The sequence below is a fragment of the Hyperoodon ampullatus genome (assembly GCF_949752795.1).
Source record: "Hyperoodon ampullatus genome assembly, chromosome: 10".
Classification (NCBI taxonomy): Eukaryota; Metazoa; Chordata; class Mammalia; order Artiodactyla; family Ziphiidae; genus Hyperoodon; species Hyperoodon ampullatus.
Genome location: NC_136923.1, coordinates 82318020 through 82590538, shown reverse-complemented (window position 1 = coordinate 82590538; position 272519 = coordinate 82318020). Strand labels below are relative to the sequence as shown.

The window sequence follows — 272519 nt, the reverse complement described above, 5'->3', positions numbered from 1 at the left end:
CGTATGGCGGCGGCAACAGCGACGAAGGAAGGAACCTGCCTTCACTTCCGGTTCCCTGCTTCCCTCTACCCCGGCCTCCCGCCTTACGACTGCGCAGACGTAAGGGACCGGAAGAAGGACCTTCCACGGGTCTATAGTTCCGCGCACTCCAGGGTTGCCTTTAGAAAATGCCTGTGTGGAAAGAAAAAAAGTTTTAAGCCACTTCTAACTCCTCCGCTACTACCAGTAACAAAAGGCATAAAGGAAACTAGCATCCTCCCCATTGTTATCTTTTTTCTCTTGTCCTGCTCTTTTCCACGCCTCCCTCTTCATTTACGTTCTTGCCACGCAGGCCTTCTCTCTGGGCACCCCTCCGTGGGCGCAGGAGGACCCAAGGTGGCGGGATTTCGAGTTCCCACGGGGTCCTTGGCCCGGTAGTCAAGGTGACCTGGGGACGTTGGCCCCTGGAGCTAGGGAACGACTAACCCCAGGTGTGGGAAGTGAGTCGTGCTCACGAGTCCTACCCCTACCCTTTCCCCAGCCCTGGAGCCGGTGGACGGCATTTGCCTAATGTTGGCCGATGTAGCTGATGCCTTAAGGGTCCTGAGGTTCGTGGGCGTGGGCTGGAATCAGGAAGGGGTTCTGAATCCACTGAGTGGGGGACAGGGTCTAGATTCTGCCCCAAATGTTAACGATAAACGCTAGGGCTTGAGAGTTAAAAATTTTTTTTATAAATGTTGTTAATTCTACCGTAATGTGCTTAGCCCTGCCCCCAATAGCCCCTTGGTTCAGCCCGGATTTTTTTCCTGAATGAAACATTTGATATCTCCCGCCCCGCTTTTGTATGCTACAGAAGTCAGATGTGACTTAACAAAACTGACAACAGACGTTTGGCCCTTTACCTGTTATCACACTTAACCATTTAACACCAAGGTGTACCATTATTCCCATGCTATATCAAGCAAACAGATTCAGAGAAATAAAGCAACATGTCCAAAGTAATACAGCTAGTAAGGTGACAGAGCCAGGATGTAAATACCACTTTATTCTCTACTGTATCCTGACTCCCTGCTTAAAGAGTCTGGTTAATAAATACCCACTACAGATTACCTCACTGGTTCAAGTGCTTGGTGAAGTAGGCTCGTTTTCTGTGGCCAAAAGAAATAACAGTGATCCAAGGATGATGTTACAGAAGCGCAGTTTTTCAAACCCACAATATCAATCTTTTTCAACAGTATTTATCAACTGCCTGTCCTGTGCCAAGTGCTATCCTAAGATCTGGGGACACAGCAGTGAACAGCCCTGTCCTCACAGAGTTCACATAACAGGGGAGACAACACATAAACATGTCAAGTATCGATAGGTGCTATGAAGGAAAATAAAGCAAGGTAAGGGGCAGAGTGCTTGTTCCTACACCCCAGCTGTTCTCTACAGTTACCACCTATAGTCCTCAGGTTCACAAAGGAGCCACGTGTTTCTCACTTTGGAGAAAAAATAATGTACCATTTGCTTTTGTTTCTCAAAGCTCCAACACCTTTTGGGTGTTTGGGGAATACATAAACAAGGAACAAACGTGACTGAAAATGAGAAATGATGAAGCAAAAGGAGGCTGATTCCACCCAACAATTGATTTGCCCATAATTATTTTATTGACACTTTTTTATTGTTACAAAGGGAAAGTAAGGTGTTGAGGATGTAGAAAGGAAGGCCATGCACATGAGGGGACACAGCATCACTTTAGATCTCAGGAAGCAGTAGTAAGCATCTGATGGGTCTTTGGGGAAACAGGAAAAGTGGGAAATCCAATAAAGAGAAAGACCAGCTTAAGAGAGACAAAAAGAGAGGCTAAGAAATGCAAACATCTTCCTGGAACCACAGAAGAGAGGCTAAATGAGGCCATCATTTCGTCTTTTCAGGGATAATAAGGTCTCTGGGGAAAGAGAGGTGGGAAGAACCAATTTTTTAGAGAATTTCTAGGGTCACAGAATGAATGAGTAGAATTACAAAGCCACAGACAGAAGTGAGAAAACAGCCGTGTTTAGGTTTTGGCAGGTGGGCAGAGAGTAGTAATAATATCACAGGTTTGCCATTTATTGAATCACAGCTACTACGTGCTGGAAACCATGCTAGGCTCTTTATAGAATGATTCCTAATCAATGCAACACCCCTGCAAGGTAGGCATTATTATTATTATTCCAACCTTGCAAAGGACACTGGGGTTACAGTTTAAGTAGCTTGTTCTTGTTGCCCAGCCAGCAAGCGGCAGGGTCAGAAGAGGGACCCGAGCCTGCCAGGCTCTGAAGTCAGACTGTTTTCCACATCCCTACTTCTCCATGCTACAAATTTCACAGAGGGGCTGGGTGAGGGTGACTTGGCAGTTTCCAAGCTCCCAGTGAAAGAACAATAAGGAGATTCAGGTCTGAGCAGGATATTTATAAATTTCACAGGAGAATTATTGGATCCTGCTTCCTAGAATTTCTAGGGAATGGAAAGGAGAGAAAGGATTATGGTGGGAGTTGATTTTGACTTGGGGATTTCTTTGCAGGAGGGAACTGGCAGGAGGAGTCAGGCCCTAGGGTGGGTCCTAGGCAGCAATCCGGTAGTTGGGGTGGACATGGGGCCTGACGTCACAGACCATGCCAAGAAGCTGGGCCAGGACACGTTCGCGGCTTCTCTGCTGGGAGCTCTGCATGCCCTGCACCTGGCGCCTTGTAGCCTGCTCCACCTCAGCTGACAGATTCCCTTGGGAGCCCATGGCCTGGGGGGTGGGAGAAAGGATGGAAAAGAGAAAGGAGAAAGCAGAAACAGAGAAAGAAGCATCCACGCGTGTGGAGGGAAGGATCCTGGAGCAAGACCAGGAAGAAAGGCCCTCTCCAAAACCACTCCCATCGTGGAAATATCTAGACACTGAAGAGACCAACATAATGCCCTCTCCCCTAAGACCTGACATGCAGCATCACCCTACAACAGACCGTACCATCCCCACCACCTCACCACCCATGCCCATAAAACTGCCCTCCACCCCAAATATCATCATACTCTACAGAGACTGTGGCAATCCCCCCCACCTCCACAAGCTGTACAAGTCCTTCAAAACTCCTAGACGCTCTTACATAGCACAAAGCTTGACCAATATCATGGTCTTCATCAGGTCCCCTTCAGCCCTTTAGTACCTTATTTTCTTGTGGAATCACCCTGTACACACCTCACCAGATATAACCACCAACTTGCACCCTGGGGTCCCATCCCAGCCTCCCCCACGACTCACTGCCTGCTGCTTGCTCTGGAATTCCTGCTCTCTCTCTCTGCGGTATTGCTCCACTTCCATCTGTGCCTCCTCCTTTGCCTGCTTCAGACGCCGGGCCTTCCCTGGAGGCAGGAAAAAGGACTGAAAGTGGGGGTAGACCCCACACACACAAAACGTGAAAGCAGGGGTCAGTCCCTCCCAAAAAGTTAGTGCCTTCTCTCAGGCAGCTAAGGACTAGATTCTGACACCCACCCATTTCTTCCCTCCTAATAAGCGCCCCCAGCCTCCCTCCCCCCGCCCCACCAGCCTTGGGTTATACTAAGGACTCAAATGTTTGCTGTCCTTCCACCCCCAATTTTCTCTCCAGCTTCCTAAGGGAGAAATGAGGAGACTCACTCTTTCTGGCATCTGCCACCTTCTCAGCCGCCCGCTTCTCGGCTTGCAGGAGCTGCTGGATACCCTGGGATTGACTGGCCATTTCTGTCGTTATGACCGATGCCGCTTCAGAAGCTACCAAGGTACCAGATGGCTCCCCCTTTTCCGCTCCCCCCACACCGCCTCCTCCTCCTCCTCCAGCTGTTTGCTGCAGCCTTCCACTACCCCTGGGTCTTAGTGCTCCCCTTTTCGCTCAGCCTCCTGCACCGGGTGTCTCCCCCAAACTGATCCTCCCATTGATGGCTGGTCCTCCTCTCCCACCTCTCACTCTGGCAGTACCCAGAAGGACCGCCTGGGGGCAGCAAAGACCAGGTCCAAAGCTGCCTGCTAACTTCACAGCAGGTGCAGGGCTTTCCCAGTCGGAAGGTCTAGGAATGGGGGCAGGGGCCGAGAGGAGAGGAGTATTTGAGAGAGAAGGAGGCATAGAGGGATTGAGAATGGGGTGAGGAGGTAAGGAAATTATCATGCGTGGTGTGTTGGGAATAGAGTATGCTGGGCTTCTCTGAATTCTTCCAACTTCTCTTCCTTTTTCTCCCTCCCATTTCCATCTCCTTTTTCTACACCTTTCCCAATTCCAAATTTCTCCATTCACCTCACTTGCTTTGTCCTGCGGTTGTTTTCCCTGTCTTTTGCTTCCTGTGTTTTTCTCTTTTATGATCTGTCCCTTTCTTGGACCTCACTGTGGTTTTGATTTTTCATTTTTTTTCACTGTGATTTTTATCCTGTCTTTATCTCCCCTGTTTTCTCTCTCTTCTCATCTTTTCGCCTATCACTGAACCATCTCCTCTCTCCTCCCAGTAAGGGGAAGAGGGGTTAAACCTCCAAAGAGCCCTTGCTCTTCCTTTTCCTCGCCTGTCGTCCAGTGTTCCGGTTTCAGTCGGACCCTTTATCTTAAGTTCCCTAGTTTCCCCCCGGAGGCTAAGGCCAAGGAAACACCTCCCGCCCCCTCGGGGAGGAACGACATCCGGTAATGCGCCTCACAGTTCATTTCCGCCCTTTACCTGCGTCTCGGCTTGCGCCATTTCCGTCAGTCTAGAGTGTCTCCGCCCTTCCCGCCTCCCTTCCTCGGAGCGTCTTAAACACAGGCTTCGGGCCTACTGCTCCGGGGGTACTTAGGGGGCGGGGGGCAGGTCTGATGAGTAACCCCTCCCCCCAAGTCCCAGAGGGAGAAGCCTCTACATCTGTCTGCCGGGTACATTATATTCAATTTCTAGATCATTATTTGAAATTGTGACTTTTTAAAATTCAGATTTCTATTGATAAAAATTTCCCCCATCAGTTTCTATTTGTTTTTATTATATAACAAAGTCCTTTATTAAAAATTTACCTGGACTAATGAGCCTCTAAGTAATCATTTATCCTTTTCTCAAATTTCACATTAAAAAAAAAATGTGACCCCAGCTCCCCTCAAAATTGTTTTCAAACCTATCACCTGGAAAAGGGATGAGGGTTAGGACTGGCCTCATCTCTTGCTGAAAATGTAAGAAGAGATGGGGAACCGAAGGGAGAAACAGAGGGAATGTCAGAGATGGAGGGGGAGGGACCATCCAAGGCTGGGGTCCTGACTGCTGCCTGTTTATCCTTCTTCCTCAGCCCAAGAGTTCCATGGCCTCCACTTCCCGACGCCAACGCCGAGAGCGTCGCTTCCGTCGTTATTTGTCTGCAGGACGGCTGGTCCGGGCCCAGGCCCTCCTCCAGCGACACCCAGGCCTTGATGTAGATGCTGGGCAGCCTCCACCACTGCACCGGGCCTGCGCCCGCCACGATGCCCCTGCCCTGTGCCTACTTCTTCGGCTTGGGGCTGACCCTGCCCACCAGGACCGCCACGGGGACACAGCGCTGCATGCTGCTGCCCGCCAGGGCCCTGATGGTGAGTCTGCTTCGTGGGGAACAAGGTCATGAGCAACTGGTGGGGTCTGAGATGAAGGCCAATGGTTGAAAAATAAGCTAGTTATTTGGTCATGGGACTTAGGGAAATAGTTGACCAAGTTGGCTTGTGGCTGTCATTTGTGCCTTTACATTTTTGAGCTACCATTGTCTGAAGAGCCCAACATTCCCCAGACAGCAACTAGTATTTAAATTACACATCTCTCTAGATTAGTAGCTATTTTGTCTCTTGACTTGTTGTTTGCCTGTAGTGTGAAAAGCAGAATAGAGGGTACTCTCTGCAGTTACATTGCCTGGGTTCAAATCCCAGCTCCACACTTAATAGCTGTGTATTCTTGGCAAGTTTCTAAACTTGCCTGATGCTTCATTTGCCCATCTGCAAAATTAAATAATAGCAACCATTGCTGTGTGCCAGACACTTTTCACAAAGCAACTCATTTAATCCTCACAACTACCCTATGAAGGTATAAGTACTAACATCATCCCCCATTTCTCAGATGAGGAAACAGCACAGAAAAGTTTAAGTACTTTGCCAAAGTCACACAGCTATGAAGAGCAAGGGTTGTATCCCAGGCAGCCTAACTAGACTGCCTATGCTCTAACCTGTGTGATACTTTATAGAATTATACAGTAATAACGCCTGTGTTCAGAGCACCCATGCTGTGATGTATGTTTTGAGAATCAGCTGACACAGTACATAATTAGAGCACTTGGCATATGATAAACACTCTAGATACTGGCCATTGTTCCTGTGGTTATCAACAGACCCATACTCTTTCACCCACAGTTCTGAAACTCAGAAACACTCTGAGAACCAAACATTTTTCATCAGTCTAACACCAAACTCATTTGGTAACAAAACCTAACATAAACTAAAGCTAGGCTATTTATGATGTTTTTATCCTACTGATGTCATATGTTTCACTGCAGAAACATTCACGTGTTTGGTTACTGGGGCTACCCAGTCTCTCCCGGGCTACATAATATACAGTGTACAGTTGTCCCTTGGTATCTGAGAGGGATTGGTTCAAGGATCCCCCTCCCAAGATACCAAAATCCACAGATGCTCAAGTCTCTTTTATAAAATGACATGGTATTTGCGTATAGCCTACAAACCATCTTCCTGTATACTTTAAGTCATCTCTAGATTACTTAAAATACCCAATACAATGTAAATGCTATGTAAATAGTTGCAGGCAAGCAGCAAATTTAAGTTTTGCTTTTTGGAACTTTTTTTTCCTGAATATTTTAGGTCTAAGTTTGGTTGATTCTGTGGATGCAGAACCTGAGGATATGGAGGGCCAACTCTATGTATACTTTCAGATCAACTCTATCAAATCCCAAAAATATCTGCCTTCTGGAAAGTCTTTGATATTGAGGGTTGCAGATGGGGACTTGTTGATACATTAGTGGCAGCGGAGGCAGCTCTGCAGAGGTACAGCCCTCCTAGGAAAATAACAGGTGAAACCCCTTTCCCCATTTAGAGATTTTCCTTCTATAGTAAGAACATTAGATGAAAACCTTTAGGTTGGGATGAACAACCTGAACTCAGTTTCATTGCTATTATCATCCCCCAGCTCCCCGAATATACAGGAACCTCACCCACATCCCCGAAACCTCCCCCATATAGTCAAAAATCCCCTTTTCTTTAATTCCCCTAACATAAGTGAGATAGGCTGCCCTGTTCAGATTTTTTTTTTTTTTTAACAGAACAAAGAGAGGAGGTTTACAAAGCGCAGGCACCTAACTCGGCAGTTGACATTGTACATGGCAACAGAGCAGAGTGCCCTGAGGCCGACCTTAGACCCCATCCAAGCTCCAGCTCTGCCACTTACAGGCTGTGTGACTGGGACATGCAGCTTAGCCTCTATGAACCTAATTTGCTTCTCTAAAATAGAGGTTGTGGCGAGTAAGTGAGGCAAGCATTTGGCAGTTTTGGTCCTCACTAGATGATAAGTATTGTTATTTTTATTCTTGTATTATTCAATTAAGGCTTTTTAAGTAACAGAAATGTCTCTTACAGTATGGTAGGTGCTTCCTTCATTGTACTGAATTCTAAGGAGCATGTGAGAATGACATTATGGTTCCATTTACAGATGAGGAAAGCAGGGCCCAGAAGGTTGAGGACCTTGCTGAAATCTCACCTACACTCAGGTCATTCCCAAGCCCTCTCAGGCCTTCCTTCCTCCTGGTCCCCTGCCAGCCCTACCACCAGGTGGCCTTCTAACTCCTTGGTAGAAAGACCTGTCTCTAGAGACCACTCTGCCTTAAAATGCAGATATTTCCTTTGAACAAATGAAATGACCCAGAATCTCCTGGGGGAGGGTAGGTTCCTTTCAGTTCCCATGTTCAAGGGATGTGCCAGTTCACGCTGAATTGGCTGGGCTGGGTTCTCACACCTAGTGAGATGCCAGTGAATGGCCACTACCTTTGAGGCTTTTGGTAACACCTCATGGGGAGGTGGTCTTAGCTGTCAGAGACCCCTGTATAAACACACCTTAGTCCAACAATAGCCATTCTCTACATACAGCAAGAATGAGTGAACATTGAGAAACGGGGTCGTTTTCTCACAGTCTTTGCAAAAAGAATAAGCCCAAAGCCAGCTTGTGTGTTTGTTTTCTTTTTTTTTTTAATGTAACATTCACTGCACCTGTGCCAGCACAGTATTAGACATTTCCCATCCATTACCCACTTTGATCTGCTCAGTAGAAGTAGGCTGTGGCCCTGCTTTGCAGATGACTGAGCTGTCCGGTTTATGTTCTCTTTGCTTTCCAACCTTACCTCCCACGGCGAGCCCACAAACCCGAGACTCCTGCTTCATGACTCTGTCTTCAGTGACCCCAAGCATGTTTTCAACAAACATGCTTGTTTTTTTATCTGCCTCTTGCCTGTCGCCTTCCTGTCCGCCCTACTAAGTTTTCCACCTTGCTAGATTATTCTCCCTTCACAGCCCAGTGTAAGTCCCCACCTCCTCCTGTAAGCCCTGTCCAACCACCCCGCCCACTGTAACCTTTTCTTCCTGTGTCTCAGTCGTCACTCAATATAAACTTCTGCTCCGGCATTTTAAAAAAGTGTTTTGTACCAATTAGTATGAACATCTCATTAATGTAGAAATCACGTCTCATTATGGGGAGGAGAAGAACAGTGCTTCCATCACTAAGAAGAAGTACATTTTTACTCCACAAAGCTTTTTTTTTCATTTATTTTTCCCAATATAAAAGTACAACATGTTAATTAAAGAACATAAGGGAAAAGTTGATCTATACTGCTAGATTGGTGGTAAAGTTGGTGTTTCAAATCACTGGAGGGGGTGGTGGTGAACTATTTAATAAACGATGGTGGACCATTTGTCTTCTCTGGAGAAAAATAGTCTTACCTTACACCTGACTTAGAAGTAAATTACAGGAGATTAAACACCTATATGTGACAGGAAATGCATGGGAGGGTTTTCCCTGGGGGAAATAAAACTTGGAAGACAGTATCAAAGAAAACTTTAGCTTTACCTATGATGGTTGTTCTTTTTTAATGATGTTGCAAAATGAAAATATATTAACATACCTTGTGGTAGGAATAGGGTTGCTTATCATACTATACTTTGTACTTTTTTCCTTTTTTTAATATTTCTAGAAATATAGTAGGAAAACACACAAGGGCATAATCTTGGAGTGAAGAAAAACCTTCCTAAGAATGAAATAAAGTCAAAAGCTGTAAAATGAAAATATTGATACAGATTTAACTACAGTACAATTTTGGAAAGACAGATGGGAGAAAATATTTACAATATATGTGACACAGACACAAAGGGTTGGTATCTATACTATATAAAGAGCTGTCATATCTACACGTATAATTTCCAGGGGAAAGTAGACAAAGAATATGAATATGAAATTTTTCATTAATAAAGTCATTTTTTTAATCTATCAGATGGGCAAAATTTAAAGGGTTGGGGATATTCAGCTTTGGTAAAGGACAACACAGGCACTCATATATTCCTTTTTTTTTTTTTAACTTTGATAATTATCTAGTTCATTTCAAGAGTAATTGAATAATCTGGGCTCCCCTGGTGGCGCAGTGGTTGGGAGTCCGCCTGCCAATGCAGGGGACATGGGTTCGTGCCCCGGTCCGGGAAGATCCCACATGCTGCAGAGCGGCTGGGCCCGTGAGCCATGGCCGCTGAGCCTGCGTGTCCGGAGCCTGTGCTCTGCAACGGGAGAGGCCACAACAGTGAGAGGCCCGCGTACCGCAAAAAAAAAACACACAAAAAACCAGAGTAATTGAATAATCTTTATCGCATGTATAAAAAGATTCCTGAAAGTGATAAAGCTATAACCTCATCAGGTGCTCATATATTCTTGATGGCACAAACTTTTTGAAAGCAGTTTGGCAAAATTGCACATGTTGTTTGACTCAGAAATTCCACTTCTGAGAATCTACCCCGCAGAAGTGCTGTAAGGAGTCCACAAAGACACATACATAAGACTGATCATTTTTGGAAACAAAGTCTTTCTATTGGGGGTGGGAAGATTTGTTTCATGCACACAGTGGAACACTACACAGTCATAAAAAAGAATGAGGTAGACTGTGTATACTCCTGTGGAAAATATAAATGAGGTGTTAAAATGAAAAAAGCAAGTTGCCAAACAATATATAGTAGTATGGTCACGTAACTGAAAAGAAATTGTGTGTTATGTGTTTATATAAACCAAGACAAGACTAGAAGGGACCACAGCAAACTGTTAACAGTGATTAAATTTATTCTTTAGTCTTTAAAAAGAAAAGAAAATTTCATATTAATTATGTCCCTTTCACATTAAAATATCAGCTAAGGTTGGAGGAAAGCCACCCATAGTCTACCACCCAGAGACTAGAATGTTTACATATTTCCATCCAGTCTATCTTTTTCAAGCATGGGATTTGTTCTCTTTTTCACAGAGTTGTGATTGGATCCTATGTACAGTTTTGCAGCCAGCTTTTTCCACACACAAACATAATTTTTAGTGGCTATTTAATATTCTGTACCAGATTTTACTCATGATGTTTTATAGTTGGAGGCCTTACCCCTTAAAACCTATGAATTTAAAAACCTTCCACCCACCCTCACACCTGCTATAAGCCCTGGTGGGATATAAGCCGTTGAAAGACAAGACCAGGTACTTGCTGGGAGGGACAAGTTGGGAGGGCTTGTGACAGGTCACGTCAGTACTAAAGAGAAGTGCCCCTACCCCTTGGTTTGATGTGGTTTGGGTTGGGTGACACTCAGGTGTGCCAGGAGATGGGTGGGGGCAGTGGACCTTGGCCAGCCAAGGCTGGACCCTTCCATCTTCTGCCTTCCTGGCAGTGACAGGACAGCCCTTCCTCTCTCTCATCCTTTTGCCAGGTAGCCAGTATGTTCTAGCACCACTGAATAAAGATCTAAAGACTGCCGGCCCACTTCTTCCTGCCGCCGTAGGGAGAGAAACTAGGTCCACAGGAAGGGAGGGTGCCTCACTCATCTTCCTCTGTCCTGAGAGTGCAGAGGTGGTTGGCGACCATGGCAGGTGGCAGGCTGGCCAGGCGTAGGGTGCCGGGTGGGCAGTGAGGAGAGCAGCACGGCACTCAGCTGATGCGTTGAGGTCAGGGCTCAGGAAGAGGGGAGCTCAGGGATGTCAGTCCCTCTCCTATTTTCCCCCAGCCTCCTGTCAGCCAGGCCCTGAGTGGAACCCTCTGTCTCAGCCCCGTTCCCCTGCCCTAGGTCAGCAGTCATTTGGAAAGAGTTTGCTCTGCTGCTGGGAACGTTTCTATGGCTCAGATTCATTACTGGGCTGGACTCTCTACCTCTCTGTCCCCCTCCCAGCATCCCCTGGCTAAGGCTGGCTGAGAGAAATTCCCCTGAAAATATTTATCTTACACAGCTTATTGAAAAATGATGTAAAGAAAAGTATTAAGTATTTGTAAATTTAGAATGGTACAAATCAGGGTGTTCAGGTATTTTCCCAGTCTGGAGAACATAGTTTTGGGTGAGAAACACAATGAGAGGTATAAAGTGACAATATTTTCAAGCCAAAAATGGAATACATAGTCAAAGGGTTTTGACATCACCCTAGGTGGCTGGAGGCAGACCAGAAAATGGCATTGACATTGTAGAGCTCCCAGGACACTAAATTAGTTTGTGAAGACACAGGTCGGTATATTTTAAACTACCCCATTTATCACGCATGTGGTAAAGTATCAGTAAATATTTGTCAGTGATGGTGATTTCCTAGCACCCAGGAGGCATCCATATGGGCAACCCTTTCATTGCTCTAAGACCAAGAGAGTAAGTAACCTGTAGGATTCAAGATGCTGGCCCTACCAAGGAGTGAGAGTTCCAGCTAACTTTTGCTCACTGCTCTCCCACAAACAGCCTACACGGATTTCTTCCTGCCACTGCTGAGTCGCTGTCCCTCTGCCATGGGAATAAAGAATAAGGATGGGGAGACCCCAGGGCAAATTCTGGGCTGGGGACCCCCCTGGGATTCTGCCGAAGAGGAGGAAGAAGATGAGGCCTCTAAGGAACGGAAATGGAGACAGAAGCTGCAGGGAGAGCTGGAGGACGAGTGGCAGGAGGTCATTGGGAGATTTGAAGGTAAGGAATCCATTTCCATCCACAGCCGCCCTTCTTCCCCACTGGCTGCTTTTCCTACACCCACTCCACGAATGCTCCCACCGGCTTCCTATGGTCCCTTCCTCTGTGCTGCCCCACCTCTCTTGCCTGTCACCTTCTCATGGCCTCTCTGCGACCACCACCTCCCACCCTCCCAAACAGATGATGCTTCCCATGAGACCCAGGAGTCCTTCTCAGCCTGGTCAGATCGCATGGCCCGGGAACATGCCCAGAAGCACCAGCAACAGCGCGAGGCAGAAAGAGCCTGCCGACCCCCACGGGCTGAGGGCTCCGGTCAGAGCTGGCGGCAGCAGGAAGAGGAGCAGCGGCTCTTCCGAGAGCGAGCCCGGGCCAAGGAGGAGGAACTGCGTGAGAGCCGAGCCAGGAGGGCACCGGAGGCTCCCGGGGATCGAGTGCCGGAGCCAGCCAGGGCCGGGCCCAGGGCAGAGCACCCCAGAGGAGCGGGGAGGGGCAGACTCTGGCGCTTCGGTGATGTGCCCTGGCCCTGCCCTGGCGGAGGAGACCCAGAGGCCATGGCTGCAGCCCTGGTGGCCAGGGGCCCTCCCTTGGAGGAGCAGGGGGCTCTGAGGAGGTACTTGAGGGTCCAGCAGGTCCGCTGGCACCCCGACCGCTTCCTGCAACGATTCCGCAGCCAGATTGAGACCTGGGAGCTGGGCCGAGTGATGGGAGCTGTGACAGCCCTTTCTCAGGCCCTGAATCGCCATGCGGAGGCCCTCAAGTGACCCCAGGGAAAGAGCAAGAAACTGCAGGAAGTGCAGGGCAGTAAGAAGGGTAAGGTCAGGAGACCAGTGCTGAACAGTAGAGGATGTGGGGCACGAGCAGAACTTGTAACGAGCAGGGGTGGGGGATGCGGGCCGCCACCACTGCTCCTTGACTCTGCCATTTCCTAATAAGACCTGGTTCCACATCTCACTCCCGGTGTCTCCTCTGCCTTTTTCCATCACTGTGGTTTTCATCACCCATAACATCTCCTTTCCCACTCCACCTGCCCAAACCCACAGCTCCTGCACACCTGCACCATGCACACACACCCTAACTCGTGCCCTCAGCTGGAGACTAGGAGCCCCCTGCTTGCCTGCCCACCCGCCCACAAGGGCGGCCCTAAGAAGGCCCAGCTTGCCCTCCAGTCTCTCCACTCCCTACACTGGGCTCCTCTCCACTCTTCAGTCAGCGGTTGGAGAAATAGATGTGAACAGAGGCAAAAAGGGGAACAAAACCAGTTTCCCTCCCCTCCCCAGCCAGAACCACATCCTCCTCCCCACTTAACACCCCCTTCCCCCAACACAGGGCTTTCCCTCTGCTGAGTCACTGAATGATGTGAATTGGGGGCAGCTGGAGCTGGGGGACCATGAGGAGGTTGTGGGAGGATGGGGGATAGAAGCAGAAAGTATGGAGGAAGGGCCCTGTGGGGGAGTGGAATTTCGGTTGCTAAAATTAGAAGCAGGGGAAGGAGGCGGAAAGAGCAAAATTATGTAACCTGGGTTGTCTGCTCTTGGGCAACCAGGGATCCACACCCGCGGCCATCCCTCGCCTCTAGCTTCTCAGTCCCGTCTCTCCTCCTCTAGGGCCCCGATTCTCGCTCCCTCCATCGAGCTTCTGCCCCCGTCCCAAACCTGGGCTTCGTCTCTGGGCAGCCCAGTCTTGGCCTTCCAGATAAACCTCCCCTTTTCCTGAGGTTGAGGAAAGGGCCTGGAGGGTAGAGGGAGAGGGTCCAGGATTCCAAGGCGGGGGGTGGGGGAGGGCACCCTCCCTTCCACTGTTCATACTCAGTCCCCACTTCAGCTCCCGGGAACTGGGGTAGGGAGTTTGCAGACAGCACCAGACCCCACCGTCACCAGCAGGACACAGCAGGAACTCAGCAAAGAGAAAGGGCAGGACTAAGGAGAGTACAGGCATGCGCTGCCACGTGCACAGTCTGCACGTTGGCTGCATCAGAGAATCATGAATGAGAGCTGCTTTTTCAGGTTTGGAATGGAATGCCGGTCTACACAGGAGAATCCTAGGAGTGGAAGTGGAGGGCAAGAGGTGACAGGGAGGGGAAGCCTCTGGAAGCCTGGAAACATGGGGCGGGTGTGAGACCCTTGGAGAAGACAGAGAGCCAAGAGGCCCCAGGTCTCCGAGGGACCAGGCAGATGTTCAGGGGGCCGGAGGAGGAAGGGCTGGTGAGAAAGATCCTGTGAGAGGAAGCTGCTGTGATTCAGAGAAGAGACTGCGAGCTGTGAGCAACCCAGGCGTCCGGTTCCTCTCACAGGCCGGAGATTTCGGAAGTGGCATGCAAAGAGCTCAGGTTGGGAGTGGAGGCGGGGTTGGGGTTAGGACCCCTAAGCTGGGGGTTGAGTGGTAAGCAACAGAAAACTTTGGTGTCCAAATTTGTTCCTTCGTCCAGCAGACTTTTGTCCGGTTTTTGAGCACGTCATTTGCCCTTCTGCAAGAGTCACATAAAACCAAAGCAAAACAAGCCCTGATACCTGGCCCCCCAGACCTCCCTCTTTTCAACGTCTCTCCCTGGTGTCTGGCCCCCAGCCCTGTTGGGGGTTCCCCTGAGATGAGGGCTGTTCACTTTCTCTGACCACACGGTTTCCGCTTCTGTGTCTCTAATTTCCTAGGCTGATAAAAATACTGAACCCTAGAGGCCCTGGCTTCCTCTGACCCCCTGGGGCCAGGCGGCAGGCATCCTGTCCTCCATGGTGGGGGTGGGGAGGAGGAATCAGGGATCCCCAAGGGGTGACTCAGTGCCTACCATGAAACACTGGGGAGGTAAGAGTGTGCATATCTTGCTCTCTAGACCTGGAAAGAGGAATCACTTCTCAGAGGAGGATGCGTTGGGGTTCAGTTAGAGAAACAGGATTGGGAATGAGACCGGTGAGATTGAAGAGGGTCAGTTGGGGGATTGGGTTGGGGCAGGTTTGGATTAAGTTAGGAGAAGGGTCTGGGAGGGACTCTATTCAGTGCAGTTCAGCTGAGCATCAAACAGACCAAAGATAAATGCAAACTCTGTTTCAAGTTTGCCATCCAATAGGGGAGGCAGGCCCATACCTAATCAACTGATTCAAGGCATGCTGAGTAAAAACGAGTAAGGTACAGTGGATGTGCAAAAAGGAGAAGGGGAGGTGGATTCCAGCTGAAAGCACCCAGGGGTCTCTGAGGGAGGAGAGGGCATTTGATGAACGGGTGGGATTTCTGTGGGAGGGGGAATGGAAGGGCCCCAGAGAGGAGTGAAACAGCTTGAGCAGAGGCCAGGAGTCAGAAAACGGGAAAGACAAGTGTCCTGAGGTAGATGAAGCACAGGTGTGAGGGAGCATGTGCTGAAGAAAGGACACAGAATGTCAGGGTAAGGGATTTGGACCTTATCTGTGGGCAGTGGCACTGTGACAGCTGTGAAGAAGAGGGAGTACAGGGGAGTGCTGCAGGTGTACAGACAAGGAATAAACATAATTGCCATTTTGGGGGCTGCATACTATGTGTTAACCATGTCAAGCCCTTTTCCTAATGTCAGAATCCTGCCAGCAACTGTCCAAAGGGGAGGTGGTGGATCGCCATTATACAGATGAGGAAACTGAGGCTCATAAACGTACCATAGCTTGCTTAAGGTCACACAGCTCAAAAGTAGTGGAATTAGCATCAAACTCATTTTACTCCAAAACTTGTGTACTTTCTACTTAGGTCCCAATAACTTCAAGTGGTGTTAAAGGAAGGAACAGATTTTATAAACTTTGACAGGGATAAGTCGTTAGGTCATGCCAACTGATTGGATGGTGGGAGTGAGGGAAGAGGAGTCTTAGATGACTCCCAGTTTTGAGCCAAGGGCATAGGAAAGACGATGATACCCTAAACCAAGGAGGTGTGTGGCTAAGGGGAAAATGAGTTAATTTCAGACATACAATCAAATTTTTATTAAGCACCTGAGAGGAGCAGGGTGCTCTACTAGGCAATGGGTATAAATGACATAAAGTCACTGCCCTCATAGGGCTTGCAGTCTAACGAAACAACATACAGACAAGGACCAACTACCCGTGATGACAGGAGGTGCACCTCCTTAGAGTAATAAAATACTCAAGAAAGTCCTGCGGAGTTTGAGGTGTTAGCATGACACTCAGGTGGAGATTTCCAGTGAGCAGGTCTGGAGCCCGACAGAAAAGTTGGGGCTGCTGGAGGCATAGGTTTGGGCATCATTCCTTTTCCAGTAGAGGTGGAGCCTCTGAGTGGACAGGATCCCCAAAAGAGAGGGTGACCAGAAGAGCCTTGAGGATGATCAAAGGAAGAGGAACCAATAAAGGAGAGAGGTCGGGGGAGCAGTCAGAGAAGTAGGGCAAGGGAGAGGTATGCCAAGCAGAGACTGGGCGGCCACATCTGATGCTTCAAAGAAGTCTAGTAGGTGAGAGTTCAAAAGATCCTTTGGGGCTTCCCTGGTGGCGCAGTGGTTGAGAGTCTGCCTGCCGATGCAGGGGACGTGGGTTCGTGCCCCGGTCCGGGAGGATCCCACATGCCGTGGAGCGGCTGGGCCCGTGAGCCATGGCCGCTGGGCCTGCGCGTCCGGAGCCTGTGCTCCGCAACGGGGGAGGTCACGACAGTGAGAGGCCCGCGTACTGCAAGAAAAAAAAAACACAAAAACAAAAGATCCTTTGGGTTCAGGTGCTAGACGATTACAGATTTTGAGAAAACAGTTTCCACTTACCAGAGGCACAGAAATCGCTTTACGTAGCTTAAGGAATGAGTGGGAGGTGAGGAAAAGGAGGTGGTGGGTACAAAGGCATAGAATGGTGAATACTGAAGGTAACAGTATCATCTGTAGCTCAACCCACAAATTTTACAGTGAGGAAAATTTTACCAGTTCCCGAAAAAGTGGTTAGTTAAGGGGCTAGTCTCTTGAGACATCACACAGAAAAGGAGAGAGGTGGATGGACATTTAAGGGAGAAAGTCCAGGGAAGGCTTTTTAGTTTCAAGAAATAAAGTTGAGTATGTAAAATGAAGGCGCATGAAAAGAGAAAAATACTGAAGACAAAAGAAAGGCGGGAAAAAAGTATGGTAAACATGGGGAAGTGGGAAGGAGTACAAAGAATCAGCCTTGGACAGGAGAAAGAGTCCTTCTCTGAATCAAGGAGAAAGGAAAAAGGAAAGTGAAGGGAAAAGAAAGAAGTAAAGAGAGCCACCTTGGATGGCCTTAAGTTCAATAAAAAGATGATAGGGCTTCCCTGGTGGCGCAGTGGTTGAGAGTCCGCCTGACGATGCAGGGGACACGGGTTCGTGCCCGGTCCTGGAAGGTCCCACATGCCGCGGAGCGGCTGGGCCCGTGAGCCATGGCCTCTGAGCCTGCGCATCTGGAGCCTGTGCTCCGCAATGGGAGAGGCCACAACAGTGAGAGGCCCACGTACCGGGAAAAAAAAAAAAAAAAACATTCTCTTTGGGCCTCCCTGGTGGCGCAGTGGTTGAGAGTCCGCCTGCCGATGCAGGGGATACGGGTTCGTGCCCCGGTCTGGGAGGATCCCATATGCCGCGGAGCGGCTGGGCCCGTGAGCCATGGCTGCTGAGCCTGCGCATCCGGAGCCTGTGCTCCGCAACGGGAGAGGCCACAACAGTGAGAGGCCCGCATACCACAAAAAAAAAAAAAAAAAAAAAAAAAAGATGATAGCCTCACCAACTGAGAGTAAAGAGGTCAGGGGGCGTGGAGATTTAGAACATCACCTGCAGGAGAAGAGCCAGGGAATCAACAAAGATTAGGGAACACTGAGGGCTTTCTGAGGCTAGATGGGCAGGGTTAGTAGCAGGCCTCTTATGAGGACATGACTCTCCTGCAATGCTTGGCAGCCTAGGAGAAAGAGCCAAGAATGAGACCACTGAGTTTACCCAAATCAAGTTTTTCAAGATTTTCTTGGTAGAATGTCAGGAAGGGAATGAGAGATGAAGAAAAACTTATCTAGATATACAAATTGTTAAGCACATGGTAGAGATGTTGGTGGAGAAGATTGTGCTGTGAAGAGCAGAAGAACATGGAAAATGCAAAAGGCATGGACTTCAAGAGAGGAGGAGGTTATCAATGAAGCAGCGGGGGGAGGGGAGAGGAGAACAGTGGCCTCTCCTCTGCCCCCCTGCTCCTAGTGATGGGTGTGGAAGAAAGAGCAGCCTTCACCAAAGACAGAAGGAACATCATTAGGGAAAAGCCAGGTTTCAAAGTACCAGAGGAAGTTGCTTTCAAAAGTGAAATAGAGGATTTGAGGAGTTCCATAAAATACTGTGAAATGGATTGGTAGAAACATCCTTTGTTGGGTAGGGAATTGGATCCAGGGAGGTTAAATCCCAGTGAGAGTTCAGAAGGAAACTAAGTCTGGAGGATTTTGCTTCCGGAAGCAAGAGGCTGCTGCTTCTGGAATTTAGGATTGGAGATACACTGCATTTATCCTGAGGGAAAACAAACACTTTGAAGGAATCTTAAGGGGATGCGTAAGGTAAGGTATCTCTTCCAATTCCATGGCTTTCTTCGTGCCAACAGTTCCCATTGTTGACTCTCTAGTTCTCACATTGCCTCTGAAATCTAGACTCATATATATGACTGCCAAGTGACATTTCTTGGCAAGGCTTGAATGTTATCCAAGACTTGGATGTCTGTCCAATAGGTTTAAACTTAAATCCAAAATTGAACTTCTGGTTCTCCCATCCCATCAGAATCCTGCTTCTCTCCCAGTCTCCCCGTCTTCCACCCCACTACCATCCATCCAATCCATCATCTGGTCCTGTCAATTCTACCCATGAAATATATCCCAATATATCCCAAATTTGTCTACTTCTCTCCATCTTCGTGGTGGCCACCATCTTCTTCCCAGGATTACTGCAGTTGCCTCCTAACTGGTGTCCCTGCTTGCAATGTTACCCACTACAGTCCAGTCTAAACACAGGAGCCACAATGATCTTTTAAAAATGTAAATCCAATCACCTCTACCTCAGACCTCCCTCCCTCCTCCCCCCACCCCCACGCAACATGTGCACACCCTGACACCCTCCAGAGCTTCCCATGGTTGAGTAAAATTCAGGTGCTTTACCCATCCTTGCAGGTCCCTGCATGATCGGGCCCCTGCCCCTGCTCTCTGACCTCATCTCCCACCTCTCTCCCACTCTCTCTGCTCCAGCCACGCTGGCCTTCTTTCTGTTCCTCAACACCCACAGCTCATTTCCACCTTCCGGCCTTCACAGTAGCTGTTCCCTTTACATGGAATGCTTCTCCCTAAGACCTTCACTTGGCCACTCTTGTCATTTGGGTCTCAGCTTAAAATGCCATTTACTCAGAAAGGACTTTCCTGACCACTGTGTCTAAAGTAGTTCCCTGCCACTCTTATCACATGGCCCTATCTTATTTCCTCATAGCCCTACTTATGCCTTCTTCTTCAGTGTATTTCTTTTCTGCCTTGCCTCACTAGAGTGGAAGCTCCACAAGTGCAGGTACCTCGTCTGACTTGTTTGCCACTATATCCCTACTGCCTGGAACAGTGCCCAGCACATAGTAAGCTCCCAATAAAGACTTGTTAAGTGGAGGCATGGATGAATAATGGGGAAAAGCAGGATAAAGCTCAACGTTAGGTTTGTGGTTCAAATTGAACTTACATTTAGAGTCAGGTTTAACTATAGGGTTAGGAATGGGGATGAGTTAATTCCAAGAGTAGCTCTAGAAACAGGGCTTGGTTAGTTTAGAGGATAAGTTTATTTGGGGGTTCATTTATTGAGATGTTTAGATTTGAGGTTAGGGTTGAGTTTGAGTTGTGATTTGGGTTGAGGTTAAATATGGGTTAGGATCAAAGTTGCTATGTAATCCCACTTTAGGTTTTGAGGCTAGGTTCAAGTTTGAGGCTATTGTCATTTCAGCCTTATTTGGAGGGCTCAGAGATTTCACTAGTTTCTCCACAGAGACCACTGTAGAAACTGTATATCCCTCGGTTTGGAGCACAAGACTCCAGTCATCACCCCTCCCACTCAGGGAAAGCCCCAAACCAACTGCTGGCCTCCTCAAGAAAGAAACAATTTCACACAACCTCCAAAACTGAGATTGAAACCAAGATTGGCCCATCTCAAGTAGCATCCTTCAGCACATCGCACATGCCTGTGACACGGAGCTTCGGCCCAGTTCTCACCCTTCCTTCCTCTCTGTCTCTCATGTCTCCCCATCACTTGTCCTCACCTTCCCCTTTTTTTCCTTCAATGCCCCAGTCTTTCTCTCTGACCGAAGTTTCTCCATTTCTCTCTATTTCTCACCGTTAATTGCAACACCATTTTACATTTTAATATAGCCGAGTTCTCCTAGTCCGTGGGCTCCTACCATTGGAGAGGCAGAAAGAGAGAGCAGGAAGAAAAAGGGACTCCAGAGAAAGAGGGACACAGAGGAAAGGAAAGGAGCAGGGACCAAAGGGGAGGCCAACAGTGGCACAAGACACAGTGAGGTTAAAAGAAACAAGATGAAGCCAAGATAGAGGCCAAGGTATTTAAAAGAGGCATCTGTGGCTACCCTTCTTCCACCATCACATCTGGTCAGCCACCAAGACCTGTAGATTTTGCCTAGAAACTCTCTCCTCCTGTTCATTCTCCTGCTACTGCCTCGATTTAAATGCAGGCTCTTGTCACCTCCTTGCTGAGTTGTTGCAAAACCCCCCTAACTGGTCTCCACACTTCTGGTTTCCCCTCCAGACCCCAACTCCCATTCCTCAATTCATTCTTCATGTAGCATCCAGACTCATGTTTTTTTTTTTTTTTTTTTGGTTTTTTGTGCGGTACGCGGGCCTCTCACTGTTGTGGCCTCTCCCGTTGCGGAGCGCAGGCTCAGCGGCCATGGCTCACGGGCCCAGCCGCTCCGCGGCATGTGGGATCTTCCCGGACCGGGGCAAGAAGCCGTGTCTCCTGCATTGGCAGGTGGACTCTCAACCACTGCGCCACCAGGGAAGCCCAGACTCATGTTTTAAATATACCAATCTTGGTGGGTCCCTCTCTCACTCAAAAATTTTGGTAGCTCTCCATCACAATTACAATGAAATCCAAACCTCTTTTCTTGGTTTTAAACCCCTCAGGATGTGGTCTCAGCTTACCTCCCAAGCCTCATCTCTGTTCCTTTTATGTGTACTCACTTGCACAGGTTAGTGCACTTCATACTCTCTTTTACCTCCAGTCTTTGCACCTTCTATTCCCTCTATCAGGAATGCCCTTCACCATCTTTGCCTTGATACTAATGCCTGACTCACCTCTCCCCCAGGCCAAGTTTGATGGCTTTACTGTGGGCTGCCATAAGCCCACTGTCACGGAACCCACACTAGTCTTTGAGCTCCCAGAGGTCAGGGGACTGTTTTTCACATCTGTTTACTCAATGCCTTGTGCAGACGCTCAATAAATGTTTGTGAAATAGAAAGCTAAAGAGATGGAATGAAGGTATTCCCTGGTGGTCCAGTGGTTAGGACACCGCACTTTCACTGCCGTGGCCCAGGTTCAATCCCTGGTCAGGGAACTAAGATCCTGCAAGCCACAAGGCACAGCCAAAAAAACCCAAAGAGATGGAATGAAAAGAAGTAATAGGTTAGACTAGGAAGGCATGAAAGGCAAAGTTGCAGGGCCTCAAGTAGCAGGGAGGAAAACAGGAGAACTAGCTGATGCACACCCTGAATATCACTTATGTGCCACAGGACACCAAGACACCTCAGGAACTTTCTGCCCAGTGCAACAGAGGGAGGGCTTTAGTTTCCATCACCACCATCCTCAGCCCCAGCCCCTCCAAAAACCTCCAAATGAAAGCATAACAAGCTAGTAAGAGTAATAATAATATTTGAGGGGCCAATTGCTATTTTCTCAATCTCATGAAATGTGACTAAAATCATCTTTAGAAACCTTGCTTTTTTTTTTAACCTGCAACCTGCAAGCTAAGCGAAAACTCGCTCATGTTCAAGAACGTTCATGTCAACGTTTTTCATGCTAGCCAAAAACTAGAAATGAACCAAATGCCCATTAACAGAGAAATAGATAAGTAAATTAGAGTATATTCACACAACGTCACATCACAATGAAATAAAAATCACTGATACACACAACAATATACGTGAATCTTACAAACATAACGTCGAGAGAAAGAAGCCAAACACAGATGAGTAGAGTCTGTGTGATTTCATGTATATGAGGCTCAAAAGCTGGAAGAACTAATCTATAGTTGTAGAGGTCAGAAAGTGGTTGGTTATATTTGGAAGGTATGAACTGGGAGGGGGCACGGGAGAACCTTCTGGGGACCTAAAACTATGTTGAACTGGATGGTGGCTACATGGCTATAAACAGATGGAGAAGTTCATCAGGCTGTCCACTTAGGAGAAGTGCACCTCACTGTACCTGAGTTCTACATCAATAGAAGAGGGAAATCCTTAACGATTTTACAACAGTCTATTGGCTTTACAAGTGCAGCTGCAAGAGAAGTCCCTTTGCTGTCCCCACCCTGCCCTAGGTCACCACCCTTAAGCTCCACCTGTGTGGAATTCTGAAGCATCCTCTGTAGAGAACTTTAGCAATTGCCACATTCCTTGATCCTGGAAAGTGTTTGTTTGGGGTTATATAACTCTGATCTGTGGAGCCCACCTGAGGTTGGGATGAGGTGGAGGGCATCCTTCAGCAGTGAGGCAAGATCTCATCCTACGTGAGTTCATGGCTCAACGTGAGCTGGATCTTCCAAACCAGAACACTTTTGAGAGTAAAAGGGGGCCCATGAATATTTCTACCAGGACAACAGGCATGAACCAGGATGTACCAGGCAGGAGGGTATATAATGGAACTTCTTGATATGAAACTTGCCAGACAAACTGGAAAATACACACACTGGGACAAGTGTGACTTGAGTCTTTGGGACAAGGACAGGGGTACAAGAGGAAGAAATGTGCACAGAGAGAAGCCTGTAATCAGCCAAGGGTGCAGAGGTGTTATACATAATTGCTCTTCAGGGAACCGGGCCTCCAGCCCACGCCCCAGCTGCTCCCCTTCTCCTCCTCCTCTGAACTTACTGTCTCTTCTCTGGAACTCCTAAGCCTGAGCCCCGCTCCCTGGCCCTCCCAGCCCACAGTTCCCCTGACCCCACTCCCTTTCCCAGAACTCAGTCGTCTGAGCCCCCAGCCTGCGGTTCTCTCCTAAGCCTCAGCCTTTCCTGCCTTCGACTGAAACAGCAGCATCTTCTAAGCCCTGGGGGCTTCCCCGGGCCCCAGCCCCGGCCTAGAACCCGCCCGCCGCCTGCCACGCTGCCACTGCCGCTTCCTCTATAAAGGGACCCAGGCGTCCCGGCCAAGGGGCCCCGCACAGCAGGTGAGACTCTCCCACCCCATCTCCTTGGGCTTCCCTGGCGGTGGACTCCTTTCCCCGGGACGTTCAGTCCCTCCGCCTGGGCCTCAGCCCCTCTTGCACCTCCTGCTTGGGCCTGGGCCTGGGCCTTGGTGGGTTTGGTTTTGGTTTGTTCCCCTCTCTCTGACTCTTTATCTGTCAATCTCTTTCTCTCTGTCTGTGTCACACATTCTCATCCCTCTCTGTTCCCTTCTCATCTCTGTTCCTCTCTCTCTCTCTCCCCCTGCTCACCTGGGGTTTCCCTGACTGCATCTTGTCCCCTTCTCTGTCTGTTGCCCGTCTCTCAGGGTGGCTGTCTCCACGGGCAGGAGGCCCGTCTTCCGCATCGCGCCCCGCCCCACTCACTGTCTCTCTCCCTGCAGGTTCTCCCCATGACACCACCTGGACGTCTCTACCTCCTGAGGGTGTGCAGCACCCCCCTACTCCTCCTCCTTCTGGGACTGCTGCTGGCCCTGCCGCCTGAGGCCCAGGTGAGGCAGCAGGGCAATGGGGACTGTGTGGGCAGCCTAGCCTGACCTTGGGCCTGAGGACCTCTCTGACTCTGTTCTCCCCTAGGGGCTCTCTGGTGTTGGCCTCCCACCCTCAACTGCACAGCCTGCCCATCAGCACCCCCCGAATCACTTCACCCGAGGCACCTTCAAGCCTGCTGCTCACCTTGTTGGTAAACATTCACCTGCCCTCCTAGACATGTAGCCCCCAGCCCTCCTCCCATCCCCCTTCAGGGACCCAAGCATCCCCTCCAGCTCACCCCCACTCCTACTCCCTTCTGTCCTCCCAACCATCCCCCAGGAACTCAGTCCAGCACCTGCTTCCTCAGGGATTGAGACCTCTGACCCCCAGGCCCTTGACCGCCATCCCCTCTGGCTCTTCCTAGGAGACCCCAGCACCCAGGACTCCCTGCGCTGGAGAGCAAACACGGATCGTGCCTTCCTCCGCCACGGCTTCTCTCTGAGCAACAATTCCCTCCTGGTCCCCACCAGTGGCCTCTACTTTGTCTACTCCCAGGTGGTCTTCTCTGGGGAAGGCTGCTTCCCCAAGGCCACCCCCACCCCTCTCTACCTGGCCCACGAGGTCCAGCTCTTCTCCTCCCAGTACCCATTCCACGTGCCTCTCCTCAGCGCTCAGAAGTCCGTGTGCCCAGGGCCACAGGGACCTTGGGTGCGCTCGGTGTACCAGGGGGCTGTGTTCCTGCTCACCCGGGGAGACCAGCTTTCCACTCACACAGATGGCATCTCCCACCTGCTCCTCAGCCCCAGTAGTGTCTTCTTCGGAGCCTTCGCTCTATAGAAAAATCCAGAAAGAAAAAATTTGGTTTCAAGGCCTTCTCCCCATTTTGCCTCCATTCTGACCACTTCAGGGGTCACCACACCTCTCCTTCGACCATTCCATCAGTCTCAAGTCTTCCCCCGTTCTCAGCACCTGGAGCTTCCAAAGAAGGAACTCTAGGCACCCCAGGGGACCACACCTTCCTGAACCACCCCGGATGCTCGGCTGAGGACTTCAAGCCTGCCTGGAAATGCCCACCCGGAGCCCTTCCTCTGCCCTGCCCGTCTAGGGGGCCTTGCCCTGGACATGGAAGGGGAGCTGACACATGAGGGAGCTTGGGTGGATGACTGGGGGCAGGGAGGGGGGTTATTTATGAAGGGAAAACAATTTAAATTATTTATTTATGGAGGATGGAGAGAAGGGGGACGGCAGAAGAAAGAGATAATACACCCAAGAGACGAAGAGTGGGAGGGCGTGGGCACAAGGGTGACCGAGCAAGAGAGAAAAAGAGTGGGTCTGAGGGACCAAGGGGCTCTGGAAGGAAGTGAAAGGCTCTTAAGAGCCAGCCAGTGCTTGACTGGACACCCCACGAGGAGACGTCTGACCCTTGAGGAAGCCCAATAAACCTCTTTTCTCTGAAATGCTGTCTGCCTGTATCTGTCTGTCTGGGAGGGGAGAATTCCCCAGATGTCTCTAAGGAATGGAGGGAGGACAGGAATCAGAGGGACAGGAGCTGTGGGCATATACAGAGAGGCCTAAGGGGCTCTGGTGAAATTTGGTGGCCTCACAGGGGTGGGAGGAGACCAGAGGATAAGCTGAGAAGCCAAAGGAAAGATGCAGGTCCAAAGTCTGGAGGAGTGGAGGTCAGGGAACCCCTGAGGAATGGGGGTTACAGGAGGCTTCTGAGGAGCAGTGACCACACTGGAGGGTGTTTGTTTGGGACTGTGGAGCATGAGGCCTCCTGGAAGACGTGGCCATGCCAGGGCCCCGAGGAGTGGGAGAGCCTCCAAGGCTGGGGGACTGGAAAACACGGGACATTTCAGGAGACGTGGTCACGCTCAGGGGCTCTGAGGGCCAGGGCTGTCTCCAGGAAACTGGAGGGAGCAGGGAGTTCTTTGCAGATACATGGCCACACACAGGGACTCTGAAGGGTGGGGTCTTTGTGCAAAAATTGGGGCATCACATGCCCTTGGAAGCCAAGACTGAAACCAGCACCAGAGTTTTGGTGATTCCCCGGTCAGAGTGAAAGGAGAAGGCCTGCCGTGGTGAGGTTCATGAATTCCCAGTGTCTCTTTCACTCCTCTGGGGCTGTCCCAGGCTTGTCCCTGCCATCCTCCCCCAGCCCTTGCAGAGCCTCAAGCTTCCCTTCCTCCAGCTCCTCTTGCCCCCAGGGACCCCAAAACACGTCTCAGGACCCAGCACAGCTTCCCCCAAGTTTTCTCTCCATTAAGGACTCAGCTTTCTGAAGCCCCTCCCATTTCTAGTTCTACCACTACCTGAGTCGGCTCTGGAAATCAGAAGGAAATAGGCCACAGAATTCATCCCCCAAAGAAATGGAAACAATGGGAACTGGGGGGCAGAGGGGAAATGGGGTCCAGCCTCCAGGGTCCTACATCTACAGCAGTAACTGGCCCAGGGAGCCCCCCTCAGAATCCGGGTGGGTAGGGTAGGAAGTATCCTTGATGCCTGGGTGTCCCCAACTTTCCAAACCCCCGCCCCCGTGATGGAGAAGAAACCGAGACAGAAGGTGTAGGACCCGCTACCGCTTCCTCCAGATGAGCTCATGGGTTTCTCCACCAAGGAAGTTTTCCGCTGGTTGAATGAGAGCCTTTCCCCGCCCTCCTCTCACCCCAGAGCGTATAAATGCAGCTGTTTGCACACCCAGCCAGCAGAAGCTCCCAGAGCGAGGACACCAGGGGACCAGCCAGGAGAGAGACAAGCAACTCCAGACCCCCCTGGAAATAACCTCCCAGACCACACAGCCCCACCCCGACAGGCAGCCAGACGACTTGCTCCCTCTAACACACCCTGCCACAGGGCTCTACCGCCTCCCAGCTGGACGTGAGCCCTTCAGAAAAAGACACCATGAGCACTGAAAGCATGATCCGGGATGTGGAGCTGGCAGAGGAGGCTCTCTCCAAGACGGCAGGAGGCCCCCAGGGTTCCAGAAAGTGCCTGTGTCTCAGCCTCTTCTCCTTCTTCCTGGTCGCAGGAGCCACCACGCTCTTCTGCCTGCTGCAGTTCGGGGTAATCGGCCCCCAGAGGGAAGAGGTGAGTCCCTGGCCAGCCTTGGCTCATTCTCTCACCCAGAGAGAAATGGGAGAGAAAAAGGATGAGATATGGGGTGGGGAAAAGAGGTGTGCTGATTGGGAGGCTTGGGGAGGAAAACAGTGGAGAAAGATGGGGAGGCAGAAGGAGACGTGGAGAGAGATGGGGGAAGAGAAGGAAGGATGGAGAAATAGGGTGCCTGGCACATGGGCGATGCTCTCTAAATATTTGTCGAATGAATGAATGAGTAAGCAGGGATTCAGATATAAAGAGAGATGTGTAGACAGATAAGGGGTATGGGTAGAAAGATGGGGAAGAAAACAAATCATCTGGATAAAGATGGTGAGACAGAAGGAGATACAGCAGGTATGAAAGAGAGATAGGAAAGATGAAGCTAAGGGTGTCTGGCACACGGAAGGCACTCAATGAATGAGCTGTTAAATGAATGGATGAATGAAAAACATGGATGAATGGGGAGAGAAAACGAGACACATCAGTGCAGCGAGTACAAGCTAGAGAAGCAGCCGGCTGTTTCTCCTTCAGGGGTGACTTGCTTTGATACTAATCCTCCTTCTTCTCCCAACAGTTCTCACCTGGCTACTCCTTCATCAGCCCTCTGGCTCAGACACTCAGTAAGTGTCTCCAAAACCTCTCTCCTAATTCTGGGCTTGGGTGTGCGTAGGGGTTAGTCCTGGGATGGAAGCAGTAGGGGAAATTTAGAGTTTGGGTTTGGGGGGAGGAGGAAAGGAGGTCAAAGTAGTGGGATATTTTCTGGGAAGCTTAAGTGTCTCTCACCTTCTTCTTTCCTCTTTCCTCTTCAGGATCATCTTCTAAAACCTCAAGTAACAAGCCCGTAGCCCATGTTGTAGGTAAGAGTTCTGAGGATGTGTCTGGGGGATGAAGAAGCAGATGGGAGGGGGAGGGGTAGGATTTGGCAGCTGAGGCCAGGCTGAGGTTAGACAGACCTTGGAGACAGGGTGAGAAGGACTCACTGAGCTCAAGGGGAGGGTGGAGGATACTTAGAACTTGAAGGGGATACTCAGAACCTCATGGCCAGATGGGATGTGGGAAGACAGACAGAGGGGACAGGAACCGGATGTGGGGGGTGGGTGGGCAGAACTTGAGGGCCAGGATGTGGAGAGTGGAACTGACAGGGTCACAATGACTCACCCCTCCCTCTTTTTCTCCCTCCCTCCAGCCAACCTCAGTGCTCAGGGGCAGCTCCAGTGGCTGAACACATATGCCAACACCCTCCTGGCCAACAGCGTGAAGCTGAAAGACAACCAGCTGGTGGTGCCGACAGACGGGCTGTACCTCATCTACTCCCAGGTCCTGTTCAGGGGCCAAGGCTGCCCTTCCACCCACTTGTTCCTCACCCACACCATCAGCCGCATCGCTGTCTCCTACCAGACCAAGGTCAACCTCCTCTCTGCCATCAAGAGCCCTTGCCAGAGGGAGACGCCAGAGGGGGCTGAGGCCAAGCCCTGGTATGAGCCCATCTACCAGGGAGGGGTCTTCCAGCTGGAGAAGGGTGATCGACTCAGTGCTGAGATCAACCTGCCCGACTATCTGGACTTTGCTGAGTCTGGGCAGGTCTACTTTGGGATCATTGCTCTGTGAGGGGACAGAACATCCATCCTCTCCCACCTCAATTACTTTATTATTTACTCCTTCAGACCCCCTCATCCCCTTCTGGTTTAGAAAGAGAATTAGAGACTCAAGGCTGGGCTCCAAGCTTAAAACGTTAAACAACAACAACACTTAGAAATCAGGGATGCAGGGAAGTGTGGCCTGGACAATGGGGCACTGACCACCACCAAGAATTGGAACTGGGTCTTCTGGAACTCACTGGGGTCCTCGCGTTTGGATTCTTGCATGCAACCTGGGACACCCAGAATGTGTGGGCCAGGGGACCTTGGGTTCTGACTGGAACACTTCAGAACATTCCTTGAGAAGATCTCACCCAGAACTTGACATGAGTGGACTTCAGGCCTCCCTTTCTTCCAATGTTTCCAGACTTCCCTGAGATGGGGAGCCCAGCCGCACCCCAACGGGGCCAGCTCCCTCTATTTATGTTTGCACTTTTGATTATTTATTATTTATTTATTATTTATTTATTTACTAATGAATGTATTTATTCAGGAGGTCAAGGTGTCCTGGGAGACCCAATGTAGAGGCTGCCTTGTCTCAGATGTGTTTTCTGTGAAAACGGAGCTGAACTGTAGGTCGTTCCCACCCTGCCTCCTGGCCTCTGTGCCTCCTTTTGCTTAGGTTTTAAAAAATATTTATCTGATCAGGTTGCCTAAATAATGCTGATTTGGTGACTGACTTGTCGCTACATCACTGAACCTCTGCTCCCCAGGGGAGTCGTGTCTGTAACCGCCCTACTGGTCAGTGGCGAGAAATAAAGTGTGCTTAGAAAAGAAATATGGCCCCTTTCCGGGAATTAATTCTTCACTGGCCTCTCCTTGGGGGTGAGACGTGGCTCCCTGAAGTTCTTTCTCCACAGGGCTTAAGATCCCTGCACCTCACTCCTTGGACTGCTGGGGCTCAGGAGACCCTACATAAAACAAGGCCCAGCTGAATATGCCCCTCCCCCAAGAAAGGAACCTGAACTTAATTAGCTCTCCCTCAGGGCACTGGAATTTCCAACTCTGGGAATTCCTATCCAAGTGGGGGAAGTCCCACAGCTCAGATGAGATTTCCGGCTGTTGTGGCCTGAGAGAAAGAAAGACCCGGGAGCGGCCAAATTCTCAGGTACCTGAATCACAGCCAAGGGACTTCCAGGCAGTCAGGCACCTGGGCTCCATACCACCTGATCCCGCCCCATGCCCCTCCCCCTGCCAGCCCAGTCCTAACTGTGCAACCTGAACCAGTCACTGAACCTCGTCTATCAAAGAGAAGTAGGAGGGGCCTCCCTGGTGGCGCAGTGGTTGAGAGTCCGCCTGCCGATGCAGGGGATACGGGTTCGTGCCCCGGTCTGGGAGGATCCCATATGCCGCGGAGCGGCTGGGCCCGTGAGCCATGGCTGCTGAGCCTGCGCGTCCGGAGCCTGTGCTCCGCAACGGGAGAGGCCACAACAGTGAGAGGCCCGCGTACCACAAAAAAAAAAAAAAAAAAAAAAAAAAAAAAAAAAAGAGAAGTAGGAATGCCCACCGCACACGGGGCCACGTGAGAACAGAAGACCTAAACTCTTCACAACAGAGCACCTAGCGGAGCGCTCGGTGAATTCTGGCTTTCTCCCTTTTCCCAGCCCCCAGTCTTCTAACCGCTTCCATCTCTCAGTGGATGGAATTGAAGAGGAAGAAGAAAATAAAAAACAAGGAATAGGATGTAGTGAAGGACCCACCCCCCATGCCAGCTTGGTCTCCCTGATTTTCTTGGCGAATGATGAGGAGAGGGATGGGAGGTGGGTGAAGTGGAAAGGGAAATGCATTCCTCCCCTCTGGGAAGGCTCTTCTGGACACAGAGTCAAAGACAAATATGGAGTCAGAAATGAAGACTCAGAGAGTGGCAGCCCTCACTGGGCTCTGAAGTTGGGCTTTCCTTCCTGCTAGGGTTGCCAGGCAGGGGGAAAACTGTGCGGTGTGCCGCAGAGGTGGGGTGACCCGCTAGCGTAACCTAGATAGAGCCTTGGATCCTCCTCGGCCTCCTCCAGCTCGGGGCTGAAAGTTGGTCATGGAGTGAGGGGGCTGCTGTTACCCACTCTGGGGCCCCAACACTTGCTCACTTATGGAAAGGGGATCTGAAGTGTGACTGAGGGGTGAGGACCTTCCATCCCACCCTGGACCGGGCCAGGTGACATCAGTTTTTCCTCCTCCCCCTCCTCCCCAGGTTCTCCCTGGTGTCCTTGGGCACTATCCCCACCCCATCTCTCCTTCAGCCTCCTGCCTTCACGCCCCGGTCCCCACCCCCACTCCCCCGCTCCCCGAGCTGCGGGTCTTCCCCTGGAGAAGAGTCGACTGTGGCTAACAGGGCCTTCAGGCAGCTAGCAGGGCAGAAACGCTGTCCCCTCAGTGCTTCATTATCAGCCCTATTGGGGTTTACTCTGCTGGCTGGGCCTTTCTGAGTGGTGCTTGCCTTCCCCGGTAATGACCCCTATCACTACCAGGAGGGACCCAAGAGACGAGAGTGCAGTGTTGAGTCTGCGGGGACCATGTGGCCTTGAGAATCAGGATGCTTCGAGATGCTTTGGGGTTTGTGCAGAGCCCTTTCCTTCTACCCTCCAAATGGGCTAATGCTGGGGCAAGGCCATTCAGAGGCAGGGGTGGGTGGGACCCACAGATCCCCAGCCCAGGGAACAGAGGCCATGCCAGGTGTTGTGAATTGTCTCAAGCAACCAGAAAAATACAGAGACTATTTAACCAACATTTGTGTACCCACCCTGAACGAAGACACGTTAGCATCTCAGCATCTGTACCGGAAGCACTAAAGCTTTACATTCTTTATTTTCACCAGGCTCAAAATCAGTTTCCAAACAGTCTTCTACATTTTCACCACGGCCATGGGGTCCCTGGTGTCTGGGTCCCCAATATCTAGGCTGATTCGTTCACATACTCCCACATTGCAGTGGTCGTTTTAGGGACGTGGGTAGCCCTCACCCCACCATCACCGCCCCAAAGAAGGTCTTTCCTCTCCTGTAGTCCACCATATCGGGGTGACTGATATTGACGTACACCCTCTCGCCCCTCCGGAGCTGCACCAGGCCACCGAACCCCACGCTCGTGTACCAGAGGGGCCCGTACTCGTGCCTCCGGGCGGGGTCCAAGACCGGGCTCACGGTCTCCGCGCCCTCGAGCAGCAGCTCGGGACTCCCGGATCCATAGGCGCCCCCCGCCCGGTACAGCCGACTGAGCAGCGTGACCGAGCGGTCCAGGGGGTCCCCGCCGGGAGGGGGCGCCCGGCCCCGGTAGCCGACGTGACAGTAGAGGTAATAGAGGCCGTCCTGCGGGAGGGCCAGCCCCTCGGCGCCCGAGAACTGCGTCCCGCTCCTCAGAAACGCCTCTTCTTTCTTCGCCTCCCAGCCTAGCCCCTGCCCCGTGGTCCAAGCGCCTGCGGAGAAACGGGCCAGTTGGTTCTCGGAAATCCGATCCTGAAAGGAGTGATCCAGGCCCGGGACTTCTGGGAGGGTGGGCATGAGGGACAGTTGGGGCTTTTAACCCACTGCAGGAGTCCAGCCGGGCTGGGGGAGCGGGGTGATGGTGCTCCCTCTGCAATGAGTACGAGTTGGGACTGAGGGCACCTGGGTGTGCGGTAGGAGCGCTGTGGTGGGGAGATCCAGGCCGGGTTTTGCCTCCTCCGGCGGAGGGGAAAGCGAGAAGCTAGAATGCTGGACGAGCAGAAGAGTGCGTACTATAGCAGCGGTGAAGCAGGTGGGCAACCCAGCGCGGTAGTAACAGAGCAAAGGGACTCTAACTGTGGGCGAGCAGAACTGGCACCCTTGGACTCTTCAGGTCTATGAGATCCTTACCAATGAGGTGGGCAGCCGGGAGCCTGGGGCTGAGATCTGTTTCTGCCTCCTCCTCCACCGGCAGCTCCCCGGACTCTGGAAGGGGCGAAGAGTCCACGGTTGGGGGCAGGGCGGCCACCCACGTGTAGTCACCTTGAGAGGCCAAGGTGCCAGGGCCCAGGGATGGGGCACCTGGATTCCTGGAGAAAGAGAGTATCTGGGGGTGCAGATGGATGGCAGCTGGGAGTCCCTGAGGGGCAGAAGCAGGGGAGGGGGAGATGGTCGGCTCTTACCAAATCGCTGATGGGCCTGTGCTTGGGCGCCTGGGTCAGCAGTCCCTGTTACCTGAGTGGGTGGGGTCACAGGGCCCAGAGTTCAGTCTTAGCTGATGCCAACCCCACCCCTCCCACTCCCAACATAGATGCAAGCTCCAGACTTGGGGTTTCTCCCACCACCCCTCAAAACACATCTCCCTGGAATGGAGAGCAAGCAAGGCATCTGTACTTGGGCAGAGAGACAGAGGCCCAAGTATGTCTTGGGAAGAGGAGAAGAGACATACAGACAACCAGAAAGGGGCTTGGTGACACCAGGGCACAGCAGCATCACAGGAACGTGGAAAGAGGACCAGCAAAGAGACAGAGAAGACATCCCCACTGGGGGACAGCCAAGCCAGCTGAGCAGGATGAGGCAAGAGGCATAGCCAGAGGTGAGGGAGCATCAGCAATATACGGCCCTTGGAGGATATGTGGCAGCCACTCACCAGTCCTCCCTGCTCCTGGGGCACCAAGGCCAGCACAGCCAGAACAGTGATAGGCACAGCCAGCAGAAGGGTCACCAGGGAAGTGGCTCCTGCGACAGCCAGCAGGAGGCATCCCTTCCCCTGGGGCCGCCTACCCCGGCACTCCAGCCCCAGTGCCCCCATTGAGACTGAGCCAGAGCCAGGGCAGGGGGGCTTTCATACCTCAGGGGTGGGGCCGCCCCCTCCCTGTAGACCCACACACCTGGCTGGGACTTTCCGAACACCCCTGCTCCCCTCACCCTGCTTCCTGTTTACCCAGAGCTATAGGGTGGGGCAGCTGGATGCCTGGGTTCTCTGAACTGGGGAGGGAGTCGGGGTGAAGAGACAGGCTTTCAGGGTAGAGCTGGAGGGGGCCTTAGAGATCTTCTGACTCAGTGGGAAGGGAAACTGAGGCCCAGAGAGGGAAGCTAGCTTGCAGAAAGTCAGGCAGCTACAATGAGAACCCAGAACTCCAGATTGCTAGTGTGGTCTGCATTCTTCTTTTTTTTTAAATTAAGTAATTTATTTATTTATTTATTTTGGCTGCACTGGGTCATCGTTGCTGCGCGCGGGCTTTCTCTAGGTGCAGCGAGCAGGGGCTACTCTTTGTTGCGGTGCGTGGGCTTCTCATTGCAGTGGCTTCTCTTGTTGCGGAGCACGGGATCTAGGCACGCGGGCTTCAGTAGCTGTGGCACGCGGGCTCACAGGCTCTAGAACGCAGGCTCAGTAGTTGTGGCACACAGGTTTAGTTGCTCCGCGGCATGTGGGATCTTCCCGGACCAGGAATCGAACCCGTGTCCCCTGCATTGGGAGTTGGATTCTTAACCACTGTGCCACCAGGGAAGTCCCTGGTCTGCATTCTTCTGCACCCCAGAGGTGGGTGCTAGAGGGAGGGCTGCATCCATATCCCTGAGGTCAAGGGCTGGAATAGGAGGACGAGAACTAGAATCTTCAGGGATGGATGTCTAGGTTCCAAAGAAGAACCTGTCCCCACACTGGACTGACCTCCTCCTCCCATTCCCTTGTGCCCTCCAATCCCCCAGAGCTAGGTGAGAAAGGCAGCGTTAAGCCAGTCCACGGTGATGGCAGCTGAAGGGGGCCTCAGCCTCACCACTGACTATTAACTCACTGAGGAGGGATGGAAATAGAGCATTACCTCCCTTGCTACACAGGCTGTAGACAGGAGAGTGATGAGGCATCCACCCCCAAAGAGCTTCACAGTCTAGAATGAGCTCCATCCATTTAGTAGATGCTGACTAAGTGTAAAGTGAAGAAAGGACAAAAGGCTGAATGAGTAAGCAAAACAAAGCAGTAAGGACCAAATGAATGGTATAGTCGGCAGAGCAGTAGGAGTTGACGGGAGGAAAAACCAGGTCAAGAAAGTTGGAGGTGGTCCCAGATCATTTCCCCTTCTTGATATCTCTGTGTGTTCAGGTAATAATAATAACAATAACAACATAGCTAATATCCAGATAGCATTTGGTATGTGCCTGCCACTCATCTACACACTTTATATATAATAATGCTCTTTCTTTCCTCCTTCCTTTTTCTTTCTTTCCTTCCTTCTTTCTTTCTTTCTTTCTTTCTTTCTTTCTTTCTTTCTTTCTTTTCTTCCTTCCTTCCTTCCTTCCTTCCCTTCTTTTTGGCCACACGGCGTGGCATGCGGTATCTTAGTTCCCCAACCAGGGATCAAACCCATGCCCCCTGCAGTGGAAGTGTGGATTCTTAACCACTGGACCTCCAGGGAAGTCCTGTAATAATGCTTTTAATCCTGATAAAAAACTCTTAAGAGGGGGACTTCCCTGATGGCGCAGTGGTTAAGAATCACGGGCTCCGCAACAAGAGAAGCCACCGCATTGAGAAGCCGGCGCACCGCAACGAAGAGTAGCCCCCACTCGCCGCAACCAGAGAAAGCCCACACACAGCAATGGAGACCCAACGCAGCCAAAAATAAATAAATTAAATAAATAAATTTATTTAAAAAACCCCAAAAAAACCTCTAAGAGGAAATTGAGGCACAGAGAAGTTAAAGAACTTGTGGAAGGTCACACAGTAGTAGCAGAGACAGGATTTGAACCCAGGCAGTCTGGCTCCATACGCTTAACCAAAAGACAGTTTAAAAACTGAGTACTGGGCTTCCCTGGTGGCACAGTGGTTGAGAGTCCGCCTGCCGATGCAGGGGACACAGGTTCGTGCCCCGGTCCGGGAGGATCCCACATGCCGCGGAGCGGCTGGGCCCGTGAGCCATGGCCGCTGAGCCTGCACGTCTGGAGCCTGTGCTCCGCAACGGGAGAGGCCACAACAGTGAGAGGCCCGCGTACCGCAAAAAAAAAAAAAAAAAACAAAAAAAACCTGAGTACTGACTTCAGATTTGTCCATTTCAGGGTATGTAAATCTTACCTTCCTCACTCCCCCCAAAAAAGAATAGGGAAACAAATACTGAACTTGAGTCAATGATAAGCATGGTAAAGGGTTTAGAGGTAAAATGTACTGATGTTTGCAACTTTGAAAGGTATCAAAAAATGAGATGGATTGATAGATATGTGATAAAACAAATATATAGAAGAATATTAATTGTAGAATCTAGGTGGTAGGGATAGGTTCACTGTACAATTCTTTCAATTTTTTTCTATGTTTGAATGTTTTAATAATAAAACTTTTTTTTTTTGCGGTACGTGGGCCTCTCACTGTTGTGGCCTCTCCCGTTGTGGAGCACAGGCTCCGGACGCGCAGGCTCAGCGGCCATGGCTCACAGGCCCAGCCGCTCCGCCACGTGTGGGATCTTCTTGGACTGGGGCATGAACCCGCGTCCCTTGCATCGGCAGGCGGACTCTCAACCACAGCGCCACCAGGGAAGCCCTAATAAAACATTTTGAAACAATATTTTCCTACTGTCCTGCATGGGAACACTGTGGATGGGGGAAGGGAAGGAAGTAGCAGAAAATTTCTGAATCTGGAGAAGGAAATGCAAATGCTTATGGGTCCAGGCATCAGATCTCCTCTTCAGTCCTTGCTTCCATGAGCTCCCAAGTCTTCACCCTCCTCAAGGACTAGGTGTGCCATCCTCCAGCATTCATCTCCCTCTCGATCACAGTGCCACTATGAGGCCTCCATTTAGGTCCTTGGACTACCACCCTTACTTTTGTGCTCAATATCAGAATGCTGCTTGCTGCAGGAAGGCCACCTGGATTGCCCACACCTCTTTTCCCAAGGAAGGCCACCTGGATTGCCCACACCTCTTTTCCCAACACCAACTTGTCATCAACTTTCTGTCCTAGATCTATCAGCAGTGCTCATGTCGATCTAGTCTGGCTGTCTCTGACTCTCCTGTTTGTTAATCAGTCAGCCAAGTGCCCTGTTAGATACAGCCCCAGAATACCAGGAGAGTTACCCAAATCCACCAGAACTCCCAGTCTGCCTTGGGAGCTGGAGTGTGTGTCCACACATACCAGGATCATGAGCTCTCAGCGACACAGTGTAATTGGGAAAAGTGAATCTGGGAAGGCACCTAGAAGGGAGATGATCACTGACAACTTGCAGGATCAATAGGATGGCTGGAGCTGACAGGGATCACAGGCTGAATTATAGTCCTAGGAGCCTGAAAGGAAAAGATGTTGTAACCCTAACCCTCAAAGCCTGACTTCCTCTCCTAACAATGCTAGGGAGGCACCCAGGCTGGGGGAGAAGTTAAACCAGAGGAGGGCCAGGAATGTCTGAGGTGGCAACACTTTACCCAGGCGGCTCCGCTCAGTCAGGAGTCTGTCCACCCGCAGGCCACAGACTCTAGGTAAGCTGGGTGAGAGAGGGAGCCCTCATGAAGGAAACCCAGGGAGGGGACAGCCACCCCCAGAGTGAGGTGAGTCTAAGATGAAGGAAGGGAGAATATGGCTTTGAGGTTCCCTGGGCCCTGGGGGAATCCTCTCTCTGGCCTCTGTCTCCGCTCCCCAAAGAAATTTAAACAATCCACTTCTGCCGCCACTATCCGTCATGGCCACGCAGGCCCTCCTCTCCACCTGTGCTTCTGCTCCCCACCTGCCACCCGCCACGTCCCAGCCTTCCTCTTGAACCCAGGATGGTCTCAGTTTCCACACCCTGGTCACTGCATCTGGCTCTGGATGAAGTCAGCGGCCCCCTCTTTGCCCTCAAACAGGAACCAGTGGTTGTAGGGCAGGAAGTGCCTGAGGGGAAGTTATGGGCCCCAGACGCTCCTCCATGCCCCGCTTCAGCCCCAGCCGCATCTGCCCAAGGGAAGCGGCTCTCCACACCAGCCAAGCGGAGTCCCCCTTTCCTAAGTTGCTCTGGGGCTGAGGGAGCGGCCGTAGGTGCCAGGTGGCGCTGGACACCACCTTCCCTATTTTCCCACCAGTCCCCACGCACCCTCCGGACCCCAGCTCCTGCCTCAGCCCCCTCACCAGAAACTAGAACTATCCAGTGCTGGAGAGGCCCCTATGAACCAGTTGGTCAGCCTAGGGTCGGAGAACCAGAGTGGGCTCTGGAGCTGGACAGAGCTGGCCTTGAACCCCAGCTCTGCCTCTTCTGGGCTGGACGTCCTTGTCGGAGTCCAGCCTCAAGTCTCAGGTCCTTCACCAAGGAAATGGGCACCATAATACCCTACATTGTTATGGGGATTAGCAGTGACAAACAGAAAGAGCCCAGTTCAGGGTTGGCACATAGCTAAGGCTCCTCAGCCCGGGAAACGATTGTAACAGAGGCCCCAGACTTTACAGATGAGGAACTTGGGGCACGTGATTCACCCCAGGCCATTTAGCCTGGAAGAGCAGCGTTAGGTTTCCCAACCTGCAGGCTAGTCTTCAGTCCCCAACCTAATGAAAGCTTGTGAGATAAAAGGTAAGGTAACCCTCCGCCCAGGGAGGGTCGTGGTGCACAGGGAACAGTCGATAAAAAGCGGTGTATGCGCGGGTCGTGGGTAGGTGGCCAGGGTCTCTCGGGGCCAGCCAGTGCAGCGGACAAGGGGCTTCATGGGGAGGCCCAGAGAGGGCAGCAATGGTGGTGGGAGGTTTCTGAGGGGCGAGTGGTGTCTGGGACGAGCGAGGTAACTGATGAGGCATGGCGACCTCTGGGAGGAGGTGAGGGAACACAGTCTGGGGCGAAGAACCTCTGAGAGAATGGTTTTCTGCCTCTAAAACTGCTGGAGAAAGGAGCTGAGATCCCCGACCAATGAGGAGGACGGGGTAAGCTGCAGAGAGAAATGGGCCCACTGACACTCACCCCTTTTCCCTGCAGAGATATGCCCTTACCTATTTGGGGGCCTAGGGCTGGGGGTGCTCCTGTTCCTCTCTGTGGTCGTTCTGTCCGTCTGCCTGTGTCGGCTCCGTGGGAGAGGTGAGCCCCACCCTCACCTCCCGCGTACCCGCTCGCCCCCCACCCCCGGGCAACACCCTGTGCCGTCCCCCACACACCCTTTCCTCCTGTGCTCCCAGACACCCCCATCAACCCTGACTCGCCCCTCCTGCCTGAGGAAGGGGGCAGAAGTCGGCGGGGAGAGGGGAGGGGAGAGCGTCCAAAGAGAGAGACCTTTTGCCTTTTGGCTGCGGGAACCACAGGGAGGTTGGCAAGTGAGGAAACACCTGCTGGGGGTGGGGAGCGTGGGCAAGGAGGGCTGGAGGTGGCACAAGGGAGGCAAGGGCCGAGCCGAGCTTCTTCTTTTCTTCCAGTGAGGAGGCTGGAGAGGAGCTGGGTGAGTCTGGGGCAGGGAAGTGCGTGATGGGGCAACAAGAGGGGGCTGAGGTCGGGGGGCAGGAGAAGAGGGAGAAACGAGCAGGAGAGACAGAGAGACAGAGGAAGTAAGAGAAAAGCAGAAAGAGGGAAATAAGGGATGAGAAGAAGAGAGGAAAGATGGAGAGAAAAATAAGACAGAAGGAGAGAGAGGAAGAAATGAGGGAGATAGAGACAAAAGTGAGAGGCAAAAATCAGAGAGAGAATGAGAGAGACACAGGGAGAATGAGAGAAATCCAGAGAAAAAGTAAGAGAAGGAGATTAAGAGTGAGAGAGTAAGAGAGACACAAAGAGAAAAGGACAAGAGAGAGAGACGGGGAGAGAGAGAGAGGGAGAGAGAGCGTGCAAATAGAGGCAATGAGGTAAGAAAGTGGGGCGGTGGAGCAGCGAGAACTCAGAGGGCAGCATCAGGGGAGGGAGGCTCCTGGGGACCTCCTGTCAGCACCCTCCGTCCCGGCCCCAGGCCCAGCTCTCGCAACAGGAGCTCCACTATGCGTCCCTGCTGAGGCTGCCTGAACGGGAGGGACCTGACCTCAGCGACCAAGAAAGGGAAGGCAGCAAGGAGGACCCCAGCACGGACTACGCCTGCATTGCCAAGAACAAACCCACCTGAGCACCCCCAGACGCCTCGTCCAACCCAGGCGGGTGGTCAGGGCCATCCTGTGGTTCACCCAGTAAAGACCATGGTCTCGCCACTCTCTGTGTCTCAGGCTTCTCCATCCACCTCAAGCCCCAGCTCAACAGGGCCACCATCAAGACCTAAGCAACTTACCCTCCTACCCATTCTTACCCACCAGGGATCCACTGGGTGAAGAAGAGTGTTTAGGGACCCAAGCTCCCCTGAAGGCCGGAAAAGAGCATTTGTCTGTGGGCCACTGAGAAGTAGAACTAATCATGTCTGATATTCCACTTTTCTCAGGACAAAGGGCCTTAGCCTCCTGGGCGGGAGAAGGAGGTGTGTTGAGTCTCAGGATGATGGTGGGAGGGGACTCTAGGCACAGTCCTGGGAAGCTCCCTCCTTGGACCTTTCCAGACCAGACTTGGTAGAAGGGTGAGTAAGAGGTGGGAGAACCCAGAACAGGGCACATTGGGCCATCTAGAGATGGAGCAGGAAATACACAAAAGGAGCTAATGGTGGGGCAGAGAGGGATTTATTGGGGGGTCTCTTGAAGAACTTGGGATCACTGAGGTCTGAAATCACTCATCAGAGGCCATCCAAGGAGCGGCAGTGTGTTCCCATGTGACAGTGGCCTGGTGGAGAGGCCACAGGAGTAGCTCAGTGCTGCAGCCCTCCTTCTCTTCTTGGTCTCTGTCTCCACCTGCTCCAGCCCTCTCAGTGCCCCTCCCACCTCTGGGCCCATTGTCCCGGCTCCACTACTCACATTTGCCCTGGTAATAGATGGTGCTGCCCATGGCCACTGAGAGAAAGCTGAAGGCATAGAACCCAGCCCGAAGGAGGAAGACTGTGCCGGCAGCTAGCTGAGGAGGTCCTGCATGTGGGCGGGAATGGGGAGGGGGAGAAGGGCTTAGGAAAGGAAGCCCTGGGAAGCAGCGTGCACAGGCTTAGGGACGACAGCAGGCCTCAGGGAAGGACTCTCGACTCGACTACCAGGGAGAGTGGGGCCTCCGGCCAAGGAGGCACAGCTTCCCAGCACCTCACCTTTCTCCACCACCAGCAGAGTCCCATTCCCTGTTCCGACACCCAGGCCCAGCACCTCCACCCTGCACACGTAGACTCCGGCGTCACGGGCTCGGGTGTCCCAGATGTGCAGCTCAGCCTGGTGGTCACAGAGGAAACGGGAAGAGGGAAGAGGCGCCAGGCGGCCCCTGAACTCTGCGGTCTCATTCCTCACCTCCTTCCCTGGGGCCACTTTGTCCTGGTACCACGTGACAGAACCAATGGCCAATTTCCCTTGGCTGGCATTGAAGGAACAGGGCAGGAAGGCAGGGGTGCCTTCCTGGGTACGGATCTCAGGGGGCTGGGACACCCAGAGAGCACAGGATCCTGGGGACAGAGAGAAGACCCAGATAAACACCTCCCCAATTACTCCAAAGAGAAAAGACAAGAGAGCTTGCAGTAGACTATCCCTGCTGTACCCCACCCACAGAGGGCCCAGAGGGACGAGCACTGTAGATGTCTCATTAAGCCTTTCCTCTTTATCAATCTAATTTCTTAACATTGCTTATTAAATTGTTTTTCAAATTCTTTCCCTACCAGCTCTCACACTCACCCTCTCCCATCATTCTCCAGTTCCATTCACTAGTAACATTTTGCTGAAATTTAACTTGTCACAGTGAAAGTGAAGCTCATTCATGAATGTGGCTGCCTAGTTAACTAATATCATTAATTATATTATTCCAGGTATTATCTTAGTACTAATAGCATTTTGTAGCATACCATCCTTGCCACTTTTTTTTTTTTGTTAAAGAGCATTAACTAATTAAATCTCCAGGTGAAGACATGGCTATAATTGCTTGGGATCCCTATTTAACTTACCTAAAGTGATGAATTAAACCAATTATTAAAATTCTTGATTAAATTCTCTAGTTAATGAAATTTACCAATCATTATTCTATTTCAGTGATTCTCAAACTTGAGAGCACGCTGGAATCACCTGGAGTGCTTGTTAAAACAGATTCCCAGGCCCCACTCCCAGAATTTTTTATTCAGTGGGTCTGGAGTGGGTCCTGAGAATTCGCCCTACGTCCCCGCTGATGCTGATGCTGGTCTGGAATCCACACTGCATTTAGTTAATGAATATGTCTGACAATTAAAATCAGTTTCATTAAGAAACTTAACAGATTTAATTAGATCTCCTAAACTCCTAATTATATCTATACCCTAGATAATGAGCCTTGTTTAATAAGTTTATTAAACTCATCGAATTAAAACTGACCCCTTAAAAAGATTTGACCCCTTCCTTCAAGCCCTTCCTTCCTTCAAGCCCTTTTTTACTGGTTCTTTAAACTTTATCTTGTTAGGAACGTGGCTGGGAAGGAAGAGTTCTGGGATGGAAGCTGGGGAATGACCTTCCCAGCGGGTGACATGGAGGGAACTGAGAACTGGGGAAGCCCACTGGGTACCAGCTTTATGGAGGGACCCCCTGCTTTCAGCCCCCACCCAGTCTGCTCCCCCGGGACATCTATGTCCAGCCTCCCCCATCCTCCATCCTCCCAGCCCCACACCCCTCAGGGTCCTGGGAGAAACCCCTGTCACCTGGATGGACCGTGATGAAGATGAGCAACAGCATCCGGGCCATGTCGAAGGGTGTTCCTGTTGACGAGGGGGACATGAGCAATGAGGTCTGGGTGGAGGAAAACGTCCCACTAGTTTTGACCAGGACTTTGGTCACTGGTTGGGGGTGGGGAGCTTCCTGTGACACACAGGACTCACACATCACTTACAAAGGACCTCAACTCCGTAGGGCCTCGGGCATCAGATGCATGCCTCCCTGAGGAAAGAGGATGCTGCTGACGGTGATATCTGGGTCGCTAGGAGGTGGGGGCAGCATGTGGGCATGTTGCCTAAGTGTTTGAGGGGGAGGGTGGGGCTTAGATGGCCAGTAATGCTAGGGTGGGTGGATGGACGGGTGAGACCAGGATGTGGTTCCCCTGTCTTTTGAGGTTCAAGAAGACCAACCCTTTACCAAGAATTAGCCTCCAAGAGCCTTTCTGGGCTCAGAGCTAACCTACTTCCCCTCCCCTTGGCTCAGTAGCACCCAGGTCCACCCCATCCATTCCCTTCCTTCGAGTCCGGCCCTCCCTCAGGGCTGCTCTAGGAATTCTATAAATGAGAGGATTAGCAGAAGTCAGCTGATTGGTGGTGGCGACAGGGAGTTGCCAGGGACTTTGTCTGGAAGCTGCATTTTCATAGCGATCACCCCGTTTCACTTTGGATGTGTTGTCTTGGGTGGATTGGCAGAGTGAGTGCCGCTGATGGGGAAGTTTGGATGCATTCACATTCAGATCCCCATTAAAGGAATACACCTCTTGCAGAGGTCTCCTTTACCAGGTGTGTTCTGCACAGATTTATCACCCACTGGTCAATTCACTCATTTTTTATTTTATTCATTATTTAGCTAACATTTATTGAGAAATCACAAAGTGCCCCCATTACATGAAATGCATTTTGACAGACCCAAATGAAATACACATTATGTTACACATAACTCCAAGGTTATGCAGGGATTAGTACAAGAGTATGCAATACACTCTTGTATATGTATTACACACCTACATGAGATAACACAGCACAGAGAAAAGAGGATAATGTGTAATATGCTGGGTGAAGCCTGCCCAGCCCTCGCCACACATTTTCCCTCTGGCTCCTTTTATATCAGTACATATTCTTTCTTCCTGTCCGAGTTTCTCGCTGTTTCACGATACATCCATAGATCGTGCAGTCCTAATCTCCACTGCAGTGATTTGGAGCATTTTTGGAGAAGTAGTAATTGTATGGTTAAGAATGCTGGCTTGAAGTCAGGCTGTGATCAGCTCCCCTACAAGCTAGTTACATAATCTTGAACAAATTATCGAACCTCTCTGAACCACCTAGACAAGCACGGTACCTCACAATCTGGGAAGGACTGACTCAGCCATTCTCTTTTAGTGGAGTGGCTGCCTCCTCAGGGCCATCTAACCAGAGGGTGTGGAAATGAGGTGCCATGGCAAGGCAAGGGCTGCCCCCTGGTGGTCACAGAGAAGGGGGAGGCCTGAGGCACCAATATGTAGCTTTTCTCAACTGGGCCTTAATTCCAGCTTCTGCCCTGTCCCTTACCTTGTCTTGTCCTATCAATGCCCCATCCCCATCCCCAAAGGGTCAATGTGGAGCAAATTGTCTAATCTACAATAATCCACAATATTAATCTACAATATCTATTAATCTATTAATATCTATTAATCTATTAATCTACAAAATTAGAGGAGGACTTTAACTCACATCTCTCAGAAACTGATAAATCAAACAAGCACATAATTACTAAAGATATAAAAGAGTAAAAGCAGACAATTAAGAAGCTTGATGTAATGGGATTACGTAGAATATTAGAATAATTAGAAAATATCCATTGTTTTCAGGTACACAGAGACGTTTAGAAAAAAGAACCAAAATCATTTAGAACACAATTGCTGACCAAAATCCATGACAGTGTAAAAGAATAACAAAGAATATTTATCATATGTTTGGAAAATTTTAAAATGCATTTCTAATGTATTTGTAAACTTTTAAATTATTTATTTATTTATTTATATTTATTTTGGCTGCGCCAGGTCTTAGTTGCGGTGCGAGATCTTCATTGTAGCATCCGGATCTTTAGCAGCGGCATGCATGTGGGATCTAGTTCCCTGACCACGGATCGAACCCGGGCCCCCTACATGGGAAGCACGGAGTCCTGCCCACTGGACCACTAGGGAAGTCCCTGTATTTGTAAACTTTAAAAACTTACTTCTATATAATTCAAATGTTAAAAGAAAATATAATGGAATTTAAAATATTTTGAACTGGGAATTTCCTGGTGGTCCAGCAGTTAGGACTCGGCAGGGCTTGGGTCGGGGAACTAAGATCCCACAAGCCACTCAGCATGGCCAAAAAAAAAAAAAATTTTTTTTTTGAACTGAATGACAGTGAAAACACTGCCTACTTAAACTGTGGGATGTAGCTAAAACAATTCATGGAAGAAAGTAAATGTGAGGATTAGGAAAGAAAGTTTGAAAATCAATGAGTTGAACAGACATTTCAAGAAATTAGAAAAAGTGCACAGAGCATCCCCCCAAATTTAGGAAGAAAATAATAAAGATAGTTTTAGAAATTAATGACCTAGAAAACAAAGAAATAATAGAGTAGAAAACAAATACATATTTACAGAGACTACTTATATTAAAAATCTCTGACCAGGGCTTCCTTGGTGGCGCAGTGGTTGAGAGTCCGCCCGCCGATGCAGGGGACACGGGTTCGTGCCCTGGTCCGGGAAGATCCCACATGCCGCGGAGCGGCTAGGCCCGTGAGCCATGGCCGCTGAGCCTGCGCATCTGGAGCCTGTGCTCCGCAACGGGAGTGGCCACAGCAGTGAGAGGCCCGCGTATAACAAAAAAAAAAAAAAAATCTCTGACCAAATTGGTAAAGCAGAAAAAGAAAAGGCATACACATACACACACAAAAAGTAATTTATAGGGAATGTAATGTCTGATACATTAGATATTTAGATTGCAAACTTTGATGAGTAATTTTCTAGAAAAATATATGACCAAAACTGACTCAAGAAAAAATTAGAAGCCTGATACACCTATAACCATTAAAGAAACTGAATCAGATGTTCAAAATTTAAGCACCAAAAAATCATCAAGCCCAGAGAGTTATGAAATGTTTAAAACAGAGATCATTCCAGTTATATAAAAATTATTCTAGGGACTTCCCTGGTGGTGCAGTGGTTAAGAATCTGCCTGCCAATGCAGAGGACATGGGTTCAATCCCTGGTCCGGGAAGATCCCGCATGCCGCGGAGTAAATATGCCTGTGCACCACAACTACTGAGCCTGCGTTCTAGAGCCCGCGAGCCACAACTACTGAGCCTGCGTGCTGCAACTACTGAAGCCCTCAGACCTATAGCCTGTGCTCCGCAACAAGAGAAGCCACCGCAATGAGAAGCCCGCGCACCACAACAAAGAGTAGCCCCCACTCACCACAACTAGAGAAAAAGCTCCTGTGCAGTAATGAAGACCCAATGCAGCACCCCCCCCCCCCAAAAAAATTACTCTAGTGGTCAGAAAACAGGAAAAGTTTCTCAACTTATTTCACGAGATTAGTGTAACCTTGCTACAAAAGCCAGGCAAGGACAATTTTTTTTAATAATTTTTTTTTTTTTTTTTGGCGGTACGCGGGCCTCTCACTGTTGTGGCCTCTCCCGCTGCGGAGCACAGGCTCTGGACGCGCAGGCTCGAGCAGCCATGGCTCACGGGCCCAGCTGCTCTGCAGCATGTGGGATCTTCCCGGACCGGGGCACGAACCCGTGTCCCCTGCATCAGCAGGCGGACTCTCAACCACTGCGCCACCAGGGAAGCCCCAATAAATAATTTTTTAAAACCAGTTTTATTAAAGTATACTTTACATATAATCAAAGAACCAATTTTGAGTGTACATTTTGATAAGTTTTAACAAATGATAGTGTAAGCATTATCACAGTGAAGGTATAAAAGATATTACCCTAAGAAATTCCACTGTGTCCCTTCCCAGGCAACCACTGATCCTCTTTCTGTCACTCTAGATGATTTGTCTTTCTAAACTTCCACAAAAGTGGGATCATACAGTATGTATCCTTTTGCATCTTGCTTTTTTTGCTCAGCATGTTTTTTGAGATTCATCCATGTTGTTGCATGTGTCAGTAGTTAATTCCTTCTTATTGATGAGTAGTATTCCATTGTGTGGATGTACCATAATTTGTTTATCCATTTACCTGTTGATGGATATTTGTGCTATTTCCAATCTTTTAAAAGAAATTATGAATAGAGCTGCCATGAACATTTTGTATACGAATCGTTGTGTGGACATACGTTTTCCTTTCTTCGGGGTAAAAATCTAAGAGTAAAATGGCTGAGTCTTATGGTATTTCTATGTTTATGTTGATAATGAAGTACCAAACCATTTTCCAGAGTTGCTGTAACATTTGACATTCCCACCAGCAGTGTATGAGAGTTCCAGTTGCTCCACATCCTTGTCAGCACTTGGTATTGTCAGTCTTTTTAATTTTAGCTATTCTAACTGGTGCCTAGTAGCACTCTGTTTTCTTTTAGTTTTTTAAATTTATTTATTATTTATTTATTTTTGGCTGCACTGGGTCTTCGTTGCTGCGTGCGAGCTTTCTCTAGTTGCAGTGAGCAGGGGCTACTCTTCGTTGTGGTGCACGGGCTTCTCGTTGTGGTGGCTTCTCTTGTTGCGAAGCACGGGCTATAGGCACGTGGGCTTCAGTAGTTGTGGCATGTGGGCTCAGTAGTTGTGGTTCGCAGGCTCTAGGGCACAGGCTCAGTAGTTGTGGTGCACGGCTTAGTTGCCCCGCGGCATGTGGGATCTTCCCGGAGAAGGGCTCAAACCTGTGTCCCCTGCACTGGCAGGTGGATTCTTAACCACTGCGCCACCAGGGAAGTCCCTTCTTTTAGATTTTTATCATGAAATATTTTCAGCATTTGAAATATAAATAGAGAATAATATAATGAACACCCATGTACCCAGTGCCTAGCTTTGTCAGATGTTAACATTTTTCATAATTGCTTCAGATCTAATTTCTTTTTGTGCAGAGAATCTATTGAGAATTCCATGTACTGCACAATCATATGTCTACATTATGTTTGAGGAGAGGATTTAGAGGCAAGGACAATTTGAGAAAGGAAAATTATAAAACAATTTCCCTCGCGAACATAGATGCAAGAAAAAAAAACAACTTAAAAATATTAGCAGGGGCTTCCCTGGTGGCGCAGTCGTTGAGAGTCCGCTTGCCGATGCAGGGGACACGGGTTCGTGCCCCGGTCTGGGAATATCCCACATGCCGCGGAGCGGCTAGTCCCGTGAGCCATGGTCGCTAAGCCTGCGCGTCTGGAGCCTGTGCTCCGCAATGGGAGAGGCCACAACAGTGAGAGGCCCGCTTACCACAAAAATAAAAAAAAAATTAAAAAAAATATTAGCAAACCTAAACCAGAATTGACTAAATAATATAAAACTTAACCAGGAATTCCCTGGTGGTCCAGTAGTTAGGACTCCGTGCTTCCACTGCAAGGGGCATGGGTTTGATCCCTGGTCATGGAACTAAGATCCTGCATGCTGTGCACCATGGGCAGAAAAAACAAAAACAAAAACAAAAACAAAAAAACCTTAACCAAGCAACACCTAGTTTCCATTCATACAACTCAATGCATGAAGAGATGAAGGAGGAAAATTCATATGACCATCTCAATCAATACAATAGAAGCATTTTACAAAAGGTGTTTATGATAAACAACTACTCAAATTTTTAAAATAGAAAAAAAAATCATTTCACAACAGTCATTTATGATTTTAAAAATTAGGACTGTATATCAAATGCCTCTCTTCTCCCATGGAATTTAGTGTATGTTTTTGAAATGGCTTTGTCTTTTTTTTTTTCTATACATTTCCTCCTGTTCCTATTAGTACCCTCTGTTACCCATCATTTCTTGTGGGAGTATTTGGATTTCTGATATGTGGCCTTCCTTCACTGCTAAAAGGCTATGCTAAGTTTTGTTGTTTTTCAATTCATGATGGAATTTTGGGCCACAGTTTCCAACTGCTTTTGGCAATACATTTCTGGTGTGTTGTCATCTGTTGGAAAATTGTGTACTTCTTCTTTACCTTTTTTTTCACAGTTAATTGAACAGATGCTTTGGTCATTTCTTTTTTTTTTTTTTATAAATGTATTTATTTATTTTATTTTTGGCTGCGTTGGGTCTTCGTTGCTGCACGCGGGCTTTCTCTAGCTGTGGCAAGCGGGGGTTACTCTTCGTTGCAGTGAGCAGGCTTCTCTTGCTGTGGAGCACAGGCTCTAGGAGCGCAGGCTTCAGCAGTTGTGGCACATGGGCTCAGTAGTTGTGGCTCGCGGGCTCTAGAGCGCAGGCTCAGTAATTGTGGCACACGGGCTTAGTTGCTCCACAGCATGTGGGATCTTCCCGGACCAGGGCTCGAACCCATGTCCCCTGCATTGGCAGGTGGATTCTTAACCACTGCGCCACCAGGGAATTCCTGGTCATTTCTTTTTGTTACTCTTTTTTTCTTTAAAAGCTTATCAGTTTGGGTTTTTTTTTTTAGTATTTATTTATTTATTTGGTTGCACCGGGTCTTAGTTGAGGCACGTAAGCTCCTTAGTTACGGCAGGCGGGCTCAGTTGCGGCTCGTGGGCTCCTTAGTTGTGGCATGCAAACTCTTAGCTGTGGTATGCATGTGGGATCTAGTTCCCTGACCAGGGATCGAATCCGGGCCCCCTGCATTGGGAGCGCGGGAGTCCTATCCACTGCGCCGCTGGGGAAGTCCCACTCATATTTAAATGAGCTAGATTTTTCTAAACTATTAACAGGGGGACGTTTCGTGGGGGGTCAGACTTACAAGTTCAAGGACTCCTCCTCTTTTGCCATCACAATGGATTATTTCCTTAAATTTGGCACCTCTGTGTAGCCACTACCTCCTTGGCCTCTGAGAACATCTCCCAGTTAAGTAAGCATTTACCCCCAACCTTAGGCTTCTTTATTTCACAGGAGACCTCACAGGCTGCCACCTCCCAAGTGCACCTAAGGTGGTGCACTTAATATTAGGAGAATTTTGCTGCCACATCTGGGGTCCCTTTGGCTGCTTTAAAACACTCTCTCTCCACCTTTACAGGTATTTGAATCTGTTCAGTCAGCACTGCCCTCAGCTTTTCCCTCCAGGGGTGAGGCCTTTCCTCCCAGGAAGGAATATTTGCTTTTCTTTTCTTTTTTGTTTTTAGCAGTCACCAGGACCCTCGCTACGCCCCTGCTCTTCTCAGAGGCACTCCTGGGGAATGCCTGCTCAGCGGGAATTTGGTCACACGGACACATAAATCGGAGTTTGTAGGTACTCTGTATCTCCTAGCTTCACTGAAAATGTAGCACGCGCGTGCGTACGTGCGTGTATGTGTGTGTGTGTGTTTCCAATCTCTTTACAGGCATCAAGAGGGGAAATTTAGAAATAAACTGCTGCCACATTCCCCTCAAAGCCCTACAAGGAGGCTTTTTAGAAAAGAAAAGGCTTTGGCAAAAGCGATGTTGGTGACTCAGTTATGGTTCTCCAGAGCTGTCCCTCGTAGACTCAGAATCCTAACTTGTTTTCCCGCCTCCCGGAAAGCCTCTTGTTAACCAAGCCCCTGAGTCTGCTGCAAACACCAGGATGCCCTTTTGTTCATTTACAATAAGAAATAGAGCTGCAGTTTCTTCCCAGCCCCCCACAATCCCCCCCATACACACATGTACACTGTACCATTCAGGTTCTCAAATTTGGTTCATTTGAGGAAATAGTTTTGTTTTTTTAATTTGGCTGGGCTGGGTCTTAGTTGAAGCATGCAGGATCTTTAGTTGCAGCACGCGGGATCTTTTTTTAGCTGCGGCATGCGGCATCTTTGGTTGTGGCATGCGAACTCTTAGTTGCTGCATGTGGGATCTAGTTCCCTGACCAGGGATGGAACCCAGGCCCCCTGCATTGGCAGCGCAGAGTCTTAGCCACTGGACCACCAGGGAAGTGCCCAGAGATAGTTTACTTACAAAGTTGTGGGTCAGGTATAGGGGAATCACAAGGCATATTGCAACCCCAGCCCAAAGGGATGAGGGGAGGAGAGATTACAGCAGTGGTCTTTACTCATTTTGTGCCACAGATCTCTTCGGCATTCTGGTAAAGTGTAAAATAAAAGATATATAGCAAAGTAAAACAATTACATTGAGTTCCATTTATCAAAATATTAATAAAATATTGGGATAGAAAAAACCATGTACTTATTATCACATTAAAAGACAAGAGATTTAAAAGAGAGGCAAGTTGGGACTTCCCTGGTGGTCCAGTGGGTAAGACTTTATGCTCCCAGTGCAGGGGGACTGGGTTCCATCCTTGGTCAGGGAACTAGACCCCACATGCCGCAACAAAAGATCCCGCACGCCAAAACTAAGACCCGGCATAGCCAAATAAGTAAATAAATATTAAAAAAAGAAATACAGGCAAGTTGAAGTTAGACTTTGAAAAAGATATATTAGGGGCTTCCCTGGTGGCGCAGTGGTTGAGAGTCCGCCTGCCAATGCAGGGGACAGGGGTTCGTGCCCCGGTCCGGGAAGATCCCACATGCCGCGGAGCGGCTGGGCCCGTGAGCCATGGCCGCTGAGCCTGCGCGTCCAGAGCCTGTGCTCCGCAACGGGAGAGGCCACAGCAGTGAGAGGCCCGCGTACCAAAAAAAAAAAAAAAAGATATATCAGTGCAAAAGATGTTGTTGGCTTGAGTAAGAACTGTAAACTGTGAAGTGGTCTTTGACAAGGCAACATGTGTAATGTTGGACGTGAGAAGAGGATGTACATTTTTTTCTTTTCCAAATTCACAGACCACCTGAAAGTTATTCCCTGGGCTTCTGAAACCTGGAAAAGGACAGCATAATGTAGAGCAGGTTGCCTGGAGAGGAGCATTGCCCATAGATGGGGGTGTCAGCCAGCCTGAGGTGACCTTGTGGGAAGGGAGTCAGAGGAATGAATACCCTTAACTTAATGTCCTCCCTCCTGTTGTTCTCCTGCCAGGCTCCCCATCAGCCAAAACAGCTAGAAGCCAGAGGTGCCCTTGATATAGTCTGTACAGGTTAGTCTCCTGGGGCAGAGAACAGAGTGGGAGAGGGAAGATGGAGGGGCAAACAAAAGACATCCAGGTCCCACACACACACACAGACAAGCTTTCTGGCCAGTGTATTTTCTTCATGTAGGTACACAGGGGACCTAATTCTAACCAGGAGCTCCCCTGGAGAGTGTGGAACCATATGAAGGATGCTTAGCAACACGGTGCCAGTGCTATAAGGGGCTCTAACCTCACAGGTTTCTAGCGGCTCATTTCTTGAGCCAGCTCAGCATTCTCTCTTCCTGACTGCTTGTCTGGACACTAACAACTCTGGCCTCAGTGACTCCTCTTTTTTCTGCCTCCAAGACTCACCAGCCCCACCACCCACTGACGCACTTAAGCCATGTTGACGCCTTCAGTGAGGACAGCAAGCCCTGCAGGCTTGGGAGTCACTCTATTGCTTTAGGGCCCATGGCTCTCAAACTTGAGTGCGTATCAGAATCATCTGAGGCACTTGCTAAAAAGCTATTGCTGGACCCCACCCCCGGAGTTTCTGATTCAGTAGGTCTGGGATGGGGCCCAACAATGTGCGTTTCTAACATGTTTCCATGTGATGCTGGTGGAAGGACCACTCGCTGAGAATCACTGCTTTAAGGAGATTCTGCATGTCTCTCCTCAGAGCTAGATTTTGCAGCCTGTCACAGAGTTACCTACTTCCCTTATTTCTGGGTTCACAGCTGCTCCCTGGCAGCTCCTTGCCCAGAGGCCCCACCTCCCCTTCAGCCTTGACTGCGGACTGTGAGCTTGCGCTCCCTTTGGTCCAGCGGGCCGGCCCCTGGGTTTGGGTGGGAGGTATCTTCTCGCATCTCTGTTCTTCACAGGCTTTCCCACATCTGTGCTTATGCTGAGTTTCATTCGCCACTCACTTGCCCATCTAGTTACTCTTTACACTTCATTTTTGTCCCTTGGTCAGAGCAGCTGTCACTTTCTCTTTCCCAGGAAGTTTTTTTGAGCATCTAAGTTCTATCTCACCTTGGTAGTCTGCCAAGCCACCAGCGAGGGAAAGACTTCTCTGGGATGCGATCTCAGTCCAAATAAAAGCCGGATTCTTCCCAATGGCCTACAAGGCCCTATGCAATCTGACCTCACCTCCTGCCTCTGCTCCCCCTCACACACCCGGCTCCACTACACTGGCCTTCCTGCTGCTTTAGGAATACTCAGACATCCAGACACGTCCTCACCTTAGGACCTTTGCGTTTGCTGTTCCCTCTGCCTGAAATGCTCCCCTCCTATATATCCACGTGGCTTGTTCCCTCACCTCCTTGAAATCTTTGCTCAAATATCACTTTCTCAGAGAAGCCTCCCTAAGCACCCTATTTAAATCTGCAGTCCACGCAGCCCTTCCTATCTCCCTCCCTATTTTGATCTATATAGGCACCTACCACCTTTAATATACTTGTTTATTTTTATTGTCTGTCTCCCCCAATTAGATTGTCCATGAGGACAAGAGTTTACACTTATTTGGTTCATTGGCCCTAGAAAGGTGCCTGGCATATAGTAAGCACTCAATAAGTATTTGTTGAATGAATGTATGAATAAAAAAACAGATTCCCCCCACTAGGCACCAAGACCATCGGGAGGGCAGGGTTGCCAGCTTTCTCCTCAGGGGGAGAGGAAGCTGTGATAAAGGGAACTCAAGAGGCCAGAGTCCCCAGCTGCAGAAGGGGAAATAGGTTGGGGGGCGGGGGAGAGAAGGAAAGGTGTGCCCATCAGTGCTGGGGCAGAGTGGCTGGAGCTTGGGGCAGGGAGTTTAGACAAAAGTGTCTCAGTGAGGGGGACGCACTGTCCTGGCCTCCCCTAGAAGCCACTAGCCAAAAAGAGCAGCAAAGGGTATAAAGAGTGTGCCTAGGGAGGACATTTATCAGAGGCTACTCCCCACTCTGTTGAGCCCACAGTGACCGGCACCGTCCTACCCCTAATGTCGGCCTCACCCCCTGGCTCTTGTGTCCACCAATGCTATCTCTCTCAGCACCACTGGCCTCCAAAGAATCTACTTTTTTTTTTTTTTTTTTGGCCGTGTCATGCAGCTTGTGGGATTTTAGTTCCCCCACCAGGGATTGAACCTGGCCCCTCGGCAGTGACAGTGCCACAGTCCTAACCACTAGACCACCAGGGAATTCCCCCAAAGAATCTACTGAAATTCTCAAATTCCAGAGGTCTGTAGATTTTACTGAAAATTTCAAATGAGATAAGATGAGGGGATTACATTGCACATCCTAAAGCAAATACAGACTCCTTTGTCAGACACTTCCATATTTCCAAGTGCCTCTCTGGAGCTGACAGGTGGGAAGTGAAGTACCTCTCCCTTTCCAGACCCTGCACCCATCTTGCCACCCTCCCAGATCTGCCAGCAACTTCAGGTTCTTCTCCCATCCACAGTGCAGAAAAATTCAGTCAGCCTTTCCTCAGCTCCCTATCCAAACCTGCGTGTCCAGACTTGTGAAACCTGGGCCTCAGTCACCTGAACCTCCAGACCTGTTCAGAGATTCTTTGTTCCTGAGAATAAACGCCCCCTGGGGTCTTACTGACCTTCCCCCGCTCCTTTGGTGGCTTATCGAAATATTTCTTTCACACACACACTGAGCTCCCCTTAAGAGGAATTAAGGAGAATGTTGTTTTCTCATCTCCTTTCTACACCCAGCTCCCCCTTCTTCCTGGGTGCTAGTGTCAGCAGAAGCTGATGGGGAAGTGAGGCCTGGAACTCAGAGGAGGAGGGAATGAGGGGAAAGGGGAAGTTTGGGAGGGAGGCCTCCAGGAAGCTGGTGGGAGAGGACAGCTGGCCGACAGAGAGGCACCCAGCCTGGTCTGTCTCCTCCAGCACCAGCTGAGCTATGAGCCAAACCAGGGATTTGCAGGGTAGGGAAGGTGGAATGGGCAGGGTCCTAAAACAGGAGAAAGAAGGTGGACAGTCCTGGGCTGTGGGCTGGGAATCTGGCCCATGAAGGCAGAGTTGTGATGGCTTCAGGCTGGGCTTGGGGGTGAGGAGAGGAAGGGGGCAGTGAGGCTACATTAACCTTTGCGCCCCTTCAGGAGGAAAAGCCTTTGGGCTGCTGAAGGCCCAGCAAGAAGAGAGACTCAGTGAAATCAACCAGGTAAAAGGAAGAACCAAGGGGCCGGGTGGTGGTGGTGGTGGTGCGACCAGGAGGGTCTACCCAGGTTCTTGCTTTCCCCCACAGCAATTCCTGGATGATCCCAAATATAGCAGTGACGAGGACCTGCCCTCCAAACTGGAAGCCTTCAAGAGTGAGGAGAAAACTATAGGGGTGGAGAAGGGGGTGAGGAGGGTAGGATTTCCCCAGGAAGAAAGCAGACGGCAGAAACGAAGTTGACTTTTGGGGTGGGAAAAAGGAAGGCTGCCTCTATCGCCACCCTGGTTACAGTCCCCTTCCCCGGCCTGCCCCTCTCAGGAGCCCCTCTAGTTCCCTACACTGTACCAGGGCCCTCAGCCTCCCAACCTTCACACTCCCTCTACCTGCCCCACCTCTTCTTCATCTTCCCCCCCTACCTAGCGCTCGGTCAATCCCCGCCCTGCCCCTGCCTGGGACCCTCAAGCCAGTGCTTACCCTCTCTGCTTTCTCCCCTCACCCAGAGAAATACATGGAGTTTGACCTGAATGGAAATGGAGATATCGGTGAGCAGAGGGTGATCTTCGGGGAGTGTGCAGATCTAGGAAGAGGGAGGCCTTTCCCACAGTGCTCCATTCCCAGGGGTTCGGGAGAGGGCCCATCGACCAGGGTAGGAAGGGGAATGGGACTGAGGAGGTAGAGGCGACAGAGTGAGAGAGGCTCCCCCTCTTCTTACCCCCATCCTCTGCCTCCAGATATCATGTCCCTGAAGCGAATGCTGGAGAAACTTGAGGTCCCCAAGACCCACCTGGAGCTAAAAAAATTAATCAGGGAGGTATCCAGCGGCCCTGGGGAGACTTTCAGCTACTCTGACTTTCTCAAGATGATGCTGGGCAAGAGATCTGCCATCCTAAAAATGTGAGGGTCCAGTTCCAACCTCCCCTATACTTACTTACCTGTTTTCTCTCCCCCCACCTCCATCCCCAGGTTCACCTTCTACACATTACTCAGCACGCATTTCTCTTCCGTCTTTTGAGAGACCCTTCCAAGGTGCTATCCTCATCCACGGTCTGATCCCCACAGCCCCCAGTACTCCCACTCCTGCCCTTTCTCCTTCTCCTCCCACCCTCACAAACCTCATCCTTTTTCTGGACTTTCACAATAGACTAAAATTTACTCTCTTGAGAGGACTGTCCCCTGATCCCTGTGTCTCTTCCCATCTCAATCAGGATCCTGATGTATGAAGAGAAAGCAAGAGAACAGGAGAAGCCAACGGGTTCCCCAGCCAAGAAAGCTATCTCTGAGTTGCCCTGATTTGTGGCGAAGGAGATGTGGTGGGATTGAAGGGGCTTCTGTGACTCCAACATGGAAAAAGAACACAAAATTGTGAGCCAGAGCTAAACTAATTTAAATAAACTACCCTCCTTCAGATCAACAGATCAGCTTGGTCACTGTTTGGGGGATTTTTTTTCCCTGGGTTTGGGAAGGAGTGAAGCGTCTTTGAGGGAAGGGTAGCAAGGATTTGCCCATATGAGCAATCCATCAACAATTCTGTAGTATGTCTACTACAGCAGATGGTTTTGTACACCAAGGGGGATTCCAGATGTATAAGATAGCCTTGACCTCCCTCAAGGAATTTAAGTGGGATGAAAAGACATGTACAGACAAAAAATATATCATCCAAGCTCATGATGAAGAGCAAGGATTACCTTGAACCAACATTCTCTATGACTATAAGCTTTGTAACTTCAATGATTATTCATCCTCTCTGAGTCTTTCATTTGAAAACGAGAGTAATATGATCTACCCTGCAGTACCTGACATATCATAAGCCCTCAATAATGTTTAAAACTTGAATGAATGGATAGATGAAAGAACTGGTGTTATTGAATTAAGTAAAGGATTCACGACACTATAAAGCCTGATAATTTAAGTGAAAATGAGTCTTGAGGTCCTGTTGGGGACAAGCTACAACAACCGAATCTATCTAATAAAAGGAAAAGGGGCTTGTATTAGGAGAGTACTGAGGGCAGATTCTGAGCATACAGGATCCCTGGATGGCAGAAAGGGTTAAAAAGCCAATTCCAGGGAAGGCAGGAGCCTGAGAGTTCCCAGGCCTTTGGTAAGGCTATTCCTGGACTTTTCCTCCAAGGGGTCCAGATGGATTAACTCCAGCAACTCCCAGTCATTGGCCACTATTTCAGATTTCCTTACTCCCTGGAAAGCAAGAATCGAATTGGTCCAGCTTGTTTCATGTACCAAGGACAGATCAGGCCCCTAGGGCCACTCATTTTGGCCCTTTCCAATGGTAAAGCCAGGTTGGCATCCTAAAGAGTGCTACAGTAACTGTACAGGACTTCAGATGAGGACGAGATCAATGTGGGTTCAATAAAATATCTGAATATAACAAAATTAATAGCTAAGGGCTTCCCTGGTGGCGCAGTGGTTGGGGGTCCGCCTGCAGATGCAGGGGACACGGGTTCGTGCCCCGGTCCGGGAAGATCCCTAAAAAAAAAAAAAAAAAAATTAATAGCTAAGCTTTACTGAGCACCTACTATACACTGGGTAGATGCTTTCTGTGTATTAATTCATTTAATCTTCCCGACAACTCTGGCGACAACAAGGAGGATAGGAAGGATCTGGAGCTTAAACAATTTGTTCATTCAAGATAAATAAATTGGGTTATATTTACACAATGGACTACTATTATATAGCAATAAGAATGAACAGACTACAACTACAGGCAACAATGTGGATCAATTTCATTAATACAATGTTGAGCAAAAGAAGACAGACATAAAAGAACCCTTACTGTACAATTCCATTTATATAAAGTACAAAAACAAGTAAAACTAATATATATTGTTAGAAGTCAGGATAATAGTCAGCCTTGGGGGAGGGCAGTGACTACAAGAGGCCCTCAGGCAGCTTTTGTGCTAGTTAGGGTTCTGTTTTTGGTTACATGTTTTGCTTAGTTCATGAAAAGTTATCAAAATTTCATATATATATATATATATATATATATATATATAATACACATATATATTACACACTTTGATAAGAAGTTTTTTTTTCTTTTTTGGCTGGGTTGGGTCTTCATTGCTGCATGCAGGATTTCTCCAGTTGCAGCGAGCAGGGGCTACTCTAAAGAAGATTTAAAGAATCACTTATTGGACATTAACTATGTTCCATTCCCTATTCCAGGTGCTTGGGATAGAAGAGTGAACAAAACAAAGATCCCTGCCTTTGTGAAGCTTACATTCTGTTGTGGGAACTGGTGTGGGAGGAGGACAGACAATAAAAAGTAAACATAATTTAAAATTTATATGATCTATTAGAAAATGACAAGTATTATGAAAAAAAGAGAACGTAGAGCAGGTTAAAGGGAATGAGGGGTGTCAGGATGGTCAGGGAAGATTAAAATTTTGAAAGGGTAATCAGGAGAGGCCTCATTGAGGAGGTGACCAACACTGAGCAAAAACTTCAAGGAAATAAAGGAGTGAGCCATGCAGGTTTCTGGGGGAAGAGTCAGTTGGGCAGAGGGAAAAGGAGCAGAAGGGCCCTAGGGTAAGACAGGTCTGTGCAGATAGACAGAGTAATAAACTCAGCAACATAATAGAGGGCCAAGTCATCTAGGGTCTTGTGGGCCACAGTAAGGACTTTGGTTTTTTTGTGTTTTTTTGCGGTACGCGGGCCTCTCACTGTTGTGGCCTCTCCCGTTGCGGAGCACAGGCTCTGGATGCGTAGGCTCAGCAGCCATGGCCCACGGGCCCAGCCGCTCCGCGGCATGTGGGATCTTCCCAGACTGGGGCACGAACCTGAGTCCCCTGCATCGGCAGGTGGACTCTCAACTACTGCACCACCAGGGAAGCCCAGGACTTTGGTTTTTATTCTGAGAGAAATGGAGAGGCAATGCAGGACTTTGAGCAAAGGAATGCTTTGAAAACTCCTCTGAGAAAAGGCCCCACTCTGACTGCAGTATAGAGAATAGACTGTGGGAGCAGGGGTAGACTTAGGAAGACCAGTTAGGAGGCTGTTACCGTAACCCAGGTAAGAGATGAAGACGGCTCAGATCAGAGTGGAAACAGTGAAAGTGAAGAGGTTGGATTCTGGATAATTTCTCAATATAGGATTTCCTGTCTGATTGAAAGTGGAGTGAGATAAAGAAAGGAGTCAGTGAAGTTTCCAGGGTTTTTGACTTAACTGGAATTTTTTAAAAATTAATTTTTATTGGAGTATAGTTGCTTTATAATGTTGTGTTAGTTTAACTGTAATTTTTAAATTGACATCAGCTGAGATGGTAAAGGCTGTGGATAGAGCAGGTATTGGAGGACTGGAGATCAAAATGTTCAGTTCTGGACATACTGAATTTGAAATGATCTGTTAGATACCCAAGAGGTGATGTCAAGTACATAGCTGTGTATACAAGTCTGGAGTTTTGGAGTGAGGTCTCTGATGAATAGACACATTTGAGAGTCATCAGCATATAAACGTTATTTCAAGCCATGAGACTGATGCTCTTGGCAGTTTGGGTAGAAGGTGGGGATGAAGGCTTGACTGGAGTGGGTTTAAGAAAGAATGAGAGGAGAGACATTGGAGACAGTGTGTATGGATAGGTCTTCCAAGAAATTCTGCTGTGGTAACTGACTGGGGAAAGGGGACATGAATATCATTTTGAAAGTTTGAGAGGGACTTCCCTGGTGGTGCAGTGGTTAAGAATCCGCCTTCCAGGCCTTCCCTGATGGTACAGTGGTTAAGAATCCCCCTGCCAATGCAGGGGACACGGGTTCGAGCCCTGGTCTGGGAAGATCCCACATGCCGCAGAGCAACAAAGCCCGTGTGCCACAACTACTGAGCCTGTGCTCTAGAACCTGCAAGCCACAACTACTGAGCCTGCAAGCCAAAACTACTGAAGCCTGCGCGCCTACAGCCCATGCTCCGCAACAAGAGAAGCCACGACAATGAGAAGCCTGCACACTGCAACGAGTAGACCCCGCTCACCACAACTAGAGAAAGCCTGCAGGCAGCAACAAAGACCCAACATAGCCAAAAATAAATTAAAAAAAAAAAAAGAATCCACCTTCCAATGCAGGGGATACGGGTTCGAGCCCTGGTCCGGGAACTAAGATACCACATGCCATGGGACAACTAAGCCAGCGCACCACAACTATTGAGCCTGCACGCCACAACTAGAGAAGCCCGTGCACTGTAACTAGAGAAGCCCATGCACCTCAACAAAGAGCCCACGTGCCACAACAAAGACCCAGCACAGCCAAAATTAAAAATTAAAAAATATATAAATAAAAATAATTTAAAAATAAAAAGAAAGTTTGAGAACTGAAGTCATCTCAACCATCTTAATGAGCCTCAGGATAGAATTCTAAACAGAGTCTTGCTAAATTTTCTGCTCTCATTTTCCATTATGGACAGTCAGTCCCTTAATTTAGCCACACCAGCCTAGGCGTAGGTTCCAAACCCATGCCTCTGCTTATCAGTTCACTGGGCCCAAGATGTACACTCTCTCCTCAAACTTGTTAAACCTTTTTTTTTTAATTACTTATTTTATTTATTTGGCTGCATCGGGTCTTAGTTGCAGCACACAGGATCTTTGTTGCAACATGCGGGATCTTTCGTTGTGGTGTGCAGGCTCCTTGTTGCGACACACAGGCTTTTCTCTAGTTGTGGTGCATGGGCTCCAGAGCACACTGGCTCAGTAGCTGCAGCGTGCAGGCTCTCTAGTTGTGGCGTGCGGGCTTAGTAGTCGTGGCATGCAGGTTTAGTTACCCTGCGGCATGTGGGATCTTAGTTCCCTGACCAGGGATCGAACATGCATCCCCTGCATTGGAAGGTGGATTCTTAATCATTGGACTACCAGGGAAGTCTCCTGGCTAAATCTTAACTAGTTCTTCATATCACTTAATAAGTCACATTTTTCTAGAAACATTTCTGAACTTGCTCAGGCACAGTCTGATTTTTATTCCTCTACTTCTATAATATTCCTGTGCATATCTCTGGTGCCTTCAGAACATAGTTGTTGACAATGGGTCACTTATAAATCAAAGAGGAAACTTTAAAAAGCTGGAGACAAATGAAAACAAAAACACAATGATCCACAATCTATGGGATGCAGCAAAAACATTTCTAAGAGGGAAGTTTATAGCGATACAAACCTACCCCTGGAAACAGGAAAAACCTCAAATAAACAATCTAACTTTACACCTAAAGGAACTAGATACAGAAGAACAAACAAAACCCAAAATTAGTAGAAGGAAAGAAATAATAAAGATGAGAACAGAAATAAATGAAATAGAGACAAAAAAACAGAAAATATTAATGAAAGAGCTGTTCTTTGAAAAGATAAACAAAATTGATAAACCTTTAGCCAGACTCCTCAAGAAAAAGGGAGAGGACCCAAATCAATAGAATCAGAAATGAAAAAGGAGAAGTTACAACAGACACCACAGAAATACAAAGGATCATAAGAGATTGTTACAAATAACTATACGCCAATAAAATGGACAACCTAGAAGAAATGGACAAATTCCTAGAAATGTACAATCTCCCAAGGCTGAATCAGGAAGAAATAGAAAATATGGACAGGCCAGTTACCAGTAATGAAATTGAATCAGTAATTAAAAAAAAAAAAACAACCTCTCAACAGACAAAACTCCAGAACCACAATGCTTCTACCAAAGATGAATTCTACCAAACATTTAAAGAAGAGTTACCAGGGCTTCCCTGGTGGCACAGTAGCTGAGAGTCCGCCTGCCGATGCAGGGGACAGGGGTTCGTGCCCCAGTCTGGGAAGATCCCACATGCCGCGGAGCAGCTAGGCCCGTGAGCCATGGCCGATGAGCCTGCACGTCCGGAGCCTGTGCTCCGCAACGGGAGAGGCCACAACGGTGAGAGGCCTGCGTAACACAAAAAAAAAAAAAAAAAAGAAGAGTTACCATCCATCCTTCTCAAACTATTCCAAAAAACTGCAGAGGAAGGAACACTTCTGAACCCATTTTATAAGGCCAGTATCACCCTGATACCAAGTCCAGATAAAGATATCACAAAAAAATAAAAATTATAGGCCAATATCACAGATGAACAGAGATGCAAAAATCCTCAAAAACTATTAGCAAATGGAATTCAACAATACATTAAAAGGATTGTACACCATGATCAAGTGGGATTTATCCCAGCGATGCAAGGATGGATCGATGTCCATAAATCAGTCAATGTGATACACCACATTAATAAACTGAGGAATAAAAATCATATGGTCAAAAAAAAATCATATGGTCATCTCAACAGATGTAGGAAAAGCTTGTAATAAATTCAACATTCATTTATGATTAAAACTCGCCAGAAAGTGGGCACGGAGGGAGTATACCTCAACATAATAAAAGCCATAGGGCTTCCCTGGTGGCGCAGTGGTTGAGAGTCCGCCTGCCGATGCAGGGAACACGGGCTCGTGCCCCGGTCTGGGAAGATCCCACATGCTGCGGAGCGGCTGCGCCCGTGAGCCATGGCCGTTGAGCCTGCGCGTCCGGAGCCTGTGCTCCGCAACGGGAGAGGCCACAACAGTGAGAGGCCCACATACCGCAAAAAAAAAAAAAAAAAAAAAAATAAAAGCCATATATGGCAAGCCCACAGCTAACATCATACTCAATGGTGAAAACCTGAAACATTTCCTCTAAGATCAGGAAGAATACAAGGATGCCCACTTTCATTCAACATAGTGTTGGAAGTCCTAGCCACAATAATCAGACAAAAAAAAGAAATAAGAGGAATCCAAATTGGAAAGGAAGAAGTAAAACTGTCAGTTTGAAGATGACATGATACTATAGATAGAAAATTCTAAAGATGCCACAAAGAAACTACTAGAACTCACCAATGAATCTAGCAAAGTTGCAGTATACAACATTAACATATAGAAATCTGTTGCATTTCTACACACTATCAATGAATTATCAGGAAAAAAATTAAGAAAACAATCCCATTTACAATCACATCAAAAAGAATGAAATACCTAGGAATAAGTCTAACTAAGAAATGTAAGACCTGAAACCATAAAATTTCTATAAGAAAACATATGGAGTATGCTCTCTGACATCAATCTTAGCAATATTTTTTTGAATATGTCTCCTCAGACAAGGGAAACAAAAGCAAAAATCAACAAATGGGACTATATCAAACTAAAAAGCTTTTGCATAGCAAAGGAAACTATCAACAAAATGAAAAGGCTGCCAGAAAGTATCTTATCCCAAATGGAATAAGATACTTGCAAATAATATATCTGATAAGGGGTTAATATCCAAAATATACAAAGAACTCATACAATTAAAAAAAAAAGATTAAAAAATGGGCAGAGGAGAAAAAAAAAAATAGGGACTTCCCTGGTGACGCAGTGGTTAAGAATCTGTCTGCCAATGCAGGGGACACGGATTCGAGCCCTGGTCTGGGAAGATCCCACATGCCGCAGAGCAACTAAGCCCGTGCGCCACAACTACTGAGCCTGCACTCTAGAGCCCGTGAGCCACAACTACTGAGCCCACATGCCACAACTACTGAAGCCCCCACGTCTAGAGCCCATGCTCCGCAAGAAGAGAAGCCACCCAACGAGAAGCCTGAGCACCGCAGCGAAGAGTAGCCCTTGCTTGCTGCAACTAGAGAAAGCCTGCGCACAGCAACGAAGACCCAATGCAGGCAAAAAAATAATAATAATAAAAAAATACTATAAAAAAATGGGCAAAGGGCCTGAATAGACATTTTCCAAAGAAGACATAAAGATGGCCAATAGGCACATGAAAAGATGCTCAACATCACTAATCATCAGGGAAATACAACTCAAACCACAATGAAATATCCCCTCACACCTGTCAGAATGGCTATTATCAAAAAGACCACAAATAACAAGTGCTGGCAAGGATGTGGAGAAAAGGGAACCCTCTTTCAATATTGGCAGGAATGTAAATTGGTGCAGCCATTATGGAAAACAATATGGAGATTCCTCAAAAAATTAAAAATAGAACTACTATACGATCCACTAATTCCACTCCTAGGTATTTATCTGACGAAAATGAAAACATTAATTCAAAAAGATATATGCACCACTATGTTCATTGAAGCATTATTTATAACAGCCAAGATATGGAAGCAACCTAAGTGCCCATCAACAGGTGAATAGATAAAGAAGATATAGTATATATGTACCATGGAATATTACTGAGCCATGAAAAAGAATGAAATCTTGCCATTTGTGTCAACATGGTGGACCTAGAGGGTATCACGCTAAGTGAAATAAGTCAGACACAGAAAAATACTGTATGATTTCACTTATGTGGGATCTATAAAACATAAAAACAAACGTAACATGGCAGAAACAAAGAGTCATAGATACAGAGAACAAACAGGTAGTTGGTGGGGGAGGAGAGAAATAGGCAAAGGAGATTAAGTGATTAAGTGAAAGAAACTTCCAGTTACAAAACAATTGAGTCATGGATATGAAATGTACAGTGTGGGGAATATAGTCAATAATTATGTATGATGACAGGTGATAACTAGACTAATGATGGTGATCATTTTGAAATATCAAATCACTATGTTGTGTACCAAGAACTAACATAGTATTGTAGGCCAACTATACTTCAAAAACAAACAGGGACTTCCCTGGTGGCACAGTGGTTAAGAATCCGCCTGTCAATGCAGGGGACACGGGTTCGAGCCATGGTCCGGGAAGATCCCACATGCTGCGGAGCAACTAAGCTCATGCGCCACAACTACTGAGCCTGCACTTTAGAGCCCGTGAGCCACAACTACTGAGCCTGTGTGCCACAACTACTGAAGCCCCCACGCCTAGAGCCCGTGTTCTGCAACAAGAGAAGCCACCGCAATGAGAAGCCTGTGCACCTCAACGAAGAGTAGCTCCCCACTCGCTGAAACTACAGAAAGCCCGCGCGCAGCAGCAAAGACCCAGCACAGCCAAAAAATAAAGAAATTTATAAAAAAAAAAACAAACAAACAAAACTTATAGAGAAAGAGATCAGATTTGTGGTGGGGGGTAAGGGATGGATAAAGGCAGTCAAAAAGTACGAACTTCCATTTATAAGATAAATAAATACTAGGGTTGTCACGTATAGCATGATAAATATAATTAAAACTGATAACAGTTGTTAAAGAGTAAATTCTCAGAGTTCTCTTCACAAGGAAAAAATACATTTTTTCTATTCCTTTAAGTCTGTAACTATATGAGATGATGGATGTCCACTAAACATTGTGGTAATCATTTCCTGATGTTGGTAAGTCAAATCATTATGCTGTACCCCTTAAGTTTATATAGCACTGTGTGTCAATCATATCTCAATAAAACTGGAACAAAAAACGTATCACTATTGGCTCATCAGTTGTAACACATGTGCCACACCAGTGCACGAAGTTAATAATAGGGAAAACTGAGGCAGGGGAAGGAGTGTACGAGCATTCTCTGTACTTTCTGCTCAATTATCCCGTAAACTTAAAACCGCTCTAATAAAAATCTATTCTATATATTTTTAATGGTTAAAAAAACATAGCTGTTGAATGATTTGTTGAACGGGTAGTAGGAGCAGAGTAATAGAGTAATAGGAGACAAAGGAGGGGAATGGTACTGCATTTCGTAGAATTAAACTCGTTGTGAAGCGAATGCAAACTGCTAATAATATCAGATATACAAATATATTCATGAAAATTGTAGATTATAAAATTAAATGCCCGTCTTAGTCATTGGTTACCACTATTTTGATGAATAGGTTATTCGTAGCCTATCTTTGTTCAAATGATTTGCGTATATTATGCAAATAAGAACTACCCACAGAAGGCCTATGCTGTGTGATGCACGCCCCTGGCCCTTTGGATTGGCCCGTCAATCCACCTTATTTGCATGACGTGATTTAATAAATGAAGGCCCTCCCCCCTGCTGCTTTCACCTCTCGCGAAGAGAAGCGTGAGTTGGGACTCTTTCCTGGTTACGTAAGCTCCGCCCTCCGGCAAAGAAACCCTTCCGCCCCGTCTTCTAGCTCCGACTCCTTCGCCGAAAGCGCCACGGGCCTAAGATCGTTTCCTTCCACTTTCGGCGTCCCTACGTCTCTCCGTTCCCATCTCTCCACGAACGCACGACGCACGCCCCGCCTCTTTCTCCCCCTATTTGTCGTGCAAATACTGCGCCCCAACCGCCCGGCCGACCGGCGCCGCATTCCCGCCCCCTCTACACGTCTCAACGGCCGACGCCGGGGGCCTGCCACTTCAGCCAACCGGCGTCCTAGCGCCTTAAGTCCCTCCTTTTTATGCAAATAACATACGTCAGCTTCGCACGCTCTGCTTTTTTAAATAAGGATAGCCCTGGAAGTAAAGAGGGATAGGGTAGAAAGCTCCCCGCCCTTTATGCAAATTAAGGGGCGTGTCTATGCGCGGAGGGAGGCGGCGGGGGGGCTCCCGGGGGTGGCGGTTGCCCGGATGGGCCGTTAGTCGGGGCCCAGCCGCGGAGTGAGCGAGGGAGACGGGAGGAGCCGAACCCGGCGCCATCCGCCGCCATCCGCCCCCGCCCCACCGCCATCCCACCCCGGGGAGCCCCTAGGCCCCGGTCCCGGACCCCCACGCACCCGGCCAGGTGAGTCTGGGCGAGCCGAATGCTAACGCCCTTTTCCGGCGCGGGAGCAGCGGTGGCAGCGGCAGCAGCGGCGGTGGCGGGCCGGGGGGAGGAGAAGCTGCTATTAGCCGCCGCCATTTTGTCCTCCTGCTGCCGGGCCTGCCTGCCCCTCCCCCTCCGATACTCCCATCCTGGGACCCGCACTTCCAGCCCTTCTCTGAGTCTATGGCCTACCCTTACCCACTCACCTATGGCTTCATGGGGCGACCCCCCTCTCCTGGGCCGTAACCCCCCCCCCCCGTCCCCCGTTGCGCTTCTGGCCTTTCACCCGTATTTATGGTCCCCTTCCCTGCCGCCGCTCTAGGGTGGGCCGCGCCTGACTGTCCTCTTTTCCAAGAGTCTCCCTTCCTCCATAGTGGACCCCTCCCATCATCCAGCGCTAAGGTTCCCCCTTCTTGACGCCCCACTTCGCGTCTAGTCACTCCCACTCTGGAGCCCTGCTTTTATCCCGCATCTGTGCTTTCTACGTTCCTCAATTTCTTCTCTGCTTTTTTCATGTTTCCTTTCTTATCTCCTTTCTATCCCAACCCCGCCCTTTCTCCTGGGTCTCTTGACGTCGCTCCCTTACTTTGGTCTGCATCCTTTTCCTACCATTCCCGCTTACGTGTATTATTTCCCACCTGCTTTCGTATTAATTCTTTTCTATTAGTTTTAGTTTCTTCACTATTCTTCTGTCCTCTTTTCCTTCATAAATTTATTTTCAAAGACTGGCCTCCTTAAACACCTTAAAAGCAATCCTCATCTAACCTGTCTTAAAGTTCTTGATTTGGGTTATCAACCTGGTCCTGCCTGGATGTCTCACCAACTCCCATCTCTTTCCTTTACACCATTCTCTATAAACGAATGCCTTGTCACCCAGGAACTGACCGATGTTGGAGAGTTTGGCCGGCTTGGGGAGCAAGGGGTATTAGGGAAAGAAATGACTGCCAATGGGTGTTTTTACTGGGGGTAGGAAAATGAAGTTGGTTCCGGCCTCGGCCCCATGGTTACATGGTATGCTTGAGGTGGGTCCATAATGCTTTGTTTTTCTCACATCTACATAGGGTAAACCAGAGCCCACCAGTATTTCATCTGCAGACAAAATTTTTTCCAGGAGGTGGGTTGGGGGCAAGTGTAGGAAAAGGCAGGCTATCCCAAATACTTGGTTCTATAGCTTGGGAGTATGTAGAGCCCCATTTGTTCCCTCAGGAATTCTCTGGCACCAGCCCCCCAGCCTGGCTGAGCAAGCTCATAAAATCCTTAAACTCCGGCATACCTTCCTGCAAACCTCCCCGATGGGAGTGAGGCGGCTGGGAATAGAACCTGGCGCACAGGAAGCTGATATCTAATAAGTAGGGGACCTAAAGCTCTGTTCCTTACATGATGGAGCCGTATGCGTCTTTCTGGTTTTCTCAGGAGCTTGGACTTGCCCTTTTTTATTGTAGGTCTCTGAAATGATTTTGGTGGAGAGAGATTATTACTTGTGGGCATAATGAAGAGGCCGCTACACTTTATATAGACTGGTACAAAGGGGAGAGTGTTTGTATTAGGAAGGTACTGGATTTTTATTTGGGTTTCCTTAGCAAGAGGTGTCTGGGGGAAAGAGGGAACATGGCATTTGGGCTCCGTGGGGAGCTAAGTAGATAATGATTGCTTAAAGGGACTGGGGTGTTTGAATAGGCTGGAGGAAGAGACACTAGAGGGCCACATATCTGGGCCCCTGATGAGAATAAAAGGGAGCCTACGAGTCTAAGCTTCTGTTTGAGTCTCTAAATGGAGCAGAGACTGAAACACTTGGTATCTGGCCCACAGGCTCCGGCACGTTTTGGGGGAGGTGCCTGCAGGACCCAACGTACTCAATGAGCTTCCAGCGCAATGTCCGATCGCTCGGGGCCGACTGCCAAGGGGAAGGATGGAAAAAAGTATTCCTCGCTCAACCTGTTTGATACATATAAGGGCAAGTCCTTAGAGATCCAGAAACCCGCTGGTGAGGGTCCTGCAATGATGTTCCTAATTATAGGAGGCTGGGCATGAATGGGGCACATATTTCAGAGCTCTTCGAAGGGAAACAACTATGGTACATACATCCAAAGGTTAGAGAAACACTAGAGACTTTCTAATTTTATCTTGGGTCCCATGGGGATGTTGCGCTTTGGGTGAACACCAGTACCCTCCTACAAAGGCGTGTCTGTGGTTTCCCGTCTTTGGACACGTAAGAATTGGAGGCAAAGAAATGTGGACTTGGAGAAGTCTGGGGCCAGCTTGCTCCCTGCAGGCTCAAGATCAGCCATCCCACATAGAAGTATTGAATGTAAAGCATCTCAGCCTTCCTTCCTGATAGAATTTTGGAGGTTGCCTAGGGGAAAGGGAGGGAAGGTTTCTAGGAGAAGTTTGGTTTCTAAGAGAAGATATTGAGGATGTCAAAATGGGACCTAGGGTAGGATGCTGTCAGATCTGCTATATAAAGCATTTTTCACTCTCTCTCCACCTTTTCTCCAGTTGCCCCTCGCCATGGCCTGCAGAGTCTCGGGAAAGTTGCCATTGCTCGGCGTATGCCACCCCCAGCCAACCTTCCAAGCCTGAAAGCCGAGAACAAAGGCAATGACCCCAACGTCTCACTAGTGCCGAAAGACGGAACAGGATGGGCAAGCAAACAGGAGCAGTCCGACCCCAAGAGGTAGACAGAGACCTGAGGGACTTAGAGTTATGAGTATTTTAACTTTGAACTTCAGGATGAATGGGGGCTTGGTCTAGCCTGGCCACATGAGAGTCAGAGACAAACAGGGAAGACTCTGTCCTGCCTATTGTAGGACTCCTGTTAGATGACTAATGAATGGTACCTTTAGCTTTCTGTCAGATGTAAAGAAAGCTTGAAGAATAGAGGACAGCCTGTGCAGGGTGACGAGCTTATGGTATTTTGCCCTAATACTTGTTAAAAGTAGGGAGTAGACCTGGGTTCAGTTCCTGTCCTCCACCAGTTGGAGAAGCAGTGGAGCCGGAGCCATCTCAGACTCTAACCTTCTCATCCTACCATCCCCTCAGTTCCGATGCCTCAACCGCTCAGCCGCCGGAATCGCAGCCACTGCCGGCTTCACAGACGCCTGCCTCCAACCAACCGAAACGACCCCCAGCAGCCCCCGAGGTATCTGAAGAACTGGATGTTATTTAAGGGGCAGGGGCAAGAATGGCTTGTAGCTTCTCATCCCCGTCACCATTTATTATCTCTGCTTCCCCAGAACACTCCTTCGGTTCCAAGCGGGGTAAAGTCCTGGGCACAAGCCAGTGTCACCCATGGAGCACATGGAGATGGTGAGTGCAGGGCTGTTTGGGGAGGTCTCTTTGGGCACCATAGTAGGCAGGAATCCTGCACTGTACCTCCACTGTGCCTCCTCGTTCCTCTTTGGCTAAATTTTGGATCCCATATTCAGTTTCATGGGACACACATGAGCAAGTTTGTCTCAGCATTAACTGAAGGTGAGGAGGATGTCCCAAAACTGACCTTGTTTCTTGGGGAATGAACACGTAATACGTAGGGGGTGAGTTTGGAGGCAGAACTGGATCTGCTACCTGTCAGACCCTTCCACTTTCATGGTGCGTCCTCAGTAGATGTACTTGTGTCTCCTCCTTTTGCACCTCAACACCAACAGGTGGAAGGGCATCAAGCCTACTGTCACGATTCTCTCGAGAGGAATTTCCGACCCTGCAGGCGGCTGGCGACCAGGACAAGGCTGCCAAGGAAAGGGAGTCTGCCGAACAGTCGTCTGGGCCCGGACCAAGCCTCCGCCCCCAAAGTGAGTGGCCGCCATTAGTGAGTGAATGAGTGGTTACCTTTTGGCCAGGACATTACCTTATTCCGTCTCAGAGTTAGGTGCTAGCTTATTCATCTTTCTCCCATCATTTTCAGCTATGTTCGCTCTGCCTTTTCCAAAATACAGATTCTACAACTTGGAGGGACGGAGGTGGGCGTGGCCCTGATGAGCTGGAGGGCCCGGACTCCAAACTTCATCACGGCCATGATCCCCGGGGTGGGCTGCAGCCTGCAGGCCCACCCCAGTTCCCTCCCTACCGCGGAATGATGCCGCCTTTCGTGAGTTTGGATATCATGTTTGGGATTGGTTGTGCTGGAAGTTAAGAGAGTTAGGAATTAGGGGTTAGTCTTTGGAGGGGACACATAGAAAGCAGGGGCCTGTGACATATAGTGAGGGTGGGAGGATAATAGGTTTAGGGAGCTGGTAGGCTATTTGACTGTCCCTCTGAGCGGCTACTCTTGGGCCCTTTTGCAGATGTATCCCCCATATCTCCCGTTCCCTCCGCCCTATGGACCCCAGGGGCCTTACCGATACCCCACTCCTGATGGGCCCGGGTGAGTAATCTAGGTCTGGGTTTGTGGTTGGGGACAGGGGAAGCCTATTGGGGAGGAGATGGTTTTCTAGCCAGGAGGCTCAGTCTTGTATGTGATTATACAACATGCTGTCTTAAGCTCTTCTCCTGTTTGCTTTTTCATACACAGCCGTTTCCCCCGTGTGGCAGGCCCCCGAGGTTCAGGGCCACCAATGCGCCTCGCAGAACCTGTGGGTCGGCCTTCCATTCTTAAAGAAGATAATCTCAAAGAGTTTGATCAGTTGGACCAGGAGAATGATGATGGTTGGGCAGGTGAGTGGATACTAAGGACCAAGTATTTTTGTTTTGGTTTGGTTTTGGTTTGGGGTTTTTTTGTTTGTTTGTTTGTTTGTTTGCGGTACGTGGGCCTCTCACTGCTGTGGCCTCTCCCGCTGCGGAGCACAGGCTCTGGACGCACAGGCTCAGCAGCCATGGCCCACGGGCCCAGCCGCTCCGCGGCATGTGGGATCTTCCCAGACCGGGGCACGAACCCGTGTCCCCAGCATTGGCAGACGGACTCTCAACCACTGCGCCACCAGGGAAGCCCTTTTTGTTTGTTTTGTTTTTGGTTTTTGGTTTGGTTTGGTTTTTGGCTGCACTGCACAAGTTATGAGATCTTAATTCCCCTACCAGGGATGGAACCCAGGCCCTCGGCAGAGAAAGTGTGGAGTCCTAACCACTGGACCGCCAGGGAATTCCCAAGTATTTTAGTTTTAAAAAGCAAAATCTGATGAGGAAAAAACGGGTTATACAGGACTTCTTTGGTAGCCCAGTGGTTAAGACTTCACCTTCCAATGCAGGGGGTGCAGGTTCGATCCCTGGTCGGGGAGCTAAGATCCCACATGCCTCGCAGCCAAAAACCAAAACATAAAACAGAAGCAGGGCTTCCCTGGTGGCGCAGTGGTTGAGAGTCCGCCTGCCGATGCAGGGGACACGGGTTCGTGCCCCGGTCTGGGAAGATCCCACATGCCGCAGAGCGGCTAGGCCCGTGAGCCACGGCCGCTGAGCCTGCGCGTCTGGAGCCTGTGCTCCGCAACGGGAGAGGCCACAACAGTGAGAAGCCTGCGTACTGCAGAACAAACAAACAAACAAAAAAACCAGAAGCAATATTGTAACAAATTCAATGAAGACTTTAAAAATGGTCCACGTCAAAAAAAAAAAAATCTTAAGAAAACGGGTTGTGTGGGAGAAAAGCAGACACTGAAAGGTAGGGGAGATATGTTGAGGAAAGCCAAGTCCTGGTAGAGAACTAAGAGTGAGAATGAGAGTCATGGTGGGGATCTGGATGTCAGTGGGAGGAGGGCAGTTGGCATTAGTAGTACATCCTATCACGTAGTTCCTGTGTTCCAGAAAATATGAGATTGGAGAGCAGAATGCTTGGGTTACCACTCTTCACTGTTCTCCTCAGGGGCCCATGAGGAGGTCGACTACACTGAGAAGCTCAAGTTCAGTGATGAGGAAGACGGGCGAGACTCCGATGAGGAGGGAGCTGAGGGCCAGTGAGTTGGGGCCCTCTGGGAAGAGGAGGGGGCTCCGTTTCTCTCATGGTAATATACTCTTAAAGGAGTTGGGTTGCAGCTGATTTTAATTCCACTGTTGGTCTGCTCACAGCAAGGAGTCCCAGTCAGCTGCTGGTGAGGAACGGCCCGCTGAAGCAGATGGCAAAAAGGGCAACTCCCCCGGCAGCGAACCACCCCCTCCCAAGACGGCCTGGGCAGAGACCTCTCGGCCTCCAGAGACAGAGCCGGGGCCTCCTGCCCCAAAGCCGCCCCCACCCCCACCTCACCGGGGCCCCACCGGGAACTGGGGCCCCCCTGGGGACTACCCAGTGAGTGTCTACAATGAGGGGTTGAGAGGGTCAGTCATGGGAGATTAGTTTCAGCTGAGTAATTGAAGCAGTAATAATAAGAGGAAGCTGGAGGGAGGACCGAAAATGGGCTGCAGGAAGTGTAGAGCTGTGGAGCATCTCTGGAAAGGTTTGGAAAATCGTCAGTGTTAGGCGAGTCTGGGTGAAAAGAGAAACTGGGATGCCAGTTAGGTAAAACAAGGAGACCTGGGTGTTTGGGTCTCTGAAAGAGAGGAAGCAAGACTAGGATGATGAGTTTGTCCCTACCCTGAGAGGCCATCAACCCCAAGGCCTGGTCTTTGCACCTGCAGCTAGAGACAGTTGATCAGTCTCTGTGGAAGAGATCATAAGAAACATAATGACTGATACCTCTGGCCCTGCTGGGTCTGCCCACTGACAGGATCGCGGGGGCCCTCCCTGCAAGCCCCCAGCACCCGAAGATGAGGATGAGGCTTGGCGGCAGCGGCGAAAGCAGTCTTCGTCAGAAATCTCCCTGGCTGTGGAGCGAGCCCGGCGACGGCGAGAGGAGGAGGAACGGCGCATGCAGGAGGAACGCAGGGCAGCCTGTGCCGAGAAACTCAAGCGACTCGATGAGAAGTTTGGGGCACCTGACAAGCGGCTCAAATCGGAACCTGCTGTACCACCTGCTGCCCCTCCTGTCCCCGCTCCACCACCTGCGGCCCCCAAAGAACTCCCCACACCTCCAGCTCCTCCACCGGCACCAGTCGCGACACCTGAAAAAGAACCGGAAGAGCCGGCACAGGCCTCTCCTGCCCAGTCCACCCCCACTGCAGGTGTGGCTCCAGCTCCCACCGTGGTGAGTGGTGGTGGCAGCACCAGTAGCACCAGCAGTGGCAGCTTCGAAGCCAGCCCAGGTATGGAGATGGTGATGGGTACTACCAGGTGCCAGATCTCTTATCTGCTTGGGGTTGAGGGTGCAGGTGGTAAGGATGTGAGTAAAGGAAATAGAAGGCAGTTGTTTTGGTTTATTGGACTATCAGTGGTAGGAGCGAAAAGGATCTTTTTGCTTGTATGGACATCCGACGGGGAAAGCTTTTGTTACTTGAATTCCTGAATAAGTAGTGACCTGAAACCACTTGCGGTAGGCCTAGTGTGGAGCAAGGCTGAAGCAAGTGTCTGTTACTTTTGATGATCTCATGGGAAGTTAATGCCACCACTGTTGGCTTTTGAGAGACCATGAAGTTTTCATGGGTTTTAAATGGGATGGTCTTAACCTTTAGTGGGGGAGCTAGAGGTGAGAGCTGAAATTATGGGGCTGTTCATGGAATGTCTATTGGGGGACTAGACCACTTTGATGAGTGTCTTTTCTTTAATGCAGTGGAACCCCAACTGCCCTCAAAAGAGGGTCCTGAACCACCAGAAGAGGTTCCTTCTCCTGCTACTCCCCCAGCCCCAAAGGTGGAGCCCAAGGGTGATGGGGTTTGTCCTACCCGGCAGCCCCCCAGCCAAGGCTTGGGCTACCCCAAGTATCAGAAATCATTGCCTCCTCGTTTCCAGCGGCAGCAGCAGGTAAAACTAAGTTACTTCCCTTCTTAAGGGCTGCTTTTCTTGCATTTATCCTATCCGTGAGTTACTTTCTGGATCCCTCTACCAGTTCTCTTTCCTTTGTGTCACCCTAGTTTCCATCTAGTTCAGGTATTTGTTGCACTTGCGGGTTTTTGTTTTTTGTTTTGTTAGTTCGTTTTTTTGTTTGGGGCCTTTGTTGCCTCTCTCATCCCCTTTTGTCTTTCCCCAGGAGCAGCTCTTGAAGCAGCAACAGCAGCAGTGGCAGCAGCATCAACAGGGCTCCGCCCCACCTGCCCCAGTGCCCCCATCACCACCACAGCCTGTGACCATGGGGGCTGTGCCAGCTCCACAGGCTCCGCCACCACCCCCCAAGGCCCTGTACCCAGGTGCTCTGGGCCGGCCCCCACCCATGCCCCCTATGAACTTCGATCCCCGCTGGATGATGATTCCTCCTTATGTGGACCCCCGGCTCCTTCAGGGCCGGCCCCCTCTGGACTTCTATCCTCCTGGTGTGCATCCCTCTGGTAAGGGGCCATAGAAGAGGGAGGGGGTGGTGGACCCCTTAGTCCTGGGAAGTGGGTATCAGCATCTTGGTGCGGGGATGAAGGACCACCAATTAAGAGGGGAGCCTAGCACTGCTGAGATACCTCTTCGTTGCAAAAATGAAACAGTGGTCCTTCTTTAACTGGGATTTAACTGGGTGGGGGAATTAATTGGATTCATCTGTAGGGAAGCTTAGTGGATAACTGTTTCAGGAGCGTGGGCAAGGCCCAGGAGATGGAGGCCTTGACTGGGCTGACATGGAGGATTAACTGGGGAGATGCTTTTTGGGCTGGAGGGCTTATAACATAAAAAAGGGTGTTTTTTCTCATACTGTTTCGTTTCCTCAGGCCTAGTTCCCCGGGAGCGCTCAGACAGTGGAGGCTCAAGCTCAGAGCCATTTGAGCGCCATGCACCCCCCCTCTTACGGGATCGTGGCACCCCACCAGTGGATCCAAAGTTGGCCTGGGTAGGAGATGTCTTCACCACCACACCTGCTGACCCCCGCCCACTTACCTCACCACTGCGCCAGGCTGCTGACGAGGATGAGAAGGGGATGAGGTGAGTGAGTAGAGAAATGCGTGGGTTTCCAGTGAAAATATCTAGGCTAGGAGAAAAGGTACTTTGGGTTATCGGTGAAGTGTTAGGGGTAAATGTGAAAGGAGTATCTGTGTCATAATAAAGTGTTCTCTTTCCCCATCTAGTTCGTTTTCCTCGTCTTAAGATACTTAATTTCCATTCTTTTCTGTCTCCCTTTTCAGGAGCGAGACCCCTCCAGTACCTCCCCCACCACCCTATCTGGCCAGTTATCCAGGCTTTCCTGAGAATGGAGGCCCTGGGCCCCCAATCCCTCGCTTCCCTCTGGAGGAGCCAACTCCCCCAGGGCCCCGTCCACTCCCCTGGCCCCCAGGCAATGATGAGGCAGCCAAGATACAAGCTCCACCACCCAAAAAGGAAACCCCCAAGGAGGAGACTCCACAGCTGACCGGGCCAGAAGCAGGTCGAAAGCCTGTCCGTGGAATCGGAGGCCAAGGCCCCCCACCACCTCGCAGAGAGAGCCGCACTGAGACCCGCTGGGGCCCTCGTCCAGGCAGCAGTCGTCGTGGAATCCCTCCAGAGGAGCCAGGGGCCCCTCCCCGCCGCGCTGGGCCTATCAAGAAACCCCCCCTGCCTGCAAAAGTCGAAGATCTGCCCCCCAAACCCCTCGAACAGGGAGATGAAACCCTCAAGGTTCCAAAGCCAGACCCGTTGAAGACGGCAAAGGGGAAGATAGGTGGCCCCAAGGAGACCCCACCCAGTGGGACTCTTTCCCCTGCCCCAAGGCTTCGGAGGGACTATTCGTATGAGAGAGTGGGTCCTCCCTCTTGCCGGGGTCGGGGCCGAGGGGAGTATTTTGCCAGGGGGAGGGGTTTTCGGGGCACCTATGGGGGACGGGGGCGGGGAGCCCGAAGCCGAGAGTTCCGTAGTTACCGGGAATTCCGAGGAGATGATGGGCGTGCAGGTGGGGCAGGGGGACCAAACCATCCTCCTGCTCCTCGAGGCCGCACTGCCAGCGAGACACGGAGTGAGGGTTCAGAGTATGAAGAAATCCCCAAGCGGCGCCGGCAGCGGGGTTCAGAGACAGGCAGCGAGACCCATGAGAGTGATCTGGCCCCCTCAGACAAGGAGGCCCCGACACCCAAGGAAGGAGTACTTACGCAGGTCCCTCTTGCTCCCCCACCATCAGGAGCACCCCCTTCACCAGCCCCAGCCCGCTTTTCCACAGCCAGAGGTGGACGAGTCTTCACTCCTAGAGGGGTGCCATCACGCCGGGGTCGAGGGGGAGGGCGGCCCCCTCCCCCCATTTGCCCAGGCTGGAGCCCCCCCACCAAGTCTCTGGCTCCAAAGAAGCCTCCAACAGGTCCTTTGCCTCCAAGTAAGGAGCCTTTGAAAGAGAAGCTGATCCCAGGGCCCCTGTCCCCCATGGCCCGAGGAGGCAGCAATGGAGGCAGCAACGTAGGCATGGGTGTGGAAGACGGAGAGCGGCCCAGAAGGAGGCGACATGGGAGGGCTCAGCAGCAGGACAAACCGCCTCGTTTCCGGAGACTGAAACAGGAACGGGAGAACGCTGCCAGGGGGACCGAGGGCAAGCCCTCTTCCCTTGCCCTTCCAGTCTCCACTCCTGGACCGGAGGAGGCCCTCACAACGGTAGCAGTGCCCCCACCACCTCGCCGGGCAGCTGCTAAGTCTCCCGATCTGTCAAACCAGAACTCAGACCAAGCCAATGAGGAATGGGAGACTGCCTCAGAGAGCAGTGACTTTGCCAGTGAGCGCCGGGGGGACAAGGAGGCTCCGCCAGCAGCACTGCTAACCCCCAAAGCTGTGGGGACTCCCGGGGGCAGTGGAGGTGGAGCTGGACCAGGCATTTCAGCCATGTCCCGTGGAGAGCTGAGCCAGAGAGCCAAAGATTTGAGCAAGCGGAGCTTCTCCAGTCAGCGGCCAGGCATGGAAAGGCAGAACCGGCGCCCAGGCCCAAGCAGCAAGTCCGGCAGTGGTGGCGGCAGCAGTGGAGGAGGAGGCGGGGGTCCTGCAGGGAGGACCGGCCCAGGGCGAGGGGACAAGAGGAGCTGGCCCTCTCCCAAGAACCGAAGGTGGGTACAGACAGGTGATTTAAGTTTATTCTTAGGGTTAAAAAGTTGGGGGAGGGGAGAAAACCTGGGGGAAAGGTGTGGTTGGGTGGTGTGGAGTGTGAGATCCGAGGGCGCAGGGTAAGCTCTTAGGTGCACTAGGTTATCCAAGTCTAGTTAAAGTAGCTGGAAAGCAGTTGACAGCGTTGGGAACACCACCCATACTCCTTGCTTTCCCCTCGATAGACCTTTAAGAGTAGAATTCCTTGGAAGTGCTCAGAAATGGGGAATTCCCTGGTCCTCCAGTGGTTAGGACTCGGCGCTTTCACTTCTGGAGCCTGGGTTCGATCCCTGGCTGGGGAGCCGAGAATCCCACAAGCCGCACGGTGGGGGGGGGGGGGGGGGGGGGAAGTGCTCAGAAACACCTGGATTTTAGCGCAGAGGACCGGTTGAACGTGGAGAGGTAGAGGAGATTTAACTTGTAGAGAAGATGTAACAATTCTGTGCGTACTGGAACGGATGCTCTGTTTTCTTCAGCCGTCCTCCAGAGGAGCGTCCCCCAGGGCTCCCTCTGCCTCCCCCACCCCCCAGCAGTTCTGCTGTCTTCCGCCTGGACCAAGTTATCCACAGCAACCCTGCTGGCATCCAACAGGCTCTGGCCCAGCTCAGCAGCCGCCAAGGAAGTGCAGCTGCACCAGGGGGCCACCCAAGGCCCAAGCCTGGGCTTCCCCAAACCCCCCAAGGCCCCTCCCCTCGGCCCCCAACCCGGTATGACCCTCAGAGGGCCAACAGCAATGACGTCAATTCGGGTAAGCTGGAGGGGCTGAGGGTGCAAATGTCTCCATCCCCAGAGAAGGCCAGGTGCTGAAGGGGGAAGAATCTGGCCTGGGAGCCCTGATGCTGGGTGTCTGCACTGAGGGTGGAAGGGTTGGAGGTGGAGTACAGAGGGAAAAGCTCGGTTCAGTGATAGAGCAAGACATGCTGACGGATTTCCCTTTTTCCCCAGACCCCCACTTGGAGGAGCCAGGGCCGATGGTCAGGGGGGTGGGCGGGACTCCCCGGGACTCTGCCGGGGTTAATCCCTTCCCCCCCAAACGGCGAGAGCGGCCTCCCAGAAAACCGGAGCTGCTGCAGGAGGTGAGGGATGGGGCTTGAGGTGATGTTTCACTGCTCTCACTTTCAAAGGTTTTCACTTATGTTTTCTTCACTCTTTTTCCTATTTCTGTCATTGTGTTTTCACCCCCAAGTTCTCAGTGTTAGTCGCTGTTTATCTCCCACGTCTCCTTTTTTCCCCACAAGTGGGGCACTCTGTCTCAGGTGCTTACATTCCTCAGTTGCCACCTCATTCATGTTTTGCTTCTGGCCTCTCTCACCTTTAGGAATCTTTGCCACCTTCTCATAGCTCTGGATTCTTAGGCCCCAAACCCGAGGGCCCGGGCCCTCAGGGAGAGTCCAGAGATGCAGGAACAGAGGCCCTGACCCCTCACCTCTGGAATCGTATACATACTGGTGAGTTGAGCTGAGCAGAAGGAAAGGACTGTGTTAGAGGGCTTAGAGAGTGAGGCGGGCCGCAGAGCCATCTTCTCTCACTCCTGTTGTGTTGGTGCTCCTCCCAGCCACTAGCCGGAAGAGTTACCAGCCTGGCTCCATGGAGCCTTGGATGGAACCCCTGAGTCCTTTTGAGGATGTGGCTGGCACGGAGGTAAGTGAGGGTGGGAAGGAGTGTCTGAGCTTGGATGTTATTGAGCACTGGTCATACTTCACCTATTCTGGAATGAGTGTGGGGCTGTTGCATCACGTAGCTGCCTACTTACTTCCTGTAGTTTGTCTTTGTGTGTACCACAGTCAGGTATTGGGGTGCTTTCTACTCTGACCTGAATCCTTCTCCACTCCTCTCAGATGAGTCAGTCTGACAGTGGGGTGGACCTGAGTGGGGATTCTCAGGTGTCATCAGGTCCCTGCAGCCAGCGAAGTTCCCCTGATGGAGGACTCAAGGGGGCAGCAGAGGGGCCCCCCAAGCGGTCTGGAGGCCCCTCCCCACTGAATGCTGTTCCTGACGAGGGTCCACCTGGCTCTGAACCCTCTGAACCTCCTAGGAGACGGCCACCTGCCCCCCACGATGGGGACAGAAAGGTAAACGACCAAGAAAGGATAAGAAGAATGTTTCTGGGACTTTGACTTTGGCCTTACTTTTGTCTCCCCTTTCCTCTGCCTGTGTGTGCTGGTTGGGGCTTCCTTTTCCTTTCCCCAACCCTACTTCACTGTGTTGCCCTACCCAGGAGCTGCCCCGGGAGCAGCCTCTGCCCCCTGGGCCCATTGGCACAGAACGATTGCAGCGTACAGACCGAGGCCCAGAGCCTGGCTCCCTCCGGCCATCCCATCGACCTGGTCCTCCAGTCCAGTTTGGTACCAGTGACAAGGTCTGTGTAGGCTAGATCTGGGTGTCTTGGGTTGGGTGGACTAGAAGTGGGATGTGGGGGACACATGTCTGAATCATGGGACAATCTCTCCTGCCTCATGATCACAGGACTCGGACTTGTGCCTAGTGGTGGGGGACAGTTTAAAAGCAGAGAAGGAGCTAACGGTATCAGTCACTGAGGTAAGTGGGAGAGTGAGGTTTTGGGGAAAGACCTTAGACTTCTGGAGAAGGCGTCTGGGAGTGACTTGGGCATCCACGTTGCCCAGATAGCCCCCTTGACAAGGCTTCTCCTTCCCAGGCCATTCCCATAGCCCGAGACTGGGAGCTGCTCCCCAGTGCTTCTGCCTCAGCTGAGCCACAATCCAAGAACCTGGATTCTGGGCACTGTGGCCCAGAGACCAGCTCCTCAGGCCAACGCTTGTACCCTGAGGTCTTCTATGGCAGCCCTGGGCCTCCCAGTTCTCAAGTAGGTCCTACTTCCTATCCCAAGACCCCTTTCTGCCTGTAGTCTCCTAATATCAAACCTTTCCAATTTGTAGTTTTTAACACTTTTTTTTTTTTTTTTTTTTTTTTGTCATTTCATTTTTCTCCCTGCTTTTGCTATAGTGGGTGGGATGAGTGAGCTTTTCTTGACCAGGAAAACTGGAGCTATTCCACACTTGCTCTCCTGCAGGTTTCAGGGGGAGCCATAGACTCTCAGCTACATCCCAACAATGGAGGTTTCCGCCCTGGGACACCCTCATTGCACCCTTACAGGTAAGACTAGATCTCTGAGGATCTCAGAAGGAAATGGAACTGTGTTTCAGGGGAAGAGGGAAGGGGAATACATTTCTAGGGTACCCGGCGGCTAGTGGACTTAACAGTACTGCTCGGACTAAAGGAGTAAATGACTCTGGCTTCCTGATGCCTTTCCTCTCCCTTGCCCCACTTTCTTTTCAGATCACAGCCCCTGTACCTCCCCCCAGGCCCAGCCCCACCCTCGGCACTGCTCTCTGGGGTAGCTGTCAAGGGCCAGTTTCTGGATTTCTCCCCACTGCAAGCGACAGAGCTGGGGAAGTTGCCAGCTGGAGGAGTTCTCTACCCTCCACCTTCCTTCCTCTACTCTCCAGCTTTCTGCCCTAGCCCTTTGCCAGACCCACCCTTGCTTCAGGTAAGAAGAGGTGGGGGTGTGCTGGGCTTAGGGAGTTAGGGGTGGGGTGAAGAATGCTTTTGGGGGAGTTGACTTATTCCTCCCTGTTCCCCAACAGGTGCGACAGGATCTGCCATCCCCTTCAGATTTCTATTCCCCTCCTCTGCAACCTGGTGGCCAAAGTGGCTTCCTCCCCACAGGGGCCCCTGCCCAGCAGGTACCTTTTATCTTCCCAGTTCCCCTTTGTTCTGTTCTCCTCCAACTTCTAGCTTTTTCTGTTACCTGGTTGGACTCTCTCCCTGGTTTTCTGACATTCCTCCCTGCCCCAACACACACTCCCATGTTTCTCGTTACAGATGCTTCTACCCATGGTGGACTCTCAGCTGCCTGTGGTGAACTTTGGCTCCCTGCCACCAGCGCCACCTCCTGCCCCACCCCCCCTTTCTCTGTTACCTGTGGGCCCTGCTCTGCAGCCCCCCAGCCTGGCTGTGCGGCCCCCACCTGCTCCTGCTACTCGGGTGCTGCCTTCACCTGCCAGGCCCTTCGGCCCTAGCTTGGGGCGAGCAGAGGTAAGGTACAGGAACTGAAGTGCTAGGGAACCCCAAGAGTTAGGGGTAAGGATTTAGCATCTCGAGATAAAAGGGTTGAGAGGCAGGATGCTCATGAATTTTTTGTCCTTCAGCTGCACCCAGTAGAACTAAAGCCGTTCCACGATTATCGAAAAATGAACAACAACCTTGGGGGACCTGGGTCATCACGTACTCCTCCAGCTGGAAGGCAAGAGAAGGGAATGGGGATGCAGACTGCCTATCCATCCCCAAGGACTTACTTTCTTTGGGGACCAGGGGCAGGTTTTAAGGTTGCCTCAAATGTCATTCCTCCTTCAGGTCTTTCTCTGGCCTCAACTCCCGTCTCAAGGCCCCACCTACCACCTACAGCGGAGTCTTCCGCACCCAGCGCATCGACCTCTACCAGCAGGTGAAGGAGAAACCCCCGTGGTCTCAAGTCTTAATTTAAAAAAGTCACCACCTGAGTTCCTGTCCTTTCGTCCCCGACCTCCCTGTTTGACTTAACTCTTCCACACGTACCCGTCCCCCAGGCCTCCCCACCAGATGCCCTGCGCTGGACGCCGAAGCCTTGGGAGCGGACGGGGCCACCTTCTCGAGAAGGGCCGTCCCGAAGGGCAGAGGAGCCTGGGTCCCGAGGGGACAAGGAGCCTGGATTGCCCCCACCCCGCTGAGGGAGTGCCCTTTGCCCCCCCCCCCCGGGGCTTGTATATAGATTATAAATATATAAGGGGGAAAGGGGCGGGTGGGGAGGGGTTGCGGGGCTGGGGCCTTGCTTCCCCTCCTCTCCCCTCCCCTGGTCCCCTATCCCTGGGGCCGTTTGTTAAAAAAGAATAATAAAAGGATTAAAAAAATATTTCCAAAATGATTTTGGGGATGGGTCAGTTGTTTGCAATCTCCTGTGTCGTAGTTCAGTGCCAAGTGATCTGTAGAGTGGTTTCAGTCAGGGAACTATTTGCTATTTACCTCAGTGATGTAACAGAACTACCTCAGAACAAACTTTTGTTGTATCAAAGTTCTGTGGGCCAGGAATTAGAGCTGGGCTCCCCGGGCAAAGCTTCTTGTGCCAGTGAGTGAGGTTGGTTGGTAACCAGTCAGTCAGCACCTGACAGCTCCTTGGTCCTATAGGCCTTTTGCTCACATGTCTGGGGCCATGGTGGGACATCTGGAAGGCAGAACTCCATTGGGTTGTCAACCACTGTCTCTGCATGGCTTCTCTGGCAAGATATCCTGAGTCATAAGGCCTTTTAATGTCCCTGAGTCAGTGTTCCAAGAGGTCTGGGCGGAAGCTGCAAAGCTTACAACCTGGCCTTAGGTTTCTGCCATGTTCTATTTGCCCAGCACGAACTAGCTAAAAAGGGGAAGGGACAGCAGAGAATTTGCAGCCACATGTCCCTTTGGTCCTGTCTACTAAGAAAGGACGTGCCTTTATAGCTGTCACGTGTTCAAGCACAGGGCTTGAACTTGGGGTCCTTGAACTGGGTAGACCAATTGCACCATAGTCAAACTTGGTTGAGTTACACTGGTACCACTGCTTGCTGGTCAAGACTACAGGTCTGCAGCTGCTTGGCAATTGAACAGTTTTGAGAGCCCTATCCTAGCGTGTACTAGGATATAGGTTTCTTTAAACCATGTAGGTTGCTTTCATCTCATTTACACAGTTTTCCTTGAAAATGGCTGACCTCAAAACAGGCTTGTACACTTGTGCTGCACGAACAGTAAAACATCATACTGCACATCTGCTCGTGGTGAAATGTTAAAAGCTGTCTAGTATAGGTGGGTTCCTGGGAGTTAATTTATAAAACCAACTTCATAGAAGATTAAGGGGCTTAGACTACTTAACGAAGACAATTTAGAGACCAAAAGAAAGAGCCAGGAAAATCTGACTTTATTTCTTAAATACTGTGAAGAAAGAGGGGAGAAATGGTCCCCTGATGATGGAGGGCCATGGAGCAAAGAGCTAGGGATCCTCAGCAAAGGCCCTGTGGGCATTAGGGAAGCGCTGGGGGCTGTAGTTAGGGTCTTCCTGCAGTCGCTTTTGTATATCAGCCCGGAGCTAGAGAGAGAGAGCAAAGCAGGTTGGAGTGGTACTGGCCCAGCCCCTAGGATCCCAGCAAGCACACAGAAGTCATCCCTCAGGAGCTAACATTTCCCCACCAGCCAGGTACTGTCCAGTAGCCCAATATGGCATCACTGAGCCTTCCCAGATGCCCCTAGGGGAAAACAACATTTTAAAACCAAGTGGTAGCCCCAGACTGACCAGTTCATCTCTGAAGGGATCCAGGGAAGAGGGACCCTAGCCCAATCCCTCCCACTAGACCATCCCTATGCTGCTTCAAGGTGGGGGCACCTGCTGCCTGTAGCTCTCCTGAACCTCTGGTGCCTCCAGGTCCCGGCTCAGGCTCTCGGGGCTCGTCAGGGGCCGAGCTCCGGCTGCCTTAGCTGCCCGGCTCACGGCCTCTGAGAGAAGCAGCTGGGGGCCCTCACCCTGCATCGTCTGGGGGATGGGGTTGAAAGGGAAAAGAGGATCAACATCAGATCCAATGCCCCCACCCAGCTCACCCTTTCCATGAGTCAACCACTGAGTCCCCATGCTAGCGGAGAGAAGGGAAACAGTCCATGTGTAATTTTGACAGCAGAAATGCCTTCCTAATTTTGTTTGGCTCTGGCCAAAAACACCATTGAACGTGCTGGACTTGGTCTTCAAAACAAGAGGGGCAGGATGGGTCAAGCCACCCAGTATTCACAGCTAGCTAGTCCACAAGAGGAAGCCCACCTTAAGGAAGATGGGCCCTGGTCACATGGGGATCGGGCAACTGGGGGATGACAAGGACTGCTGACAAACAGACTAAGGTAAAGGTGTGGGGCAACAACCGTGAGCAAGTCTGAGCCAGAAAGGTTTCCTCATCAATTAAATCGGGGGACTAGGAAGAATTCTTTCCAGCTCTAATTAGTTTGACTCTAAGCACAACAGGGAATTCGGATAAAGAGGGATCCTCAGGGAAGAGGCAAACCAACCTTGCGTCTCTTGGCAGGCATACCACTGAGGTAGGCATCGCTCAGGGGGGGCTGCGGTTTCACCTTCCGCTGGCTGTGAATGTCCTGCTGGATAATAGGGACCCATTCCTGGGGAGAAAAAGATAAGAAAACAGTAATTCCCACAACTTTCAGCTGCCTTAGCCCACTGGACCACCTCCTGACACTCACTGGGGGGACTGCAGCTGCCCAAGGTTCTGTCTCGGCCGAAGCTCCATCCTGCTCGTCTCGGGAGCCTCCCTCAGGAGCAGGAGGCGGACCTCGGGACATGGCCTCTTCTGCTGTTGTCCCAGGGGCTGGAGAAGCATTCTCCCGCTGGCAGTCAGACAGTGGGAAGACCCAGGCTTCAGAATTCTCAGCCTCCAGCCCTTCCGGCCCCAGCCCTCCACTCCACTCCACATTATCTGGCTCCTCGACCTCTCCCTGGTACCTGAGGCTCAGGGGGAGTTCTCTCTGATCCCTGAACTTCCATTGGCTCCTCAGGAAGCGTCTGTGCAAAAGGACAGAGAAGGAGACCACCACAAAAGGCCCTCTCAGATCTCTGCAGTTCCCTCGAGTCCCCTGACCCCATAGCCCATCAGGTCCCTTACCTGGGGGGGATCACCAACCCTGCGAACATATCTGAGAATGGCATCAGGGCCTACAGGCATGTGCTCCAGTACCACCTGAAGCCTCAGTCCCATCATAGTGGTGAGCCAGCTCACCAAGGACGGATTCACTCCACGAGACATGCGACGCTGGGGGGCAGAAAGCAGACTTGGAACACAAAACCCTCAAACAGCTTTTGAAAGGTACCAAACAGTAAAGGATGGCAGTTTGAAGAAAAAGAAAAAAGAAAAGAAAACTGCAGGATACCTAAGAAAACAGAAACCTGAGGAAACAAAAGGCTGGGAATCTGGGACTGGGTGATGCTTACAATTCGGCCATTGATGACAGCAGCAAGCTCCATCTGCTGTCCCCCCAAGCAGTGCAGGTTCAGGGCCAGGCATTCAAACAGGCCCTGGTTACACAGCTCCAGCAAACGGGCCCCAAATCCACTGTCTGTGGGTGAGAAATAAGGACGGAATGCTGGCACCCAGCAGCCCTGCACATCCAACATGCCCCATTCACCCAGGCCCAGCGAGCCCCTGACCTGTGCAGTGCATCACATGAGCAGCAATGCTATTAAATTGCTCTTGGAGAAATTCCAGGTTTGTCCGGATGATGTCCACACCTGGCTGAACTTGCACCAAAGACTGAGAGACAAAACGCACAAAGACCCCCATTTGAAGCCCTGAGAGACTGGGAGCCGTGGGCTATCCTGACCAGAGCCAAGAGAGGAGGGGATGGGGAAGGGTTACTCACAAAACTCTCCCGCACGTATTCTTCTAGCCCCGTGATCAATGTGTGGGTTGCCGTCTGGGGGGCAGTGTTGGGGGGAAGAGAACAGCACAAGTTTAGAACCAAGTCCCACACCCCTCAAGACACTTCCCCCTCCTCCCCAACCAAGCCCAGGGCTTGAGCTGGGGCAGTCACAGCTTTAGGCAACGGACAAAGTTAGGAATAAGGAACTGAAGGTGAGAAGAAGAGCTCTGGGCCCAAGGTCTTCATTTACCCGGATGTTACCAGGTGTGGGCTCCTGGCCACCCAGATAGTGCTGGTGGAAGAAAGATCGCAGCTGGGGCTGGAGCCGCTGCAGTGGCTGGAAATGCCCGTGGAGAAGCATCACCACGTCCACCATGGAGAAGTTCTGGCACAGAAGAGAGAGCAGCGCCCCAAAGAATCCTAGGGACAGGGGCAGAAGGGAGCAGTGGCCTTTACCACCTGGCCTGCCCACCAGCCCATCAGCCTCACCCCACCTTGGCAATACCCCAACAAAGGCCATCTACCGTCCCCTGGTTGCCCCTCCCTAGAGAAGGCCAAGGCACCCCCAGTTGCTCACCGAGAGCCCCATCAGCCCCAGGCTCAAAGATGTTGCTGGATCCACTGAGGCGTTGTATGAAAGCAGCAATACTTTCACTGCTGCCAGCCCGAGCCCCCAGGGAGCCCAGCAGGGAACTCAGCACACCCTGCACCACCGAGGTGAAAAACTCCAGCGGCAGGCTCTCAGGACCCAGGCCTCCAGGACTCCCTGCGCCACCAGAGGGGGACCCTGGTGGAGGCGCCGTCTGCTGTTCTGGGGCCGGGGGCGGGGGTGGGGGCGGAGGTGGCGGAGGTGGCGGAGCAGCTGTTTGTGTCGCCTGCCCCACAGAGAAGGAATGAAGAACAGAAGACAAAGTGAGAATGGGGACAAGGACATAAAAGGGCATCAGGAAGGCACAAATCAACAGGGGTCTGGAAGACATGGAGCTCTATTCCAGTCTTTGCACCTTAAAGCAGAATACACACTGTAGCTTCTCCAGGGTAGAGTCAGGTTGAGCAGCTACCTCTCTCCCTCTGATTGGGTTAGGTCAGAAAGCAGTGACCCAAAGTACTATGCTTCTCTCTCCAAGCCCTGTTTTCCTCATCTCCAAAATGGAGGGTTCGGAGTCAATAAATTCCCAAGTTTCCTTCCAAGTGGCAATATAATGGCAACAAGACTCCAGTGCTTGGCTGGGCCCAGGAACAGGAAGGGTGAAGTGAGGAGTAAGCCAGCCACTCACCTGCAAGAAGTCAGTCATGCCCTGGAGAAAGGCAGGGACACCAGGCATCGCCACAGTAATGGTGGGAGAAGCCATGCCAGGCCCTCCAGCCCCTGGTCCTGCAGGCCCCAGCAGGTTCCCCAGGAGCTGAGAGAATTGAAGATCAGAGGCGGAGGGTTGAGGAGGTGGAGGCTGGGCGGGCCCCCCGGGGGCAGGGCCAGCTGTGGTAGCTGTGTTGGTGGTGCCGGCACTGGCTGACGCAGTGGCAGGGGCTGGAGGTGGAGCCATTCCTGGGGTCCCCTGAGCTATAGGGGCCAAAAGAGGAAAGTTGAAATCTCAAGAAAATCAAGACCCCACAGTATCTCCATTCTGGTCTTCCCAGCAGGAAAGCAAGAACAAAGGAATACGGAGAGAACTGGAAAGTGCCAGTGAGACCGGGAAGGGAGCATCAGCCTTCAGAGCCAGGGAGACCTCTTCAGTTTGAAGTGGGGAAGAACAAGTACTCACCCACAAGGACAGGCTGCATAAGAAGCTGCCCCACGAGGCCGCTCACCATCTGGGCTAAAGAGGCGTTGGTCCCCAGACCAGCGCCCGGCTGAGGGGAGAGGAGAAGGGCAGGCTTTCAGTCTTGGCCTCTCCATGCCCCGCCGGAGGATCTTCTCCCCACACTCCTCCCCAGTGGAACTCCCCCACCCCTACTCACCAGAGCCCCCGAGACGGGGGGCCCCCCAGGATGGGAAGGCCGAGCCTGTGGAGGGGTGGGCCGGGCAATCACCACCCGGGTGGGAGCTGTCGGGAAGCCTGGCACCTGCTGTCCTGTGGGTGGCAGAGGGGAGAGACCGAAAAGGGCTGAGGGCCGGGCCCTGGCCTGCCAGTGGATGATGCCCACCACCGTGGACCAGGCCCCACCTCCCAGGCTTCCCCTTTCAGGTCATTACCTGCGGCCGCGGAGGCAACAGCTGCCACCATGGCCTGATGTGTGATCTGGTGGGCGACGGCGTGCATGAACTCAGGGGGCAGGGAGGGCAGCTGGATGTGGGTGGAGCCTGGGGGGTGGGTCTGATGTAACCTTGAACCTGGACCCCCTTCAACCCACCCACTTGGCCCTACCCCTTCTCTACCCAGAGCTCAGCCTGCTCTGATGCCCTCACTCTTACCCAGGGTCTGGCCATGACCAGGGGGTCCTAGGGGGCCAGTGGGAGCACTCGGAACTCCACCGGGCTGTGTGCCAGAATCTGGGCAAGGAGACAGAGAGAGTGGCCCTGAGACAGGCGGGGCCAAGGCCTAACTGTATCCTCCTGAGATCGGCGCGCTTCAGGCTTCCACTCCCCCGACCACGAAGCCTGCCTTTCACTCCATCTAGCCAAGGAGGAGACACTCCCTTCACCATGCAAACAACTCTCTGAGGACAAGTAGTTCTTCCTGCCCCTCCCCCCACACACCAACCAGAAGAGCTTCTGCTCGGTCCCCCTACCACCGCCATCAGCCCTGGCCTCTCCTTCCCCACCCTGGCGCCCTCACACCTCAGTGCCAACCCCACCTCCCACATGGCGCTGCTCTTCCCTGTCAGCGACTGTTCCTAACTCACCTTGAATGTTCATGTGCATCATAACCACGGGTTCCACGCTCTGGTGGGAAATCCGGATGACCCTCGGGTGGCTGGCGGTCGGTGGGGGAGCCGGTCCTGGTGGGGGAGCTCCCTCAGTCGAAGACTCGACAGTGGTAGAAGAGGGGGCCAGGGACGAGGCCTGCCCAGGACCAGGGGGAGGTGCCTCCGCACTGGGAGTCGGAGGGGGCCGGGTCCCATTCCCCGTCATGGTCACAGTGGTCCCCACGTTGATCTGCACGAGAGATGGATGGGGCAGAAGTGAGAAAAACACCAGAGCCTAACCCAGAGCACCCCACGACACACTGTACTTCTAAAGGCTCCTTCATCCTGCGTCACCACGTTTCCAAAGTATGCTCCCCTTCTAACCTCTTTTGAGCCCAACAGCTATGCTGGATCGTTCCACTGACAGACCTCCATTCTCCCTCAGGCCAGGCTCCCCTGACCCACCTGGATGGGGATGGCTGCCTGCTGGAGCACCATGGGGGTGGTGTAGTGAGACATGGGCCGGACCACATGCAGGTGACGCGGCGGCGCACACGCCAGATTGCAACGCAGGTCAGACAACGCCACAAAGGTGTTGCCCAGCAGCCGCAGGCTCTCCCCCACCAAGTTGATCAAGCGCTGGTCCTCCTCACGGCCCTCTTGCTGTACTCCCCGGGGCCAAACACAGAAAGGCAGAAAACATTAGGCTAGAATCCACCTCGCTAACAAAAACAGCACCTTCTTGAAATTATCACATTCTCACGTCCTCTATGTCTTCAAGCACATGCTTAGAAGCTTCTGTGTAGACCACATCTTTGCAAGTAAATTCTATTTTATACACATTAACAGCTTCCTGATAAAATAAGCCCTACAATGAATCAGTTACCACCTGCTAATCTCCCTTACTTTATAAACTTCCTAAATAACTCACTAAAGGGATCAAGAGGGTGCGAGGACAGTGACAGTGGCCATGATAAAGATGTCAGAGAGAAAAAGATCCTCCTTCTCTGTCACGGAGGAAAAGATCACTTCCTTCCAAATCTAAAGGGCAGCTATTCTGTCAAAGGCAGTGTCTTCTGCGGGGGGAAGGGGTGATCTGCATTTCTCCCCGCCCCACTGGGGAGTACCGGGTGAGGAGGTGGGCGGGCTCACATTGTTATTGTAGTCTGTAGTGGCGGCGGCGCCCAGAACCTCATAGTAGCGCTGCAGGAAGGGCTGGAGGCGGCTCTCAAGCCGCTGTAGCTCCTGAAGCACCTCGACATACTCCGCAGGGGAAGGATGGCTGTGGGCAACCCCAAGGGGCAGTGAGCCAAGGCTTCCCTCAGATTCCCAACCTCACCATATCTGCCCGACTTCTTCCTGGCCTCCCAGACCCCTGGCCCAATCCCTTCCTGAACTAGCAGAGCTTCTGTTCTTTAACCTCACCCAGGGGAAGATGGGAAGAGAAAAATAAACTGCTTCCACCCTCCCCACCATACAATCCTGTACCTACAATGGCAAAACACTAACCCTAAAAAACAGACGGGGCCTGTGTGAACTCAGGAGAGAATCTTGATCAGGCTCAGGAAGCACCACTTGGATTTCCCTGCCCCAGGGAGAGCAGAGCTTCTGGCTCAGGGGCCAGTCCTAGCCCCATTTACCTACACTGGAGCCCCTCCCTGCCCCTCAACACCAACTCTACAGGTATAACCCCTAAGCAATCCTTCCGCTCCCATCAGACCTTCCCTGGTCCTCATACTTCACTCAGAATCCCCAACCCACCCCTACCCCAAAAGGTTCCCTCCATCTCTCACTTGGGTGCATTTGTGTCTGGGGCAGGTGTTGGGCCTGCTGGGGCTGGGCCAGAAGGGGAGAGCTCCGGGCTCTGGGCAGGGGCACGCTCCTCCACCTCTTCTGCCTCCATGGGCTCCCGAGGAGGCACTTCACTTTCGACCGGTTCTGATGTTGGAGAGCTCAAGGCTACTGGCTCCGAGGCCACAGCTGGCGTCTGTGGGGGCGCCTGACTCTGCTGGGCTTGGGGTCCCCCTCGGCACTGAAGGTGGGGAGGAGTCAGGACACCAAAGGCAAGATGAGACAGCAGCAGAAAATTCCTCAGGTCAAAGCAGACTGAGTGGAGAATGCGCTAACTCGGCTCCCTGAAGGCAGGGCTCTGCATCTGCACCTGACTCCCTGGCAACTCCCTAAGACTTCCACAAGTTAGATGCGTGATGAATACCTATGATACTTGCAAACCAATTACTAACAAAAAGTACCGCCTGTAGTTTCCTAACCTCCAAGAGAAAAGAAGGAAAGGCCACTGGTTGCAAACGCGAACTAACAAAATTAGGCCATCCCAGTATCAAATATGAGAAGCGAGGAATAGAAAAGCATGGAATCCATATTTAACTGAAAAAACATGCCGTAAGAATCATCTGACAAGTCTGCAACAAACTGTCCAGATACCCAGTACTTAGAGGACTGGCAGGGACGAAACAGCCTCACAAACATACTTTTTCTGCCCGAAAGAATGAAGACTGCAAAGAGACTAGATTAGGAGGGGAGAATCCAGTGGATGTGGCCAGTCATGCCCCCACCCCTAGGCTGAGAGAAAAGGGGTCGGGAGGATGCGGTGAGACAGACAGACGCTAGCCAGCCCTGCCCACTCACCTCCATCCGGGATAGTAAGGTCTGTATATCCCTGATCATGTGCTGAGCCATCACCAGCCGTACTCGGGGCTCACTCTACAACAGGAGAGAGAAGATCAGGACAGGTATGAGATAAGCCACAAGCTCCACCACCTATTAAACCAGGTCCCAGCCATCTCCTCAGCCAGATCCACCCCCACTTCATGGCCTCGTTCTCCCAGATCCCCTTCCCTGACCCTCCCAGGCCCCGTGATACCTGAATCGGGGCCTGTTCCATGTTGATGTGAACATCCACAGCAGAGCCGTCACTCTGGGGAAAGGGTAAGGGAAGTTGCTCTGGGAGAAGTCAAATACTAAGGCCCCCACACTTCTAACTGATTCTCTGGAGCCCCACCCCCTATTTCCTTAAAGACTGAGGCCATCATCAGGCCACAGGGCCCTCCAAACCCAATCTAAAGACTGAGACACCTGTTTTATAAGCTCCTGACTGCTACCACAACCAAAACTCCCCCAGAAAAACCCTCCCATGTGAAACACAAGCTTACAGGAAGATTGAAGGTTCCAACCATGACATAGCTGTTGGCATTCCGGTCATGAACAGAGGCCCCAGGCCCCCGAGTACCAGGCGGGGGTCCCCCACCATGGGTGGCTGAGGCAGACCCTGTTCCAGAAGACGCTCCAGAAGGGAGCTGAGTCTGAGGAGGAGCCCGTTCCACAAGGTGGATAACCTTTCCCCCAACATCTGCAGAAAAAAAGATACACACTGAAACATTGTATGATCAAGTAAACGCATGGCCTCAGCTCATCCCTCTGAACAGCAGCGGCAAGCTCGGAACTGCCTCCCCCACCCCCTTACTGTATTCCTGGAGCTTCTTATCATCCTGCAGAACTCGTCCTTGATAGATAAGCCGTTGTTTCTCAGAGGGGATGCTGACAGAGGCAGCAATGTGCTCCTTAAACTCCTTTACATTCATCTGTAAGGAAGAGACATAAATAGGGATCAGGGAATGGAAGAAAAAGGAAGGACAGCAGAGGGACAACCGACTTGTGAGGGGTAAAAACCATCCCATCATAAAATCACTACCTGCCTGTCTTAATTGTGAGGTAATTATTGTGCAAAGCCCTGAACTAAAGCAACACCTATCAAAATACATACAATAAACATAAGGAACTTCAGGTTATAAACCTAGAACAAAACTACAGGGCTGAAAAACAGAAAAGGCAACTGACATTCTCTTCTCTCCTTCTCTGCCTGGCTCCCAAAGGAATGTGTGTGTCTAAAGATACCGGTGACCCCTCCCCAAACACAGAACGATACCAACACTGTAATCTCAAAGATAAAAGCAGTGACAAAGAAGATGGAATAGAAAATCAGATTAAGGAAGGCAGACTCAAGCAAGAAGAAAGAAAAAGGGGCAAACCAGAAAAACATTCTTCCTAACTAGACAACTGACTCTTGAGGAGTACCAAGCTGTTTACATGCACCTAATCACACAAGCCTATATGGTTTCCTTAAATACATGTAACACCGTGTTTTAATACTATAAATCAACCAGCTCACAATTTTGTCTATTAGGTCTCTACCTGCATTATAAGCATTACAGGATCTGATTTCTATCCCTTATATACACAGTACAGACCTCACCAATTTTTGTTTTTAAGACACATTTGTATTTTAGGTCTGTGTGTTCTCCTTCCTTTCCCAAAGGCAGGAGCCATGTCTCTCCCTTTGGGCTGGGGTTCATCTATGACGTTGGAATACTGACTCCTTCTTCCTTCTTTCCCTCTACACTGAGTTTTATCCAGGTGGAGGAAGGCAAAAGAAAATCTGCCTTCCCCAACAAAAACCAAAGAGGAAACATCAGAAAATGTTCTGGCTACAATATGAACAAAGGAATCAATGAAAGAAAAATTTTGAAAACCAGAAAATTAGGCTCTTCTCTCAGAATAAGGAATCTATAAGAGGAAGAGTTAATGGGTGTCTCCCAGAAGTACTGGGGTCTCACCTGGGCCCCCACAATAAAGGTCCGGGTCTGAGAGTCCAGGGTCTTCACCAGCACCTCCAGGCTGTCAGGTTCCTCCATAGTGGTACTGGTACTATCATTGGGCTCCATGGCCGACAGCTCTCTAAGGAAGAATGTTATGAGGGAGGTTCGCTGGCGCCCAGAGGAGATTTTTATATACCCGGAAGCCTCCCCGGCCCGAGACTCCGCCCCAATACCTAAAGAGTTTCTCTCACACAGGCACACACACTCACACCCTCCCCCATTCCCCTTCAGATTCCGGGGCACAGGGAGAGAAACACAAAGGGCAAGAGACCGACGGCACAGGGAGCTGGAGGACGGCAGGTGGGAGGGGCTCCACGATGCCAATCACAATAAGGGAGGGCTAGTCGGGCTAGGAATCAGGGAAGGAAGGAAACACAAGACCAGTGTCATCACTGGTCGCGATAAGACAAGGGCCCGAGAAGTCGGCAAACCCTGGGACGAGAGACCGAGGGTCGCGCCAGACTCTGCGGAGAAAGTGGTTTCGCGCACGCGCGCCACGCCACGCCACGCCCATCGAACCCGCCTAAGTCATCACAGACCCGAAATGACGGACACTCACGGTGGGCCAGATCTGCTAGCTGACTGCCTCCCTCTTCCACCTAGCCTCGGTGCTCTAGCAGAGCGACGCAACCAACACAGACCAAACACACACCCACACACACCAAACACACACACCCACCCCCCCACACACACACACCCCACAACCCCGCAGCTCCGCCCCCGACTTCCCCATGGTACCGTCACTTCCGGCCTCCCCCAACCTACCTCGGATGGCCACTTCCGTTTCCGACAGTATTTGGGGATCGCGAGGCGGTACTTCCGGCTCCCCCCAGGTCCCCAAGCTTTACTTTTGTGGGGCTCGACGAGAAAGTCCGCGGCCCCAAATAGTGAGTTCCTGGGGGCTAAACGGGCCGGGGCCGGCCTAGATGGGAGGGAGCCGAGCGCCCCGAAGAGCCGCCGCCGCCGCCGCCGCCGCCGCCGCCGCCGTCGCCCGGGGGACCGTACTGCGCTTGCGTGCGTCGCACTACGCATGCGTACACACTTAGGCATCTCCCCACCCCCGCCGGCGCTGTCCATTTCTTACGTGCGCGCGCTTAAGCAGTAGGGGGTTGTGGTGGCCGCTATAAATGCCTGAAAAAAAATTATCAGGTGGGACTCTTCGACTGCCTCGAGAGCGGCTTTGAACAGTTATATGGATCTTGGAGTTTGGAGACTGGGGATTGTGCTTCGTTAATCTATGTTAAAATCTTGGCCGGCAGAGAAGTTGAGGCGGCACTGTCCTGGCCACCTAGAATTGTCTTCCTCTTACCATCGTCCTCGTTGCGCCACTCCTTCGGCGCTTCCGGAAGTCACCCTTTCCATAGGCCGTTGGAGGTGGCTCTCGAGCTGATTTGCGTGCGTTGGCTTCGTTGGGTTTGACCTCGGTTTTGCCCGGTGGGCGTTTTGTGGCGCCATGTTCTTCCCCGGAGGTGTGCGGCCGAGGGGACACGCCATGTTTTGGAGAAGCTAAGGATTTACTACCTTTCAGGACTTTTGTCTAAAAAAGGACGCCTCCGAGTTTGGGAATTGGGAGCAAATGGAGTTACACTGGACCGAAACACAACACTCTGACCCTGGGGAATTGAAAGGGCCGCCTAAGGGCTTCTGCGGGCCGGAGGTCCGGGGAGATTATCGTCCCTCTGTCCTCTTCTCCCCCAGCCCCTCGGGCAGGGGCCTGGGCCCCGCGGTGCTGCCACTCCAGCCAGACCCGTTGCTGCCAGTGTGCCTGCCTTTGGTGCCCATCCTTTCTGGGATTCGTAGTTTATACCTAAGTCCCAGTACTGTTTCAACTAAGAGTTGTAGTAAGCACCTGTACATGAGCCCCTAGTTTGTGCCAGCCAGTTTGCTGAGGGTTTCACGTACTGTCATATTTAAAAGGCTTTCAACATCTGAGATAACTATTACATCCATTTTACAGATGAGTACACCTAGGCGAATGTAAGTGGCAGAACTGACAAATTCAGGCCTACCAGACTCCCTTGGGTTAATCACTTCTACAATAACTTGTATTTTAGTTTTTTTTATTTAAAATGTCAAACATTACCCCAAAACAGTAATAATGAACCCTCATATACACATCATCCAAAGTTTATTCTTTTAACGAAATCGCAAGCCCATAGCAAGCCTCACCTCTCAGAACAAACCTTTATGGCAGTCTGTGGGTTATAAATAATCTATTAAAAAAAGCCCCACACCTTCCATTACATTAACTGCTCCACCCACTTGGCACTCACTACCCAATGACTGCCTCCTGACAATTCTTTCCCTACCTCCTGTTACTTGAGAACTTAATACCCACCAGAGACTAATAAGTACTTTACAAACACTACTATTAATTATAGCGAATATTTATTTTGGACTTACGTGCAGGCCTTTGCTATGGGCTTTATGTGCATTAGCTCTTTTAATCCTATGAGATAGATGACTTGCTCATTTTACAGATGAAAAAACAGGCATAAAGATTAATAAAGTTATCCAAGATCGGTAAGTAGAGTTAAGGGTTTGGACCCACTCTGCCTGACACCACTGTCTGTTCTCTTTGACCACTAGATTATGTAGTCTTCTACTTATAGTAATAAACATTGAGTGAATGAACTCATGTGTCAGCAAACTTTTCTGGGGGGTGTACATATTGTTTCCCCAATTAACAACTTCAGAGGGAAAGCCTCCCATCCACCATGCTCCAGCACCTGGTTCATACCTGTTCTAAAGCACTTACCAGGTTGTACTGCAATGATTTGTTTATACAGCTAGTTTTCCGTAGACTGACTTCTTCAAGGCCAGGGACTGTGTCTTATTCATTGTTATGTTCCCAGGGCTTAGCCAGTTCCTGACCAACAGCTGGAACTCAAAAACAGTTTGCTAAGTGAGCAAATGAAAGAATCAATCCACTTCTCTTCAGTGCTGCACAGCACAGCAGATATCCCAGCTCAGATATGGGTTAAAAGACCACAGGCCTACCTGGAGGGCTCAGCTCTCTTAATTCCTGGGAGACCCTGGACTTGCCAGGATGTATTGTGGAGTAGTTGCATTGAGAAGGTGGGGAGGAAGTCCCAAACACTGTAAGTAATCCAGGCTTGGGTTGGAAAACAAGGTTGAAGTTACTCATTAGCAGGTGAAAGGGTCAAGGGTCGAGGCAAGGGGGCTGGAAGCAGAGTGGACTGAGCAGCCAGTGGGGGAAAGCAGTTAAGGCACCAGCCACTCCACGCAGACCCCCAGCTCCCTCCTGCCTGAAGATGTTCCACCAAATTTGGGCAGCTCTACTCTACCTCTATGGCATTCTCCTTAACTCCATCTACCAGTGCCCTGAGCACAGTCAGCTGACAACTGAAGGACTAGATGGGAAAGAGGTATGGACTGAGAATGTGGGAAGCTTGGCCGGGTTGGGGGTTGGGGGGGCCTTGAGAAGTGGCCTAGGATGACCAAAAAGCCACACTGGGAAAGGAAGGGAGGAAGAGGGTGTGGGTGTTGTGATGATGAAAGCAAGAAGTAAAAAAAAATATTAGTACTGTGGTCATCAATGTGAAGACATGTAGAATTGGGAGGTGGGGTTTACTGAGGAGGGGCAAAGAGGAAAAGTCATTTAATGACTCCTTGTCATGGATCCAACCCTCAGTTGGAAAAAGGCAGCCAACACCTTCACCCCTAAGCACTGTCGTTCTGACTGATGAAGAGGTTGAATGGATTCTGTAGTGAGACCCACCTTCTTCTGCTCCCCTCGTCGTCTCTCCAGTTCCCAGAGCCCCACCTGGGCCGGTGGTACTTTATCGCAGGGGCAGCTCCCACCAAGGAGGAGTTGGCGACTTTTGACCCTGTGGACAACATTGTCTTCAACATGGCCGTGGGCTCTGCCCCCATGCAGCTCCAGCTTCGAGCTACCATCCGCACGTGAGTGGTGAGGAGGCAGAGGCACCAGTAGGTACAGTCTCTGCCTCAAGTGTGAGCACACACCCACAAAGAGCTGGGCTCTTTGGCATATCCATTATTCTTGGTCCACTTGAGTTCAACAGCTCTATTAGTTTCCCTCCGGAGAGATAGGGACCTAACCATCCCTTGGTAGCCTGAAACCCAAGGGGAGCCAGGCTTCAAGAGGGAATAAGATGGAATAAATAGAGGCTGGTACTGAGTGGTTGAGGTGTCACTCAGTCTTTCTTCCTTGTCACCACCACCTCTGCAGGAAAAATGGGCTCTGTGCGCCCCGGAAATGGATCTACCACCTGTCTGAGGGGAGCACAGATCTCAGAACCGAAGGTTGGTTCTCTCCAGCCCTCACTCTCCTCAAGCCCCCTGGGCTTGCTTGCTTCTGTACCTCAGTCCTCACACTTTCCCCACCCACCCTGACAGGCCGCCCTGACATGAAGACCAAGCTCTTCTCTAGCGCATGCCCAGGCGGAATCATGCTGAAAGAGACAGGCCAGGGTTACCAGCGCTTCCTCCTCTACAGTGAGTGAGGGTGCCAGGCAGGAAGCGCTGGGGGGAAGCGGGGGCGGGGGGCAAGAGAGCCCCTTTCTCTGGGCTCCGTGACATCATCCAGGAAGGGCTTCATGCTTCCATGAGGGCCTCACCAGGGGCGGTGCTGAGAAGCATGGGCTTTCACGGGCCTTGCCTTGCTCTTCCAGATCGCTCACCACACCCTCCCGAGAAGTGTGTGGAGGAATTCCAGTCCCTGACCTCCTGCCTCGACTTTAAGGCCTTCTTACTGACTCCCAGGAATCAAGGTGAGGGGTAGAGTCCCAGAGAAAACAAGCAGGACTCACCAAGCCTTCTGTGAGTGCTGGATGAAAGGGACTCTAGTGGTGTCACCAGAGGGCATGGCCAAAGGCCGACATCATCACATTGGCTGTGTTGACACTTCCATTTGTGTCACAGACTGTGATGGCACCACAGGGAGCCAGGATGGGCTCTGGGATACTCGAGAGAGGTTTCTGAGTTTGCAGTGGATAAAAGGGGCAGAGGGGCAGACGGGGCAGAGGTCTGTAGGGAAAAAAGGCCTGAGACCCCTTCTCTGACACGGGGGAATGAGGGAGTGCATTCTTCCTCATCCCATTACCATCAACCTTGCCTCTCTCCCTGGGTCTCCTTCCTTTTCATCCTCTTTTTTTCTCCCTCCTCCCACCAGAGACCTGTGAGCTGTCCAGTAACTGACCTGTGGTTTCATCTGTGCCCCCCAGATGGATACAGTGGGAACTGAGATTGTGGTGGGGGGAGAAGCTGGAGACTCTTGACTCCCTTTCAAGAATAAAGATGATTTTTCAATCCTCATCTCATTTGGGGGTCTGTCTCCCAACATCAGTCCCACTCCCCCCATTTCAATACTCCCTCTGGACCTTCTACCACCTAAGCCCCCAGCTGGACGGCGTCAGGAAGGACACTGAGTGACAGTAACTCTCACTCTTCGTGGTGTATTTAGGATTTGGTGTGACACAGTTATTTATTGCTGAGTGAGCAAAGCCAATCCCCCAGTGGGGTCTGCAAACTCCAGTGCTCCCCATACTGCCTCTGAGCTGGCCCTCCTGCCAACACTGCCAGCACCATCCCCACTCCCTCTGGCTCCTAGGAACACCCAGATCCCCCCTGAAGGCTCCCCATCACCTGTGGGAACCCCATCCAGACTCCCTAATCCACCCACCTAGCAGTGCCACTCTTTCCCAGAGAGCACAGATCCCAGGATCCACAGGATTCCTTGAGTCTCTCGACCACCCTCTTACCCCACCCAGAGGTCTGTCTGTCTTGCCTCTAGTCTCCTCCACCCCTGGAGAGTTTTGAAAGGTAGAGAAGACCCTTTAGTCTTTATTCTCCACCACCACACTTTTTTTTTTTTTTTTTTTTGGTTTTTAAAAAGCGGAGGTGGGAAAAAAAACTGGAAGTGGGAGAAATGTAAAAGCAAAAATTAACAACAGCTGGTGAATTCAAGGCCAATGCCCCCACTGTCCATAAACACAGACACCCTAAACAGCTCTCCTGTGTGTGAAGGGGGGCGGGGGCTCTGTGCCCTCATACTCCGGGGTTTCTGCCCCATCCCTGAGGTCCCTGTGCTTACAATGTGGATCGTGCCCCCACACTATCTTCACCCTTGCTCCCAACCCACTGAGGGTGGGACGCTGGACCACACCCCACCCCGTGGTCACAGCCTCTTTCCTGGGTCTCCCCTCTGCTCCTCACCCTCCCTCCCCAACTTCTCGCCCTCCAAGTCAGTGGCCTCCCCATCCCCACTGGGCTCCCGGAGGCTGACAGCCAGCACCAGGGCCTGTAGAAGACCAAAGAGGCAGGCAAAGTGCAGGGGGTGAGCGGTAAGTAGGCTCAGCACAGCATGGAGCCCATGCAGGGCAGCCAGGAAGGACAGTAGCCCATGCAGCCAGAGGCCCAGCGGTCCACGCAGGCCCAACGCGTCCAAGGCTGCCCGCAAGGGCCTCGAGCACAGCCCTAGCAGGGCTGAGGCCAGGAGCTCCAGCAGGTGCAGGGTCAGGTTGGTGGAGATCTGCAGACACTCCTCTGGGTCCCCCAGGTACTGGTAGGGAGCCCCTGCTCCCCCACCTGTTTCCCCCCGCAGCCAGCCCAGCAGCTTCTGACGCTGGCCGGGCTTCTCCGCTGGGGCTTCAGGCCCAGGGGGGCTCAGTCCCTCTTCAGGGGACACACCAGGCTTCCTGGTGCCACCTGAGTCCACAGGATCCCATCCTAGTTTGGGAATGGTCTCTCCAGCCTCCAATCTCCCAGACTCTTGAGTGCTAGAGATGGTCTTGCCCCACTTGAGAGAATCCATTCGTTTGCACCCCAGTTGCTCAACTTGGGGCTCCGTGCTTGGTTCTGGAGCAGCCCCAGAGCTCCTCTGTGCACCTGAGTCCTTGGTCTTGGGAGGCCCCAGATCTCCCATGGTTTCTGGGGCACTGTCCCAGTCACTCCCTGAATTCTCAGAGGAGCTGTCCATCCGTCTGGGTTCTGGGGCGGGCAGGTCAGGCCTCGTTGATTTCCAGCGGCCCCAGGGGCGAGGTAGCCAGCCACCAAGCTGTCGCAGGAACATGGTTGGGGTGTGTAATGAGCCCCCAAATTCTGGGGCTGCTTCCTGGCACTGCTTGGACTCTCAGGTTTGGGGGTTGAGGGTTTCCTCAGAAGCCACAGTCTGTTCAGGCTCAGAAGAACAGGTATCTTCTGGTGAGTCCTACTCTGAATTCAGAAGTGGCTCTCCACTTCCCTGGATGGTCATGCAGCCTCAAGTGTGTCAAGCGGCTTGTTTCCTTTACGGTTTTGAGGTAAAGAAAGGCACATCCAAGTTCATTCACCACCACCACCCAGCACACAAGATTCCAAGTCTCAGGATCTGACAAAGCCTGGGTCACCCCCACAGTGTCCTCCCTGATTTCCAGGTTTCTTTCCCAGCAGGCAGCACCCCAAGTTTCACTCACCAAGGCTACGCCCCAAGGTGCCCCAGAAACGGGGGAGGAGGGTCTCCATCCAAGAAGGAAGGAAGGAAGGTGGCCCTGGGTCCTAGGTGCTTCGGAGCGGGAGAGTCCTGAACTGCTGCCCTAAGGCAGCTCAGGAAGAAGTCTCCTGTTAGGTGAGTGAGGGAAGAGGTATCCGGCAAACTCCAGCCAGCAACGTTCGTCCCTTGATTCAGAGGGCTATGAACCCTATAAAGTGGCCCCACCGGCCCCTGAGCACGCAGCTGAGGCTCGGTCCCCGCGAGGTTAGGCCGGAGATGTCTTCGGAGATCCCGGTTGCGAGGCAAAGCGCGAGCCTGCCTGGGGAGCCAGGCGTCCAGGCGCTGCAGCCCCTCCCGGGCCCAGCGTCCGGACCGCGGCCTCGCGGATCCGCCCGGAGCCGCAGAGCCCGGAAGCAGCTGCACCGGGACTAGACGGCCAGGCGGAGGCGGAGCCCGCAGCTCGCGGGGCGGACCCTGCCGATCCACCACCGCCCCCCGCCCGCGCTGCTTGTGCGCGCCATCAGTGCGCACCGGGCCGTACCGCGGGGCGCAGAGTCAAGATCACGGGGACCCAACGCCTGAATGTAAACCCAGCTTTCCCTTTTCGTCGTCTAGAGCCCCCGTGACGCCAGTGTTCCCTTAAACTCGCCCGCCCCCTTTAGTCCCCTTTTCTTATGACTTCATGAAAGGATTTTCCGGAAAAGAAAGCTGAGAGGAGGCATGGGACTTAAGTAGCCCTTCCTTGCTCCTCCATGCACGGATTTTACCTCTTGGATTTGACGACAGTGAGCGCTTCATGTGCCTGGCACTTAGTATGAGCAGCAGAAGGGAGGAGCGGGAGAGGAAGTGTGGGACGGACAAGTGAAGACAAATAGGATGTGCTTCCTGCCCTCAGGAGTTTTCAGGTATCAAAATGAAGAACCTTGGCTTAAAGTGTATATTTGGGAGGCCAGAGTTCTGGTCCCAGTTTTCAGCTAATAGCCTACAGGCTGAATAATCTTAGGCCCTCCTATCACACTGGCCTCTTCCTGCAAGACCCTACCCACTCTCATCACCTCTGAGCCTTCCCTGACCTCCTCTATCACCACGCATTGTATTTGATCACATCCTGTCTCCTCCAGCTATGAGCAACCTGTAGACTGGGAAAGTCTCTTACTTCCTATTCTTAGCACATAGTATATGAACTTTGTGAAATCAGTGATTGAATTGAGTGTGCAGGGGATGCCTTCTGGGGGAAGTTAGACTTGCATAGAGATGGGTAATTCCTGGTTCAGGGATTGAAAAAACAGGTGCGGCACTCTGGGCAGTGGCTGGGACTAGAAGCGAACCAGACTGGCAGGGAGGTGACCCTATCATACCACCTAGCAGAGCTGCTGCCTCTTCTGGCTCAGGTAGAATTTCATGTGGCCCCCAGCCTGTTTGGCTTCCCTGCAACAGCTTCCAGAAAAGTGAATAAAACACCAAAGAGGGGGAAAAGCTTGATTTATTTCTCAACTCTCAGCCTCTTTTCTTCCAAAGGCAGAACCCACTGATCAAAACCTGAAGGTCTGGAACCTGGGCAGACCCCAGGAAGTAGAAGCCCAAGTGCCTAGGTCAGGGGCCCAAGTTCAGACTTCAGCAGCAGACCAGGGTCAGAACTTGCCAAGGTCAGAACTCAAGGTTCATGTATGTCCTCAGATCCTGCTCCCAGGCCCTGTCCTTCTCCTCCTGCCTTCTCTCCTCCTTCCAGTTCAGTGTGGTCACCCTAGGGGCTCTCTCCCTCCCAGCCACTGCCCGTGTATCCTGAGCTGGGAAATGTGTAACTCGGGGTTGGGGTGCTGATCTGTAGCCTAATCCTTCCTGGTCCCTCTTGAGGACAGTGGGGATGGGATTGGCACGACCCTCGCCCCGGGGTCCCAGCCCCATTCCAGGCTCCCAGCCCCCCCTCAGCAGCAGCTTGAAGCCTGGGCTGGAGGTAGGCACCCCAAGGGGCAGGTTGCGGGGCCGGAGATCCTGGGACAATGACAGCAGGTGAGCAGTGGAGGTACGGTGATTAGAGTCTTGGAAGTGGGCATCACAAGTCTCACAGTACTGGGGGGAGGGGGATCGGGACCTGCAGAGAAAAAAAAGAAAGGGTTAAGGGCAGCGCAAGGGTTTAGGCCTCAGAGGTGGGTGACAGGGTGGGACAGGGTCCTTCCAGTATTTCTGCTGAGGAACAAATTGCCTTCCTCCCCACTTAGCAACGAGGGACCCAAAGGGGGATAGGTGGGAGAAGAGAAGGTTAAAAGTACTCACAAGGCTCTTGGGTGAGGGAGGAATAATAATAATTACTATAGCTAATGTTTGTATAGTGCTTACTATGCTACAAGCACTGTTCTAGCACTTTGCATATATTAACCCATTTAATACTAACAACCCTTTGAGAAAGGTGCTCTTATTGCCCCATTTCTTAGATGACGAAACTGATGCACATGGACATTCGGTTGCTTGCCCAAGTAAGTACAGTCAGGATTTAAACCCAGGGAGTGGGTAACCACGGGAATATAGCAAACATTTTATGATGACTTTAAATGGACTATAACCTTTAAAAATTGTGAATCACTAATATTGTATAGCTGTAATTTATATAGTATTATACATGAACTATGCTTCAATAAAAAAATAAAATACAAAATTAAAAACTAAAAAGTAAATAAATATATAAATTTTTAAAATACAAAAAAATAAACCCAGGGAGCTCATGTCTGTAACCAGACTGCCTTATTAGCCTACACTAGAGGACAGGGGAGAGAACCAACCCTCCAGCTCTGTTCTGGGGCCTCTGGTGTGGAGTAGCTAGGAAGGAAAGAACACAACGGAAGATAAGGCTTCCCCTCACCGGTTCTCTGGACTCCTCGTCTCTCTGGGGCTCTCTCTGACCATGCGGGCCACCTCAGGGAAGCCGGCTTCTTCTGCCAGCTGAGCAGCATCCCTGCCACCCAGCTCGCAGACCCCCACCCAGGCAGCCCCACGGCCCAGGAGATAGCGCACAGCTGCCCCCTGGCCTGCTCGGGCAGCACACATCAGGGGGGTCCACCAGAAAGCATCTCGAGCGTTGATATTCCCCCCAGCTCCCCCTGCCTCATGGGGATCCAACAGTCTTTTTAGTTTTGCCACATCCCCCTCCTGGGCTGCCCTCAGTATCCGGTGGGTCATCTTGTCCTCTGCCTCAAGGGAGCTCCTTTGTCCATGTCCTCCTGATACTCCTGCTGCAGCTTCCCTCATCATTCTTCGTCTCTTCCTCTTTCTCTTACTGGCAGACTCAGGCTGAGCCCTCTGGGGTTCACGAGTGCTGCTCTCATCCCCAGTCAAGGCTTCGTAGAAAGCCCGGGCTGCAGCCCCATCCAGGGTGGGCTTCAGCTCTTCAGGCTGTGACTGCAACTGCCCGTCTTTCCAGAGATCACTGGGGTCAGTGGCTCGGGTAAAGTTAATGAGGGTGGCCCAGGACATGGCTCTTGGGAGATCTGGGAAAATGAGACTAGGCAGGGGGAGGATGAGACAAGGAAGCCAAGCCCCTGGTGGTCGTGCAGTGACCAGAGCCACCTCCGGACACCTGCTGGGAGAAGGAAAAGTATCCTTAGCGTCAAAAATCCCCTCCTAACCCAAAAGTGACCCCACAACCTAGGACCCTGCAGGGCCTGAGGACCATAGATCATGTGGAAAAACAGGAAATCCTACAGTAACAGACCATGCCCCTTAGTAAAGGTTAACAAAGAAGTCTCCGTAAGACTGCTGCCCAGAGGTCCTGCGCTCCGCCCCCCACTCCCATCCTCATCAACAATAAATAATAGCCTCTCTGAGGCTACTTTACCACCGCGTAAGACATACCGTTAAGAAAAACAATCAGCCTGGCTCTTTAAATCTTCCTCGATCCTATTTCGGGTAACGTCTTCCCAAACAAAAACAGACTTGACACTTCTCCGGAAGCAGGAAGCAGATTTCAGGGAGAGGTTCCAGTCTGTGTTGTTTTGTAGCTTCCGTACTGCAAAGTGGCGCTACTCTAAGCAAAGGAATCGACAGAGTCACACGATACAAAGCCGCATGCGTGGCTTGGGGTGGGGGGCAATTACTTGAGGGCGCAGGCGCGCGCAAGCGCCGGGCTGTTTCCCGCCTTGGAATCGTTCCAATAGCATACGCGCAACGCACCACGTGCCCAGGTAGCGCGAGGACCGAGAAGGATCCGTCGGTTGGGGTGCTGCTTTTACATAACGCCCCCACAATGCCCTTCGCCTCCCTCAAGGCGGCCCCCGCTCCGAGCTCATTTTCTGTCCCTGGGAAACCAGTCTCGGGGTTAAGAAAGGCCCTGAGGTGGAGAATGCCCAGAAACCGTGAGAAGAAATAACGTCTCACAGCCCCTGACCATTACTCTGACGAGGGTTCGAAGGTCACACTTAGCGCCTGCAGCAGCCCCGTTCAAGCCCTAAGAGGAAATGCAGAAGTGCAAGGGAACAGGCAGCAGAATGGCTGGCACCACCTCAGGTTAGCGCACGGGGCCGTCCTGGTTCTGTCGCCGTTCAGTTCAGCCCAGTACACCCTACCCAGGTCCCTCAGCACGGAACCCAGCCTCACCTCCCGCCTCCGGAGCCCAAACCCCGGGGTGAAGCATGGGCCCCTTCGGGGTTCTCCTTGGCGGGCTGAATCGGGCAAGGAGCTCGACAGGCGATAAGGACCAGGCTGGCTGGAGCGGATGAGGTCAATGCCCTGGGAAGCGGAGCCGCGCCGGGGCCTGAGGCTCGCTGTGTGAGGGGTGCGGCAGGAAACGACCCCGGCAGCCTTGTTCCTCTCCCCGCCCTTCTCGACCCCACGGTCCCTGGAATCACACGAGTATACCTCCCAGGCTCCCTGGCCCAGAACGCGATACTGATTTTCCGCTTCCGGTGGAGCCTCGCAGCCCCTTGCTGCGCCCCGCCCCCGAGCGTCTCCCACAGGGGCCTCGCGACACCAGGGTCTTGCGCGGGTCATCCTGGGATTCGTAGTTCGACGTTCCCTAGTTTCGCCAGTTTCTCCCCACCGGGGACTCCATTTCCCGGCGTCCACCGCGGCTCCCGACGCTAAGCACTTGCGCGTTGCCCTCTTCCCCACCCTCCCCAATTTCCACTCCCCCCCCACCCCACTTCGCCTACCGCGGTCGGGTCCGCGCCCTGCGTTGCAGCGGTCCCCGCGGTTCCTTGGAAGCAGAAACTCCCCTTCCCCCCCCGTCCCCCGGTCCCAGTCCCCGTCCAGTCGGTGAGTCTGGGGTCGTCCCCGCGCCGTGTCCCCTGTCCCTGGGCGCGGCACAAGGGGTCTCCCCGCCTTGTTATGGGGGTGGGGAAGGAAGTGACCTGGTCCGGCACCGAGGGAGGGAGAGGTGGCCAAAAGAGTGGAGGCGGGATGTGGGGACTCCCATGAAAGGGACCTGAGGGCCACCCGCAGGCCATGAGAAAAGGAGGGGCTCGGCTCTTGCTTGGAAAGGATAAACTTCGGAACCCTTGGGAATGGGGCTGGGAACACGCGGAGACTTGCGGGGGTAGGGAGCCCGAGCCGCGGGCCCTGCCGGAGTTGACACGGAGGGGAGAGGGGCCTGGCCTTCAGGAGCGTCAGGGATGTGGGTAGGACTGGTAGGTCAAGACCTGTCGGTTTCTCACAAGTGGTGGGACCCCAAAGAATTTATCTAGTCTCAGAGAAAAGGGGCCGAGATGTGAATTAGAGGAGCTAGACAGACGTGCTCCATGTTCGGATCCTTTAAGAAAGGGTGGCCCCAAGTTCTTCCATGGTTGGAGGGCAAAGTGTGGAAGGAGGGAGGATATCAGAGGCAGGGAGGTAGAGCTTAGCCTTACACTCCTCTTTCTCTAGCTGACGTGAAGATGAGCAGCTCAGAGGAGGTGTCCTGGATTTCCTGGTTCTGTGGGCTTCGTGGCAATGAATTCTTCTGTGAAGTGAGTTCTTCTCAAACCCCCTACCCATCTCCACATATAATCTGGCCAAATAAAATGTTCTCCCATATATTCAGCTTCCACACGCTTCTTTCACAGGCTTACATAAAAACTCTTTCTCGTCAAGGAAGAGTCCCCTTAGTAACTCCCTCACTAACTTGTGGTGAAGGGGCAAGACTGGGGCCCCAAGTCAGCCCTGCCATTCTCCAGCAGTATAACGTTGGACATGTCAACCTGTGCATTTTCTTTTTTATTACCACAGTGGTACTGGTAGTACCTATTTTTTGTGGCTGTTAGAATTAAAATAGTTCCTACTAAAATGTTCTGTAACATGCAAAGCTGTGTGTTAACATAAGGGATTGTAACTGCCTTCAGAATCCAAGCTGTTGAGCCTCCACCTTCCTCAGAGAGCCAGCTGGCCCTAAGGAGAGGCCAAAACTGAGATGGGAAGCAGGAATAGGGACAAGGATCATGAAAGGAGTGTCTCTCTAAGACGGGGATTGCTGTACCTGTTTGTCCTTGGAAAGGAAAACCCGAAGTTTTTATGGGTGGGCGGTATATGCAAGCTGGGGAGAGAGACTCAAGTACTTCTACTGAGTTGGGAGTGCGGAACAAAGGGAACGGAAGCAGTTGTGTTGAGGATAAGGCACCAGTTCGAGCATCTTGCCCAGGTCAAAGCTGAGGGTTCTGCTATGGGTTTCCTTTTGACTTCATGTCCTGACAGGTGGATGAAGATTATATCCAGGACAAATTCAATCTCACTGGACTCAATGAGCAGGTGCCTCACTATCGACAAGCTTTAGACATGATCTTGGACCTGGAGCCTGGTGAGACACCCTCAGGGTTGTTTTGTGTGTGTGTGCTTTTTGTGCTTTTCAAATCCTGTTCTACCTGCTTGAATATCTAAATTTCCTTTGGGTTCTCTGACCCCCTTACCCCAAAGTTCTCTACTTCATTTTGATTCCCTCCCTCACTCTTGCTTAGTTCTGTGACTTACACCGCTCGTTCCCATACTCTGATCCTGTTAACTTAGCGCTATTCCATAATGCCCGTTTTTCCATGAGTCTTACTTTCTGCTTCTTTTCCCTGCCTTGCACCTTCCAGGCTAGAGTTTTATCTTCTGTGGAGACATCTTTACATTTATGTATCGAGGGAGAGAAGGGAGCAGAGACTGAGAGGGATGGAAAGAGGGCAGAGCTGCCTTGGGTTGGTGGAAGGGTCAGAGGCCCAGGTTTCTGGGTCAAATGCCCAGGCCGTGGGTGGGGTGAGGCTCAGAGTTGGGTGCTGGCCTAACTGAGTAGCCAGCAGCCCCTGGGGGTGGGCAGGGCACCTAACATAGCTGTAAGACAAGTGGTTGCATTTGGTTGGGGCCATGTTTCAGATGAGGAGCTGGAAGACAACCCCAACCAGAGTGACCTGATTGAGCAGGCAGCTGAAATGCTCTATGGATTGATCCACGCCCGCTATATCCTCACCAACCGTGGCATCGCCCAGATGGTGAGGCCTCTCCACTCCCACTTGGCTCCTTCAGAGGCAACAAGGGAAACAGTTTCCTGCAGCAAGAAGTCACTTGTTTCAACCTTGTCAAGGAATCTAGCTGAGAAGAGGGGAAAAAAACCCAGAACCTAGGCTTAGGGATTCAAACCTGATTGAGGGTGTGCTAAAGGGGGTGTTTTCAGGGAGGGGGATGTGACCTTGGGCAGGAAGTTGTAGACTGCCTCTTCCTCAGAGAATAAGCAGCGGATGGCTCTGATGGTCTGCAGCCTGCCTGACTGGAGGGAGGGAAGCAGAGGAGTCTTGAGGGCCCATCTGAGCCACAAAAGGGGCCTCTGGACAGCGAGAGGCAGGAGGAGTTGGGGCCAGAGTGATGTGGGTTGGGCTGAGGAGGGGGTTGCCTCTTCTCTTCATACCTATCCAGCAACCCCTTCCATTTTATCCGCTGCAGTTGGAAAAGTACCAGCAGGGAGACTTTGGCTACTGTCCCCGTGTGTACTGTGAGAACCAGCCAATGCTTCCCATCGGTGAGTGTTGGAAAAGGGAAAGCAGGGCCACATAAAATGGCAGGTCCACTGGGAAGGAGTTGGGGCTCAGCAAGTTGGGGCCTGAGTCCAGGAGGGAGGTTGGGCAGGCTTGGGTTACCTGGCCTGCTGAGTCTGGCTGTCTCCCAGGCCTTTCGGACATCCCAGGTGAGGCCATGGTGAAGCTCTACTGCCCCAAGTGCATGGACGTGTACACACCCAAGTCATCGAGGCACCACCACACGGATGGCGCCTACTTCGGCACCGGTTTCCCTCACATGCTCTTCATGGTGCACCCTGAGTACCGGCCCAAGAGGCCCGCCAACCAGTTTGTGCCCAGGTGGGGAGCAGGGACAGAGTCACCAAGGGTCAAAGGAAAGGGCCGGGATCCCCCAGAAAGAAGGGAAGACAAGGACAGGGCATGGTCCGTTCTTGAGACCTACTTCTCCCAAAGCCAGGGCTTTTCCCTGCTGAGTGACCTTGGGAAAGTTGTGTGATCACCTATGCCTCAGTTCCGTTATCCATGAAGTGGGGATAGTGACATGCCTGACAGTGTGTTTTTAAATGTATGAATCGCTTAAAATAATGTTTGTCACTTGAAGCAACATTTAAACAGTAGCTATCCTTGTTGCCATCTTGGGTGTTCAACCTTCTGCCAGGAAATCCTCAGAGCCACGGTTCAAGTGTGGTTTATCTTCCTGGAGTATCATTTTTACTCTTGTGTAGAGAAGGAAAGTTCAGCTTTATATTGAAACAAGTACTGATGTGTGTGCTTGTGCGTGTGAACACACGTGTACGTCCTAGAATTTGAGTTTTAATGGATATTTAAAATAAATTTCCACATATTCTTGAGAGAAGAAGTTTGGGAACCACTGCCCTTCAGTACTGAGCAGGCCCATGAAGGAGCTGGGGTGGGGAGGCAGGAATGCTGGCCACAGGCAGGGCCAGGATGGGGCTCACGCTGCTGCCTCTCTGACCTCTGCCCTGACCCAGGCTCTACGGTTTCAAGATCCATCCGATGGCCTACCAGCTGCAGCTCCAAGCGGCCAGCAACTTCAAGAGTCCAGTCAAGACGATTCGCTGATTCCACCCCACCTGTCCCCAGTCCTCGACACTTTCATTCCTTTGCTGCCACCCTTTCAGGAACCCTCTATGGTTTTTAGTTTAAATTAAAGGAGTCATTATTGTGGTGGGAATATGAAATAAAGTGGAAGAAAAGGCCGTGGGCTGATTTGCTGGTACTTGGGGTTGGGGAAGGGAGGGTAATGGTGTGCTGGACCCCAGGAGCTCTCCTGGCCCCGCCTACCCTCCTCAGCTTGAAATCCAGCACAGATTTTTGCCCAGTGGATTTGGGTGATGTTTTTAGTAGTAAAGTGGAGTCCTAGAATTGGGTGTGGGGATGTGCAAAGATCACAAAAGACTCAAAAATCAAATTTCAAAGACTAGAGAAATATTTATTCCTTTTGGGCCACCTATGGTTGTCTGTTTATACTCTAGGGAATGTAATCAACAACACTGAGTTTGGGTTTTACAGGGAAATTGGTCCCCAGATAAACAGATCTGTAAGGGGTGGGGAGAGGAGGGGCAGGGTCTGGAATCGCTGTTTTGTGGTGTCTGCCTGCCCCCTGCTGGGGAGCTGAGACATGCTCACTTCAGAAGGATGGGGTCACTGGGTTCCTGGCTAAGGTTTCTCCCAGAACAATAGGGACTGACCCTATTGTGTGGGAAGGATAGCAGATGGTACCAGAGAAGGAAACATCCATGGACCCTTGAAAGGCACACAGGACAAAGGTAGACTGCTGGATTGGGGCCCAGGTACTGCCCCTGTCTGGGCTACTGCTCCCACATTCAGGAACCAGACCTGGTGGGTTAGGACACATCCCTCTTGCCAAGTTAATAGCTTTTTTCCCCCAGTCAGGAATATAGCTCTGTACCTGCGGTAGCTCCTGCCCAGGCTCTGCCTGTCAAAACCACCCTGCAGTTCAGGCTCAAGAGCACTGAGCCTGAAGGTGGGGTTTCAGAGTACCCCTGAGGGACTTCCCCTCCCCAGAATTCCATGATGAAGGCCCATATGTTTGTAGGTGTGCTGGTCGTGATGGGCTTCACAGTGGGAAAGGGTAAGTGGGACACGGGCAGGGAAGGAGGGGTGACTGAGTCCAGGGAGGGGGTGGCTCTGGATGAGTGGGCTCCCTGCAGGGCAGGGAACTTGGAGTGAGCCAACACGGCCACTCCTCCTGTCTTCCACTTCCCCAGCTCCTGTTCCTGAAGTCCGGACCTGCCACCTCTGCCTCTTAGAAGATCCTACTATAGGATGCGTTTCAGGCTCAGAAGTGCACTATCGGCAGCTCGTCCCCATGCATGGTGATCAGCATCTGTCATAGTGAGTCCAGTCCCAGGAAGGGGCTACTGGTAGGGCAGCCCATGGCTTGGTCTCCTCTTGTAGATGAAGGCTGCTTGGGGCCTGAGGTCTAAGGAGATGGAGGATCCTGGAAGGGGAGGGGTCTGGGCTTCTGTGGAGCCAGTTAAGCTAATTTTTCTGGCCCTTTCTGAAGGAGTCTGGGATAGGAATTGGGTGTGGGTGAGGGATCGCAGAGTCTGTAAAAGGGGTGCCAGGTTTGGGGACTATGGGAGGCAGCAGTGGTTGTTAGCTGTCCCCTCTCTTCCAGATACCAAGGTTTGCTTCTTAATCCGAGGCTGTGGACAGCACAAGTCTTACCGGTGCCAAGATAAGCACCCCACCGACCCCCCAGAGCGCTGGTACTACGCCCAGTGCTGCCAGTATGATTACTGCAACTCCTGGTACAGCCCCCAGCTCCAGAGCTCCCTCCCTGAGCCCCCTGAGGGGTCCCTGGCCCTGCCCCTGTCTGAGTCCCAGATCCAGTGGTTCTACCAAGCCCTGAACCTCTCACTGCCCCTACCCAGCTTCCATGCTGGGAAGGAGCCTTCTGAAGGCCTGGACCCCCTGGCTGTCCTGCCCCTGAGTCTGAGTTTGTCCATTGCTGACCTGCGCCGCATATACTGGTTCCTCAACAATTCAGGACTTTCGGTTCTTCCCTGGGCTAGGCTGTGACGTCTTACCCTTCCCAGATTTCACTCTGGTCCAGCGTCTCTCCCCTGACACCCCAGCATCATGTACTGCCCTCTCAGAACACTCACACTTTCTGGTCTGTGAGTTCTCAGTCTTCCTTTCCTTTGTACTTCCATCGTCTATATGGTTTTGGTTTAGTTTCCTCCCCAAAAAGCAGTTGGCGCTGCACCCAGTGCCCTTCGTCCACCTAGAAAATAATCTCAAATGTGAATTCTGCCTAGGCTGACCTGGGAAAGGCACAGCGGTTTCCTCGTCCCTTTCCTATCATCTGAGTGGGATCATCCCCCCCCACCCCCCATCTTCCTGATCCCCTCTCAATCTGGCTATTTCCACTCCTACACCTGTCTCTAAAACCTTGTGCCAGACTGACCTTGCATCAAGAAGGGTGAGAGGCGGACTTTGTGCAGATTTCCTGACTGGGCACTCTGGTGTTCCTACCTCACTGTCTCCGCCACCCTCACTCCCACCTGGTCTCCTGCTGCCTTCTCTCATCTCTCGTCCCCATCTTTGGCTTCCACAGCCCCACTTCACGTCCCTGAGTCCTGATACCCACTTGCACAGAATCCCAGGGAGAGGAGAGGACCTGTCCTCTGCTCTGCATTCTCCAGTTTCCCTCCACAATAAACAAACTGGGCTAAGTCTGTGTCACATTATTTATGGGGTCAGGCCCAGGTGTGGGCAGGTGTAAACAGGTTAAAGAAAGTTAACTGGGTGTGGGGTTCAAACAGGGTTGCAGAGCCCTGCCCACTCCACTTGGCCTTTGTGGTTCCTCATGGCCTGCCGCAAAGAGCCCACATCCATCCCACCCTCTGCTCAGCTAGAGATCAAAGTATGAGGATTGTGACTCCTGCCAGCCTTAAACATACCCTACAAAACCTAGAAAGTTAAACCCGGGTGATGTCAGGTTTTTCCACATAAGAAAGGAGGAAATACTCAACCATGAAAACTCAAGAGCAAACCAGAGGGCCCAGGTCTGCATCTCAGAGCTACCTGGAGCTGAGGCACCTGCGTTCCTGCCTATTCTCAGTTCTTTTCAGGATCCTGGGACCCAGGACCCCCTCTGTGAGGGCCTCTGTGGAGGGGGTGGGAGAGTACAGAGAGCACACAGGTGGGGCTGCAGTGGTGGGGTCTTTCATTTTAATATTTTGAAAAACTGCAAGCATGCAGAAAGAACCTTCCCCGTACATTCAGTAAACACTGGACACACTGCTCTGAGCCAGGCCCAGCATTAAGCACCAAGACTTGCAGATGAGTACAGCCGGGTGTTCGCCCTTCCGAATCTCACAACCCAGTGCTGGGATTATGAAACCTTTTTCTGAAAAATAGTGCAGCTCTGTGGCTGGGAGGCCCAATCCCAGCTCCTCTGCCACTTGAGTAAGTTGGTCTCTGTGCCGAACTTTGGTCACCTGTCAAGTAGGGATAGTGCCGCAGGATTGAGAGAATGTGTGTCAGTGTGTGCTAATGGTCTCAAAAATAGACATGCCTTAGAGGCAAGCATACACACAGATTTTGGTCTATTTAGTTTTAAACCTTTTTGGCCATACAGATGTTTGCGCACCGGAAGGTGGGTTTTTGTAAACTACACACCTGTGTTACCACTCCCTGAGTTAGCATAAAGGCCTTTATCAGCACCCAAAGCTGCCTTCATGCACCCTCCTAGACCCTTCTAAAATTCAGGGGTAGCCACTGTCCTGAATTTTGTCTGTGTGCTTGATAGAAACGACATCACACAGCATACACTCTTCCTACACAACATTTTGCATGTATGTTAGATTTTTGTGGCCCCTTTAACGGCTTGTGCTCTGGTGGGAGAAACCAACATTTGTTTCTAGGTCAGGAAGCAGTTGGAGATACAAAGAGAGGTACAAGCCACTGTGTCCCTCTCTTGCCACTCCACTTTACCCCATGACCTCTGACTTCAGCATAAGTCAAAGGCCCAGGTTTACACAGCTCCAGCAAGTCAAACTGGAAGACAGCCTCAGAGGATGAGAAACCCGAGGCCCGAAACTGAGGAGTAACTTAACCATGGTCCTTGAAAAGGGAAGTTGAGCCTAGGATCAGAGAGGCCACTAGGACTTGGATCTCTTCACAGAGCTCCTTCCCCACCCTCTCCTCCCTGGGACTGGTTCTTTTACAGCTCCACTCCGACCAACACACCCCCATGAACCTCCCTACGAGTCCCCATCCAGCTCTGGGTCTGACAGCACTTCTGAGGATGCCCGCTACCCTTCTGGTCTTCGACATAGGAGGGCTTGCGGTTCCTATTCACGTCTTTGTGTTGAGAGCTGAATCAGAGACAGTGGGGCAGGGCAGGAGCGGAGCTCCGCAGAGCTGGGAGCCACTTACCTACCCCTGACGGGGCACTCAGGCAGCACCACCTCCCTCAGCCTCCACATCCACCAGAAGAGAGAGACAAATCAAACAGTTTGCACGTCTATATATTTTGGAGGAACAGCTGGGGACTTTGGACAAGAGAGGACTGTGGTGGGAAAAGAAGCAAAGCAGAGCAAAGGGGCATCCTTGAGGTGGGAACAGACAGGAGGAAAGATGTCAGACTGAGGACTTTAAGGAAAACTCCAGAGAATTCTGGAGAGGGAGGCTAGGGAAGGGGCAGAGTGGGAATAAGGCTGTTGAGGGGCGTCAACCAAGAGGCAGGTAGGACTGGGGTCCAGTAATTGCTGCTGAGGGCGGTAGGGAGGGCTGGTGGGTGGGGCCGGACATTGTTCTGGCTGCCCCCAGGTGGAAATCAGGAGGATGGCTGGAAATTGGCAGGTTTTTACTCCAGAGGTCTCTACGGAAGTTCTAAGGACCATATTTTATTCTGTTCTGAGGGTTATTGCAGAAATTCCGGAAGCAGCATCGAGAGAATATCCAGAAGCCCAGCACTGGAGAAGCGTGGGTGTACGAGCAGTCACCTATCTGCTCCTTGCTGTGGCAGTCACTCACCATGATCTCCGAACCACTGTCTGGGGAGGGACGGCAGCAGTTGGTGATACAGAGTTCCCAGGTGAAGTCCCGAACCCTCCCATCCCCTCACCCCACATGGACTTGCCATCACTGCCCCCACACCCTGCCCTGGACCCCCAAAATGCAACAATTCCTGGAACTGGACAGGCCAGGGAGTCACCAGCCATGAACTCTGGAAGTTTCCCAGGGAAGGTTGGTGGGAAAGAGCCATTCGAGATACAGTGACAGTTGCAATGGGGTGAATTGGGACTTGCGGAGCAAAGTGAGGAGAACCAGCACTTCAGGCGGGACCATGTAAGAAAAAGTTGGGAGATGTATTGGAGGTCAGATTGCAGACAGGAGGTATTTGTCGTTTGTTTTATGGATCAAAAGTAAGAGAAGATGAGGGACTTCCCTGGTGGCACAGTGGTTAAGAATCCGCGTGCCAATGCAGGGGACATGGGTTCGATCCCTGCTCCAGGAAGATTCCACATGCCATGGAGCAACTAAGCCCGTGCGCTGCGCCACAACTGCTGAGCCTGTGCTCTGGAGCCCACGGGCCACAACTATTGAAGCCGGCACACCCTAGAGCCCATGCTCCGCAACAAGAGAAGCCACTGCAACGAGAAGCCCGCGCACAGCAACGAACAGTAGCCCCCGCTCACAGCAACTAGAGAAAGCCCTCGCGCAGCAACAAAGACCCAACACAGCCGAAACTAAATAAATAAAATATAAATAAATTTATATTAAAAAAAGTAGAAGAGGATATCTTCGCTGCTATTGTATATATGAGAGCGGGGAAATCTTTGTGCCCATGTACGGGGATGTTCACTGCTGCCCTGCTTGAGAGAGTGAAAACTCAGAAGCAACCTAAAGGTCCATCAGTAGGGGGATGGATAAATCAACTCTGACATGCCCATGCCGTGGAATACCATGCAGCTGCATGAATCTGATGAAGGGGTTCTTGATCATAATGCTCAAACTCACCTAGAATACAGAGAAGCACTGACCCCAAACCCACCTAATTCCCAGACTGGCCAATCCCACTGTTCCCTCCTACCTCCCCATCTCAGAAAACCATAAAATCACCAATTCTTTAATGAACCATCTGGCTTAATCTAACATCAGAAGCTTTAGTTCTCATTAAAAATCTCCATTCTCTGCTCTTTTACCTCCTGAAATGAACTCATTCATTCATTCCTTTATTCATATATTTGAGGGGCTAACGTGCCCAGCACTCTACAAGCCTCTAACTTTTAAAGGTTAGGCCAAGGCAGCCCATTCCAACTTTTGGCAGCCCTGTTAGGACAGTTCTTCCTCTGTGACTTGGTTTCACTGTCCCCACCCAACCCCCAGACTCTTTTGAATATGCTTTCTTAATCTATAATGTTCAGAAGTGAAAACATCAGGGTGCATCATCACAGGACAGGAAGGATCTCAGCTTTGTGTAGACAGGAGACTTCAAGCAACCCAAGGCCACATTCTTGGTTTGGTGGTTCTCTCACTGAACAGACTCATATTAAACTTTGTCCACCAAAGCCCTCCCCAACTGCATGCATATTCATCTCCCTCCTCCTCTGATCCCAGGCCCAGGCCACATGTTAATGAGTCCCCAGACCCAACAGAGCAGTTGGTGTAAGGCAGATGCTTAGCAAACACTTTGGATCTTGTTTCTGTGTCGATGGTGCTTTGCAGCCAAGTGAGGTTATCAGGCTGGATTCAGCCTTGTTCTACGCTGTGGATCCTGAGGCTGTCATCTGGCATGTTCTCCCAACCCTCCCTATTCTGTATTGCCCTCAGATTCTACGAGGTTCCCTTTAGTGTCTCCATTCAGGTCACTGCTGTTGAGTGAGATAGCCCTGGGGTAATCACCAGAAATCTCCCTCAGAGCGAACATCAGTACATTATCAGTCCCCAGGCATTATCCCACCAAGCCCTCATCTCCCATCTTTCCTCCTGACTGGGTTTACCTGAATCTCCTTGGCAGATGTACCCAGACATCTATCCAGGGTTTCCCTATCCAGCAGAATAGGAGACCCTTCTGACCCCTTAGAGCCACTTACCAAACGCCAAGCTCATCACGACCAGCATTATTAAGAGGACCATGTACAGGGCTTGGGGGGGGTGCGGATTCTAGCTACCTGCAGGGCCTGCCATAACATGCATGACTGCCCACCAGCCTCCAGTTTGGCCTTATATTGGTGGAAGAGAAGGTGGCGAAGACGAAGGGGAGAGGCAACATCCTTTGGGGGTGGAAATCAGTGCCTGAACAGCCAGAGGGACAGAGTGTCCTCACCCACGGCCATTCTGGGGTCTAACATACTGGCTTGGGGACAAGGACCCAGCAACAGGGGAATGAGAGGGGAAACTTCTTTCATATTAATTCAACAGACATTCATTAAATCACTGCATCAGCTGTTGGGGATACAATATTGCACAAAGTCCCTACCCTCACAGCGTACACCATCTAGTACGGGAGACAAGTCAACGGACAATGAAGGAGGGAGGGGCGGGGAACGCGGCAGAGTGCTTCCGGGGAGAACTTGGGCAATGGAAACTACTGACCCAAGAGGTTTCATCAGAGCAGTAACAAGATCAATTTCTGTTTGTAAAAGATTTCTGAGGCCAGAAAACCACTTAGGAAGCTATTCCTGAGCCCAGTCACAAGATGGCGGCCTGGTCTAGCAGAAGAGAGGGAAGCCGCGAAGTGAATGAATCTGAGCTGCATTTAGAAGAAAGACTGGACAGATTTGGACCGAGACTGAATGTGAGGTGAGGGAGGGGGGATAGGCTTGCAAAAGGGGGTTATTGTGACACCATTTTTCAAGATGAGAAAGACGTGTAAGAAATCCAAAAGCGAGGACACCTGAGTCGCTAATGACCGTACTCAGCCCAGTGCCTCCTGTGGGTTCCGGGAAGTCAGAGCCTTTCCCTACGCCCCACTTTTCCGGCCCCGCCTCAGCTCAGCTGCAGGTCGGTGGGTCTAATCTCTGGCGCCCACAGGCTCCGGCGCTGTGCGCTCGCTCTCCGCGCCTGGCTGCACCTCAGAGATTTTTGGAAGACGCGAGGGCGGCCCCCAGCCCAAGCTCAGTTCTTGGCCGGGCGGCTGGGGAGGGCGCGCCCGGCGTCGGGACCCAGGCATCCGGCCCTGTCAAGACAACCAGAGCACTACGCGGCTTCCCCGGAACTTGGCACCGTGGCGCTAACATCCCTCCCCACACCCGGATTCTGGAGACCACACAGCAACCAATGAGCGGCCGCGGACTGGCTCCAGGCGCCCCATCCACTGCCCCCGCCGGGGGCCTGCTGGGCCCACCCACCATGCCTGCCCCATCGGCATCTCGCCAGGTCCGTCTCTCTGTGAGAGGCACAGGGTTTTTGCTTTAAGGGTCGGTGGGCTAGGGGAAGTCCTCGGCTTCCAGGAACGCACCACCTGCTCCAACTTCCAGTCTGAAGATTTGGGGCCGGGCCCTGCCCGAGGGTTCCCTGCTGTGGTCCCAACACTATCCAAGAATCATCCGGTCTCGGGGTGCTGATGCGGAAGATGGGAAGAAACTGACGGAGACACGCCAAGAAAGGCGGACGCGAAAGAAGAAATACGAGAGGAAAACACACGCCACTGCGCGCACCCCAAGAGCCTTGGGATGATAAAAATAAGAGAATTATTTTAGAGAAAAGTCAAGAGTAATGGAGAACTGGGGAGGAGCACCTGGGACCGATATAAATGTTGGTTGAATGAGTCACAAAGTGATAGACGAAAACAATTAGCGGGGGCTGCTTTTGAAGCAAAGAGGGCAAAGGAGAGGCAGAAGGGAATTTCACAGCGCCCTTTGACTCCCTCTCTCGAATATAAGCGCAACGAAAAGGCCAAGGGCGTTATGGGTGTCTGAGGCTGGCCTGCCTTAATGGGTCGCCCTGAGAGGTCCGGGAGGACTTGCGGCGGAGCTACGGCAATCAGGGCCCCAGGGCGTAGCAAGTGAGAACAGGCGAGTGGTTATTTCGGAGCTGGGCTGGGCCTTCTTCAGAGAGGGCGTGGCCTTAGGATCATTAATCCCGCCCTTGTTTCGTTTCGCTCCTCCCCTGTCCACGAGGCAGGGCGCGGCTTGTGTGCGCGCAGAGCTGCCAGAGTTCGTTGTCATGGTGACGGGCTCCTTGGAGCCTTTCCTGGGGTGAAGAGGCGGGTCTTTGCAATAGCCGTCATGGTGACAACAGCGGCTGGAGAAATCCACGCTGAGGGCCCCTCCCCCCGGACAAGGGATACCTGAGGGTAAGCAGCCAAATTACCAAACAAAGCAGGTCGGGCCTTAGGGCAGAACGCTGCAATTAGAGGAAAGAATCGGGGTGAACGAGGGGCGGAGCTATGGATGATTGGGCCGGGCGAAAGCCAGGTTCTGTTAGGGGAGTGGCCGCGACAGAGCGGTCTGGAGAGGAACTACAGAGGGGATCTTTAATCAGAATAGAAGTGAATGAAAAAATGAATGACTGGGCTCCTGAGGGAGCTGGGATGGATGGATGGATAGGGACCTGGCCATCCCCGACGCCTGGGTCCCCCACTCTCTGGAGCCTTTCACCCTCGGGGCCCTCATTCACTTTGTGACAGTGCGAGAAACACATGCCCCTCCCGGGGACATGGAGCAAACCCTCAACCCAGACACTCAGTTCAGAGCGGAGTCCAGCACCTCACACTGGGAGCAGCGCAGGGTGGAGCCTGGGCCAGTGAGACATGGTAAGATAAGGGGTGGCCCAGCCCGGGGCCCACCTCTTCTTCCCAGGTTTCCCGTCCAGTTGCTAGCTCTCCTTTTTCCCAGCCTCCATCCCCTCTCCCAGTTTGCCTAGCAACTCTGGGATGCCTGGGTATCCAGGCCTCACCTGGTGCCCACTACAGCAAGAGCCAGAGCCTCAGCGGATGTGGTGTCTGCATCTCAGCTGGTCTTCTCCCGAGACTGCTAGAACCCTGATAAATAGGGTGAGGAGTGGATGGGGAGCTGGTCCCACCTGGGGTGGGGGTGGTTCTGAAAACACAGCTGCTGTGAGCCTTATCAGATAGGGAGTAGTCTGAGGGGGCAGACTGTGACTCCTTGGTGGCGTGGTCCAGAATTCAAATGTTGAGCCTCACTTCTCCCCACCCACTTCAGGTATCCAAGCGTCCCTCATGGCATCCACTGTTCTCTACAGTATGTGCAGGAAGAAGGGAGAGGGAGACGTGGTTGTAGAGGCAGGTCAACAGAGTCCCTAATGGCCATGGCCAGGAAGAGGGAGTCCTTTGTGTCTAGGGTGTGAGATGTGGGGCACCCCGTGTTTGCACTTAAGGCGGTTCCCTTAGCTGAACAAAGACTTGGCTTCCAGGGGGCTAACTGTCCTGATGGCTCTGGAAGGCAAGGTTCAGAATCATGCATCTGGTCCCACAGCTTCACGCTCCACACTTCCCACCCTGTTTGCTCCCTAGGGCAGGACAGAGGAGAGGGGTGCCAGTATCAGCTCTCCGGTATTTGCTAAAGGTGGAGCATTCTGGAGCTGTGGCCACCTCTTCTCTTCTAACCCCAAATAGGAGGCATCATGTCAACTGACAAGTCTCAGATCACTCCTTTCAGTGGAGACTCAGTATATCTCCCTTTAAGGAGCTGCTGAGCTGGTTAGGGCAGACAGCCTCTGCCCCAGGGATTGCAGGGGAGGTTGGAGGAGACACTGAAATTAACCAGAGGCTGTATCCAGGACCTCAGAATATTGTCCACCTTAAGTATCTTGTTCAAAATGGTGGACCCAGGGTGGTAAACCTAGGGGTACTTCATCTGGAAAAGAGGTTTCCAAGGGAAGAAGGTGGCCAGGTAACAAACTGATGGGTGGGAAAGGGACTCATTCTGTTCTGTGAGGTCCAAGGATTGGAAATAGAATGGAAGTTATAGGGAACCAATTTCCTCAAGTTCAAACTAAGAATATTCTAACAGCTGTCCAGAAAGGCGAAGTATGGCTCTGGGAAGACCTGAGTCCTTGGCACCTGCTCCTTGGTCCCTGGCAGGCCCTGTGTTTGTTGAATTGCAAAGAGGGTGTGAAGAGAGAGACTTGACATGGTGAGGAGGGTGTTCAGGGTTTGCTGCATAAGACGGGGAGCAGGCCGTTCCTCACTCCCCACGGAAAGAGCAAGAGCTAAGCAAGGAAAACTGGAAGTACGGATGGTGAGACCATGCAGGCTGGACCTGGAAACCTGTACAATTGCTGAGTAGGTGAAAATCAGGAGCTAGAAAGTACTTTGTAAACAACAAAGCCCATGAGTTGAGAGCAACAGGAGGCAACCTTGGTCTCCTGGGCTGGTTGTATGCAGGAAGGCCTAGGCAGGCACCAGGGAGGCTGCACAGTGGTGACAGTACTAGGCATGCCAGGGAAGGGTGAGGATTGGGGACCCGTTGCACAAGGACAGCTCGTGCTATTGCCTGAGGCGACAGCAGAGATGGGGAGGGTTAAACTGGCTGTCTGGAGTCGGGGTTTCTCAAAGCCCAGCCCTTTGGAGCTTCGACTCTCCCCACTCCCAACCCTGGCTTCCTGGACACCTGGGAAGTCACAAAATTAGCCAGCCAGTAGAAAAAATACTTTTATTAATTATTAGGAATAATCCATTCATTTAATGCAGGGAGTGTGTTGGGGAAGATTAGGTACTGCCGGCTGGATGAGGGGAAATGTGCAAGAGGAACAGTGAGAAGGGGGATGGTCCCCCCGCTTGCCACAAACTATAAACAGCAAAATAAACACAGAGAATAACACGTGATAGGGTCCTTCCTCGTGTCTCCTCCCATCCGTTCTTCCAGAATGAGTTCCATGGTGGTCCCTAGAGGTGCCAGGGCATCTGGAAGTTCTGGGCCGGGAGTGGGGTACAGTGTGTGGCTTCGAAGTTGTGCAGATGCTTCTGAGCCTGAGGGAAGAGGGCGGGACAGGTGGGGTGCAGAACACAGACAACCTCTGAACCCACTACCCACTCTAAAAAAGCCGCCACTTCCAATGCTTACAGGGTACCCCTGTCCCCAAGCCCCACAGGTGCCCCCTGGCCATTCAGGCACCCTCTTCCTGCTTCCCACCCCTTAGCTCACCAGAAACAAAGCCAGCTGCCGCCTTCCTTCTGGACTCATGTCCTCCCCTGCAGAGAGGAGGTGCTCAAACATGGGCCACGCGTCTGGATATTCACCCCCTTCCTGGGCTCTTCCCAGCCCCTTCTCCTGCCCCAGGACTCCTTACCCACGCTCCAGGGGAATTCAGGCCCGTGTTCTGCCTGGTAGGAGTGGAGGACGGACAGGCACCAGTCCTCCTCCACCTCCCATCGGCTGTAAATCGAGGCTGGTCATGGAGAGAGAGAAGTGCCCATCAGCAACCTGGTTTTGCCAGGCCCCCAACCAAAGCCCTCACCAGATCCCCTTTCACCTTCCTCCAGCTGTGAGGAGGCCTCCAGCCACTGCCTCACCGCTTGAAGACCCTCCTCTGCCATCACACGGGGATACCTATGGAGGGAGTGCCGGGACAAGAGGTCAGGACCCAGTTCTCTTCACTCCTCATCCCCAAACCTTCTCCCCCCTGTCCCCGCGCTGGTGTCAGTACACACACATATGTGCGTATGTGCGTACACACACCCTGGCTCTCACCGATGCTGCAGGAGCTTCAGCAGGAGGTCATTGCCTCGGTTAGACATGATGTCCTCAGGAACCCTGGGGGTGAGAAGAATGTACACTGGAGGGGCTGGAGGTTGGGGAGGAAGGTTCTGGATACCTGGTTTTCTGGTGGGCAGAGGGAGGAGGGGCAACTCCCTGGCTGTCTCTGGGATCCAGGAGGGCAGAAGTTCCCGGGCACTCACGTGGTAGTGATGATCTCATCCTTGGTTCTGCGGATCAGCAGCACAGGGCCCTGGTACCTTCAGAGGACAGCATGGCGGGGAGGGAGAGCTCAGAGGGGGAGATGGGTGACAACTGGCCACCCCACCCTTGCACTGGCTGCATTCTTACCCCTGCTACAGCAGGGCCCCCTGCGCTAGCCCTTCACCCAGGGGTGAGAGTCAGAATACTTAAGAATGGGCATTGCTCAAAGTCAGGCCTTGCTGGGAGGTCCCTGCTGGGCCAGGCATGAACCGACTGGTTGCCAGATCACGAGAAGGTCCAGGGTCCCAGGGAAGCTGGGAGGGGGTGGGCCTGCTGTGGTGGTGGCAGGGCCACTCAGGAAGTGTGGGACAGCTTCCCCACATGCGGGAAATGTGGCTTGTACTTGTACTTTGGTACTAATTTCAGCATTTGAACACCCAGCAGCATCTCTACGGGGGGTGAGGTGGGGGAAGGGTGTTATACGCTAGAGATTGGCCTGCCCTCACCTGCACAGCTGCTCTGCGTTGTTTAGATTGAGATGCTGCCTCACAGTCCTGGTCACCAGGCCCCCTAAAGTGAGAGAAATGTGGAAGGACAGCAGAGACAAAGCCCCTGCTCAACACCAAGGTCCCCACTGTTCATGGAGATAGAAAACTGAGGTCCCCAGACAGGGGAGTCCTCCTGCTTCTCAACAATGGGGTGACCTGCTCCCCACCCACAGAAAGGGGGACCATCTCCAGTTAGAACATCTCCCAGTTCCAGCCCACCTCTTTCCTGAAGGGCAAGCCTGGGAGCTGCACTCACTCCAGCTGTCTGGCATGACCTTCAAGGCCAAGGGCACCAGGTCATCAAAGGAGGCATCCAGGATCACGGCACTAATGTCTGGGTAGGACATGGCTGCCCACGTAGCTGGTACCAGGACAGGGAAAAAGAGTGAGGACCAAGGGCGGCCCACCACCCCTGCCCTTGTCCCACTGATCCTATAGGCTGACCCCATCCTGCCTACTAAGTGGGCCCCAGGTCTCTCCTTAACCCCTCACTTCACTCAGCCAGGGCTCTGCCCGGAGAGGACGGAGAGAGAACAACGAAGTGCACTGAAGACAATACCGGAGGAGACATTTACTCCCTGATGTCTCCACCCCAGGACCCCGGTCTACTTCTTTTAATAATCGGGCACAAGGGTGGAAGGAAATGTGAAGTGTACACGAAAAGGAGAGCTTCCTCCAGACCCACTCAGAGATCCCACCCCCGTCCCACCTCTCCTCCTTGAAGCCTCCACCCCACTCCTGGGCCACCAGTGCATTTCCCCACCTCTCCTGGGGGGACACAGAGATGGCTTGAATGTGCCTGCAGTAGGGGGGGTAGGAGGGAGGCTGGTACCAGTGAAACCGCCGATGGACCAGGCATAGATGATGATGTCCTGGGGCTGGAAGCCCAGGCGGTGGATGGCAAACTGGACCACCACATCCATGGCATTGGCCTCGTTCTGTGGGAACGGCACCCCCTGCAGGAAGAAGGGCAAAGGCAGGAATGGGTCAGCACAAAAGGCCACTTGCCCATCACCCCCCAGCCTCCCAGCATGGACCCTTCCTGCAGCTACACTGCAACAGACAGCGAAGATGAAACTGCAGCTCTGAACAGACAATTCAGAGTGCTTCTCTAATGGAAGAATAAATGCCTGTCAGTGGCATAGAAAAAAAGAATAGGGCAGTGGGAAGGGCTGTTCTCTCTAGAAACCAGTCGTTTACAGCAAGATCCACTGCCTCCCCTCCTGCCAAGCCCCCAGTGTGAGAGGAGGAGGCTTGCAGCTCCCTGCCCTTGGCGCCCAGGTCACAGGTGAGTGGAAGGCCCTACAGAAACATATAACCCCTTTCCCTAACGCCAGTGGCTGACCAGAGGGAGATAGACCATAACTCAGAAAAAGAAGGGATTTCAGAGAAGGTCTCACCGTGCTTCCAGCAAAGCCGGGATGATTCCAGCCCAGGACTGAATATCCAGCTGTAACACAGGGGGAAGAAGGGCTGGGACCTCATGGCCCACGCCCCCCACCACTCTCTGCCCACAGCGCTGGGGGAAGGAGCAGAAGGACACTGGAGTTCTAAACACCCAACTCAGAGGCAAAGAACTCCAAGCCTTCCCAGAATGGGAAGAGGACAAAAAGGTTCTGAGGCCGCAGAAGGGAGAGAGATGTGATTGTTGGGTCCGGGGAACAGAACAAAGAGCATAATGAGGTTAGGGACACAGCCCTAGGGGAAGGCTGCAAGGTTAGCAAAGCAAATGGGGAGTAGACTTTTCCCCAAAGGCGGGGGTCTCAAACGTCACCCAGAGAAAGTGGTTAGGCCCTGGGAGGTCATATCCATGTGGGAAGGTGGGGACATTCCATTCCAAGGGGCAGAGATAAGAGGGCTGAGCCATGGGCCTACCTTCCAGAGGTGTGGAGACGCAGCCCACTTCATAGAAGCCCGCGTTCCCCTCACAGCAGATCACCTATAGGGGAAGCAGGAAGGAGCCAAGCTGGGACCAAAAATCCCACTAGCGGCAGGGAGGGCAGCCTGTGGGAGCTTTGTAGGAAAGACGAAAGGGCACGTTTCCTGTTCTCTCCAAGGAGAAGAGAAACTTCTCATTTCACAAGTCCGTAAAGTGAGAGGCAAAGTGGATGCAAATGCTTAGCAAACTCACAAGTCCGTAAAGTGAGAGGCAAAGTGGAGGCAAATGCTTAGCGAACTGGGCCCTCGGAGGAAGAGGAATGATCCAACTTGAAATGCTCAACCCCCCAGCACAGTGTCCATTCTTCCTTGGAAGACTACCAGGTGGCCATCTCTCAGGAACGGAATTATGGATTTTTTTTTCCTTTCTAGTTTTGGGGTCCATTTTTTCTGTGGCTGTTTCTTTCGTGTGGTGTGCCAATCACTTTCCCTCTCCCTCTCGGGCTCCAGAATTATGGTCAGATAAACTCTATTGGTGCCCCAAGCCAAAGCTCAGGGATGGTGGGGCTTGGGCAGACCCTCAGAGCATCTGGGCAGAGCTGGGACTAGAACCCAGCACCCAGCGCTGCTGGCTTAGTGCTCTTTCCAGGGCTGCTTCATGGGCACAGGAGATTTTAGAGCCAGGCTGCCTGGGCTCAAATCCCAGCTCTCCCACTCACTAACTGTGTGATCTGGAAAAGCTATTCTGTGCCTCTGTTTCATCATCTGTAAAATGGGCTAATATAAATGGTACCTATCTTACAGGGCTGTTGTGAGGCTCAAACATATGCCCTGCATGTGGTAAGTGCTAAGTGGTGACTATTACGATGATGACATTTTGGTCCTTGCGTGTCAACTCCTTCATCTATTTCCCTATCACAGGGATTTCCTACATCAAGAGTTCTTTAGGGTGGAGCTGGGAGATGGGATTATCCCCACTGTGCTTCCTTAGGGCTGCTGTAGAACTGAGATCTCTAGATCTCCCCACACTCTACCTTTGGGCTCCCTGTGCCCTCTCACCAGCTTCTGTCCCTGGGGCTCAGCTCTCCCTCGCCGGTCCACAAACATGGTGTCAATCTCATTGCCGTCGCAGGCCTGCAGCTTTGCCCGGCGCCCGTTACACTGAGTGGGGGAGATGCAATGGCCAAGTTGGAGGGGCACGAGGCCACATTCCTGGGTGGGGGAAGAAGGGCTGTGTGTGGGGGTCACGGGCAGGGGAGCCTTACCTCTTCCACCAGCCGGGCCTGCCCCTGCAGCAGCACAGGCATGAGGGCCTTCTGGAGCAGGTACACAGAGCCCGGATACAGCATCCGGCGCCCCAGGGTGTGTGCCACCAGATAGCTGTGGGGAACACGGGGTTAATGAACCTCCAACACAGTGGAGCCCAGGGACCATCCCAACCCAAGCACTCAGAGACTCTGGGGCCGGCTTCACCTTTGACCTTCACAGCTTCGTTTGCCTCTTTCAGGACTTAACGAAACAATATATGCACCAACTTTTCAAACTTTTGTTTGTTTGTTTTTTGGCTGCGCCACGTGGCTTGCGGGATATTAGTTCCCCGACCAGGGATTGAACCCATGCCCTCGGCAGTGGAAGTGTGGAGTCCTAACCACTGGACCGCCAGGGAAGTCCCCCCCTTTCAAACTTTTTTTACTGCAACCTTTTTTTTTTTTTTTTTTTTGCTGTACGCGGGCCTCTCACTGTTGTGGCCTCTCCCGTTGAGGAGCACAGGCTCCAGACGCGCAGCCTCAGCGGCCGTGGCTCACGGGCCCAGCCGCTCCGCGGCATGTGGGATCTTCCTGGACCGGGCCATGAATCCGTGTCCCTTGCATCGGCAGGCGGACTCTCAACCACTGTGCCACCAGGGAAGCCCTATTGCAACCTTTTTAAAATACTTTATATTGTGGCCTAGTATACATATATGCACATATTAACATTGAAAGTTTTATGAGATAATACTTTCTGAATACTGATATGATAAGTAAAAGCAAAGTAATTAACAATTATGATTCTGTTAATGTATTTATTAAAGTCCCCAAATAAATAATACTGTTCATTGCGATATGCCTGGTATCTGCCATGTAGTAGGTGCCAAGAGCCTCGCACAGAGTACTCTGGGGCTTAATAAATATTTCTTGCACAAATATACTAATCTAGACACATAAGACGCAGTAGGGGGCTTCCCTGGTGGTGCAGTGGTTAAGAATCCACCTGCCAATGCAGGGGACACGGGTTCGAGCCCTGCTCTGGGAAGATCCCACATGCTGTGGAGCAACTAAGCCCATGCGCCATAACTACTGAGCCTGCACTCTAGAGCCCATGTGCCACAACTACTGAAGCCCATGTGCCTAGAGCCCGTGCTCCACAACAAGAGAAGCCATCGCAATGAGCAGCCCATGCACCACAACGAAGAGTAGCCCCCGCTCTCCGCAACTAGAGAAAGCCCGTGCGCAGCAACGAAGACCCAACGCAGCCAAAAATCAATAAATCAATAAATAAATTGAAAAAAGAGATGTGATAGGTGCTGTTCCTGAAGCAGATGGTTAACCACTTCCAGTTAATCCCGAAGTAGGATGTGTCCCCAGAACAACATTGTACAACCCCGTCCAGCATCCCCCCTCAAAACCTCAAACTTGGCTTGCCCCTCTGATCAATCAGCACACAGTCAACAACTGACCACCAAGTCCATCCACTTCCTTGGTATCCTCCAACCTGCCTCCTAGCCCCCAGCAACAGAAAATTCCCACACTGGCCACGCCGCTGTGGTCACTGTTGTTGCTTCAGACATCATCAGTACCCACAACCACGATTTACTTAGGTTTTACCTCATGCTCTCAGGCACCCAGGCAAGGTGGAAGCCCTTCAGAATATGTTAAATCTCACCAACCCTATGAGGCAGGTTGCTCATGGATGCAGAAGTTGGAGCTGCCTCAAAGTGGAAAAACCAAGGAGCAGCGGGGCCAGGATAGGGCCGCAGCTGCCACCAGACCCTGCTGCAGCTAAGGCTGTGTGTCCATACCCCACCCATAACCTCACCCTTCCCTCTCAGCCTCACTGAAAGAGCTGTTGTGTCAGACAGAACTGTGTTAATATCCCAGCCCTTCATGCACCACCTGTGAGACTATGGATCTCTCTGAACCTCTTTTTTTCACACACAGATGTGGATAAAAACTAAATACTTTGTTACAAATAATACAATGTACGTGGCACTAAGGCCAATAAATGACAGTCATCTTACAATGGAGCACCCTGTCCTGGAGCCTGCACCCTATGTTCCCTCCACCCCAGCTGGCCTCTCTTCCCTGCTGCTTCCCACCTGGTGATCTGACAAGGCAGCTTCTTGACTCGGTTGAGGAAGGTGTCTGCAGTCCCCCGGTGCAGGGGCTCTGGGCGGAGCAGGGACACACGCCAGCGGGAAGGCCCCCCCCGGGACTCCTTCCTGAGGAATGGAAAGATGCAGGGGAGGATGGGGTCAGGAGCAGCAAGCTGGACGTCTGAGGTCCGTAGGATGGTGGGGTGTAGGAATGAGGAGATGGCGCTGGATGGCAGGCACTAGACCCCAAGAAGGGGTGGAGGTGGGGGACAGAGCAGGGATGGAGCGAAAGAACGGGGGCCTCACCGGCTGCTGGGTTCTTCCCAGTGGAAGTCGACTGGCCAGCTCCTGAAGTCAAAGTTGTAGTTGGCGAGCTGCCTCTGCGGTGGGTGGAGAGAGATGGGGGTGGGGATGAAAAGGGGAGTTGTGGGGTTGCCCACCTACCCACCCCCAACACTCCCACCATCCAGGGGACTGGCCCCCACCCATCATGGGGAGACAAGCAGATGTCAACACCCTCCGGTTCGCAGATGGAAAGTTCTGCCGGGGCCAGAAAAGTCAGGCTAGAGAGGATGCCCTATCAGGTATCAACTCTGGCCTGTTTGCCCGCATCCAGAAGGGGAACCTAACACTCTTCGCTTTTCTAAAATCTAAGACGGACTCACCCCCAGGAGGGGTGGCTGGAGGTGCTGGAGCTTCTGAGGGAGGAAGTGGGGAGCCTGTTGGCTGGTCACGCTCCCTTCCCCACCTAGGTCCTTTACATGATTCTATCTTGAAGGATCAAAATGTCTGGTGAGAGGGAAGGAGGGACGTCACACCCACGGTAGCCCCTTTGCACCTGGGCCACCACTTGAATCAAGGCCTCTCTGACTGTTCCATCCTCACGGGCACCTCCCTTCCCTCGACTCCTGCAGCCACGGGCTGCCGATGCCGCCTTCGGTTACCCCACCGAGTCAGTCCACATGCTTTTTGAGGGCAGTGAGAGCTGTGTCTTCCACTCTGCTCTATTTCTTCCCCCACCCCCAGAGCTCCCAGCACTTTGAGAATAGGTTTTTTATTTTCTGTCACAGACAATTTTTTTTGACATTTACAAAAATAACTGGACTAAGAGAGAGCAATAGAAAAATTCTACAAAAATGTAAATGGAAAAACAAAACAAAATGAAGGGAAGCAAATTTTAGGCAAGCTCTGTTCGGACCTGGACCCAAACACAGGCTTAGTCACTTCCTTGCTCTGTGACTCTGTCTGGGTCTTGTAACCTCTTTTTGCCTGTTTCCTCAGACATATAAATAAGGGTAATAATAGCACCTCATGCCATTGCTGTGAGGATTAGAAAGGGTGTATGAAAAATGCGCCAGACAGGGCTTCCCTGCTGGCGCAGTGGTTGAGAGTCCGCCTGCCGATGCAGGGGACACGGGTTCGTGTCCCGGTCCGGGAAGATCCCACATGCCGCGGAGCGGCTGGGCCTGTGAGCCATGGCCGCTGAGCCTGCGCGTCTGGAGCCTGTGCTCCACAACAGGAGAGGCCACAGCAGTGAGAGGCCCGCGTACCGCAAAAAAAAAAAAAAAAAAATGCACCAAACAGCGGCATGGTGGGACATCTTTACACAGCTCCATAAGTGGTGGTGTGGAGCAACCAGCAATACGATGATGGTGCTCAGAGCTGTTTGATCCCAGAAACCCCTGTGTAACAGGAAAGAGCTTTATAGGGCCCCAAAGCCCCTTCTCAAAGATAATCACACTCCAGAACTGGCTGGGCTGGCACAACTCCAAGGACACTCTGCCCTAGCTTTTCTCCCTCCTGGCACCACACTGTGCCCTTGGGCACAAGGGTGGACATACCTGCCTGTCTTGTCCCATCCCTGAACAAAACTAGCACAGTGTTCAATGCACACGGCAAAAATAAACAAACATTTACAGAATGAGCTGTTGTGATAGAGAGGAAACCTCCTTCTAAGAAACACTGTGAATGTTTCCACATCTAGGCAATTCTTTCAGATGTAGGGTGGAGGACTATTCTAGTGGAATATTCCACCATAAGTGGTAGGGAGGAAAAATTCCTCAGGTGGACAGTTCCCTTGTGGAGGGGAGAAGGGATGCAGCAATGTGCAAGCAAACGCCCAGTGTGGCGGGTGGCAAAACACATCTCCCTGCTCAGGCAGAAGCTGGGCCGGCGCTCTGGGTAGGCAGTTGCGGGTCTCACCTTGTTTTCTGCGGACCGGTTCCTGTGTGTTGCCTCCAAGATGGTGATGAACTGCCGGTACTGGGGGTTGGTCCAGCGGCCGATGCCTGGTAGAGAGAGGATAGGAAACTGTGTTAGGAAAAGGGAAGCAAGGCGAGTAAGTTTCAGGAAGAGAATCCAAGATGGGCAAGAAGTGAGAGGAAAAGGAACAGAGGGCCCCGGATCTGAGGAAATAGGAGACCTGAACCGACGCCCCTCCTCCATATCCAGTGGCCGGCAAGGGCATTCTTCCCCTCCCTAACCTCTCCAGTTTGTTTCTTCCTAGACTATAGACCTTCCACCCTCCAGAATGTTCATTCTTCCCAGTCTTAAAACACTGTCACGTGGACTTCCCTGGTAGCGCAGTGGTTGAGAGTTCGCCTGCCGATGCAGGGGACGCGGGTTCATGCCCCGGTCCGGGAAGATCCCACATGCCGCAGAGTGGCGGGGCCCATGAGCCATGGCCGCTGAGCCTGTGCGTCCGGAGCCTGTGCTCCACAACGGGAGAGGCCACAATGGTGAGAGGCCCGTGTACCGGAAAAAAAAAACAAAAAAACCCACAAAAAAACACTGTCACGTGCCCTCAGGCTTCACTCTTGCTAACACTGGGTTTCTCTCCTTTTCCCTCCTCCCTTCTCCAACGCTACCTTTCCATCTCTTTTCTGCGTATTCTAACTCCCTGCATCTGGCTTCACAGCTCTTGCACTTGCCCCATAATTACTTCCTCACTCACTGCATCCGAGTCCCCTTCCTGTCCTCATCCTCTTTCTCTCTTTTTTTTTTAAGTAAATTTATTTGTTTATTTTTTGCTGAGTTGGGTCTTCGTTGCTGCGCGCGGGCTTCCTCTAGCTGCGGCGGGCGGGGACTACTCTTTGTTGCGGTGCGCAGGCTTCTCATTGTGGTGGCTTCTCTTGTTGCGGAGCACGGGCTCTAGGCGGGCAGGCTTCAGTAGTTGTGGCACGCGGGCTCAGTAGCTGTGGCGCACGGGCTTAGTTGCTCTGTGGCATGTGGGATCTTCCCGGACCAGGGCTCAAACCCGTGTCCCCTGCCTTGGCAGGCAGATTCTTAACCACTGCGCCACCAGGGAAGTCCCCCCATTCTCTTTTAACTGTGCCACTCAGCACTCTTCCCGTCCGTCAAGATTCCTTTCTCCTGTTTCTTGGGTCCATCTTTGCCTCCTTCCAATTCCTGGGCTGCTCCTCCCCTGCATCCCTTCTCCTTCTCTCTCTGAATCGAAAGTCATTCTCAACACTGAGCTCTTTTCTCTCTTTGCTTGGCCCCTCAGCGATCGCATCTGCTCTCCCTTCACCGCTGAGGAATCTCAAGCCCTGACTTCTCTGCTCCCACTGACCCGACAGGTGTCATGCGCCAGGCATCGTTCCGACATGGGAGAGACAGTAGGAAATGAGACACACAGGTCCCGGCCCTCAAAGAGCTGGCGTTTTGGTTGGGGATGGGGTGGGGCTGGAGAAAGACAATAAATGAGTAAACAAGAAAATTTCAGAGGGATAAGGGCTATAAAGAAAATAAAACCAGAATGAACTAGAATGCTATGTATCATCAAGGGTAGAGCCCCCAAACAATACTGAGAATGAAACAAGCTGCACAGTGATTTGGACAGAGTAATGTCATTTGTGCTAAAAATGTAAAATGCACCCCCCCCAAATGCTATATTTTGTCTATACTTATCTTATTGCACAGATTTGAAGATTCATATTCTTTTTCACATTTGAAAACTCTGAAATTGGTATACATTTACAACTCATAGCAGCTTAGATGTGATGGAATGAGGTCCATATTTTGTAAAAATATAAAAATATGGACTAGGGAAAAAAACCACACCAGATGACAATGGTTACTTCTGGGGAAAGAGAAACATGGGGCTGAGGAAGATTCCAATGGGAACGCCAACTCTGTAATACTTTAGTATTTTATTGACAAAAGGTATTTGAAGCAGTAGCACAAAACATAAGCATTTTAGTTCTTTCTGATATTTTGTCTTACAGACTTTTCTGTACCTAATCTCTCCCCCAAATTAAAAATAAATAAAATTTAAAATTAAGACAAAACTAAGGAGTGGGAGCGACTTTCAGATAGGGTGGTCAGGGAGGGCCTCTCTGAGCAGGGAGCCCAGCCCCATGGTGATCAGGAGGCAGAACGGGCAGAAGGTCCTCACCCCGGACTGGACCCCAACGGCAGCCGTCCAGCTCCTGGCCCCACCACTCCCGTCTTAGGCATCCCCCCCACCTGGTTTTCATCAAGTGCACCCGCCAGAGGGCACTGATTTGGTTTGTCTCTTCATTTTTTAAATTGTGAGATAATAACATATGTACATAAAACATACATTCAGTTTAAAGAATACAAACATTCATGTGCCGATCACCCAGGTCAAGAAAGAGAACAAAGCCACCTCCCACCAGGAGTCCTCCCCAGCCTGTTCCCTCCCCCTCCCAGGTTATCACTCTCCTGACTTTCAAGATAACGAAGACTGTGTTTTTCTTTAGTGTTTTGCCACTTATATATGCATCCCTTTTGAACTTTATGTAAATGGAAACATACTGCATAAATTATTTGGTGTTCAGCTTCTTTCATTCAACATTGTATCTGTGGGGGACTTCCCTGGTGGCGCGGTGGTTAAGAATCCGCCTGCCAATGCAGGGGACACAGGTTCAAGCCTTGGTCCGGGAAGATCCCACATGCCGTGGAGCAACTAAGCCCGTGCGCTACAACTACTGAGCCTGCATGCCACTGCAACTACTGAAGCCCGCTCACCTACAGCCCGTGCTCCGCAACAAGAGAAGCCACCGCAATGAGAAGCCTGCGCACCGCAATGAAGAGTAGCCCTGGCTCTCTGCAACTAGAGAAAGCCCATGTGCAGCAATGAAGACTCAACACAGCCAAAAAAACCCCAAAAATGTTATATTTGTGAGATTCATCTGTGTAGCTGAGTGTAACTCTGGTGTTCTGTTGTAGAACTATAACCTCTAATGTATTTATCCATCCTGCTATTAGGGGCCATGGAGTCCACTTAAGGATTAACACAAACATACACATGGATATATGTGGAACTGTTGTAGGGTATATGCATCTTTTCTAGATAATAGCAAACCCTTCTGCTAATTATCTGTTCATATTTACAACTCAACCCCTTTAAGGAAAAGATCATGTCTCGGCCATTAATTACTTCCCTTCAGGGCCCAGCACCAAACTGTATTTGCAAAGGTACTTAATGAATATTTACTCAATGATGGATAGATCCAAACCAGTCTCCCTCTCCACCTACCTCGGAGGCAGGCCACTCCTGCCAGCAGTAGAAGCAGTGTCCCAGCATAGTGAGAAAATGGCACCACTTTGGACAAACTCAAGTAACCTGGTGGGGGAGAGGGATTATATGAGAAGCTTTCCCCACTGCCCCTCAGCTCCTCTTCGCAGTTCAGCCCCAACCTCCCCCCAACACCCTCTTTTGGGGACAGCCACACCCTCAGAGGAAGAAGATACCTGATGGAAGAGGGAAGCCAAGCCATCCTCATCACAGGTCCCCTTTCCTCATTAGGGGACTGGCTCAGCTGCCAATGACCTGCCCGTTTCCTGTCCCACCACCTTTGAAACCACACTGACCTTTCCTGTATAAGTAGAAGAAGGCGAAGGGAGAGGAGTAGTAAGAGATGGACCAGAACACTGAAGCCTGTAGCAGAGAGACGGGGACAAGCCATCAATACACAAACACACACACACACACACACACACCCCGGTCTGCCATTTCCAGGCCTTGGCTCTGAGCAAAGTGGATAACCTGAGGGATGTCATATCAAGTACCTATTCTGTGTATGACACCATGCACGCAGTAGGTGCTCAATTATTGTTGAAGGCAGTGTGTCAGAGCATAACAGAGGCTTGGAAAACTAGGTACAGCTTCTATTTTCTTCCCCTAATCATCTCTGGACATAATTTCATCAGATTTAAAGGCCAGTCTCTCTTTCTACTCAAGTTAATCAAGCCTTTTCAATCAGCCCTGCTCAAGACAGCCCCTGGCCTGGTCCCCAAGAGATGCACAAATGTCACCATGGGAACCTTGCCAGAGAGAACAGCTGTCTCTGCAGCCAAAGAGGCTAGTTGCCAGGGAGGACAGGTCACTGGGGACTGCAGGACTCCGTACCTGCGGATGGTCCCAAGAGTAAATGCAGCTTCCTCATGGCTCAGGCTGCCCCAGAGAAAGCAGTGCACATGCCAAAGGAGAGTACCAAGTACGTACGCTTGAGAGCTATCTGTGTGTGTGTGTGTTGGAGATGTCTGCTGCAGAGCCCAGAGCATCCCCCACCCCCAGGGGCACTGCCCTCTCCTAGTCTGGGGAGGAGAAAGTTCAGGAGGGCAGCTGGGTCTGAAAAGATGCAGCAGTCCCAGATGCCAGGGCAGACATACCAGTGCCAGGATGCTGTCGGCATGTTTCTCGAGGGCACGGGGCTGATAGTACGTATCCTGCCAAAACAGATGGCCGAATTAAGGATGCTGCTCATTGACAAGTCCTCCACCTTCCCTTTTAGAAGCCCTGATGTGTGTCCTCAGGTTCTAGCCCCCAGAGTCATCTCTCCTAGGACGTCTCTGGCTCTGTAGGAAGCCCCTTTTCCCCACCCTGACTCAGAAGCTGATTTCCTACTCCAGAACCTGAGAACAAACACAGGGCACTGGACTTGGAAGCCAAACTGAAAGCAGCATTGGACGACTTTTGCTCTTTTTTCACAACCCAGTTTCAAATGGGTTGGGTGCCTATGGGGACAGGGGTAGAGAAGGAAAGACATCATGACAACTTTAAGAGGGGAAGAAGCGCATCGGAAATAAGAGTAGGCTGATTAAGGAAGAGAATGTGGCTGGTGGGGGGCAGTTTGTAGAGGACAATGAACATAATCTGAGACTACCGATAAAAAGGAAGAGAACATTTAGGGACACAGCCTACCACCACCCAGGTTTTCATAAACGCAATGATCCTGGGGTCTCCAAGGTAGGCTGCGGGTGGGGTGGGGGAGAGCGGACATATGATATGTTGAAGAAGTCATTTTGAAATTCAAGGCCAGGGAAGATAAACGGAACCGGGTGAGGCACTGAGTAAGAGGAAATCGAGAGTTTGATGGCAAAATCATCAAGCTCCTGAATCCGCGCAGGGTCTCTTCCAGGACTTAAGAGTCAATTGGGACCGGCATGAAGCACGACGGGCAGGGTTGAGGGGTCGCGAGAGGAAAAAAGCAAGGAGTGGCAGTCGGAATGAGAAAGCACTGGACAACAGCGATACAGCAGGCGGCCAGTCCACAGGCGTGACTTTAACCCAGGAAGCACAAAGAGCGCAGACTTTGCGGACAACTAGCTTGACAAGCAGGCTCCCCCTATTTCCAATAATGGGCGCTTCTGGGGAGCAAAGGCCGCAAGGGGGTTTGGGCCATACTATGTTTTTAACCAGGGGAGAACTCGACTCACCCAGGAGCTGGAAGGGGGGTTAGTGACAGAAGTTGGAGTCCCAGGGACGCTGGACGGGGCCCTTTCAGAGTCCCTTTCCCGGTAGATCTTGTAGAGCCGGGGGCCTAGGACGCAGCTCAGCAGCTTCGCCATGGCCCCGGCCCGGGGCGCTGCTCTTTCAGCAGCAGGTCCCCACGCTGGCCCCGCCCTCCTCCGGCCCCTAAGGTGTTGCGTGCCCTTGACGTCAGCACGTACCGGCTCCGCCTTGCGCGGAGTTGAGATATTTTCAGCGCCCTTTCAGCACGGATTTTTGCAGTTGGAGCTACGGGAACAGCAATAGTCAGAATTAGTTGGAGGCGTTTGGACCGCGGAGAGTTAGAATATTATCAGACATAGTTAAGTCACTTCTTTCTACCCCTTAATATTGGCAGACTCTCGAGCGACAGTGTGAAAGAGGGGTTAAGATAAGGAGCGTTTGACAAGAGCAACAAAAAGGTATCTAGGAACACGCCTAATGAAAGAAATGCAAGATTTTACGAAGGAAATTACAAAAATTAATGAAAGAGGTAAACAAAGTCTTGAGTAAATGGAGAGCTACGCCATGGTCATGGATAGGAAGACTCTGTAGTGTTAAGATGTGTGAAATACTGGTTTTAAAAAAAAAAGGATGAATTATCGCACTTAAGCGTGAACAATTTTCAAAACCATAATGTTGAGTGGAGAAAAGAAAGCCACAGAAGATTACATACAACATGACACCATAGTACAAAATTCAAAAACACTTAAAATTTAATGATCGAGTATGTGAAAGATAAAGAGCAAATTTATAATACTGTTACACAGCATAGAGGATCTTTGGCTGAAAGGGTAATATTCTGTTTCTCGATAGATATAGAGGTTTGTTTTATTTTTCTTAGTACCTTACACCTACATAATATATAAACTCTTTAGCTTTTCACTGCAGTAAACACATATAGAGAAAAATGCACCAATTGAATATGTCCATGTAGTCATCACCCAGATCAGGAATCTGATTACATCATTACATCATTACCGCATCTAGAAGACCCTCTCCAGATCACTACCAGTTGCTACCACCTCACCAAGGGTAACCATTACTTTTTCTTTCTGTTTAGATCTGAATTTATTTTTAAAATTTATTTTATTCAAATATAGTTGATTTACAATGTTGTGTTAATTTCTTTCTTTTTTTTTTCTGTTACTGTGGCTTTATTATTTCATCCCAGGTTTGTTCTGTAATGTAGAAATGAAAGAAGGCCTAGGAGGTACTCTGTTCTATAAAGTCAGGGAACAGAACTGTTTTTAAAACAAAGTTGCATTAAATTGTGTCTTCCTATCTCCCTACATATAGTAGGATCAACACAGGCAACAGCAGAGATTTGCACTGCCTCTCCTCCTAATACTAGCCAAGAGGCCCTTTGAAATTGGAAGAGTTGGTTAGAACCCATCCTGAGTAGAAGTTTGAAGAGGAAGGAGTATCTCAAACCCCTGAAGTAGAATAATCTGGGCAAGAACCAGCCCTATACAATACAAAACTTAAAGAATAAAAACAAAGGCCACAGGAAAGTCATGGGGTAGCCATCTTGTGAGAACTTCTATTAGGTTAAAGGAGTATAAAATGAATCACCTGAATGTGGGACTTCCCTTTTAAATTTTCAATTTTAAAGCAATAGAAACTGATCACCCTACCCAGAGCCAAAACTATATTATGAAGGCCCTATCCTGAAATATTCAGCTTGTACCAGAATAACTCCTATAAACAGCACATTCACTACAAATAACTGCTTTATTAGCAGTCCCACATTGAATCTACTTACTTGAAGAGCTTCTGAAATGTTTAAGATTCCAGAACTATCTTGAATTGCTCTTAGCATTAAAAAAGAGTAGATGGTGAAGGGCTGGTAGCCCAGCAGGCCTACTCAATACCACTTATCTAAAAAAACATTCTTATATAAGCTATTCAGACACACAAACTTTACCTGCTTTTTTTTTTTTTAATTTTTATTTATTTATTTATTTATTCATTTATTTATGGCTGTGTTGGCTCTTCGTTTCTGTGTGAGGGCTTTCTCTAGTTGCGGCAAGTGGGGGCCACTCCTCATCGCGGTGCATGGGCCTCTCACTATCGCGGCCTCTCGTTGCAGAGCACAGGCTCCAGACGCGCAGGCTCAGTATTTGTGGCTCACGGGGCTAGTTGCTCCGCGGCATGTGGGATCTTCCCAGACCAGGGCTCGAACCCCTGTCCCCTGCATTGGCAGGCAGATTCTCAACCACTGCGCCACAAGGGAAGCCCCTACCTACTTCTGATTTAAGAGTTTTACTGATAGAGAAAAAAAAAAACCTGTGAGGAGACCCACTCCCTTTGGCACATAGCTCAGGCATATTTTTCCCCAACATTATTCAGACAGTGAAATAAGTCAGGTCTCTCCAGTTTTAGTTCTCTTAGAGACATAAGATTGGCCAATAGCAGTTAGCCCTGAGTCAACCCCAAGGCACTATGATGTCAAAGGTACTTCATACCTACACCCCCAAACCAAAGAATTCACATAGACATTAATATACTCTAGAAGGAATAAGCATTTCAGATCAGCTTGTGACTACTGACCTGTCTCGTGTTTACACCATAAGAAAAGCCGATATAATAGCTGTTTTCCTGGAAGCCTTTTCCTGGGAGTCACAACAGGAAGAGACCTGTGAAGAACCTCAGGGAGCAGTCCTCTCCATTAGGCTGCAGCACTTAAGGTTTATCACAGGAAAAAAACCAACGATTCAGTCCTTGGCATCTGCTACTCCATCCGCATTGATGGCAAACATAGCTTCTTCAGCTTCAGGAAGACAAGGAGAGTCATAGAATTTGCAGATTCTGGTTTCCCCTCTTCCTTTTCTCAGGTTCAGTCTTGTTGTTGAGGCATGAGCAATGATATTTCCTCCAATAGGTTTTTTAGGATCTGCAGCAAACATGGCTGCTCCATCCACTTGGGCTACCACCTGGTTGGTGATTACCACTGCTACACCAAACTCATCAGCAAGTCGCAGAAGCATCCGCAGAAACCTGGCCAAGTACATCTGCCTGGCGGAAAGCTCACCTCGACACGAACAGTCTGTTCTGTAGAGGGCGGTGGCACTGTCTACAATTAGCAGTGCATACCTGGACTCTACCATCATGGCTGATGCTTGATAAAGGAGCTGGGTCTGGTGGTCTGTGTTGAACCCTCGAGCATATGCTACATTATCCAGGACATCACTGCCGGAGAGGCCATATCTCTCAGCCACTGCTAGCAGCCATTCTGGCCTAAAGGTACCCTCGGTGTCAGTGTACATGGCCTTTCCTTCACCTCCACCTCGGTCAATGGGAAGCTGGCATGTTACAGCCAACGTATGACAGGTCTGGGTCTTCCCAGTTCGGAATTCTCCAAACATCTCTGTGATGGATCCAGTCTCGATTCCTCCTTGAAGTAGTTTGTCAAGCTCTTTGGAGCCGGTAGTAATCTGTATGATCTCAGACCACCTTTGGTGGAACTCAGTTGCAGTGGTGAAACCCATTGGAACTAATTTAGCTGCCTCAGTCAGAATTTCATCAGCTTTGGCTTCACTAATCCCCTTAGTATTTATTAGCTCCTTCTTTGGTGCATAGGCAACAGCCTCCACAGCATGGAATCCAGCTTCTTCCAATTTCTTCACATCATTGGCATGTATGCCACATTGCTCTAATCGAGAAACAGGTTGTGGGCCAAAGCTCTCTTCTTCCACTGAAGTATCTGCGTTTGCTTCAAGCTGCATCTGCGTAGCCATTACTTAGTGTTTAATACGCCTGCAACGTAACTCGCCCGGGTGGGCTGCGCACTCCGACTACAGTCCGCCGGACCCGCGCGCGCCCGACCCCGGACAGACTGCAGACCCCCTCACCTGCGCCCCACTTCTCTACGCCCTTGCTCCAGCCTTCTGCACAAAACCCAGGCGAGTTTCAGCTCCTAACTGCGCTCCTGGGGCGCAGTCTCTGCTCTCTTCAGGCCTCGGTCTCAGGAGGCAGCACCCACTCCGTCTGCCGCCTTCGGAAATCCCTGTTGTGTTAATTTCTGCTTTAAGCAAAGTGATACATTCTTTTTCATATTCTTTTCCATTATGGTTTATCACAAGATATTGAATGGAGTTCCCTGTGCTACACAGTAGGATCTTCTTGTTTATCCATCCTATATATAATAGTTTGCATGTGCTAATCCCAAACTCCCAATCCATTCCTCTCCCACCACCCCACCCCACCCCCCAACCACAAGTCTGTTCTCTATGTCTGTCAGTAGGTTTCGTAGATAAATTCATTTGTGTCCTATAAGTGATATCATATGGTATTCGTCTTTTTCTTTATTTTTGGCTGCGTTGGGTCTTCGTTGCTGCGCGTGGGCTTTCTCTAGTTGCGGTGAGCGGGGGCTACTCTCGTTGTGGTGCTCGGGCTTCTCGTTGCGGTGGCTTCTCTTGTTGTGGAGCACGGGATCTAGGTGCATGGGCTTCAGTAGTTGTGGCTCGCAGGCTCTAGAGCACAGGCTCAACAGCTGTGGCACACGGGCTTAGTTGCTCCGAGGCATGTGGGATCATCCCCGACCAGGGCTCGAACCCATGTCCCCTGCACTGGCAGGCAGATTCCTGACCACTGCGCCACCAGGAAAGACCTCTTGTTTGTTTGTTTGTTTGTTTGTTTATTTTGGCTGCACTGGGTCTTCATTGCAGCATGCGGGATCTTTAGTTGCAGCATGAGGACTCTTAGTTGCGGCATGCAGACTCTTAGTTGAAGCATGCAAACTCTTAGTTGTGGCATGAATGTGGGATCTACTTTCCCGACCAGGGCTCAAACCCAGGCCCCCTGCACCAGGAGTGCAGAGTTTTAACCACTGGACCACCAGGGAAGTCCCTGTCTTTCTCTTTCTGACTGACTTCCCTTAATATGATAACCTCTAGATCCATCCATGGGTAACCACTCTTTTAATCTCTAACCTCATAGATTACTTTTGTCTGTTTTTGCACTTTATGTAAATGAATCATACAGTACGTGCCCTTTGTTTCTGGCTTCTTTACTCTCATTATGTTTGTGGGATTCAACCTTGTTGCATGTCATTGTGGTTTGTTAATTCTAATTGCTATCGAGTGTTCCGTTATGTGAATATACCACAGTTTATTTAGCCAATATACAGTTGTACATTAGATATAGTCTTTGGTATGCATGAAATAGTTCATCAAAAACAATTTTAAAAAAATAGCCTTTAAAGATAAATAACACATTGGGACTTCCCTGGTGGCACAGTGGTTAAGAATCTGCCTGCCAATGCAGGGGACACAGGTTCGATCCCTCGTCTGGGAAGATTCCACATGCCGCGGAGCAACTAAGCCAGTGCGCCACAACTACTGAAGCCCGCGCACCTAGATCCCGTGCTCCGCAAGAAGAGAAGCCACTGCAATGAGAAGCCTGCGCACTGCAACGAAGAGTAGCCCCCGCTCGCCGCAACTAGAGAAAGCCTGCGCGCAGCAACAAAGACCCAAAGCAGCCAAAGATAAAAATTAATTAATTAATTAATTTAAAAAATAAAGAAATGCTTTACCAGGAGCCTTTTTTAAAAAATAAATAAATAACACATTAAAAACTATTAGAGCAATATGAAGAGCTGCCTTAAGAGAGTCCTGCCTGAGGGAAAGGGATGAATCAGTGAATTCTCCAGGCCCCTGCTATCCTTCTCCTTGAGTAATAACTTAATATACTCATCAGGGGCTCAGAAGAAGTCTGTGATGTGCCAGGCAGCCACAGAGAAAGTCATTCTAAGTCATTTAGGGAGTACTGACTGGATGTGCAGTCTTGTGCTGGGCTCCCTGGAAACTAATATGAAGACTCAGCTTCTTCCCTCATGGCTGGTGTCTCTTGGGCTGGAGGAGAGAACACGGAATGTACTTCCAGACTGATGGGAGGTGGACAGCCGTGACCCCTTCTGCACAGGCTTCTTAGCGCATAGAGTCTTTGTTCTGAGTCCTTCAGCTGATGTGGAGTCTGAAGGATGAAGAGGTCATCTTTGGAGTGGCCTGAACTTGGTCTTCTCCCTCTTGGCACAGAAAGGTTGTTGTCAGTTTTTCCCCATTAGACATGTAGCTGGGTTTTATCTCCCCAGCATTCCCATCCCCTTCAAAGGCCTATGTCACTCCAGACTAGGGAGTATGGGCCTTTATCTGGGCTCTGTTTCCTCCCTGGGGATAGCAGGTCCCAGGCAAGAGAACTTGGTAAGCTCTCCCCATGGCTGTCTTATTCCTCCTCCTTCTGTGCCTACATGGGCTCCCCCAGGCTGCTGCAGGTAAGGAGCAGGAGTTGAGGGGTCCTTCACCTATTCACAGGGTTGGGAGGGACTGCTGCTGTTTCTCCTTAGGGGCCTGGGGAAGGCATCTGTCTCAAGAAGATAGATTTACGCCAGTTTACCTCCCCCTGCCTCTAATACTGGGAAAGATCCAGAGTCAGCGAGGGTCCAGGTCAGGTACAGTTTCCTTTAGAAAATAAGAACGGACAAGTAAATGCTCATCCAGAAGAGGAGAAACAAAAGGGAGGGGTATGGGCATTTGTCAACTATTCCAGCCTTTTCCCTCTTGCCCTCAGATTCCCTCACTTGCCAGGAGAGGTGGGGAAAGCCCCACCCTCTTCTCTCCACCTTACTTTTTTGTTGCTGTCACTTGAGAAATGTGCTCACAGTCAGGCCCAGTGCTGGGGGACCCCAGAAGGGGAAGAAGCCAGGGGTAGGAGGTTGACGGGTGGGGTTGTTGACCTGCTGGAGGTCTCTGGTCTCACACAGCCCTCTCCCCACAGACAACATCCAGGCCATCTATGTGGCACTGGGGGAGGCAATGGAGCTGCCATGTCCTTCACCACCCACCCTGCATGGAGACGAATTCCTGTCCTGGTTCCGCAGTCCTGCAACAGGCTCCTCCACTGCTTTAGTGGCCCACGTCCAAGTAGCCAGGCCAGCCCCAGACCCTGGGAAGCCCGGAAGGGAATCCAGGCTCAAACTCCTGGGAAACAACTCTTTGTGGCTGGAAGGGTCCAAGGAGGGAGACGCTGGGCGGTACTGGTGCGCCATGCTGGGTCAGCGCCACAAGTACCAGAACTGGAGGGTGTATGATGTCTCCGTGCTCAGAGGTGAGTGGGGGCATACAGACCAGGGGCCACTGGGAACCAGGGAAGCCCAGACAAAGAACTGAGGAGTCCCTCTCTCCCTCCAGGATCCCAGTTCTCTGCGAGGGCTGCAGATGGATCCCCCTGCTCTATCCTCTTGTGCTCTGTGGTCCCCGCCAGACGCCTGGACTCTGTGACCTGGCTGGAGGGGAAGGGTCCTGTGAGGGGGCGTGTGCAGTCCTTCTGGGGTGATGGGGCTGCCCTGCTCTTGGTGTGTCCTGGGGAGGGGCTTCCTGAGCCCAGGGGACGTAGACCAAGAAACATCCGCTGCCTCATGCCTCAGAACAAAGGGGTCAGCTTTAGCCTGGCAGGTAAACTGATGGACACTAAGGGAAGGGATGTTGCCTTAGCTAGGGGAGGGGGCCTATCTGTTATTGGCTGTTTTTATCCTCCGCTGCCTGTAGGAGGAGGGCTTTTTTCTCACTGACTGGATCTGTAACAGAGAAGGGGGCTGGTTAAGCCAGCTTTCTGATGGAATAGACCATCAGTCAAGAGGGAGAAGAGGAATTCTGGTGGAATATACCTTTGTTTAGAAATAGGATAATCTATGGGCTTCCCTGGTGGCGCAGTGGTTGGGAGTCTGCCTGCCGATGTGGGGGTCGTGGGTTTGTGCCCCGGTCTGGGAGGATCCCACATGCTGTGGAGCGGCTGGGCCCGTGGGCCATGGCTGCTGAGCCTGCGCATCTGGAGCCTGTGCTCCGCAACGGTAGAGGCCACAGCAGTGAGAGGCCCGCATACCGCAAAAAAAAAAAAAAAAAAAAAAAAAAAAAGAGCTAGAATGAGAAATAGGATAATCTATGATTTTTGTGGAATATCCCTTAGCAGCGAGGAAGAAGGTAAGAATTATTGCTGGGGTGGTTGTCTTTTGAAGAAAGGATATATGCACTGATGTTATAATGGCCCATTGATGGTGGAGGCAGAAGGAGAAAAAATATATAATTGTTTTACAATAAAAAGTCCATTATACAGAGAAGGAATGCTATTGGATGTAGAACAACCCATTTACAAGGCAGGAGGGAGGAGCAAATGACCATTATTTTGGTGAGCGGAGGCCAACTAACAGGCAGTGACTGGGGTTTATTTCCCTCTACATCCTCACACCTAATCTGGGGTCTGGCATGTGGTGGGCACTCAGCGAACACCTGTGGAGTGGATGAATGGAAGAATGAATAAACAGAAGGCGTTTTCTTTTTTTCTTAAAAGGGTGGATTACTGTGAAAGGCTTGAGATAAAAATCACAGTTATGGCTGGTGGTCCACCCTGGAGTTAGCCATCCATGTGTAGCCAGGGGGGCATCACCACTTTCTATCAATGTTGGTTTATGGGATCAGGGTGAGAGGCCTGGAAACAGGCAAAACGGGCTGGTGGATATTGGGGGCAAGGAAGTCTTCTTTTGGAAGAGCCCACCAGACTATGGGGGAAAGCCTTTCTTTGGGGCACAAGGGACAGACCCCCCTCCCTGCCTCCCTCCTCATCCCTCTTATCTTGCCCTTACTGCAGCCTCCATGGATGCCTCCCCTGCCCTCTGTGCCCCTTCCACAGAGTGGCATGCACCCTGGATCCTGATGCTGTCCCTCACAGTGGGCCAGGGGTTCACCATCGTGGTCCTCAGCGTCATGCTCTGGAGGCGGAGGGTCCAGGGGACTAAGCACAGAAGTGAGTCCCTCCTTCCCAGAGGGGTGGGCTCATATCTTGCCTCTATACCCTGTCTTCTCTAGGGGAGGAGCGGGGTAAGGAATAGAGCTCTGAGTTATCTGTGACTTCTCTGCCACACCTCATATGGCTCTTTCTCCCCAGATGCCTCGTTTCCTCAGTTCAAACCCGAGATCCAGGTCTATGAGAACATCCATTTGGCCCATCTCAGGTGAGGAACAACCAGGGGGCAGAGGCTTAAATCCCAGAGAAGACTGAGGTTGGGGTGGAGATGGGACGCTGGTTCCTGAGGACGTGGAGAATAGAAGTATCCTTAATGTCTTTCTGCTTTGCAAAACCCACAGCCCACCTGTCCCTAAGACCAGGTGATCTCGATGACATCTGCTGGGAAGTGTGACCTGCTGTCTCCCTGGCCATCTGGCACCTGAAAGATTCCCGAAAACCTTGGCAAGGGGGAGGGGGTGGGAGCGCTACTTCACAGTCCAGCTGGTCTCCAGCAGCCAAGCTTTGTGTGTGTGTGTGTGTGTGTGTGTGTGTGAAGGGGCTGGGGGCTGAAGGAAAGGAGAAGCATTATTCTGTGATGTCACCTATGAAAAGTGTGGTTTTCTGTCTCACAGGAGCCAGTGGAGGGGTGGCCCTGAGCCTGCAGTACCATGGGGTTGAGGGGAGCTTGGGGTAGCTGGGAGGGGTTGAGGAGGGGTGGGGATGAAGAAAAGAGACAGAGGAATCCAGAGACTTGAGCCGTGGTGGAGAATCAGTTACGGGGGAACCAAAGGACAAACGGGGGAAATTGAAGAAGAGAGAAGGGAAGAGGCTCAAGTCAGGGTAAAGGGAAAGAGATGGAGAGAGAGAGAAGACAAATAGAAATACAAAGTGGGAGGATTGAGGGACTGAGAGAATGGAAAGAAGACTCAACTTGCCTCTAAAGTAAGCCAGATCCCCACCCCTGTCTCATCCCCACAAAGAAAAGAAATTGAGAGAGAAGCACCTCTAATCAGACCCCAGACTTCCTCAGATGGAAGTGGAGGGAACTGAGTCAGGATGGGGGTACCTGTGCCTGGCCACCACCCCCACAGCACCCCTTTATCCTAGGCGCTCCACTGTGGCATCCGGAGCAGGGAGCAGCTTACCACCCTGACATCCTGGGGGCCCCTGGGCAGAGGGAGTGTCCACCGTGCTGGGTGGGTGAATTCCCTGGTGGGGTGAGTACTTGGGCCCTGCGTGCTTGGCTGTCAGTGAACCAGGACAAGTCTGGGCTGGTGAAGCGGGGGAGGGCACCGGTGCTCCCAGCTCCTAGTCTAAGGCAGAAATCAGCTGGCCTCCCGGTCACACCGTCACCACTCCACCAGGGGCCCCTTTGTGTGTCTACTCAAGCTTGGGCTTCACTGGAGAAAAGCTTTCTCAGAAGTCTTACCTAAAGCTTTCACGCTGCAGTGGCTTAAGCTGAGTTAATGGCAAGAAGGAGGATACCAATGACAGGTGGAGGACGAAGTGAAAGTTGTGGTTCACGTGCCAGCACCCCAGCCCAACCCACCAAGCAGCTATAGTTTGCTGTTAGAGCACATGCGTGTGCGCATGCACACACACACACACACACACACACACACACGGAGCAGTGTTACTGAACTCCCAGATAGCACTTTTTTTTTTTTTTTTTTTTTTTTTTGCGGTACGCGGGCCTCTCACTGTTGTGGCCTCTCCCGTTGCGGAGCACAGGCTCCGGACGCGCAGGCTCAGCGGCCATGGCTCACGGGCCCAGCCCCACGGCATGTGGGATCCTCCCGGACCGGGGCATGAACCCCCGTCCCCTGCATCGGCAGGCGGACTCTCAATCACTGCGCCACCAGGGAAGCCCCCAGGTAGCATTTTTATTACATTTACTCTTCACAGTTCCCCAAGCCCTCCTTCCTGACCTACTAAATTAATCTCTCCTAGCAGGACCCTCCTGCTCATCACACCTGGTGCCCTTTCGATCCCCTTGCCTGGGACCCACAGCTCCGTCAAACACCTGCCTTGCCAGAGAGCTGGGGCTGAGAGAATGCATCAGCAACAGACATCTAGAAAAGACCAAAGATTTAGAACAGGTGTTCTTTATGAGGCTGGGCTCTGGGTTGGTGCCTCTGGGCAGGAAGGGGCTAGAGCAGTGCCTGTAGGAATCGGGTTTGGGGAGGGGTCCGTGAAGGTGCTGGGCCCAAGGGGTGTGAGGTCTCTGTACAAGATCAGGCAGATCTCAGAAGTGTCTGTGCCGGTGTTTCCAGGGCCACGGCGATAGTGGAGGAGTCTTGGGTTGAAGGCTGGTGGAGGAGGTGTGCTCCCCAGGTGAAGCTGGCCACGAGGATGAGCGGGGTGATGAGGAGGAGGCTGGGGAGCCGATGCGGCGTGGTGGCTGCATTGCACAGGTCCTGCTCGCAGCAGTGGTGCTGAGGAGTGTAGGAGAGTGACCAGTAGGTGGCATGGCCCTGCAGAGAGCACTGGGTCCTTGGGAGGCAGGCTTTCCGCTTGATGACCTCACTGTTCTATGGGACAAAGAGGGGATGCTGAGGCAGGGGCAGGAAGGAGACAAGGGCCACGAGGCCACAGGGAAGGCAGGACGGATGGCGGTGGGGAAGGCCTAGGGAGTCCTCCCTGAGGTACCAATACAGATGCCACAAACTTTCTCATCCTGACACTCGGTAGGAACAGGGTAGCAGGGTTTGCCAAAGTTGTAGGTGTAACAGTGGAGCCGTCTCCGGGCAGGGGAAGTGGCAAGACCTGTGGGGTCGGAGGAGATCAGGCAGGGAGGAGAGGCAAACAGGACAGGTGAGAGGCTGAGCCCAGATTTGGGAACGGGATGCATAGACAGAGGTGATACACAAAGTGGGGAGAGAGGAGCAGTGAAATGGAGGGAAAAACAACAGAAGTAGAAAAAGAGATACAGAGAAGGGAGGGGGGATAATACAGGAAAAGAAAAAGACAGAGGCACGAGGGATACAGTGAGTGTGAGAGACACACAGACATGAACAGAAGCCAAGAGAATCAGAGATGAATACAGAGAACGACACAAAAAGCCAGGCCAGGACGGGGAGGGGGTGCCAGTGAAGAAGTTAAGCAGATGGTGCTAAGCCAGATGAGAAAATAGGAATTAACATTGACCAAGGGGCCCAGCAAAGAAACAGGAGGTGAGATAAGGGTCAGGGGAGACAGAGGCTTGTCAAAGATGCCACAGGAAAGAGACAGTTATTCTCAAATGCCGTTGAAAGGAAATGTTTCTTGTTCCACCTCATCAGGCTGTCCTGAGACCATTCCCAGTAGCTTTTCTTTCCAAAACCCCCACAATTCCCTCCTTGGCATTTCTCAGCACCCTCTCCGCCAGCCACCCCCCACCCCCAGAACTCAGGCTCCTCCACAAGCCCCTGCCAGCACCACCACCCCACCCTGCGCCCAGTCCCCAAGGATTCCCCAGCCCACCCTTACCCAGTGCCCCACCGAGGAACAGAATGCAGAGGAAGATGCTGGAGGTGCCCATGGCTGGACCCGGGGCTCAGGAGTCTGGGAGAATGTGATCTGCACCCAGAGATCCTAGAGTTGGAGAGATGGAGCATCTGAGCGAGACAGGGAGGGAGCAGTAAACAAACACATGTAGGGGGTGAATCTGAGGGTGGGGTGGAAGCCGGACCAGATTGGACCCTGGCCTCACAGTTCTCACATCTTCCCTGTCTCCTACTAGAGCCTGCTCTTGCCTTGAGGGTGTCCTCCATTCCCGCAGCGTTGGTCTGTTACTCTTAGCTGCGTCTGTCGCTCCTGAATGGTGTCTGTCAGCGTCTGTCACTTCCCCTCCCACTCCTTTCCCTCCCTCCCCTTGTCTCAAGCTGTTCTTTGCTCTCTCATCTCCTTGTTTTTGTTTCTCTGTCTTTTGTCCTTCTGTGCATTTAAGTCTGTCAAGGTCACTCTCCTTGACCTTGAGCCCTGGCCCAGACCTGTTTGCAGCCCACATCTGTTGGCGAGCGGTGTTTGAATGTGGACTCAACAATCCCCCACCCACCGGCCCACAGAAAGCCCAGCTGCAGCTGCGTAAGGGGGGACGCCACCCAGCTTCCGATCCCTTTGATCCCCCCAAGCTTCAACATTCTTACCCCATCATTATCTCTCCCAGCCTTACTGCCTTAGAGGAAAGAATTAATCATGGGTGTGGCCAGAGGGACTGATGTGTTTCCACTGGTGCAGGGATGAGGGTCAGAACGACCAGGAAGGAAGGCAGCGATAAGATTTGGGGAGTACGGGTGGTAGAGTCTGGAAGACGGGGGCTTAAGAGATTGGGGAGAAGAGCTGCACCTGGGGAATCAGGGCAGAACGTACTGGGAGTAAGAGGCAGACAGGGTGGGGGAGATGTGAGGCGGAGGTGAGGCAGAGGAGACAGGTATCCACTGAGCAGCAGTTTTCAAAACATTTATCTCAGGACCTCTTTACACGCAAAAATTACTGAAGACCCCAAAGAGCTTTTCTTATGTAAGTTATATCAATATTTGCTATATGAGAAATAGAAACAGAATTTTTTTTTTTTTTTTTTTGCGGTACGCGGGCCTCTCACTGTCGCGGCCTCTCCCGTTGTGGAGCACAGGCTCCGGACGCGTAGGCTCAGCGGCCATAGCTCACGGGCCTAGCCGCTCCGTGGCATGTGGGATCTTCCCGGACCGGGGCACGAACCCGTGTCCCCTGCATCGGCAGGCGGACCCTCAACTACTGCGCCACCAGGGAAGTCCCGAAACAGAATATTTTAATAGGTTCATTTAAAAATAAAAAAACAATAAACCTATTACATGTTAACAAAACATAGTTTTGTGAAAAATAATTCCTTTTCCAACAGTACAGTGAGAAGAGTGGCATGGCTTTACCCTTTGGGGAATCTATTTAATGTTGGGCTTAATAGAAGAAATAGAAGATGGCTGGGTTTTCACATCTGCTTCTGCATTCAACCTGTTGGGATTTGTTGTTTTGATTGAAGTATCTGAAGAAAATCTGACAGATATGTAGTTGGAAAAGGAAGACGGTGGGGGACCCTCTAAAAGGGCCTTAGGGGCCCGCAGGAGGTCTAGGGCCACCGTTTTAGAATTGTTCCTGAGATGGAGGAGTGTGGGGATGCTAGAGGATGCTGAGAGCTCTTTCTCCTGTGGGGGCCCCTCCCTGTCCCCACTGGGGCCCCGGTGGCTGCTGGAGGAGTCTCTTTCCTTCCTTTTTATTGCCCTATAAAGCCCAAGGCAAGCACAACTGGAGAAAGCCCCTGCGCAGCAACGAAGACCCAATGCAGCCAAAAAAAAAAAAAAAAAAAAAAGCCCAAGGCAAGGGGGATAAAAGGCTGGCAGAGCGGGGCCAGGGAGGCGGGTGGGCGGGAAGGAGAGGCGCTACAGACACAGGCAGACACAATGAACCCCCTGTTTGCTGGGATCCTGCTCAGCACCCTGCTGCGGGCTGCCTTGGGTAAGGAGGCAGCCAAGGCGCCTGTCACAAAGGCCCATCGCCCTGTGCCAGCCGCCCCCCCGCCCCAGTTCCAGCACCCCTTCCCTCCTGCCAGGAAACCGCAAGCGGTGCTATGACTGCGGTGGGGGCCCCAGCGGCTCCTGCAAAGAGACCGTGACCACTTGCGGCCAGGGCAAACGCTGCGGCTTCCTGGAGCGCAAACCCCAACCAGACCTGAGACAGACCAAGCCATCTGGAAACCGTGAGTCCTCCTTTTGTCCCCCTGCCACCAGCCCCTACTACTTCAGTCCTTCTGGCTTCCAGAACCTTCCAGGCTCAGTCTGGCTCTGGGCAGATGGTGCCGCTGTCAGAGTGGAGCGGTCTGTAGCCCCTTCTGGCTCCTGGCACTGAGCCCCTGGAAGCCCGCTGTCTGTGTGGCCACACCCCTTCCTCTTTACCCTCCAGAAAGAGTCTCATAGGCCCATTCACTCACAAATGGGTGAAAAGCTCCCTTGAAGGCAGGGACCGAAAGATTCAGCCAAACTTCAACTTGCAGGCATCAGCTGAGGACCAAGGAGGTATGTGTATGTGTGTATTCTAATTTTTTTGTCTCTAAATAATTTTAGATTGACAGAAAAGTTAATTTTATTAGAAAAATAGTACAGATCAGTACTGTATAGCTTCACTCAGTTTCCTCTCATGTTAACGTCTTATATAACCATAGTACAATTAGCAAAATCAGAAAATAACACCGGTACAGTACAACTAACTAACCTACAGACCTTACTCAATTTAGCCAGTTGTCCCACTGATGTCCTTTTTCTGATCCAGAACCCACACCAGGATCCTACATTGCCTTTAGCTCTCCTGTTTTCTTAGTCGTCCCCGCTCTGGGACGGTTCTGAGTCTTCCTTTGATTCCATGATCTTGACCTTTTTGAAGAGTCCTGATGAGTTATTTTATAGAATGTCCCGCAATTTGGATTTACCTGATATTTTCTCATGATTAGACTGAGGTCGTGAGTTTTTGGCAAGAAGTGACGTTGGTCCCTTTCAGTGCATCCCATCAGGGGTTCACAATGTCAGCGTGTTGACTGTGATCACTTGGTTTCAGGGAGGTGTTTTTTGAGGGGCCAGAGGATCCCTTTGGGCTCCTTGAAATCACATCTGCTCTGCCTCAGAAGGCAAGTCCTCAAGCCAGGAGTTCAACAGCCCAATCTCATCCTCTCTCTCAGCCTCAGTGACCTTGATTCATCACCATCCAGCCTGCGTGGCGGCCCATCATTGCAGTCGAGTGGAAACAGAGGTGGTGGGAGACGTGACTTATATGACCCACAGGGACTGCTGCGTCTGCGACCTGTGCAACAGTGCTGTGGCGAGCACTGCAGCCCCCGCGTGCATCGTGGCTCCAGGGGTCACTGCCCTAGCCTGGCTCTTGCCAGGACTGTGGAGAGGGTAGTGGGAGTAGGGCAAGAGAAGGGAGCAAGGGAGCAAGGGAACGAAGGGGATCTGAAGTGAGAAGATAAACACTCCTCTGTGAGCCACTAAAATCTATCGACCACTCTAGAGCTGACTGGAAAATTCCATCTTTTGTTGATGGGAGGGCTGAAGGAGTAATATGGGGGCAACCAGTCTCTAGTTTAGGGGTTATCAAGGATCAGTGGACTTAGTTACAGTGGTGCACTCCTTAACCAACTAAACCCCAAAGGACAATGGAGAATATACCCTATGTGACTCCTACATCCTGTTGCTAGGGAGAATCTTCCTTAGCAACGAGGATCGCTGACGGGAACAGCCTCTGGGCTGAGTGGGGGCCACCAGGAATCAATGAGCCTCGTTGTCTGGGCTTGTTCCCCTTCCCCGCATTTGCAACTTAGCTCCCAATATGACTATTTGGAATTGAGAAAGGAAATGTAAGCACTGTGATAGGAGGGTTGCTTGGTGCCCCATGTACTAGGCCAGGTGAGGCCTCTGAATCTAACTTGAGGGACTGAGGCCTGGAAAGAGGGTCCCAGGTCCCATCCCCATGCAACTCTCCTACCCTTTCTGGGGAGCCCTCAAGCCAGACTGCACCTCCTTCTTGGCAGTACATCAGAGGTGTGGCCTAAACTTAAGATAAATATTGCTTCTCCAAACACTCGGCCCTGTACGCCACCCCCAGACACTGGAAGAGAGGATGGAAGCCTGCAAAACCTGTTTTTCCATCTGCCCCAGCCCAGCCTCTGAGAGAAACTCCCTGAAGGGCTCTTGGGTGAGTGTGAGGGCTGAGAGTGGTATTTCCTGGGAGGGCGCCTCTGACAATAGATCTTCTGATACACAATTGATCATATATAGACATTTATTACTCAAAATGGAAAGGGGTGAGCATGGGGATGAGGTACGTATGGGAGCCAGGGTTTGGGGGATCAGCTCATACAGTGAGATCATCAGGTCCTTCCTGGGAGCCTTCACTGGGGACAGGACAGAAACCCCATTTCAGGCCCAGATTCCAATCCCTCCTCACATAGGGCACAGGGGAGTTCAGGAGGCAAAGTGCGGAGCCCTTCTAGGAGACGATGGAGGATCTGGAGTGGTGTTGAGGGAAATGGAAAGAGACTCCAGAGAAGCAGAGTGCAGGGTGTGGGATGGAAGGATGGATGGGGGGACCACTGTCTAATTAAAGAAATGTGAAGGGTCTGGAGAAATGCTTTTCTGAGCAAAAGGAAGCAGAGGATATGAAGATAAGAGAGGCTCAGGCTAAGGCAGGTGGGCAGCCATAGAGTGAGTCTCACTGCAACAGCCAGAGGCCAAGGCCAGCCAAGGAGGTGAGGAGGACAAGGGCCAGGGCCGGGGTGGGCCGAGGGGCTGGGTTATTGCAGTTGTCCTTGTTGCAGCAGGTGGTGTTATAGGTCAGGCCTAGCTTGTTGTTGGTTTGGTTGAAGGCCTCCCGACAGGGCTCTTCTGGTGTGCCACAGCGTAGGTTGGAGAAAACCCACAGCTTCCCTGGGGTTAGGAGGGGGCAGTGGGGACAGTTAAGATGGGCACCTGGCATGCCTGTGTCCACCTCCCCACCCCATGCACCCCACCCAGGCTTCCTTCCTTCCCAACTCTGCCCTTGGCCCTGCCCTTCTGTATCTCTTCTCAGTCTAACGTTTCTCCTGCACTTCCTTACCCTGTCCCTCACCCCAATCCCGGTCCTATCACTTGCTGCCCATGAGGCTTTGGACCTGTTACTGTCTCTTTTTGAGGCTGTTTTCTCAGTATAATAATAGCACCCACATCATAGGGTTGTCATGAGCATTAATGGAAACAATCCTTGTAAAGACATAGGATGGTGCCTGGCACATAATGATCCTTGGCCAAATATCATTGCTGTAATTCTCTGTTCCACCTCAGCCCCAGCCATAGAGTCTCCCACTGGCTCCCTCTCCCCACTGAAGAAAGGAATGTTACCGAGGTACACATTTGTTGTCAGGCATTGCTGTCCTGGTTCCAGGCGGCAGGACTGCCGGTCCACACACCCCAGCAAAGGGACCTTGTAGCAGGAGTGACAGCGAATGTCAGCTGGGAAGACACAAGTCGGGCTGAAGTGATGGAGGGTCTGACTCACCTGGGGAAGAACCCAGCTGGTGGGCAGGGTGGAGAAGAGCCAATCAAGTAGGTATTCTGACCTGTTTGTTCCGGTAGGGACAGAGAGGGTGAGTGAAGCAGAAAAAATGTAAGTGGGTGAGGGTGGAGTCGCTCTGTGAATGGCCCACACCTTAACATCTTCCTTCACTCCACCCCATCTGGAGATGAGTCAAGAGAAGCAGAGTTACCAACAATAGGGCTGGGGACAGATGAAATGGGAGAATACCACGGGGAAGGAATGGAGGTGGCGAGGGAGGAGATGAAGGAATTCAGAAGAGGTCACAGATGGAGTCTTGGAAGAAATATTAAAAGTAAAAATCATGGTGGTTACAACACTTGCAGAAATAGCTTGGAACTTGAGGCTGGCAAGAAAGCCACCTGGGGCCAGATTAGCAATGTATTCTTCACCTCCTGGGGCCAAGAGCATGGGAAGAGGAACCAGACTTGAACTGAATCCTCCCACCCCAGTAGCTCTCTGACAGAAAGGAAAAGTATCTGGGAGACAGATCATCAGAATCCATCCGAGCACTTTACCAAAATGGAGAGGATGGGTGCAGAAAGGCAGAAGGTGGCACCCCGAAAGTTTCTGCTGCATCCGATTCAAGGTTTGAGGGACGGAAGGGTTTAGTCCGTGGGTGGAGGAGCCTGGTGGCTGCACCTCAGTGAAACCCACCTCACCCTGGGGGTGAGCAACCTTGGCATTCCCTCCCTAGAAGGCCGGGAAATCTCCCTGGTTCCCTGGGAGTTTCTGAGAGGTCACTGGAGCCCTCCAGAAAGCTTGTGTTCCTGGAGGTATGCACCTCAGGGAGGAGCAGGGGTGGGGATCTAGGAAAGGCCACTGCTCGAGGGACTGAGCACAAAGTCCCTGATGGAGTAGATGGGAGGAGGGGTCACAAAAGAAGCCCCAGGCTGGTTGCCTAGATTTCTGGGAGGATGCCCTGGCTGAGTGCAGGTGGTGAGAGGAGAAAGCAGGTAAGCTGGATCCTGGAGAGTTCTGTATCAGAGTGGGGCTGGCAGGGGAACTGGATATCAGAGTTTCCAAGGAGTGGGGAACAGGGGACCTGGAACCCTGGGCAGGTTAGAAGAGTGCGTCTTGGAGGTGGGGAAAAGTCTGAAGATGGAGACACGGGTCCTTGAGAAACAGAGCAAGGACCCTGTCACAGGGGGGCACAGGAGAGCTGAGCCAGTTGGGTCTGGGGGCGCTTGGGATCTTGAGTAGTGGGTAGTGTAGGGCAGTGCCTGGGGCAGGGTGTAAAAGTCCTGACCAGGTGAACCAGGTCCTTGGGGCCCCCAGGTGCTCACCTGAGACCCAGCAGAGCAGAGAAGACAAGGTGAGCAGCAGAAGGCCTTTCATGGTGAGGGTCCTGAGAATGGTAGCAACAGCAGCAGCCGACAGAGTAGAATTTCAGGGATCCTGCTCTGGGAGTTGAGTGGCCTTTTTGGAATTTATAGCCACAGCAGTCCCTCCCTCCCTGGTCTCTGGTGGCCCCTCCTTCCCCATTTAGGGAGGGGCTAAGCAGGACCCAGTGGGGCAGTAGGGATGGGGATGGGAGAGAGAGGTGGGGAGGGTAGGTGCACTAGTGGCCAACTCCATTTTGGTTCTTGGTTTCAGTGCAAGACACACCCTCCTGGCCCCCAGGAGTAACATCCCTGTCTGCCCAGTTCTCTGAAGAAGTATCACCAAAGGCCCCTGTGATGTTACAGTGGCTGTGGTGGTAGCAGTGTCTGCTGGTTCCTGGGAAATGGACAATGGGGTGTGGCCCAAGCTGACTGCAAAATTTTGGTCCCTGGGGGGCATTGGTAGGGGTATGTGGGCAGAAACTGAGCACCAAATTCATCTCAGTCCACTTAGTTTTCCCAATCCCCTCCTCAGCCACAGGATGGAGTAGGATTTGTGATGTCACCAAGAGCTTCTGTGATGTCAAAGCAGTAGAGGCATGGGCTGGAGCTGCCTGTTAGGGAGGGGCTGCCTCAGGCCCCCTGAAGGTTCTCAGGACCTCATCCTGGCTCCACCTGGGCTTGGCCTGGCCTTTGTTGCTCCAGTGCAGTGAGGGCTGATGAAGTCCTGGGTGTGGGGCTGTGCACCTGCTCCAAAGCGCCTCCCTAATCAAAACCTGCCAATTTGGGCGGGCCACCTTGGGCCGGGAGGGATGGAGTGGGCACAGAGGGGTGAGGTAGCAGCTAAAATAAGAATAGAAATAGTAATAATGGCAAGCATATATTGCTCCTATGTCTCTGCCATTGTTCTAGGCATTTACCGTGTATTACTTTATTTAGTTCTCACAATACTCTGCCATGTAGGTGCTTTTATTCCCATTTTACAGATGAGCAAGCAGGCCCAGAGAAGTTAAGCGACTTGCGCACATCACACAGCTAGTAGGTGAAGTCGAGATTTGAATTCAGGCAGCCAAGATCCAGAAACTGTGGTGCTCCCGGCGACTGCTACGCTTCAAGAGTTAAAGTCTGCGGAAGTGCTTGTGTAAAGGGCCCCAGCATGAATTCTAAGTGAGCATTGGTTGAGGGCTGTGAACCTGCCTGCAAGGATTCCCAGAGGGATGTGGGCAGCTGGTGGCCCCTCCCCCACCCCTTATCGGAGCCCCCAGACCTGCGGTCTCCCCCTCCACCCCCCTCTGATTTCCCTCCGGTCTCCTTCGCTGATTCACTGGCCTCCTCTTCCCACCACATCGCAGCCATGGCCTTGGTTCTGCAGCTGCTGCCGCTGCTGCTGTCGAGGGCCCAGGGGAACCCCGGGGGTAAGCCATCCCAGGAAAGTCGGAATGGGCGAGGAAAGACTGAGACTGGAGGAGGAGGCGACCAGGTGGGGGGAGGGGGGGATGAGATGTGTATGGGAAGATCCAGGATGGCGGGAGGGTAGAGGAGAGGGAAAAGGCGTAAGGGGGAGGGTCGTCTTGCTCTGTGGACTTGCCTTGACCACCATCCCCCGCACCACCCCCCCCGCCGCCTACCCTAGCTTCACTGGACGGCCACCCTGGGGACCGGGTGAATCTCTCCTGCGTAGGGGTCTCGCAACCCACCCGCTGGGTCTGGGCACCTAGATTCCCGGCCTGCAAAGGCCTGTCCAAAGGACGCCGCGCGATCTTGTTGGCCTCACCGAGCGGGACCCCCACCGTGTCTCCCGTCCAGCCCTTTGCTGGCCGCCTACGTGCCCTGGACCTTGATATCCGGCGGCTGGAGTTGCTCCTGAGCGCGGGGGACTCGGGCACCTTTATCTGCAAGGGCCGCCAAGAGAACGAGAGCCGTACGGAGCTTCACGTGCTGGGGGACCGGGCCTATTGCAGAGCTCCGGGGCCTACCCACGGTAGGTCCAGGCCTTCACACAAAGAGGACCTAACTCAGACACACGCCCCCGTCAGGAAGGGAAGTTCCCTGGGGGGTTCCTGAGTGGGAGAGCTAACTCTCCGTCCCCGCACCCTGACCTCGGCATCCACCGCTACCCCGCTTCCAACGTTCCCGCAGGGTCCGTGTATCCCCAGATTCTAACCCCGCTGCTGGGCGCTGGGCTGGTGCTGGGACTCGGAGTATTGGGCTGGGCCTGTTGGCTGCGCAGGTGAGCTCTAGGGGCGGGGCGTGGTTGAAAGGCTCTCCACCAGAGGCGGGAGGGGCAGGCCCAGAACTTTCCGCGGGCCAAAACTACATCGAGAGCCCTCGGGTGTGGTTCGGAGACGAATAGGGGAGGTCGGAACTTGGGGGCGAGGCCATGGGCTGGTGGGTGGAGCCCTAGCTAAGGAAGCCAAGCTAGAGGCCGAGCTGGCTCCAAGCGTGGGCGGAACTATCTGTGCGGGTGGAACCTGGGTTGTTTTGCTGGTCAGAGCCGGCCTGTTGCTGGGTTGTTGCTGGCGCGTCCTGGGGCCCAGAACAAGCGAGACATAATGTGGTTCTTAGAGACTCTTATCTATCCCTTACAGGCGCTCGCGCCCTCACCCGCCTCGACCACCCCCCAGATTTGGTGAGACTAACTCCACCCCATTTGCCTTCCCCGCACATTCCCCACCCAGTTCCTGAGTCTGAGCCCTTGCTGGGAGCAGACACGTTGGTCACCTTCTCTCAATTCTTCAGCTCTGTCCCCCCCACATAGTTCCACTCGTGAAAGCGGAGCCCCAGAGGCCAGTAGAGGAGGAAGAGCACAAGATTGCAGGGGACCTGGACCAGGAGCCGGTAAAGGCTTGGGGGGGGGTCTGGCCAGAATCCGTGAGTAAAGTGGACCAAGAAAGACAGAGGCTTGGATCCCCAAGGGAGTCAGACTTCCGAGACCCTCCTACCTTCCTCCCCACCTTTCAGAGCCTGCTCTACGCAGACCTGGATCATATGGCCCTCAGACGATCCTGCCGACTGTCCCCAGTGGTCCCTGCTGATGCCTCCACCACCTATGCGGTTGTAGTTCGAAAGGAAGCCCTTACTACCTAACAAGCTGGGGACTCCCAGCTCTCCATAACACCCCTCCCCTTCTTGGCCCTTCACCTGGAAAAGGAAGGCACCGTGGGATAGAAATGAGCACTAGACTGGGAGTCAGGAGACGGAGGATCCAGGCTATCTCTGCTGCTGATCTTGGTCCTTCCTTACCTCCATCTCTCACACAGCTTTCAGGTCTCCTTCACCACTGATGTCCTTAAACCTGATCAAGCCCTGTCTCCCTATCTTAAGACATCAACAACTCCTAGATTTTTGCCGTATCTCTTCCCTTCTCTCCACAGTCAAGCTCTTTGAACCAAGGGCCTACACCTGTCTCTTCCATTTTTCTCTTCACTCCACTCCCACTGCTCACGTGCTCTCCGTGAGCTTGCCAGTGATGTCCTAATAACCACACCCACTAGACATTTATTAGCATTCATCTGGCTTGGCCTTTGATCGCTCTTATTTAAGCTGTTTTTCTTTAATGCTGTTGTCTTCCTTCTGGACTCCTCCTCCTTGCTCCCTACCCCTACAGTATTCTCCACCATTCCAGGTTTGTCTTTTTCTTTATCTGCCTTCTCCCTCTCCTGGCATGCTGTCATCCACAGCCAGTCCTCAGCCTTTTTCTGTGCAAGCAACATCCAGAACTCTCTCCAGTTCAGATCTCTGATATGAGATTTCCAAACTGTCCCTCAGACATCCCTGCCTGGCTGGCCCTAGGCATTCTGCACACAGCAGGTCCAAAACCCAACTCACTGTCATCTCCCAAGCCACTTACTTAATCTTTCCTCCTCTGCATTCTCTCTTGATCAACCCCATTGCCCAAGCCAGAAATGGAGAGTCATGTAGACCTCCTTCCTCTCACTCCCACACGATAAACCAAGTCCTGTCTTTCTATTTTAATGTCACTGTCAAATCCACACCCTTTTCACACCCAGCACTGCCACCTGAATGTACTCTTTACTTCCTCCCTGGATTACCCATAGCCCCACCTCATCCTCCTGCCCTTGTTCTCCTCCCTGAAGCTAGAGATATTCTCCCCAAATGCTAACCTGCTCCTGACAGCCTATATTTCAGCAGTATTTCAGCTCTGGGCCCATGGGCCTCAGCTTTGGGTTCAAGGTGCTACAGTACTCTACTTACTCTCCAGGCTTATCTCTGTCACTCAATGCCTAGAACAGGACAGCCTTAGAGAAATTCTCCCCAGCCCCCAAATGTGCCTTTGCCCAGTGCAATTCCTTCTTCCTGGATTAGCCTTTGCCTCCTCCCCACTATCTGCCTGGCTAATTCTTATTTATCCTCAGGACTCAGTTCAAGTGTAGCCTTTTCTGGGAAGCTATTTCTGACCCACTTTGCCCACCCCTGCATACACTCTGATGCCCTAGGGAGCCCCCTTATTTCTCTCATAGCAACAGCCTCCTGTGAATTGTTCCATTACAACCTGTATTTCAATTTATAAGAAATTTTCATGTACTGTGAGTCCCCTGATATCAGGAGACTGACCCTTTTTATATCACTGCTAAGCCTCAGTAAATGAGTGAAAATGAATATCCCTGGAAATGTCATTTCCTCCTATCCACTAGGGATGGGCTGTTGGTCTCCCAGTCTCTGAATCATCTGACATTTAGATAAATTCAGTGAGTGATTCACCCATATTTTTTCTCTGCCCTGTACATGCTCCCCATCATAGAAATTCTGTCCTGTCCATCTTGTGCCCAAGCAGCTATGACAGGGCTGGACAATGAGTCAGTGAGCACTGAATGAGGGTTTGATGAATGAAGGAGGCCTCCTTCCCAGCACTGACCCCAACCTCAGGTTTCAGCCCTGCCCTTGACCCTCTGCCCCATAAGACACCAGTCGCAGCCCAGTCGCAGCCCAGTCTAAAAGGTCAGTTCTATTTTATTAGTTCTTGGGGAGAGGACTCACCCTGTGACCTCCATCCTTCTTCTCACTCTATGCCCTCCCCCTACCTTGGGGCCATCTCCCCACTACTACCTATTCACTGTCCTCTATCTAACCTTCCTTCCCCTTCTACTCCTATGCCACCCTGCCCCTGGTCAGCCAGGACCCCAAGGCCAGGCTCTCAGCTGTGGGGGCGTGTGCTGAGCACCAGGCAGAGGGAGCTGAGCCCAGCGCCTGCCTTCTCCAGTTCCGAGCAGGACACAGGTACCAGGGTGACGTCAGAGAGCTTCTGCAGTGCCTGCAGGGAGGACAGTGTGTGGGGAGAAGAGAGTAAGACCCCAAGGCCCACAGCCAGGGCCCCATTTCAGCCAGCTAGAGTGGCCCCACCCTGGCTTCTAGAAAAGGTACCCCTTCTTCCTCCCACTAGGGAGGTCTGAGCCCCATTTCTCTGGTTGTTGTTGGTGGTGGAGCTCCTGCCTTCTCTCACCTCCTGGCTGTTGGGCAGGTCCCCGCCTCCACGGTGCAGGAGGAAAGGGGGCATACCAGGCAGCCCAGGACGCAGAAAGAGACAGTCAGCCGCTGCATCATCTGGGAGGGTCAGGGAGGCATAGGGGTGATCCGTCAACACTGCCATTGCCTGGGGGAGAGGAGGGAGGAAGCATGCAAGGCTCAGAGCCTCTCCACAACTGAGTCCGGCTGCCCTACCACCGCTAAGGGCTGGGGACAGAGTTACATTATTGTGGAATAATAATGACAGCAATCACATAGCACTTACTATGTGTCAGGCACTAAGCGCTTTAATTAACTTGTCTAATTTCCACCTCGGACTCACACGCAGTTCTTTCCACCTGCTACCCACTCCTCGCCTACTTCAGACCCCACAGGTCGGTCCTATCCATCCTTCAAGACACAGCTTGGGTGCCCTTTAGGGAGTTTCTTGAAACTCGGGAAAACGATGTTAATTGCCCCTGTTCCTCGGTGTTCCAGCTGTCTGTCCCGTTTATAGTAACTTCTTGTTTTCACACGTGTTTTCACATAGATGGACAGCTCCATGAGGGTAGGGGTTGGAGTTAATTAATTCTCAGAGCCTCCCAACTCCCCGCCTGCCAGGCCCGGAGCCACGCCCACTTTTGTTGGCCGCGCCCCAACCTGCCCCACCCCAGCCCCGCCCCTTCTCACCCTGACAGCTTTTTGGGCAGCCTCGCTGCTACCGGCCACCACAGTGCGGGGTCCCCCCATGCCGCAGAGGCCACGCAGGTGGGAGGGGCTCGAGACCGGCACCGTGGAGACGGCAAAGTCCTTAGGGGAACAAGGGAAAGTATTCAGGGACGCGGGAAAGGTGAGAGGATACCTTCAAACACAGGCTGCTCTCAGCCTCTTCCTCCTCAGCGCGGCCCGCCCCGCGCCCCCGCCCAGTCCCTCAGACCCCCATCCGCTCCCTGCTCCCCCCACCCAAGGCTAGTCCTGCTCCTCACCCGGAACGTGTCCGCCACGATCTCAGCTCCTCGGTGATTAGTCCACTTGGAGAGGCCTACGAAAAACTCCCGGCCTGAGCCCAGGGAGGCCGTCGAGGTATGAAGCGGGAGTGGGTTGGAAACAAGGCCCGAGATGGCCCAGTCTCCCAAAGTCTGCTTCCCTGTGCCAAGCCCCAGGGTGCAGGCACCCCAGCCTCACCGGTGAAGAGAACATCAGTGCCATCCAGCGTCGCGTTCTCGTCCCCCATCTCCACAATTCGGAGCCCCAGGTCCTGGAGGGCTTTGCGGACGCCATCGACCTTAGGGCAGGAGAAGAGGGCGCGAAGCGGAGACATTCCCACCCCGATTCTTCCCTTAAGCCCCAGACGTCCAGATCCTCCCTTCCCCCTACCCGACCCGTGCCCAGGCGCTCACCTCCGGCCTGCGTGCGGGGCTCCAGGGCCGCGTGATTAGGGCCGTATCCCCTTGGATCACAGCGGTGTCACCAAGCAGCGGTCCCAGCGGCAGCGACTCTTCAGGAGGCAGTTCTAATAGCTGCAGCCCCAATCGCTGCCTCAGTTTACCCCCCAGCACCCCATGCTCCCTCTGAGCTTTGGCTAGGTCCAGAGCCGGGAGGCCAGCCCCCGCACCCTCCCCCGACGCCAGACTCTCCGGGACCCCCCGGATCAGGGCATGGGAACAGCGGCCCAGCCCCTCTCCTGGCGTCCCCATCCCATCCACACAGACGCCCCCTCCGGCTGCGCTGATTTCTTAGTTGTCTTTTTTTAACTTCACCTGTCTGGGAGAAGAAACAGAACGGGGGTAGGCAGAGAGAGAAGACATGCAGAGAAGGGCATAGGGGGATGGTTAAAAGCGCCCGGGTCTTCCTCCTGCCATCTTCGGGCGCCCCTCCCACTCCGCCCCACCCCCCTCCAGACCTTCCTCTCCTGCCGACCCCACTCCACCCCGCATCCTCGCGGGTCTGCTGCTTTACGAGAAGTCCGAGGAACGAGATCGGGATCCCTAGTCTCCAAAACACCTGTTGCCCCTGCTCGGGGGCTTCGAGAGGTCCCTGCCGGGCGCCCCTCTTGGCAGCCGCTAGGATGCGCTCACTCCCAAAAAATGCAGCGGCCCCGCCCCCTTAACCCTCTGCTGCTCGCTGCCTTAGGGACCCGAAGTGCGGCGAGGAACCCACAAGGGTTATGGGACAGGAGGAGACAGCTGGGGAGAGAGTCAGGACCTGGGGGATGAAAGCCCTGGGTGTCCGAACGAGAACGGGAGCGAGGGACAAGGAGGGAGGAATTAGAGCCTAAGGAGTTAAACATCCTCTCCACCCTGGCCGGTCAATCCGTTCCTAGCGCGACCCAGTGTAAACCAGACTGAGTCCCGGAGGACTGGGAGAGGTCTAAAACGAAATCCGAGGGGCGGGGAAACGGGGGGGGGCGTGGTTCTGGGGAGCAGGCACCGCTCCGGGCGCCAGGACCGGGTCCCCCAGTCTCCCGATCCATCTTCCCCAAAGTCCACCCCGACTCAGCTCCGCACCCAAATGTCGACCCTCCGCACTGTCCGGCGCAGACACGGGCCCAGCACCCCCAAACTCCCCCCCACACACGGTCCGAGGAGCACCTCCCACCAGACTCACCTCCTGCGGCCACCCCCACTCTTGCAGCTCTGTGCTCTTGGCTGGGGCCCCACCCCCCTGAGGACAGAGTTGGTGAAGAAGAGAGTCGTAGTCTTCAAGCCTCGGGGATTGGAGCTTTGGCTTTGAGGGGTCCCCGGGTAGGCGCGCTCAAGTACTACAGTGGGCCGGGGGCGCGACGGTCTGGCGGCTCCGGGGCATTGTCTAAGCGGGACGGGGCGGGGCTCCCCGATGTCACGCCCATTCCGCCCTGCTTTGCCGCGCCCACTCCACCCCGACTGTGCCCCCCTTCTCGGAATTCGGCCCCGCCCCACGAGCTCTGCCCAGACCCACCCAGATCTGGTTGGCTCTGGCGGCTGGGCTGCGAGTGCGACATGGAGCACAAAACAGCGCTATGGTGGACCCGCACTAAAAATGGCAGCCCCGTCACAAGCACCAGTCTTCTAAATTCCTGGTTTCTGCCAGGAGTTCAAGGTCATTGACCCACTCTTCATTCCGTGTTACTCACACTTCAAGCCCCCTTTGTGTAAAAACACTAGATTTTCCTTTAAAATTATTATTTTTGGCTGCGTTGGGTCTTCATTGCTATGCGCGGGCTTTCTCTAGTTGCGGAGCGGGGGCTGCTGTTCTTCGTTGCGGTGCGCGGGCTTCTCATTGCGGTGGCTTCTCTTGTTGCGGGAGCATGGGCTCTAGGCGCGCGGGCTTCAGTAGTTTTTGCACCCGGGCTCACAGGCTCTGGAGCACAGGCTCAGTAGTTGTGGCACACAGGCTTAGTTGCTCCGCGGCATGTGGGATCTTCCCGGACCAAGGCTGGAACCCATGTCTCCTGCGTTGCCAGGTGGATTCTTAACCACTGTACCACCAGGGAAGTCCCAAAGCACTAGATTTTCATTCTGTACTTTATTACTGAAATACGTTGTCCTACCCACCCCACAGTAAAAATCTCACCCAGATCCCCCATCCTTTCTCCTCATCCCCCCAGCAAGCCCTGCACAGGTGCTCCAGGATTCTATGCCCACTGGCCATTTTGGAGTGTGTCCATTGGGTAACCATGTGGAAACCACCCAGGGCCTTTGTGGAGAAAATGGAGGGGGGCGAGGGAGCTCCAGGAGGGGCTTATTTGAGGGCCTTGGCCACTTGCTCATAGGCCAGCTCGATCTCCTCATCATCTGGACAGGTGGAGGCAAACTCTTCCCGAGCATAGGCATTGCGCAGGTACCTATGCACTCCCCGAAACACATCTGGAATGGAGAATCCTCGGTACTTCTTACATACCACCTAGGGGTGGGGAGAGGAGAGCCAGTAGGTTAGCTTCAGGGAAGTCACATTGGCTGCCATGCTCTTGGTCTTTCCCTTATCCCAAGGCCTCATGATAAAATCCAGGCATTCAAGTAGGTCCACTATCTGGTTTCTCTTCCGATGATTCTTATCTCCCATATGAATCATCTTCAATAATCTTTCTTAACTCCTCACTGTCTTGTAAGGCCTTCATCCTTCCTCTCCGCTTACTGAAATCCTGGCCATTTATAACCAGCCCCTTTTCAGGCCACCCCAGTCCATGGTGCTAGTTTTCCCCTCTGGATTTTGAAATATAATTCACAAACCAAAAATTCTCCTCTTGAATTTCCACAGCAACTTTTTTCTACTTTTCATTTGGCTTTTAATCATGTATTACTAATCATGTGAATGTTTTATCTTCTCAGCTAGATTTCACATCCTTTGAGGGCAAGGATCAATCACCACATATCTTGTCTTTCAGTGCCTAGTAAAGAGATTTTCAGTACACAGTTCTGCAGCAGACTGACACTGGGCCCACGTTTCAGAAACTAAACCGTAGCTTTGAACTATGACAAAAACATGGGAACCAGCAGTTTTCATCTTCCACAAGAGGAAGTGGAGACTGAAGCTATAGACTTAAAACTTTGATTTTAGGAAAAGCCTGCTCTCTGATCTGGGGATTTGGCAATGACAGAGACAGGAAGAGCATTCTTTAATGTTAACACTGGGATGTGTTACCCTAGGCCAGTCTGTTTGCACCCACACCTTGCATCGTAGAATGTAATTCTCTCAAGTAGTGGTCTTGCCAGCAAAGGCAGCAGAGAAGGAATGGGGTGGTGTCTGCTATTGAAAACCACCCTAAGAAAGAAAGCGCCTTTGGAGTGATTGTCATGGGAAGCCTGCGTGGGAGCCCCTTAAAGAACCATCCCAGCGACCACCCTCTCCTCCCACAGTGACCACTCACCTGTACTATGTGGAGCTTTGGCAACAGGTTGCAGTCAGCCAGAGTGAGCTCATTGCCATCCAGAAACTTCCTCTGAGAGATGCCCTCATCCTCAGCGCTGGTCTCATCTACTTCATCTGGGAGAGGGGATGTCAAGTAATTGTCTAAAACTTTCAGGGCTTTCAGGAGTCCCTTCTCCAGGTCTGTGCAAGAGAAGGGAGTTGGTAAGAACATCAGAAGACTGACATAGTCCAAGAAGGCCCATGAGGGGGTGAACACTAATGGTGAGGCCAGTCCAAAATAATAATAGCTAACACTAATGTAGTGCATTTTCTCTGTGCTATTCTAAGCAATTTACACACAAAAACTCATTTAATTCTCACATCAACCCACGAAGTAGGTACTGTTATCCTCATTTTATAGATCTGGAAATGGATTTACAGAGAAGTTCAATGAATTCCCCGAAGTCACACAGCTACTAGAATTTGTACTCAGGTCATCTGGATCTAGAGTCTCTCTCTCTCTCTCTCTGTCTCTCTCTCTCTTTTTTAAATTGAAGTAAGATTTGCCAACATCTGCTCCATCTCCCTGGTATCTGAATGTCCAGGTGCCCCGACTCACTGGATCTTTTCTATTCCTCCTAGGACCCAGGCCTCCAACGCACAAGACTCACTATCATTGAGAGCTGGGTTTGAATTCTTGATGTAGGCAGAGAATTTGGCAAATATGTCCAGCCCAGCTGTGTTGGATTCAGGGTTCAGAGCTGCCAGCTTGGGGTACCTGGAAGCCAATGGGACAAACAGGATAAGATGTCTTCTGAGGAGGAACCTCAGCTCCCCTGCCGCAGCCCCACCACCATCTCTGTTTTTCATTTCTTCAACCTCTCTCTCCCAGAGTCTCCCAGCCCCTACTCCCCTTTCCAAGTTCCCCTATACCTGGGAGGGCACAGCACCGCCTCCAGAAATTCCTCAATCTTGTTGGTGTCTGTGTGCACTTCAGTGCCGTACAGCAGGAATGGGAGCTGCCCTCCTGGGCACAGCTTCTGCACCGTCTCAGTCCGCCTGGAGGAGAGACCAGGCATTAGGACAGGAAAAGGGGGTTAGGGAGACCCAGAAAGGAGAGATGGAGAGATGTGGCAAAGGGGCTCCAGATGGAGAGGAAAACAGTTCTGGATGGAAGGACTCAGGTGGGTGAGTGTGTAAGTGTGCATGTGTGTGTGCACAAGGGAGTTTAGAGGAACAGAAGTGCACCTACCTTTTGGTGTCAACAGTGGTGACATTGAAGGTGACTCCCTTGAGCCAGAGCACCATGAACAGTCTCTGGGAGAAGGGGCAGTTCCCGATCTTGGCCCCATCACTGCCAGCCTGGAAAGCAACCCCCAGCCCAAGGTTAGGCCTGGTGCACCCCACTCATCCCCAGGCCATTCTCTGCATCTCCTACTCCCAGACCTAGCTGGTTTCTGCCTAGTCATGACACATACTCAGTCTCACCGCTAAAAGCACCCCTCCAGAACTGGGCTCTCTACCCTGGGGTCTGGGTCAAACCTAAGATGGGTCAGTGAGAATATCTTCTGCAAAGGTAGGCTTCTGGTTCCCCAGAGAGTTGAGGACAGATGGAGGTAGGCAGAGGGAATGGGCTTTGGAGAATTTGGAGGATTTGGACCCTAGAGGGGGAAGACTAATGGTGGTGTAGTTAGTTTTCTCTGTACTATTCTAAGCACTTTACATACAAAAACTCATTTAATTCTCACATCGACCCATGAAATGCCTAGAGGGACTTTGGTGAGGCTAGAGTTGTGGGCTGGAGGCCTGGATTCCTGAATGGCATAGAGCCTGAGAACAGGAGAGGCGGGGCAGGGTTTGGCAGCAGGAGTTCTGGTTCTCTATACCTCTACCCAAGCAGCTGGGTGGAGAGTCAAGGGGCTCAGAGCCTCGCCCTAGAGATGTGGAGGGCCTTGCAGAGGGGGGCTGCCCTCGAATCGGCAATTAGTGACCTCATCCCCCAAAGGACACCTCCCCGTTAGCTGAGGGTGATTCATCTCACTGTGTCTCCGGGCTCAGCAGCTTCCTTCCTGGCAAGCAGTGGGGGCAGGGACCTGTGAGGCTGAGGCCTGGGAAGCAAAGGCCACCTCCCTCTTCCCTGGGCACAGCTGAAGTTTCCCAGGACAAGTTCCCTGGCTCCAGATAATCTTCCTCACACAGGACCCAGGGCTGGAATCTCTGTAGCGCAGACTCACCCAGGAGTAAAAATAAAAATAGCCCCTGAGGCAAGTGTGAGAGTGAGGTGGGGACCACACTTAAGGGGGTCGACCCAGGCACGGCTGAGGGAGAGGGAATGGCTACCGGAGAAGCCCCAGCATAAGGGAGAGGGAGGGACGGGCTGGAACACACAAAGGCTAGATGAACAAAAGCGGGGAAGTGGAGAGAAAGGAGGCAGGAAAGTGAAGGGTGGGGAGAATGGGTGAACCGGGAGTTACCGACGGAGGGGGAGGTCGCTAAAGGGAGGGAGGGGCACAAAGAAGAGGTCCAGAGAGGGGAGAGAATGCAGTGCTAGTGGGGAAGGGAGCGGGGCAGAAACGGCAGCCTGCGGTTTCGATATGCAAATGCCTTGGGACCACCTCTCCTCCTCCACACCCGCAGAGAGGACAGAGCTGGGGCAACTCTTTTTCTTCTGCTTCTGTAACCCCCAAACCCTAAACGCCCTAACCCAGTTCTCCTCCTTCTGCTCTCTCTCCCCATCTACCCTCGTGGTGGCCACAGCTCAACTCTCATCTCCTCGCCACCACCCTTTCTCTCGCTCCTCCAAGTCCTCAGGACACTCGTTCTCGACCCCATCACCTCTCTGAGCCAGCTTCTGGAACTCCACTCCCATTCTCCTGTCTCCTTCCACCCCACCAATTCTTCCCAGTTCACCTGGTCCCACTCCCAGGCCTCCGGACCACACCCTCTTCCTGGAAACCTCCCCCGCCCCGACACCCCCCAATCCAAGTCTCCCCCACTATGCTCCTCACCCTCTGATCTTCTTGTAGGGCCTCATCCGGATGTTTCCCTCTGTCCCACCCAAAGCCTGTAGGTTTCCTGCTGCCCCCTACTCTCTCGGTCCTCCTATCAGCTGTCCCCCCACACCCACACCCGTCAATCTTCTCAGCTCCTGGGAACCCTCCCTTTTCTCTACTTTCCTGTCCTTCAGGCTGCTGGAAACGTGCACTTCTACAAACTTTTCAGGGTTGAGCCTAGATTTCTCATTACCCGCGCACACATCAAATGTCTTCCCCTCCCAAGGCCCGGCCACCACCACCCCAGGCCCCTGCCATACACGCCCTAAAGACGGCACGTGGGTTTGGGGGTGGGGATCAAAGAGGAAAGGGATTAGGGAGTTAAGGCTGGAGCTGGGGAAAAGTGCGAGTTGCCTTCCAGTAACTCGGAGGGGGGCCTAGGAGGGAGAGGTGTTCTTACCTTCACGAACAATTCGACCTGCGGTTGTTCTTCGGCCATGGTTGCGACGGGGACCAGGAAGCGGCCGTCTCTGGGGGAACTGGGAGGGGGCGGGGCCAGGGAGAAGGCGGTCTCACAGAAAAGATTCTCTCCCCCAGACCTAGGACTACTCGCCCTGCAGCGCCGCAAGAGCCCGATCAGACCCGCTCACTCCAGACGCGGCCTCTCGACCAGTCCAGCGTACTCCACACCCAGCGGATCTAGCTCTACCCACTCCCGGGCTGGATCTGGGAGCTGACTCACGGACCGCCCCGCCCTGAACCTGCGGAGGGGACGGGCGCGGGGGCGGAACTCGATGACCTAGGGAGTGGGCCCGGAGGGGTGAGCCTCAGGTCTCCCAGATGATGGGGAAGGGGGTGTTGAGGAGAGGGAATCCTGGGAAACTTCTTGTGTCCCTGCCAGTCTCCTTGAACAAGGGACTTTTTTCTGCCTCAGTTTCCCTGCTTCATTAGTCAGAGGACACTCCCACTCAACCCTCACACAAGAAATCTGAAACCGACTGCTTGAGCACGTCCCTGAGGGCCCAGAGAGGGAATTTATAGAAGGGAAAGGTGGTCCTTTATTACTTTCTCCAAGTTCCCTCGGAACTCCAGTCCAAATTCTGGGTTGCTAGGACTGTGGCCCAGGAGAGGGACTTGCAAGTGGAAGCTGGGGTTGGAGGAGGAGAGCGGTGAGAGGTAGGGCAGGGGTGGGGAAAGGAGATAACCAGGCCTTGTGCTGGGGAAACAGAAAGCTGAGCCAAGGGACTTGATCACCGGCGGAGATACTCTCCCGCTCCGTAGCCTGGTCAGCTTTAATGCTTCTACTTCTCCCCCCACCCCATCTGGGGTCCTTTCCTGTGCCCCTTACCCTTTTATCACTGACGGGTTGCCTTGGAGTTGGGGTGGAAGCATGGGGTTATTGTGGCCCCAGAGTAGAGCTGCACTGATGCTAGGGGCTGGTGGTAGCTGGTCCTATCATGGGGGGAAAAAGTGAAGATCAGACAGAATAGTGTGAGTGGAGTCCTCAGAAGGACTAAGGACTCCGCAACAAGAGAAGCCACCGCAATGAGAAGCCCGCGCACAGCAATGAAGACCCAACGCAGCCAAAAATAAATAAATACGGAAAGAAAGAAAGAAGTAGAGAGGACAGAGGAAGAAGAGTTCTCTCCCTCCCTCCCCAATAACCTTGATTTTGAAGGTTCTATCAAACCCTTTATGATCTGCTGAAAAATAGCCCAAAAATATGTCCTCCAAACTGGACATATGCCAGCCTCCACATTTGAATCTCCCTCCTATCCAGCCATCCCTTTCTTCCTCACCACCCTCTGTCTAACAGGACACCTACAGTTTCAGAAAATCATGGTGGAATGCAAGGACATAGGAGCAAAACAGGGCTTGAGACTTAAAGAAAGGGAGAGAGTTGGGGGAGGAGGGGGTGGAGTGAAGAGAGGTGCTGGAACCAGCAGTTAGCGGTTTCCTCTCATGCTTCCTCTTCTGTGGGTTTTCTCCTCCATGGAGGAAGGCCTTTCTCTGTCCTCCTCAGAGAGGGGATATATTTGGTGTTTGCTCCCTTGAATTGTAACATCCGATAAGGATGCAGAACGATTCAACGAGTATGTGTTTGTTGGTGGGGAATCTCCTCCAGGGTGACCCTCAAAATCTGCACACATATGACCCCTTCCATCTGAGGAAGGGAGGTCAAAGCAGCGCTCCTTCTCAGGGTCCTTTTCTGCTCCAGCTGGTCCATGTCCACCAGAGAATCTGCCCCACAAAAATCTCCCTTTTGGGAGAAGCCTCAGGCAAATGGGACCAGCCCTGAACTCAAACAAGTTTGACAGCTTCTCCCCTGCCTCTCTTTCCCTACAGCTTTTATAGCTAGAGCTGCCTTGATCAATATTGACTTTGGCTAGCTGGCATGGCTACCCACAAAGTATTTTTCCTTAATTTCTCAGGTAACAACAGGTGATGCTTCCCTCTCCTGGTACCATCCATCAGTGCCGCATGGGTTTGAAGCCAGAGGCTATACCCCCAAATCCTGCATCAGAGAAGTTTCCCTCCCATCTCAACCTCCTTGCCCCTGCTTTTCTCCTATCTCAGTATCTCCCCTTTTCTTCCCCAGGCTTCTCTTTCCACTCTCTCCCCTTCCTCAGGTTGGTAAACCAGTCCCTAATCTCTTCCCACCCCAGATTGGAACGTGTGTCCCTCCCCAACACTCCTTAGAGCTGTCACCTGGCCTCCTCCAGGTTTCCATAGCCCCGTTGCTAAACAATTTGCCAGGGGTAACCATTAACCTAGCCCTTAACTCACTCCCCCACCTTTCTCACTAGAAGGGATTTTCCAATCATTGGTTAGCAGAGCCAGGTTACCATCTTTCCTAAGCTCTTGGGTGGGATCTCCGCATCTCAGAGTACCCAGAACAAAGCTGGGGGTGAAGATGTATTTTAAGAGGTGTTTTTAAAAGTATATAATTGTTTATTTCTTTCTCCTTCACTATCTCCTTGCTTCTCAGACACACACACTCAAAAATTAGGCTCATTGAGTAGGGATTTAATTATGTTCCCTGTTTTGAGTCCACCACCTGGCCCAGAATGAATGAATGACACCCTTCTGTCCTTAGGGTGTGTGTGTGTGTGTGTGTGTGTGTGTGTGTGCGCGCGCGCAGGGGTAGGGGCACGTTTCAGTAGGGGTGTAGGTGTTTTTTAGCAGGTCTGCTTCTCTCTGCCAGAACTTGGTGAAATTCGAATGCTTCCAACTTCTCTTGGGGCACTGAAATTATTAATTCGGCCCTGTGGTGTCCCTATGGGAGTGATCATACTCTGCACCCAGGAAACAGGCAAAGGTGGGCTGAGATAGGAGCCTCGCTTCTTATTTCCGCTTATTTATTTAAAACACTCACGTAGCTCTTACTATGTTTGCCAGGCACTGTTCTAAGCTCATTATAAATATTAAGTTAGAATTGTTGGCATAGGTTGAATTAATGTTGCTTATCTCCACTCTCCAGAAAAAACAAAAACAAAAACAAAACCCCCCCAAAAACGCGTCTCTGTTCCTTTAAGGTCGGCCTCCTCTCCAGATTACCCAACGCCCCTAGACCCGTTCCGGGGGCTCGGACTCCAGCTCTGCTAAGGACCTTCTCACAGGCTCCACCCCGTGTCAATCAAGGGCCAGAGGCCCGGTTGCTAGGCAACAGCAGAGGGCGGGAAGTTTGAACGTTCGGGCACCGCCCCATATGCGAATAGGCCAATCATCGTCCAGCCTTCTCTGCGGTCCCCTCCTCCCTCTCGCCCTGTTGGATCTCTAGGCAGGATCCGGGTCTCTTCGACCAATAGCGGCTAAGCAGGCGGGGCGTGTGCGCGCGCACCCCGCCCTCGCGTCGGCGCACCCTCCCGCAGGCCCGCGGCACTTACTGACGCGGTCTCGCGCACGTCGCTACCCAGGTGACTGAAAAGGCGGGAAAACGCCGCGAGCTGTCCGCAACTGGGTGGGGAAGTCAAGAGCCTGAGGCTGTGATCTTGGGGGCTTGGTTGGCAGGGGCGGAGAGAGGAGGCGTGCAAAACGTGCCCCACAGGACCCTCAGACCGTCTCCAAATACAACCTTCGCGTGACAGGAATGAGGGTGGGGCGAGTGGTGTTTTCCACAGTCTGTACTTTAGTGAAATACCCGAGAAGTCGCCCCTCCAGATGCCCTGCACCTGTGACCATAGCTCTCGAAGGCCCTAGCAGCCCTGCCCCTCAGCCCTCTCCCATTAGTTCTCAGTGGAGTTGCATTTCTGCGCGCCCCGCTACCCCCGCCTCCTCGCGGGTGAGATCTCGCTCCTGAACCGCCTTCATTTTCTTCATCCACAGAGCCTCCAACGCCATGGCCTCCGTAGGAGCGACCCCAGGCAGGACGCCGCAGGGACCGGGACCCGGGGAGGCCTCGGCCAGCTTCCCCAGCCCGGCCCCAGTGCCGGACCCCCGGGAGGCCGAGGAGGAGGAAGAGGAGGAGCCCGCGGAGGTCTGGGGGTGGGGCGGAGAGGCGATGTCGGAGGAGCAAGAGCTCGAATCTGGAGAGCAGGGAGTTGATTGGAACGTCTGGTTGTTAGACTCTAAAGGGGCTGGGAACAAGAGCTGGGCCAGTCACTTCGCTCCGCTCAATGTCGGTTTCACATTAACTGAATGGGGGTGATGATGCCTATCTCAGAGAGTTGATAAAATAATTAAAATTAAATATGGCATGCCTCAACCCTGCACTTAACGAGTGGTTGGTTCAAATATTAGTTTCCTTTCTTCCTTGCCGGACAGATTCATCTGTGTGTGCTGTGGAACTCAGGATACCTGGGCATTGCCTACTATGACACTAGTGACTCCACCATCTACTTTATGCCAGATGCCCCAGACCACGAGAGCCTCAAGCTGCTCCAGAGAGGTGAGGACAGAACTAGGAATTCCTCTACTCTGGGATTAGAAACGTATTTCACTCGTAGGTCCTTACCTGACTCAATCTATTTTTATTAGTTGACCCCTAGAGGCCCCCCACTTTGTTGTTTTTAGGAATTCATCTCATTATTCACAAATGTACCAGGAGCTGGAGATACAGTCCTGGGCACATCAGTCATGTCTGTCCTTTAAGGGTTTACAGTCTAGTGATAATCTCCTGGGCACCCCTCTTCCCCTCCCACCACCCCATCAGTCTTACTACTCTTTCCTTTTCTACTCTCATGTCTGACTCCGACTTACGCTCCCAATGTGGGGGGCACTCCCTACTCTTAGAGGGAGGAAATAAGTTTCTGAGGGGTGAAGGGAGATAGCAAGGGGAGGGCTACGGGTTCCCTCTTAGTCAAAAGATAAAGATCCTTGAACTCATTTGGTCTCCATTTTCATTCCGAGTTCTGGATGAAATCGATCCCCAGTCTGTTGTCACGAGCGCCAAACAGGATGAGACTATGACTCGGTTTCTGGGGAAGCTTGGTAAGGACTGAGTAAGGGAGAGAGGGAAAATGGGGAAGGACTAAATTATGGAATGTTCCAGGAGACTAAAGGGTCTTGGGGGGAGCTACAGCCAGGAGACCAGAATTGGGTGAGAGGGAAGGTGGGACAGCGGCAGAAGGACTGAGATGTACAGACTGATGGCCCTTTCTTTGTCTCCGTCACAGCCTCCCAAGAGCACAGAGAGCCTAAGAGACCTGAAATCATATTTTTGCCAAGTGTGGATTTTGGTATCTCCTCCCTTTTGCTTTGCCCAATCCCCCATCCCAGTTTTCTGACCCTTTCTCCTAACTCCACCTTCATCATCAGAGGTCCCCCCTCAGCCCTATCTCATTCTAAACCTTTGTGTTCTTCAAGCCCCATGACCAGTCTCCCCACGATCTCTCCTAATCCCTACCCTTTAATAACCTGCAGCTTAGGCTTGTCTAGGGATGAGGGCCTTCCGTGAGAAGAGGGAGTTGTAACACTTTTTGGTCAGCTTTGATTGTTGGCATTTTCCCCTTTAAGCCAAAGCCATTTGCCCCTTAAAAAAAAAAAAAAAAAGGCACTGCCTCAGTGACCTCGTTCATCTAGAAGATGCTTCCATAACCTTCCCAGGTTTTGCAAAAAGGACAGGGAATGTTCTATCCTAAATTAGATGTGAGGGCATTCATGTTATTAGTTCCTCTGTTAATATGATTTTTTTGACCCCAAATCCCCAATTCCAGACAGATATCTTCCTCTGAGCCATTTATCTTTCTCAGTTTATGTTCCCAGCCAAACCTCTTTATAGTATATGTAGAATAAAGAGTCTGAAAATTTGCCTCTTGTCTCAGCTTTACGTTAACTGCCTGTGTGAATTTGGCAAGCCACGTCATCTCTCTTGCTTCTGTTTTCTCATTCTTAAAATAAGGTGAAGAATCGGGCTGTAAGATCTTTCCCTCCCTTCTTCCCTCAAAATAGGCCTGGAGATAAGCAAACAGCGCCTCCTTTCTGGAAACTACTCCTTCATCCCAGACTCCATGACCGCCACTGAGAAAATCCTCTTCCTCTCCTCCATCATCCCCTTTGACTGCCTCCTCACGGTGAGATGGGTCCCTCAAGAGAAGGGCTGGGTTGCAGCAGGTTAGAGAAAGGCACAAGCACCTGGAGACTAGGTTTGAGTCCTGGGAGATACTAGCCCAGCCCTGGAAAATAATAGTTTTCCCTGGTGTCGTCCAGCCTCCAAGACGTTGGGATTTACCCCACCTCCTCTACTGATCCCCTCCTAGGTTCGAGCACTTGGAGGGCTGCTGAAGTTCATGGGTCGAAGAAGAATCGGGGTTGAACTGGAAGACTGTAACGTCAGCATCCCCATCCTAGGCTTTAAGAAATTTGTGTTGTAGGTCATTTACCCTAACCTCAACCAAAGTAAGGTGGGATTGGGAGGCCTGGAAAGTAAGACGGGATGGGGGGCGTTGGCTGTGACCCATCTGGTAAAGTGCTCTAGGGCACACAGGAACTCCTGAGAGGGTGTGGAGCTCTGGGGAGAAAACTGAGAGAGTACTCTTGAAGGAGAGCTAAGCGGGTATAACTTAAGAATGAACTCAGAGCTCTCATACCCCAGCCACCTTCCTTTCTGCTTGTTTTCTGTCCTCAGGACCCATCTGGTGAGCATAGATCAAGACACCTACAGGTAAGGAGATGGAGGCAGGCTGTCATCTTTGGGGAGGGAGAAGGATTAAGCTTAATGCTCTAATAATCCTTAACTGGGCTCTAATTTCTTTAATCCTGGGGCTATTAAGAGCTCTCTCCCTGAAGGAAAGAGAAGCGGGGTGAGGGGAGAGAAGAAGAAAAGCACAAAGGCGTCCCCCTCCTTTTCTAAAGGGAGAAACTGAGGCGGAGAGCAGTGAGGGACAAACCTTACATCAAGACTTCATCTCAGGAGGTGTTCCCAATCCCCATTCCATTTTCTCAATTGCCTTTTAAAATACAAATTACCCTAATTTCTCCCTGATAGTGTCCTGCAGATATTTAAGAGTGAGCCTCACCCCTCAGTGTACAAAGTGGCCAGTGGACTCAAGGAGGGGCTCAGCCTCTTTGGTAGGTGTGCCCCCTCCCTCATCCCACACTACACAGGCCTGCCAGAAAAACAGCTGCCTCCAAAGATGTATCCCAGCCCCTCTCTTTCCACTTCACCCCATTGCCAGCTGTCTCTTCTTCTCCAGTCCAGCTTCTTTTTTTTTTTTCCTTAATTTTTTTATTTTTGGCTGCGTTGGGTCTTCGTTGCTGCACTCAGGCTTTCTCTAGTTGCAGCGAACGGGGGCTGCTCTTCATTGCGGTGTGCGGGCTTCTCATTGCAGTGGCTTCTCTTGTTGCGGAGCACGGGCTCTAGGCGTGGGGGCTTCAGTAGTTGCCGCGCGTGGGCTCAGTAGTTGTGGCTCGCGGGTTCTATAGCGCAGGCTCAGTAGTTGTGAAGCACGGGCTTAGTTGCTCTGCGGCATGTGGGATCTTTCCAGATCAGGGCTCGAACCCGTGTCCCCTGCATTGGCAGGTGGATTCTTAACCACTACGCTACCAGGGAAGTCCCAATCCAGCTTTGTTATCCTCTTTGTACCCTCCCTCAGTTTGGGCATCTTCCCGAAACCTTGTCCAGTATAGTTGTCCAGTGTCATTTGCGTATCATTTCTTACTCTACCAATTCCATGTTTATTCCTTGGGTTTGTATGAATATTTCTACTAGTGGTGTACCTGTCTAGGGACTTTGGGAGGCCCTATGTATAGAGGAGAGTTATGTAACTGCATAACTCCCATGTTTGCTTTGCATAGAGTCTTTATTTCCTATAGTTGTTTCAGGCTTTAGGGTGTATTGGGGACATCACCCCAAGTAACCACATGGTTTCACTGTGCATCTCAGTGGGTTGTGTCTAATGTTTATGTGTATGTGTTGGGCTTTTTGTGAGTCTAATTATGCCTGCTCTGCATATTTTTCTGGCTGAATGTTCCTGTGAGCGCCCATTCCTCCCCCAAGCCCATGTAAGGTAATCCCGGCTCAGACTTGTGACCACACGCTGGCTTTGGCTGCCTTTGTGTCCTGTATCTGGGGAACGCCCCCCAGGCCAGCCAGCCAAACACCCAAACCTCTGACCCTGATGCCTCAGCTTAGACACATCCATACATTGCTTTCCCTGACCCTGCTTGTAACAGGTTCACTCCATACCCCAATTCCCAACAGGAATCCTCAACAGATGCCGCTGTAAGTGGGGAGAGAAACTGCTCAGGTGAGTAAGAGTCACACACGTGCTACAGGTTAATGCAGGCAATCTGTAGACTCAAACACACCACCCTTAGTAGTAATGAAAACAACTGCCCTTTCCCAAATGCTGGCTAAATGCATTTAATCCTTACAACGACCCCATGTGGTAGCTAGTGTTATTCTCATTTTACGTTGTCAGCACAGATGCACATGTACCCACTGATGATACACAGACTTTCACACATACACGCAGCAGAAGCAGAATCACAAGACAGCAATGTACACATGGTAATATCTTTAATTATTAAAAACATACTTCAAATTTGAGCTGTTCTCTGATGACTCTCAAATATGTATCTCTAGTTCCGAGCTCAATTATGTGGAATGCTCTTTGCACATCATCGCCACCTGCAATTTCCACAGGCAGCTCAAACTCAGAGCATCCAAACTGACACCCACTGGCCCTGTTCCTCTTCCTGCATTCCCTTTTCTGGTTAATGGCATTGCTGGCAATATAGCTTCTCAAGCTCTGAACCTTGGATTGATGCTTCTCCCTCACCCCCCATATTCAATTATTCACTGAGACCTATTGATTCTATCCAGAAATGTCTCTCTCAGCCATCCCCTTCTCCCTCTTTCCTCTGCTCTAATTCTGGCTATCTTCATTTCTAACCTGGAACATTGCATTCACCTTCAAATTGGTCTCTCTGCCTCTAAACGCTTCTTTTTCCAATGTGTTCTTCATTCCAAAATAGAGATCTGAGCATGTCACGCCCCCACGCCCCTTTTTTTAAAGCTTAAGTAGAAAAAAAACATAAATCTCAGGAGGTTTCCACATTACCTGCATGATTAAGGGTCGCATCTTTAGCAGTATGGCATTCAGGGCCCCTCAATTTTAATTTCCAGGCTTACCTCCTCATACCCATGTTTTGTTTTGTTTTGTTTTGTTTCGTTTTTTCGGTCGTGCGGCTTGTGGGATCTTAGTTCCCCAACGAGGGATTAAACCCACGCCCTCAGCAGTGAAGGTGTGGAGTCCTAACCACTGGACCGCTAGGGAATTCCCCCTCAAGCCTATGTTTATGCTGTTCCCTCTGGAAAGTCTTTCCCCTGCTCTCCACCTGTCAAAATCTTACATCCTCTTGCAACCCAACTATCAGCTTTCTGGTGAAGCTTTCACAGGCACCCCTGAGGAGACTGACATGCACTTTGCTGTGTGGTCACATAGTGCTTGTTTATATTTTCTAGTTGCACTGTCACATCAGGTTGGAATTAGTTGGTGAATCTACTTGCCCTCATAGCTGTGAGTGAACTCTATGCAGCGGCCCATTCCTGTTAGCTCAGCACATGGCCTTGTATGCAGTAGAATGCAAGCACACTGGTTACATCATCTCTAAAAACTCAGGAAACCTTTGCTAGCCTGCAGGTGCACAATCTTTTCCCCATGCCACCTGCCCTGCAATGTATGTCTTTTGGAGGTTAATTTAGGATTATCTCTGAGGCCATCTCCAGGTAATTGGTGGGGTGATTTAATTACCTCGAAGTTCTTCTCTAGTGCTTCAGGCACAGATCTCTAGTCTCAACCAGGGATGAAAGGGAAGGAATTCTCAAAGGAGAAGAGAACTGAGTTAAAGGTGAGGGAGGGGTGCAGATTCCTTAGATAGGATCCTGCAGGGCATAGAATCACAATCTGATGATCAGCCAAGGGCCCAGCTGGCCTGAAGCCAGACAGGGCACCTGGAAGGTGACTAAATGTCACAGTATGCTCTAAAGAGCACTGCCCTAGCACTCTGGAGACCTGAGTTTGAGATCCAGTTGTACTTCTTACTAGCTGCATGACTTTGGACAATTTGCTTACCTTCTAAGGGCCTCATCCCCTCAGCTGACTTGAGTCTGGCTCAACTAAGACCTCCAGGCACTCGAAGTACATGAGCCAGAGCTACCCAGGTGTTTTATAAGAAAATCTGGTGAGGCTCGTGCTCTCCAGGTGGGGAGGGTATTCACAGACTGGCCGACACTGCCTCGGACACCTGTGCTCCTCTGTGGCCAAGGAGCAGAGGTGCCTAAAACCCACCCTCGAATCCACATGAGTCTTGCACTTCATTCTAACCTGGGGTGTTCTAACCCCGGGTAACTGGCCGTAGACTACAGTGTGAGATACACATCCTTAGGCCCCAGTGTCTCCACAGGTTGGCTCTTATACAAAATGATATGCCTAATGGCTTGCTCTAATGTAGGAAAGAATCTGTGGGCTCCCAGGTCCTTGTAGAATCTCACACTCTTCATAGCCATAGGGAGATAGGGATACCCAGAATTAGACGAACACAGATGAGACATTTATTTCTGTATAATAATTTAATTTATTAGGAAATAACCTCAGACACAGAAAAGGTAATAATAATAATAATAATAAACCTCTGTGTTTCCACTAGCCAATTTAAAAATAAGACAATGTTATCGAAACCCTTTAAGTATCTCTACCCAATACTTTCTTCTCTGCAGGGATGAACATTATCACGAATTGAGGACTTATTCTACATGGAACAGTTATATACTTCCATAGGAAGAACATGAAAAGACATGAATGTCTGTGCTATTTCACAGCTAAATACAGATACACAAACTTTCTGACTCACTCCTACTCAGCTGCAGAGAGAGCTAGAGTGTTGGCATTCAAATGCCTCAACACACTGCTCTCCCTCTAAAATATTGACAAATTCCATCACATATCCACATAGAAGGACACATGGTCATATCCATCAAAACCGAGATACACACAGTTGTGCTCACATCCAGAGGTTTTCAGTAGATGCGAGTAAACACACCTGCATAGATAGGGCACTGTACTTACCGGTGCAGATACATATTGCCGCAATCCCCAGGGACCTCCAAATGCACATTTTTCACAAATTGAGATCAAGACAGTGATGAGAACAGATGTAATTTCTGGTCTCCTCACTCCAACCCTTACTTCCAGGCTATGGTTCACACGTCCAACCCAGGACCTGGGGGAACTAAATTCCCGTCTGGATGTCATTCAGTTTTTCCTGTTACCCCAGAATCTGGACATGGCTCAGATGCTGCATCGATTGCTGGGTCACATCAAGAACGTGCCTGTGAGCTCGGGGTTGGGGGCAGGGAGGTGGGGAAGGAGGTTGAGGGGTGCTGGGCATCTTGAGGGGCATTAGGGCGCGAGAAGGCAAACAGCGGCTGTGTCCTTGTTTGACTCTAGCTGATTCTTAAGCGCATGAAGTTGTCCCACACCAAGGTCAGTGACTGGCAGGTTCTCTACAAGGTAAGACCTCTCTTCTTGAATCTAGAAGTCCAGGTTAAGACCCCCAGCATGTGTTCCAAATCCTCTTTACTCTCGTCACCCGGTCCAATTTTATCCCAGCACCTTTAAAAAAACTTTGCACTGTGGAAATTGTCAAAAAAAATTTAGAGAGAATAATACAATGAACTCCCATGTACCCACCATGTAGCTTTAACACTTTGACTCATACAAATCTTGTTTCATGTATATCTTCTCTCACTTTCCTTTTCCTGTATTATTTTGAAGCAATTCCCAGCCATCATATAATTGCACCCATAAATATTTCAATATGCTTTCTAAAAGAAAATTATTTTTAAAAAAGAATAACAATGCCATTATCTTATCTAAAAATTAATGTAATTCTTTAATATTAATTATCATGTTTATTTCTATTCATCTCTTTAATGATTTTTTTAAATTACAGTTTGTTTAATTGGGATCAAAATATGTTCATATAACGATGGGATGATGTCTTTCTGAGTCTCCTTTATGGGTTCCTTCTCCATTTCACCATTCTCTCTCTCTCTGTGTCTCTCTCTCTGTGTCTCTCTCTCCCTCTCTCCCTCCCTCCCCCCTCCCCTCCTCTCGCCATCTCTCCATATATATATCTTTCCCCCTTGCAACGTATTTCTTGAAGAAGCTGGATTATTTGTCCTACAGAGTTTTCCTTAGCCTGAATTTCACTGATTACATTCCCTGTTTTTGACATGTTTCTCTCTATTCTAGAATTTCTGTAAATTAATAGTTGAATCTAGAAGCTTGATCAGGTTCAAGTTTAATTTTTTTCAATAGTGTTTCATAAATGGAGGAACATAATGTCAGTATGTCTGACTCTCCTTTTGTGATGATAGCAGTCTTTGATGTTTAATATCTAAGTCCATTAGTTCTTTAGAGATTGCAAAGTAGTGTTATTCTAATTCTTTCTTCATTTATTAGAATGTTTCTGGAAGGAAGACTTCCTCTCATCTACTCTTTGGTTACCTAGTGATATCACAGAACATTGCTTGATTTTTTTCCCCCTGATTTTATCTGTCCAGCTATCAGCAAATACGAAATTAGTTCCATAATCCTCCAAGGCAACCAATGAGTTTTTTTGGTTGCTGTTGTTGTTTTAGTATCATTACAAACTTACAGATTTCTTCGTGCTTCAGGCCACTGCATTTTTAATCTTTACACATGTTCGAGATATTCCATCTTTGGCCAATGGGAGCCTCTTCATGTTGGCTTCTGAGTCCTTTAACATGACACTAGTAGACTTGGATAGCTTCCCCACTCTCTGGTTTGACAAGATGTACCAGATATACCATTTACACCTACTGGTTCTGACCCGGAACCAGACATTTCTCTGAGGAGCCCTGGTTCCTTTTAGTGAGAAATGGTATTTCTGTATACCACAGTGAATGCTAGAGGGTACTCAGCATGTTTTGCTTATTGCTTGTAGGCCTTTTCTGTGGACAGATCTAGGAACTTAAAAAAAAAAACAACATGATAAATTAGTACTGACATCACCTATTTATTTTATTTTAGTTTTTTAGATATCCAGAGATCACTATATCTATATTCTTTTTTTTAATTAATTTTTTTTGAGTATAGTTGATTTACAATATTGTCTGCTGTATAGCAAAGTGAATCAGTTATACATAAATATATATCCACTCTTTTTTAGATTCTTTTCCCATTTAGGTCATTACAGAGTATTGAGTAGAGTTCCCTGTGCTATACAGTAGGTCCTTATTAGGTATCTATTTTATATATAGTAGTGTGTATATGTCAATCCCAATCTCCCAATTTATCCCTCCCCCACCGCTTCCCCCTTGGTAACCATTAGTTTGTTTTCTACATCTGTGACATCACCTATTTAAATTCAGCACCACAGGGTTCTTACCTTGTATATTCCACTTTCATCCTCTTCAATATTTCCTTCTTCCATACTGGAGATTCTGTGTCTCAATAACACTAGGAATGAGAAAATCGAAGTATCACTTACTTGCTTTTTCCTACGTTACATCCACAACAGTCTTAGAATAGCAATATCACCATTACTACCAAAACTATATGATTATTGAACACTATTTAACATTTTTTGGGGGGAAGGAGGGATAGTTCTTTCTGTTCTCCCTAGGATATACAGTCAAATTGCTGTGTTTTAGTCACTACTTCAAGTGGTTATGTCACTATCTGGATATACATTATGTTCATTTGTTTCATTCTTTTTTTTGATTTTTAATAATTGCTTCTTAAAATTTAATCTTATAATTATGTAGAATATTTACACAGTTCCAAAGTCAAATCTCCCAAACAAGGTATAGTCAATTAAATTGTAGCTTCTATCCCTTTCCCCACTCTCCACCTATAGATAACCTTTAAAAAAATTTTTTTTGGCTTGAATAAGTTTATCTTTTATAGAAAAGGATAAAAATAAGCAGTCCATGATTTTTGGGTGGTTTCATAAAGTCCTCAGTGACCCAGTCTCCTTCTGTCTTCCTGTTCTGCCATCCTCAGCATGTGGCTTCTACCACCTAGCTCAAGATAGCAAGGTGAATTCCAGCTGTAATATCTGCTTTCCAGCTACTCCTCGTCCACTGCTATTCGAAGTTTCCAGTGACTGTCTGAAGTTTCTCTGTGCATGGTTTCAGTTTCCAGCTTTTTTGCTGCAGCAGCTGCTATAGTTCTGTTCCCAGTGAATTTGAGGTTCTTGATGTCTCATTGCAGAAAGAATTCAGTGAGAAACAAAGGTATAGTTAAGAAGTGGGTTTATTTAGGGAGAAACACACTCCACAGACAGAGTGTGGGCCATCTCAGAAGGCGACAGAGCCTAAAAAAATTATTTTAAGGGCTTCCCTGGTGGCGCAGTGGTTGCGAGTCCGCCTGCCGATGCGGGGGACACGGGTTCGTGCCCCGGTCTGGGAAGATCCCACATGCCGCGGAGCGGCTGGGCCCGTGAGCCATGGCCGCTGAGCCTGCGCATCCGGAGCCCGTGCTCCGAAACGGGAGAGGCCACAACAGTGAGAGGCCCGCATAATGCAAAAAAAAAAAAAAAAAAAAAAATTATTTTAAATTTATTTATTTATTTTTGGCTGCATCGGGTCTTTGTTGCTGCGCACGGGCTTTCTCTAGTCGAGTCGAGCGGGGGCTACTCTTTGTTGTGGTGTGCGGACTTCTCATTGCAGTGGCTTCCCTTGTTGCAGAGCACGGGCTCTAGGTGCGCGGGCTTCAGTAGTTGTGGAACGTGGGCTCAGTAGTTGTGGCTTGTGGGCTCTAGAGTGCAGGCTCAGTAGTTGTGGTGCACGGGCTTCAGTAGTTGTGGCTCATGGGCCCTAGCGCAGCCTCAGTAGTTGTGGCACACATGCTTAGTTGTTCTGTGGCACGTGGGATCTTCCCCGACCAGGGCTCGAACCCATGTCCCCTGCATTGGCAGGCGGGTTTTTAACCACTGCGCCACCAGGGAAGCCCTCTACAGTATATCTACCTAACACATAAAGTAGTTTCAGTTTTATTTTACGTGAGCAGATGTGTGTGACTATTTGTATATTCCCTCCCACTACTTAACATTTATCCTTGGCTTCAGCCAGGCCAGGCTCCGCGTTCAAGCACTCTGCCTGGGAGACCCACCATGTTCCTGCTCAGGATAGCATGGTGGTTAAAAGCCAGACACCTGGGCTCAGTTCCCAGCTCTTCTGTTTACTCTCTGTGAGACCTCGAGCAAATTGTGTTACCTCTTTGTGCTTCAGGTTGCTCACCTGTAAAATGGAGTCATGCTAGTCCCTATCTCCTAGGATTCTTTTGAGAATTGAATGAAATTAACACATGTAAAAAGTTTAGAATATTGCCTGGCGGGTAGTAAACATTCAATAAGTGTTAGTTCTTATTCCTATGTCTATTCATTTGCCCATGCTCTTGCCCCCACCTAGAATACACTCCTCCCTTTGGAATTGCCTTATTCAAGACCAAGCCCATTTCTTTTTCTCTGCAAAGATATCCCAACTATTTTAGCCCATATTAGTCTTATTCTCTGAACTTCCTTAGTAATTTTAGTCAGTTTCACAACTTGGTCAATCCTTTTTGTGGGTAGTCATTGTTTTTGTTGCTTGTTTCCATAATGGCTAGATTATAAACTCTTTGGTTTATACACTTTATATATCCTCTGTCACAGAGTGAGGCTCAGTCAATGTCCTTTGGATTGGGTCTATCCACTCAGTCTAATCCCTGGTTAGAGCAGCCACCTCAGGTCACTGACTTTCACACTGGGGAATTAATTCTCAGTGACTCTCACCCATCCTCTCTTCCTGCTGTCTCTTACCCGAATGCTATCATTGCCCCTTCTGCTCATTTACTTCTTCTCTGCCTTTCATATCCCTATTTCTCTTTCTCCTTCCTCTGTACAAACTTCTCTCTTGGGATATTGTACAACTCTCTATCAAAGCAACTACCACTTTATTTTTAAATCTTCTGGGTGTATTTCTGTCTTCCTTACTAGACCACGAGCCCATCTAGGACAAGGGACCCAGTTGTCTTTGTTGTCTTTGGAGCCTCAGTGTTTAGTGTGGTGCCTGGTGAAGAGTTCTGCAGATTCCATTTTCTCTCTCACTGTTTCTTTTTTGCATTTGAGATCTTCTCTCTGTCTCTGTTATTGTGTTTTTCCCTATTGGTCTTTGTTCTTCTCAGTCCATCCCTGTTCTCTCGCCTAAGCCCGGCCTGGGTATGGACCACCCTCCTCTGTCCATTTCTCCTACAGACAGTGTACAGTGCCCTGGGCCTGAGGGATGCTTGCCGCTCCCTGCCCCAGTCCATTCAGCTCTTTCGGGACATTGCCCAAGAGTTCTCTGATGACCTACACCACATTGCCAGCCTCATTGGGAAAGTGGTGAGTGGAAGGAAAGAGGCAGAGCTCCTGGGAAACTAGGGGAGAGGTGGGTTTGGGTAATAGAGAACGACTGGGCTCTGGGGAATGTGGTGTGGAAGATGGGGATGCATGGGAGACACTGAGGTCAGCTGGATGACCAAGGGATGGCATGGTGAGACGAGATGGCAAAATATCAGGGATCTGCTTGGAGGCTTGGAGGGTTAGGGTTAAAGCAGGGACTGAAGGGGCCCAAGTAGAGGTGAGGAACAGGACGAGATGGTGCTGGATGTAAAGAACCTGGACTTCTTGTCTCCTCAGGTGGACTTTGAGGGCAGTCTTGCTGAAAATCGCTTCACAGTCCTCCCCAACATAGATCCTGAAATTGATGAGAGTGAGTGTTAGGTGTACGGATGGGCCTGTGAGGCCTGAAACATGAGCCTGCCCGTTGATGGGGTACCATTCTCGGTAGGCGGCCACTACAACTGGGGATAATCATCGCAACCAGAGCAGGAACCTTACTTTTGATATCCACGTGTCTTTCACCCTCCTAGAAAAACGAAGGCTGACAGGACTTCCCAGTTTCCTCACTGAGGTGGCTCGGAAGGAGCTGGAAAATCTGGACCCCCGTATTCCTTCATGCAGTGTCATCTACATCCCTTTGGTGAGGGCAGGAGGGTGGGTGTGCTCCCCAGGGGTTTTTTAGGGGGACATTAGGCTTATGAAGGACACATTAGTAGATAAGAAAACCCTGGAGAAATCTGAAGAACATGAACACTTTTTGGTGGCTTTAGCCCCCTGAGGGAAGCACTGGGGGATATAGGGGACTCTGGCTTCCTCTAAGGAAAGAAAGTGCCCAGTACATCACTCTCTACTTTATCTCTTTTCTACTCTCCGCAGATTGGCTTCCTTCTTTGTATTCCCCGCCTGCCTTCCATGGTGGAGACCAATGACTTTGAGATTGAGGGTCTGGATTTCATGGTGAGACCCTTGACCTCTGTAGGGGTTGATAAGGAAAGTGAATGAGCAGCTGAGAGGAAGGCCTTACCCCATATCAGCACTGCCCGATGTGGGATCCCTCTTCTGTTGTTTTACTCTGATCTTTACCAGCTCTGAGACAAAGGAGAAAGAAATCAAGGTCAGGGCTGGAGCGGGGGTTAGAGAGGATGAGGATCGAGAGAAGCAAAGCCCATAGCTTTGAACCCTTGTATCCAGTTCCTCTCAGAGGAGAAGCTTCACTATCGTAGTGCTCGAACCAAGGAGCTGGATGCATTGCTGGGGGACCTGCACTGCGACATCCGGGGTGAGGAGAAGCGAGTGGCTGGAGCGGAGTGGGCAGCATGGAGATGATTCTGATAGGCTCCTTTCCTTCCTGCTATTGCTCTCTCTTTATCTCTCTCTCTCTCTCTCTCTCTCTCTCTCTCTCTCTCTGACTCTGCCTTTTCTGAATGTCTCTGGGTATTTCAGATGGTATCTGCAAGCCTGTTTCTGGGTCCCTCTGCTGGCCTCTTTGTCTCTCCTTCACTTTCCCCTGGAGCTGACCCCCAGCTCCCTCCCTTACCTGCCCCCAGACCAGGAGACCCTGCTGATGTACCAGCTGCAGTGTCAGGTGCTGGCACGGGCAGCTGTCTTGACCCGGGTGTTGGACCTTGCCTCCCGCCTGGACGTCCTCTTGGCTCTTGCCAGTGCCGCCCGGGACTATGGCTACTCAAGGCCCCGTTACTCCCCACGGCTCCTTGGGGTACGAATCCAGAATGGCAGGTGAGAACAGAAAAGGGTGGAGGCATAGACAAGAGGGGCCCAAAGGCCCCATCTTCTGCATCCACAGGCCATGTGCAAGGTACCTCTCCACCCACTGCAGGCATCCTCTGATGGAACTCTGTGCCCGAACCTTCGTGCCCAACTCCGCAGAATGCGGGGGGAACAAAGGGAGGGTCAAAGTCATCACTGGACCCAACTCCTCAGGGAAGAGCATATACCTCAAACAGGTAGAGGAATCCCTACAAACTGGGCCTCTGGAATCTTCTCCATTGTCTCCATCCCCCACCTGCCAGTCAACCCAGGTCCTTACAGCTCTTCTCCCCCTGTGTTCTGACCCCAGCTGTCCTGAAAAGACCGTAACCCACACCCGCCGCTCCTCTTCCTCCCAAGTTCTCATTCTCTACCTGAGGGAGAGCCATGCTCTAATGATCGTTCCATGGCCTGAATTCTCCTCCCCCACCTCTGAATTAAAGTGTACCTTTGCTCACTCCCTGCCCTTTACTGATTCTAAAGTGAGCAGAAGGGGCTGTGATCTTCTGTTAAACTGTGTCCATCTCTCTTGATCTATTGTTCTCCCCTCAGTTTAGCCTCACCTTCACCTCAGCCACACGAGGCACCGGGCCCTGTCTCCTCCCCTATTCAGGTAGGCTTGATCACATTCATGGCCCTGGTGGGCAGCTTTGTGCCAGCAGAGGAAGCCGAAATCGGGGCAGTAGACGCCATCTTCACCCGAATCCATAGCTGTGAATCCATCTCCCTTGGCCTCTCTACCTTCATGATCGACCTCAACCAGGTCAAAAGGAGGAGGGTTGGGGGAGGGGGATAATGGGGAAGGAACCCTACCCGTGAAAAATGTCAGAACAGGAAAAATGTTCCTTCTGCTGCCTGCTCTCTACACTAGGGGCAGGGAGCACCCAGTTCAGAGACCAGGAGAATCAATACCGCGAACCTTTATCGATCCCCGGCTTTGTGTGAGGCACTGTTGGCAATGAAAGGATGAACAAAACGTGTCTCGCCGTTAAAGAACTTGCAGTCCAGTTGGGTGGACACCTACACAAGCAGCTTTACTGCCAGGCAGACTGTGGTCAGTGCGTTACAGGCCTCGAATGTTTCTGAAACTCTCCCTTGTCCACCTGGTACCCAGCAGGTGGCGAAAGCAGTGAACAATGCCACCGAGCGGTCGCTGGTCCTTATCGATGAATTCGGAAAGGGAACCAACACGGTAAGGGGAGAAGCTGTTGAGGAGTTAAGGAGGGGAAAATGAAGGAGGGCTAAGGAACAAGAGGGTGCGGCTGCGCCTCTGGAAAAGAACAGGGGTGTGTGGGTGGAAAAGAAACAGAGTGTGAGGCGGGAGAGCCCTGGCAGGAGGAGAGGGGCACACGGGGCACCTGTGGTTCCACAGCCTCACCCTTGCCCTCTGCACAGGTGGATGGGCTTGCGCTTCTGGCGGCCGTGATCCGACACTGGCTGGCGCTTGGGCCCACGTGCCCCCACATCTTCGTGGCCACCAACTTTCTGAGCCTCATTCAGCTACAGCTGCTGCCACAGGGGCCCCTCGTGCAGTATTTGGTGAGGAAACCAATCCAGCTCCCTAGGGGCCCCTAGGCCGAGCATTTCCCAGAGCTGGGAACTGGCTTCTCCGTCAGAACAGGGGCTCCTTGAGCACAGGGACCATGTCCCTTCCTGTTTCTCACTCTCCACAGCAACTGACCAAGGCACTGGGGCAGGAAGCGGAATGACTGATAACATTCCCCTTTTAATTCTCTTTTAAGACCATGGAGACCTGTGAAGATGGGAATGACCTTGTCTTCTTCTATCAGGTTTGTGAAGGTGTTGCCAGTGCCAGCCATGCCTCCCACACAGCTGCCCAGGCTGGGCTTCCTGAGAGACTCATTGCTCGCGGCAAGGAGGTGAGGTCCAAACAGCAACCGCCTCCATCAGGGCTCCCTTCCACTGTCCCTGCTTCTCTGAGGGACCTGGATTTCTGGGCCCATGGGATTTCTGACCCTTACTCTCTCTGCTCTCACCCACTCCCACCCCTGCCCCTTCCTCCTTGGTCCTAGGTCTCAGACTTGATCTGCAGCGGAAAGCCCATCAAGCCTGTCAAGGAGCTGCTAAAGGAGAAACAAATGGAAAAGTGAGTGCAGGCCCAGGGTCCTTGTTCTCTCTAGCATGTTCTGCAGCTCTTCTACCCCTTTCAGGGACTCAGACTTGCCCTTTAAAGATTCAAAATTTCTTCCTGAAATTTCTAAATTCTCAAGGTCTCGGGTTTCCTGTGCTGCATCCTCTTCCCTCTGCTCAGGGATTCTGTTATCCATGCTTCCATAAATCTCACTGTTCTCTCTCCCCTCAGTTGCCAGATGTTAGTAGACAAGTTTCTGAAACTGGACTTGGAAGATCCCAGTCTGGACCTGGACATTTTCATGAGTCAGGAAGTGCTGCCTGCTGCCACCACCATCCTCTGAGAGTCCCTCCTGGGCTCTCCTCCACATCCCAAACCCCGGGAGGCTGCCAGGCCCTCTTTGTTTCCTTACCTCCTTCACACCCAGAGTTCTCAGTTTCCCTGGAAATTTTGTTTCATGTTAGTAATAAAGTTTATTTTGGAGAAAGTTATTGTTTCCTTAGACGAGCCAAAACAAAACAAGAGAGTAGGAAAGAGATGAAATAGGAAGCAGCAGGCCACAGAGGGACCTGCCCTGCCTCATTAAAAATAAAGTATCACTGCTGGAGGGAGGCCCTCGGGTTCTACCCAGGGGGACTTTATGAGAACCAACCACTTCAACAGACCCTACAGAAACAGATGAGAAGACAGGAGCCCAAGGGAGATGTTCTTTCCCCTCAAAGTAGGAACACCTCAGCCTGAGACAGACCCAGCAGGAAGGGCTCTGGGAGGCTGAAAGACTAGGCCGGACCGGTGCAAGGCTGGGGGAAAGGGAGGGACCAGCCCTGCACCAGTGGGTGTGGCTCCACCCTTCCCACCTCAGAGCCATGGGGAGCCGGGGTCCTGGTGGGCTGCCCCTGGTGCAGGCCCCCTACACGGTTCTGCTGCTGCCACTGGAGACAAGCCGCCAAGACCCAGGGGCCCAGCGCTTCTTCCTCTGGGTGAGTATCAGTCCCGCAAGAGGCCCCGGGGAAGCCCCTCTCCCTAGATCAGTCTCCTGCAATTCCACTCAATTCTGAGGACTCGTAAGTTCAGCCCCTTGCTTTCCCTTGCCCTCCAGGTCCTCAGTGGCCAGTCTGGGCTCACACTCAGTGACCACATAGTGAACTGAGCCACAGGTTAAGAGTAAGGGCCAAGCGTGGCCTAGAACCCTGCTGTGGAGTGAGTCAGCCTCTGCTTCTTGCCTTTTTCAGCTGCAGAGGATGCAGGCTCTGGAGCGGGAACAGGATGCCCTGTGGCAGGGGCTGGAGCTGCTGGAGCATAGCCAGGCCTGGTATGAGGGCCGTCTGAGGGAGGCCCAGCAACAGCAGCTATATCTGGGGGCCCTTGGTGAGGTATGGGGCTGACCCATGGTACGTGGGGGCAGGGGTAGCAGGGACATGTGGACACAGCCTGACACCATCCTGGAAAGGCAGGAGTTAATGGACAGGGATCATCAATTGGAAGCAGCATTGTAATGACAGGATGCCACCAAGTGTTAGGTCGGTTCATTGTTGGGCCTAGCGGAGGCTGGTCTGCATTCCATTCAGAGGGACACAGTTTGGCTCACTCCATGGAGATGGGGGAGTGGTCTGGATTGTTCCAGTGAGTCAGGGATGGACAGGGAGGATCCAAAGAATAGAGAAAGTGGGTACTATGCTATTTGAGGGGGTTGGAGGAACTGGACTATGAAAGAGATGGAGTGGAGAGTACTGGAATTTCCCACCTGCCTGGCAGGGAATTGGGATGAGGGGATCCAGATGGAGGAGAGGAATGACCTGTGGTGATAGGAGAAGAGTGGCAGATGGTACTCGAGTTTTCACCACATTGTCTGCCTCTAACTCCTCCTTTTAGAATTTTCCAACAGATTTACACTCAGAGCCTGGTGGGCCCCAGTTAGCCCAGATTCAAAAGGTGAACATCTGTTTGCAGAATCTGATTCAGGGGAAGGTGAGTTTATTGTTTTTAGTTTACTCTTGGGAAGTGTGGGGGTAAAGAGGGGACTTGGGGTCAGCACTGGTCTAACAAAACAGCAAATTCCACCCCCCACAGTTCTCCCCGCATCCCCTGAACAAAGCTACTTCCTGCGCCACCCAGGACTGGAAGGGAAGGCCAAGGAAGCAGAACGTGTGGCAGCAACACATAAGCAGTAGAGGAGTGGGGGGAGGGCAGAAGCCCTGGCCCTCAGTGGGAGGGAGGGCACAGACATACCAGACTGTCTCCCTCCTCTTCTCCAGGTGGTGTCAAGGCAGCAGAAAGGAGTCGCTCAGCCAAAGGGGGAGATGGCTCAGCCAGGCTGCCCCAATGGACAGAGGGGCCCTACCCGTGTCTAATGTCTCCTCTGGTTCCCCTCAGTTGTGCTGGCAAGGCTGAGTCAGAACCCCCAGCCTCCTTATTCTGCTTCTTGACTCAATAGCTAAATGGCTCCAGGCGGAGGGTCAACTGAAACCTGACATCTTGCTGTGAAGTTTCTTCTCCACTCCTGAAAACTTCCATTTCATCTTTTTGGTATCTTACGCTCTCACTCTTCCCTATATGATGTGCATAAGTGATCTTTCTTTGAAATCCCTCTGGGGAGAAGACATGTTTATTGGCACTGTCCTTCAACTTTAAATACAAAAATAAAATATAAGCATCTCCAGAATTTCAAAAATAAAATAGAAGCATCTCCAGAATTTCAATAAAAGCAATTCTATAAATAACACTTCGGTCGGAGGTGGGGTACCCTCCTCCCCACTTCCAATCTTAGTCACTGCCCCATGTATCTTCCCCTCTACCTGAGCTTGGGAGAGCATGAATAAGTGGAATAAAGATGCTACAGAGAGCTTCCCTGGTGGTGCAGTGGTTAAGAATCCACCTGCCAATGCAGGGGACACGGGTTCGAGCCCTGGTCCGGGAAGATCCCACATGCCGCGGGGCAACTAAGCCCATGTGCCACAGCTACTGAGCCTGTGCTCTAGAGCCCGCGAGCCACAACAACTGAAGCCCATGCGCCTAGCGCCCGTGCTCCGCAACAAGAGAAGCCACCGCAATGAGAAGCCCATGCACCACAACGAAGAGTAGCCCCCGCTCGCCGCAACTAGAGAAAGCCCGTGCTCAGCAACAAAAACCCAACGCAGCCAAAAAATAAAAGAGATGCTACAGAGAAATAGAAAGCAACTTTCTCCAAAAATGAGTCCGGTTTGTTTCCCACAAGGGTTAGGGAAAGTGCATTGTGGGAAAACCCAATGCCCTCTATCCCAATCTTGGAAGGGACAAGTGCATGAGAAGGAAAACCTCCATCCCACCTGGGAGAGGTAGGGTCCGGAGGCCCATGTTACCTTCTTACCAATGGGGCAAGATGGCAAACAGTGCCGGAGACCCATCCCTCTAGGGGCTAGTGTGTCACCAGGAGGCCAGGCCTAGCAGGAGCAGCACCGTTCCAACTGTGCCCCACCAGGGGTTGCCCACCAGCCCTCCCCCAGCCCTGCCTGGAGTCACCAAGGTGGAAAGATGAAAGGCAGGGCTGGTGGTTGTGAGGACAGGGTCAGTCGAGTGGACAGGGGCAGGGAGCTGGTCCTGGGGAGAAGAGGGAGAGGCTGTCAGGGTGGCTGCACCCAAATAAGCCTGCACCGCCCTCCCCTCACCCTGCCTATCCTGCAATGGAAAGTGGGGGCACCTCACCTGCGGGGCGGGGCCCCACACCAGGAGCCGGAGGAAGGCATGGGTCGGGGGTACTGTGCTGGCTTCTCGATCCGTCGCGGTCACAGTCACCATCACCACGGAGTCTGAGGCGGCTGTGTCTGGTACCTTCAGCCACAGGCACCCCCAGGCGGACTCGTTCTGTTCCAGGCGAACCCTGGGGAGTGCATGCCGAAGTCTGGCTGAAGCCGCAGGCTCTGAATAGCCGAAAGCCAAGGGGTGGAGCCAAGTGCAGGCTGGGAGGGGAGCGAGGAATCTGAGCGCCAATTCGAAAGAGCCAGAGGAGCGAGTACCAGATCCCATGCCCTGGGAACAGAAAGATGGGACAAGAAGGGAGCAGGAGGTTTCAGGGGCTTCACCTGGAGAGATTGGAGGTGAGAGCGAAGCTGGGGTTGACGGATGTCCTAAGATCGAGATCCTGAGGGCCCGAGAAGCTCGCAATGCGGAGGCTGAGTGGGGCCTCGGTGCCCGGCGCCAGGAAACCCGGGGGACCACTGAGCTGCGGAGGAGGGCCGGTCAGGGGAGGAGCAGCAGGCCCTGTTCTCTCCAGCCGCAGCCGCACCTTCCGCTGGCATCTCACCTCCAGAAGGACAGGAACTACAGCACAGGGCTGGGGGGCCGCCCGGTGCAGGCCCTGCCCCACTCCGTCCTGGCCAATCAGCTCGAGAGAGAAGGGTCCCGCGGTGGACAGGAGCGTGGGCGGTAGCGAGGCAGCGAGGAGACCTCGCTCCCGGGGTCCCATGGGCTCCAAAGGCACCCGGCCCAGCTCGGCACCGTGCGGGACCCCTCGAAGGACGACGTGGGAGAATTGCGGCAGAGGATCTCCAGGGTTTCCTCTGGAGCCCAGCCCTGTCACTTCTACCAGCAGCTGGGTCTGGAGACCTGGGACAGGGGAGGGGAGGAAAGAACGGTGGTCTGCGTGAGGTTTGGAGACAGGGAGAAAAGCATGAACTGTTTTGAACAGGGGTTAGCTCTGGGGGTATGGATGGGGAAAAGGGGTTACCTCTACGGGTATTGATGGCGAGGGCCAGGAGGGAGTGCTGGGATGCTGGAAATGTTCTATAGCTTGAACTGAATGACGGTTATTTTTTATTATATAAAATCCACCCAGCTGTACACTGAAGTTTAGTGCACCTTATTAAATGTTATAACTCAGTGAAAAGCTATATATATAATTTATATATATACACAAAGCAAGTTAGGGGTGGGGACAGATGTACCTGCAACTGGTTGAGTCAGGGGGTAGAGGCCAGGGTGGGGTCCATCCTCCATGGGGATCCCAAAGTGGAAGAGGAAATCCAGGGAGGTCTGGGCTGAGGGAGGGCGAAGGCAGTCAGAGACCTTCCAGAGATGAACGTGACTGATATTGCTCTCTGAGCGCTGCAGTCTCCCCTTCCTTTCCCAGGAATATCTCCCTCCTTACCTTGCACTCTAACCCGGGGGGTACCCTTGGCTGTGACCTGGATCTCCCAGGTTCCTGTCTGCAGGGGGTCATTCATGTTCACCATCCAGAACTGCCCAAAGCGGCGAGTATGACCTAGAGGCCCCTCACCTTCCTCCTGGCCCTGGGAGACCCCTGGATGGGTATTGGGGGCAAGAGATTGTCACAGGAGAATTCCTTTCCCTTAGTACATTACCCCTCATTCTCCAGTCTCCATTCTTGCCTCTGCCTTGAGACACACACATGGAAGTACCTGCAGGGTTTCTGATCCAGAAGCTGCTGACCTCCCCATGGATCCGGACTGTGACCCTCTGGAGCAGCCCATCCACACTGAACACAAGTGGCCTCTCAGGCACCACAACAGGAGGCTCCAGGGGAAGGGTCACCTTGAGGGGGCAGGACCGAAAAATGGGGGAGAAGATAAGGCATGGAATGAGGTGGGAACAAAGACAGGAGAAAGAAAGGTAGAGACAGAAAAAAACTAAGTAACATGTGGGATACCAGTGAGAGAGGAAGGACCAGGGATGAAGCTATGATCAATGACAAAGTTGGAGGCAAGGGATTAAGGATGAGGCAACCACTTCTTGCCCCCCTTAAAAGATGGCAGGACTTCCTAGAGTAGCCGTGAAGTCAGAATACTGGAGGCCAAGACTGAGGGTGGCAGTGTAGAAGGTGGGTAGCTGTGGATCTCAGAGGGAGAGAAACTTCCTTTCCCACCCTCTGCCTAGGATGGCAACTCAGCAATGGGAGCTATTTGCCTTCTTCTACAAGAAAGAGAAATGCAGTGTCACCATCGTCCCCTCAGTTCTGAGCTGAGCCCCCACACTTACCAGGTCAGCTACGCTGTCCCCAACAATGGCTGCCACATCCTGAATGTACTGGTCTTTGGTGAAGATCACCTCTCCTCCTGAGGCCAGCGCCACCGCTTCATAGGGCTCAAAACGCAGAGGGGACAAGACCTCACGCCGAGGTCGGCCCTGAACCCTAGATGGGTCTTCAGTCACCAGGAATGTGACCTGTGCCCAGAAGAAAGGCCAGTACTTGAAGTTTCCATTTGCCATCTACCATTGTAAATAAGGATCTCCTGTGCTCAAGCTTTCTACAGAGCTGATGATGGGTGGTAAATTCTCTGTCTACCCTCTGGCTGCTACAGCAGGGTCTCCCAATGACACAACCCCTGGGCTTCAATTAGAAGTTGCCATTCCCTGTAACTGTCACCATACGTCATCCACATAGTGGATTGCTGGCAACCAAATCTCCAGTTCTTCAAACGGTTTATTGGGGGCAGATTCATATAAGAATTCAGCATAATTAAGGGTAGGGCCTCCCATTCTTTAGTATTGTTAAAGGGATCTGGAAATGTTATACTCATGATCCACTTCTCCCACCCCCAAGCCAAGTCTGGTTTAACCACCCTAGTGTGAGTGTGACCCTTGTAATGAGAGTTGTCCTGCAGTTTACCGCATCCCTGGGTATCTAACATTGAGTCTCCCACCAGCTATGCTTACTCTGCAACGCCGCTCCTGAGTCAGAGATTCCACCCGATTGGTGAGAAAGGCATCCTTGGGGGAGGCGTCAGTGAAGACGAAGATGTCTGAGAGTGGAGGTGTGTGCAGCAGGGCCAGCTGACAGGGGAGGGAAAAAACTGGTGTTGAAAAATGGCAGCAGTGGGACTTCCCTGGTGGCGCAGTGGATAAGACTCCATGCTCCCAATGCAGGGGGCCGGGGTTCGATCCCTGGTCAGGGAACTAGATCCCACATGCATGCCGCAACAAAGAGTTCACATGCCACAACTAAGGAGCCTGCCTGCCGCAATTAAGGAGCCCATGTGCCACAACTAAGGAGCAGGTGAGCCGCAACTAAGGAGCCCACCTGCCGCAACCAAGACCTGGCACAACCAAGTAACTTTTTAAAAAAGTGGCGGCAGTAGGGGAATGGGCAGAGCAAGGGAGGGCAGAGTAGGAGGCAACACGGCCCTGGAACCTGGAGTGAAGCGAGTGGGACTAGGTTCTGAAGACGGGGCGGAGGGATGAGGTCCCAGGGAAGCTCTAGCTCCCTTGATGGTGGGGCCTGGAAAGGGGTGGGGGGAGAAGAAGGGAAGGGGTGGGGAGGGCAGACCTCCAGGGCTGACAGGCACATCTCGGGCTCATCTCCACCTCCCAAGGCATGTATCTCATTGAGTTGTTGCCAGAAACTGTCAGGGTCACTGGTTGTAAAGACGGGGCCAAACCCTGGGAAAGGAGAAAGGAGACTGAGATAAGTGAGAGGAGGGCTCCCCTCATTCCCACCCACGGGCATCTCCCCAGTCAAGGGGCCCCGCTGTGCTCCTTGGGTGGACAAGTATTGAGATAATAATATTCCTTTATATTTATACTGACGGGGTAGAACAAGGCAGGGGCTAGGCACCTCTGGTGGGAAAGTGGACCTCATTTCCTCACAAAATGGTGGCACTTCCTGTGGTCCTGAGTGGGCCTTTTTGGGTATATGTGTAAGTATAAAAAACAACTGGGGGAACTTACTTGGTGGCTCAGTGGTTAAGAATCTGCCTGCCAAGGCAGGGGACACGGGTACGACCCCTGGTCCGGGAAGATCCCACATGCTGCCGAGCAACTAAGCCTGTATGCCAAAACTACTGAGCCTGAGCTCTAGGGCCCACGAGCCACACCTACTAAGCCCACACGCCACAACTACTGAAGCCTGCGCGCCTAGAGCCTGTGCTCCGCAACAAAGAGAAGCCACCGCAATGAGAAGCCCGCGCACTGCAACGAAGAGTAGCCCCCGCTCGCCACAACTAGAGAAAGCCCGCACACAGCAACGAAGACCCAACGCAGCCAAAAAAAAAAAAAAGAAGGCAACATAGATAACCAACAAGGACCTACTGTATAGCACAGGGAACTATACTCAATATCTTGTAATAATTTATAATGGAAAAGAAACTGAAAAAGAATATATATAACTGAATCACTTTGCTGGACACCTGAAACATTGTAAATCAACTATACTTCAACTAAAAAACAACAACAAAAAAAACTGGGTCCTCAGTTTCCTCACAGTAAAGACAGAGAAATAATAGTACTTACCTCAGAGAGGGTTATTGGGATGATTAAATGAGTTGATTTTGTAAACCTTAGAATAGTGCTTTGACACATAATAAGTGCTAAATTCTTAATTATTCACTTACTCGTACCTTTATCAAATATGTGATAAACCCTTTTTGAATGTCAGCTACTATGAGATTTATATAGGCAGATCAGACTCAAACCCTGCCCTTAGGGAATTCTCAATCCAAATTTTATTTGATGATCATTTTGACCCTGGGAGATAGGCAGGATAAGGCAAGTACTAATCCACTTTATGGATGATGAAATTGAAGAAAGAGAGGTTAAACAAGCAGCCTAAGCACACACAGTAAGTGCTGGTCAACCCAGGCCAGATGATCTGACTTCTAATTTAGCGGGGAAAGGAATATGATGTAACTAGCTGTCTTAGACATTTCACAGAGGCCTGGACCCACCAACCCCACCCCCCATCTTCATCCCAACCTCTGTCTACAGGAAATGGAGAGAACTGAAAATGACTTATTAGAATGGAAGCCTAAGAAAGCAGAGGCTACCTGCCTAAGCACCCATAATGATTAAACTCATATGGAAAGTGCTGTCATGTTGGAAGCAGTGGAAGAAGTGGCTGATCGTTTCCTATATGCGCACAAGTACCAGTAAAGACTCACTCAGGACCCCAGGAAGTGCCTCCATTTTATTATGGAGGTGAAGCCATTAGGCCCACTTCCCTACCAGTGGCATTTACCCCTTGCCCTGGACTTCCCTCCACTATTCCGGCCAGACCCCAGTTACCTGGGTCATGGAAAGGCACCAGGACATAGTGGGTGGGCTCCATGGGGCCACCCCGTCGCTGCTCCACAATGTGGCGAGCCTGGATTTTGGCGGCATTGATCTCCTCGCCCATACTGCCTGTGGTGTCCAGGACGAAGCTCAGGCTGGAGGCTGGGGTGATGTCCAGCAGCCTGGAAAGCAGGCCAGAGATACAGTGAAGGGCCTGCACACTTGTCCCCAGCCCCTGGTTTCTCAACTCTGGAGCACCTACCTATTAAGGAGCCCATCCCAGGAGGCCACTCACCTGGAGAAACCCCTGTCTCCCAGGCGGCTTCGTAGGAGGCTGAAGGCCTGGATGGAGGCCAGAAGGGCCAGCTTTGCAGCCTGGAGGTGCAGCATGTGGTGGGGGGAGAAGCCTGGGGATGTGCTATCCTTGTTGATGCCTCCCCGTGGTGGCTGGGAGCTGCTCTGGTCAAAATGGCCCCCATGGCTACATTTCCCTGGGTTGGGGAAAGGGATCTGGAGGGTGGAGGTAAAAAACCCACTGCCTCCTAATAAAACGAGGCCCTCTCTGACCTGCCCTGACCCTCTCACTCCTCAGCAAAGGATAAGCAGACAATTAGGATATTTTGTAGAGGGCAAATGTGGAGTAAATCTGGAATGATTAGTTACCACAGCACATGGTGGATCCCCTGATCCCTCAGTTAGTCCCCAAAAGCTGCCCTCGGGCACTGAAGTCTTATCGGCAGTGTAAGAAGCTGCTCCCACCTCCCCAACAATCATGTGGGCCTTCATCCCCCGGCTCCCCTCCCAGCATCCTCTCCTTCTTCCAAGAAGTGATGCCATAGGAAATAGGACAAGGGCTACAGGACTGAGGTCCCTAGGGAGAGGGTCAGGGGAGAGGAAGTGACTTTCTCCCCTTACTTCTGGGGTCTTTCCTGTCTGGTACCTGGAGGTTTGGAGGGATGAGTTCCAAAGTAGCCAGAGGTGAGGAGTGTGAAGCCCAGCAAATTCCCGGGGCAGCTCCACTCGTCACAGTCGGAGCAGGTAGGATCGCCCACTGGGAAGAGAGGGCAAGGGTCTGGCACCCAAGATTCTGCTGCCCCTGACCTTTATCCCTGTCCACCCGAACTTCTTCAGCTTTTTCTCTCAACTGGAACAAGGTAAAAGCCCATAGGTACCCTTTGCAGGTACCCTTCCAGGCTTTCTGAACTAAAACCTGGAGCTCATGGCTGGCAGTGAGACTTAATATTTGAGACTGGGACTGTGCTAGAAAACCCGGAAGTGTGGGGGGGACCAATCCTACGGGAGTGTGCCCTCTGTGAGCTGTGGACAGGAAGTGAACCTGTCCTAGACAGGAGGCAGCTTCCGGGTCACAGTTCAGTTGGAAGGATGAGGGGACTGAGAGAGAAAGCCCTGTGTGATCCAGTGGGGGGAGGAAGCCGCGTGAAAGACAGAACTCCCTGACGTCTGCAGATCTGGTCCTGGCTCTGTCCTCTGCTGCGTGACCTTGGGGAAGCAGCTGACTGGCCTTTGGCTGAACTGAGAGACCGCACAGGTGGTTCCAGAGATGAAGCCATGTCGCATCCTATTTGACCCCAGGATGTGAGGCGGCTCTGTGGGCTCACCCTCACCAGTGGGGTCCCGGCCGTACCTTGCGCCAGGTTCTGCAGCCCCTGCCTTGGCCAGAGGAGGTGAGGGTGTGGCTGCTGCTTCCCCAGTTCCACCCAGTTGCTGTGACTGTAGAAATCCTGGTCCCAAGAGAAAGGAAAAGGGGAAGAAGCACTAGCTCACTGTTCTCACCGTCTCCAGCCCTAACTCCCCTTCCTCCCAGTGCCCCAGCCTGAAAGCCTCCTCCCACCCTGCTACTCCTCAGACACCCCAGGTCCCCTCCACTGCTCTCTCCCTTGCCCAGAATAGAGCTTTGCCAAAGTGGGAGCCTCCCACGTTTCTTCCCATCTCACTCAGAGCCCAGCCAGAGGCCTTTCAGTGGCCTGCACGGCCCACCTCTTGACCTCAGCACCGTCCTCTCTCATCTCACTCACCTGCTCCAGCCGCCAATGCGTCCCGGCTGTTCCCACAGGAAGCTGCCAGTTTGGAGGCAGGGACTAGGGAATAGCCCCAGGGCCTTAGCAAGCAGCGCCCCAGCCCCTTCTAGAGTAGGGGGAGGCATGGCTAAGGAGGCACCATTCGGGAGACAGGAAGACTGGAAACGAAGATCCCTCTGACCATGACCCCCCAACTCTGTCCTCACCTGCAAGGCATGAAGCGCAGCCCCGAGGCGCTGGCGGGCCAGGGTGTGGTCAAGGGCTCTGGCTGCCACCACAGTCTCCCCTAGAGCTCCCACCAGGCGTGTGCGCCCCTGGCCCAGCCGCTCAGCATCAAAGTGCAAGTCAGGGTCATTCCTGGAAGTCGGCAGGAAGTCCTGGGCGGCATTGGCACGAGACACCTCTCCTAAGGCTGCTCGGAACCGCCGGGAAGGAGACCCAGGTCCAAAGTAGGCGGCAAAGAGGTTGTCAGCAAGGAGGGTGCGGCCCTGGGAGGGTGGTAGGGGGCAGGGGTTCCAGGGAAGCCCCTTGGATCGGACCACTGCCTACATTTCCTCAGCTCTGTCACTCCAGGCTGGGTGTGGGAGGAATTGAGGGTGCTGGGCCCTACAAGGGAGGGGCAATCCTGGACATTCCTAAGGAGGGGGACTCCTGACTGTAGGACCAGGACTCCTGGGTATCGTTGCTGTCAGGAGGGGAGGAGGGAATGTGTGCATGGGGTCCCTTCTCTGGGCAAGCAGGACCCTCAAGTAGTAGAAGTCCCCCAGAATGGGGGAATCCACCTGGGATTTTACCGGACCCAGGGACGCTCACCAGGAAGTCCTCAAGGCGAAGGGGGGGCCGACCTGGGGGCGGCTGCTCCAGGAAGAGCTGCAGGGTGACGTTGAGTGCCGCCTCCTCGGTCAGGTCCTGGTGGGTGATGGAGCCGGGGGCAGCCAGGAGGCTCCAGATATTGGGGAAGAAGGCAGATGCGGGGGGCAGCACTAGCTGCAGCTGCAGCAACAGCAGCAGTGAGGGGCCCAGGTGGAACAGGGGCTTGTCCGTGGGGAGCATAGCTGAGACATGGACCTGGGGAACAGAAGGCTCTCCAGAGAGCAGGAAGCAGCAGAGATTTCAGGGCAGGCCCGGCCCTGTCTCCACGGGCGCCTGCTTTGGCCCCTTAACTGGCTTCCCCGCCCTCTCCCTTCAATCATCCAGACAACCTGAGGGCCTCTCGGACCAACAGGGACTTACACCTGCAGGGGAAGGGTCTGAGGCTCCTCCCCCAGCACCGCACACACCACCCCTCGGCTAACGCCCCCATGCAGAGGAAGTCTCCTCTCTAGGCCTCTCCCCTACCTGGTTGCTGGGTCTCCAGGCAGGCCGGGGGGGTAGGGTGTCACAGGGCACTTAGGTCAGAGTTATAATTAACCTCGGCCGGATTCAGTGGAGGGAGGGAGAGGGAGGCCCCGGCAGGGTGTGGGCAGGACAGGCAGCCCCTGGCCCCTCTACTCTGGCCTGCCCAAGGCCACAAGCAGCAGCCAGCACCAGGGCGGGCCTCCCACGGCTAGATGGCTGGCCGCAGTGCGGAGGTGAGGGAAGAGCTGGGAGGAGGCGGCAGCAGGAGGGGGAGCTAGCAGCGTGACTCAGGCCTGGCTCAGGGCCAGGGCCAGACCCAGAGAGACACATCTCTCTACCCGCCAGGACCCAGTGTCTCATGCCCAGCCCGCTGCCCCCCTGTTCACGTTGGCGCCTCTGAGGATTCAGGAACCCAGCCCCTCAGCACCCCGTCCCCAGCCCCACCACACACAGCCAGGAGATGGTTTTGTGGCAAAATATTTTATTGCTGCCATCCCCACGGTTGAGCACTGGGAGTTACGAGGGCTGGAGCCGGGGGTATCACAGCATCTTCTGAAACAGGGAGATGGCCTCATCGACCTTCCTGAGCTCTGCTTCTGTCTGCTGGAGCTGAGGGTGGAAAAGGGGGTGAGTGGTGAGACCCAGGGCCAAGAGAAGAGAACCCCAAAGGCCCACAGGAGCAGAGGGGTCAGGGACTTCCCTGGTGGCGCAGTGGTTAAGAATCCGCTTGCCAATGCAGGGGACACGGGTTTGACCCCTGGTCCGGGAAGATCCCACACGGCGTGGAGCAACTAAGCCCGTGCGCCACAACTACTGAACATGCGTTCTAGAGCCCGTGAGCCACGACTACTGAGCCCACGTGCCACAACTACTGAAGCCCGCGCGCCTAGAGCCCGAGCTCTGCAACAAGAGAAGCCACCGCAACGAGAAGGCCGCGCACCGCAACCGAGAGTAGCCCCCACTCGCGGCAACTAGAGAAAGCCCGTGTGCAACAACGAAGACCCAAGGCAGCCAAAAATAAATAAATAAATTTATATATTAACAAACAAAGAGCAGAGGGGTCAGAGTTGGAAAGATGGGTGAGGACCACGGGCAGGGGGTAGTCTGGGGGAACTGTGTGCTTGGCTAGCCTGCTTCCCCCTAATTCCCCACCTCCCTGTTCTCTTCCACCATCACTGGTCTCCTGGGTCCTGTCTCTTCCCAGAGTGGTCCATTCCCAAAGACAAAGGGGCTTCAGGGCTCCTGTGTGCCACCCAGTGGCTCAGCCCCAGCCAATGACTGGGTAGGTAGAGCACAGTGGTTAGGAAGAGGCTCTGAGGGGCCCTTCGCCTCCATCTGGAAAATGGTGTTGGTAATACTGCCCTGCCATGAGAGGGCTACTGGGACAATCACGTGAGACAAGCCTGCTCAGCCGCCAAGGCTCTGTAACTCCTAGCCTCCACTCATGTTTCTCTTTTTGTCCCTGTGGTTTACCCCATGGCTCCTCCCTGCAGGGGTCCCAGGTGATCTGCTAAGCTTCCTGACTGTATTGGGCCACCAAGTGGATACCAAGTTCTGGGAAGCGGGTGGTGCACGAGGGGTCTGATTGGGAGAAAGGATGGATGGATGGTCTGCTTCCATCTTCAACTTGCTGTGTGACCCTGGGCTGTGCCCCTGCCCGGCTGTCCTTCACGTGTGAGAGGAGAGATTACCTGCTCCTCCAGGGCTTGCCTGGGGCCCGGCAGAGCAGACGCAGGAGGGGTTTGATGGCGGCGGGAGTGATGGGGTGGGAAACGGGGAAGGAAACGCCCACCCACACCACACACCTTGGCTTCATCTGCCTCCTGGACTTTGAGGGGCACTTTGACGGTGTAGCCCGAGGCGGCGCGGCGTTCCCGCAGACGCTGGGCCTGCCGCTGCGCCTCATCGTGCTTGGCCTGCAGTTTGCCCAGCTCCCGGGCCGGGTCTACCAGCCCCTGCAGCTGCAGGTGGACAGAGCAGCGGTCAGAAGCCAGGGCCACAGCGCAGCCCTGGGGTGCAGAAGCCCCCAGCGCCAGGACAGCCACTATACCCGCGCTGGCCAGCGTCTGCACGTAGCCCGACACTGCTGATGCCAGGGCGCCTGTGGCCTCATCAGCCACTTCCAGGAAACCTGCGTGGGAGGGAGAAAGGAGACGAGACGGCCACACTGGACATTGGTCCCAGAGTGGGCTGAGGGGACGGGGGACGCGGGGGCCTGAGGCTCACAGTCGGGCCGGATCCGGGTGAGGTTGTAGTCGGCACGCAGGGAGCGCACGGCTCGAGTGATGCTCAGGGCCAGCTCGAAGGCGGCTTCTGCCTCAGGGTCCTTCCAGGAGCACTGTGGGGTGGAGGAGGGGGTGAGGGAAGCTGGGGGCTGGCTCTGCAGAGCTACCCGGAGCCCCGCTCCAGGCCATACCCCGTACCTCCGAGGGCTCCGGGTAGGAGGTAACGCAGAGGCTAGGGGGAGCTTGTGGCGTCCGCCGGGGCAGCCTCTGGAACAGCTCCTCGGTCACAAAGGGCATGAAGGGCGAGAGCAGCCGCAGGCCGACGTCCAGGCAGGTGTAGAGGGTCTGGCGGGCGTGCTCGGCCGCCACCTGGTCCACCCCATTCAGCACAGGCTTCAGGCACTCCTAGGGGAGGGGGAGGCACAGGGCTCAGGGCTGGGAAGGCCTAGCTTCCAGCCCTCGTTGAACTGGTGAGGACTGGGAGGGGGAGAGGCTGGCTCAGGTCTCAGGCCAACCCAGGGCTCTGTGCACCCCGGCCCCTCGGCTCCTCCTCACCAGGTAGACGTCACAGAGCTCATAGAGCCAGAAGCTGTACTGGGCGGTGGTGACAGCTGGGAAGTCGTAGGCCTGGAAACCTTGGTTGCTGAGCCTCACAGCTTCAGTCAGCCGGCTGCGGATCCAGCGGTCCACCAGGCTCTCGTGGCCTCCAGGCTTGGGGGGAAGCACCACATCAGGCGGGGGGCCACCATGTGCCCAGGGGCAGGGGAGCCAGAACCCCATGGGAACGGGAACCATGGGGAAATCTGCATCCCAGGAGCCTGATGGGTCCAAAGCAACCACCATGTGCCCAGCGCCCGGGGGAGAAGGGGCAGGCGCCCCTCCACCTTGAGGGAGGACCGCGGTGCCTGAGGCTCCTGATGACACCCTGTCCCGACATCCTTCTGTCCCCCCAGCTAGACAGAGGCTCCTTGGGGGCAGGAGCCAGGCTTCCTGACTCTGTGGCTACAATCCTGAAACAGCATGCGCCGCGCTTGATGGGAAGGAATGCAACCTGTGTGGGTGCTGCCCACCTCACGCCCACCAGGCCCTCACCTCAGAGGTGGGTGAGGGCACAAAATCCTTCCCAAGGCCACGGAGGGCAAACTTGGTGGCGTTCCAGAGCTTGTTGCAGAAATGGCGGTATCCCAATATCCGGTTCACATCCAGGTTGATGTCACGGCCTGGGTGGAGGTGAAGCGTGAGTCCACACCGTGCTCCCTCCCAGCTCACGCCCAGGGCAGAGAAGAGAGCTGTGCCTCAGGGAAGGAGGAAGGATGCAGCTGAGACAGGTTTGGGGAGCCGTACCCTGGGACGTGTAGGCGCACAGTCCAAACCGGAGAGCATCGGTGCCACACTCGGGGATCCCTGCCGGGAAATCCGCCTTCTGCGGGGGAGGAGTGAGCGTCCTGAGCCAGCCTCGCCTGCCTTCTGCCCAAACTCCAGCCCCGGGCCCACCCTCTGTACCTGCCCTTCTTTAGCCTTTTCCACCTCGCTGGGATCCAGGTTGCTGTTCAGTAACTGGTCGTGGAGGCCCTGAGGGTGAGGTGGGAGTAGTCAGGGGCAGGCGGCCACCACCCCACAGCCCTTCCCGGCCTGAGCCCGCACCCAGCCCCACCTGCAGAGAGACTCCATGGATAACGTCCAGGGGGTCAATGACGTTGCCTAGAGACTTGCTCATCTTCCGGCCGTGGGCATCCCGCACGATGGCGTGGAGGTAGACCTGCGAGGCAGGGAAGGGAAGGCCTGTGGGGATGTCTCCCCACCTAGACCCCAATGCCTGTCCCCCTACCCCCACCTCTGGTTTGCCCTCCTCTGAACCTCAGGCCCCTCGGTGTCCCTGCCAGCCCCTTCAGTGCCTTCGTGTGAATTAGAGGTGCTCCCTCCTCTAGGAAGCTGGGGTGCAGAATCACCTAGTAGAGCCCAGGCTGGCTTTGAGACCCCACAAGCCTCCTTGGCCAGGCCCACCCACAGCTGCCCAGGTGAGGGAGTGGACAGCGGGAGGGGTCTCAGCAGTCTCCACACCTCTCTGAAGGGCAGCCTGCCAGTGAGCTTCAGGCCAAGCATGACCATCCTGGCCACCCAGAAGAAGAGGATATCATGGCCCGTCTCCAGCAGCGTCCCCGGGTAGAACACACTCAGATCTTCTGACTGAGGGCAGAGCAGGGCGTGACTGATGGGGAGCCAAGCACCCACCCCCAAGACTCCCACCCCACCCTGCGCTGGCCCCGGGAATGTACCTGGTTGGGCCAGCCCAGGATGGAGAAGGGGAAGAGGCCAGAGGAGAACCAGGTGTCCAGTACGTCTTCATCTGAGGGGGGCCAGAGGTCAGACGGGGTAGCGGTGAGGATCAGCCTCCCTCTGCCCCCACCCCAAGGCCCCGCCTTGCCTTGCTGGAGACTGATCTTGTCAGGGGACACTCCAAACTCCTCGGCTGCCTTCTCCAGAGCCTCAGCCTTGGTGCGCCCGCTCACCCAGTACCGCCCATCAGGGTCCTGCCACAGGTGGAGTGAGTATCCAAGGGGGCACCTCTGCCTGTCCCCCCACCGAGATCCAATGAACCCAGAGCCCCCTCAAGACGTGCCAGTACCCAGCCCTGGCCCGGTTCTCACCTCCCCTGGGGGTACAGCTGGGTCACTGACAGTGACAAAGTAGGCTGGGATGCGATGACCCCACCACAGCTGCCGGGAGATGCACCAGTCCCTGCAAGTGGCAGGGGGAGGAGAGGGAATCAAGGAAGGGCAGGAGGTGCCCCGGCCTCTGCCCCGCTCGGCCCCTCGCCCGGTCGCCCTCCCCACATCGAGGGGCCTGACGCACCTGATGTTGTCCATCCAGGCATGCCACGTCCGTTGATGGGCCTCGGGCAGGATGCGGAGGTCGCCCCGTGTCACAGCAGCGCTGGCGGCCTGGGCCATTTCCCCACAGCGCACGTACCACTGCGGCCGCAGGAGAGGCTCCACCACGTCCTTGGAGCGGCTGCAGGTACATGTGGGTGGGGAGGCTGGGTGGCGAGCACCCCGAGAAACCCGTCCCCTGCCCCCTCCCCCGGCCTCCACCCTCACTTGCAAAGTGGCACCACCATGGGGTTGTCCTCAATGCCACGGAACAGTCCCCGCTCCTTCAGCGCCGCCAGCACTGCCTTTCTGGCCTCAAACCTGGGCAGGCCCTGGACGGGAGACAGGCTCTGTCACGGCCGTGCCAGGTACCCCGCCGTCTCCTGAGCCAGCCACCACGCCCCAGGCAGTCTCACCAGGAACGGTGGGGGCACGTTGACAAGGGCCCCTTGGGCGTCCATGATGCTGATGGCCTCCAGCCCGTGCCGCTGCCCGACCTCATAGTCATTCTGGTCGTGTGCAGGGGTGATCTTCACCGCGCCTGGGGTGTACGCGGGGGTGCCAGGGTCACGAGGGACTCACAAGAGTCTCTGCCCACACGCACCCCCCCTTCTGCCGACGGATGTGGCCCTCAGACCACCCGTCCCCCATCCCCCTCACACAGTCCCCTGAGAACCAGCCCAACTCCTGCCTGCTCAGGTGAAGCTTATTTTTTTCTTTGAAAGGGAAGACGGACAGCACGAGTGTGCCTCACGGCTCCTTCCTCTCCCCACAGACAGCCCTGTGCTCACCTGTGCCGAACTCCATGTCCACAAAATCATCGAAGACGATGGGAAGGCTCCGAGACACGAGTGGGTGGATCACGCTCTTCCCCTTCAGGTGCTGGGGACAGAGGGAGATGCCGAAAACGCACAGAGGGCTGGGCCCGCCTCCCTCCTACGCAGGGTCCTGACTTCCTAACACCCCAATTCCATCTACACGGCCAGAAAACCACCAGCGGATGAGTTTCTGATCCAGTTTCTCTCATCAGCCGGGGGGCTCAGCGCCCATCGCCCCCACGTAGCGTGGGGGCCGCTTCAGCCAGCATTCATCCCCCAACTGCGGGCAGCACACCGCCACACCTGGTATCTGGGGTCTTTGGGGTGCACGGCTACGGCCACGTCTCCCAGCATCGTCTCAATCCGAGTTGTTGCCACCAGCACCTCCTCGTCGCTGTCTGGGGTGACAGGAGGCCTTGTGGGCTCAGCGCTGGGCCCTTCCCACCCCCCAGCCAACCCAGTCCAGGACCCTGGTGCCCCTGGTTCCTACCTGAGCCTTGGACCTTGTAAGCAAAGGAGACGAGGACCCCAAACTCCACCTTCTCCTTGTAGCCAGGCACAGAGAGCAGGGTGCGGCCTGTCAACTCCTTCTTATCCACCTGTGAGGCGGAGATTAAGAAGAGTGGCCCAGGGGCTGGGGCTGGAGATGGGGAGGGCTGGGGGTGGGAAGGGGCACACCTCAATGTCTGAGATGGCAGAGTTGAGGGTGCAGGACCAGTTGACAAGGCGGGTACTACGGTAGATGACTCCTTCCTCATGGAGCTGGACAAAGGCCTCCGTCACGGCTGCTGACAGTTTCTAGGGGGGAACAGGGGGAGCCAGAGATGGGCCTCGGTGTCAAGGCAGCAGGGGCCAGTGAGACCCGGCCGGCCCAGAGCCCCACTGCCCGGCACACAGACCCCTTTAGGGGCTAGAGAAGTACTTTTCTTGAGGGGGAGAGGGCACTATGGGACCACAGATCGGCAACAGCCTGGTGATACTGTAGATGGCAGGGAAACCACTCAGCTAGGGACAGGTGCTAATGCAGAAAATCCTGGGGGTTCAGGCTCCAGGGGAGGGTGAGGCCCCACCATGTGCCACTGGAAGGAATTTGAGCTCCTAAGGTAGGTGACAGGTAACACAAAGGGCCATGACACGGGGTAGAAAGTGGCATTTGCAGCTGAGCCCTGGTGGTTTCCTACGAGTGGGCCACCTCCTGGGGGAGGGCCCTGGGCATACGCTCTCTTCCGTGGGGAGCTTCCTACTCCTACCCCAGCCCCGAGACCCGCCCCTACTCCTACTCACAGGATCCATGGTGAAACAGGCTCGATTCCAGTCCAAGGAGCTGCCAAGCTTCTTCAGCTGGTGGTAAATCCGGTCACCTTTCCTGGAAGTGGACAGAAAGGCCGGGATCAGCATTCAGGCCTGGGCTGGAAGGAGACATCAGGCAGCTAATGGGGCAGAATGTGGGGATCACTCATTCCTCTGAAATGGACATTGTCCCTGGGGCCAAATGACCCTCAGCCTCTGTGGGAGGGTCTGACCCTGCAGCCAGGGTTGCAGGTGACAGAGATCTTATCTGGACAGGGGACAGGGAGGCAGGGCTGGGATGTCTGCAGGGACACTGCACTCACTCCTCCTTCCACTTCCAGACCTCCCGCAGAAAGGCCTCTCGGCCTAGCTGGTGCCGACTCAGCCCCTGCTCGCGCCAGAGTTTCTTCTCCACCACCACCTGGGTGGCAATGCCCGCGTGGTCACAGCCAGGATTCCACAGGGTGGTCTCCCCGCGCATGCGGTGCCTGTTGGGGGAGCACGGAGGAGCACAGGTGAGCGGGCCGTAGGGCTGCCCCAAAGGAGGAAGGGACTCTAGGCAGGCAGTCGGTGAACTTGAGAAAGAGAGGGGCGATGGGGCAGGACTCTCCCAACTCTAAAATCACTGTCAGGCAGAGATGTGTGAGGACACCCAAGGCAATTTGGCAAAAGAAGGACAGAGAGGAGGCTCTCGCCCAGCTAGATATCAACACATGTGAGAAAGTTACGATTATTAAAAGAAGTTTTTACAGGAACTAGGAACAAAGTTATAGATTAAGGAAGCAAAACAGTGACTGGAAACAGATTCAAGCATATTTAGTATTTGCTAAACGTGGCATTTCATATCAGTGGAGAAAGGACAAACTATTCAATAAATTTGCTTGGGACACTAGCTAATTGGTTGGAAAAATCGCCCTACTTCCCCATAGCCACAAAAATAAACTTATTTACTTTAAAATAAATCTAAATTTAGTCTAATTTTAATTTAGTTAAAAAGAAAACCCCTCAACTTTAGAAAACAAAACTATGAGAAAAGCATTAGAAAATGGTATTGTTTCCAAAAATTTAAAAAAAAGAAGAAAATAATAGGTGATCGTGTTTGTAACTTGGAGGCAGGAGAGATCTTCTTTAACAAGACAGTAAAGATTAAGTCAAAGAACACTGGTAAACTGACTAGGTTAAAACATAAAACCTCAGAACAATAAAATCTCTTGAGTTGAAATTCAAGGACTAGACTATTTTGGAGAAAATGACTGGAAGCTAGTAATATTTCAGGGAATTAATCAGGGGATGAATTAGAGAAATAGAGATGGTGGTATCGTGAGTCTTCACCTACCATATTCTGGTACAAGTAAATGCAGTTTACTCTTTTTTCTTTTTTTTTGCGGTACGCGGGCCTCTCACTGTTGTGGCCTCTCCCATTCGGAGCATAGGTTCCGGATGCGCAGGCTCAGTGGCCATGGCTCACGGGCCCAACTGCTTCACGGCATGTGGGATCTTCCCGGACCGGGTCACGAACCCACGTCCCCTGCATCGGCAGGCGGACTCTCAATCACTGTGCCACCACGGAAGCCCCCGCAGTTTACTCTTAATCAAGCTCTGTGCTGATGTGGCCCATAAAGCATTGAACTGTACTGAACTTTTTGGTGACCTCTGAGAAGTACAGTTTAAAGTAGGGGAGAGGACCAAATTAATGTCAGCTATTATTATTGTTATTAGAAAGTGATACATGTTTACGGGACTTCCCTGGTGGCGCAGTGGTTAAGAATCTGCCTGCCAATGCAGCAGACACGGGTTCGAGCCCTGGTCTGGGAAGATCCCACATGCCGCGGAGAAACTAAGCCCGTGCGTTGCAACTGCTGAGCCCGCGTGCCACAACTACTGAAGCCCACGTGCCTAGAGCCCGTGCTCCACAAGAGAAGCCACTGCAATGAGGAGCCTGCGCAGCACGACAAAGAGTAGCCCCCAACTGCTGCAACTAGAGAAAGCCCACGTGCAGCAACGAAGACCCTACACAGCCAAAAATTAATTAATTAATTAATTAATTTTAAAAATTGATACATGTTTAAAAAAGAGTGGGCGAGAGAAAATGACTATAGAAATACAGTAATACTGTGTTCATACATTATTTTCAATGACTCATCAAACTGCATTATATCCATTACTCTATCAGTCTGTTTACCCCCACTGGGTTTAGATCTCCTTGGGGACAGGACTGTAGCAACTCCATTCTCTTACAGATCACAGATATTCTTATATGCTGTAACGGATATGAACATTTTCTCACCTTTTCAAGATGTTGTTAAACAATACTATTAAAGAAATCAAGCATGAGAGAGGAAGATAAAAATATTATTTCACTAAAAGTGTCTCTTGGGGAGCATATAAATTTGGCCAAAAAAAAAAATCAATAAAATGTCATGGACATTTGTAGAAAAACACCCTATTCTCTGCTAGAAGAAAAAGGAAAAAACATAGATAGTCACTTTTATTTCATTTTTATGTCTTACTGGTGGAGATACTTATGGCTGTTATTTCACGTTATCTGTGATTCTAAAACATTGACATGAATCTATTCCAGTTAAGTAATGGGAGTTTCTAATACTTGATTTAAACCATGCTCATCAGAAAAAAATGTTGCTACCTTAAGTGTTCTGTAAGAAGTGTTAAACCTTTCCTCACGTAAATAATCTGACTGTTATATGTATTTAACACAACTCTGTTTTTCCAACTCTTAATTCCTTGCAAAATGCTAAGTCTGATGTATCCCAGTCCCCTGAGCAGAGCTGGCACATAGTTATGTCCTGAAATATTTTTGACCAAATTAATTGAGTTTAGTAGGACACTAGAAAAACTTCTCAAAATTTAAAATATAATAAATAAACCCTAGTTTCAATAGATAAAATGCTGTTTTAAAATACTTTTTAAAAGAAAGTCATCACCTGAAATATTAGCCTTTGTGGTTGTTAACTAGTCAAAATATTAACAGTGGGGGAAAAAAATCAAGTGCTAGAACAGGAGAAAATGTTTATAACATATATAACAACAACAAAAAAAATCAATAGCCAAAATGTATACATAGACTCTATAAAGAATCTTCTAACGAACGAAACAATTTAAAAAGTAAACAAACAAACAAAGAACAATAGAAAGATGGGCAGACAATACATATAAAGAGAAACCTGACTTGCCAGGATACATGAAGAGACACAGCCTCACTAGTAACCAGCAGTAACAGAAATAACCATTTCCCCCCCCATCAGATTGGCAAAACAAAGACAGATAACGTCCAGGGTTGGCAGGGGCACACCTCACATGCAACTCATGGAGTATAAACTGGTAAAGCTGTTTTGGAGGGCAACTTGCCAGCTTCTATTTGTACTCAATAAAGGCATGCCCCTTGGACACAAAGATTTCAGTTCTTGGTATCTATGCCAGAGATATGCTTCCACAGGAGCTTAAGAAAACATGTATAGGAAATGTGCATTCCAGCAGTTTTCAACAGAGAAAAATCAGGAACAACCACTAATAAAAAAGTGACACGGGCTTCCCTGGTGGCGCAGCGGTTGAGAGTCCGCCTGCCGATGTAAGGGACACGGGTTCGTGCTCCGGTCCAGGAAGATCCCACATGCTGTGGAGCGGCTGGGCCCGTGAGCCATGGCCGCTGAGCCTGCGTGTCCGGAGCCTGTGCTCCACAACGGGAGAGGCCACAACAGTGAGAACCCCGCATACCGCAAAAAAAAAAAAAAAAAAAAAAAGTGACACCATTATGCAAAGCCACACTAAGGAGCAATGAAGGAGAATGAAGTCAGTCCGCATATAAGGACGAGGAAAAATCTCTACGATAAACTGTTAAGGGTAAGTAAAAAGTTGTAAAATAACAAGTTTGGTGTGATCCCTTTACAGAAAAGAAAAACCCATTTCCCAAAAGGAAAACTACACATTTCTATGGGTACATGTACATGTAAGCAAATAGGAAAGGTCTGGAAAGATACACATCCAAGTGATAACAATGATGTGTGCTAATTCTTAGCAGGGAGTAAATCTGGAGGAGAGAGGTCAAGGAAACTTGAAGTTTTAAATTTCTTACAAGAATATATTCACATATTTCTTGCTAAATTCAAAATAATGTTATTTTTAGTGGCAAGAGAAGAGAGTCTGCAAGTGGAAGTGCTGGTTACTTGACCAGGAGAGGACGCCAAGTCATCAGATGGGAGTGACCCAGAGAGAAGTGTAGCACCACCAGGGGGGCAGAGCTGAGGGCCCCAGTCGGCAAAGAGAAGGGAACCACAGGAGCGTGGAGCCAGAGAAGGCAGAGGGAACCAGTTGGAGGGGAGGACGGGAGCTCACCATCGGGTCAGGGAGTCCTGGATGGCGTTGGTGAGCGCGTGGCCCAGGTGCAGAGAGCCTGTCACGTTGGGGGGTGGAATGCACATCATGAAGATGCCCCGAGGGTTTGGTGCTGACACACTGGAACGCTGACGGGGAGGAAGGATGGGTACTTATTACTAAGGCCTCATGTCACCTCTTCTGGTCCGCTCCCAGGCAATGTATCCTTCAGCCCTGTCCTTCCCCGCCCCCATCCCCTCCAGGCCTGGGCAGCAGTGCCCACTCACCCCATACTCGGGCTTGAAGAAGCCCTGCTGCTCCCACCAAGGGTACCAGGCAGCCTCCACGTACTGAGGGCTGTAGGAGTCAGGCATGGTGCCACTGACATCTGAGGGGGAGGAAGGGAAGGGTCAGAGCCGAGGCTGGGAGCAGCTGGGAAGGGGACAAGGGGCCAGCAGAGGAGGACCCGGGACTCTGCAAATCCTCACTAAGCAAAGTAGTGGGAGCAAGGACAGAGCAAAAGGGGTAAAAAGAGAAGAGACCAGGAGGGTAGAGGTGAAGAGTGGAGGTCTCTCTTCCCCCTCCTAGTACCTTTCTTTTCTCCAGGTGGGGTTGGGAGGTCATAGGTAATGACCCCAGGATCCCGTTTCTCCCTCTTCTCTGGTTTTGGTTTCTTCTGCTTGGGAGAGAAAGGACATAGGTCCAGCTATCAGCCGCTCACCATGGCACCAACCCTCCATCCAGCTCCACCAGCCTCTCACCTCCCCAGGGGGTGGCTGCTGCTGTTGGACCTTCTGCTTCTGTTGGAATTTCTCTAGCTTCTCCCGTTTCTTTGCCTCTTTCTTGAGTTGAGCAGCTGTCTTTGGGGGTGCAGGGACCTCAGAGCCTGGAAAGAGGCACAGAAATGCAGACCTGCGGGAGACCCTCTGTGAAGAGTGCTATTACGTCTCAGATGGCCTATTTCAGCTGCCCAAAGGCTCCCCCATGCTGACCTCCCACCTACCCCCGCCCAGCTCCTGTCCCAGTGATTCTGCTATTCCTAAGAGACAAAAGAAAGTGAGCTGCATGAAAGGCCCCAGAGGAACCCCTTCGCTCCCACCCTCCATCCTTCCTCACCTGGCTGTTGGGAGAGAGGCCTGGCCCCTGAATACACAGCCACCTCTCCCAGCACGGCCCGGAATTCTGGCTGCTGGACACATGTGATAAACCAGCGAGTCACATTACCCCAAATCCGGCGGGCAAAGGGGTCCAGGACCTGGGGTGGGGGAAAGAAATGAACTGTCCTGAGTCACCCTATAGTGAGGTCTGAGGGAACCTGCCCTCATTCTTCCCCAAGCCCCAATGACTCACATAACGGAAAGGCAGCAGCAAAGCTGTGACAGCCGCCAGGTCAGCCAGAGTGGGGGCCTCTCCAGCCAAGTAGGTGTGCAGCCGAAGCCACTCTTCCAAGGGGCTCAGGGCCCTGCCCAGGGCCGCCAGTGCAGCCTAACAGGAAGGCAAAGGGGTATGATATAAGGCTCGGCCCACCTCAATCCCCACCCCCATTCAATCCATTTGGCCTCCTTCCATTCCCACAAATCACCAGTTCCTTCTTCACTGAAATGATCATAATAAAAATACTTACCATTCATTCAATGAATTCCTACTGAACACTTTTGTTTTTTTTGGCCATACCACGCAGCATGCGGGATCTTAGTTCCCCAAAGAGGGCTCGAACCCGCGCCCCAGGCAGTGGAAGCATGGAGTCTTAACCACTGGACTGCCTACTAAACGCTTATATGTCAGATACAATATACTAAGCACAGGAAGTTAAAGATTACATGAGGCAACACAGTAACTGCTTCAACAAATATTTTTTTAAGTATTACTGCATGCCAGGCCTTCTCTAATGAATGAGGAGACAATATGAACACATGGAGCCCCTGACCTGTTGGCATTTACCTTCTGGGGCGGAGACAGTAAATGTGCAAATATATAATGTATTACCCTATTTTCCTCCTAAGTGCTATGAAGAAAAATAAATGAAGCTGAGGGGGAGAGAGAATTCCAATGAGAGGGGGCCTCTATTTAGATAGGGTAGTCAGGATATGAGGGAGCAAACCAGGATCTAAGTCATATATTCATTTCATTCATTCATTCATTCAAAAAATACTAAATATCCACCATGTGCTCAATACTCTGCAAGGAGGTGGTGGTATAAGGGCAGTAAGGCACAGCTCCACTCAAGAAGAATTTAGTTATAATCTGGTGTGATTCTCTCTCCTTTCTCCTACTTCCCTTCTTCCTCCTTTCATTTCTCCTCCATCTTCTCCCAGCAACTGTCATCTCTCCAGGCCTGAATGCCTCTCCTCATCTCTCCTTCACCCAATCTTTTCCTACAATTCACAGTAACCTCTAACTAACCTCATCAGTTTCAGATTCATCAAACTCTTACTCTGAGACTTTAAAACACCTGGCACTAGATTATGTGCTCTGCACACATCTTTTCACCTTCTCAACATGTTCTCAATTTTCGTTGGAAGACCAAGGTTCAGAGAGTTTAAGAAAACTGCCCAAGGTTACCATATCAGGTGGCAATCTGGAATACGATCAATCTTTTTCTACGTCTGACATGCTGACTTCCTGGCTCACCATCCATTCCAAGTCTTGCTTCCTTCTTCTAAATTTCCCCCTTCCCCTCTGCGCCTCTTCTCACCTGGGGGTCCTGGCCAGAGCTTCGGAGTCCCAAGGCTGGCAGCGTTGCCCCACAGGCAGCTGGTATCAGCTCCGTGTCAGCGTAACTGACCCACTGTTGGACGAGGACGGCTGCCCGACTACCTCCAGGGCCCCCCAGGCCTGCTGGCCACAGCAGCTGGGCCACAGCAGTGGCCCCCCACACCCAGAGCCCACCGGGCCCCTGTTCCAGGGCGGGCAGGCGGGGTGGCGGAAAGGGAGTCCTGCTGGTCGGGGGCGGCTGGAGACAGATGCGGGGGTGGGCTCCTCCCCACCCCGGACCCTCCCCATGCTCCCCGTAGCGAGCAGCTATAAGGGCTCGGAGGCTGGGGAAGGCATCGGGGTGAGAAGAGACGTAGAGAACGGACATGGTTATGCAGGAGGTCCGAATGAGGTGCAAAAACCCTAAGGAGAAAGAAAGACAGGGTAAGAACGAGGGACCCAGGAATCTGACTGGACTTCAAGAGCCGAGGACCCAGCTCTCGGAGTGGCAATGACAGTGGGGAACTTCCCGTGACCGCGGGCCCTCGGGGAGTGTGGGAAGCTCGTAGGAGCCCCTCAGCGGCCGGCAGGACGCGGGTTCGGGCTGTATGTACGTACTGGAGGGAGGTGGTCACACTGAGCCTGGTATCCACCTCATAGCCAGGCGCCGGCCGAAGCTGGACTGGTCTGGCGGCTGGAGCCGGGGAGTCCAGCGGGCGTGGACGGCGGGCAGTTGTCCGGGCGACCCTAGCTCCCTGCGACAGCAGCCCGGGCCGTCGGCGCCCACGTGTGACTGGAAGCGTTTCCGGGCCCGCGGGTCCTGGCGGGGGCAGCCGTGCCCCGCCTGAGTGTGCGGGCGCTGCCCTTCCCGACCCTGGCCCGGGTACCGCGCCGCCCGCCGCAGACCGCGCTCCGGAGGAACAGCGAGGGGCGCAGGCACGGGGGGGCGGTGTGGCGACGCGCCCGGGAACCGCGCTCCCGTCAGGCGCCGCCGCGGGCACCCCGCGCGGGTCCTCGGCCGGGTGGGAGGGCGCTGCCGAGCGGGCGGGCGCTGCCGAGCGGGCAGCTGGGGAAGCGGCGGGGAGGGCACTCCCTGACGCGGACGCGGATCCACTTGGGGAAGGTCCCTGGTGTCCAGGTCCTCCCTGGTCCTCATTTCCTCCTATGTGGGAAGAGGGAGTCACGCTGGATGGCCTCTAAAATCCCTTCATGCTGAGAAATCATATCTGTAGCGGCAACTCTTGTTTGCTAAACGAGTGAAAGAGTTAATTCCCAGTCACAACTCTCCACAGTATTTTGTCACTTGTATTTATTTATCTGCAATAGATATTGGGAAAGTGTACTGGTTTGGCTGGGCTGAGGAAGAAATCCAGCAGCATTAAACGCATTTTGGTGTCTCATTAGCTTTCATGGTAATAGGACAGCAAGCACTCATAGGTACAGTATAAGCAAAAAGCTGCGATAGGTAGGCCATTTAGGTAGGGGAATGTTCAGGAAACGTGTAGTCTAATTGAGGTAATGATATGGTTTATACCAAGGAGAGTATCAGCAGATGATGCTGGGATGGATTGGATTCTTGGCTGGGGTAATGAGAGTAACAGGGCTTGGATGAATTTAGCACCCCTTTCCCACTCTCCAGCCCCCTTCCCAAAACACACACAGAACCAGAATTTGCGTCATAAATTTTATTCCCGATGCGGGACAGATTCCTTCCATCCCCAGAATGAATCACGTGCTACCCTGGAGAGATCTGGGAGATTTTCCCACCGTCTCCAGGGAAGAAGTGAGAAAGGCAGGCGCTGGGGACAGGGAAGGCTTCGCGGTTCCCCAGCCTACTTTTCCTCCCCTTCTCAACAGAGGACAGTTGCTCCCTACTATTATTCCTCTCATCCACATCCCTTAAAAAAAAAAAAAAAGCCTTTGCTATGTAGAAACAAACAACACCTCAAGTATGGGAGGGAGGCCTCCCTGGCTGGGACATGAGGTTAAGGGTCACCAGTGGAAGGAGGGGGAAGGGAGGAGGAGCCATCACTGCTTCTGCTGCAGGGCCTCCTTCCTTGCTGCATCCTGTAGCAACTGTGTGTCGACCTCATCTGCTGGCAACTGCACATAGCGAACTACTGAGCCCCGGATGAAGCAGTTCTTCACTGATAACTAGACAAAGATAGACAAATGTGAAAACACCCTTAAAAAATGTCCTCTATCCACCCAGGGACCTCCTGCTTTGAGAGATGTTTCCTCTTCTCTACCATCCACAACTCACCATGTGAGGGTATTTCTCAGGGTCTGTGACACTGATGTCAGTTAGTTTGATGTTGAGATACTAAGAAAAGAAGATGAACACCATCATTAGAACTAGAGACAAGATGAATGTACGCAGTCCTTAACCTCTCCCATCTCCTTCCCCAAGACCCCATTCAGGGCCCTTATTATATTCTCACCTGATCCACAGAATGGAGGGTTCCACAGATGCTGTCAGGGGCAGAGAGAGGGTAAAACCCAATTAGTTTATACCAAAGTCAACATAGAGGTGACTGCAGAGCAGGGATAAGAGCATGGTTGGGGGAAATAAAGGACTTGAGGAAACCAGAAAAGGCAAAACCAAAAAGGGATATGTCTAAGCTCTGGACTAGGAAAGTAGGTGCTTCCAGAGCAGTGTGTTATTTTAGACCTCTGAAAAACAGCAGTGTGTTATTTTAGACCTCTAAAATAACCTCTCCTCTCCCTAAACCAACTCACTCTCAGTAGCTACCATTAAACAACTGGTATGGGCTAGACCTGTATTCTGCATATTTGTAATATTTACAGCCACTTCATAAGGTAGCTATTAACCATCCAGGGGCTCAGAAACGTTTTATAACTTGCCCAAGTTTAGAACAAACAGAGACTTTGGTTCAGGCCTGTCCAACCCCCAGAACCACCAGCTAGTTTCAAATACTATTGCTTTGGAACCAGAGCCTCATATGTAAAGTAGGTAAAGTAGGTAGCTAGCAGTGTTCTTGATGATGCAGGCACAGGGATGTCCTCTCCCTTCCTCAATCCTTGAGCCCCCTGCAATGTTAAAGAGGAATGCTATCTAAACACCAGTGCTCCAAGCCATGCTACCTCTCCCAATCCTTTCATTTCTGCCAATAGTTTCAACACGAAGTCTCACAACCTCAAATCCTATAAGTTGTACTTCTCCACCCTCCATGTCCCATGAATCCCTATGGTTTGCTGATGTCTTTCTAACATTTCTGTAATTCTCTTTGTAGTATGATTTCTACAAACCAAGGTCTAATGACTTTATAGCTCAATCCAGGCCAGCCTCCAACCTGGCTGCCTTCATCCGAACCATTCTGCATGTCATCACCAGATTCTAAGTTCCTTAGAACTGGTTCTCAAATACTGATGTGTGCTCAAAGTTTCATAAGTCCATGACGAAAGAGGAAACGCAGGCTAGTGTAGTGTGTATATAGTGTGCTGAAGGTTGTCATTGGTTTCCTCCTAAGAATAACTGCTCTTTAATTGCCCTTCCTTTTTTTTGTATTAAAAAAATATGATTGTTAATAAATGGCAGTTTAAAAAATATCCTTACCTTGCCAAAATTCAAGTTGTCAGTTCTCTGTTGGCCCTAATTTTTGTAAAATTCTAAGTGTCTGAAATCCAGTGTCTGAGACCAACTGCCTCAGTGGTGGTTTTACCACATCCCTGGCTGCTAAAAAACTTTTGACAGCGCCTTATCACCCACTGCAGCAATGCAGTAACTTTCAGGAATTGCATAAGGTGGTAACATTTCATTCAGTCCCTTTAGAATGAGATATTTAGGACAAAAGTGGTCTGACAACCAGCACAAGAGAAAGAGCTCTTCTCCCAACCCAATGGATTACCTTCGAATCTTTTAAGTCCTTGCTTTAGTATCTGGGGCTATAACATAACAGTTATTCTTGCCATGTGGAAGACCCAGGAAGAAGAGGAAAATCAAAAAACAAGTCATTTCACAGAATTGCTGAGGGTAGTTGTGCTTTTCACACTTGTCTCTATATGGACCCAATCTATCAATATATGCCATCAATACCACATGCATTGTCAGTGCCATAAATCGAAATCGCTGATCTAAAAGGCAAATCCCTTGCCTCACCGTTCCCTGCCATGTCAATGCCTCCCCCACTAAGAAATTGTCTCACATAGAAATGAAGAAGAAACAATTGGGGAGAGAATACATTCATTCAAACTTTCTAAAGGACAATCAGATAATATGTATCAATATTTTAAATGCACATTTCATTTAAAGGATTTTTTTTCTAATGAAATGAGATGTATACAAAGATGTATGCATGAGGATGTTCAGGGCAGTATCATTTATAAAAGCAAATAATTGGAAACAGCCTAAATGTCCCACAGCAAGGTCTTGGTTAAATTAGTTCTAGCCAGCTAAGAAAAATGCCATTCAGACATTAAGAACGTTAAAACGTTAAATATCAACTTTATTGACATGGAAAATATCCGCAACATACCATTAGGTGAAAGCAAGTTTCACAATTGCATAGAAACTATGACCCTGTTTTTAATTTTTAAAAAGGGGTCGGGGGCCTCCCTGGTGGCGCAGTGGTTGAGAGTCCGCCTGCCGATGCAGGGGATACGGGTTCGTGCCCCGGTCTGGGAGGATCCCATATGCCGCGGAGCGGCTGGGCCCGTGAGCCATGGCTGCTGAGCCTGCGCGTCCGGAGCCTGTGCTCTGCAACGGGAGGGGCCACAGCAGTGAGAGGCCCGCATACCACAAAAAAAAAAAAAAAAAAAAAGGGGTCGGGGGGCAGACAGAATGGGATTTAAGTTCTGGCTTTGTCTTTTAGTATTTGTGTAGACTTAATCAAATTTCTTAACCTATCCAAGCTTCAGTTTCCTCATGTGTAAAACAGGAACAATAGTATATGTCATGTCAAGGTGTTCTGAGAATTAAATGAATTAACAAATGTAAAGTATTCAGAGTAGTTCTTAGTCTATAGGAGGTTCTCAAATGTTGGCTATTTTTTTTTCCTTCAGCACACATTTATTAAGCACCTACTATATATTGATACCAGGCCTGTGCTACACATTAGTTACACAGTGGTGAGCTTAAACATGGTCTTGGCCCTGTAGGAAAGATAGATCCTAAACAGTAAATACACTTCTATGAAATCACAACTTGAGAAGCACCCACTAGGAAGGAGAAAAGACTCTTTGACAGAAGAGTCTATTTGGCTAGGGACTTCCCTGGAGGTCCAGTGGTTTAAGACTCCATGCTTCCAATGCAGGGGGCACAGGATCAATCCCTGGTGGGGGAACTAAGATACCACATGCTGCGTGGCACGGGCCAAAAAAAAAAAAAAAAAAAGAAAAAAGAAAAGGAGGAGTCTACTTGGCTAGAAGAAGAAGAACCAAGAAAGTCCAAAGATACAGCATTTAATCCAACTCCTGAAAAATGACTAGAAGCTAATGATACAAGGGGATAGGGGATGTAAAAGCAGTATAGACAAAAGGGGCTGCATTGGTCTTCTGTTTACCTTTTATATTTTCTTCAACAAAAAGGAGATAATGCCACATATACTATTCTGCAACAGCTTTCCATATTAATACATCTCATTTCTATGTGAACAGCTATACTATATGGAAATACCACAATCTAACCCATTCCCTATTTATGGCTCTTTTAATTTTTCCCCCAACTTTTGGCTATTACAAAAAAAAAAAAAATCTACCAACATCTTTGTACACACATCTTTACTTGAGGAACCGATACTTACATTTCTAGAAGTTGGGTCAAAGGAGTATATAATCAGAAAAACAAAACTAGGTTTTGTAAAAAATGTTATTGATGCGTGTGCCCTGTCTTCTCTCCAGTACTTACTACTTACATACTTCTTTGTATTTTTTTCCAATACAAGATACAACTCCTCAGCTAATCTGTAAGCTTGAGGCACAAGTCATTTATTTCCTTTGTATCCTTCCCACCTTGCCTAGCCCTCAAATACTTGTTAAAGAAGTTCCAGGGCGCTGGGCACATCGACCCCCTACAGACTTGGCAGAACAGGTACCTACCTCAGGTCATTCTTGAGTTCCACGACCACATCCTTGCCCACAAGGGACTTGAAAAAGGAATAGAAGAGCTATTGGGCGAGAGAGGGAAAACCATCATATGGGAAGGGACATGGTAAGAGGCGCGTCCCCCTGCTAGCATTACCAAATACTGGTATTGGGATCCCCGCCACATTTCTGGCAGTTCTCAAAACTTCACAGGAACACTCGGAGCAACAGCTGGAGCCCAGATGATTATGCACACTACCTCGAGCCCCTGACCTAAAGCCCCAGAGAGAGGCTCTGCGCTACACACCTCGGGCTCGTCTCTCAACGGACGACCTCTCCTAGGGTCCTGACCACGCCTCCCAGAGAACTGTAGAAAGTATTCCACCCGCACCCTCCCGGAGCCTGTTCTCCGTCAGGGAAATGATCCTTGAGGTCTAGCTGTTCCTACTGCTGTCTCCGCCTACTCTCTGTTTTTTTATTCCTTTTTTCTCATGGGGGGGAAAAAATCCTATTTGCTTCCAGGTCTCTCCTCAAAGAACTTGAGGCGCAGGAACTAAGGATGGAGGGAAAAGTCCTAGGGTCCAACGCCAGCCCAGAAGAACAAAGCCCCCAGAGGGACCCCCCGCCGCCCCCAACCATCCCAACCGCCCGCGCTCCCCGAAGGCGCCCCCTTGTGACGTCACGGTACCTACCATGGTGCTTGCGCCGCCGGGCGCCCGCGAGACCGGGAGAGCGAGGGCCGGGCGCAGTGGACCGAAGGCCTGGCGGCAACTGGAACACGAACCTGCGCGTGGGGCGGGGCGGGGTCGCGCAGGCGCTGCGGGAAGCGCCGCGGAGAGCTCCGAGGGGTGGAGGGCAGCGCCCCGCGGGCTCGCGGCTCGGGGAGGTCGGGGTGGGTAGAGCCGAGGGGAACGCCAAAGCCGGGAAAGGGGCGGAGCTGATCGCCTTCCGACTTCCTCCCGGAGTGGCAGGCTCCCACCGCGCAGGCGCGGGCCCCAGCTGCTGTACGGGCGTCGGGGAGGGTGGCTCACCGCCTCTCAGGGGTTTTTGTTCCTTTCTATGACAATAAGTACAGTTCCAGCATGATTTGCTCATACTCTAAAGACACTTCCTATTGCAAACTGCTGGGGAACTTGTGAAAACCCATGATGATTTGTATACTTTTCTATGTATGTTACACTTTGATAAAAGTAAAGAAAAAAAAATGTTGAGAAGTCCCGGAGATGAGGAGCCTGCGCACATATCTCGATTTTATCAAAGGTTCCCAATAAAGATATTACTCTCTCGGTCCACATTTCTTTTACGGTTTTGCCTAGGACTGTCCTGTAAAGGACTGAGTAAAACCAAACAGTCTGGCTCGGGGCTAGAAATACCCATTCTAATATTTTCACTTAAAAAATATTTCCCTCTCAAACAGAAAGGGACACAAATGCAGTTACACAGTTACACGTACTTCTATACTCAGGTCCCCAAGGCTTTATAAGTATGCGATATTATGACACAATAGGTGAAAATATTTTTTAAAGGAATAAGATTGTAATACATCTTCCATTTCTCATCTTGCATAAAAGTACACATTTGTTAGGAGTTTGTTGTAGAAATATTTTCAGCATGTAAAGGACTGTATAATGAACTCTGTGAGTGCACAGACGCTGGATCTCCTAGGCCCCACCTGTAAGTGACATCAGGACATCAAGCAGAAGTTTGGGCCCTCACCACGGCCCCCACCCACCCACCCCTGGAAGCAGCTGAACCCTAAGCACAGAAATCAGTCTATCACTGAATATAAGCAGTAACTAATTAGCAACTACTCTAACTGGGGCTAAAGGTGCCTGATGATCAAAAGTTGTTTTTTCTTGAAACAATTAGCTCATGAAAATTCAAATACTTTGGACTTATCAGCTTAATCATTCATAATAAGCTCACAAACAGACCACAGACGCTCTCTCCAGGAGCTCTCCTTTTCCCTACTTTACAAGATACACTCACAGTCTAAAAATACCAGAAGTAATTTGCTTTAGGAACAAATTTATTGAGGGACAGATAACCATCCACACAGGAAGAAGAAAGTTGGGGAGGCTGGAAATAAATAACAGACATTCAAATTCTTCAAATGGTTCAGAGAGAGGCCTAGTTTTCCTAAGAGTCTCAACCCAGAGTCAGAAACAGGATGTTGGAGTGTGAAAAGATGGTATATAAGACTCCTCTATCAGAATCCAAAAGGGATGGTAACTTAGCTTCAGGTCCAGTCAATTCAGGAATCATAACCATGTTCAAAGATGAGGGGAACAAAATTCATCTTAGAGGCACCCTAGAACCCTCCAGCTCCAGAAAAGATTAATCTACTTCTTCAATGGTGGGGCCTGTGGCAGCCCTTCCAGGTGTATACCCTGTTGCACAGGAAGGCCCAGTGCATCCTCCCTGGTAGAGCTTTGTGATGACTGGGTTACACACCTGCTCCAACTCCTTTCTCTTATGATCAAACTCATCTTTCTCAGCCAGTTGATTGCCCTCCAGCCATGAAAGGACCTCACTGCATTTACTCAGTATTTTCTTCTTATCAGACTCATTAATCTTGCCCTGTAGACCTTCATCACTCACAGCACTCTTCATGTTAAAAGCATAGGATTCTAAGGCATTTTTTGCAGCAATTTTCTCTCTCTGGACCTCATCCTCAGCTTTATATTTCTCAGCATCCAGAACCATGTGCTCGATCTCCTCCTTGCTCAGCCGGCCCTTGTCATTGGTGATGGTGATCTTGTTAGCCTTGCCTGTGCTCTTGTCCATGGCTGTTACATTGAGAATACCGTTAGCATCGATGTCGAAGGTCACCTCGATCTGGGGCACTCCCCTGGGTGCAGGAGGGATTCCACTCAGCTCGAAGCGCCCCAGCAGGTTGTTGTCCCGCGTCATGGCCCTCTTGCCCTCGTACACCTGGATCAGCACGCTGGGCTGGTTATCTGAGTAGGTGGTGAAGATCTGCGTCTGCTTGGTGGGGATGGTGGAGTTGCGCTTGATCAGGACAGGCGTGACACCCCCAGCTGTCTCCAACCCTAAGGACAGGGGAGCCACGTCCAACAAAAGCATGTCCTGTATCTTTTCAGACTTATCCCCCATCAAAATGACTGCCTGTACTGCAGCCCCATAGGCAACTGCCTCATCGGGGTTGATGCTCTTGTTGAGATCACGATCATTAAAGTAGTCCTGCAATAGCCTCTGAACCTTAGGGATGCCGGTGGAGCCCCCTACTAAAACAATGTCATGGACTTCAGCCTTATCCATCTTGGCATCCCAAAGAGACTTTTCCACAGGCTCCAGTGTGCCCCTAAACAGGTCTGCACACAAGTCTTCAAACCGGGCTCTGGTGATGGATGTGTAGAGGTCAAAGCCTTCATAAAGTGAATCAATTTCCAAGTCGGCCTGGGTGCTGGACGACAGGGTCCTCTTGGCCCTCTCGCAGGCAGTGCGTAGCCGCCTCACCACCCGCTTGTTCTGGCTGATGTCCTTCTTATGTTTCCTCTTGAACTCTTCCACAAAGTGGCTCACAAGCCTGTTGTCAAAATCCTCTCCACCCAGGTGGCTGTCCCCAGCTGTGGCCTTTACCTCAAAAATCCCATCATCTATGGTCAGGATGGACACATCAAATGTGCCTCCACCCAGATCAAAGATCAGGACATGTCGCTCTCCCTGCCCTGCTTTATCTAAGCCATAGGCAATGGCAGCACCTGTGGGTTCATTGATAATTCTTAGCACATTGAGACCTGCAATCACACCTGCATCCTTGGTGGCCTGGCGTTGAGAGTCATTGAAGTACGCTGGCACGGTGATCACAGCATTGGTGACACTGTGGCCCAAAAAAGCCTCAGCAGTCTCCTTCATCTTAGTCAGTACCATAGAAGAGATTTCCTCAGGGTAGAAAGATTTTTTCTCCCCTTTGTAGGACACCATTACCTTGGGCTTGCCTCCTTCATTGATTACTTGGAAAGGCCAAAGTTTCATATCTGATTGCACTACAGGATCATTAAATTTCCTGCCGATCAGCCGTTTGGCATCAAAGACAGTGTTCTGGGGATTCATGGCTACCTGGTTCTTGGCCGCGTCGCCGATGAGCCGCTCGGTGTCCGTGAAGGCCACGTAGCTGGGGGTGGTGCGGTTGCCCTGATCGTTGGCAATGATCTTTACTTTGCCGTGCTGGAACACCCCCACACAGGAGTAGGTGGTGCCCAGGTCGATGCCAATGGCTGTTCCCTTAGCAGCAGCCATGGTTTTCCTAGGCCTGTGGGAAAAGAATGAGATAAAATTTCAGAGAGAACTTTTAATTTTTATTTATTTTTAACTGTGGTAAAATACACACAACATGAAATTTACCATCTGAACCATTTTTTGGCATACAGTTCAGTCGTAAGTCCATTCACATTGCTGCCCAACCAGTCTACAGAATTTTTTATCTCTCAAAACAAATTCTATACCCATTAAACAACTCCCCATTTCCCCCCTCCTCCAAGCCCTTGGAAACCATTAGCCTACTAGTGGTTTTCCTTTTGGCCTACTTTTTGTCTCTCAGAATTTGACTACTCTAGGTACCTCACATTAGCGAAATTACACAGTTTTTCTTTTTGTGACTGGCTTATTTAACTTAGTGTAATATCCTAAAAGTTCATCTATTTTACAGCATGTGTCAGAATTTCCTTTTTACGGCTGAATAATTTTCATTGTATGTATATACCACATTCCTTTATTCATTCCTTCTGTGGCACTTGGGCTGCTTCCACCTTGTGGCTATTGTGAATAATCCTGCCACATACTGTGTGTGCAAACATCTCTTCCAGACAAGGTTATGTACAAGGTAGACAGAAGAACTCCTAGCCAACTCCTAGGACAGCGTCATAATGCTGTTTTCAATTTCTCACAGGGCCAGACTCAACTGTCCTGTTCCTCTGTCTGTGACTTTTTTTATTCTGGTATTGTACCTGTCTCCTGCTGAACTCTGATTATTTGAAGTTCTTGTCTCCACAGGAGACATCAGTCACGTGGGTTTAGCAACCCTGCTGATCGCCTTTTACCCTCTGTTAGGGATTGCTGGGAGTATATTTGGGCCAGTCTGAAGACGGCTGCTAGGAACCCAATCAAGCCCTCATGAGTTTTCTCAGGTGAGGTGGTGCTCTCTAAGGCTGTCTCTTTCTCTAATCTTCTCCCAAGTAAAACAACTGTTATCTGGAGACAATAACAGACCAGCTCCTCCACTTTTTTCTGGCAGCTCTGACCAATCCCAGACACCTTTGAGGTCCTTAAACGATCCCCCTTCCCTGGCTGGCCCACATCCCCATACCTTAGATTTAAACAAACTAGAGAACTTTCCAGCACTTCCTCAAACAAGGACTTATTCGTCTTGCTTATTCCCAGCCCATTCCAATCAGAGTACTCGTGGCTCACCTAGTGTCCCGCCGCCTTCGATGCAGTTTGTTACGGTTCGTTTTGCGGAGCGCCTATAACTTGGGGCTCCCTCAATATCCAAACTGCGCAGCCAGTGTCCCCCCACCCCCCACCCGCCCTGCCCTACAACTTTGAGCCGGGCCCAGACCGGTCATCCTGACTCCCTACTAGCCCATGAGGTCAGAAGCAGCATCTCCATTGTAACGCAACTGCGGGGACGACGTCATCGCCCCCGCCCCCCACCGGACCCGCAAGCTCCTCCCACTCCTTCCCCACCCACTGCCCCTCCCAGACCCAGTGCCAGCCAGCAAGCCCCAGAAGACTCTGGAGAGTTCTGGGAGCGGCAACACTCAGGGCGCTGATTGGTCCCAGAAAGCCGGGGGGCAGGACCTGAGGCGAAACCCCTGGAATATTCCCGACCCGGCAGCCCCACTGAGCTCGGTGACTGGCTGAGGAGGGAAAAGGCGGAGCTTGATGAAAAACCATAAACACAGAGCCGCCCTCAGAGAAACGGCGAGCCCGGAGAGAGCTGCTAGGATTTGGGCGGCTGGTGAGCGCAGCTTCCGCAGACACACTATCTGCGAGGACCACCCCGAACGGCACCGGCGCGTTCCGTTTTCGGATTCCGAAAGGACCGAGCTCCTCGTCGCTGGACTCGTTGGCCGTTTTCAGGTCTGAAGTTCGTTGCGGAGCCGAGAGGGCAGGACACCGGCATGGCGAAAAGCACGGCCATTGGCATCGATCTGGGCACCACCTACTCCTGCGTGGGGGTGTTCCAGCACGGCAAAGTAGAGATCATCGCCAACGATCAGGGCAACCGCACCACCCCCAGCTACGTGGCCTTCACGGACACCGAGCGGCTCATCGGCGACGCGGCCAAGAACCAGGTGGCGCTGAACCCACAGAACACCGTGTTTGACGCGAAGCGGCTGATCGGCCGCAAGTTTGGCGACCCTGTGGTGCAGTCGGACATGAAGCACTGGCCTTTCCGGGTGATCAACGACGGTGACAAGCCCAAGGTGCAGGTGAGCTACAAGGGGGAGACCAAGGCGTTCTACCCCGAGGAGATCTCGTCGATGGTGCTGACCAAGATGAAGGAGATCGCCGAGGCGTACCTGGGCCACCCGGTAAGCAACGCGGTGATCACCGTGCCGGCCTACTTCAACGACTCGCAGCGCCAGGCCACCAAGGATGCCGGGGTGATCGCGGGGCTGAACGTGCTGAGGATCATCAACGAGCCCACGGCTGCCGCCATCGCCTACGGCCTGGACCGGACGGGCAAGGGGGAGCGCAACGTGCTCATCTTTGACCTGGGCGGGGGCACGTTCGACGTGTCCATCCTGACGATCGACGACGGCATCTTCGAGGTGAAGGCCACGGCCGGGGACACCCACCTGGGTGGGGAGGACTTCGACAACAGGCTGGTGAACCACTTCGTGGAGGAGTTCAAGAGGAAGCACAAGAAGGACATCAGCCAGAACAAGCGGGCCGTGAGGCGACTGCGCACCGCCTGCGAGAGGGCCAAGAGGACCCTGTCGTCCAGCACCCAGGCCAGCCTGGAGATCGATTCCCTGTTCGAGGGCATCGACTTCTACACGTCCATCACCAGGGCGCGGTTCGAAGAGCTGTGCTCGGACCTGTTCCGGAGCACCCTGGAGCCCGTGGAGAAGGCTCTGCGCGACGCCAAGCTGGACAAGGCTCAGGTCCACGACCTGGTCCTGGTGGGGGGCTCCACCCGCATCCCCAAGGTGCAGAAGCTGCTGCAGGACTTCTTCAACGGGCGCGACCTCAACAAGAGCATCAACCCCGACGAGGCGGTGGCCTATGGGGCGGCGGTGCAGGCAGCCATCCTGATGGGAGACAAGTCTGAGAACGTGCAGGACCTGCTGCTGCTGGACGTGGCGCCCCTGTCGCTGGGGCTGGAGACGGCTGGGGGCGTGATGACTGCCCTGATCAAGCGCAACTCCACCATCCCCACCAAGCAGACGCAGATCTTCACCACCTATTCGGACAACCAGCCCGGCGTGCTGATCCAGGTGTACGAGGGCGAGAGGGCCATGACGCGGGACAACAACCTGCTGGGGCGCTTCGAGCTGAGCGGCATCCCACCGGCGCCCAGGGGAGTGCCCCAGATCGAGGTGACCTTCGACATCGACGCCAATGGCATCCTGAACGTCACGGCCATGGACAAGAGCACGGGCAAGGCCAACAAGATCACCATCACCAACGACAAGGGCCGGCTGAGCAAGGAGGAGATCGAGCGCATGGTGCAGGAGGCGGAGAAGTACAAAGCCGAGGACGAGGTCCAGCGCGAGAGGGTGTCTGCCAAGAACGCCCTGGAGTCGTACGCCTTCAACATGAAGAGCGCCGTGGAGGATGAGGGGCTGAAGGGCAAGATCAGCGAGGCCGACAAGAAGAAGGTGCTGGACAAGTGCCAGGAGGTGATTTCCTGGCTGGACGCCAACACCTTGGCCGAGAAGGACGAGTTTGAGCACAAGAGGAAGGAGCTGGAGCAGGTGTGTAACCCCATCATCAGCGGACTGTACCAGGGGGCGGGTGGCCCCGGGGCTGGCGGCTTTGGGGCCCAGGCCCCTAAAGGGGGCTCTGGGTCTGGCCCCACCATTGAGGAGGTGGATTAGGAATCTTTCCCCAGATCGTTCTTTTTTTATGGAGACAGTTGGGATCCAAGATTTTGCATTGCCTTATGTATCTGCCTTTCATCAATTATCAGCTATGCAAGTTGTTTGCAAAGTTGAACTGTGTCTCTTGGTGAAGTTATGAACTCTTTTTCAGCGTGTGAGCGTAGAGATGAATGTATACTGCCATCTTTTGTCAATTTTCTGCTTTGTAATACTCATGCCAAACTCAGGCTTCCCCCCACCCTTTTTAACTGATTACTTCTAAGTAAATAAACTCAAAATAATTCGAGTGATGTCTGTCTCTGTTTTATTTTGAGGGCAGAAGGGTCTGCATAGGTTCTCTTTCCTACAGAGTCTAAAATTGAATGGCAATTTGCCTCTTAGATAAGGTCAGGGATCTGGAAAGTAAGGATATGTATAGTATCGTGACACACGTCTTTTAGGCAAATAGTATTCTTGGGAGCTACAAAACTGCGAATTTGAATGCTTTGGGTTTGGTGGGTCCAGAAAAAATGTTAAGAGGTACGGGCATGGTGGCCTCAAGGTGGCTGAGGGGGTAGAGGCTTTAAGGGTGGCCTCAAAAGGAGCTTGTGCGTGGGAGTGTTCTGGAGAAGCAGCCAAATAGGAGAGGCAGTTGGATTGGAAGGTCATGGCTCCTGCTTCCTGTGAGTACACGTGATATGTTAGAGTCCTGTTACTTAATCTGGATTCAGCATGAAAAAGAGGCTAAATTGGCATTGAAGAGATGTGAGTTCAAGCAATGGCTTGACTAGTTATGCATGAATGCATTCTCCACTGTGATCCCTAGTTCTCATATTTTAAAATGGAAGGGTTTGGCCTCATGCCTCAATCTATATTTCTTATTTCTGAAAGAATGCTGAGATAAAAATGCCACATTTCCAGCAGTGGTTACCTACATTTTAAGTATCCCAGTGAGTACCTTAGGGAGGTGTCATAGTTTCATGCCTCAGCAGGGGGACCCCAGTATTTCAGTGCTCTTACCTACTGGGCACTGTACAGGGGCCTTTTAGGTGTTTATGAATTCTCATTCCACTGCACTGAGTATAGGTGGTGTTTGACTTCCACAGGTGAACATATGGGGAGACTTAAAAGTTACTGGCCTAACTAAAATTTATTTCAAGGTTAAAAAAATCAGTTCAGCAAAGATGTTGAACCTGGATTCCACCTCTGGGTTTATTGGTTTTTGCCCTGCTGCCCCAAGTCCCCAGGGCTTTGTGTGTGCATGTCTGGTTCTGGGTTATGTTTCTACTCTGGGTTTCACAATCAGTATTCTTTCTGCTTTAACTCTGTATGATCGAAACAATTATGTCAGATAAACAATAGGGTTGATGACAGAGGTTTAGTATTTGTTAATTTAGAAGAGTGATAGAAAAAACTTGCAGCCCTGTACCAGGAAGACTTACCACAGACTTGCTTCCCCTTGAGATGCTTCATACCCTAGCTGCTAGCATCCTAGAAGTAATCTCCACAGCCTCTTTGTTGGAAAAGGCCTGGCACAATCCTCAAGGCTTGGGGAGTGAGCCCTTTTAGAAATCAGTTGTGTCTGGGGTTTACAAAGATTTTGGAACTAGGTAGCGGTGGTGATTGCGTAACATGGGAATGGGCTAGGTACCACTAAATTGTACACTTGAAAATGGTTCATTTTATGTTATGTGAATTTACTTCGCCAAAAGCAGAAAAAAAAATTGTGTCAACATTCTATAAAAGCACTTTGTGAGTTTGTATACTTCAAGGCCCACCAAACCTTTCACTAAATACTTGCCTTTGAACAAAATCCAATATTATGGGAATAACATGTATACGTAGACCTTGCCCTGTAAGTATGGAAATGGAAATGCTTAGACTTACAGGCCAGTTTGTAAAGACACGTTTAATCCTCAGGGTAGTTGAACTGTAGTGCTGTGGAGTCTAGCCACAATGTAAGTCAACCTTCATGGGGGTATGCATTTGCTACAGGACCTCCTCTACCCCATAGAGCTGCAGTAACATTTGTGACTGTCATCTGCACACAACACAGTAACTCTTCAAGCAGCCACTACCACTACTTTAGGGGGAGGTAGCAAGGGATGGGGAGGGTGGGTGGAAAAGGGCGGAGATTGGAAAGGACCTAAGAAACACCTTTTGATAAGAGAGGTTAGGGAAATCTCCAGAAATTACCTTGAAGAAAATGAGTTCCTACGGCTAAATCAGTTAAGGTTATTGAGGGTGTTTTATTGATACTAAGAAGTCAATATGTTATTGCCTTGATAGCCTATACCCTTGCACGGAGTACTTTGAAAATAATCACTTTTTAAGTTCCAGATGAAGCTGAGGGAATTGCAGAACTAGCAAAGAGAATGCAATGCCATCCCTGGAGAAAGTGGTGTTTTGGGTAGCAGCAGGAACTTTGGGGGAGAGCGGGTGCATCGAGATAATTGTAGATGAGGAAAGAATTTTTTAAATCTAATACCTTCCCTAATTCCAATCTCACCTGTCTCCCTATGCCAGCCCTCAGAAGGCAGGTGGCTATGGTAATGCGACTAATTTTATGTCTTTTAAATCCAAGATATTGTGTGATTAGTAACATACATACTGTTATTCCTGGTGTTTAACAGGGTCCTGTCATCAAAAATGAAGAAAAGATACCAAAACAACAAAAACGTTTATAAATGTGAGAGAAGTGGGCAGAAGCATGGGCTTTCAGTTAAAAGAGGTTGTTTCAGGTGAAAAACCAATATTGGCGATTTCTGAGGGGGAGATCCTCACGCTAGGAATAAGAAACGGTAACTGTCATCATACTTTACGCCAACTGATCACCTTAAATCCGTCCCCGAGGGTCACCCGTAAAGTATCCAGTGCAGTTCTGTGAGAGCAACCCCACCAGCCCCCTCACCCTCCCCTAGCTCCAGCTCATTTAGAGACGTTAAGGGATCACGTAGCGCCGCGAACTCCGGATGCCGAGGTCAACCCGCCCCACCCCCAGCCCAGCAGAGGATCGGAGCAGAGGGCACAGCGGGGGAGGAGGGGGGGCATAACGGGGCAAACAGGGTGGGAAGGCGGGGGAGTTCGGAAGGCCAGAATCACCCCCGACGGTCTTCGACCATTTTACCCCTCCAAACGTCCCCACGAGAACCAGGGACTAGAGTCGGGTGGGGAAGCAGCAGAGAGAAGCCAGCAAGCTCCCATCTATGGTCCGTCCCTGCACAGGCGGTGGGGCCTTCTCCCGTCTGGCCACCCAGTTCATCTGGCTTCCTAGTATCAGTTACGAACCTTTCCAGTGTTTTCATCCAATAAATTAGCGAGTTTGAGTGAAACTCTAAAGGTCTCTCCTTTATTTACTTCTTTAATCCCATTTTGAAAAAACAACCGAAAACCGCCGGCACCGGACAGGCAGCTCCGCGGCCAGCCCTACCGTCAGGCCCCGCCCCGCCCCATTTTCTCGGGGTCTTAAGGCTTCTGGCTCCTTGCCCCCGTTTCAGGCTGTGCCAGGAACTTTCTGGAGTTCTCTGGGCTCGAAGGCGGGGACTGACTCGCAACAGTCCTCAACAAACAAACTGCCCCACCCAAGTCTCCCTACCCCCCAACCCCACTCTAGGATATCAAGCTTAGTCACAGCTCTACATTTAGTTTCCAGGAGATTCTTAGAACTGGGTGCCAGCCTAGCCTTAGTAACGGGGCTCCCCCTCCTTTCCCCTCGTAACAACCGACCAGTCTGGGATGAAGGGAAGAGAAGGTTCTGGGAGAAGCTGGAAGGGTGGGGTGGGGGTGGGGCGATGGGGGAGATAGTTGTGAGTCAGAAGCAACAGCCTGGAGGGGAATACCTGCTGGTCACATACCCGCCATGGTGCACAAGATGCGCGCAGAGCCCTGACATTCACTCTTAGCTATCTTCTATGGCCATTTGTTTTCTTCTTTTTAGAGTGAAAGGGTAAGGTCTACGTGCCAGCATTGGGAGGAGTCCAAAATAGAAAGTATGAGGACATGTAGGTTCAGTCACCGGTTCTGTAATTATCTGTCTAGGAGACCAGACCAAGCCACTAAACCTCTGATCTTTTGTGGTTATGTTTGAAAATGTAAAGGTTTGGCTGAAGGGCTCTGCCTAAAAATCTTAAGATAGTTTCTATGGTAAACTGAAAGTAATACTATAGTCCTGGTATTAACCCCCAACCTTCAGCAAGAATGATTGAGATATAACAGACCTGAGAGAGTGTGGGACCCCAACAAAAGAAGGGAGAACGGAGCAAACTTTTGAACACTACTCTGTCACAGACACTGAACTAAGGCCTTATAAGTATTATCCTTGTAGTTGCCATCCTATGAAATATTAATTCTAACTTAGATATACAGAGACGTGCAATTTAGTTAACTTACAAGTACTTCATTGTGAAAGAAAGAAGAAAAACAGCCCCAACAACGAAGTAGAGTCCAGATGCAAACCCAGGTTTTTTTCCATGCTGCTGGAAATTAGCAGGGTTCCCAGGTCTTTGAAGCCTTTGCCATTTGATGGTTAAAAATGCCTGGCTCTAGGTTTCATATCAGTTATCTCTTTTGCGTTCTTCTGATAAACCTAGAATTATACTATCTTTTTAAACAAATAGAGTTGAGGAGAAAACGATACGGTTTGAAAAACTGTAGGAAAAAGGAGAAGAAACAAGATCCTGCAGCCTCGGGATGAGAAAGGTTCCCCTCCCCCACACTTCCTGCCACCGGCGGTCAGCTTTCTTGGCACACTCTCTCCCATCCCCCACCCTTAAATTTTACCTGACAGCCCGTCAGGCTTGGGGAACCTGAGCCTTGATCCTTCCAAACACCAAACCTGATAAAAACCTAATTCCAAAGCTAATCAAATGAAAGTTCTGAAAAATCTCTTGGGGTTCATATAATCTCCTTAGACACCAATTAAACCTGTAACTGAGTTTCTGCATTCGGCAGTGTCCAGTGCAAAAGGAAAGACAAAATTGAGGAGACTCTCCCCTTGTAGGAAATGGAAAAGGAATATAGATGTTTAGGTTTACAGGCCAGTCCACAGAGAGAAACTTAATGCAAAAGGTAGGTCAAATACGATGTGCGGCTGACTGCCCGATTCAAGAAAAACAGCATTTTCGAGTGGCTTTTTTTCTGCTAAGCCAGCAGCCACAAGATTTGAGGCCCTCTCACATCGTCTACCTGCCTAGCAGTGGAGACAATGATACCCTTTGCTTCAAGCCAACAGAGGAATACAATTGCAAATTTGGAAAGAAGGAAAGAGTGAATCCAGAAGTGCTGCTGGTAGCAGCTGATGGTGAGGAAGCTTCCAGAGGGGGTGAGGTTAAGGGTCTCTGGAAGTGTTCCTATACTGGGCAGCTAAGATGTAAGTTTGGGGAATCCCCAGCCAGATATTGCATAAAGAAATGGAAAATTCCTGAACTTTGGCCAGTTTGATTAGATTAAGGAGGTGATTCTTTAGGGTGTCACATCTGAAAGTAAAAAAAGTTATCATCTACCTGCACAGAGAAAGACACACAGGTTTGTTAAAGAAATCTTTTTGCAACATCAGTTTAGATTATCCTGAGCAAATTATAGAATAAACAAATGAATACCCTTGGATTCCAGGAAAAGGTGTTTTGATGGACAGGTGTGTGTGTAAAGAATGCCAATTGAGCAAAAGTGTTCAAAAGCAAGATTTCTTCCCTTCATCAGAAACTGCCTGCTGGGCTTCCCTGGTGGCGCAGTGGTTAAGAATCGACCTGCCAATGCAGAGGCCTCGGGTTCCAGCCCTGGTCGGGAAAGATCCCACATGCTGCAGAACAACAAAGCCCATGCGCCACAACTACTGAGTCTGTGTTCTAGAGCCTGCGAGCCACAACTACTGAGCCCACGTGCCACAAATACTGAAGCCCGTGCACCTAGAGCCCGTGCTCCCAACAACAGAAGCCACCCAATGAGAAGCCCGCGTACCACGACGAAGAGTAGCTCCCCAAAACTAGAGAGAGCCCCTGCTCAGCAACGAAGACCCAACACAGCCATAAATAAATAGATAGATAGATAGATTATTATTTTTTAAAAAAAGAGGAATCTGCCTGCCAATGCAGGGGACATGGGTTCATGCCCACAGGCCGTGGAGCAACTGAGCCCGTGCGCTACAACTACTGAACCTGTGCTCTAGAGCCCGTGTTCCACAACGAGAGAAGCCACCACAATGAGAAGCCCGCACAGCACAACAAAGAGTAGCCCCCGCTCACCGCAACTAGAGAAAAGCTTGCACGCAGCAATGAAGACCCAACGCAACCAAAATAAATAAATAAATAAACAAATAGAAAAAAAACCCCTGCCTCCTCCCACTTGTGCTCTTATGTTTTCTATGCTCAAGACATGTGAGTACAGCAATGAGTCTATTTTTCTGTGGGTTGTGAACCCCGCACTGTTGCTTTAATGTCCCTCACATTTTCATTTTAGGCGCTTAACAAGCGGTCTTGCATTGCTCACAAAGGATGAAGAAACAAAGGCCAAAACAAATTACCAAATATAATTGTATCTAAAACAGGAAGGAAGGTAAGGCACAGAAAGTTGAAATCCAGGCTAAAAAACTAAGTGGAAGAACTACGTGCACAGCAAATAATGGGAAGTTTTAAAGGAGTTAGAATCTGGGTCCCGCCAACCTCCCACTTTACAGCACCATCCCGACCAGTTTGCTTTTAAGTGAGCCACCTGCCAACCTGCTGTAGCATATGATGCTGTTAAAGAGGAGTGAACATTCCCGCCCCGCCCTCGCAGGCTCATCACCACATCACATTTATTTTAAAGCGGTGGACAGCCTAGAGGCTGCAAGTGACAAGGCAGAAGGCCGAATTCCGGACTTAGATTAATCCTGGCACCACCAATCATCCGAGGCTGAACCAGGAATGAAGAAGGCAGAAAGGAAACAGGGGGGTGGCCCGGACCCCAGGCTGGGAAAGATGAGGAACTGGGAGAAGCCCCAAAGGCCTAATGATAGCTGAATTTCTATAGAGATTTTTTTTCTTCCTCAAGCCCCAGTCCAGCCCGAGGAAAACGGGATTGGTTCTGGGCGGGGACAGGGGCGCGGTGGATCCAACCCTCCCCTTCCCTCCCCACGCCCCTGACCGAACATGTCCCTTCTAAGGCGTTGGGAGCCTTCTCCAATTTAAGCACCGTCTGTTTACCTGATTACTTTTCTTTTGAAAATTCAAATTTTCCCATCCCCAGATATTCCATCCATATAGGGCTAAAGACGACGCCAAAACTATACTGCATTATCTCTTTCCTTGTCCTTCCTATTTTAAAAATAAGATGGGAAAAACGCCGGGATGGCCAAGGCAATTCTCAGGCAGCCCGGCCCCTCCGCGAACCGGCCCAAACGCGGCTGCTTCCATCAGCGTCAGGCTCCAATCAGCGTCTCTTTGGGCCACAGATACCCCACCCTCTTAGAGAAACTCCGGATCTTTCTGTAATTTCGGTCTCCCCGGAATCGTGTACCCCCTAATCCTACTTTAAACGACCAAGCTTATTTGAGCCCCACGACCCTCTCACTGCCCTACTTATGACAAGCCTAGGACTCATCCTTCCGGTAGACATCCAACTACTTGGCAGGCGGCTCGCCAGGGAAACGGAGACTGGGTGGGCGGAGTCAACAACGACTCTTCCCAGCGCCTCTCCCCCCTCCCCTTAGGACTCCAGTTTCCTCCAGCGAATCCGAGAAGAGTCTGGAGAGTTCTGGGAGGGGCGGCACCCAGGGGGCTGATTGGTCCCCGAAAACCAGGGGGCAGGACCTGAGGCGAAACCCCTGGAATATTCCAGACCCGGCAGCCCCACTGAGCTCGGTGACTGGCTGAGGAGGGAAAAGGCGGAGCTTGATGGAAAACCATAAACACAGAGCCGCCCTCAGAGAAACGGAGAGCCTTGAGAAAGCTACTAAAATTGGCGTGGTTGGTGACCGCACCTTCTGCAGACGCACTCTCTGCGAGGACCACCCCGAGCGGCACCGGCGCGTTCCGTTTTCGGATTCCTAAAGAACCGAGCTCCTCGTCGCTGGACTCGTTGGTCGTTTTCAGGTCTGAAGTTCGTTGCGGAGCCGAGAGGGCAGGACACCGGCATGGCGAAAAGCACGGCCATTGGCATCGATCTGGGCACCACCTACTCCTGCGTGGGGGTGTTCCAGCACGGCAAAGTAGAGATCATCGCCAACGATCAGGGCAACCGCACCACCCCCAGCTACGTGGCCTTCACGGACACCGAGCGGCTCATCGGCGACGCGGCCAAGAACCAGGTGGCGCTGAACCCACAGAACACCGTGTTTGACGCGAAGCGGCTGATCGGCCGCAAGTTTGGCGACCCTGTGGTGCAGTCGGACATGAAGCACTGGCCTTTCCGGGTGATCAACGACGGTGACAAGCCCAAGGTGCAGGTGAGCTACAAGGGGGAGACCAAGGCGTTCTACCCCGAGGAGATCTCGTCGATGGTGCTGACCAAGATGAAGGAGATCGCCGAGGCGTACCTGGGCCACCCGGTAAGCAACGCGGTGATCACCGTGCCGGCCTACTTCAACGACTCGCAGCGCCAGGCCACCAAGGATGCCGGGGTGATCGCGGGGCTGAACGTGCTGAGGATCATCAACGAGCCCACGGCTGCCGCCATCGCCTACGGCCTGGACCGGACGGGCAAGGGGGAGCGCAACGTGCTCATCTTTGACCTGGGCGGGGGCACGTTCGACGTGTCCATCCTGACGATCGACGACGGCATCTTCGAGGTGAAGGCCACGGCCGGGGACACCCACCTGGGTGGGGAGGACTTCGACAACAGGCTGGTGAACCACTTCGTGGAGGAGTTCAAGAGGAAGCACAAGAAGGACATCAGCCAGAACAAGCGGGCCGTGAGGCGACTGCGCACCGCCTGCGAGAGGGCCAAGAGGACCCTGTCGTCCAGCACCCAGGCCAGCCTGGAGATCGATTCCCTGTTCGAGGGCATCGACTTCTACACGTCCATCACCAGGGCGCGGTTCGAAGAGCTGTGCTCGGACCTGTTCCGGAGCACCCTGGAGCCCGTGGAGAAGGCTCTGCGCGACGCCAAGCTGGACAAGGCTCAGGTCCACGACCTGGTCCTGGTGGGGGGCTCCACCCGCATCCCCAAGGTGCAGAAGCTGCTGCAGGACTTCTTCAACGGGCGCGACCTCAACAAGAGCATCAACCCCGACGAGGCGGTGGCCTATGGGGCGGCGGTGCAGGCAGCCATCCTGATGGGAGACAAGTCTGAGAACGTGCAGGACCTGCTGCTGCTGGACGTGGCGCCCCTGTCGCTGGGGCTGGAGACGGCTGGGGGCGTGATGACTGCCCTGATCAAGCGCAACTCCACCATCCCCACCAAGCAGACGCAGATCTTCACCACCTATTCGGACAACCAGCCCGGCGTGCTGATCCAGGTGTACGAGGGCGAGAGGGCCATGACGCGGGACAACAACCTGCTGGGGCGCTTCGAGCTGAGCGGCATCCCACCGGCGCCCAGGGGAGTGCCCCAGATCGAGGTGACCTTCGACATCGACGCCAATGGCATCCTGAACGTCACGGCCATGGACAAGAGCACGGGCAAGGCCAACAAGATCACCATCACCAACGACAAGGGCCGGCTGAGCAAGGAGGAGATCGAGCGCATGGTGCAGGAGGCGGAGAAGTACAAAGCCGAGGACGAGGTCCAGCGCGAGAGGGTGTCTGCCAAGAACGCCCTGGAGTCGTACGCCTTCAACATGAAGAGCGCCGTGGAGGATGAGGGGCTGAAGGGCAAGATCAGCGAGGCCGACAAGAAGAAGGTGCTGGACAAGTGCCAGGAGGTGATTTCCTGGCTGGACGCCAACACCTTGGCCGAGAAGGACGAGTTTGAGCACAAGAGGAAGGAGCTGGAGCAGGTGTGTAACCCCATCATCAGCGGACTGTACCAGGGGGCGGGTGGCCCCGGGGCTGGCGGCTTTGGGGCCCAGGCCCCTAAAGGGGGCTCTGGGTCTGGCCCCACCATTGAGGAGGTGGATTAGGGGACTTACTATTGTTTCTCTGTATTCCTTTTTGAGACAGAGGAGACCCAAGGACCTTGGTTATTTCCCTGTATGTTAGTCCTCTACTATAGCCGTTCATTCTATGGTTGGCTTTTAACCTCTAATAATTAGCTTGCTTGTCTTTGTTATTTCTGTATGTTATAACCAGTTCCGGTGTTCACCAGAATTATTTGCGTTTCATGTAAGTTGGTAGTGTAAGGGTCGCTTTCCTTTTTTTTTCCCTCTCTCAAATGGATTAACACTGCCACCTTCTGTCCTATTTTTTGCTTTGTAAACATACCAAAACTTATGGAATTAAAAATTTGCATGCTTAAGGAATAAGAATAAAATGTTAAATATGTCTGCTTTTATTTGGGGAGGGATAATAGTCTCTTCCCTGAAATCCATAGACCATGAAAGGGCTGTACTTCTGAAGAGAGTATCATACGTATTTGGAGCCGTGGGTATGGCTGTTTTTGTTGGGACTTTATTGTAAGTGGTAAATCACATCCATGACAGAAAACAAATTCCAAGTGCCCATTTTGATTGGGGTGGGGTTTGTTTTAGGTACAAGTAGGGATGGGAGCTGCAGTAGGGTTTTGGGGAGGAGAGATTGTTGTGGTGTTAAGGGCAGTGTTGAGATGGGTTCGTGGTTCCTTAGGGTCTTGCACTCACTGTGTGCAGAGCTGTTCATTTCTTACTAGACCTGTGAGTCTTCCAGTCTTTTATTTAAGTTATGAATTTAGGGGTGGACAAAACAGTAAAAATGAGATGCAGATTCATACTCTGTTTTATAAATCCCACTTGAGTGACTTAGTGCAAATTATTTAGCCTCTTAGTTTTGGTTGCCTCCTTTCAAAATAAAGCATTTGTCTGAATGGCCTCAGTTCCAAAGATCTAGATCATTTTGAGCAGAAATGTGCTGTAGGCAAGCAACATGTTCAACGAAGGTCACTGGAGCTGCAGTTATTCAACTGAGGGTCTGGGGGAGTGAGATACTGAGAGTTTGGGGGCATGGCAAGAAGAGGAATGGGCCAGGCACTGCACCTGTTTCTCTGAGTCACTCCAGTAATCCTCAGTAGTTCTCATCACACCACCCTCTAACTTAGGCATTGTAAAGTTTCTTTTTCATAGGTAGCCATGTGGAGGTGGTCACTTAAGCTATATCCAGAGCAAAACTAGGGAGGAACAAGTGATGATTTGGGGGCCAGGGTTTTTTCACACTGCCTAAACACTGGGGCTAGTGTGGGTGGTTCCTGTCTGGCTGTAAGTGGTGGTTTTACCCCAGTTTTAACGATCAGTAGCCTTTTTGTTCTTTTCATGGACAGTCGCAAAACAAAAGCAACTTAATAGCACATTTAATTATGAACGAAGAGGAAATAAAAGCTGTGCAGCATAGATCTGGGAAGATGGGGAGATGGGCGTTCCTCCCACACAAGCCCTTCCCTAGGGGCTGCTTCTCACTGGAGCAGTTAAAAGTCCTTAACACTTCCTCTAGCCTGATAAATCCCAACCTTGTTCCTTCCCAAAACTGAACCTGGGAGTATCTACTCCAGAATCAAATTAAAGTTCCCTGTGTTTTATCTTTCAATAAATCATTCCTCTCTGGGAAACTGAAACATCTTAGGAATGACAAAGTATGGGAACCTTGTAAAGGAAATAGTATAGTTTTGGTTCCTGGGCCAATTCTCAAAGGCCGGTCTTACTTACAAGATAGGTGAACTGTATGTAATATTATAGGCTCTGACCATAGCATATAGTATGTGCAGTTTAACTGCTGCAGCAGCAGAAATTGGGGGCTTGCTTAATTCTTAAAAAATTTAACCAGTCAGGCAATAGAGGGAATAAACCTTGTAACTTCAAATCATTGGAGCCATGGTTCTCCAACCCAGTGGTATACTGAGATCATTTGGGAAGCTTAAGAAATACTGATACCAGTCCTGCAAGAGTCAGGCCAAGAAATTGGCCTGGAAATAGGTCAAGTAATTGTATAGAATTAAAATTGTCTCAGTGTTTCAGCCAAAGTGGAGAAAAAGCCACTGCACCAGAGGCTACTCCTGATTATGTTTTTAGAGGTATGGGGACCCAAGAGAGGCAGGACAGGAAGGTGCCAGTGCTTCCAGGAGCAGCAGCTGGTGGCAAGGGGCTTTCTGCTGTGAACCAGACCTGGAAGCCTTCCAAGGCCTTAAAGTGTTGAATCACTGGCGGCAGCAGCAGCGATGATAAAGGTTAGGGAAATCGCCAGCAACGGCTTAACGGGCCAAAGAAGAGAATTCCTGAAGCTGGGCCAACTACTTTCATGAGTCCTCATTAGGGAAATAGTTCATCAAAAAGCAACATCACGAAATTTCCTGGTTGCCTAGTGGTTAGGACTCGGCCCTTTCACTGTGGGCCTGGTTCAATCCTAAGATCCTGCACGCTGCGCGGCACGGCCAATAAATACAGCCACTTTAGAATATGAGAAGTCATCACCTACCTGTACACATACACTTCCTGGAACTTAAAGTCACTTTGCAACATCAACCACAGGCGGAACTCAACCACTGGGAGCTGAGAAATGTGTCAAATAAACAGATGAATACTATAGAATTCTTGGAAGAGACTTTTTTTTTAAATATTTATTTTGGGCTGCACCGGGTCTTGGCTGTGGCACATGGGATCTTTGTTGCGGCATGTTTAGTTAAATTCATTAATTTGAGATGTCTGGTTTTCTTGAATTTTTTTTTTTTTTTTCCCTGTATGCGGGCCTCTCACTGTTGTTGCCTCTCCCGTTGCGGAGCACAGGCTCCGGACGCGCAGGCTCAGCGGCCATTGCTCAAGGGCCTAGCCGCTCCGCGGCACGTGGGATCCTCCTGGTCCGGGGCACGAACCCGTGTCCCCTGCATCGGCAGGCAGACTCTCAACCACTGCGCCACCAGGGAAGCCCTAATTTTTCTTTAAAAAATTTATTTATTTTTTATACAGCAGGTTCTTATCAGTCATCCATTTTATACACATCAGTGTATACATGTCAATTCCAATTGCCCAGTTCATCCCACCACCATTCCCCCACCCCGGCCCCTTTTCCCCCCTTGGTGTCCATATGTTTGTTCTCTACATTTGTGTCTCTATTTCTGTCCTGCAAACCGGTTCATCTGTACCATTCTTCTAGGTTCCACATATATGCGTTAATATACAATATTTGTTTTTCTCCTTCTGAGTTACTTCACTCTGTATGACAGTCTCTAGATCCATCCACGTCTCTACAAATGACCCAATTTCGTCCTTTTTATGGCTGAGTAATATTCCACTGTAGATCTGTACCACATCTTTATCCATTCGTCTGTCGATGGGCATTTAGGTGGCTTCCATGACCTGGTTATTGTAAATAGTGCTGCAATGAACACTGGGGTGCATGTGTCTTTTTGAATTATGGTTTTCTCTGGGTATATGCCCAATAGTGGGATTGCTGGATCATATGGTAAGGCTATTTTCCGTTTTTTAAGGAACCTCCACACTGTTCTCAATATTGGACATATATACACTACCAAATGTAAAATAGATAGCTAGTAGGAAGCAGCCACCTAGCACAGGGAGATCAGCTCAGTGCTTTGTGTCCACCTAGGGTGGGATAGGGAGGGTGGGAGAGAAGAAAGAGGGAGGAGATATGGAGATATATATATATGTATAGCTGATTCACTTTGTTATACAGCAGAAACTAACACACCATTGTAAAGCAATTATACTCTAATAAAGATGTTAAAAAAAGCTACATGAGGTATCACCTCACACCAGTTAGGATGGGCATCATCAGAAAATCTACAAACAACAAATGATGGAGAGGGTGTGGAGAAAAGGGAACCCTCTTGCACTGCTGGTGGGAATGTAAATTGATACAGCCACTATGGAGAACAGTATGGAGGTTCTTTCATTTTCTAAAAAACTGCAGACTCTTTACCACTGCGCCACCATGGAAATCCCTAGTTTTCTCTAATTGACAGTAATCTTATGAAGTGCCGACTACCCGATCTTTGTCGCAAAAACTCTTACATAGCCTGGCTCCTCCCTTACCTCTTCAGGGCTGAGAGGCTGCGACCCGGGCCTAAGTCCTCAGTTTTATCCACCAAATAAAACAGATTCTCAACGTTTAGATCGTGTGTTTTTTTTCAGTGGACACAATTATACCTTAATAAAGATTAAAAAAAACAAAACAAAACAGGATATGGGCTTCCCTGGTGGCGCAGTGGTTGAGAGTCCGCCTGCCGATGCAGGGGACATGGGTTCCTGCCCCGGTCTGGGAAGATCCCACATGCCGCGGAGCGGCTGCGCCCGTGAGCCATGGCCGCTGAGCCTGCGCGTCCGGAGCCTGTGCTCCGCAACGGGAGAGGTCACAACAGTGAGAGGCCCGCGTACGGCAAAAAAAAAAAAAAAAAAAAAAAAACAAACACAACAGGACAGGAAGTTTAATGTACCTGACAGATCTTGCAAATTCAGATTTCGCTGGCTAGACAGAGCAGGGTGACAGTCCCTTGAGTGACCCCCCAATCCAAGCCGGGACAAGTGAGAACTAGAGAGAAGTCCTTTGGTTACACAAACAGGGACTAGACTATCTGGGAGGCCACCCAGGAAGAGCGTTCAGCTGCGCGCGCACCTGGCAGCGTCGGGGACGTTCTCCGGCCTGGCCAGTAAAGTCACCTGTTTTTATGTTTTTCAAAATTCACAAAACATCTCCGAATATTTGCCCAGAAGAATGTGAAACGTTCACTCATGGCCTCTCTTTCACTTAACTTTAGTCTTGTTTGGACGAACTATGTGGAAAATTCTGAGGATCGAGACAGGCATCTCAGAAGACAGCTATAGGCCTGTCAGGCCCCGACGCCACGCGCCGTAAATAAAGGGCTCTGGCCCCGGCCTTGTCGTTCTCTTTGTGCAGTGGACTCGTGGATGGTGAAGATGGTGGCTTTGGGATCCGCCTGGCGGCCATTGTGCAACCTTCCAAGAGGAAGGCGACCGCCTGCGCCGTCTTTGCACAGCTGCCGGCGTACAGGTGCCTCAGTACCTCAGGGCCGTGTTGGACACTGAGCAGGATGAACTATCATTACAGACTAGAATTTCTGATGTCTCTGTGACTCCACTGCTTGGAACTGAGCCAGCCCAGGGCAGAGGGACTCGTCTGGTAGTCGCCCTGGTTTCTGCTCACTGGTTTCTTCCCAGGCCCCTGATTCTCGAAGGAGGGTTCGCAGCGCCTCGAAGGTGAGTGAATTGTGGGATATGGAGTGGCTGGTGGTTGTACTGGGGGAGGACGGGGGTGATGATGACAACAGGTGATTCTGAGTGTCTCGCTGACGCCATCACCGCAGCGCGCTGACCACCTCCATCCCCCGGGTTGGGATCCCTAGTATTTGGGCTCGGGGAAGCCACTTATTCGTGTGTCTCGTTTCTCCATTAGGGGTTTAAGACGTTCACCGGTGTGTTATTTTTGAATAAAGGTGAGTGTTAGGTGTGCGGGCGCTCTCAGTGTCTCTCACTTTTTTAACTTCCCAAAGTTTTGTTTAAGCCTTGCTAAACCTGCTTTCTCCACCTGTTTTCCTACTATGAACTACTCGGCATGCTGGGCCTCCTTGATGGAGCTGTTCTCCGCAGTTCTAAATTTGTTTCCTACTTCTTTTCTCTCCTGAACTTCCCATCCCTGAATTCTTAATTTGCTAGATCCTTATACTGGGGCTGTTGTATTTGAATGTTGTAGATTCCTTCCCATAATGGCTTCCCTTGATCCAGGTTTCCCTAAATTGGGGATGATGATTTCTCAGACTAGAGTCTCTGATGCTGATCCTGATGTCAAAATTAATTTCTGACTCATTTGGGGAACTGGATACCTGGAGTTTTGAGAGGAGCCAATGGGAGGGCTGTATCTCTCTGCTTGTATTTCTCATCGGTGGTCCTGCTTTCATCTTTCTAGCTTGAGAGCTTTGGAAGCCCAGCAGGGGCAGTGCCCCTTCACAGAGATTCAGGGATAGCCTGGTGGCTGAAGGCCTAAAGTTTGGAATTCTTCTCCTGGAGAAGTGCTGTTGGGATAGCTGGGATGCCTAGGTAATGGTTTCTGCCACTTCATCAACAAGCTGTGACAAGAAGTGGAGAGTAGCATGCCTTCTACGTGGGTACTGTGGTAAGTCTCTTGTTGGTTTTTCTGCCAGCTCCAGAGTGGTAATGGTGACCTGGTTGGACTACAGTCTCTGAGAACTTCTGAGCATCTTTGAAACCACCTGATCCACTGTTATGCTTCTTTCCACCCTTTGTGGCAATTCCCCTGCCCACCCAGACTTTTCTTTTTTTTAATTAAAACTGGTACATAACTACATTAGTTTTAGGAACATAATGTTTTGGATAATTACATACACTAGAAAGCGATCACCACAATAAGTCTAGTCACCATGCAATTGATCCTTTTTGCCTAACCACCTTTCCTTCTGATAACTACCAATCTGTCCCTGTATCTATGATTCATGCTTTTTTTTTTTTTTTTTGCGCTACGCGGGCCTCTCACTGTTGTGGTCTCTCCTGTTGCAGAGCACAGGCTCCGGACGCGCGGCCTCGGGGCCATGGCTCACGAGCCTAGCCGCTCCGTGGCATGTGGGATCTTCCCGGACCGGGGCACGAACCCACGTCCCCTGCATCGGCAGGCGGACTCTCAACCACTGCGCCACCAGGGAAGCCTGATTCATGCTTTTTTAAAATAAATTTATTTATTGTATTTACCTATATTTGGCTGCATTGGGTCTTCGTTGCGGTGCGAGGGCTTCTCCTTGTGGTGGCTTCTTTTGTTGCGGAGCACGGGCTTTAGGCGCGCGGACTTCAGTAGTTGTGGCTCGCGGGCTCTAGAACACAGGTTCAGTAGTTGTGGCTCACAGGCTTAGTTGCTCTGCGATGTGGGATCTTCCCAGACCAGGGCTCGAACCCGTCCCCTGCGTTGGCAGGCAGATTCTTAACCACTGTGCCACCAGGGAAGCCCTAGATTCATGCTTTACTGCCAGTTGCTTGCATGTTTCTAATATGTGTTGCTTTTATGAAATTTTAGAATTTTGCTGACACAAAGGATGTTCTCTACCTGGGGTTGGACAGGTCCTCGGAACTTCACATCTTTCCTGCATTAACCCGCGTGAGCAGCTGTCAACCTCCTGGGGTGGAGGGAGGGGACTGCGTAGAAATTTGGGGACCAAAATCAATTAGGTGGCCTTTACTTCGTCTTACCCAAAGGATTCCAATAAAATATTTTAAAACAAATAAAAAACAGATTGGTCTCAGTGAAAACAAGATGGTAAGAAAGGTTTAGGGACATGAAAGGTTAACCACCAGTGAATGAGCATCACAGTTGACATCTAGCTGTACCTCTTTGCAGCCACATACAAAAAGTAGATTTGCCACATATTGACACCAATGTTAAGGATTTCTAGATTGACTGTGATAGTATTCTAATATTTGAGGTTTTTATGACACCATTAACACGGACATCCAATTTGCCTGTTGATCCATTGGTGAAAACATAGGTTGTCCAGATATATTTTAAAAGAATATACTGGTGGTCGCCAGGGGCAGGGAATGAGGAAATGAAGTTACTGTTTAATGGGTATAGAGTTTCCATTTTAGAAGATGAAAAGAGTTCACGGGGATGAATGGTGGTGATGGTTGCTCAATGTGATGAATGTGTTTATTACCACTGAACTGTATGCTTAAAAGTGGTAAAGATGGGGAGGGGGATAAATTGGAAGATTGGGATTGACACATACATGCTACTACATATAAAGAAGGTAACTAATAAGGAGCTATTGTATAGCACAGGGGACTCTACTGAATACTCTGAAATGGCCTATATGGGAAAAGAATTTAACTAAAAAGAGTGGATATATGTATAGCTGATTCACTTTGCTGTATACCTGAAAGTAACACGACATTGTAAATCAACGATACCCCAATAAAAAATTTTTTTAAAATGGTAAAGATGGTAAATTTTATGTGTATTTCACCACAGTAAAAAAAATGGGGGGAAAAGCATAACTCTCTGCTCCTGTTTGTCATCGTCATAAAGGAGATTCCCCACCAGCATGTACAGAGTATGCTGCTGTAAGGCTGCATTGTAAATTATCCAGCTTCTGGTAAGGGGGCATTTGAGTTTCTGGTCATGGTATATACCAGTGCTGATTCCCTATTAATTTGCACCCATTTGAAGTTGTGTTGTAGAATACATTTCCAAAAGTAAGAATTTCAGAGTCAAAGGATTTGGGTATTTAAAGTAATAATGTATGTTCCATAAAGTTGTCCCAGTTTATACTCGTAACAGCAGTCTCCCTCAGAGTGCCTGTTTCTCTACCTGCCATCACTACTCCAGGTGGAGTGTACCAGTTTGTGTACCTAATAATTCATCTTTTAAATATTGCACATCTTTTGCATCTGTTTTCCTATGGAACGTTTCCAGCTTGGTCCCCACTCAGCAAAGATTTTTTCCAACTTTTATTTTCCTTAATCGTCTTTGCCAGATCTTTTTTTCTTTTCCTGTCCTTGAAATTGCCCTGTTTGGTACTCTCTACAGGACACAGTTACCTGCTCCCATTGCTATTCTCTGACCACGGGTTCTGTATAATCTTAGCAGCCACCATATATTTAGTGCTTTGGTCTGTCCTAGGCTTTTTATGTTTCACTTCATTGAATCCTTAAAACCTTGCAAAGTAGATATGTATCTACCCTACCTTGCAGGCAAGGATAGGAAAGCTCAGGGATGTTAAATAATTTGCTTAAGGTCACAGAGATAGGAGGTATTGAGGCCCCTGGGCTGGACACTGGTGTTTGTCAGTGGAGTAAAATTGAAGCTTGGTTGTCACCCAGACACTCCAAGGACAAAGCAAGTGGCAGAAGCTGAGCTCTGCTGAAGTTAAGATAAGATGACCACTCCTGAGGTCAAGGTAAACTTCCCTGTCTGCACATGCGCAGGAAAGCTCCTTGGGGGTCAAAAAGGGAGGGGGCACCACCCCATAATAAGTGTGGACATACCTCCCACAGGCCTCTGCAGTGGAATCCTTCTTGGCAAAAAGCTGCACTCGCATCTTGGGGAGGGTCCTAGGACTGGTCAGTTGTGAAAAAAGAAACAAGATAATTGGCTAAAGGTAACCAAAGACCCAGAAGACCCGTCCTATATGTGATTTAAATCGCCCTTTTACGGTACTCCTCAGAGAGGATGCCCATATCCTTTCTGTGTATTTCTGCCTTGCTTCTGTCTTAAACTGTTTCCCTGTGTGCTGTTCTCCCAATTGTGCTGTGTCTCTAATAATATACTTTGTACCTGTTCTTACAATTTTTGCCTCCTTGAAACATTCTTGCTTTCAAATGGGGAAGAGCCAGGGAACTTTGCTTTTAGCCTCTAGCCCCTGGTGGACCAGCGGCTAGGTTCTATTCCCTGGCAGGAACTAAGATCTCTCTTCAGGACCACTCACTGGTCTCTCTGAGATCAGTGTCAGTCAGGATTCAAATTCCTTTCTGTCTAGTATATAATATATCTACGGCCTAGCTTTAAACATTTCCAATAACTGAAGCAAACCCTTCTTTGATTCCATTTTTCTTTTTCTCCCTCCCACTCAGAGGATGTCACCCAGCTGAATTGTGGCTGTATCATTCTTTGGCTTTTCTTTGTACTCTGAATTCAATGAGTCCCTAAAATATTGTTTGGTTTTGTATTTTGTATCTTTTTGAGCTTCAGAAATAGGGACTAATACTCCATGTAGTTATGTTGCAGCTTGGTTCTTTTTTGTTCACGTACTTCCCTATAGTTTAGATTCCATCCTTCCAAACACATTTCTGCCCATTTTTATTTATGCAAAAAAAAAACAAAAAAACAATTCTAGGTTGATGGGTGTCTCTGGGTAGTGTACATGAGGACTTGCATTTGTAAGTGCATTTTTCTAGGGTGACAGTATCACATAGGAAGCACAGGGGACTGGTTAAGATGTAGGGAGCCAGACTGAATACTTATAGCTGTTCTACTTTGGCTAAGTTACTTAGCCACGCTATTTCCTCATTTATAAATGGATAAAAGAGTACCTACTCCTACTGAGTTGTTAGGTTTAACTATATGTAAATGCACTTAAAACTGCCTAACACATAGTAAGCCTTATCTAGGCATTAGCTATAATTAGATTATTCCAAATAGCTTAGACAGCTAACATAGCCTAGTCAATACCTCATCCAGTTTTCCTTAGTCCTTGACATTACTATTAAATGGTCAACTTCATTTCTTGTCCATAGGGTCTCTTCTGCATTCTCTCGCCCTCATTTGTATGATCCAAGTCCTGCCCTAGGTGTTCAGACCCTCCTTCCTGTGTCAGTCCCAGGTTTAGAGTATAAGATTGAGGGACTTCCATGGTGGTGCAGCGGTTAAGAATCCAGGGTACATGGGTTCGATCTGATCCCTGGTTCAGGAGGATCCCACATGCCACGGAGCAACTGGGCCCGTGCAACACAACTCCTGAGCCTGCGCTCTAGAGCCCGTGAGCCACAACTGCTGAAGCCTGCACACCTAGAGCCCGTGCTCCGCACCAAGAGAAGCCACTGCAATGAGAAGGCCATGAGCCGCAACCAAAGAGTAGACCCGGCTCGTCGCAACTAGAGAAAGCCTGCGTGCAGCAACGAAGACCCAACACAGCCATAAATAAATAAATAAACGAATGAATGTATAAAAAAAAAAAGAGCTACAGCCATGGTGAAGATGGTCACGTGAAGTTTCCTTAATTCCAGGCCTGGAAATCACTTTCCAGTCCTCGCACTCTTGAGCCCCACAGCCTCTCTTCACAGTGGTGACAGTGATTTGATAAGACCCCTACCCCAAAGCACACTGAATCTTCTTCACCCCCAGGAGCACTTTCAGAAGTAACCAGTCCTCCCAACCCACTAGGCAGATCTCATAGCTCTCTAAAATTAATCTATGCAGAGCCTGGCCTGCCATCTCAGCTACTGAAGACCGTGAGCCTCCCAGACCTGTTTCCCCAGGCATCTCATCCCTGGAATCCTTAGCAACTGGCTAGTGCGCAAGCCCCTTCAGAATGATACCTCTACCTGCCTGTTGCTTGTGCCTGAACCCTTGGAGTCTGCTTGAGTCCTGTTTGCATATTCTATATCCAATTTGTCAGCAAATCATGCTGGCGATACCTTAACACCAAAATTTGGCCGCACCTCACAACTCTACTGCTCCTTGACTCTGGTGGGATCCACCATCGGCTCACTTAGCTCCTCTGCGTGATGCAACAGCCTCCAACAAAGCTTCTGGATATAATTTGGTTTGTGAGGAAATCCTAGAGCCAAGAAATAAAAACTGTTTTGGACATTGTTTGCAGGAATAGAACTTTATAGAATGCCTTTGGAAAACAGTTTAGCAGTACCTACTACAAATGAGGCACGCTCTCTTCAACCCAGTGTTTCCACTGCTGGTGATGCACCCTAAACAGTCACATACAGATACAAGGATTAATATACACATCCTGGATGGCACTGTTGGTTGAGGGGGAGAAAAAAAGGAACCCAAGTGTTCTCCAATAGGGAAATGGGGGTATATTCATAAAATACACCATGTGTGGGCTTCCCTGGTGGCGCAGTGGTTGAGAGTCCGCCTGCCGATGCAGGGGACACGGGTTCGTGCCCCTGTCCGGGAGGATCCCACATGCCGCGGAGCGGCTGGGCCCGTGATCCATGGCCGCTGAGCCTGCGCATCCGGAGCCTGCACATCTGGAGCCTGTGCTCCGCGACGGGAGAGGCCACAACAGTGAAAGGCCTGCGTACTGCAAAAAAAAAAACAAAAAACAAAAAAAACACCATGTGTTACATGCAGCAGTAGGATTACTAACATACCAGTGTGGATTAATCTCACAATGTGAAGAAAAAAAGCAGATCACAGAAAAATAGTATGTCATGCTTAAAAACATTTACCACTAAACAATATATTGTTTAAAGTTCCTACTGTATAGCACAGTATATTCAATATCCTGTGATAAACCGGATAGAAAAGAACATGAAACAATCACTTTGTTGTAGAGCAGACATTAACACAACATTGTAAATCAACCTTACTTCAATAAAATAAAATTTAAAAAACAATATAGTGTTTGGAGTTAAGTATCATAGTAAAAGCAAAAAGAAATGCATAGCACTGGGGCTTCCATGGTGGCGCAGTGGTTGAGAATCCACCTGACAATGCAGGGGACACGGGTTCGATCCCTGGTTCGGGAAAATTCCACATGCCCGCAAAGCAACTGAGCCCGTGCGCCACAACTGCTGAGCCCGTGTGCCGCAACTACTGCAGCCCAAGTGCCCGTGCTCCAAAATGAGAGAAGCCACAGCAATGAGGAGCCCCCACTTGCCACAACTAGAGAAAGCCTGCGTGCAGCAACGAATATGCAACACAGCCAAAATAAATAAATAAAATAAACAAACAAAAAAACCTGCCTCCTCCCACTTGTGCTCTTATGTTTTCTATGCTCAAGACATGTGAGTACAGCAATGAGTCTATTTTTCTGTGGGTTGTGAACCCCGCACTGTTGCTTTAATGTCCCTCACATTTTCATTTTAGGCGCTTAACAAGCGGTCTTGCATTGCTCACAAAGGATGAAGAAACAAAGGCCAAAACAAATTACCAAATATAATTGTATCTAAAACAGGAAGGAAGGTAACGCACAGAGAGTTGAAATCCAGGCTAAAAAACTAAGTGGAAGAACTACGTGCACAGCAAATAATGGGAAGTTTTAAAGGAGCTAGAATCTGGGTCCCGCCAACCTCCCACTTTACAGCACCATCCCGACCAGTTTGCTTTTAAGTGAGCCACCTGCCAACCTGCTGTAGCATATGATGCTGTTAAAGAGGAGTGAACATTCCCGCCCCGCCCTCGCAGGCTCATCACCACATCACATTTATTTTAAAGCGGTGGACAGCCTAGAGGCTGCAAGTGACAAGGCAGAAGGCCGAATTCCGGACTTAAGATTAATCCTGGCACCACCAATCATCCGAGGCTGAACCAGGAATGAAGAAGGCAGAAAGGAAACAGGGGGGAGGCCCGGACCCCAGGCTGGGAAAGATGAGGAACTGGGAGAAGCCCCAAAGGCCTAATGATAGCTGAATTTCTATAGAGATTTTTTTTCTTCCTCAAGCCCCAGTCCAGCCCGAGGAAAACGGGATTGGTTCTGGGCGGGGACAGGGGCGCGGTGGATCCAACCCTCCCCTTCCCTCCCCACGCCCCTGACCGAACATGTCCCTTCTAAGGCGTTGGGAGCCTTCTCCAATTTAAGCACCGTCTGTTTACCTGATTACTTTTCTTTTGAAAATTCAAATTTTCCCATCCCCAGATATTCCATCCATATAGGGCTAAAGACGACGCCAAAACTATACTGCATTGTCTCTTTCCTTGTCCTTCCTATTTTAAAAATAAGATGGGAAAAACGCCGGGATGGCCAAGGCAATTCTCAGGCAGCCCGGCCCCTCCGCGAACCGGCCCAAACGCGGCTGCTTCCATCAGCGTCAGGCTCCAATCAGCGTCTCTTTGGGCCACAGATACCCCACCCTCTTAGAGAAACTCCGGATCTTTCTGTAATTTCGGTCTCCCCGGAATCGTGTACCCCCTAATCCTACTTTAAATGACCAAGCTTATTTGGGCCCCACGACCCTCTCACCGCCCTACTTATTACAAGCCTCCCAGTCGACATCCAACTACTTGGCAGGCGGCTCGCCAGGGAAACGGAGACTGGGTGAGCGGAGTCAACAACGACTCTTCCCAGCGCCTCTCCCCCCTCCCCTTAGGACTCCAGTTTCCTCCAGCGAATCCGAGAAGAGTCTGGAGAGTTCTGGGAGGGGCGGCACCCAGGGAGCTGATTGGTCCCCGAAAACCAGGGGGCAGGACCTGAGGCGAAACCCCTGGAATATTCCCGACCCGCAGCCCCACTGAGCTCGGTGACTGGCTGAGGAGGGAAAAGGCGGAGCTTGATGAAAACCCATAAACACAGAGCCGCCCTCAGAGAAACGGAGAGCCCGGAGAGAGCTGCTAGGATTTGGGCGGCTGGTGAGCGCAGCTTCCGCAGACACACTATCTGCGAGGGCCACCCCGAGCGGCACCGGCGCGTTCCGTTTTCGGATTCCGAAAGGACCGAGCTCCTCGTCGCTGGACTCGTTGGCCGTTTTCAGGTCTGAAGTTCGTTGCGGAGCCGAGAGGGCAGGACACCGGCATGGCGAAAAGCACGGCCATTGGCATCGATCTGGGCACCACCTACTCCTGCGTGGGGGTGTTCCAGCACGGCAAAGTAGAGATCATCGCCAACGATCAGGGCAACCGCACCACCCCCAGCTACGTGGCCTTCACGGACACCGAGCGGCTCATCGGCGACGCGGCCAAGAACCAGGTGGCGCTGAACCCACAGAACACCGTGTTTGACGCGAAGCGGCTGATCGGCCGCAAGTTTGGCGACCCTGTGGTGCAGTCGGACATGAAGCACTGGCCTTTCCGGGTGATCAACGACGGTGACAAGCCCAAGGTGCAGGTGAGCTACAAGGGGGAGACCAAGGCGTTCTACCCCGAGGAGATCTCGTCGATGGTGCTGACCAAGATGAAGGAGATCGCCGAGGCGTACCTGGGCCACCCGGTAAGCAACGCGGTGATCACCGTGCCGGCCTACTTCAACGACTCGCAGCGCCAGGCCACCAAGGATGCCGGGGTGATCGCGGGGCTGAACGTGCTGAGGATCATCAACGAGCCCACGGCTGCCGCCATCGCCTACGGCCTGGACCGGACGGGCAAGGGGGAGCGCAACGTGCTCATCTTTGACCTGGGCGGGGGCACGTTCGACGTGTCCATCCTGACGATCGACGACGGCATCTTCGAGGTGAAGGCCACGGCCGGGGACACCCACCTGGGTGGGGAGGACTTCGACAACAGGCTGGTGAACCACTTCGTGGAGGAGTTCAAGAGGAAGCACAAGAAGGACATCAGCCAGAACAAGCGGGCCGTGAGGCGACTGCGCACCGCCTGCGAGAGGGCCAAGAGGACCCTGTCGTCCAGCACCCAGGCCAGCCTGGAGATCGATTCCCTGTTCGAGGGCATCGACTTCTACACGTCCATCACCAGGGCGCGGTTCGAAGAGCTGTGCTCGGACCTGTTCCGGAGCACCCTGGAGCCCGTGGAGAAGGCTCTGCGCGACGCCAAGCTGGACAAGGCTCAGGTCCACGACCTGGTCCTGGTGGGGGGCTCCACCCGCATCCCCAAGGTGCAGAAGCTGCTGCAGGACTTCTTCAACGGGCGCGACCTCAACAAGAGCATCAACCCCGACGAGGCGGTGGCCTATGGGGCGGCGGTGCAGGCAGCCATCCTGATGGGAGACAAGTCTGAGAACGTGCAGGACCTGCTGCTGCTGGACGTGGCGCCCCTGTCGCTGGGGCTGGAGACGGCTGGGGGCGTGATGACTGCCCTGATCAAGCGCAACTCCACCATCCCCACCAAGCAGACGCAGATCTTCACCACCTATTCGGACAACCAGCCCGGCGTGCTGATCCAGGTGTATGAGGGCGAGAGGGCCATGACGCGGGACAACAACCTGCTGGGGCGCTTCGAGCTGAGCGGCATCCCACCGGCGCCCAGGGGAGTGCCCCAGATCGAGGTGACCTTCGACATCGACGCCAATGGCATCCTGAACGTCACGGCCATGGACAAGAGCACGGGCAAGGCCAACAAGATCACCATCACCAACGACAAGGGCCGGCTGAGCAAGGAGGAGATCGAGCGCATGGTGCAGGAGGCGGAGAAGTACAAAGCCGAGGACGAGGTCCAGCGCGAGAGGGTGTCTGCCAAGAACGCCCTGGAGTCGTACGCCTTCAACATGAAGAGCGCCGTGGAGGATGAGGGGCTGAAGGGCAAGATCAGCGAGGCCGACAAGAAGAAGGTGCTGGACAAGTGCCAGGAGGTGATTTCCTGGCTGGACGCCAACACCTTGGCCGAGAAGGACGAGTTTGAGCACAAGAGGAAGGAGCTGGAGCAGGTGTGTAACCCCATCATCAGCGGACTGTACCAGGGGGCGGGTGGCCCCGGGGCTGGCGGCTTTGGGGCCCAGGCCCCTAAAGGGGGCTCTGGGTCTGGCCCCACCATTGAGGAGGTGGATTAGGGGACTTACTATTGTTTCTCTGTATTCCTTTTTGAGACAGAGGAGACCCAAGGACCTTGGTTATTTCCCTGTATGTTAGTCCTCTACTATAGCCGTTCATTCTATGGTTGGCTTTTAACCTCTAATAATTAGCTTGCTTGTCTTTGTTATTTCTGTATGTTATAACCAGTTCCGGTGTTCACCAGAATTATTTGCGTTTCATGTAAGTTGGTAGTGTAAGGGTCGCTTTCCTTTTTTTTTCCCTCTCTCAAATGGATTAACACTGCCACCTTCTGTCCTATTTTTTGCTTTGTAAACATACCAAAACTTATGGAATTAAAAATTTGCATGCTTAAGGAATAAGAATAAAATGTTAAATATGTATGTCTGCTTTTACTTGGAGAGGGATAATAGTCTCTTCTCTGAAATCCATAGACCATGAAAGGGCTGTACTTCTGAAGAGAGTATCATACGTATTTGGAGCCGTGGGTATGGCTGTTTTTGTTGGGACTTTATTGTAAGTGGTAAATCACATCCATGACAGAAAACAAATTCCAAGTGCCCATTTTGATTGGGGTGGGGTTTGTTTTAGGTACAAGTAGGGATGGGAGCTGCAGTAGGGTTTTGGGGAGGAGAGACTGTTGTGGTGTTAAAGGCAGTGTTGAGATGGGTTCGTGGTTCCCTAGGGTCTTGCACTCACTGTGTGCAGAGCTGTTCATTTCTTACTAGACCTGTGAGTCTTCCAGTCTTTTATTTAAGTTATGAATTTAGGGGTGGACAAAACAGTAAAAATGAGATGCAGATTCATACTCTGTTTTATAAATCCCACTTGAGTGACTTAGTGCAAATTATTTAGCCTCTTAGTTTTGGTTGCCTCCTTTCAAAATAAAGCATTTGTCTGAATGGCCTCAGTTCCAAAGATCTAGATCATTTTGAGCAGAAATGTGCTGTAGGCAAGCAACATGTTCAACGAAGGTCACTGGAGCTGCAGTTATTCAACTGAGGGTCTGGGGGAGTGAGATACTGAGAGTTTGGGGGCATTGCAAGAAAGAGGAATGGGCCAGGCACTGCACCTGTTTCTCTGAGTCACTCCAGTAATCCTCAGTAGTTCTCATCACACCACCCTCTAACTTAGGCATTGTAAAGTTTCTTTTTCATAGGTAGCCATCACTTAAGCTATATCCAGAGCAAAACTAGGGAGGAACAAGTGATGATTTGGGGGCCAGGGTTTTTTCACACTGCCTGAACACTGGGGCTAGTGTGGGTGGTTCCTGTCTGGCTGTAAGTGGTGGTTTTACCCCAGTTTTAACAATCAGTAGCCTTTTTGTTCTTTTCATGGACAGTCGCAAAACAAAAGCAACTTAATAGCACATTTAATTATGAACGAAGAGGAAATAAAAGCTGTGCAGCATAGATCTGGGAAGATGGGGAGATGGGCGTTCCTCCCACACAAGCCCTTCCCTAGGGGCTGCTTCTCACTGGAGCAGTTAAAAGTCCTTAACACTTCCTCTAGCCTGATAAATCCCAACCTTGTTCCTTCCCAAAACTGAACCTGGGAGTATCTACTCCAGAATCAAATTAAAGTTCCCTGTGTTTTATCTTTCAATAAATCATTCCTCTCTGGGAAACTGAAACATCTTAGGAATGACAAAGTATGGGAACCTTGTAAAGGAAATAGTATAGTTTTGGTTCCTGGGCCAATTCTCAAAGGCCGGTCTTACTTACAAGATAGGTGAACTGTATGTAATATAGGCTCTGACCATAGCATATAGTATGTGCAGTTTAACTGCTGCAGCAGCAGAAATTGGGGGCTTGCTTAATTCTTAAAAAATTTAACCAGTCAGGCAATAGAGGGAATAAACCTTGTAACTTCAAATCACTGGAGCCATGGTTCTCCAACCCAGTGGTATATTGAGATCATTTGGGAAGCTTAAGAAATACTGATACCGGTCCCGCAAGAGTCAGGCCAAGAAATTGGCCTGGAAATAGGTCAAGTAATTGTATAGAATTAAAATTGTCTCAGTGTTTCAGCCAAAGTGGAGAAAAAGCCACTGCACCAGAGGCTACTCCTGATTATGTTTTTAGAGGTATGGGGACCCAAGAGAGGCAGGACAGGAAGGTGCCAGTGCTTCCAGGAGCAGCAGCTGGTGGCAAGGGGCTTTCTGCTGTGAACCAGACCTGGAAGCCTTCCAAGGCCTTAAAGTGTTGAATCACTGGCGGCAGCAGCAGCGATGATAAAGGTTAGGGAAATCGCCAGCAACGGCTTAACGGGCCAAAGAAGAGAATTCCTGAAGCTGGGCCAACTACTTTCATGAGTCCTCATTAGGGAAATAGTTCATCAAAAAGCAACATCACGAAATTTCCTGGTTGCCCAGTGGTTAGGACTCGGCACTTTCACTGTGGGCCTGGGTTCAATCCTAAGATCCTGCACGCGGCGCGGCACGGCCAATAAATACAGCCACTTTAGAATATGAGAAATCATCACCTACCTGTACACATACACTTCCTGGAACTTAAAGTCACTTTGCAAGATCAACCACAGGCGGAACTCAACCACTGGGAGCTGAGAAATGTGTCAAATAAACAGATGAATACTATAGGATTTTTGGAAGAGATTTTTAAAAAAATATTTATTTTGGGCTGCGCCGAGTGTTAGTTGCGGCACATGGGATCTTTGTTGCGGCATGTTTAGTTAAATTCATTAACTTGAGATGTCTGGTTTTAATTTTTTTTTAATTTAATTTAATTTATTTATTTTTTATACAGCAGGTTCTTATTAGTTATCTATTTTATACATATTAGTGTACATATGTCAATCCCAATCTCCCAGTTCATCCCACCACCATCCCCGCCCGCCACTGTCCCCCCTTGGTGTCCATACGTTTGTTCTCTACATCTGTGTCTCTATTTCTGCCCTGCAAACCGGTTCATCTGTACCATTTTACTAGGTTTCACATATATGCATTAATATATGATATTTGTTTTTCTCTTTGAGTTACTTCACTCTGTATGACAGTCTCTAGATCCATCCAGTCTCTACAAGTGACCCAATTTCATTCCTTTTTATGGCTAAGTAATATTCCATTATATATCTGTACCACAACTTCCTTATCCATTCGTCTGTCGATGGGCATTTCGGTTGCTTCCATGTCCTGGCTATTGTAAATAGTGCTGCAATGAACACTGGGGATGTGTCTTTTTTTTTTTTTTTTTTTTTTTTGTGGTACGCGGGCCTCTCACTGCTCTGGCCTCTCCCGTTGCGGAGCACAGGCTCCGGACGCGCAGGCTCAGCGGCCATGGCTCACGGGCCCAGCCGCCCCGCGGCACGTGGGATCTTCCCGGACCAGGTCAGGAACCCGTGTCCCCTGCATCGGCAGGCGGACTCTCCACCACTGCGCCACCAGGGAAGCCCGCATGTGTCTTTTTGAATTATGGTTTTCTCTGGTTATATGCCCAATAGTGGGATTGCTGGGTCATATGGTAAGGCTATTTTTAGTTTTTTAAGGAACCTCCACACTGTTCTCAATAGTAGACATATATACACTACCAAATATAAAATAGCTAGTAGGAAGCAGCCACCTAGCACAGGGAGATCAGCTCTGTGCTTTGTGTCCACCTAGAGGGGTGGGATAGGGAGGGTGGGAGGGAGAAGCAAGAGGGAGGAGATATGGGGATATATGTATATGTATATCTGATTCACTTTGTTACATAGCAGAAACCAACACACTACTGTAAAGCAATTATACTCCAATAAAGATGTTAAAAAAAAAAAAAGCTACAATTAGGTATCAACTCAAACCAGTTAGGATGGGAATCATCAGAAAATCTACAAACAACAAATGCTGGAGAGGGTGTGGAGAAAAGGGAACCCTCTTGCACTGTTGGTGACAATGTAAATAGATACAGCCACTGTGGAGAACAGTATGGAAGTTCTTTAATTTTTTATTTTAATTAATTTATTATTTTATTTTTGGCTGCATTGGGTCTTCTCTGCTGCGTGAGGGCTTTCTCTAGTTGCAGCAATTGGGGCCTACTCTTCGTTGTGGTGCACGGGCTTCTCATTGTGGTGGCTTTTTTTTGTGGCAGACCACGGGCTCTAGGGGCACGGGCTTCAGCAGCTGTGGCACGCAGGCTCTAGACCGCACACTCAGTAGTTGTGGTGCAGGGGCTTAGTTGCTCCCCGGCATGTGGGATCTTCCTGGACCAGGGATCGAACCCGTATCCCCTGCATTGGCAGGCAGACTCTTTACCACTGCACCACCATGGAAATCCCTAGTTTTCTCTAATTGACAGTAATCTTATGAAGTGCCGACTACCTGATCTTTGTCGCAAAAACTCTTACATAGCCTGGCTCCTCCCTTACCTCTGCTGAGAGGCTGCGACCCGGGCCTAAGTCCTCAGTTTTATCCCCCAAATAAAACAGATTCTCAACGTTTAGGTCGTGCATTTTTTTTCAGTGGACACAATTATACCTTAACAAAGGTTTAAAAAAAAAAACAGGACAGGAAGTTTAATGTACCTGACAGGTCTTGCAAATTCAGATTTCGCTGGCTAGAAAGAGCAGGGTGACAGTCCCTTGTAGTGACCCCCGAATCCAAGCCGGGACAAGTGAGAACTAGAGAGAAGTCCTTTGTTTACACGAGCAGGAACTGGACTATCTCGGAGGCCACCTAGGAAGAGCGTTCAGCTGCGCGCGCACCTGGCAGCGTCGGGGACGTTCTCCGGCCTGGCCAGGAAAGTCACCTGTTTTTTGTTTTTCAAAATTCACAAAACATCTCCGAATATTTGCCCAGAAGAGTGTGAAACGTTCACTCATGGCCTCTCTTTCACTTAACTTTAGTCTTGTTTGGACAAGCTATGTGGAAAATTCTGAGAATCGAGACAGGCATCTCAGAAGACAGCTATAGGCCTGTCAGGCCCCGACGCCACGCGCCGTAAATAAAGGGCCCTGGCCCCGGCCTTGTCGTTCTTTTTGTGCAGTGAACTCGTGGATGGTGAAGATGGTGGCTTTGGGATCCGCCTGGCGGCCGCTGTGCAACCTTCCAAGAAGAAGGTGACCGCCTGCGCCATCTTTGCACAGCTGCCGGCGTACAGGTATCTCAGTACCTCAGGGCCGTGTTGGACACTGAGGGGACCGAAGTTTCGGGCTGAGCAGTATGAGCTATCATTACAGACTAGAATTTCTGATGTCTCTGTGACTCCACTGCTTGGAACTGACCCAGCCCAGGGCAGGGGGACTCGTCTGGTAGTCGCCTAACTCACTGGTTTCTTCCCAGGTCCCTGATTCTCGAAGGAGGGTCCGCAGCGCCTCGAAGGTGAGTGGATTGTGGGATATGGAGTGGCTGGTGGTTGTACTGGGGGAGGACGGGGGTGATGATGACAACAGGTGATTCTGAGTGTCTCGCTGACGCCATCACCGCAGCGCGCTGACCACCTCCATCCCCCGGGTTGGGATCCCTAGTATTTGGGCTCGGGGAAGCCACTTATTCGTGTGTCTCGTTTCTCCATTAGGGGTTTAAGACGTTCACCGGTGTGTTATTTTTGAATAAAGGTGAGTGTTAGGTGTGCGGGCGCTCTCAGTGTCTCTCACTTTTTTAACTTCCCAAAGTTTTGTTTAAGCCTTGCTAAACCTGCTTTCTCCACCTGTTTTCCTACTATGAACTACTCGGCATGCTGGGCCTCCTTGATGGAGCTGTTCTCCGCAGTTCTAAATTTGTTTCCTACTTCTTTTCTCTCCTGAACTTCCCATCCCTGAATTCTTAATTTGCTAGATCCTTATACTGGGGCTGTTGTATTTGAATGTTGTAGATTCCTTCCCATAATGGCTTCCCTTGATCCAGGTTTCCCTAAATTGGGGATGATGATTTCTCAGACTAGAGTCTCTGATGCTGATCCTGATGTCAAAATTAATTTCTGACTCATTTGGGGAACTGGATACCTGGAGTTTTGAGAGGAGCCAATGGGAGGGCTGTATCTCTCTGCTTGTATTTCTCATCGGTGGTCCTGCTTTCATCTTTCTAGCTTGAGAGCTTTGGAAGCCCAGCAGGGGCAGTGCCCCTTCGCAGAGATTCAGGGATAGCCTGGTGGCTGAAGGCCTAAAGTTTGGAATTCTTCTCCTGGAGAAGTGCTGTTGGGATAGCTGGGATGCCTAGGTAATGGTTCCTGCCACTTCATCAACAAGCTGTGACAAGAAGTGGAGAGTAGCATGCCTTCTACGTGGGTACTGTGGTAAGTCTCTTGTTGGTTTTTCTACCAGCTCCAGAGCGGTAATGGTGACCTGGTTGGACTACAGTCTCTGAGAACTTCTGAGCATCTTTGAAACTACCTGATTCACTCTTATGCTTCTTTCCACCCTGTGTGGCAATTCCTCTGCCCACCCAGGGGAAGGCAACCACCTGCGTATATAACTACATTATATAAACTGGTATGTAAGTACATTATATAAACTGGTATATAACTACATTAGTTTCAGCAACATAATGTTTTGGATATTTGTATACACTAGAAAGCAATCACCACAATAAGTCTAGTCACCATGCAATTGATCCTTTTTGCCTAACCACCTTTCCCTCTGATAACTACCAATCTGTCCCTGTGTCTATGATTCATGCTTTTTAAAAAATAAATGTATTTATTTTATTTACTTATTGTTGGCTGCATTGGGTCTTCTTTGCAGTGCGAGAGCTTCTCCTTGTGGTGGCTTCTCTTGTTGCGGAGCACAGGCTTTAGGCGCTCGGGCTTCAGTAGTTGAGGCACATGGGCTTAGTTGCCCCGCGGCATGTAGGATCTTCCCAGACCAGGGCTCGAACCCGTGTCCCCTGCGTTGGCAGGCAAATTCTTAACCACTGCGCCACCAGGGAAACCCTACATTCATGCTTCACTGCCAGTTGCTTGCATGTTCCTAATATGTATTGCTTTTATGAAATTTTAGAATTTTGCTGACACAAAGGATGTTCTCTACCTGGGGTTGGACAGATCCTCGGAACTTCACATCTTTCCTGCATTAACCCGCGTGAGCAGCTGTCAACCTCCTGGGGTGGAGGGAGGGGACTGCGTAGAAATTTGGGGACCAAAATCAATTAGGTGGCCTTTACTTCGTCTTACCCAAAGGATTCCAATAAAATATTTTAAAACAAATAAAAAACAGATTGGTCTCAGTGAAAACAAGATGGTAAGAAAGGTTTAGGGACATGAAAGGTTAACCACCAGTGAATGAGCATCACAGTTGACATCTAGCTGTACCTCTTTGCAGCCACATATTGACACCAATGTTAAGGATTTTTAGATTGATTGTGATAGTATTCTAATATTTGAGGGTTTTATTACGCCATTAACACAGACATCCAATTTGCCTGTTGATCAATTGGTGAAACCATAGGTTGTCCAGATATATTTAAAAGAATATACTGGTGGTTGCCAGGGGCAGGGAATGAGGAAATGAAGTTACTGTTTAATGGGTATAGAGTTTCCATTTTAGAAGATGAAAAGAGTTCACAGGGATGGATGGTGGTGATGGTTGCTCAATGTGATGAATGTGTTTATTACCATTGAACTGTATGCTTAAAAGTGGTAAAGATGGGGAGGGGGATAAATTGGAAGATTGGGATTGACACATACATGCTACTACATATAAAGAAGGTAACTAATAAGGAGCTATTGTATAGCACAGGGGACTCTACTGAATACTCTGTAATGGCCTATATTGTAAAAGTATTTAACAAAAAAGAGTGGATATATGTATAGCTGATTCACTTTGCTGTGTACCTGAAAGTAACACGACATTGTAAATCAAGGATACCCCAATAAAAAAATTTTTTTAAATGGTAAAGATGGTAAATTTTATGTGTATTTCACCGCAGTAAAAAAAAATGGAGGGAAAAGCATAACTCTCTGCTCCTATTTGTCATCGTCATGAAGGAGATTCCCCACCAGCATATACAGAGTATGCTGCTGTAAGGCTGCATTGTAAATTATCCAGCTTCTGGTAAGGGGGCATTTGAGTTTCTGGTCATGGTATATACCAATGCTGATTCCCTATTAATTTGCACCCATTTGAAGTTGTGTTGTAGAATACATTTCCAAAAGTAAGAATTTCAGAGTCAAAGGATTTGGGTATTTAAAGTAATAATGTATGTTCCATAAAATTGTCCCAGTTTATACTCGTAACAGCAGTCTCCTTCAGAGTGCCTGTTTCTCTGCCTGCCATCACTACTCCAGGTGGAGTGTACCAGTTTGTATACCTAATAATTCATCTTTTAAATATTGCACATCTTTTGCATCTGTTTTCCTATGGAACGTTTCCATCTTGGTCCCCACTCAGAAAAGATTTTTTCCAACTTTTATTTTCCTTAATCGTCTTTGCCAGATCTTTTTTTTTTTTCCGTCCTTGACATTGCCCTGTTTGGTACTCTCTACAGGACACAGTTACCTGCTCCCATTGCTGTTCCCTGACCATGGGTTCTGTATAATCTTAGCAGCCACCATATATTTAGTGCTTTGGTCTGTCCTAGGCTTTTTATGTGTTTCACTTCATTGAATCCTTAAAACCTTGCAAAGTAGATACGTATCTACCCTACCTTGCAAGCAAGGAGAGGAAAGCTCAGGGATGTTAAATAATTTGCTTAAGGTCACAGAGATAGGAGGTATTGAGGCCCCTGGGCTGGACACTGGTGTTTGTCAAGTGGAGTAAAATTGAAGCTTGGTTTTCACCCAGACACTCCAAGGACAAAGCAAGTGGCAGAAGCTGAGCTCTGCTGAAGTTAAGAGATAAGATGACCACTCCTGAGGTCAAGGTAAACTTCCCTGTCTGCACATGTGCAGGAAGGCTCCTTGGGGGTCAAAAAGGGAGGGGGCACCACCCCATAATAAGTGTGGACATACCCCCCACAGGCCTCTGCAGTGGAATCCATCTTGGCAAAAAGCTGCATTCGCATCTTGGGGAGGGTCCTAGGACTGGTCAGCTGTGAAAAAAGAAAACAAGATAATTGGCTAAAGGTAACCAAAGACCCAGAAGGCCCGTCCTATATGTGATTTAAATCGCCCTTTTACGGTACTCCAGAGAGGATGCCCATATCCTTTCCGTGTATTTCTGCCTTGCTTCTGTCTTATACTGTTTCCCTGTGTGCTGTTCTCCCAGTTGTGCTGTGTCTCTAATAATAAACTTTGTACCAGTTCTTACAGTTTTTGCCTCCTTGAAACATTCTTGCTTTCAAATGGGGAAGAGCCAGGGAACTTTGCTTTTAGCCTCTAGCCCCTGGTGGACCAGCGGCTAGGTTCTATTCCCTGGCAGGAACTAAGATCTCTCTTCAGGACCACTCACTGGTCTCTCTGAGATCAGTGTCAGTCAGGATTCAAATTCCTTTCTGTCTAGTATATAATATATCTACGGCCTAGCTTTAAACATTTCCAATAACTGAAGCAAACCTTTCTTTGATTCCATTTTTCTTTTTCTCCCTCCCACTCAGAGGATGTCACCCAGCTGAATTGTGGCTGTATCATTCTTTGGCTTTTCTTTGTACTCTGAATTCAATGTGTCCCTAAAATACTGTTCTTCATAAATAGGGACTAATACTCCATGTAGTTATGTTGCAGCTTGGTTCTTTTTTGTTCACGTACTTCCCTATAGTTTAGATTCTACCCTTCCAAACACATTTCTGCCCATTTTTATTTAGGCAAAAAAAAAAAAACCAAAACAATTCTAGGTTGACGGGTGTCTCTGGGTAGTGTACATAAGGACTTGCATTTGTAAGTGCATTTTTCTAGGGTGACGGTATCACATACGAAATACAGGGGACTGGTTAAGATGTAGGGAACCAGACTGAATACTTATAGCTGTTCAACTTTGGGTAAGTTACTCAGCCACTCTATTTCCTCATTTGTAAATGGATAAAAGAGTACCTACTCTTACGGAGTTGTTAGGTTTAACTATATGTAAATGCACTTAAAACTGCCTAACACATAGTAAGCCTTATTTAGGCATTAGCTACAATTAGATTATTCCAAATAGCTTAGACATTAGCTAACATAGCCTAGTCAGTACCTCATCCAGTTTTCCTTAGTCCTTGACATTACTATTAAATGGTCAACTTCATTTCTTGTCCACAGGGTCTCTTCTGCATTCTCTTGTCCTTATTTGTATGATCCAAGTCCTGCCCTAGGTGTTCAGACCCTCCTTCCTGTGTCAGTCCCAGGTTTAGAGTATAAGATTGAGGGACTTCCATGGTGGTGCAGTGGTTAAGAATCCAGGGTACATGGGTTCTATCTGATCCCTGGTTCAGGGGGATCCCACATGCCACGGAGCAACTGGGCCCGTGTGACACAACTCCTGAGCCTGCGCTCTAGAGCCCGTGAGCCACAACTGCTGAAGCCTGCACACCTAGAGCCTGTGCTCCGCAGCAAGAGAAGCCACTGCAATGAGAGGGCCATGGGCCGCAACCAAAGAGTAGCCCCCGCTCGCTGCAACTAGAGAAAGCCTGCGTGTAGCCACAAAGACCCAACGCAGCCATAAATAAATAAATAAATAAATACATAAATAAATACATAAATAAATAAATGTATTTAAAAAAAAGATTGAGCTACAGCCATGGTGAAGATGGTCACGTGAACGTTTCTTAATTCCTGGCATGGAAATCACTTTCCAGTCCTCGCACTCTTGAGCCCCACAGCCTCCCTTCACAGGGGTGACAGTGATTTGATAAGACCCCTACCCCAAAGCACACTGAATCTTCTTCACCCCCAGGAGCACTTTCAGAAGTAACCAGTCCTCCCAACCCACTAGGCAGATCTCATAGTTCTCTAAAATTAATCTATGCAGAGCCTGGCCTGCCATCTCAGCTACTGAAGACCGTGAGCCTCCCAGGCCTGTTTCCCCAGGCCTCTCATCCCTGGAATCCATAGCAACTGGCTAGTGTGCAAGCCCCTCCAGAATGATACCTCTACCTGCCTGTTGCTTGTGCCCGAACCCTTGGAGTCTGCTTAAGTCCTGTTTGCATATTCTATATCCAATTTGTCAGCAAATCATGCTGGCGATACCTTAACACCAAAATTTGGCCGCACCTCACAACTCTACTGCTCTTTGACTCTGGTGGGATCCACCATCGGCTCACTTAGCTCCTCTGCGTGATGCAACAGCCTCCAACAAAGCTTCTGGATATAATTTGGTTTGTGAGGAAATCCTAGAGCCAAGAAATAAAAACTGTTTTGGACATTGTTTGCAGGAATAGAACTTTATAGAATGCCTTTGGAAAACAGTTTAGCAGTACCTGCTACAAATGAGGCACGCTCTCTTCAACCCAGTGTTTCCACTTCTGGTGATGCACCCTAAACAGTCACATACAGATACAAGGATTAATATACACATCCTGGATGGCACTGTTGGTTGAGGGGGAGAAAAAAAGGAACCCAAGTGTTCTCCAATAGGGAAATGGGGGTATATTCATAAAATACACCATGTGCTACATGCAGCAGTAGGATGACTAACATACCAGTGTGGATTAATCTCACAATGTGAAGAAAAAAAGTGGATCACAGAAAAATAGTATGTAATGCTTAAAACATTTACCACTAAACAATATATTGTTTAAAGTTCCTACCGTATAGCACAGTATATTCAATATCCTGTGATAAACTGGATAGAAAAGAATATGAAAAGGAATATATATATATATATATATATGTATAACAATCACTTTGCTGTAGAGCAGACATTAACACAACATTGTAAATCAACCATACTTCAATAAAATAAATTTTAAAAATATATATATTGTTTGGAGTTAAGTATCATAGTAAAAAGAAAAAGAAATGCATAGCACCAGGGCTTCCATGGTGGCGCAGTGGTTGAGAATCCACCTGACAATGCAGGGGACACGGGTTCCATTCCTGGTCCGGGAAGATCCCACATGCCGCGGAGCAACGAAGCCCATGCGCCACAACTACTGAGCCTGTGCTCTAGAGCCCGTGAGCCACAACTACTGAAGCCCACGTGCCTACACCCCATGCTCCACAATGAGAGAAGCCACCACAATGAGAAGCCTGCGCACTGCAATGAAGACCCAACACAGCCAAAAATAAATAAATAAAATAAATAAATTTATATATATATAAAAAGAAGGCTTCCCTGATGGCGCAGCGGTTGACAGTCCACCTGCCGATGCAGGGGACACGGGTTCGTGCCCCGGTCCGGGAAGATCCCACATTCCGTGGAGCTGCTGGGCCCGTGAGCCATGGCCGCTGAGCCTGTGCTCCACAATGGGAGTGACCACAACAGTGAGATGCCCGCGTACCACAAAAAAAAAAAAAAAAAAAAAGTAAAAAAAGAAATGCATAGGATTGCTAAATGCTAAATTCAAGATGGGGTGGGCAGGGACAGTGATATAGTCAAGGAGGTGTATAGTCAAGCAGGCTGTATGGGAGCTTGTTGTGTAATTCATATTTTCGTATGTCAAACTACTTCTTAATAACTTAGAAAACAATGTTTGGGACCTGTGAATCCCAGAGGGCTGAGCACAGGCAAAAGCTTAAGTCAGCCCCAGGGACACCTCCAGAAACAGGGAGCTCCCTTGGAAGACAACCATTCTCAAGATGAGCCAGAACATCCCCAGGAGAACAAGTCAGGAGTCACAATAACAGGTGACTTTACAACTAAGAAACTCAGATGACAGCACGCTTGGAGACTGAAGATGTTCAAAGAGATAAAGCGGCTCATTCAATCCATTGTGCAGAAGAGGGCATTATAAAGTAGCAGATGGGTTTGAAAAGGAAACAAGTAGCAATTCTAGAATTGAAATGAACAGGTAAATTCATAAGAAGCACAACAAACAGGTTAAATAACAGACCAACTGGATAGAGAATTAGTGAATTGGAAGAAGAAATCATCCATAATGTGGAGCAGAGAAAACAGAGATGAATACGAAAAGGAGTTGATAGGAAGGATGAAGTGAGATGCTCCAACATTTGGTATCGTTTGCTTAGAGCTGCCTTCACCTTGCTGGTTTGTTAGAATGCTGCAGCCAGAACAGGCGCAGGCACCATGGTTAGCTCTGCGCAGTGGCATCTATGGGCATCTGGCTTTGAGAAGCTCAGGGCCAGCTATTACTTTGTTAATTGTAGTACTTTCTCGACCATTAACATCCTACTTGCCCAAGATAGTCTTTCAATTGTGTTATTTCCCAAAGAGTAAGGACAGAGAGATTATCCTAAGGGTTAAAGTACCTGCTGATGCTTAAAATGTTAAACTGTATTGCTCCCGGTCAGGTGAATCTCAGGTGGAAATGGGTCACATTCCAGGCTGGCTATTGCCTGTCATTAAACCATTAAATTCTAAACATAGTGAAGATAGAGATGTCAGCCAATAATCAAACCCAGTTATGTGCTGATGGGTAACAACATGGGAGAGGGAGCTGTCTTTAAAGGGCCTTGCATCAATGGCGGGCACCACCCTGGATTGGGAGCCTCCCGTTCCCCAGCACGCAGGGAGAGGCCTTGCTCCACAGTGGGTTGATTTCTTCTACAGGAGGCTGAGCAACCATTACAAAAGACTGCTTTTTAAACTTTTTATCGGGAAACTTTTCAAACAATAGGAAGAATATAAACACCCATATACCCACCACCTAATCCAACAATTGTCAACATTTTTCCCATATTTGAAAATATGGCAAATGGCAAAAATATATATTAAATTATATATGTGTGTATATACATATACACACATATAAATATAAAATATATATATTTAGGGCTTCCCTGGTGGCGCAGTGGTTGAGAGTCCGCCTGCCGATGCAGGGGACATGGGTTTGTGCCCCGGTCCGGGAGGATCCCACATGCTGCGGAGCGGCTGGGCCCGTGAGCCATGGCTGCTGAGCCTGCACATCCGGAGCCTGTGCTCCACAACGGGAGAGGCCACAACAGTGAGAGGGCCGCGTACCGCAAAATAAATAAATAAATAAATAAATAAATAAAATATATATATATATTTAGCAGGCTCATTTCAATGTGAATTATAGAGATCATGACATTTTATGCTTAAATATTTCAGCATGCATATCCACAATCTAACGACATTTACCTGCATATATACAATACTATATTTTTTTTCCTGCGAGCTTGCAGGATCTTTTTTTTTTTTTAATATATAAATTTATTTATTTATTTTATTTTTGACTGCGTTGGGTCTTGTTGCTGCGCACAGGCTTTCTCTGGTTGCGGCGAACGGGGGCTACTCTTTGTTGCGGTGCTCGGGCTTCTCACTGTGGTGGCTTCTCTTGTTGCGGAGCACGGGCCCTAGGCTCGCAGGCTTCAGTAGTTGCAGCATGCTGGCTCAGTAGTTGTGGCTCGCAGACTCTAGAGCGCAGGCTCAGTAGTTGTGGCGCACAGGCTTAGTTGCTCTGTGGCATGTGGGATCTTCCTGGACCAGGGCTCGAACCCGTGTCCCCTGCACTGGCAGGCGGATTCTTAACCACTGTGCCACCAGGGAAGTCCTACAATACTATTATACCTGAGAAAATTAATAATTCCTAATATTACTTAATAGTTAAATCAATACTCAAATTTTTTCAACTGTTCCCAAAATATCTTTTATGGTAATTGTTCTTTTAAAGAGGCAGTATTCATTGATTCAAGGATCAAGCACTTTCTTTTACTGTTGTATCTTGTTAGTCTCTCTTTTTTAAAAATCTTTACTTATTTACTTTCTTTTTTTTGGTTGCGTTGGGTCTTTGTTGCGGCAGGTGGGGTCTCCGTTGCGGCACGCGGGCTCTTCGTTGTGGCGCATGGGCTTTTCTCTAGTTGTGGCGTGCGGGTTTTCTCTCTCTAGTTGTGGCGCGTGGGCTTAGTTGCCCCGTGGCATGTGGGATCCTAGTTCCCCGACCAGGTATCGAACCTGTGTCCCCTGCATTGGAAGGTGGATTCTTTACCACTGGACCACCAGGGAAGTCCTTTGTTAGTCTCTTGATTCTAGAACAGTCCCCTTCTTTCTGTGATAATGATCCTTTGAAGAGACTAGGCCAGTTGTCTTGTAGAATGTTCCACATGTTGGCTTCATCTAACTGTGTTCTGGTGTTTTTAACTTGTTCCTCAACTTTCTGCATTTTCTTTAACCTGGAAGTTATACTTAAAGGACTAATTAGATTTTTTTTTTTTTTTTTTTTTTGGCTGCACCATGCAGCCTGCAGGATCTTAGCTCCCCAACCAGGGATCAAACCACTGGGGCACCAGGGAATTCCCTTAAAGACCTAATTAGATTCTGATTACATGGTTTGGGCAAGAATACTTCATGAATGACACCATGTATGGCTGCTGTAACAAATTACCACAAACTTGGTGGTTTAAAGCAACACATATTTATTCCTTCACAACGCTGGAGGCCAGAAGTTCAAAACAGTTTCACTGGGCAAAAATCAAGGTGTCCACAGGGCCCTGCCCCCTCCAGAGACACTATGGGAGAATCTGTTCCTTGTCTCTTCCAGCGTCTGGTGGCTCCTGGCATAACTTGGCTCGTGGCCACATCACTCCAATCTCTGCCTCTGTGTCACGGTGCCTCCTCCTCTTCACTTGTGTGTATTGCATCCTCTTCTGCCTCCCTCTTATAACGATATATGCAATTTCATTTAGAGCCCTCCCAGATAATCCAGAATTATCTCCCCATCCCAAGACCCTTGATTTAATCAATCTGCAAAGACCCTCTTTAACCCCGTATAAGATAGCCTTCACAGGTTCCAGGTGTTAGAGCATGGATATCTTTTAGGGGATCATTTTTTCAGTCTACCACGTGCTATATACTACACAGGGCCTTGTGTCAGGGGGATTATAAAGTCTACTTGTTCCATTATTCTTTTTTATTTTTAATTTTTAACATCTTTATTGGAGTATAATTGCTTTACAATGGTGTGTTAGTTTCTGCTTTATAACAAAGTGAATCAGCTATACATATGCATATATTCCCATATCTCCGCCCTCTTGCATCTCCCTCCCACCCCCCCATCCCACCCTCCCTATCCCACCCGTTCCATTATTCTTTTTTTTTTTTTTTTTTTTGCAGTACGCGGGCCTCTCACTGCTGTGGCCTCTCCCGTTGTGGGGCACAGGCTCCGGACGCGCAGGCTCAGCGGCCATGGCTCACGGGCCCAGCCGCTCCGCGGCATGTGGGATCTTCCCGGACCGGGGCACGAACCCGTGTCCCCTGCATTGGCAGGCAGACTCTCAACCACTGCGCCACCAGGGAAGCCCCCTGTTCCATTATTCTTGACCTTAGTTTGATCACCCGGTTAAAGTAGTGACCCCCAGGATCTCTTCATTGTAGAGGTGCTTTTCGCCCTTGTGAGTGGCAAGATGGGTTAATCCTTTGGCACTGTTACCAAACCAGGTTTGTTTGCCTGACGCGCAGCAAGCCAAACGCTAGGTTTGCAGCAGAGAGTTTATCCACAAGGCAGCCAACTGAGGGGATGAGAGAACAAGTCTCAAATTTTCCTCCCAAAAAGGCAAGGGGCTTGGGGTATTCACAGGATAAAGCTGAGGTGTGGAGAAAGGTAATTAGAGATAAGAGAAAGGTGCTGAATCAACGTTCTGCACAGACACAACTAAGCTACAGGCTTCTTCTTGGGACCTATGTTCAGAAAATGGCTGTGTTAGTATGCGCTGAGGGTGAACTTTTTTTCCTTCTGATGTCAAAATGTCATGGAGCAGACACTCTGTGCCCAGACACTCTGCATGCCCAGA

At 51.0% G+C, this 272519-nt stretch overlaps 33 protein-coding genes and 2 long non-coding RNA genes across 42 annotated transcripts; 19 read left to right on the top strand and 16 right to left on the bottom strand.

Moving 5' to 3' along the window:
• Window positions 1-2563: 2563 nt before the first annotated feature.
• Window positions 2564-4546, bottom strand: ATP6V1G2 (ATPase H+ transporting V1 subunit G2; the record flags this gene model as incomplete). Its single annotated transcript, XM_079713633.1, has 4 exons — window positions 4254-4546; window positions 3623-3706; window positions 3248-3348; window positions 2564-2737 (listed from the first exon to the last, which is right to left on the bottom strand). The coding sequence occupies exons 2-4, from the start codon at window positions 3702-3704 to the stop codon at window positions 2564-2566; spliced, it is 357 nt and encodes a 118-aa protein (XP_079569759.1). The 5' UTR covers window positions 3705-3706; window positions 4254-4546.
• A 250-nt stretch (window positions 4547-4796) lies between these two features.
• Window positions 4797-13091, top strand: NFKBIL1 (NFKB inhibitor like 1; the record flags this gene model as incomplete). Its single annotated transcript, XM_079713632.1, has 4 exons — window positions 4797-4853; window positions 5255-5531; window positions 11931-12152; window positions 12333-13091. The coding sequence occupies 4 exons, from the start codon at window positions 4797-4799 to the stop codon at window positions 12911-12913; spliced, it is 1137 nt and encodes a 378-aa protein (XP_079569758.1). The 3' UTR covers window positions 12914-13091.
• A 10806-nt stretch (window positions 13092-23897) lies between these two features.
• LTA (lymphotoxin alpha) lies at window positions 23898-24813 on the top strand (the record flags this gene model as incomplete). The annotated part of the gene is made up of 3 exons (XM_079712795.1): window positions 23898-23996; window positions 24082-24187; window positions 24401-24813. 3 exons carry the CDS (start codon window positions 23898-23900, stop codon window positions 24811-24813), a joined length of 618 nt encoding a protein of 205 aa, XP_079568921.1.
• Window positions 24814-26877: 2064 nt separating this feature from the next.
• TNF (tumor necrosis factor) lies at window positions 26878-28680 on the top strand (the record flags this gene model as incomplete). Of its 2 annotated transcripts, XM_079712885.1 has the most annotated exons (4): window positions 26878-27063; window positions 27647-27692; window positions 27882-27929; window positions 28259-28680. In XM_079712885.1, the coding sequence occupies 4 exons, from the start codon at window positions 26878-26880 to the stop codon at window positions 28678-28680; spliced, it is 702 nt and encodes a 233-aa protein (XP_079569011.1). The 2 variants fall into 2 exon arrangements, with proteins under 2 accessions (XP_079569011.1, XP_079569012.1); XM_079712886.1 differs by lacking the exons at window positions 27647-27692; window positions 27882-27929 and having other exon boundaries at window positions 28192-28680.
• A 2977-nt stretch (window positions 28681-31657) lies between these two features.
• Window positions 31658-33468, bottom strand: LTB (lymphotoxin beta; the record flags this gene model as incomplete). Its single annotated transcript, XM_079713663.1, has 4 exons — window positions 33270-33468; window positions 32803-32854; window positions 32531-32605; window positions 31658-32112 (listed from the first exon to the last, which is right to left on the bottom strand). The coding sequence occupies exons 1-4, from the start codon at window positions 33429-33431 to the stop codon at window positions 31658-31660; spliced, it is 744 nt and encodes a 247-aa protein (XP_079569789.1). The 5' UTR covers window positions 33432-33468.
• Window positions 33469-37735: 4267 nt separating this feature from the next.
• Window positions 37736-39636, top strand: LST1 (leukocyte specific transcript 1; the record flags this gene model as incomplete). Its single annotated transcript, XM_079712670.1, has 4 exons — window positions 37736-37865; window positions 38532-38630; window positions 38963-38985; window positions 39487-39636. 4 exons carry the CDS (start codon window positions 37736-37738, stop codon window positions 39634-39636), a joined length of 402 nt encoding a protein of 133 aa, XP_079568796.1.
• Window positions 39637-40227: 591 nt separating this feature from the next.
• Window positions 40228-42283, bottom strand: NCR3 (natural cytotoxicity triggering receptor 3; the record flags this gene model as incomplete). Its single annotated transcript, XM_079713664.1, has 4 exons — window positions 40228-40274; window positions 40406-40513; window positions 40684-41028; window positions 42241-42283. 4 exons carry the CDS (start codon window positions 42281-42283, stop codon window positions 40228-40230), a joined length of 543 nt encoding a protein of 180 aa, XP_079569790.1.
• Window positions 42284-54178: 11895 nt separating this feature from the next.
• Window positions 54179-55868, top strand: AIF1 (allograft inflammatory factor 1). Its single transcript, XM_079712985.1, has 6 exons — window positions 54179-54248; window positions 54423-54484; window positions 54569-54635; window positions 54982-55023; window positions 55213-55375; window positions 55687-55868. Exons 1-6 carry the CDS (start codon window positions 54224-54226, stop codon window positions 55769-55771), a joined length of 444 nt encoding a protein of 147 aa, XP_079569111.1. The 5' UTR covers window positions 54179-54223; the 3' UTR covers window positions 55772-55868.
• Window positions 55869-67985: 12117 nt separating this feature from the next.
• Window positions 67986-81977, top strand: PRRC2A (proline rich coiled-coil 2A; the record flags this gene model as incomplete). The annotated part of the gene is made up of 30 exons (XM_079713954.1): window positions 67986-68097; window positions 68610-68787; window positions 69153-69252; window positions 69347-69419; window positions 69758-69901; window positions 70046-70197; window positions 70394-70473; window positions 70621-70763; window positions 71899-71989; window positions 72102-72318; window positions 72737-73211; window positions 73676-73866; window positions 74093-74387; window positions 74754-74964; window positions 75165-77033; window positions 77547-77818; window positions 78016-78146; window positions 78389-78518; window positions 78626-78711; window positions 78909-79142; window positions 79289-79429; window positions 79537-79608; window positions 79727-79894; window positions 80102-80184; window positions 80368-80578; window positions 80676-80774; window positions 80914-81126; window positions 81240-81334; window positions 81445-81535; window positions 81657-81977. 30 exons carry the CDS (start codon window positions 67986-67988, stop codon window positions 81795-81797), a joined length of 6498 nt encoding a protein of 2165 aa, XP_079570080.1. The 3' UTR covers window positions 81798-81977.
• Window positions 81978-82989: 1012 nt separating this feature from the next.
• On the bottom strand, window positions 82990-93607 carry BAG6 (BAG cochaperone 6). The gene is made up of 26 exons (XM_079713179.1): window positions 93583-93607; window positions 92982-93102; window positions 91832-91949; window positions 91521-91717; window positions 91232-91285; window positions 90997-91071; window positions 90144-90382; window positions 89503-89632; window positions 88816-89013; window positions 88348-88600; window positions 87917-87994; window positions 87698-87805; window positions 87463-87575; window positions 87267-87354; window positions 86781-87064; window positions 86081-86378; window positions 85754-85923; window positions 85504-85557; window positions 85292-85394; window positions 85076-85200; window positions 84750-84896; window positions 84590-84649; window positions 84331-84474; window positions 84142-84249; window positions 83474-83620; window positions 82990-83179 (listed from the first exon to the last, which is right to left on the bottom strand). The coding sequence occupies exons 2-26, from the start codon at window positions 93087-93089 to the stop codon at window positions 83084-83086; spliced, it is 3495 nt and encodes a 1164-aa protein (XP_079569305.1). The 5' UTR covers window positions 93090-93102; window positions 93583-93607; the 3' UTR covers window positions 82990-83083.
• A 2691-nt stretch (window positions 93608-96298) lies between these two features.
• APOM (apolipoprotein M) lies at window positions 96299-98207 on the top strand (the record flags this gene model as incomplete). The annotated part of the gene is made up of 6 exons (XM_079712669.1): window positions 96299-96412; window positions 96796-96950; window positions 97240-97313; window positions 97407-97505; window positions 97682-97780; window positions 98182-98207. 6 exons carry the CDS (start codon window positions 96299-96301, stop codon window positions 98205-98207), a joined length of 567 nt encoding a protein of 188 aa, XP_079568795.1.
• A 267-nt stretch (window positions 98208-98474) lies between these two features.
• LOC307059781 (uncharacterized protein C6orf47) lies at window positions 98475-100080 on the bottom strand (the record flags this gene model as incomplete). The annotated part of the gene is made up of 1 exon (XM_079714016.1): window positions 98475-100080. The coding sequence occupies one exon, from the start codon at window positions 100078-100080 to the stop codon at window positions 99187-99189; it is 894 nt and encodes a 297-aa protein (XP_079570142.1). The 3' UTR covers window positions 98475-99186.
• A 1864-nt stretch (window positions 100081-101944) lies between these two features.
• On the bottom strand, window positions 101945-103947 carry GPANK1 (G-patch domain and ankyrin repeats 1; the record flags this gene model as incomplete). Its single annotated transcript, XM_079712875.1, has 2 exons — window positions 101945-102571; window positions 103337-103947. 2 exons carry the CDS (start codon window positions 103945-103947, stop codon window positions 102127-102129), a joined length of 1056 nt encoding a protein of 351 aa, XP_079569001.1. The 3' UTR covers window positions 101945-102126.
• A 1667-nt stretch (window positions 103948-105614) lies between these two features.
• CSNK2B (casein kinase 2 beta) lies at window positions 105615-109648 on the top strand. The gene is made up of 7 exons (XM_079713676.1): window positions 105615-105723; window positions 106330-106412; window positions 107134-107236; window positions 107791-107906; window positions 108355-108430; window positions 108578-108767; window positions 109421-109648. The coding sequence occupies exons 2-7, from the start codon at window positions 106341-106343 to the stop codon at window positions 109509-109511; spliced, it is 648 nt and encodes a 215-aa protein (XP_079569802.1). The 5' UTR covers window positions 105615-105723; window positions 106330-106340; the 3' UTR covers window positions 109512-109648.
• Window positions 109649-110471: 823 nt separating this feature from the next.
• On the top strand, window positions 110472-112123 carry LY6G5B (lymphocyte antigen 6 family member G5B). Its single transcript, XM_079712896.1, is given in 4 exon segments — window positions 110472-110544; window positions 110681-110753; window positions 110755-110807; window positions 111094-112123. Coding segments are annotated over 4 exon segments (591 nt in total). The 5' UTR covers window positions 110472-110483; the 3' UTR covers window positions 111498-112123.
• Window positions 112124-121161: 9038 nt separating this feature from the next.
• On the bottom strand, window positions 121162-135892 carry ABHD16A (abhydrolase domain containing 16A, phospholipase; the record flags this gene model as incomplete). 4 transcript variants are annotated; one of them, XM_079713022.1, is made up of 20 exons in its annotated part: window positions 121162-121365; window positions 121541-121587; window positions 121686-121784; window positions 121869-121945; window positions 122087-122149; window positions 122296-122352; window positions 122803-122866; window positions 123101-123205; window positions 123677-123800; window positions 124245-124294; window positions 124720-124783; window positions 125782-125883; window positions 125988-126102; window positions 128078-128200; window positions 128381-128454; window positions 130277-130362; window positions 133578-133664; window positions 133913-133979; window positions 134714-134770; window positions 135761-135892. In XM_079713022.1, 20 exons carry the CDS (start codon window positions 135890-135892, stop codon window positions 121282-121284), a joined length of 1677 nt encoding a protein of 558 aa, XP_079569148.1. In that variant the 3' UTR covers window positions 121162-121281. The 4 variants fall into 4 exon arrangements, with proteins under 4 accessions (XP_079569148.1, XP_079569150.1, XP_079569149.1 ...); XM_079713024.1 differs by having other exon boundaries at window positions 123677-123782; XM_079713023.1 differs by having other exon boundaries at window positions 128381-128448.
• Window positions 135893-138529: 2637 nt separating this feature from the next.
• On the bottom strand, window positions 138530-139552 carry LOC307059148 (DNA repair protein RAD51 homolog 1-like; the record flags this gene model as incomplete). Of its 2 annotated transcripts, XM_079712890.1 has the most annotated exons (2): window positions 138606-138644; window positions 138767-139552. In XM_079712890.1, the coding sequence occupies 2 exons, from the start codon at window positions 139550-139552 to the stop codon at window positions 138606-138608; spliced, it is 825 nt and encodes a 274-aa protein (XP_079569016.1). The 2 variants fall into 2 exon arrangements, with proteins under 2 accessions (XP_079569015.1, XP_079569016.1); XM_079712889.1 differs by having other exon boundaries at window positions 138530-139552.
• Window positions 139553-142028: 2476 nt separating this feature from the next.
• Window positions 142029-144823, top strand: LOC307059434 (lymphocyte antigen 6 complex locus protein G6f-like; the record flags this gene model as incomplete). The annotated part of the gene is made up of 5 exons (XM_079713396.1): window positions 142029-142086; window positions 142590-142919; window positions 143003-143266; window positions 144456-144611; window positions 144753-144823. 5 exons carry the CDS (start codon window positions 142029-142031, stop codon window positions 144821-144823), a joined length of 879 nt encoding a protein of 292 aa, XP_079569522.1.
• Window positions 144824-146827: 2004 nt separating this feature from the next.
• LOC307058974 (lymphocyte antigen 6G6e-like) lies at window positions 146828-148113 on the bottom strand (the record flags this gene model as incomplete). The annotated part of the gene is made up of 3 exons (XM_079712668.1): window positions 146828-147124; window positions 147262-147359; window positions 148062-148113. 3 exons carry the CDS (start codon window positions 148111-148113, stop codon window positions 146828-146830), a joined length of 447 nt encoding a protein of 148 aa, XP_079568794.1.
• Window positions 148114-150007: 1894 nt separating this feature from the next.
• On the top strand, window positions 150008-151499 carry LY6G6D (lymphocyte antigen 6 family member G6D; the record flags this gene model as incomplete). Its single annotated transcript, XM_079713397.1, has 3 exons — window positions 150008-150062; window positions 150157-150303; window positions 151276-151499. 3 exons carry the CDS (start codon window positions 150008-150010, stop codon window positions 151497-151499), a joined length of 426 nt encoding a protein of 141 aa, XP_079569523.1.
• An 861-nt stretch (window positions 151500-152360) lies between these two features.
• LY6G6C (lymphocyte antigen 6 family member G6C) lies at window positions 152361-155003 on the bottom strand (the record flags this gene model as incomplete). Its single annotated transcript, XM_079712667.1, has 3 exons — window positions 152361-153022; window positions 153473-153583; window positions 154952-155003. The coding sequence occupies 3 exons, from the start codon at window positions 155001-155003 to the stop codon at window positions 152808-152810; spliced, it is 378 nt and encodes a 125-aa protein (XP_079568793.1). The 3' UTR covers window positions 152361-152807.
• A 1338-nt stretch (window positions 155004-156341) lies between these two features.
• On the top strand, window positions 156342-158074 carry MPIG6B (megakaryocyte and platelet inhibitory receptor G6b; the record flags this gene model as incomplete). The annotated part of the gene is made up of 6 exons (XM_079713178.1): window positions 156342-156402; window positions 156621-156968; window positions 157127-157217; window positions 157576-157616; window positions 157746-157825; window positions 157949-158074. 6 exons carry the CDS (start codon window positions 156342-156344, stop codon window positions 158072-158074), a joined length of 747 nt encoding a protein of 248 aa, XP_079569304.1.
• Window positions 158075-159940: 1866 nt separating this feature from the next.
• DDAH2 (DDAH family member 2, ADMA-independent) lies at window positions 159941-162147 on the bottom strand (the record flags this gene model as incomplete). Its single annotated transcript, XM_079712876.1, has 6 exons — window positions 159941-160259; window positions 160449-160598; window positions 161141-161260; window positions 161437-161510; window positions 161636-161735; window positions 161851-162147. The coding sequence occupies 6 exons, from the start codon at window positions 162145-162147 to the stop codon at window positions 160143-160145; spliced, it is 858 nt and encodes a 285-aa protein (XP_079569002.1). The 3' UTR covers window positions 159941-160142.
• Window positions 162148-163939: 1792 nt separating this feature from the next.
• On the bottom strand, window positions 163940-168828 carry CLIC1 (chloride intracellular channel 1). The gene is made up of 6 exons (XM_079713177.1): window positions 168731-168828; window positions 166530-166639; window positions 166211-166336; window positions 165949-166055; window positions 165297-165478; window positions 163940-164332 (listed from the first exon to the last, which is right to left on the bottom strand). Exons 1-6 carry the CDS (start codon window positions 168767-168769, stop codon window positions 164171-164173), a joined length of 726 nt encoding a protein of 241 aa, XP_079569303.1. The 5' UTR covers window positions 168770-168828; the 3' UTR covers window positions 163940-164170.
• Window positions 168829-172609: 3781 nt separating this feature from the next.
• MSH5 (mutS homolog 5) lies at window positions 172610-189308 on the top strand (the record flags this gene model as incomplete). 2 transcript variants are annotated; one of them, XM_079713028.1, is made up of 24 exons in its annotated part: window positions 172610-172747; window positions 173035-173158; window positions 173620-173700; window positions 173886-173948; window positions 174661-174782; window positions 174969-175078; window positions 175337-175372; window positions 175697-175779; window positions 176912-176957; window positions 179907-180045; window positions 180162-180224; window positions 184978-185106; window positions 185404-185476; window positions 185637-185746; window positions 185983-186063; window positions 186298-186385; window positions 186654-186843; window positions 186944-187070; window positions 187487-187636; window positions 187991-188065; window positions 188269-188412; window positions 188616-188753; window positions 188907-188980; window positions 189197-189308. In XM_079713028.1, the coding sequence occupies 24 exons, from the start codon at window positions 172610-172612 to the stop codon at window positions 189306-189308; spliced, it is 2496 nt and encodes an 831-aa protein (XP_079569154.1). The 2 variants fall into 2 exon arrangements, with proteins under 2 accessions (XP_079569154.1, XP_079569153.1); XM_079713027.1 differs by having other exon boundaries at window positions 187988-188065.
• A 523-nt stretch (window positions 189309-189831) lies between these two features.
• Window positions 189832-191508, top strand: SAPCD1 (suppressor APC domain containing 1; the record flags this gene model as incomplete). Its single annotated transcript, XM_079713331.1, has 5 exons — window positions 189832-189945; window positions 190198-190338; window positions 190838-190933; window positions 191036-191140; window positions 191236-191508. 5 exons carry the CDS (start codon window positions 189832-189834, stop codon window positions 191314-191316), a joined length of 537 nt encoding a protein of 178 aa, XP_079569457.1. The 3' UTR covers window positions 191317-191508.
• An 859-nt stretch (window positions 191509-192367) lies between these two features.
• On the bottom strand, window positions 192368-201036 carry VWA7 (von Willebrand factor A domain containing 7; the record flags this gene model as incomplete). Of its 2 annotated transcripts, none has more annotated exons than XM_079713386.1 (16): window positions 192368-192541; window positions 192647-192821; window positions 193024-193163; window positions 193245-193546; window positions 193885-193977; window positions 194088-194240; window positions 194359-194491; window positions 194936-195121; window positions 195614-195730; window positions 196224-196336; window positions 197957-198126; window positions 198240-198435; window positions 198885-198995; window positions 199590-199686; window positions 200190-200471; window positions 200797-201036. In XM_079713386.1, 16 exons carry the CDS (start codon window positions 201034-201036, stop codon window positions 192368-192370), a joined length of 2682 nt encoding a protein of 893 aa, XP_079569512.1. The 2 variants fall into 2 exon arrangements, with proteins under 2 accessions (XP_079569512.1, XP_079569513.1); XM_079713387.1 differs by having other exon boundaries at window positions 195614-195667.
• A 758-nt stretch (window positions 201037-201794) lies between these two features.
• VARS1 (valyl-tRNA synthetase 1) lies at window positions 201795-215935 on the bottom strand (the record flags this gene model as incomplete). Its single annotated transcript, XM_079712424.1, has 29 exons — window positions 201795-201930; window positions 203127-203452; window positions 203548-203659; window positions 203745-203951; window positions 204102-204257; window positions 204639-204766; window positions 204891-204969; window positions 205050-205118; window positions 205201-205305; window positions 205608-205733; window positions 205823-205893; window positions 205972-206077; window positions 206195-206285; window positions 206400-206558; window positions 206645-206748; window positions 206833-206957; window positions 207208-207298; window positions 207538-207632; window positions 207725-207833; window positions 207913-208032; window positions 208519-208600; window positions 208848-209012; window positions 212875-213002; window positions 213141-213241; window positions 213445-213529; window positions 213615-213739; window positions 213970-214108; window positions 214204-214338; window positions 215549-215935. The coding sequence occupies 29 exons, from the start codon at window positions 215933-215935 to the stop codon at window positions 201862-201864; spliced, it is 3795 nt and encodes a 1264-aa protein (XP_079568550.1). The 3' UTR covers window positions 201795-201861.
• A 1282-nt stretch (window positions 215936-217217) lies between these two features.
• On the bottom strand, window positions 217218-222461 carry LSM2 (LSM2 homolog, U6 small nuclear RNA and mRNA degradation associated). Its single transcript, XM_079713782.1, has 5 exons — window positions 222282-222461; window positions 221605-221672; window positions 217989-218019; window positions 217811-217870; window positions 217218-217701 (listed from the first exon to the last, which is right to left on the bottom strand). Exons 1-5 carry the CDS (start codon window positions 222282-222284, stop codon window positions 217576-217578), a joined length of 288 nt encoding a protein of 95 aa, XP_079569908.1. The 5' UTR covers window positions 222285-222461; the 3' UTR covers window positions 217218-217575.
• A 1465-nt stretch (window positions 222462-223926) lies between these two features.
• On the bottom strand, window positions 223927-225852 carry LOC307059305 (heat shock 70 kDa protein 1-like; the record flags this gene model as incomplete). The annotated part of the gene is made up of 1 exon (XM_079713176.1): window positions 223927-225852. The coding sequence occupies one exon, from the start codon at window positions 225850-225852 to the stop codon at window positions 223927-223929; it is 1926 nt and encodes a 641-aa protein (XP_079569302.1).
• Window positions 225853-227735: 1883 nt separating this feature from the next.
• On the top strand, window positions 227736-229954 carry LOC307059803 (heat shock 70 kDa protein 1B; the record flags this gene model as incomplete). The annotated part of the gene is made up of 1 exon (XM_079714038.1): window positions 227736-229954. One exon carries the CDS (start codon window positions 227736-227738, stop codon window positions 229659-229661), a length of 1926 nt encoding a protein of 641 aa, XP_079570164.1. The 3' UTR covers window positions 229662-229954.
• Window positions 229955-237750: 7796 nt separating this feature from the next.
• Window positions 237751-240026, top strand: LOC307059681 (heat shock 70 kDa protein 1B; the record flags this gene model as incomplete). The annotated part of the gene is made up of 1 exon (XM_079713838.1): window positions 237751-240026. One exon carries the CDS (start codon window positions 237751-237753, stop codon window positions 239674-239676), a length of 1926 nt encoding a protein of 641 aa, XP_079569964.1. The 3' UTR covers window positions 239677-240026.
• A 4582-nt stretch (window positions 240027-244608) lies between these two features.
• Window positions 244609-246414, top strand: LOC307059659. Its single transcript, XR_013811135.1, has 4 exons — window positions 244609-244908; window positions 245105-245144; window positions 245615-245821; window positions 246223-246414. It is a non-coding gene; the product is annotated as an uncharacterized lncRNA (long non-coding RNA).
• Window positions 246415-253893: 7479 nt separating this feature from the next.
• LOC307059484 (heat shock 70 kDa protein 1B) lies at window positions 253894-256177 on the top strand. Its single transcript, XM_079713505.1, has one exon. The coding sequence runs from the start codon at window positions 253902-253904 to the stop codon at window positions 255825-255827; it is 1926 nt and encodes a 641-aa protein (XP_079569631.1). The 5' UTR covers window positions 253894-253901; the 3' UTR covers window positions 255828-256177.
• A 5143-nt stretch (window positions 256178-261320) lies between these two features.
• LOC307058735 lies at window positions 261321-263634 on the top strand. The gene is made up of 4 exons (XR_013811103.1): window positions 261321-261357; window positions 261828-261958; window positions 262063-262230; window positions 262738-263634. It is a non-coding gene; the product is annotated as an uncharacterized lncRNA (long non-coding RNA).
• Window positions 263635-272519: the final 8885 nt, after the last annotated feature.

What these genes read in the sequence shown, in the direction of transcription:
- AIF1 (XM_079712985.1), top strand. Translation starts at nt 54,224, where the DNA reads ATGAGCCAAACCAGGGATTTGCAGG. An exon ending in GACTCAGTGAAATCAACCAG is followed by an intron (nt 54,485 to 54,568) that starts GTAAAAGGAAGA and finishes TTTCCCCCACAG; the next exon opens with CAATTCCTGGATGATCCCAA. An exon ending in CAAACTGGAAGCCTTCAAGA is followed by an intron (nt 54,636 to 54,981) that starts GTGAGGAGAAAA and finishes CCCCTCACCCAG; the next exon opens with AGAAATACATGGAGTTTGAC.
- BAG6 (XM_079713179.1), bottom strand. Translation starts at nt 93,089, where the DNA reads ATGGAGCCCAATGATAGTACCAGTACCACTATGGAGGAACCTGACAGC. An exon ending in CTGTCATCAATGGCCGAATT is followed by an intron (nt 84,897 to 85,075) that starts GTAAGCATCACC and finishes TCTGCCCCCCAG; the next exon opens with CGTCGCATGTCTCGTGGAGT. An exon ending in GGGCAGCTGCAGTCCCCCCA is followed by an intron (nt 84,250 to 84,330) that starts GTGAGTGTCAGG and finishes TTTTCTCCCCAG; the next exon opens with GAATGGGTCCCTATTATCCA.
- CSNK2B (XM_079713676.1), top strand. Translation starts at nt 106,341, where the DNA reads ATGAGCAGCTCAGAGGAGGTGTCCTGGATTTCCTGGTTCTGTGGGCTT. An exon ending in ACCGTGGCATCGCCCAGATG is followed by an intron (nt 107,907 to 108,354) that starts GTGAGGCCTCTC and finishes TATCCGCTGCAG; the next exon opens with TTGGAAAAGTACCAGCAGGG. An exon ending in CCAGCCAATGCTTCCCATCG is followed by an intron (nt 108,431 to 108,577) that starts GTGAGTGTTGGA and finishes GCTGTCTCCCAG; the next exon opens with GCCTTTCGGACATCCCAGGT.
- CLIC1 (XM_079713177.1), bottom strand. Translation starts at nt 168,769, where the DNA reads ATGGCCGAAGAACAACCGCAGGTCGAATTGTTCGTGAAG. An exon ending in AGGTCGAATTGTTCGTGAAG is followed by an intron (nt 166,640 to 168,730) that starts GTAAGAACACCT and finishes GTTGCTTTCCAG; the next exon opens with GCTGGCAGTGATGGGGCCAA. An exon ending in AAACCCAGCTCTCAATGATA is followed by an intron (nt 165,479 to 165,948) that starts GTGAGTCTTGTG and finishes TCTCTTGCACAG; the next exon opens with ACCTGGAGAAGGGACTCCTG.
- LSM2 (XM_079713782.1), bottom strand. An exon ending in GAACTCAAGAATGACCTGAG is followed by an intron (nt 218,020 to 221,604) that starts GTAGGTACCTGT and finishes TGCCCCTGACAG; the next exon opens with CATCTGTGGAACCCTCCATT. An exon ending in CCCTCCATTCTGTGGATCAG is followed by an intron (nt 217,871 to 217,988) that starts GTGAGAATATAA and finishes TTCTTTTCTTAG; the next exon opens with TATCTCAACATCAAACTAAC.
- LOC307059484 (XM_079713505.1), top strand. Translation starts at nt 253,902, where the DNA reads ATGGCGAAAAGCACGGCCATTGGCATCGATCTGGGCACCACCTACTCC.